The 232849-nt window shown below is 40.9% G+C and overlaps 4 protein-coding genes and 1 long non-coding RNA gene across 7 annotated transcripts; 3 read left to right on the plus strand and 2 right to left on the minus strand.

Annotated features, from left to right (window-relative positions):
- Positions 1–15971: 15971 nt before the first annotated feature.
- On the plus strand, positions 15972–106836 carry PCSK2 (proprotein convertase subtilisin/kexin type 2). Of its 2 annotated transcripts, none has more exons than XM_015856543.2 (12): positions 15972–16441; positions 34778–34882; positions 58630–58743; positions 60343–60451; positions 62589–62626; positions 82049–82125; positions 87315–87403; positions 88755–88930; positions 98411–98626; positions 99879–99979; positions 102156–102383; positions 104559–106836. In XM_015856543.2, exons 1-12 carry the CDS (start codon positions 16250–16252, stop codon positions 105043–105045), a joined length of 1932 nt encoding a protein of 643 aa, XP_015712029.1. In that variant the 5' UTR covers positions 15972–16249; the 3' UTR covers positions 105046–106836. The 2 variants fall into 2 exon arrangements, with proteins under 2 accessions (XP_015712029.1, XP_032299275.1); XM_032443384.1 differs by lacking the exon at positions 15972–16441 and adding an exon at positions 31466–31489 and having other exon boundaries at positions 104559–105238.
- A 2433-nt stretch (positions 106837–109269) lies between these two features.
- BFSP1 (beaded filament structural protein 1) lies at positions 109270–142254 on the minus strand. 2 transcript variants are annotated; one of them, XM_015856545.2, is made up of 12 exons: positions 142145–142254; positions 137748–137901; positions 131712–131981; positions 126640–126835; positions 124429–126128; positions 119567–119627; positions 115928–116023; positions 115216–115308; positions 114433–114540; positions 113307–113527; positions 111686–111771; positions 109270–110625 (listed from the first exon to the last, which is right to left on the minus strand). In XM_015856545.2, exons 5-12 carry the CDS (start codon positions 124797–124799, stop codon positions 109688–109690), a joined length of 1974 nt encoding a protein of 657 aa, XP_015712031.1. In that variant the 5' UTR covers positions 124800–126128; positions 126640–126835; positions 131712–131981; positions 137748–137901; positions 142145–142254; the 3' UTR covers positions 109270–109687. The 2 variants fall into 2 exon arrangements, with proteins under 2 accessions (XP_015712031.1, XP_015712030.1); XM_015856544.2 differs by lacking the exon at positions 131712–131981.
- Positions 142255–197174: 54920 nt separating this feature from the next.
- On the plus strand, positions 197175–205563 carry PROKR1 (prokineticin receptor 1). Its single transcript, XM_015856549.2, has 3 exons — positions 197175–197435; positions 198955–199631; positions 203201–205563. The coding sequence occupies exons 2-3, from the start codon at positions 199114–199116 to the stop codon at positions 203895–203897; spliced, it is 1215 nt and encodes a 404-aa protein (XP_015712035.1). The 5' UTR covers positions 197175–197435; positions 198955–199113; the 3' UTR covers positions 203898–205563.
- A 2749-nt stretch (positions 205564–208312) lies between these two features.
- Positions 208313–228801, minus strand: APLF (aprataxin and PNKP like factor). The gene is given in 12 exon segments (XM_032443693.1): positions 208313–210599; positions 211498–211536; positions 212372–212418; positions 213960–214085; positions 218089–218474; positions 220409–220581; positions 220854–220980; positions 222047–222163; positions 222165–222198; positions 223203–223366; positions 223828–223899; positions 228471–228801. Coding segments are annotated over 12 exon segments (1557 nt in total). The 5' UTR covers positions 228537–228801; the 3' UTR covers positions 208313–210393.
- LOC116653183 lies at positions 224447–226419 on the plus strand. The gene is made up of 2 exons (XR_004306647.1): positions 224447–224685; positions 225947–226419. It is a non-coding gene; the product is annotated as an uncharacterized LOC116653183 (long non-coding RNA).
- Positions 228802–232849: the final 4048 nt, after the last annotated feature.

Below are 232849 nucleotides of genomic sequence, written 5' to 3' on the forward strand. Positions count from 1 at the left end.
AGCATTTTTAAGGTGAAAACAGTTATCAGCTGATTAAGGATGTGGTGTGCCTGGCAATTTCTTGCTAATGTCTCTCATTTTGCTCTCTTTAAAAATAACAGTCATGGTATAAATCCTGCAAGTGCTAAGCTCTGAAAATGTCAAATATCTCCTGCTGTGTGCAAGGACTCCAATTTTATGGCATCAGACATTAGTGGCCACCTAAGTTGTTCACCTTTTTCTCCTTTGCCCAATGCTTTGTATTTTCTTCTCTGCCACTCTTGATGTCACGAACCATTCTCATAGAAACAGTGCTTTAATGGGAGTGCTGATGGTCTGAGCAGTGTCACGAGGAGACTTGGAGTGTATCAGTGCCACGTCTTGCTCTTGACCTCTTCTGAAAAAACATTTCTGAAAGCTCTCGAGTGTTAGCTGCACACTGAAGTGTAATGTAGCATTTACAATGATAAGTGCTAGGAATTTTGGAGCCAAAATCAGTGCTAAATTTAGTCTCCATTTCAGAACTCTAAACACTTCTGGTCAACGTCCTACCCTATGTCCATGGAAGGGTTGTTGCTGATTAACCGTAGGATGCACTATTTTTATGTCACTCTGCTCAGAAGTGCTGGAGGGTGAAGGCAAATAAGCAAGCTGTAAGAAAGATCAGTTAGCAATGAGAACATGGTGTGATTCTGCATTAAAAAGGATTTACCTGCCCGCTTTGCCTCTATCTCTGTAGATGTATCCGCTCTGTTTTTCAAATTAAAATGATTGGTAGGACTGCATTGGTTCATCAAGTTTTTTTCAGAGACTAGATGGAAGATTTCCTTTTTCACTGCCATCATTGGTTCCATTGAAAGACAAACTGCTCATGTACCCTAATGCACTTGGGCCCTAATTCTAGGAAGTATTTAGCTATTTAGTTTCCTCTCGTGACAATCCTAGACAAAAATGTCACTGATGATATCTCAACCCAAGGGAGAGCCAAGGGTTACTGTGCCACTAGCATCTTCAGATTAAGTGCCCTGATTCTTAGTTTCAGAGCGTGTTCCAAAAGCTCTTCAAATACAAGCAGCAGAGAATGTGTCAAACAAAAACAGAGCTGTAGGATCCCTGTAGTGTTGAGAAACAATATAGTATTAATTGCACTGGATGGAAGGCTGCTCATAGAACAGCCCTCTGAGTTCTGGTTGTGTTCCCTTAGCTATGTAACAGCTAGTGGGAGGGAGGGTAACTACTACAAGAGGTGCACAGAATTTCCATATGGTTGTTTGTGGATGGGGTCTATTGCAATGACTCGTAGGGGTTTTGTGTTGTGGTGGTCTTTGTTTTGTGAGACAGGGCTTCTGCTTGAGGAGAATTCTGTTGCGCTTTTCAACCGAGGCTGCATTCAGCTACCATCTTTGAGGAAGTGCCCTTGGATTGTGCATGCTCTCACTAATTTCCTACTGTAAAAGACCTGTCAGAGAGAAGAAAATATCTAACTATCATTTCACAGCTCTGCAGCTGGGAGAACTGCCACTTTTCTGTCACTTCACTCAAAAAAAAAGAAAAAAAAAATTAAAGAGCTGTAGTTTCTTTCTGTTTTATGGAAGCTTTCGAAAGCCAGGAGCAAATAAGTGTTGGAGAAATAAAGTAGTCTTATGAGTAGTAAATCTGCACCTTTATGCCCTAGACAGCAAATGCCAAATTCACTTTATGTAAGCAGCCCTGCTGGAGAACTCTGGGTCTATGTGAAAACACACTTTGAGCCACAGTCTGTTTTATAGGTGTTTACTGGCAAACGAAAAGAGTGCATCATTATAATTTGTTGAGCCTCCTTTGCAGCAATGACATTTCTGTTGAACTCAGTAGGGCTTGTGTTGTGTGGTAGGGCTGAGCACCTTTTCTATTCCAAGAATGGGGCAGTTTAATTCATTTTAATGAATGGAAGCATCTTATGCTTCAGCATTTTGATATTGCAACAAAGACTGGGTATAATTCAAGTCACCTCTCAGAAATCTTTGTGGTGAGTCTAGTAGACAGATTTACCCTTATTGTGACTCTAGGGAACTGCAGGATAAATTAGCAACTGTTTATCCAAAGGCTTACACGTTCACTCTAATGGTGCTGCATTGCAGCACTAACAGATGTGCAGGGACTGCACTAGCTGATTAATGGCTGCAGTATTGCTTTTTGTATTTAGAGCTGGTTGCAAGATACTATGTCAAATTATTGAAATCAGTAGATGTGGAGATTAGTATTTAGGATTATGCTCAGCTGTACCAGGAGAGCAAGATACCACCAGGAAGTGACCTGGAAGGAGGCAAGGGGTTCCCTTTAGCTCTCCTCTATCCCACTCTGCGCTCCCACTACCTTTTCTCCTTGTTTTTCCTTTCTCATTCTTTCATACGCTCCTTCTCTTTAGTCCCCTTTGCCTCACCCCTCTTCCTTTGTTACTCTCACCCCTACATTTTCCAGGTAAAGTGCAATGTCCAGCTGATGAGGTGCAATCACCGTGGCCATATCCAAATGGAAACAGGGCTGTAAGCTTCTCAAGACTGTAAACTATTGCATACTACATGTTCACTTTGATGAATGAGAGGGCCAGCATGTGGATCCTCCTGCACTAACAGATCCAGATAACGTGCTGTACAGGGCAGCTCAATTTATTCTTCTTAGAAGCTCCAGGATTGCTGTCCCTTCCTGTGAGGCCTCCACAGTGCAGTAAGGACTAAGCAGTTTTATTTAGATCAGGGCATTGCTTAGGAGCACTTAGGTCTCTTATACTGTTTTGTATAGCCTGGTACCCAACCACGTATTTGGGAATTTTTGGCTGCAATGATCCTCAGTCTAATGAAGACAGAACCGATAAACTTCATTACAAACAGTACAAGCGTTAACCTGCCAGATAGACATGCTATAGTGTTAGGAGCAAAGGAGTAATACGTGTGTGTTAGGAACTGTCTGCCTCTTTCTGTAGTCTAAAGAAACTGGCTGCCATGTTTGGCATCTGCTCAACCCACAAAACTTAGTTATGCTATGTCATGGGTTTGTAATTTATCCATAAGCCTCTAAGCCCTGCTGACAGACTTTCAGGAGGCCTTTGATAAAAACCCTGCTCTTACGTATTTGCCTTTCTTCACTGTGCATTTGCTGCAGCAGTTATAACTGTAATGAAGGAAAAACAAAGTTTAACAAACTGTTATTGCAAATCTGTAAGGGGAACAAAGCTTCTATGCAAATTGCTTTATGTGTATGTGTCTTCAAATAACTGCCTTATATGACCTGACTTATATGACCCCACCTTGTTATTCTAATTTATTTTAAAGGAAACATTTGTACAAAGAGCTGTCAGTACTCTGCAAGGTTAGTAGTTCATTTCAAAGATTCCCAGTGCAGCTCATCAAATGCTTGACTAAAGGGAGACCCTGCTTTTGACTGAAATAGGAGGTAACTAATAATTACCATGACTGTCAGTAGAAAGATAGCTGGTAAATACTTCTGAATTTGAAACACTCTTTAACTTTGCAGAAAATACTGTTTTTAAGGCACAGTTTCCTTTAGATATGTGTGAGTAGTTCCCACAGTGTTATAATTATGTCTTCTTTCCAGAAGTCATTCTACCTTCTGGATTTTGCCTGATTTTACCTTTTACATTCAGTAAGAAAAATCCAGATCTGACATTTTAGCCAAATCCTCTGAGGTCTAGAAAACTGCAATTAGCTCACGTGCCCATCACTGCAATGCCATCCTTCTCTCCTGCTGTTGTGATATCACATCTCACTCTTGCTCTGATTTCTTGGTGACCTTCCATTTTTGTGCCCAGCCCTGTTGAGAATCTCATGAATGATACTGCAGCAATAGATTGAATTGCTTCCTAAGCAGAGAGAAGCCAGAACTTATCCCTATCCCTACAGCCTTGTTAAGTGGCTAAGAATTGTACAATGATAGAATGGTTTGGGATGGAAGGGACCTTTAAGACTATCTAGTTCCGACCCCTCTGCTATATGCCTAGATGTCTAGAGGAACACCTCCCTCACAGCCCACCCATCCACAAATGGACAGCTGTTGACTGTAACTGAGTGTGACTGTGCAGCCAATTCCTTATCTAATGTGTGATACATCCATTTCTCTCTAGTTTGGCAACCAGGGTGTTATGCAGGACAGCGTCAAATGTTTTGCACAAATCCAGGTAGATGATGTCAGTTGCTCTTCCTTTATCCACTGACACTGTGACTCCATCATAAAAGGCTACCAAGTTTGTCAAGCATGACTTACCCTTGGTGAAGCCATGTCAATTATTCCAGTTGTGAGAGTCATCCCACCACATCTCAATGACATCAAAGCCCAGCAGGCACACGCATACCTGCAGCTCCTCTTGTATGTTCCCCATGCTCCACACATTGGTATACAGGCACTTAAGTTGGATTCCCACTAAGGCTGATTGACCAGTGAAAGGTCCCTTATCCTGTACCTTCAAGAAATCAGTTGCAGACCCAAGAGGGACTTAATGTGTGTTTTTAAGTGTAGGCATTTGAACCACAGAGCTCACCTCCCTTTGCTGAATGCGTTCTATCAAGGCATTGTGTTTTCTTTTTAAATAATATTGTCAGCATGCTTATCTGTCATGTATATGTGGGCACATTTATTAAGATGAGTAATATATTAATACCAATCTCTACTCATCTTTAAGATGAGCCCAATTAATTATTCCTCAATGACATAATATGTACACTCAGTCTGTGTCTAGCAGTGTCAAGCCATAATAGTCACCTGTTAACCACAGTGGCTGAACATCTGATTTTCAGAATTCATGCTAATGTAAAGAAGGCAGAGAAGAGGAGGACTGTTTTATTAGGACATCAGTTGCGTCTCCCAGGCAAGTAGCACAGCAGTGCTGGGCCATGCTCCTAGGGCTGAGAGTGCAGCTCAGTGCTTCCTGCTCCTACCAACTGCTTCAGAAACTGACATTTTCCAATGAAAGCCAGAGGATGAGAGGTTCTCCAATTTTACCTAACCTGTTTCTAAATCGATTCAGTTAAACTGATGAAACTGTTTTTCCCTCCTGCTGTGTGTTCAAGGCCTTGTAGGCTAAAGACAACACTTGTCATTAGTGCTAAGCTTCTTTCATCCCTATTACTCGAGTGCTTTGCCAGGATGAGTGTTATCTGATTGAACAGCTATGCATAGCCAATTACACAGACCTGAAGCAATTGCTGGAGAACCTGGTGAATGAGACTTAGGCTGCAGAGATTCAGATAAGGGGAAAAGTGCCTTGATCAGTACCTGCAAGAATCACTGGTCAGAACTGAAAGATGCTCGTGGGTGTGTTTGTCTAACAGAGCAAGAGGGCATTACAGGAGGGGTGTAAAAGGGGGGGGGGGGGAAAGCCTGTTTTATAATAGCTCACGGACTTCTGGAAAATAACTACTGCAGAAAGTGAAAATAACCTTTTGTTCTTTAGACTGACTTCATTTACTCTACTGAAAAGCACTCTGCCTTTGCTCTGAAATTATTTTAAAGGAGCTAAAATGGTCATATATCCCCTCTAAAAAGGAACCATGTAGCTGTTACTGATTGTTGTACTCCTGTTACTGAAACTGTTGGGAATGAGCACTGCTGTTTGTAGAGCTATCCTGACTGCTTGGAACTTATTTGAGCTCAGGAAAGTGGGAAGGATCACTGTGCATACAGTGAAGTTAATTTGTTGAAATGGATGCCAACACAAATCAGCTCATCACATCAATGAAGTGGACAGAAACATCAAGGCATAAAATGCATTTTATTAAAGGGTGTTTCTTGAACAAGAAAGAAAATCTAGCAATGGGACTGAGGCTGTAACTGTTAACACGGTTAACCAGTGATTTATAAATATGAAGTGTACAAACATTAATTTTATTTATTTATTTATTTAGCCATTTCCATGCTTTAGGTAATTTCAGAGATTAGTGGATTTTAAGGATGGCATGACTGGGTATGGTTAATTTTTGCATGTTTGAAGCTTTAAACCCTCTTCTTGTTACAGTGGCGTTACACATTGGTCCATAAGCCTTAGATACAATACACAGGATTTAGTTACTGAAGTCAGAATGAGATTTCAGTAGTGTCCAAAATTGAACTGGACACACATTTTGCTAAGGTTGTTTTGAAATGGAGCCTTGAATTTTTGTGTCACTTCTGTTCTTGTGAAAGCTTCATTCAGGTTTAGAGGTAATAAATATGCTCGTGCTTTTTACCCCGCTATTTCACGCTGCCAGATTTGTTGTTAACAGCTTTCACAGAGAGTTCAAGTAAAAGAAAAAAGCAAAAATAACTTTTTAGACTTTTGAAATATACATATATATATATATTTTCCAAATGCCATGGGCCAATGAGCCTACACGTTGGCACAGGGAGTTGGTAAAGAGCACTGGCTTCACAGCCATTATACAACACTAGAACATGGCCTAAAATCAATTGTGCTTTGCCTGATGATTAGATCTGTGAAGGTGAATTGTGGAAAAGGGAAGCCATCAGGAGGAGCTGGGATTATTTTCTGTGCACTTCTGAATAGGCTATGCTTTGGGATTGGAATAGCTGAACGTCTGGTTAGGGACTGTGTTTATTTGTAGTGTTTATTTACTGTAGTAGTAAACAGAAGAGATGAGGTCGAAGTTAGAATAAAATCTCTAACCAGACAGATTCACTGAAGTACTGTACACATTCTAAGTAGCGTGGCACCATCTCTGTGATACCCGCATGCATTTCTAACTGCCAAGTATTACCCATATAGCAGAGCTCCATAGACAGCTGTTGAAAGATTTAGAGCAACGCCACCTAGTGATAGAATATAGTCTCTAAAATAACTGTTTTAATCGTATAGATTTTGAGATTCTTATTCCTTTATTGTACTTTCCAGTAATTCCACTCGCTAGCCTTGAACTTGGACAGCAAAAGTGCTTTAAGGCACAGCTAGATCTTGTGTTCAGCAACAGCTTAGGTTTGTTGGTATGGCTCACATGCCATCAGGAGCAGCAGGCAGAGCTGACCGGGAGAAGCTATCTCAGCTCATTTCCTTTGTCTTGTCTTACACCAGTTAGTTGCTAAATGCTGATACCACTATTTAGCAGGAGGACGTACATCTGAATCTGACCATTTTTAGCTTCTGATGCCTGACAGTAATTTTTTTTTTCTCAACAGCTGCTTGAATAAGGTGACCATCTGTTCCTTGTAACAAATATATATATATATATATATATATATATATATATATATATATATATATATATCCTTTATTCAGTGCTTAATGTTATGCAGTGTGTATCAGTTGAGTATAGGGTGTACTTTGTCTCACATTTCAGCAATTGTCACACAGAGCAACAGTGGCATGATTTGATAAGATGCATGACAATAGCACTGTAAATAGAATGTTGCAGGCTCTTCTTCCCTTTTTACAGCATTCATTTTTCCTTTGGCTTTTATATATCTTTTCATTATTTCCTGGGATTTCCTGGTAACAGAAACAGTTATTCAAACCAAATTACTTTATAATAACCCTTTAATAGCTAAAATTATTTGGACTGTTCCATATTATGAACTTTGATGAGAAAATTGAAGTGATAGGTTTCCCACTCAGTTTACTTTTGTCTGCCTTAACTCCTTCTCTGATATTGTTGCACCCTCTTGTCTAAAGTGAAAATCAAGCGGAAAATTTGCTGAATCATAACTTCTCCCATTGGATGCTGAACTGTTTGCTCTGCACCCATCGAACACTGACTAGAGTTAAGGATCACAAAGAATCACCCAGTTACTGAGAAGTCTCATCTCCCTTTAGCAGGACTGTAATTTTGTTGGCAAAAAGGTTCTCCTTAAAATCTCCTTAAAAACTTAATTTTTGCTGTTCCAAGATCATTAATGAAGACTTATTATTGAAGACTGTAGGCTACAAGTAAATTAAGACATAGCCAAGCACCATTTTTTCCTCAGTCCCTTAGAGATGAGCTCTTGAGCTCATTTCTTGTGAGATGTGCATTACAGTTATCTCACAGCAGAAGTAATTGCAAATAATGAATTTCTTCAGGAAGAGAATGACTTGTCCCTCAGAGCAATACTAATGTGTTTGTCCTAATTATTTTATTTGCTCTTTTTTTCCTCCCTCTTTTTGTCTTGCTCTGAAAGAAGTGCCTTTTCTCTTTTGTTGCATTCTTATTTTGAATCTGTCCAGTGACTTTGTCAGTGAATTGATTGGGAAATTACAGTATTGCTTAGTGTAACAATATGAACATATAGTCTTCGGAGTGCTTTGGGATTGGGCATCACTATGGAAAAGAAGGCATAGGAATAGATATGCTTGATGTCAAAAATCCTGATAAAACTGTTTCTGCTAGAAGAGAATCTTAAAGAAGAGAGAGGCTTTGTCATCCATCTCCCACACAATTTGAGTAGGCTTATACATGTTTTGCCTCTTAGAAAACCCTTCATATTTCTTTATTAGAAAAAAAAAAAAGTTTATTCTTGTCTAAAGTGCTGTGGACCTCAGACTGGAATTAGGTTTTACTGTGAGAACAGTCTCAGTAGTCATTGTATGAACGAGTAAAGGGAAACATTCAAGTTTTCTGTTCTCCCTGTACCTTTCCCATAGCTAACCTATCTTCTCTGTGCTCTGGCCTCTTGCAAGCAGCTCTTTCTGGCATTATGTGAGGCAAAGCACTGGGCTGATGGGTGATGACAGCCTGCACTCAGTGCCACCACCACGGGATGTGACATGACAACCCTCCCAAAGCCCAAGCTGGTATCTGCAGAAGACTATGCAGTATCCTTTGAGCTTTATGTCCCAGCTGTTACACTCCGGCTGCATCCCAGTTTCAGAGCCTCTAGGACTGGACGGTGAGGGAACTACGGATTGCCAGGAGAAAGCTTTTATCACCTAGCCTGAAAAGGTGATATAATCTAAAAGTAGCTATGCAGGGATCCTGAAGGAAGTGAATCATGATGGGTAAATAGCTGTTAACTATTATTTTGGCAAGATGTTTTAAGCAATTTGGGATTTTCTTTTCTATTTCTTAACTCTGGCAGTATTTGGCAGCTGAATTATGAGAAAAGCGATCCAGGAAGTCCAGCAGATATGGTGGAGGTGTTTGTTTTTCTGCCTTTGCCCATACTTTTCAGTGGGGTGTAAGTCTTCAACTTGAGATAGAATATAACTAAGTCCCACCACAGGGACATAGAATCATAGAATTGCCCAAGTTGGAAAAGACCTTGAAGATCATCAAGTCCAACCGCAGCCTAAACAGTACCCTAACTCTAACAATCCTCTGCTAAATCATATCCCTGAGCATCACATCCAAATGGCTCTTAAACACATCCAGGGATGGCGATTCAACCACCTCCCTGGGACATACACACTGTTAAGTCTTCTAATATTTATTTTCCTGTCAACCAAGAGAACAAAGTTAATGAAAAGTTCAATTTACCCTTTAGAAACTTGAAATCCCGAAGATAAAAATAAAGACCAACCCTATATGTGGTACATATGTGGTGCCACATCTGTAATTTATGGTAACAACTTTAATTCTGCCCACACAGAGCTGTCAGCTCAGATGGGAGCATTTTCTTTTTTATTTTCAGACTTGCCTTTATGAGTTAGTTTGTGATCATAACCCCCTTTTAGCACTTAAGTTAAAAAAAAAAAACAACACACAAAAACACAGCTTTCCTAATTACTTTTTGTTCTCGCTTGGAAACAAAACCCCAGATTTTAGTGGATGGAAATTAAAAGTAAGATTCTGAAAGCATATATTTGTTTCACACTGATGGTTGCTAACTACTAAGTGAAAATTATTAAGCATACTATGGGAGTATAATGTATTTTAATGAATTAAATCTAAAATGAAATGGACAACAGTAAAACCAAAATTTTTCAACATTATTTAATTAAGAATCAAGCATCTGGGTTTTACCCAACAAAATTGTCATGGCAACTGTCAACACTGCATATGGGTTTTAGTTGTAATGAACTGCTGTTTTGTTCCACATTTCAGCCATACAATAGACACACATTTACAAGTTAGTGCTCCAACAAAGCTGAAGAGCTGGTTATTAGATGTGTCGCAACTGCTTAATAGAATCATAAAATGGCCTGGGTTGAAAAGGACCACCATGATCATCCAGTTTCTACTCCCTGCTATGTGCAGGGTCACCAACCACCAGACCAGGTTGCCCAGAGCCACATCCAGCCTGGCCTTGAATGCCTCCAGGGACTGGACATATGCAGTGTCCTTGGGCAACCTGTTCCAGTGCGTCACCACCCTCTGGGTGAAGTTCCCTGTCCCTCTCTATCAAATGGATTAACAATTAGATTAACATTCAGAAAGCTGAATGAACTGTTATTACCTCCCTCTCTACCCACCTTCTCCAAGCCATTCTGTAATTCACTTGGGACAGTATTGGGATCTGTCCAAGGCAGATCTCTTACCTCTTATCTAAATTCACACATCTGGCAATTTTCCTTTTTCCCAGTCATTCCCACTGTTCCAAGATCTTGTTTACCTTTATTTTCTTCTTCCCTTTCCCCTCAAGTCTGCTGGTTTGTTTGTTTGTTTGTTTGTTTTTCCAGGTCTTGCTTAGGAGCTTTCTTTCACCATTGTTATCTCCTAAAATGTCACTGAAACCATCTGCTTCAAGCTGGCTCTGCTGAGCAGCAGTAGCTCTCTAATATTGTTTGCACAGACATCCTTTCCAGACAGACTCTGTCTTCAGCAGAGAACTCAGTAGCATAAAACCCAAACAAGCCTGGTAAACCTGACAAGCGTATCCCTTTAATATAAATGGGCCACATATTTTCATTACTTTTAGTACCTCTCTGCCATGGCTGCCTGAGCTGAACATTTGTCTATGAGGATATTAAGCACTGGCTAAGAGTCAGATTCAGGAAACGACTTCAGCACATGGGTAATCATATTCCCATTTAGTGAACAGACATACATGCTGTAGTACCAGGGAAATCCATGAGGCTTTCAGCATATGCCTAAAGTTAAGCGTGAGAGATTGCTTTCACTGCTTATCTCAGTGCATTTCACCTTCTGCCTATCAGACACCATGTCACATAGCAGCCCTTCTGTTGCTCCTTATATCTAGACATAATAAATAAAACAAAAACTGATTGGGAAGGAAATTATGCCTCTCTTTGCTCAGCCCACCTACCCTGCGGTCAGTATTTGCTGAAAACCACTTCTGATAGTCTACTATTTGCATTACCGTGTCATTAATTTAGTAGAATCATTACAATTCTGGTCTGCTCTGGTGCTTGGCAGTAAAAATTTAAATAGTAAAATGTGTGTTGTAGGGATTATGGCTTCGACTTGAAGTCTAACTAACTAGAAAGTGGACTAGGCTTCCAGTCTTCTGGTGTCCTGTAAGTTTGCAATGTCCGTACAGTTCCACACAGTGATGGCATGAAACATTTCATCTTTGTTCTTTGTTTCTGTGTCTGGTAGCTGCCAACCTTCCAGTGTACACATAACTTACCTAGAAAGTGGAGCCTGCTGTAGACTTCTCTCTCCAATAAATGCGTTTAACATAACGTATAGAAATCACATTAATTAATGTGTTTATAACAGTAATATTCATATAGCGTAAAACAATAAAAAGGTTCAGATGGGTATTTGGAAAGGGGCAGAAGATCTTGAAATTGTCTAAGATAGCTGTATCCCAAGTTCTCTAACCTAGAGCCTCTCCATTAAACCATCAGTTTTCTCCAGCTTCAGCATTTTGCAGTCTTTCCACTGTTGTGCTCGAATGGCCCAGACAGCCATGCCTGATTTGGCAGTCAGCCCATGGTGGAGCAGTAGTGGCCATGCACTTTCTCGGCTCGTTTATTGTGATCCGCTTTGCTTTTCTCATCTTGATGCTGCTCAGTATCAAAATAAGCCACTGTAAAGCTTGCTCTTAAATGCTGTCACGGGATGAACTGCAGCAAGGCTGATGCACAGTCATACCTTTGTGCAGGAATCTTCCTAAGTGACTTTAATCCTGTAGCTGAAGTGGGCCAACTCACAGCAGTGGGTCGAAGGGAAGTTTCTGGTGGCATTGATTCTTGATTGATTCTGGTGATACTTGATTCTCTTCATAGTGTGTATTCAATTACATAGATACTCGATTGTTTTGGACATACAGAGAAAGTAGGGCTCTACTTGCTTTTTTACTTGTAAATCTCTCCTCATGCCTTTTTAGCCTCATCTGTGTTGCTCCAAATGCAGGCTTTATCATTAAGCCTGCTTCAGAATCCAGTTAAAGCCTGGTTATATGCATAGTTCAAAGCTTCACAAAGATAGGTGAAAGGGAGAATAGAACTTGTGCATTAAATTGTGTCCATCTCTTTGGAATGCTGCTGCTTGCATACCTGCTAGGATGACCAATTGAAGATGTAAGCAGTGTCAGTCTTGTACTTAGGACTCAGTTGACTTCCACAGTGAGGAAATAAGTCCTTCCAGCTTCTCCTTACCTTCTGGTCTTTTTGGCATGACACTATCCTGTGCAGTTCCCAATAAGAGAAATACCTATCATGCTAGTAGTCTGATGACCTAATGCTAAAAGCCAACTACTTGTTGTAAAATAGTCATGATGATATGACTTAAGTGTTACTTAGAGAAGTAGCCAGCAACCCATGTGGGATCTAGAATTGTTAAACTAGTGTTATATTACTTTTTAAATCACTGTTGTAGTTTGAACTGGTAAAACTAGTAGTGTTATTTGTTAGCCTTCTGTGAGATGAGCCAAGATGCATGGGGAAGCTTTGCCTCTTTTACTGGATGCTCTGATGTGGTTGGAAAAACAATATGCAGATTTTTTGATCCATCATATCTGCTATATTGGTTGCATCTAGGAGACACTTGATATTTCATGATGTTGATGAGTAAATTGGATGCAAAATGGCATTTGTGAAGCAGACTAAAACATGATTAAATTCCTAAGTATAGTTACAAAGTGGGAATCATTGTTGAAGGTGATTTGTTTCTGGAGATATTCCAGAGGGCTGGGGCCAAGAAATGATCTTTGTAAGACCTTGCTAAATCCAGTACATCAATGTACTGATAAATTTTGAAGGTTAGAGAAGGAAGTCATAAGCAATAAATGAGAGAAGTGCTGACTAATCTGGGTTGTTTGGAAAGCTCCATGCAAGTAAATTATATCTATTTCAATAAAGTAGAGTAATATATATATGTAGGGACAAAGGTCATCATCCATGCTGCATGTAATAACAGCAATCCTAAAAAAGGCTTGGGGTAGATGAGAGATGTACAAGTTGGCTTGGGTAGTCTGCTAAACATCTGGGAGTCTCAAAGAGAAGGAGACTGAATGGACTTCCTGTTTGATTAAATACTGTGTGTCCACTAAGAAAAGGAATGATATAACATCCATTTAGTACTGGCCTGACCTGAAATATTTGAAGCTGAACAATCTGGAGCAGTTATAGTTCACAAATCAAGGAGATTAAATGGGAATTGTTGAAGGGGTGGAAAATGTGCTTTACATTAAGAGACTGAGAGTGTGCTATCTAGATGTCTCTATTATCACCGCCTTGAAGTTGCTGTTGAGGGAGGAGAAGTGTGGTAAAAGTTCAGAACAAAAGCACACAAATTCATAATAAAACCCCTATTCAGTAGTTAATGTGGAACCAATCAGTATTCTAAAGAAGAGGCAGAGTTACAATTTTTCTTTGCAAATGACTGTAAGCAATCACTGTAACATCTCCACTGTGGCTGTAATGGAGCAGACTTGATTTTTAACTCAAATCTACCACATCAAGTAGGGAAAAAAAGGACTACAGACTAGAAGCAAAAATAGATACATACAAGTTCTACAGCTTATATAAAGAACTGGGTTAGAAATCCCAGAGGTGCTGTCTGATCTTAAACTGCTATAAAGACCAACTCAGAAAGACCACTTTTGTTTGAATGCTATATTGGAACTGACTTTTCCTGATGCTATTCAGTTTTGACTTTTTAACTCAATCTTTCATAATATTTATGTTTTTCACTCTTTTTTTATAAACATAATTGAAACCGTCCAAACTCAACAGTGTGAAGTTTACACGCTAGAACCAGTTGGTTCCACCACATCATCAGCATAATGTCTCATGCCTGTATGTTCTTTGGTAGCTCTGACTTGCAGAACAGCAATGTCAGCTGGCAGCAGGGAATGAGAGAAGATAGGCTGTGACTGAGTCAGATTGCTTGCCCAGATTTGTGATATGACCCTTGTTTCTGAATGTGTGCAGGATCTTGTCTCTCTGATTTGATGGAGCCAGGAGGGCTGCTCCATTGCCTTTGTTATTGGTGTTACTCCTTCTCTGAGCTGGTAACAAAATAGATGTATAGCAAGCAAAGAAAGATTGACTGTGAGGAAGGAGGTCTTACATATATCCTCATATATAGGAAATTTTAAAGCAGAGAAAATCCCACTTGGCTGCTTCTGTTTTAATTTCCCTCAGCTTCTCGTCCTGAGAAACAGCTGTGGATGGAAACCAGAGGGGCCTCCATTGGCTGGTGAGACACTGCCAGCAGCTGTTACTGATCTGAGAGCCTCACAGCCCCTGAGTCACCTGGAAACAAATCAAACTGCAGGGTCTGCTTTAATGCTGGGAGAGATGTTGTGAGGAGAGGTATTGTTGAATATCGATGAAAGCAAGCAATTCGGCTTTAAGAAATATCATATAACATTGTTTTAATAACTGCATACGCTAAGAACAAGCATCTAAAATCAGAATTCTATTGACGTAGTGTCTTAATGAGGCCGCAAAGATGTTTTCCTTCTTTATTGTGCCATTTCTCATATTTTACCTTTCCCCAGTGTTTGATTTTATTTTTCCCCAACACCAGACTTTCATTTACTGCACTTCTGTTGATTTAAGAGGGCTTTGGATCAGGCTCTGAGTTACCATTTCCCTTCTGTTTGAAGAAGGATTTTCTTTTACCCAGAGGAAGGAAATCAATAATTAGTCATGGCAAACTAACACTCATTTGGAACCACAAGCACATGGTGAGCTTTTCTGTCATTTTCTAAAGCTCTGGAGGTTAATGGAAGAAGAGTCCTGCTTGTGATCTTTGTTTTCCCCAATTGATTTAGGTACTGTATTCCACCGGACCATTTGTAGAATGGATTGTGGTAAATGTATCACTATTTGTTTTAAAGACAATGCTACCTTACAGTGTTTTCTGTGTCCTGAGTTGTTTCCAGGGATCAATCTGAGGATTAACTTTTTATTTTTCATGACATATTAACAAACATAGTTGTAGGAGCAGGTTATTGTATACCTTGATTGAACAGTGAATACTCTGTGCTGTCTATTTCCACTTGGAGTTTTGAACAGGGCAGATTTCTGTTCAGCATAGCTCCCTTCCCTTTAGGCACAGCCACCTCCCAGCACACCGACCCCTATCCCAGGCTGTTTGCACAGGTACAAACCTGCTGTTGTTTTCCCTGCATCTCACATAAAGTTTGTTCCTCGAGCTCAGAGCCCTGCATTTCCACGTGCCAGCACACAGTGATGCTCCCAGCACAGAGGGGACCCCCGACCTGGGTTTTTTTTCCCTCTTAGTGCTTCTCTGTGCATTGATTTGTACCAGAAGGGGCACGGGGACACCTTGCTGCCCTGCGAGTAGCTGGGCAGGGTGCACTTGCTGTTCTTCGGGTGCCAGGGGCTGACAGCGGACCGCACAAATTGCCAACACCTGCCCAGGTGCGTTGTGCTAGAGCATTCGACCCCCGGCCTTAAAGCTTTAGGCAGTCAGAACCCGCTGTGCGGGACAGCTCCGCACCAGGACCCCCCACCCAGCCCTACGGGAAGCAGCGCTGGGTCTCGGGGTGGGGCTACCGGGATGCTGAGCGGGGTAGGCTCTGGGTGAGGGGGGGACTGCAGGCTATGTGAGCGCCAGCCGCGGGCGGGGGGGAGCAGGGCGATCCTCCCCGGCCGTGATTGGCAGCGCGGCGGTGTCCCCTCCCGGCTGGTGCTTCCCCTCCGCCGGCTCCGCGTTGAGGAGGGGCCGGGGCTGCAGCGCCGGCAGCGAGCACACCGCCGCGCCCCGAGCAGCCCCTGCAGCCCGGCTGCTCCCTCCGCTTTCCTTGGCTTGGGAAATATTATTTATTTTTTTATTTTGCTTGTTTCCTTCCCACCCATTTCCCCCCCCTCTCCCCCCCCCCACCAACCCCTCCCGCATCCTTCCCCCTTCCATCTTTTAGCCGCTTCCCCGTCTCGCCCGCCCGGCGCCCTCCCCACGGGCTGCCTCGGCGGGCGCGCAGCGCGGGGGCCATGCCGGCGGGGCCGCCGCTGCTGCTGCTGCGAGGCGCCTTCGTCCTCCTCGTCCTGTTCCTGCTGCTCTCCCTTGGCGCCCCGGCCAGGGCAGCCGTCTATACCAACCAGTTCTTGGTAGAGCTGCACGGCGGGGACCAGGCGGAGGCCGAGCGGGTGGCGGCGGATCACGGCTTCGGAGGGGTGCGCAAGGTAAGGGCTGCCCGGAGCAGCTGGGAAGCGGAGATTGAGCCCGGCTGCGTCCTGCAGCCGCGCGGCTTCGGGAGTCCGCTTCCCGCAGCCGCTGCACAGCAGTCTCCTGGGAGGGCGTTCGGCTCGGACTGGGAGGAGAGGAGTTTCCCACATGCTGGCTTGCTCGGCGCCTTTGGACTTCGCTGCGTAAACATCCTCCAATTGAGCTCCCATCCTGAGGGGTTCGGGAACGGTGTGGGGCAGAACGCAGCGGGGGCAGCTCGAGAGCTTCCTGAGCACGGCTGGAATTGAAACTGCTCCGAGCGCTGAAAATAATTAAAGCTGTATCTCCATGGAGAAGCTCGCACACGATTTAAATGGAAGATTTCTTAGGGATTTTGATACATAAGTTTGTGAGGCTGGCAGCTTCCTTCATGTCCCTGTTATTCTAGCAGAGAAATAGGACATTGTCAGGGCAGAGAATCCACTTGATATTAAGCGTGGCATGCAATCAGTGCTCATTGCAAATTGATGTGAGTTGGAAAACTTCGAGTTCCAGCGGAGGCTGCTTTCTCCCCTGAGGTCATAGAAAGTCCTCAGTAGCTTTGGTGTCAAGGAGTCCCTACCCTGTTCCTGGAGAGCCCTGTTGTGTTAGAAATCTCTCACACTTCAATAGCAATCAGAGCTCTAAACAGTTCAGGATATAGTCAGTGGGTCTAATACAGTGCGCTGGTCAGGATGATTCCTGGCAGACTCAATGCCCAGGCAATACTTGGTTAGAGAAGTGTGGAGGGAAATAGAGTTGTGTGAGCATTATGTGTTGTTGTTTTGTTGTTGTTGTTTTCTTTCCCTGGTAGTTATGCAATGAGATCCCGATCTGACTTCCAAGGAAGCGAATGGGAATTGCATGCTGAACTTGACTAAGTGAAATTGTGCAATCCCCTGCTATACCTATGCGTCTGTCCTATGAAGAGAGACTCGCTCCCTCAGGCTGCCTTGTGTCCACTCCGGTGTGGGCTTGTTACAGAAATGAGGACAATGTCATTTTTGTTTTAAACACCACTAATGCTTGCTGCTGATAAGGTGCTTTTGTTTTGGGCTTGTCCTGATGATGGCGGGGCTGCTCTTCTGCTGCCTTTAGGAGAGGAGCTAGGGATAGATAGGGATTTGGTCTTGTTACCCGAAACTTTGTAGATAGTATTTTCTCAACAGTTTTCCCTTGTTACTGCTCTCTGCCTGCACTCCCTTCATTATATTCTACCCTATCCTGCGTGTACCTGTCTGATAAGGCCTCAGGAGGAGGGAAGAATACCTTGCTACAGAGATGAATTTCTTTTCGTTTTAGCAGAGTGCCTACAAATGCTGCTGTTTCCATATTGGGAAGAGATAGGAGGGGCCACAGAATGAAGAAGAGCAGCTTCTGGGCTATTACAGTTATCTTCACAGGGCTTGTTAGGATGCGTAGCAATTCCACACGGAAATCAGTCTTTTAGCAGGAGCTGGAGGGAAGTCCTCCGGGTATGTGGGAAGAGAGGATCTGCTTTCCTGTATGTTGCAAGGATGCTGTGTCCCATGGATGTGGGAGTCCTGAGGAACTAAGCCTGGCAGAGCTGCGGTGCCTTCTGTGTGTGCTCACAGCGAGGAGGAGGTGGCCAAGGCTCTTGTACTGTGCACGTGCTGTCCCAGGAGGTTTTCAGGTTACATCATCTCAGTCCTTGAAAAGCTAGAAAGCCTCTCACCCTGTGCCTACAAATGTGAGAGAAAATAGCACCCTGCTGTCTGCAAGGCAGAGATTTTTAGGGAGCGGGAGGAGTTCCTAGAGTTTGGCATTTAGCTGTCTGTGTCAGAAGATAATCCATCAGAGTCTGGCAATCTGCAGGGGAAATCTGAACAGGGAGATATGTGGGTGTCAAGTGCTGTGCCATCTACACTAGTGTCTTCTCAGCACTGCTAAACAGAAGAGCCTCCTGATCTGTTTTGCTGTCATTGGGCTTATCTAGCATCTCAGTTTACAGTCCGCAGGCCTGGCTTTAACAGTAATAACAGCAGTGCAAAAAGTTGAACGTGGACATGTATGTGTATGCGAACAGCTGTGAGTGGTAAACTGTGGGGGAAAGTACCATGTGTAGAATGTGCTGTCTGCATTCTTGGAAAACAGGGAAAGATTATGCTGCAAGGAGAAGTGAGGCCCCACTCTCAATGTAAGCACCCTTCAGATACTGGAAGAGAGCAATAACATCTCCATTCAGCCTCTCCTCATAGGGCTGATTTTCCAAGCCCTTTACAAGCCTTGTAGCCCCTACTGTGGAAACAGATGTTGCAGCAATGGAACGTCCCAAGCAAGGAGGAGACAGGGAGTCTGTCCTCCGCACATGAGCCCATTGGAGTCTGAAGACTTGACGTCAAGCCTCAGACTGCAGAGTTTCCATGCACTGACATGTTTAATAATTAATTAGCTTTGCATTTTATGTTGGCCTAGAGGAAAGGGTATCTGTTTGTATGAAGTAATCCTTCATTATAGAAACAGAAAGAGCCATTCTAGAACTGGAGTGTACAACGTAACTAAGGAAATGTATAAGGAAACTAAGATAAGCAGAAATAAATTGCTTGCAAATACTAATTGTTCAGCTACCAAGATTTCAATAGGTCTCACCACAAAAGAAAATGCTTCAGTTTTCAAGAGAGAGTTTGAGGTAATGTGTTCAAGTTAAGGGGAAGATGCAATTAACTGCTAGGAAAAGTTTGACCCTGCTGCGGTAAGACATGCTGCTGTGGGATGATGGATAGCCCAGTTTTCCAGAAAGACCCTGGAAGAAAGTAATTGTGGTGAGAACAGCCACCAGGGTCTGGACCCATATCAGTTTCATGCCTGCGAAGTGCTGGCAGCGTATCGCTGGGCCCTGGCTGGGAAGTCCCATTAGCTCCTATTTATGCTCAAGAGAAGTGTTAGAGGAATTAATTCAGTTATATGGTGTCAGCAGGGAGTTTGCCTCATATGTGAAATAATATATTTCTTTCAAAATGGTGCTTTTTTTGTCGTTGCTGGTATATTCTATTTTGCTTTCCAACTTGGACATAGGAGCAGCCCCAGTAGCAAACACATCAGATGGCTAACTTGGGTTCCAAGTTACTTTAATGTACTTGCTCATACATGTGAAAGCTGAACTCTGCACACAAAGAAAGCAAATGCTCATGCACATCCCTCAGTCAGTATCTGCTGAGCTCCTTCCCCATCAGAGCCCCAAACCAGCTTCTTGCTGGTGGTGAGTGTTCTGTTTGAGGTTTAAAATAATTACCTTGTCAGCTTTCTGTAGCATTTATTCTTTGAATGCAAAACAAGGTCAGACTTCCCTGCTATGGATCCCTGCCGTAATTGCTCTATTACTGTTTTGAATATGTGGTGTAGTTCTGTTTCCTGGCAAGACATGCAAGTTAAACCTTACTTTTACAGATAAGTTTTGTTTTGTTTACTGTGCTACAGCTCAGTTGAAAAACTGCTTGTGAAGCTGCCTGTGTTTTTATTTATTCCACTTAGCCTGAATTCAATGGTAAAATTGCATGTGTGACAGAGAACCAGGAAATGCCCCTTTAGATGTTTTTTTTCACTTGTTTTCTTCATGCTGCAGCCCAAGTCAGGATGTGCAGTTCTTTTCATTTACATTATAATTAGTTTTTAACGGTGTCAAGGAGAAAAATAGAGAAAGCATACATAGAAGTGAACAGCACTTCCAGATGCTGTGCTTACACCAGAACAACATGGTATGTTACAGTCTAGCTTGAGCCTCAATTTGTTGAGGCATGATAGCAAGGCACTGGGGATGGTTTTCTGCTACAGGATGCAGCTGCAGAGTCTGAGGACCTTAAACTGCTGAGGAACATCAGTGTCTGAAGCCTGGATGCAGCTGGCTGCCTCCTGCTGCCTGCTCCCTTCCATCCTCAGGCAAGGAGAGCAGCTCCGGCAGCTCCTGGCTGCCACCAGACCTGAGCAAGCCTTTGCATGTAGTGACTTCAGCTCCCCAGGCTATTTCTCTCCACGATGGTACATGGAGATCTCAGTGCCATACGTGTAAGGTTCATGTTCTGTACTAAGAGAGACAGGCTTAGTATATAGAAATAACTCTCACTTTCTTTCCTTTGCTTCAAATCTGCCACTGGGCTATTTCAGACCTGTGCTGTGGAATTTATAGTTGAGTTATTTTAGTATTGGTGCTAGGTAAACAAAGACCATTAACATGGTGTCTCTGCATGTGAATATACCATCCTGCTGGCAGCCTGGCATCTCCTGCCTTTTGCTCAGATAGCTTTCCTACATGGCTTTCAAGCTATTTCTGGATGCTACTTTGTATGGGTACATTAATTGCCTGCATGCACTGAAGCTTTGTGATCCCTATGCAGTGGCTCTGTCTAGGACTCTGGTGCTGTCATTCCTCTGGGCAGGTTTTCCAGATGTTGAGAGCAGTCTGATGGCTGTTCCCCCTAAGAAGCAGTGTGCATATCTGTGACTGTTACCTATGCTTAAGTCAAATTTGTCCCCAGTCCCAAAGCTGTGTAGCAAAAGGATCACAGAATCACAGAATTATCAAGGTTGGAAAAGACCTAGAAGGTCATCTAGTCCAACCATTACCAATACTTCCTGGCTAAATCATATTCCTCAGTGCCACATCCAAGCGTTTCTTGAACACTCCCATGGTCGGTGACTCCACCACCTCCCTGGGCAGTGCATTCCAATGCCTGACTACTCTTTCCAAAAAGTAATACTTCCTAATGTCCAGCCTGAATCTCCCCTGACGCAGCTTAAAACCATTCCCTCTAGTTCTATCACTGATTACACGAGAGAAGAGGCCAACCCCCAGCTCACTACACCCCCCTTCAGGAAGTTATAGAGAGCTATAAGGTCTCCCCTGAGCCTCCTCTTCTCCAGGCTGAACAATCCTAGCTCCCTCAGCCGCTCCTCGTAAGGCCTGTGCTCCAGACCCCTCACCAGCTTTGTAGCCCTCCTCTGAACACGTTCCAGGGCCGCAATGTCTTTCTTGCAGTGAGGGGCCCAAAACTGAACACAGTACTCAAGGTGCGGCCGCACCAATGCCGAGTACAGGGGGACAATTACCTCCCTGTTCCTGCTAGTAACACTGTTTTTGATGCAAGCCAGGATGCCGTTGGCCTTCTTGGCCACTCGGGCACACTGTCGGCTCATGTTCAGCCAAGCATCAATCAGTACCCCAAGGTCTGTTTCCTCAACACAGTCCTCTAGCCACTCTGCCCCAAGCCTATAGTGCTGCCTGGGGTTGTTGTGGCCAAAGTGCAGAACCTGGCATTTGGTCTTGTTGAACCTTATCCCGTTGGCTTTGGCCCAGCTCTCCAGTCTATCCAGATCCCTCTGCAGGGCCTCTCTACCCTCAGGCAGATCGACACTCCCTGCCAATTTGGTGTCATCCGCGAACTTACTGAGGATAACTGCTTTTGTGAAAGAACCCTGTTTTGAATGGCTGTTGTTTGGTATCAGAGCAGATGGGCAGATCTTACTGCCATGTAACAACGAGAACCAGGTAGTTTCAGTTCCTCTGGGTGAGGTAGAACGTTTTGTTTCCAACTTGGGAGTTCAAGTCCATTCAAACCTCTAGACCAAAATAACTTAATTGTCTGTGCATCTCCCATCTCAGACTTCCATATGAGAACCTAAGGAGTCCCCTGGTATTCACTTGCTAGCAGGTAAATGGTCCCAGAGACTGATGGTGCTGCTAGGCTGGGTCCCTTCAAGAAGCATGGAGATAACTGTAGGACTCCTGAATTTATTAGATGCTGACTTTTAGAAGGGCCAACTGGTGTGAAGGTGGAAGATAGCTTTGCATCCTCCTCACAAAATACGGCAGGCGATAAGATGTAACACTACATCCATTCTTAGAGGACTGCTGTAACAATACTAATGTGGTTAAAATGGGAAAGCAAGCCCAACTACAAAGCTGTTATCATCAATGTAGGGATGCTAACATGTTTAACAAATGCCAGATCAGAGCAATAACAGCACAGATTTCATTTTAACTAGAACTTTTACTAGTAAGCCCGTGCTGATTTATAACTAACTAAATAAAATACATCAGGCTTCCTGGAACAGTTATAGTGGTAACGCTTGATATGGCAGCTAAGTGGAAGTTTGCATTTGATTCTTTTCTTCATCCATTTATAGAATTATTCCAGTTAAAATGAACCTGTACGAAGCAAGTGTCAAATGCCCCTAATTAAGCACTTAGAAAGAAGCTGCTGAAATATATGTAGGATTTATTTGGTAGATAGTTTCAATCAGTGAGTTTAGAGATGTGAGCTTGTTCATGGAAAATTCTGTGAGCTGGAAATCAGACCAAAGTGATTAAGTGAAAGATAAATTGTGCCAGCTCTTGTCAAAATATTAGAGCAATAAGCCATCTCATGCAGGTCTGGTCTTAGCACAAATGGCTAAGTTCTGTGTGGGCTGCAGTAATGAACAGTTGTGTTCATGTGAAGTTTATCTTTGCCATGCTGTGCTGTCCTAGTCAACAGAAAGTTTTGTTCTTTTTTCTTTTATTTCAGCTTTTCAAATAATTAATAGGTCAGGTTTCTCCAGGATGCTGGCTGCATTTACAGAACTGTGGCTATAAATATTGCAGTGAGCAGCCTGGTGCTTTCATCTATCACTGGCCTCTGGTGAGAGGAAGCGAAACTGCTTGACTCTTTGTCAAAGATGGGATTCCTCCAAGTAACCTGAAGTAGTCTGGTGCATTGGTCCTGCTATAAATCAGTGTGAGATCTGTGTTTAATTCTTGTAAGTTCATTGAAAAGGCCCTGGGCTGTGCTTTGGGACAGAGTGAGCTGTGTGAAATTCTGCACAACCACCTTGTGCTGTTCTGCGTGATGAAACCTTATGTAGACTTGAAGTTATAAGTCACTCTGAGTCTAGCGCAGCTGAGCCCTGGCTGTGTTTACAGGTAGTTTGAGCTTGTACCTGGAATTAGGGGGTACAAGCTAGCTCAGTATTACCATTTACCACCATCTGCGGAGTTGTAAACAGCTCAAGTGGATAGCAGTAGCGCTACTTTGTAGAAGTGAACTAGGACATAATGTTCTTCATCATGCATTATCTATCTTCTCAAACAATACTTTTGTGTAAATGTTACATTCTTAATTTCTTTGTCCACAGAAAGCAAATGGAAAGAGTGACCTCAGTGTTTGCATCAAACCAGTCAGCAGAAGTGCGTGACTGAACTAGATTATTTGCTTACCTGATGAGTAAAAGGGTACTGTGTCACACCTGGTTTCTCCTTGAGTATGCAGTGAGATTGTGAAAACCCAACGACTGTATATGTATTAATGATAAAGTAAAGAAACTGGCCCTGTTATCAGGGAAGAGTATTCAATATCAAACTAGAGCTGTCCAGTTAAAGCTCATAGATAAGTAGTTTCTAAAAAGAGGGGAGGAGAGGATGGGGTATTGTGTATGCTTTATTGATGACAGAGTATCCTCCTTTCTGCATATTCATCCTTTCTGAAACACAGGTACAGTGAATTGGTGCAAGTCTGAAATAGACGTATAGCTGAACCCTTCCTTTGTTGTTCATTGTGCAGAGCTGAGTATGGCAGAAGCTTCTGCCTAAGGCTTCTATCTGCATCCCAAATATGGTGAATTAGCTATAACCTTTACTGGTCCCCACAGGGACCTTGTGCTTTCCCATGTCAGTTAAAAATGTCTGTCAGTGAAATTTAGCAATTTAGAAGTTAATCTGAATCAATCATTATGTATAATTGTCATTTCTGAGTTTGGGCGGAGAAGTGTGACAAACCAGTGCCTGAACATATTTGCAGGCTAGAGGGGAAAACAACATAATGACGAAAATCAGTTGTTTACACTGGTTAAATGAATTTACACTGGTTAAATGAAGGCTGTGAGTCTGGGAATCATCTGAAGATTGATCTTTACAGCATTTCAGTCTATTGATTTTTGCATTACCGTTTAGACCCTAAAACTTCACAGGTGACTGTACTTTTCTTTTGGTTGCAAAACATTTCCATTTCTCATGCAGTTCACATACAGTTCAGAATGAAGTCCAGATGGAACTGATACAGGTTTTTTTTCCCTCTTCTTTCTGATGGGATTAAAATACTCAGTTTCCTTATGTAAAATACCTTTTTTTCTCTACTAACTGAAGACATTTGGTCCACATTAAATATATTGGTAGAGAAACCAATATTCCAAGCTCCAAAAACTGAAGCATGCTTAAGAAATTAATTAAAAACCTATGTTTTCCATGCCTAACTGATGTAATAAAGATCAGCACATGCTGGGTTGACCACAATTTCTGTCAGCAATAAAATATGTCATCCATCAGTTGGTAGTAACAAATAGTAAGAAGAAATTTTGTAGTTGACTGAAAGGTCAGTGGAGAAGGGAAAGAGGTAGTGGTGCAGTTTGCTTTCCTTTCTCATAATTAATGCTAACATCGAGGCAGATTTGGTTTATCTTTTATTTACCATTTAACACAGAGCTCTCAAACCCACTCACAGCTGTTAGTTTGTTGTGAAGTGATGATCATACAGTGACATTCTGGAGCTGAGATGTCTCCATTTCATGATGGTGTGAATAATGGACTCATTCACCTCTGACATGGTCTTCTATTAATATGGATAAATATCCATGACTTTCTGCTACCACAGCCAAGCAACTTCACAAAAGCAAGGAAAACAGTAATGCTCTGAAATGTTATTTTTCCTTGGCTCCACTGAAAATGTCTTCTCAAAGCTCAAAGTTATAAGCCTGCCTTAAGTGTTGGGAAGGGCCAGAATATTTGCATTAGTACAGTTCACCTTTTTTGTGCCTCCTTGAGTAGTTCTTGTCAATAGCCAACTTATTTTGGTCTGAGCTGCTTTTATAGCATGTTTCCTTAGAGTTTGAGTTCATGACTTTGCTTCTAGGCACTACATTAGCTGAGCACTTGCACACACTTGTCCTACACACTTCATTCTGTAGGCATTGATTCAAAAGTAATGCTGAATAATGCTTTGCTGAAATCGAGTGTCCTTGAGTAGCTATGTCTTACCCCTTCTTCGTCTCTGAGATACAGATACCAGTTATTTTTAGCAGGGTTAAGCTATATCTTAATGCCAAATTTTGAATATAACGCTTTATTTCAAGTGTTCCATCTCTGTGTTCTTAGAGCTGATGTCACACTGGACCTTGGAGTAACAATGGTTACGTCCTTAAAAGGACAGAGAATTGTGTGTAGACTGGAAGAGAGGGAAAACAACTTTAGTGCTAATTGCTGTCAGTACTGATCTACCCTTGAATTTTCTCTATGGCACACTGATAGAAAGGTATATTATTTAATCATATTAGAATATCTGTTGTTAATGAGATACCTAATACACATATAGATTTACCCACTAATAGGTATTGACAACGGCACTTAGCATTTTATACTTTCAGTAGTGCTGTGCAAACATTAATTAAATGAATTCTATTAATAAGTAAAATCAGTAAACAAGTACTTATTAGGCTATGCTATTTTACATGCAACTGAAACAAGAATATTAACAGCTGTAATTGCCTAAGATTCTCCTAGTATTAGTAGAAACAGAGGTTGCCCAGCATCTCAGAGCACTTGCCAGGGCTAAGCTGCAAGGAGTATTTAATTTATAATTGAAAGCCATGCCCTGTGAGTCTTAGTTCTGGTTCTGTCCTATAAGTGTCACCATGGTGGGGAAAAAAGAACCAAGAGGGGAAAAGGAAAATTAACTGCTCCTAGAGGGGATAATCTTGGTGGGGAGGATACTTGAGGTATGAAAAATTTCACAAAATATTACCATCTTGGGAGATGCTTTGAAAACACAGTATGGCCTTGAAAGAGCAGCAAGAGACCCGGAGGCACTTTGTTTCTTCAGTTAGGAGACAACTGTGAATAGCATTAGTTTTGTTAGCCTTTAGTTGTAAAATAGAAAAGCAGAAGATCCACTTCTGTGATACCATCTTTTATTTTCCTGATTTTTCTTAAAGTGTTAAATGAACTAAGTAGTTAACCGAGTCAGATACTGACCAGTTTTGTGGCTGTGATGTAATTTATACTGCACAGTTGAGCTACTAGCAGGTGCTAGTAAAGAAAGTTAAGCTAGTTAAGAAAGTTAAATTTAGGGACAGATAATTCTCCAAAGAATGTCTGGAGTCTAATTTCTGTTTCATTCATTTCTAAATCCAAGAAGTATCCTGCTTTGGCTGTATTCAGCAATGCAAGTGATAGAATCAATAATGTGTTCTGTGGTTACTGGGAAGTAACAGATCTAAAATGCACAGATCCATTCATCTAAAGTAAAATGTCTCTCTTAAAAGCCTGAAATGGCTTGCACAATTCACTGATAAAACTCACAGCAAATCCACAACCTTGTTGCTGATGACTTACATGACTCTTGCAGGCTTTCAGGATAAAGCTCTTCAGCAGTGAACTTAAGTGATGTGAGCACAATAAAACATGAAAGCTTAGAGTCATTCAATTGTAAATCAAATTCCAAACATTGTGAACTTGAGACCAAACCAGTGGGGCAGTTTCTTGTTAGTGCTTGCAAGCACCGTGTGTGATAGTGTAAGAACAATACTAATGAGAAATTGAGAATTATACTTGTGATATTAGTACTGACCTACCTGAATGTGGATGGATGTGCTCTTACAGTTTTTGCTCTGGAGTAAAAAAGATGCTCCCGGGGCATGGCTCTGCTCATCTAGCATGGCCACCTGAAATAGGTCAAATGAATCATGCTCTGAAAATGCCTTTTTCCTTCCCTTCCCTTCCCTTCCCTTCCCTTCCCTTCCCTTCCCTTCCCTTCCCTTCCCTTCCTTCCCTTCCCTCCCTCCCTTCCCTTCCCTTCCCTTCCCTTCCCTTCCCTTCCTTCCCTTCCCTTCCATTCCTCCTTCCCTTCCCTTCCCTTCCCTTCCCTTCCCTTCCCTTCCCTTTTTCCAGTGAATTGTATGGGGAGCTCACATGAATTCTGAATTTCATGTGGTCAGACTGGACATCTAATTGTAATTCTGGTCAGTCAAAAAGTTGGTCCCTTTTCACAGAATCGTAGGGGTTGGAAAGGACGTCCAAAGATTGAGTCCAACCCCCTGCCAAAGCAGGTTCCCTACACCGGGTCACACAGGTAGGCGTCCAGGTAGGTCTTGAATATCTCCACAGAAGGAGACTCCACAAACCCCCTGGGTAGCCTGTTCCAGTGCTCCATCACCCTTACCCGTAGTTGGCGGATGTGGTTGCAAAACCACTCTCCTTCATTTTTCGGTGTTCTTGGCTGACTGGGGATGTCCTGATGGATTGGAGGCTGGTAAATGTGACACCTGTCTTCAAAAAGGGCCAGAAAGATGATCCTGGCAGCTACAGGCCCATCAGTCTCACCCAATGGCATATATCCTTGTTACCGTGTATATTATACTATTTCCATTGACTTCTGGAAAAAAGATGAGCAGATCAATGATCTCTCAACCAAGTAGTTACAATCCTTTCTTATTACTGCCTGTGGACTAGAAGAATGTACAACAACATAGGTAAGAACATATGTAAGTAGCTAAGCCAGGTGTTTCTGAATTAATCAGTAGAAGACGTGCTGAATTGTGTGAGTCTCAGTTGACTTCACAGGGATCATCTTGTATATAATAGATGTTTTAATGAGATTTATATGTTGGAAGAGTTAAAGCTGTGGTGAGCACCTCCACCTGCTAAATTTGCCAAGATAAATAGGATTAGGTTTGATTATTACTTGGATGGAGACAAATAGTAATAAGTAGCGTGGTAAGTACAGTGTAAAGTGGGCCAGGAAGACTAAGTCAGAGCATTCAGCCTTGGCGCTTGATTGCTGCAGCCTTCAAGGCTGTTTGGAGTTTGTTTAGATTCTACCTGAGCTCCTTTGGCTGAGGTTTTTGAGTGCTTATAATGAACTAATGAGAAAGAGTGAAATCCTTGCCTGGGGCCTTGGGCACACCATGGACTGGGTTTCATGAGCTCTGGCAAAGCTTTAGCCCCCTGTGCTATTCCACACTTCCCTACCACCATTTGAATTATCCTTTCTTATTCATACTTTGTTCTGTTCTACTTCTATGCTTCGAGCTGCCTGAGTTTCTAGCTGGCTCTACTTGTATGAGGTCTTCGTCGCTATAGTGAGTGAGTGCCTTTGACTTCAGATTTGGCTCCCATCTGTATATTTAAAAGTAAAACGATTTCTAATGCTAATCAGAGTGAGGGAAAATGAGAGAAAGAGATTTAAAAATTCATATTGAATATTTATAAGCATCCTCGGTGCATTTGGTGGAGCTGGGATGAAAAGGTTTCTAAAAGGTTTCTAATTTCTGCTGTGAGGCACTTCGTTGTGCTTCAGCTATAATGGCAACTGAAGGAGCAGGGCCTGAGGGGCCCATGAAGGCTCCAAACACATTTTCTTGTGCCAGGTCTGGGTTGTATAATTACTGAGCAGTAATGGGATGAAAACTCACCTGCAGAGAACTATGGCCCCCTTTGAAGGCAGGAACTGTGATTACGCTATGTTGAGAAGAGATACTTTGTGTTAGTATGCTATTTATTTCTTTTAAATTGAGGGCAGGTAGTTGTTGTTTGTGGATTTTTTTTCCCTCAGAGCAGATAAAAGGTTTCTTCAGCACCAGCCTTGGTTTGTAACCCTGTGTACCAGTCCTATATTTGTGCAGGTAAGGAACCCTAAGCTCCTTTTTTTCTCCACTGTTGTGTCTCTCCAAGGTAGCCCAGATGTTACTGGTTTAGGTAAGGGACACAACTGGAGTTTAATCTTTCAGTGGCTTCTTTTCTTTAAATCCCTGCACTGTTGTGCAGCTGATCTTGGTGTCCTGTGCTTTCAGATAGACCAAATTAGATCTGATGCCACTGTGCATTGTCCAACACAAGGCTGACAAGGAAATGCAGTTGGACCTTCTCTGTCAAGCAGACAAAGTGGGATGGACATCCACTCCAAGGATGCTGCTTGCTGCCCTGACCTGGACCAGGTGTCTGTGAAGAAGAGGATGTCATATGACTGTTATTCCTTCTTGGAGAGGATCTGCTGCTGGAGGTTCAGCAGTGTGCCGAGACTTTTGTACCCCTTTTGTCCCTTTCACTATTGCGGGGTACAAACCCTGAGCTCCCATTAGGAGCAGTTTGCTGACAGGCTATAACAGAGTTCAGTGGCTCAGAAGCAATGCAAGCAGGGTAGCGTAGCTGCCTATTTGTGGCCTCTTTCCTTGAGGACTGCATCCAGGACAGCATCGAGTAGATTTCCTGCATGGGAAAGACTGCATATGAAAGGAGGGGAGTGCAGGAAGACTGCGGACCATGAGTTTATCTTATTCTATTTCACTACTAATTGCACCCGTACTGCTCTGTTGCAGCAGTAATCTGATAAAAGCAGAGATCCCAGCCATTTCCCTTTCTAGATAAGCCTCTTCCATTTAAAGAGTTATTTTTTTTCCTCCACTTAGTTGAACACCGAAATTTCAAACGTAGTTTTCTGGTCCTCATTCTTTTCTGGAAGGAGGTTAAGTACTTCATCAAGGCAGTTGCAAAGCTGAAGGAAAGGTTGGCACAGATTGACGGATGAAAGCTTGCTCTCCTTGCTGTGTTCAATTAGTGATTCTGTTTTTGCTGGTGTCTTTTTCACCAGTAATTTTATGCAAGTCATTACATAATCCCTGAGTTTCTTAGAGTCTGTCTCATTTATATACCAAGGCAATAGTAGGCCTATTTTCTTATTGCTCTTAATGATCCTTCTTACTTTAATTTTCAAGTGCTTTCCAGCAATTAGTAATCTTACATAATTGCTAGTTTTTGTGTGAGGGCAGGAAGCTTTGCTTCTTGCACATAGAACCACAAGATTGAGTGAATTATTCACCCATGTTTTGTGCACATTCTGCTGCTGACATAGGATTCTACTCCAATTCAGTTCCAGTTTTACAGTGAACATATTATGGAGTAAGCTGCTGCTGGTGGATCTTTGGGGCTTGTGGTGCACATGAGCCCTTTGGTTTTCGTTTCACATTGTTATGTGCAGTGTTTATGTGGTCATGCTGAGCTCCTAAGCAGAACTGAGCTCCCAGGGAACCTAATGGCAGGAAAAGCAATGCAGCTGTCAGGTACCAGCATCCTGGCATTTGGAGTTTTGAGTCTGTATCAGGAATCTGTCAAACGTGAAGCACTTCTGTGGCTTCATGGATTTCATTGCAAAAACCCTCATCAATGCATGTGCTGTCTTGAGTACATTGCTGGCATCTGACTTTCCCTGCTTTCCTATATTTTAAAGACTTCTTAGAGACTTCAGATTCTTCCTGCGTGTTGCTGTTTTTGCTGTTATTCCCAACTGATGTTGCTTGATTATGCCATGTTTCAGTTATTGCCTTAGCCCCCTTCCTATCTATCCACCCACAGCTTCACTGAAGGAGTACAAAAACTGCAAACTGTAAAACATCTGAGTTTCCTGAACATTATTGGGATATCTATTAGAGTGATGAGGCTCTGGCACTGCTGCCCAGAGAGCTGTGGGTGCTCCATCCCTGGAGGTGCCCAAGGCCAGGTCAGATGGGCCCTGGGCAGCCTGAGCTGGTGGGAGGCAGCCAGCTTATGGCAGGGGTTGGGTGGGCTTTGAGGTCACTTCCAATCCGAGCTATTCTATGGTGTATGGAAAGAGCAGAATATTCAGTTAAGCGTTTTGAGATTACCTGTGATTTTGTCCGTTAATCTGATTGTTTCCATGTGATACTGTTATTGCTTTCTCATATGATTGGGCTTTAACAAACTGACTGGTTTACTGGGTGGTGTATTACCTCATTCTAGTTGGTACTAATTCTACACCAAAAATGAGTAAGTACATGTCATGTATCTTCAGTATCCTTCCAGATATCTCCAATATCACTGAGAGCCTTTCTTAAAGGAAGAACATTGAGATCAATATTTGACTGGAATGGATTTGAGTGTTCGATACTGAGACAGGAAGAAGTGAAACAGCCTGATTTCACTGAGAGAGTTAGAGGGGAAACTGAGCCACAGCTTCTGATGGATGGTAATGGTTAGTACAGCTAGTTGTATTTCAAGCTTTAGCTGATCTGCCTACTTAGATTTCTTTTTTTTTCCTGGTTATTTTTGAGGTATTATATATCCTACATGAGGGAAGAGACTTTTTCTCAAGAGCCAGATCTATTGACAAACTCTGCATCATAAAATTACCTTATTATCCATTTTGTAGAGTTACTAGATCTAAGCTTTTAAAACATGAAACGTGAATCCACTTATTAAAAAATTAGCTAAATCTGAACAGAATTGGAGCCTTAAGAGATGTAGCCACGAGGGTAGATGGAGGTGTTGGAGACCTCTGTGGCCATTGCTGTGAGCTTTTTGTGCTCTTGTTTCCCCTTCAGATTCGGCCGTGTTGTTCTTCATGTGTGTATGAAGCTGATATAAGATATTCTGGTTATTTGCCCAGAAAATCTCTCCAGGCAGAGCTGAGACTCAGCTCCAAGGGACCACAATGATTTTGTTGAAATATGCTTAACCTGCAGTTAGAAAGAGGTCTTTGTACCAATGGCTTTGTTTGTCCCAGGCTGTGTCACCTGGGAAGAATACAGGGATGCTGTCCGGACTTGCAGACGTGGGATCAGGAAAGCCAAGGCGCAGGCAGAACTGAACTTGGCGAGGAACGTGAAAAACAATAAGAAAACCTTCTACAGGTACATTGGCCAGAAGAGACAGGCCAAAACGGGCGTACCTACTCTGGTAAATTTAAAAGGAGAAATGGCTTCAACAGATGAAGAGAAAGCTGAGGTGCTGAATGAGTTCTTCACCTCGGTCTTCACCGGTGGCCTGGATTCTAGTCTTTTTCACGTCCCTAAGTCTTGCACCACCATACCTCTATGTGGGGACCGAGGAGGTAAATCCCTCCCCACTGTAAGGGTAGAGCAAGTCCGAGAGTGCCTCCTTAGACTGAATGAGTACAAGTCTTTGGGGCCAGATGGCGTGCATCCCAGGGTCCTGAAGGAGCTGGCTGGGGTGGTTGCTGAGCCGCTCTCCATCATATTTGAGAAGTCATGGCTGTCAGGTGAGGTCCCGGATGATTGGAGGAAGGGTCACATCACTCCCATTTACAAGAAGGGGAGCAGGGAGGACCCGGGTTACTACAGGCCGGTGAGTCTCACCTCTGTGCCTGGGAAGATTATGAAACAGATCTGCCTCAAAGACATGCTTGATCACATAAGAAATGAGCATGTGATCCAAGACAGCCAGCATGGCTTCACCAGGGGAAGGTCATGCTTAACTAATCTTGTGGCCTTCTATGATGGAGTGACGGCGTTGGTGGACGAAGGGAAGGCGACCGATGTCATTTACCTGGACCTGAGCAAGGCCTCTGACATGGTCCCCCATCACATCCTCATCTCCAAATTGGAGGAAGTGGATTTGATGGGTGGACAACTAGATGGATAAGCAATTGGCAAGGCCACAGACAGAGGGTGTGCAATGCTCTACGTCCAGGTGGAGGCCGTAACGAGCGGCGTCCCCTCAAGGGTCTGTCTGGGGACCGGGGCTCTTTAACATCTTTATTAATGACATCGATGAGGAAACTGAGTGCACCCTCAGCAAGTTTTCTGACGACACACAAGCTGAGTGGTGCAGTCGATACGGTGGAGGGAAGGATGCTACCAGAGGACCTTGACGGCTTGAAAGCTGGCTCGGGTGAACCTAATAGGGTTCAACACGGCAAAGTGCAAGGTTTTGCACTTGGGCCAGAAGAACCCAGGCACCTGTACAGGCTGGGAGGAGTTGTCCTTGAGAGCAGCTCGGCAGAGAAGGACCTGGGGTCCTGATGGACGAAAAACTCAACATGAGCCGCAGTGCGCTCTGGCAGCCCAGAAAGCCAAATGGATCCTGGGCTCCATCAGGAGAGGGGTGGTCAGCAGGGATAGGGAGGGTGATCGTCCCTCTCTACTCTGCTCTTGTGAGGCCCATCTGTTGTACTGTGTCCAGGTGTGGAGCCTCAGTACAAAAAGACATGGAGATTTTGGAAAGGGTCCAGAGGAGGGCCACGAAGATGATCAGGGGGCTGGAGCACCTCCCCTATGAGGACAGGCTGAGGGAGTTTGTTCAGCCTGGAGAAGAGAAGGCTGCGGGGTGACCTCATTGCAGCCTTTCAGTACCTGAAGGGAACTTACTCCCAGGAGGGGAGTAAACTCTTCAAAAGGGTTGACAATAGCAGGACACAGGGAAATGGTTTTTAAGTTAAAAGAGGGAAGATTTTAGGCTTTGGATGTTAGGGGGAAGTTCTTTCCTAAGTAGAGTGGTTTAGGCCCTGGAACAGGCTGCCCAGGGAGGTTGTGGATGCCCCGTCCTTGGAGGTTGTTCAAGACCAGGTTGACGGGGCCCTGGGCAACCTGATCTAGTAAAGGTGTATGTTTGGTGGCCCTGCCAGGCAGGGGGTTGGAACTACATGATCCTTGAGGTCCCTTCCAACCCGGGTCATTCTGTGATTCTGTGATTTGTAGCAGAATGGAATGCTTTGATTTCTTTTTTCTTAAAGTTCCTTTGCATGAGTGTATCACATACAGCGGGATTTAAAAAGGCAAAATGGAATGCTTTGATTTCATTGACACACACTGTTTGAAATAGAGTAAAAAGGAGACTTTACAGGAAGAAAAAGTCATTTCTGAAATGTGCCCAAGTTTTAAACTTTCAGAGTTTCCCGAGGAACTTACATTCCCACACTACTCCACACAAATGCCAAAATACATTTGCAGAACTGCGACAGATACTGTGATAAATGTAGTGAAACATGAAATAATATCATAGCAGGAAGACTGTATCTGTGAATGGAATGTATACAGTTATGGTGTCTCATTTATGACAACAGGATCCTGCTGCCCTTATTCATCCCAGGATTTGTCAAAAATGGCATTGCCTTGGATGCATTCTAATGACTTGGAAAGGCACTTGTGTAATACCTTACTGTTGGAGGACAGTTTGTGGTAGTTTCAAATCATTTGCAGTCTATTTTGTTCTTTTACTCTATCTTTTTCAGGAAGTAGGAGATTGCCCTTCTGAAATATTAGCGCTGGTAACCTTAAAGTGAAAATAATACCAAGCATATATACAAGTTAAACACTGTAAAACTGCAGCAAATAACCTTAATGCTGCTGGGGTGCACCTTTCTAAAGTAACCTCGAAGTGATGTTCTCAAGGGTGATTTGGGCATTGTGGTGTAACTCCTCACAAGTCTTGTTTTGTTGACACCTGAGTCACCTCACAGGTAGCATTTTCCATGACATCCATATTAGTGGCTGATAACTGTGTTTTTTCTCTTTTTCCTCAGCTCCCTTTTCTAGATACTGGTTACTACTTCTATCACAATGGAATCGCCAAGGCCAGAAGAAGACGAAGTCTTCAACATAAGCTTCATCTGGAAAAGGATTCCAGGGTAAGTGTTTTTACATTATTTGCACCTGTCACAGGCTACTGTGTTTTACTTTTTGAAGTCTACAAGCTGGCAATAACACATGATTTTGTTGTTTTCATCTGAGCTGTTGCACCAGAATAATACTAAGCTGGAGTGGGGCCAGTGACACAAAAAGTGCATTTGCTGCCCAAATAAAGTAGATCAGCTTGAGGAGTGATATCGTGACAGCAAATAGATTAATTTTTAATCCTTCAGTAGGCTTAAAACTTGCTGTGCTGTAAGCAAAAAAAAAAAAACAAAAAACAAAGAGGAGAGAATAATTTTATCCAGAGAGTTTTATTGCCAGATATTATATGTCATTGGAACACTTAAGAAAATGAAAAAAGAATAGGGGGGGGAAAAAAAAGGTTACATGAGATTATAATTATTGTGACACCACAGGAGTCAAGATCTAATGAATTCGCAACTTAATTTTCTCACTTCTGCAGAAGTTTCAAGTGCTTCTTGACCCACATCCAACAGGGATGCATGCAGCCAGTCCTGTGCCTGCTGATGCTCACTGCAGCCTCAGGCTGAGTACTCCTGTACTTGTTCCAGACTGGCAATTTGATATGCTATCTCTAGACTTAGTGTGTCTAAGAAAGTATTTAAAAAATCTCACGAGTTTATTTTCTTTCGGGAATGCTTTCTTTTGCAGTCTTCCAGTATTTGTGGTCTCTAGACTTTTAGCTGATTTCTGTCACATGCAATGAAATCTCATTTTTGCTGTTATCTCCACATCTGATTAATGTTTATAAGTATCTAAAGGGAAGTGGGAGGCAAATAGGTGAGGTCAGGCTCTCGGTGGTGTGTAGGAAATAGGACAAGGAGTAATGGCCTAAAATAAAACTTAGGAGTTCCATACAAACATGCAGAAGTAGTTCTTTATGATAAGGGTGCCAGAGCACTGGCACAGGCTACCCAGAGAGGTGGTGGAGTCTCCTTCTGTCAAGATAGTCAAGGCCCGTCTGAACACCTACCTGTGTGACCTGTTGTAGGGAACTGCTTTAGCAGGGGGTTTGGACTCAGTGATCTCTTGAGGTCCCTTCCAACCCCTGCAGTTCTGTGATTCTGTAACTCTTTCTGGTGCTGCATACCAAAGGCTTTGCTCTCCTTGGTTTTACTGAATAAAGCCCTGTGTTAAAATAAATTGGACTATTTCCTCTGTGAGGAAAAAGAATGATCCTAGATGTGCCCCCAGCCTTGTGGGTTGTAATAGGAGATGAAAGTGGAATAGAAGCATTATTTCATTTCCATAAGTGGAAAGTGAACAGTTTCTCATCTAGCCCTGTTAGGTAGTCTGAGTTCTAATGATGCCATACAGGTTGATTGGTTTTTGTAATAGAGTTTGAGAGCACTTAAAATCATTACTTTTATTTTCTTTCTTCCTTTTGTATGCAGAACTTGGGGGCAATCATTAAAATTCCTGTCATTTTCGTACGTAAGTGGAAACATCAGTTGTGTTGACAGTTCTTAATTCCAAACTCCAAAAATAATTTCTGAATTTAACGGCACTTTTCTGGACCACTTATACTCAGTTTTGTTTAGCAACAGATGTCAGCACTGTCACGGTTAATATGTTAACGCATGAAGCCAAAAATAAAATGTTCCTGTTGCTGGGCTAGCGAGGAAACAAACTGATTGCCTCTATCACCCAGCCTCCCAAATCTCTTGGGAGCTACTATGGCAAATATGGTCGTTGCTTAGCCCTACCCAAATTCTGTGAGATAGTGGGCTGCAGTTGCTCTGTATACTTTTCACTATTAAAGAGATTACAGTTCCTCACTAATCTTAATTATTAGTTGGAAAACAGCACAGATGTTCACTCAATTAATTAATGTTCTTTAATCAAGGAAGTCCCTTGAGGAGCCATGTCAGTTTTTCTAGAGTCTGGAGAGATAGATGGCAGAGCGCTATGCAAACAGGTTACTGCATCGTCTTCATGCTCTACATGTCTTTTAAAATGCTTCAAAAAGCTTTTATGCATAACATTTACTGTATGTTTTTACCAGAAGAATTTGGAGATATACTAAACATACAGAGCTGTCCCGTGGTAAATGTCACTGCTGTCCAAAGGGCAGGAGGGGAATGTCATTAAGATAACTTCCTAGAAGAGATCCAGTATTTATTGGTAGGAACAGCCTCAAATATGATTAATTTGACATTATTGTATAGAACAGTATGGTTGAGGCTTGAAGCAGTGCTGGCAGCAGGTGAAGGCATGTATAAAAGCATCACATGATGCGCTATTGAGCTGTTTAAGGGAAAAGTGGAGGTTCATGAAAGCACTTCGCCTTTGGTTTCCTTTCGGAAACCCTTACATTCAGGATGGCAAATGCCAGAGTGAGCTGAACTGTTTCAAATGGAGGTTGTTTTGTTCTTGATATTAGAGTCTCGGACATACAGAGAACCTTCTAGGACAGGTTTGTTCATAAATCTGTCTTTTGTAATCAATTGCAAATTTCCATAATTTGTTATTATTAACTTATGTACCTTTGAAGCCAAATAGATTTTGGGAAATAAACTAAAAAGGCCTCTTTAATATATTTTTTCCATGTTAAAACTGAGCTTTTAATGACACAAGGCATAGCAGAAAGATATCAAGTATTCACCACGAGAAACTGCATTTTCATCTGCCTTTATTTATTAATGGTTTCAGCTGTAATTTGTCAGACCAAAAGATTAGCCATTAAGCTTAGTTTGCTTTGGGAAACTTCACTTAAGGATCTGCTGTTCTTTGCCCTGAAGGCTTCAAGCAGTGGGATCATGGGCAGTTGGAAAGCAGAAATAGCAGGGTGACAGCAGGGGATAAGGGCCAGGAGTGACATAAAGCCCAGGAGGAGCCAGAGTAGAATGGGACCAGATATCGGCATGAAGGTGAGGACGGAATGATTGGGACAGGCTGGAGCAAGAGCCCTTTCCTGCTCCACCACAGCTAAAAAAAAGCCATGGGGTTTCCTTCATTTTAATTTTCAAAACAGATTTGGATTCTTGTCTCCTTAAAATGGATTATTATTACATGTTTTGAAAAGTGACCGTACAAGTAAAAGGAAAGAAAAAATACACCTTCTTTAGTTACCTTTTAGAGCTATACTTTTGTACTTTTGCTGTTGTTGGGTGTCTTCTGTTAGTAAATAATCTTCCAGTGAAGGAGCAAGAGTTGAAACACAGTTTGTTCTAAGATTATTTTGCTTTCTTTCAAGTTTTAGATAGAACCATTTTCCTCCCTCACAGTCTCTGCTGTCAGACAGCTGCCAAAATTAATTCCAGTCCAGAAAGAGGCTTTAATGTACAGAGCAGAGCCATTTACTGATATCTATATGCAAGTGCATCTGTTTTGGTGTTAGGGGAATAAATATATATGTGTGGAGGGGGAAGGAGGTGAAAAGAGAATCTTCCACTGAGATTGAGTGAGTTTGGCTCTTAGCTGATGAGTTCTTCAGTTATAAACATCTCAGTGATGGCAATTGTGAAGTTTTCTGAAAGGGATTAGAATGGGAAACTCTGATGCACATGGTGGCACAGCAGTCTGGGGAGAGTAGGTGCATAGTTTCGTGATGTCATCCCTAGATGCCCAGGGTTACCAATTCTGTCATGAGACAAGGGAAGAAAAGGAGGCTATAAATGCAAAAGTTTTTAACAAAATGAATCACCATCATCCTTATTCTTCCTCGCATCAGGTACCCCCTGTGCCCCCTTAATGTGACCGGTTTTTGATTGGACCCTTGCCTCATGTGCGATGACAGTAACTTTGGGTGCTGTCCTGGGCTTTACCTTCACTAACCTCATCAACCTTTGTCAGTTCTCTCATCATCTTGCTATCTTTTAACTTATTTTCCCTTCCTCTTCCCTCAGGTTTTCAATATGCAGGGACACATGGTCTGAGCCCCTAGCTCCCTCACTGCTCCACTGCTTGCTGTTTGAGGGCAGAAGTGCCTTCACACAGTCACCTTCAGCTGTGGGAAAGAGGGTTGGCAGCTTGGGGAGAGCCACTGCTGCTTAGCAGGCAGCAGCCCTCAGCAGTGGCTGTGTAGCATAAGTCAATTTTCTCTACCCTGTCTGGCAGCATTAATGAGAGGCTTGAGATTAGTGAAAGAAGAAGCTTTTTATCCTACTCCTTTGTAGAAGTAAAACTATTCCCACTATTTTTACATGATACATTGTACATGATATGCCTAGTCTGGTATGCTGGTAGGGTTACACTTGAGAAAAGTTTGGAGTAGCTGTCAATTTTATGAGGCTGTTGGGCAGTATTACACAAACACTGGTGTTATCCTTTTGGAAGGAAATGGAACATTAAGTAGTAAAAGCTCTGTTTAAGTACCTGTAATAAATATTGAACAGCCAAGGAAAACTCATTAGATGAAATGTCTTCTTTCCAGTGCTGAAACAAAACCAGCCACCTACAAACTTGCACACAATTTGTTAAAACTGCACTGCTAGTTTGATCAGCGAACAAGAACTGGAGACATTTCTGTCAGAAATCATTTGTATAAAAAAGTATATTGTGCAGAAAACAGACAGTATCTTCCAGGGACGGGTCACTGTCTTATTTGTGGAGTAAGTTGTCTTGCACTTTATCCACTGTTAGTGAGGAAGGGTTTCCACAAATCCCTTTGATTGCTTTTTGAGAACTGCCTCTGAGGGGCTCCTATCTCTAGCTGTCCCTGGCCTTTATAAGCTCTGCATGTTCCCAAAGAGAGGTTGGTGAGAATGGACATTAGAAGGCCCTGCCCAGCTCTGTTTGGCATAGCTGACCAACAGTGCCTCCAGCTTTAAAGCATGTAGCTGCCTCTTTAATTGAGGCATCACAACTATTGCATAGGAGTCACCTTCTATAATAAGAATAAAAATAACTCTGGTATCAAGAGGCCTCGAGTCACTCAGGTACTTAATCTGTCACTTAGGTTAAAGGAAGTATGCTGAGCATGTGCTGAGGTGTTCCTTAGTTTCCAGGCTTGATTTCTTGATGTGATGTGCCGTGTTGCTGGCTTGTTTACTTAGTCTGCACACTGTATTGTAAAGTAAAATATCACAGCACTATGGAGCGAAGAAAATCAAGTATTTTGAGCAATTTGCTAGTGGAGAGGATACTGTTATATCCAGCAGAATGTAAAAGCTATGCTGAATTGATCTATTACTCTGTGACTAGAAATACATCTTAGGGGGAAGCAAAAAGCAATCCAGCAATATCAGCATTTAAGAATGCTGGAAGTCTTTTACAGCTATGTTGTCTATAAAAGGACCATTAGCTCCACATAATAAAATAACAGGCTATCAAAATGACATTGAAGTCAAATGCATGTGGTTTTTATGGAAATACTATGTAACTAAAATTACAGGGTAAGCTAGAACATTAGAAAGCATCTAAATGGATGTGCTGCAAGGTAATTGACTGTGAAGACAATGCACTGTGCAGATTCACATGGGGTTTTCTGAAGATAAAAGCAGCAATGCAGTGCCATCCTGGGCTGTGGTTGCCCTAATGAGCTTGGGCCCATGCATTGCTTCCTGTCACATCATTTTCATGGTTCAAGGTGATGACTGGGATAAGGTGGGGTAGGATGGACTTAAAACCCCAGAAATATTTGTAGCTATGTGAAAGTACAGTAATTTTGTGAATTACTGTTGAGACAGCTGACCTGATTCAGCCTCTGCTCTGCTGCCTGTAAATTGCTGAGTTGGCATGAGTTACATCTCTGCTTTATTGTTGAGTTCTGTTCTCTTGACAGCAGCCTCCTGCTCCAGTCTCCCTCTGCTTTTTCTGTCCACCTCTTGTTTCCTGTCTTGCAAACAAAGTCTGTGTTGCAGAGCAGGCATTGCCTCCATTATTTTCCTGTGCAACTTGCAGCATTGTCTCTTTGATGTGCTCTGTTTAATACTACCATGCAAGCAGTGGCATTGGTGAGAATATATGCCCTGTGCTGGTGGGATGAAGGCAGAAACTGTAGGGATGCAAAAGCATGCTCTCTCCCTTCCTGAGTCACCAGTGTTTGAGTTATGGCAGGAACCAGCCTGCCACATCCAAACCCATCTTCAGAGTTAGCTTTACCTTAAGTTAGCATTTACCTAATGCTGCTTGTATTGTTCAGATATACATTCTTATTTTAAAGATGAATTCTTCTGTGCTAAAAAGAACTTCCCCAGAAACAGTGCAAGACATTTCAGTATCTATTTTCTTTGGGCAAATCACTGAGTCGAAAAGAAAATCAGGTGTTCTGGTGCATTGAAAGTTGTATTTGAGTTGAACACTTTTAAAAGATTGGAAATACACTTGTTGGCATATACATTGGGAAGTCTATAGTGTTAATTAATATTATTGTACCACTGATTGTGTGGGATGCCCCATGTATTTTAGACTGTGCCATGGTAGAATTAGAATGGAACAAAATGGATTTCTAACAGTTCATTTTGGTTCTTTCTTGACTTCAGAAAATGATCTGCTAAAGCACCTGATGTTGGTTTTTTTTTGTTTGTTTGTTTTTTGTTTTTTTGTACATTTGATGTGAAGAGCCATTTAATTTACAAGACGCTGGCAATAATTACTAGGCAGTACAGCTAAGGTTGTGCTGTTAAATCAAAAGCAACATGAGGTTGCAACATTTTTTGCCTCGGTGTGGTTTTCTAGGGCATATGACTATGCCAGGAATTACATCACAAGGCTGTGACATTTAGAAAACAGCACCAACAAAAGCAGACAAACAAAAATCACAAACCACCGCTTCTCTACTATAAGACTTGAACTAGAAGATATAATGGCGTAAGTTATTTCATGAAGTATTAGGTAGTGCATCCACTCATGCCACTTAGTATGCTTTACTGTTGTTCAAAATTTGATGATTATTTCCTTTGTGAACAGCATTTTAGCCTATTTTTTTTTTTTGCAATCTGTTCCAAAACACTATTGCTACAAGCGTACTGTGTTTCCAGATCTTCAATGTGTGTGTGTGTGTGTGCAGTGTCCCAAGCGTAATATTAATTTATTTTGCCACAAACTCAATAGCCCAGGAGCCACCAAGGATTTATAATACATCTGTGAAATCGTTGCCTGTATGCACGATGCATTCTGTGAATACAAAAAGGAGTTTATAAAGGTCAGGGAAAGCTGATTGTGGTATTTGCAGATAGGATGGAGATGAAATAAAGGTTTGAATTGAAAATGATTCTGAAGAATTTTCTGCAGTAATGATTTGACGCTACATTAGAACATGGCCTTCTCAGTAAAGTGATGCCTCTAACATCTGAGAATAGCCAATAGTAATTAAAATGCAAATACACATGTTGCGGGGGTGATGGAGTTGAATAATGCTTCCTGGCCTTCTAAACTTCCATCCTGCAAGGCAGAACAAGACTGGGTAGAATAAAACATCATGGAAAGACTAATAAGTACTGTACCATCACCAGATGCAATTTGTTCCCTTAGTTGCATAATGTCAGCTCTGTGCTGTCACGAATGGACTCTGCTCAATCTACAACTTTACTTATGCTATATGAAACAATATCTGAATGGACATGTTTTTATTAAGGTACTGCTTCATGTTCTGCATTGGTACGCATCTGCTGTCTGAGTGCTGAGAGAAATACACTTATTTTGCATACAGGCTTAATATCTTGTAAATAGTCTGTCTCCATTCATTTAATCTTCATTGATTCCATCCATTATTCTTTCATACTGAGGAATATGCAGTAATGGGTCCACGGGACTTGCAAGCTTGAAGTCCTCGCAGAAGATCCTGAATTGCCAGATGTAATTGTTTCTTTTATACTCCTGGTCTTTCAGCAATATCACTAATCTGATTACTGCTTGGCTCTGGCTTATGTAACACTGCAGTACTCCTCTGAACATTAATAGCTGGTCTTCTTTTTCCTCGTCCACCCTGCACATGCTCTCTTTTTTCTTTGGATGAAGTCCAGATGCATTGGTTTCATCCTTATAAAAAAGACAGAAGTGAGAGAAGCCATTGTGGCTATAAGATGCCTTGTTTTGTCTTGAAGGCTGAGGCAGAATGATTTATTGCACTTGTTCCTGTCTAACTTGGCTTTGTCATCTAGCAAATATGACAAGCTTTCTCCTCGATCCCATCTTGTTTGTTATTCCACTGATTTCCTTAGTGCTCAGCCAGCTTTCTCCTGTGCTGCTGCTGGATCCCTGAGCTGCTGTTGTCCTCCCTTTGGTTCTACCCAAGTTGCTGTTACTGTGCCTTGGGGCATTTTCTCCCTGGGGAAATGAGGAGCTCTCAGCTCCAACTGGCAGCTGCTATCTCAGCTCCTCTGTGTGGTGAAGCCATGTTTTACTCGGTGTATGCTGTGCATCTTAAAAATTTGAGATACCTTTTGTAAGCACGATCATTGAGTCCGTTTTCTTCAACTCAAGACAGGCTGAACTCTTCTTGTAATAGCCTGGCCCTCATGTTATCTGGATTTGATACTGTAGGGACAACAAGCAAGCTTTAACAGCTTGGACTACTTTTCTGATTCTTCTGGGGCAGTGGATACTGTCATAGTTGAATGCTGCTTTCTTTATTTTCTTTCACAGACAGTGATGCTATCCTGGGCAAATCTTCACTGGAATCCATTTTATTTCTTTTCCAACATGAGCTTTGCTTGGAATAATTCCCTTGACTGCTATAGGAAAGTTTCTGTTTGGACTATGTATTTGCTGAAAAGAGATAAAGGAAGCTCCATGTTTCCTCTTCCTTTTTTTCTTTACTTCCAGACCTAGCCATATTCATACATTGTAAATCTCAAGAGTCTTTTCCTAAACTGTGTGAGGCGTGTGAAAAGCTTGTGATTTGTTTTCTGTAGGGCAATCAGCAGACCGAAATTACAATTATTTTCTTGACGGAAAAAATATATATATTTTGAAGCCTTTCAGTGTTTTTTTTCTGATAGCTCAAGAAAAAAAGAGGACCCAAACTTTCATCCTTGAAATAATGATTTGAGGCACTTTATTGAACCAAATGGTTTCATGTATTAGAAAACAAAAATGAAACAAAAAGTTTAGGTTTTGTTCCAACATTTCCGATTGAAACATTTGTATGACTTTGTTTCGCAATCACTTTTGGTGAGTTTCTTCAGCTTCATTATTTCCTTCAGAGTAAAACATCCACTTTCCAGACACCCATAGGACTGATTCTGATTTCTGTAGTGATGGGGAAAGTAACATTTTGTGTGAAGACAAGCAAGACAGTAAGGGAGAGTCTCTGAAACAAGTGTATGATTATTGCTCTGGACTGTAGTCAGCTTCTGCTTATAGAACTGGGCAACTCATCTAAAGAGGAAACATTTTCTGCACGGAGCAGCTTGCCATAGGAAAGAAAGGTGTGTGTGTTTTGTTTAATTGCAGAGGTGGCATGTGCAGGTCTCTGTGCAATTTGGAGTTTAGTTATGAGATGGTTCTGCTTTTGCATGTCAGTGTAAATTCAGAAGAAAATTTGAATATGTGAAAGAAATGCAAATCCTAGATTGAGATTGGAAAGTATGAAGAATGTTGATTTAAAGAGTGTGAATCTAAATGAAGTCTGCTCATGTCACGCCATTGACTTGGCCTGAGTATTTCTGCACAGGGAAAGAACATCTCACAGTAAGGACAGCTGGGAACGTTACTTGCCAGCTATATTCTCACATTGTGCTATTTGCATTAGCATGGTGCTTAAGGAGTGTGTCCAAGGTGAATTACCTACCTGACTTGAAACAATGAATATTTCAGACTAAACCAGAAAGTCCAATAAATCCTTCCTAATGCTCTCTATCTGCCTAAAAATGAATAACAACGAGAAGTGGGCTGACCTGGTGATTTTAACACTTGCAATTCTCCCACTGCAGTGATCTGTCGGTCCATCTGAAATAGCTTATGATATGTGATGAATTAATCTATAACTATGTATTTCAAAACATGTTTCAAATATGGATTATGCCTTTTTTTAAATTTCCCACTATTTATTGCCAGCATTTTTAAAGGATACGTAAAATTATATAGCAAAGAAGAGCAAAAATAGGAGTAGTTTGCTCCTATTCCAGATGCCCAATCTGATGAAGGAAAGGGGGAAACAAACAACAAGAAGTTGGATTATGGCCATTTCTGGTATTCAGTGGTTTTAACGGTACCTGGGCAATAAGGAAACTGAGATGAGAACAGAGGGGAGAAAATAAAAACAAGAGATTAGTGCAGATCCTCTGAAGCCCAAAAGACTTAGACAAACGACAGTAACCTTAAACTGTAATTACTGTTGTCATTTAGTGTTTCCACATGCATGATCTGGAGGCTCAAGGGAAATTACTGTGTTAGAGGCTATCTAAGCGTAAAATAATAACAAAATTGCATGGAGGCATTTGTCCCTGGGTATAATGTGGCTCTAGTGGTCTTTCCTCTGCTCCTGCCCTTGCTTCCCTGTGGCTTATTGCAGCTTTTCCCAGGGCTGTGCCTCTTCGTCCTGAGTAGCAGCAGCAGATGGAGAAAGAACATTTACTTCTCTAGCATTAATAGTGTTGAGTAAGAGGTCTTTGTGCTCAGGAGATTCTAACCTGAACAACATTTTCCTTACTTCTTTCTTTGTTGTACAATAAGTAACTCTTTTGCATTTTTTTAATTATAGATGATGCACAATTTGTTTGGCTGAACACGATGCAGTTTATCCGTATGCAATATACAATATACAGGTGCAGCATTTCTCAGAATGTAAAAGCAGCCTCCCCCCCAAGACCTGGTATTCTCTGTTGGTTCTGCAGACCTTCTTTAGTCTCTCCAAATGTGTGTTGGAGTGGTTTTTCAGCGAGATGTATCAGCGAATTCTCAGCAATTAGGGTTGTGTAGGTGTAGCACAGGTATTATAATACTTGCTTGTAGAATTCTGAGCTCTCTTTAATCTCTGCAAGGAGAAATCTGGCCCTAGCTGCTAGGAGCATCAGTGTAATGCCAGGACAAGGCATCTTCACAGCACTGATCCCAAAGTACAGCACTGCCTCCAGGCCGATATTCTGTCTCCATTGAGTGTATTGCTCTTAGATGGAGCCGTGCAATGAAATGATAAATAGTTTTCATCTCCTTTAGGAGGTAATTTGAAACCTCTTTTACTATGTTTTGTCCATTTAAAACAGCAGCCATTTATTTGCTCTGACCAGTGATTTTGATGGAAGACATGACGAACAATTTCCTACAGATTTCTGCTACTTTCTGAGTTGGAGTGAGGAAGCATAGAAGAAAAGAAATAGGAGAGGGGTTTATCTTTGTTTTACTTTTTCTTCTTTGCCATATTTTCCATAAAACCTTTGGGGAATAATTACTTTAGTGGATGGGACTGTAGCTTTCCAGGACTCTGAGTACATAGTAGATGCCGAGAACAAACAAAATAGCCATCTGCTTCCCTCATCTCTGACCAAATCACAACTTCCAACCCAAGCCATTCTGTGATTTCATGACTCCATTATATGCTTGTGTAAGGCGTGAAGAGCTTCTGCCTCCTTCCTGTGCTGTGAGTTATGATGAGAAGAGAAATTGCTCTGGAGTTTTCAACACCTATAGGCACCTGTGGAGGAAGAGGGCATCTGGCTTAAACGTGAGGGAGGAGAAGCACAAGAGCAACACATGCCTCAGGAAAGGATCACACTGGAGTTTTTGCAGCGCTTATGTGTGTAAATGTGCACAGGCACTTATGCTGAGCCCAGAGGGACGTGCTGGAGAGGAGCCACTTGCAAAGCCACCTCCTAAGTACTGGTGGTTCATGTATACAGCAGCAGTGCACCTACACAAGGAAGCATCCAGGCCACGTCCATGTGCTATTGCTGCTTGCAGTGCTGTGTGTACCAATTCACATGCTGCCCTCAGCACTTTGCTCTCTCATCCCACCTCAGTACTTCAGCAACATTTCCCTACCACAGGGTTCTGTTCTGATCTATTTACTTCTTTGGAAATAGACATGCTCCCATGAAGCAGAGAATCATAATTTGTCTTCATGAGTTCAACCCAGCATGACTGAACCTGAATTTAACTGGAGAGAGGCTTTAACAGTTTTCCTTCTCAGAAGAATGGCATTAAATGTAAGAGGTAGATATTACACCAATTTGCAGCACTGAAAAGCTGAAATTCACTGAAATGGATGGGGTAAGTCTGTATTTACCCTTGGGCAAGAAGAGACGGAGCCTGTGTCTTCACACTTCTGGAGGAGAACTGAATGGCAGCCAAGAAGTTAATAAATACGTACTGTTCTTCCACTATAGCAGTTTCACCCAATGTTTTTAGATAGCCCTGCATTCTCTGTCCCTCCTGCTTGTTCCTCTGACACCATTCCCTCTTCTTGAAGGAGCAGGTGTTGTTGGGGAAAGAATCTGGCTGCATTTTAAATATATCATACAAAGAAAATGATTCCATCCAAGCTGAGTCATTTCTCTGATCTCATCAGCTGTTTAGACCAGGGTTGGGACGAGGTGAGGTAGAATAAGAGAGAATGGGTTAAGCCCTTGATAAAATGGAAGTAATTGTAATTTTCAGTCCTTTTCATTGTTCTCATTTTCTTCTATTTTTTTCTTAAGTGTTCCCTATTTTGCAGGCTGCAGTTGTTACCGTCAGACTTATAAAATTATATTTTAAGCCAAGTCTTTGGCAATTCAAATCCTTAAGTCCTACTGTGTCTTTGGCAGTGCTTCACTAATCATTTTTACTTTGTTATGGTCATTTATAGGTACAGCTCACCTCTCTTGGAAAGGACATTAGGTCAGGTGCTGTTGTGTTGACAACATCTTGTATAGTCCATGATTCTGTATTTTAGCACTGGATGTTTCACATTTCTTTAAGACTCCAGGATATGGAAGTGTCTGTTCAATCTGTCACAAAGATGATCATTCAGCTCTATTACATTATTCCCTTGTCCCTGGCCAAAAAAATACAGCAGCAGTTCAAAGATTTTAGAGCGGGATGATTGCTTCAGCACTTCATTTAAACCAGCCTGTGCTATGGTCCAGTGAGAACAAGGGAAAATGCTGGCACTAAAACCCGTGGTAGTGCACATGTAACTGCAATTAGTAATGAGTTTTGTAGTCTTTGGGGTCTACTTTTCAGTGCTGCAGGCAATGGATAATTGGGGGGACCTGTGACATATCTGAAGCAGCTGAACATCCTGTGAATTCCAGGCAGAACTCCTTTGGTTGAATAAAATACTTGAAAATGATTTTAATCGTGCAGACGTGCTTTGCAAAGAGCCAGTAGGACAGGCTGCTGGAGATCATGGACACTCATGTAAAAAGCTTCTTAGCTACAGGCTTGTCAAGAAAACCCATTGGGAATATTCAACTGGCACTTGTACTGCCCTGTCTCTGTAAAGATCTATGGCAGCCAGATTCTGGGGAGAAATGAGAAATGCCTCCTAATTGAGATCTGCCTGCTTTGGTGGTGCTCCCTGCCACAGCACTGGGCACCTGGGAACTCAGGAGCTGTGTTCTCTGCAAGCTCCCTGATGGAAACTGAAGGAAAATGTTCAAGGATTAAAATAAAGGATTCTGACACAGAGTGTCATGACAACCATCATGGTTAGTCCTTTGAAAGTATCAAATTAACAACCTATTTAGGTAAAAGCTAGAATTAAAGGGCATGGGCTGTTTCTTTTCCTTCTGCAAACCTTATTTCCCAGGTTTTCCTGTCTTTCCTCTTGATACAAAAATGATTCTGTGGAAACCCCAACATTTTGGTGCTTCTGTTGTGGCAGATGGCCTGGTATGGGCAGCTCTACACTGCTAACCTGATGCTGTGCAGCAGCGATGCACAAACCTCTGCTGATTTTATTAATATGCTTTGTGACAGGGATCCATCAGCCTCTGAATATGGGAGCTGAGGAAGTGCATTTGCAACCTTTACAGTATACAGCCCCATCAGTGCAATTTCCAGTTACTTCCTAGTGGGCTGGGAAAGGCATGCAAGGAGCAAAATCCTTTGTCTTTTCTGTCCAGAGTATTTATGGTAACACAATAAAGAGGTAGCTGTGCTATACACAGCCAGTCTGCTGCTGGATGCAAGAGCAGATGCATGACTGTGAGCAGCAGCATAATTGTGGCTTCCCTCTGTCATAAGATTGGCTTCTGTTTTCTTTCTGGTTTCTAAATATGATGTTTACTGAGAGGAGACATTGTGCAGCCTATCTAATTCCCACCAGGCATCACTTCAGGAAGAGCAGTGCTCTGTGATTGCATATCTCGTCACCACTGAGATAGCAACAGATCTCTGAAGGTGTTAAAAATGGACAAGAAAGACTCACTAATATATCACTACTGCTCTTGTGACCCTTGAAATTTAAGTATTGCAGGTTTTAAATATTAGAATAAAATTAGACTTTTTTTTTTTTCTTTTTGGCAGCTGTACTGTATCACTCCAGGAGGGCACCTTTGTAAGAATAAGCTTTGTTTACTTATTAAGTCTAAAAAGGTTTTCTGCAGATGTTCTCCCCACCTGGCTGGGGAGGTGCTGACAGCACTGGGCAGCAATCATTGCTAGCAAGCTGTTGTTGTAGTCCAATGGGGATGGTGACTCCACCACCTCCCTAGGCAGCCTGTTTTGATACCTCACCGTTCTTTCTGAGAAGAAATTATTCCTAATATCCAATCTGAACCTCCCCTGGGGCAACTTAAGGCCACTAACTCTCATCCTGTTGCTAGTAATCTGGGAACAGTGGAAGACCCCTCACCTGACCACAACTTCCTTTTAGGTCATCGTAGAGAGTGATGAGCTTTCCCCTGTGCTTTCACTTCTCCAGGCTGAACAGCCCTAGTTCCCTCAGACACTTACCCTAAGATTTGTGTTCCAGACCTTTCATGGCTTTGTTGCCCTTCTTTCAGCATGTTTCGGAGCCTCAATGTCTTTGTGCCCTTTCTGAACTCAAGACTGAAAACACCTGTATATTCCACATGATTGAGCCAACCTTTTCTCCATTTTCACCTCATGGTTCCAGACGTCGAGGAGCCACAGCTGGTTTTAAGTTATTTTTAGTTCAGACTTAAAACAAATTGATTTTGGCCTGGTTCATGCACTGTGCGTAGGACAACAGCACTGACATTAGTTAGCCTTTCTTAACTCCTAATGCCATGAGACAATTTCTACTCTGGGAAGCTGCTCTTTAGTTGAGATTCTGGCGATGCTTTTGTATGACAACTTTTCACCACCACTAGGTGCAGCAGGGCCAATCTACTTGGAAGGGCTATAAGCATCAGATGATGCTTCTCTAAGCCCCGTGGCATGAGAGAACTGCAATGAGCTCTCAACACTGTTAACATATCTGAATACAGTGGGTGGGTTCTGGGGGCAGCTGTACCAGGATGTATAACTTTTTCCTTAGTCAGAGTCCATTTAGAAAAGCTGTCTGTGTAGAAAGCAGAATGGTTACTTAAAGCACATAGCAACATGTACTTCAACAAGTGCGACAATATGGCATGTTTACTGCTGATGTGATAAGGCGGTAATCCATGCCAGAAGTGTGTACTGTATTTTTCCAAGCAGATGTTTCAAGGCAGATGATGAGCTGTTTGGTACAGTTTGAGTGGGAAGTGGGCTGTGGAGAATGAAGCGGAAATACTGAATTATGATACAGGTCAGAAGCCAGTAAGTGCAGATCTGGGTATCAGTTTGGAGATAAGGGGGATTTGTTTTCAATATGTTTTACAGACTTGCTTTAAGGTTGCGTTCTCTTCTGGCTTGATTTCCATAATAAAAGATGCATGCCTACCCAGGCCTATGGCAGGGCTCCATATGGAGTACACTTAATGTCTTTAAAGCAAATTCTCATCTTTCAGAAAGAAAATGCGTGACGTTAGAAGTAGAGCTGCTACAAATGCTTTATGACTGGAAATGTGTTTGGGCATTATGACAGAAATTCACACATTTGCAAGGTGTGTCTTTTCCCTCAGGATGGGTCAAGGATATGCTTCAGCAAAGAGGGTAATTTTACCTGACAGCTGAATCTTCACATATGAACCAAACCAAACAGGTTTTTCTCCAAGTGATATCTTCTTGCAGTCCTCACTTATCTGAAGGCTTGTTCATGAAGTAAATTAACATAAAATCAACAGCATTAGAGGAATCCTTCGCCTTGGAGCAGTTCTTTTCCCTTGGGATGGATCAGATAACATATTCATTGCTTTTGTGGGAGCAGCAGTCATACTAATAGAATCTTTTAAAAGGAAGTGATGTAAAGGTAGGCTCCTTAGTATTTCTCTCTGTGCAGGACCAATGAACTATTGTGGAGCAGGAAGAAAAGTCCATTAAGGGAGGAGTGCCCAGGATTTTAAGAAACAGACCAAAGCAATAAAAGATGAAATGATGACAGACAGAGAATTATTAAGTTAGAAGATCCAGTGAGCACCACTCTTCTTCGTACTGCACAAATGTACCCAAAAGCCATTCTCAATGCCAAATGGTCTGCACTCTTAAAAATGAGCTACACCCAATTCCTATTTAAATTAAAAACATTTTATGCCACAGAGAGTGCAAATATAACTTAAATGTACTTTGAGTCTCCTGTATCAGCTCAAAGATTGGTGGTGGCCTTAGTAATAAAAGAGAATAACTCCCTGATAGATTATTTTTTACTGTTGAGGCAGAAGAACAAGGTGTCTTTTTTCAAACATGACGTTTTAAGACAGGTTTATTTGCAGTAATTGGCCAAGGGTTGTAAGGGAAGAGTGAGCTGCTATTTGCAGCCCCTAATCTAGCAGCTAAGAAGGGAGAGTGTGCAGTCAATAAAATGCCCTACATGCATGAGGCCTAATTCTTTTCTCTGTCACTAGACACGCTATTTACACCTGCACAGAGATGTGGTTTCTCTGACTGATTTGTGTGTGGCTTGATGCAACTGCTGAGACAGCAAAGCTGGAAAAGTTGCCCACATGCTGCTGATAAAATGTCCCCGTAGTTTGCACTGGTGAGACTCGCACATGCAGTTGAATCCCATCTCCATGGAGTTTCATTCTCACAGTTATCTTGATTCTGTAACTGGGATAGCTGTCCTGCTGTCTTGCAAAGAGATGTTGTTCAAAATACAAATTACTCTGACGTTTCTGTCATCATACACCATAAAGTGCAATGGCACCTTCTCTGGGTAGTACAACAAGCTGTTCTTCATTCCCTTGGAAACACCTTAGGATTTCAGAAATGCTTCTGCTCCAATTTTGTTGGTTTTTTTTAAGAGCTGAAAAAAAAAGTGGAAATAAGAACAGCATTCCTAGAACAGCCAACACCTGTGATAGTGCAGTTCTTGATATGACCCTCCTGCCAAATTGAGGAGAGAGCAGAGATATGAATCAGTTTGCTTGCTTTTGAAAGCTGCACGCTGGATATCATGATATTCAGGACTTTGTCTCTGTCTCACTCTTTCCCCTCATAAATCCTACCCTGAGAAAAAAAAATGCCATTTAAGAAGGCACAATCCTATGAAAATTTCAGTTTTACCAAACTGGCATTTTCCTTCATGTGCCTTCCATACTCAGTGTTCATTTTACATTGCAGCCTAAACAATTCACTTGCATTTCAAAGCAGAATCTAGAGAAGCACTATTGATTTCTTAGTTGAGCAGCTTGAATATGATCCGAAGCCTCCTCTTACACATTGATTCCTTGTCTCTTTACTCACTGCTTCCTGAATGTCACTGAACTGTGAGAGACCTGCTAAATGGACAAAAATATTGATTTATTTTCCCCTTCTTTTATTTTTGAAAGCTCCTCATTTACCAAGCACTGAACTAGTATCAGGAAAATGAAAGGTCACAAAGTAAGGCAGAGGCAAGTTGGTTCTGGCATTACTTATTTTTTTTAATATGAACTTGGTTGACACATGAGTTCTTTACATTATGTTTCCTTCAAAAAGGTTGATTGCTTGAGTGGAACCTTTGAGCTGAGGCTGTTTACTTTCATGTCTTACTGTTGTTGATGGACTCTGATCTTCTCTGGTAGTTTCCTAAATGTCCTTATGTCTGGGTGTTATGGTTTTTCAGCAAGAAGTTAAAGACCAGTGCCAGCTATGCTACATTTTACTGTGCAAGGCACAGGAAGGCTCTGCAAGAAACAGCCTTTTCTTCCGAGAGTTCAACAGTGGTAATATTTTACCCTTGTTTTATTTTACTGGGAGCATGACATTTTTTCAATATTGTGTCCAGAGAGTGGAGACAAAAGTTCAAAGGGCACAAGCTGAAGCCAGGGAGAACAGAGAAGATGTCTCAAGAGGGATGGCTGGAGGCAGTCTCAGTGTCCAGAAGGCTTGAAATCTGCTGATGGTCTACATAAAGTTAGAAGCGTTTGAGCAGTCATGTGGAGCTTATTAGGGAAAGTGGAAAAATATGGCTGGTACAGAACATCCAAGTTTAATAAGCAAGAAAAATCAGCAGCACACTGATATTCAGCCATACTGTTTCAGCTAGTAACTTCTTTTTTAATGTACAAATACTGGATAAGAACAATGAAAGATGGACACATTTTGTAGTGAAAATGATGTTGTGCTGATAAACTTTGATAAACTTTGTCCTTCAACAGCTGCTGTATCTTTGCTGCAGCTATTCTAATTGTACCAACCAAAGCTGGGCAGGATAGCTGGAGAAAAGAATCCTTGTACTGAAACCTCCACGTGAACTGATGAAGGTAGAGAAGGCACGTGGAGAATCTTACATGAATAACACACCAGAGACACCTGTGGTTACCAAGAGGGATTTGTTCCCATATATGGAAAGTCTATGAGAATCTTTGAAGTAATTAGCCTGAGAGGAGTGGTTTTCATTTAGTTATTTCTAAATATTGGGTTTTTTTCTGACACGCCCGAGCTCCCTGACATCCTTTCTTACTCATTCTGGGCTTCAAAATAGGCTCAGAAGATTTAAAATCAAAAGGATATATCCAAAATACCAAAATAAATGCCATTGATTTTCTGCATGTGGACAAAGTCTCCTAGTCTTACCACCTCAGGTTATTCATTGAACAGCAGATGTCAGAAATCCCCTTTGCCAAATGTAAATAAGAATCATAGACAAATCATAAATGAATGTAGGGAAGAACGGTAGAATGGGATTAAGTGGATTTCTTGTGCCAGGTGGAAAAGCTCTTAGATCAAACAGTACTTTCCTTCCAGTTACCTGCTCTTGACTTTTACAGATTTGATTGCTGATAGTACTTCTGGAGGCACTCATACAAGCCATAATTAGCTGGAGATGGTCGTTCTTTTCTTTGGGATGAGTTTGAGAAGATGGATTGATAATTTCATAGAAGAGAAACTGCTATATTGGAAAAAAAAAAAATGCTGTGCTTGGAGACCAATCTCTTTTGTTATTCCTGGGAGAAAACAATAAGTTTTTTCATGGACTGGGAGCAGCTATTTAAAATGCTGGAGGGAAAATCCCTCCTCGTGAGCGTGCAGAAGATGGGAAAAGATTGCTAAAGATTTGCTTTCAAACATCTAGTTTTAGTGTTTGACTGATATTTTGGGTATTTACATTTACAAGGATACATAATGACCTGGAAATAGCAGCAGGCACATTTTGCTATTGGTGCTCTGCACTTTTCTCTTAATAATTTGCAGGCATTTTCATTGCCAGGAGCAGAGTGTAATTTGAAGAAAAAGGCTGGGTTTTCTAAGCTGAGAATGGCTGAAATCCTGTCTCTGCATTGGAGCCCTGGTACTGCTGCTTTGACCCCTGGAGTGTCTTCAGCCCCGTCCAGCTCCCGTAGCTGTATGTCAGAGCTCAACTTCCTATTGCTAACAGGAGAATCAGCCATTAGGCTGAAAAGCGAAGTACGTGTCATGCTGTCAGGCTGAGGATCTCACGGACTCACTTGAACTTTTGCCTCCATCTTTTGTTGTCACAATTTGTTTTTGATAGCAGCAGTCAGGACAGTTCTCCAGTAGACAGAGGTGGTTTGCTGGTGGATGCCTTCAGGTATGTATATGTGCTCTTCCAAGCTACCTTCGTGGGAGGCTGCCCCTCTGCACAATTTGTAGGGCTTAAGGCTAAACATCAGCTTGACTTCTTAAAAAACATGGTCAACTGGCTTTCAACTTCTTTCTTTGCCTTCAGCAGCAGACCTATGTTGATCTCAGGCTTTAGAGAGAAAAGATCCACCACTTAGAATCATAGAATCACAAGGTTGGAAAGGACCTACAAGATCATCTAGTCCAACTGTCCTCCCTTTACCATACCTACAGAAAAAAACACTAAACCACATATCCTAGCTCCCTATCAAGACGCCTCTTGAACACTGCCAGGGATGGCAACTCCACCACCTCCCTGGGCAGCCATTCCCGTGCCTGACCACTGTCTGAGGACAAAAGTTCCTTCTTATCTCCAGTCTAAACCTCATCTAATACAACTTGTGGCCATTTCCTCAGGTCCTATTTGTTGCCTGGGAGAAGAGGCCAAGCCCATCCTCATCACAGCCTCCCAACTTCTTTGGGTTAATAATCTTACTGCTGTGTGTCTTGTTTTTTTTTAAAGCTGTCCAAGTCATGTTTGCTAGATGTCATCACCAAGACTGTCTTTTTCCATTGGAACTTGGCCTGAGTTGTCCTGTTTTCATGTTCTTGATTCTTGAGGCTGGGGGTTGTGTATACTGTTCCACTCTTTCATACCCACTGGTATAATTTAGTAAATCTGTCATTTATGCTCAATACAACGGACTCGTTTAACTGCAGGAACTCAATAGTATAATTAACCCTGTTCCTTCAAAATGAGGAGCTGATTGTCTTGGCATTCATAGGAGCATAGAGCACAGTTAGATTGCTGTGGTTGTTGGCCTTCCCAGTGCAGTATTGTAGGCAATTGATTATTTTGTTAATTTGTTCTGCATCAGTATCCTGCTGTTTTATTATCATCCAAATGGCTTAATGCACCATCCATAAGTACAAGTATTATTAAAAATCAATACTTGAACCTCTTTCCCATCATCCATGGACTGTACCTTCTTTGATACATGACCTTCTTTTTCTGATAATAACACACCTGGTAACTTTTGCTTGATCTAGACACATGCTAATTAAATACATGCTCACTTCTTAATCTACCATAATGAAGAAGAAATAAATGTATTAAGAATGAAATAAACAAAAGCTGTTATTGCTGACAAGCCTAAATTTGAGACAGTGAAAAACAGACTCATTTTGAAAGGAAGTCTTGTTCCTTTGCTAATTTCTAATAAGTGTCATGCTTAACAGTCTCAAATCCTTTAGAGATGCTATTATCAAAAGTCTGTCTTACAAACACTGCTCTTCCTGCTTTAGTTAGTGAAAGAAGTATTTAGAAGATGGCATGAGGGTGCATTATGGATTTCTTTGTGGGCTGGATTCCAAGTCTGAACATGACAGAAATACATTATTTCTATTTTATATTATGTCTGTTATAAGATCAGAATGTTCTTTGGTGATTTTGTACCTTTCCTGATCCTAAGTTCTCACTTGTATGTATTTTTAAAACTTATTACCTGCAACAAGATACTTAATGCATTCAAGTTACAGATATCATAGGGAAGCCTACTCTTTAAGAAGAAATCCTTCAGATAGAAGCAAAATAAGATGTGCTTCCTCTTCAGATCTAGGATCAGGAACAAATTTACATCCTGTTCTTCTGGTAGACGTACCCCATTGGCAAGAGGAAAAGGTTTCACTCCCATCAACTATCTGCTATTGGCAGTTCTCTGCTGAAATCATTGGAATTACATCAAGGCTAAATTTACTCCATCTGGGATTTTTTTGTTGGACTATATGGATGTTTTCTGAACTTAGGATAGCATTTTCATCAGGCAAGTTTTTTCTTCTTGTGCAGGAAAAAATCCTTACACAAGGCAACTGAATGAGGCATTTTGTAGCTTCAGTGAGGAGGAAGGTGCCAGGGCTTTACCCAAGCCCTTCAAATCATTTCATGACAAGAAAGCCTAGTCTGTTTTGGATGTGACTCTAAAAGTTGTCATCACTACTGAAAGTAATGAGAAAAGCCTTGTTTCTGTAGTGTATAGGAAGCTTCAGGCGTTCTGAAACTGTTACTCCTTGTGCTTTGTATCCATGTAAAATACTCAGAAACCAGCCTGTTAAGAGAGGTTTTAGTTCAGAGAAAGTTATACCTCTTTTTCACATGTATTTCCACTTCTCAGGGAATTACAGTACCATGTAACGTAATACAATAGAAGATACAAGTTATATTTTATTATACAGATAAAACAAATCAGACAAATGAGAAGATCCTGAAGAGCGAAGTCATCCTGTGCTGTTTCTGCAAATTGCTCCCCACTTTCTTCAGCTTGTCTTAAAGAAAAGCCAGGGCTCCAAAACATCGCTTTTTAATTAGTGGAATTCTTTTTGTTCTAAATCCTAATTCAGTACCTTAATGCAGCTGGTCCTGCAGAGCCAGCAAGCTTGCGTGGGAGCATAAACGCATGAATCTTTTTTTCTCTGGCATCCCTCTAACTGAGAGTTGGCTTCTGTTCATAATTATTTCATCTGGTGACAGCTCTGGGTTTGCAATTGCAGGGTGGTAACGGAGTAAGGCATAATGACAGGTGATTGCTCTGTTGTCTCCATGGCATCACTGAGCCTTATCTTAGAGGTATCAAACAGTGTGCTTATACCTTTCTTTGTACAGATACCTGGCACCACAAAGTACACCTGGTATGGTTCCTACTTAGTCACTGTCTTCTTTTCAGCTTAGCTTGTATTAGTTTTTCACATTCTTTTCAATCTGCTTTGCTTTTAATGAACCTGAACAAGTAATAGAAATGAATATAAATGAATGCACCTACCAGTTCAATATTTTATCATTTTGCACCTCTAGTTAAGGAATTGGAATTTATAAAAGTAGGTTTTTAGAAGCATTGATACTGCCTTTTCAGAACAGATCAGTTCTTTCTGGTATCCTCTTTCTGAGTGCATCAGATAAGCGTCATCCTGCTCGCTGTGAACTGGCATTAAGCTCTCAGGGTTTTAATGAGGCAGTGTGGCTGTGAGGAAAGTAGCTGTTAGCCCAAATCAGTTGGATCCCAGTTTCATCTTGGTCATAGGCATCTCACTGAGCCCTGTCCTTTGAGGTTCCTGCTTTAATTAGCAGAGATGGAAGGACACCTCCAAGAATGACTCAACTATTCTAAGGCCTAATTTGGCCTTTGGAGGAATTTCTCCTTTGTTGAATTTTTTCTGATACTATGTAAGTTACTGTGACACATCAGGGGATACATCTTCTTAATCAGAAATGCCAAAGCCACGCTTGTAAAAATGGCTACATAAGTTATGAGGTTTCCTTAATAACCAAGGGTTGTTTTGGCATTGTGGTGGTGGTGTTTTGCCTAAGAAAATGCTAGTTTCTTTGCTGCCTTGTTTCTGCATCTCGGAGTTGACTCATTGTATACTTTTAAGCTTTCCTCTTTGATCAAGAGGGATGAATATATATATATATTTAAATGAAATATGTTATCACATTTTATAATGAGGATTAGGACCATTAGGACGAGTCTCTTTCTTGCACAGATCCTCTATTATCTGAAATGTGTTCCTCCAGGTAGGGCACTTTTGAGTGTCTCATCTCTCCATAGTTGCCTTCCCTAGAATTATATTATTCCTTGAGCACTCTCTGCAGATATTGACAGAAATCTGCCCCAGGTTGCTAATAAGTGATGCAGACACAAATGATGTGATTTAATAACCTTTATCTCTCTTGAAAACAAAGCAAAAAAAAAAAAAATCTTTATGATGACGACCGTTGAGCTAAAGATGTAAAAATTAATCCTTCCAGGTCAAGAAGGCTGTGCAACAGGAAGGTTTCAGCAGAAGAAAGCGAGGATATAGAGACATCAATGACATTGACATCAACATGAATGATCCTTTATTTACAAAGCAGTGGTACTTGGTAAGTTCTGAAAGAAAATCACAGTAAGTATAACTAAATAATTGGCATTTGCATTATTTTGTGCTGGTACAACATCTTGCAATTATCTTAAAAGAACTTGGGAATGAACCCAAGGCTCTGTTGTGTTGTTTTTAACTGAACATTTTTTATGCTGGGAAGATCCAGCAAGTTTCAAGAGCTAGATTTCATTTCAGTCAATGGAAAGATCCTTAGAAGACTTGAAAGAGAACTGTATTGGTGTCCTGCAGGCATTCCTGGTGTGCTGATGTGACCCGTAAAACTACATGTGAATCATGTCTTTGATTGAGCTGTTGCCAGGTAAAACACTGATATAGGATTATAACAAAAAGTTCTAGTGTGCTTGCTAGAAAAAACACGAGGTTTTTCTTTTCTTTTGCAAATCTGAATACTGCTTAATTGATTTTCCTCAGTCAGAAGCAGAATTTTGGATTTAAGCTGATGTCAAAATAAATCAGTATTTTACTAAATTGTTTCATTTTTAATATGTCATATTTTACAGGGAGAAGTTTTTGGTCTTGAAAGAATTTTTTTTTTATTTTTTATTTTTTACATAAAAGTAATTAAGAAAGGTGTCTTTCTATTAAAACTTCAATAAAGTCATTTTCCTCAATTTTAACACTGCAACATACTTAGAATTTTGTAAATACGGTACCCTCTTGTTCACTTTAGTTGACTCCTTTTGTTTATGAATAGTATTTCTCAGTCTCATTCCTTCTAGTGCATTTTCTATGTTTTGTGAATCTATCAGATGTCTTTTGTTTTCCCAAGACAAGAGTTGCCAGATGAGTGAGGGTGTGTTAGCATGTCTCAGACTTCACCCTAGGTGAAATGATGAACTAAAGTATGGATTAATTCACTTCAATCAGTCAAAATATCACAGTGATGACAATAACAACTGTTAAAAATCAAGCTATACATTTACATTTTAGACTGTAATGTGCATTTTGAAATGAGAAATGGTATCTGACAAAGTTGAATAGTTCTGCATCTGGAATAGCAAAATTCATATTGCGTCCAACACAGAACTTGAGAAATTCATGAATGAGGTTGGTAAGCATGACTTCTGTCTGAAGACAGAAGGGATTGCCCTTAAGAATCATACCCACACAGAGACCCCTAAAGTCCAACTAGCGATGCTGCTTAAAGCAGGCATAACTTTAATCCACAAAGACATTTCTGATATTCAAACCGGTGGATCTGAATTTCAGTAGTTCCCTGCTTTCCATAAATAAACATTACCATTACCTCTTCATAAAGAAGTTCTCTGTAATATCCACTACTGCAGCTTTTGCTGGTTTAACACTCTACACTGATATTCCTGAGGAGAAAAATATTCCTTTGAGTTGAAGAGATTCAGAGTTTAACCAAATCTTATAAGTCACAAAGAAGTGTATTTACCACCATCACTCTTTTTAAAACTTAAGGCAGTAGATGTGGTTACAGACTAACACTCCAAAGCAGATGTGATTTATTTTCCATACTAGAGATGCATGCAAAAACATAAAGACAGAATCAGTGTATGTGGAAGTGTGTCTATCAGGTAAAAAGAGCTGTGCTTCTTTTTCACTGATCTATTAGATTAACACTGGTCAAGCAGATGGGACACCTGGACTTGATCTTAACGTAGCTGAGGCGTGGGAGCTGGGATACACAGGGAAAGGAGTTACCATAGGAATTATGGATGATGGTAAGTGAAGACTGCCTGCTACTTTAATATTTTTAAGTAGCTTTTTCCATGCAATCAAAGTCAAAAAAAGATTAAAAAATAATAATGGATTTCTTTTAGTGTTGAGGCTACAAATCTTCTGGGAAAATATGTTATGAAGTCTCCACTAGGGACAGAGAAGCACAGATATCCAAAGCACTCATAGTAGTATGCAATTATCAAACAGTGATCTTCAAGGGCGCATTATAATGACCATTAAACCAAAGGAAAGACTCCCCTTGACTTCTGTAGGCACTGACTAGAGGACTTAATTGCCTCACATAAAGTACTTTACTAAAACATTTTCTGGGTTGCATTATTCTCAAAGTCATACTTCTACAGCTGAAATAATTAAACACTTTCATGCTGAATGTCAGTAAAGACCTGCATATTAAATACATTACTAATTTGAGGCTAAGTTCAAGGAAGATGAAGATAACAGGTGCAGCTGAAGTCGCAGCTGCTCTTAGGGCTAAATGTTGAATCTTTTTCTTTTAGGATGGCTGAATAATATTAAAAATAAATAAAGAGACTAGATTTATGTATGTTTTCTGGGATCAGCTGACATGGGTCCTCAGTCATTTCTGCTCCTCATTTGCTCACTCCTAAGACAAACATCTAGTGGAAAAAAGGAAGTAGATTCAGACATCTGTATATTGATATTGTGAGAAATACATTTTTACTGTTCCCACAGAGTTTGCTTTCAGGATGACTAGATGTGATTAAGAAATGGGGATGACAACAAACTGATTAAGCTTTAAGTCAAAGAAAGCCGCTGAGAAGTGTTAGCCTATCAGAAGTAGCTTTTAGAGAAGGGAGTAATATGATCTGTATTCAGTTCCAGTAAGAATGGAATACAGCACCTGCGTGAAATAACATTCTTTCTTCATTGAGACTTCTGTTGCTAAATCCCCTTTGAATCAGCAAGGGCCTCCATAGGTGCAAAGATCCCTTCTTCCAAGTCTGGTTCTAAGTAACCTACACATAATGGAAGGTAATATTTTCATTGGGATAATCACAATAATAGGCCATTGTACTTGGAGATAAAATTAAGCACATAGTAAAATGCTGGTTGGAAATATAGGGCAGGGTAACGTTCAAAGCAAAACATGAAATTGGTGGCCATTTCTTTGTGCATTTTAGCTAAATATCTAATAGGTTAATTTATGCCATCTGAGTGGTTGTAGTAGCAGCAGTAGATCTGCTGCTTGTGTTGTTCCATCCATTGGGATTTGTGTATTTATCAGCTTTGGAAATAATTCTTGCATTAGCATGAGCCTGTTCCACACCACTGCCTCGTTCCAGGGTTTAGCACACTGCTGAGTTGTGGAGCCTCCATTTAAACTCATGCTTTGTAAAATGTCAGGTTTACTATTATCTGTGCTTGATCCTTTGGATACAGTATTCTTGTTTCCTTCTCAGCTGCAAGCTAAGTGTCTGGTTTGCTTAGAATTCCAGGGATCTGAGACTTCCTTCTGGCATTTTCAGTGCCTGTAGTGTTAAGCACAAACCAGATGAGCTCCAGTGAACATTTAGCTTGTCTCTGTTTAGCGTCAGCTTTTTGAAGCCATGTATTGGAATGCTCAGAATCTAAGTGTCACCATATTGTATCTCATGAAGCCCAAATCTCAGACTGCAACCTACGCTCAGATATTTTCTAGAACAGTCTAATCTGGCATTTCCTCTCTACTTAGTTTACTATTATCAGTGGTTAAAAATAGCATTTTTGTGTGCTCTGTTGTTGTAGCATTTGCTGATGTTCACAGATTTGGTACACTTTGGTGTACGTGTCAGGTCTTTGTATATAGATGCACTGTGATTGAAGCTAGTCTTAATAAACAAATATGATGATATTGATAAAATGGGCCAATAAATGTCACCACGCTCACCATTTCAACTGGCACCTGTATTTTGGCACAAATGATTGACAGCTTTTAGTTGAGGCTACATCAGAAGTGTTGTCTCAGTTTAGAAATGGATACATAAAAACTGAAATTTCAATCAATGGCTTTATTCACCATGATTGTTTTCTTTGTTTTGTTTTGTTTTCTGTGATGATTAGAAAATACTTTTGAAACTCTTAACCTTCAGTTTGTTTTCTGTCATTATTTTATTGCAGGAATTGATTATCTGCATCCTGATCTTGCCTCTAATTATGTAAGTACATGCTGACCTTCTCTGTAAAATGTGAATATTCTTATTGTTACGGCCCTTCTTCGTTACAAAACTGTAAGCAGCGAAGAGGCTAACGGTACAGCTGAACTGCTGATCTTAGTGATGATACATTTCATATTGAAATAAGCGGACTAAAAATGGGGCTGCCTGTTCTAGGAATGAAAAGGTTGACAAGACGTTTTGTGAAGAAATGACAGTGCTGGCGCACATTAAATAAGCTGCAGTTTGCAGGATTGGATTTGGGACAGAAATGAGTAACCTGGGAATTGGCTCTAAATCCTGCTATTAAGATGCAGAATGCACCTGTCACTTGGAAGGCCATGGAGCTGTGGGCTGTGGCAAGGCTGCTATTGTTCACCCTGGCTCAAGCATGCATCAGTTTTTGAAACCTCCAGAAACAGCTTAATTCCTTTATAACAGGTGATTTGGTCTGGTGCTCTAAAGCATGTGCAGGGCAGATTGTGTATTATCAGCACACACAGCGTCAACTGATTGTTCCTCAGACATACTTCAGGCTTACCTTTAGACTTGCAGCTTTTAATCTTTCTTAATTCTTCCAGACTCTTTCCAAACCCTCATGGTCACTAGCACTCGTGTCCCCAGGTGTCTGCAAGGGCTCCCAGCACCCTCAGACCACAGGCTGCCTTTGAGGTCTGCTGCTTTCACACTATGTTTAAGGCAGTGAGAACCAAAAGCTGTCATTGCCTGATGAGTTGCAGTGTCTCAGCTTTACGTCTTGCTCCTTTCCTGCAGTCAGCAGCTTTCTCGCAGTAACCCAGGCTTCTTCAGTTGAGCAATATTGTTTGGTTTTCAACTGCAGTTCAATGAAAAGAACAAAAGCAACTGGAAACTTTGGTAAAATGACCCATTCAGAGAGAACAGCTCCAAAATTAGAAAGAGTGGGGCAATTACTCTTATATATTTGTTGTTACAACTTGGAAAATAATAGGCAACACACAGGATGAAACCCTGTTTCTCGTAGTAAATAGTTAAGCACCTCTGGTGGAGAATATATAGGTAGAGGTGTTGATTTTAGACAAAGGATTTGGGGAACAGCTGACTGGAGAGGCAAAGTGCAAGATAACCTGTTTCATTTGTTATGAGCTGGCTTAATAACTCGATAGCAGCTAATTAAACCTTATACTCTAACTGCAAAACCTTGACCCAGTAGGACGTTTCAATAAGTTTGTATGAATTAAAAATGTTATTAAAAGATAGCCTTTATCATCACAGGAATTGTTCTCAGCATGCATCCTTTTACCATACGATCTAGGGCCAGAACGTGCTTTTTGGTCACTTACTTGCTTTTTTTGCAGCAGCAGGCATGAGCAAAGCACAAGAGAATATTCTGTTTCTAAAATAATCATGTTTTGAATAAACAAGATAAAACTGTGTACCAGTATCTGATCTAATGCAAAACAGGAACATTTCTGTTGTTAGCAGTGAACTTAGGATCATGCCCAGAAACTAAAAATAGATTTTTAGTAATACTACGTGTGTCTTCCAATTCTAAAAATGTTTTCTGTCTGATGGATAAATACTCTTCAGGCTTAGCAGAATATGTTCTTTTTAGAATGGCAATAGCGAGCATTTTAGTATCTAATGGAAAATAGAGTAGAGAATGTCATGACAATGAAGATATCATGCTAGAAGTCAGAAAACAGCGGAGCTGGAGATAGATAAAGAACTGTTGGGCTGAAATAGAAGAAAAAAAGCTGATTTGGAAAGGGGAAAACAATTATTTAGTGGTAGGTGTGGAAGACTTGGGAAGAGACTGATCTTCAGGAGAGAATCTAACAAAACTCCGTGTAGGAATGGCTTTGTTTAAACACAGATTTTTTGGTTCTGAAGCAGTAATCAGGCTGTTGAGGGGCAAACAGCAGTTACCTGGCCAAGACCTGGCTTGGGTAGGGCAAGTCAGCAGGAAAGCACAGAGGAGAAGGCTCAGGAATGAGTAGTCGGTTATCATTATGGAGCAGCAGAAACTCCACCTGAAAGATCACAGACTTACAGTAGTTACAAACCCAGTGCTTTTAATATAGAAATATGAAAACATGGGCTGAATATGCCATAGGATCCTGCCAGGAAATGTGCTGATAAATTAGTGCATTATACGCAGGATAAGCAGGGAGAGTGGCAGGCACCTCCTCGCACAGGGATGACTGCGGTAGCTGTGTCTCAGAGGTGGCTGCTGAAAGGCAAGGTCAAATCCTGCTCCTGCTGCTAAATCTGCCATCTCCTCACTGACTGAAGCACAGCACAGCAGTTGCAGGGCTCAGTTCACCCCTGCTTTACCTCTCCTCCTCTCTCTGCAAGGCTGCACACGCCTCTGAGTCCTAGGAGACCCTGATCTGATAGCTTCTGCTTCATCTTAGAGGCCATGAGGGCATTATTTCCCAGTCGGTAGTAATTTGGGCATGAACTAAAGACAAGAACTTAAATCTGACCTGGAGGAAAGATCACTTTAGACCTGGAAAAACAATGAAGACAGTCTCTTAGGAATGGATCTTTAATTCTCTTCAGGTTGGCATAGCAATTGCAGTCACGCTTGCACAGTTCCTGTACCACATGTTTGTCATTTCATGGCATTTGCACTTTGGGACAACTTTCTTTTAGGCTGTTTATATTTAGAAAATTAAAAGTTTATGTTTCTGAAGTGCGTAAATGTCTGCATACCATGGCGATATCCATTCATTTTCTTGGAAAATTAGGAACAATTAAGAAGTTTCTCAGAGGTGATGCTTTCAGCACGGTAGCATTTTTAAAGTACAAAAGCTTGGCTTTGGCTGTATGGTTTCAGTTGGCTTTTATGTTTTGACTTGCTGTTTTGACACTGATGCATCAGGCTGGTTCAATGGCAGTGGCTGCAGTGCTCAGTGAGCCCTCGGGTGTTTGTCAGAGATTTTTGATGACATTTTACTCCTTGTGTGCTTCATCCTGGAGAAAAGTTGTCCAAGGATGTACATACTGCCAAAAAGCAGTGACAAGAATGAGGCAGATTGTGAACAGAGCAGTATTTCTCTCTGCTAAGATATGTTTTAGAGAAGTCTGGTATAGAGACATAATCAGATTTTTGAGTTGGATATCTGATTGCAACTCAAAACATTGCATTTGAAAGGTCGCAGGTAATCCATTTATGTCAACTGAAAATGGAATCTGAAATACGCCAAAAAAATTGATGGGTTTTTCTTTATTATTTTTGAGATCTTGAAAGCTATTCTCAAATTCCTTTATCAAAACAGAAAGCGTGGCTGCATATTTTTTGTTGTTCACACGACTGTGTTTAGGCAGTATATCACAATGCACACAGTTATTTGCCATAACTGAGTCAGCACTCTGCTGCACCCTCCCTGTGCTTTGGTTTTATAGAATCATAGAATCACCAAGGTTGGCAAAGACCTGAAAGATCATCCAGTCCAACAGTTCTCCTATTACTAATAGCTCCCACTAAACCATGTCCCTCAACACAACATCCAGTCTTTCCTTGAACACCCCCAGGGCTGGTGACTCCACCGCCTCCCTGGGCAGTCCATGGGCAGTTTTAGCCCAGGGCTAAGCCAGGCCAGGCCACTCAGTGAGACAGAGCTGTCGCTATGATGGCATGGGACAGGAGGAGGCCGCAGGACAGACTGGGCTGGGCCACGTGCACTGTGTGGGTCATAGGTTGGACAGGCATGGGTTAGTCTAAGAGATTACTCTTATGCAAATTAAACTTTCTAATTAGGATTGATTGATGTCTTAGATATCTCTTCTTTTAGAAAGTCTGATATGTCAAAGTTGGTTATGTCCTAAACTGGAGTGGAGAATTGATGCTGCAGCCACAAAAACAGGAAAGGGGAATGAGGAAATGTGTTGTTTCAGGAACTTTGTTCAAAATATATGTCACATTTCCCAGAGTTAAATATTTCATTGCTTTTCCTACAGCAGCCCAAGAAACCTCAGAATTCAAATAGGTAACATCCAGTCTTTGCATGCGAATGAAATAGATTCTCCATTTGTATCCAGCTCACTCCAACCAAACCCCAAATGCCCTTTCTAGTTGGCCAAGAGAGTTATAAACCTTTATTCCTTCCTGACAGCCTTCCTAATATGTATGAAAAGGAGCGTGCTTTCTTGCAGTCTAGTTGGACTGCTCTCCCAGTACCCCTCTGAGTGAGCTGCAGTAAGACCAGTTGCTCCTCAGGGTTTTGGGGGTTATTACAAAGCCGGAATTTTCCATCCTGCACTGTGAATGCAGAGACTCATTGTCAAAGGATCGATATTTTCCTCCACACCTTGGAAACCCTGCAGAGGTTCAGCCTTCAGGAAATTTTTTTTTTCCTCACAAAGAGAACCCTTCATTATAAACTGATAATTAAAAAGCTGAAGCCTAATGCACTCCATGCTTTTCTTTCAACTCAGGCTGTGCTTACAAAGCCAGCAATTTTCAGGACTGACTTCTCTGAGATACAGCATCTGAGCGAGAAAGAAGGAAAGTAACAAGGGCTGCATATTAGATGTGTGTGGTAAAAGAGAACAGCAGCGGTGGGGGTTGGGGCATTACAAACATAAGTACATTCTTTTAAAGAAAAGCCTAAGGGAGCAAACAGATTTGTTGTGCCGTGAGCAGAAATAAGAACTGATCTCTCCCTCACGAGTTTGTATTCTGTAACTCTCATACTTCACTCATGTCTGCTGGTGAAGGTCAGCGTAGCTACATTATCCCATTTACAGCAGCAGGGAGCTGATGATCTCGTGTAAGTGGATTTATCCCCGATTAGCACTGGTGAACAAAATCAGAGTCCCACCAAGGCACTCAGACCAGGAGTAAAAAATTGCTGGTTTCAATGTTTGAACTCCTCCAGAAGCTAAAAGCCTTTTAAAGAAAACTGAAGGAGGGAGTGAGGGAGAGGATGTGTCTAACATTTATTATGGAAGAACAAGAAGTGACTGAACAAAAAACTTTTTAAAAAGTATTGATACTTGTAAAATGGGAATCATGCAGCAGTTCTTAGTGATCGATAGTAATATAATATGTTCAGATAACATAACTTTCTGCCTTTTCTTCCCTGTGGACTTGCCTGTCTTCTCTCTCCAACTGACTGCAGCTCAAGAGGCAAAGCAATCGCTCGACTTTTGGGGCCTTGTCACCAGCAGTTACGCTAACAGGTCCCCCCCGTCCTGCCAAGGGGTACACAGAATACTTTTAGGATGATTTTTATATAAGCAGAGAAGCTATATAGCATATAGCACTCTGCTGTGACCTGGAATTTCCACTGTTTACTAGAGGAACATATGCATCACTGAATAATTTTAACAGCCACAAAAGAAAGAAGGAATAGTACAGGCAATAAATTACACACTGTGGTATCTGCAGTAAAGTTAGCTATGGCATGAAGGCTCTTTTTTATTAGCCTCCTTTATATGCTATCACAAGGGTAAGCAAATTGGTCAGGAGGCTGTATGTCAGCGATTTAGCACTGTAAATCATTAGCATCTCTCCTAAAATTCCTCAGCTCAGTGGTGAGATTTTGTAAGTTGACAGGGCTCCGTTGACAGCTGTTGAACCATGCTATTCTGACCCTGTTGATCTACCTCACTGAAATCCCAACTGATGTAATGTCCAAGTCAAAAAGAATTCAGTGGTGGTAAGAAAAATGTTGCCCTTCTAAGATAAAAATGTGGAGGAAACCCTCTGAAGGCCTTGAAAAGCTCCCAGAGTTTCCACGCTACTGTTAACATCAACCTAGGGAATCCAGAGAGAACACTGAGCTGAACCATATTAGATTCATCCTCATCCCTGCCTGGAATCAGTGAGTGATTTGAGTTACCTTGAGGAGATAAGGTTCCTACAAAGAGAACTTCAAAAGAGCCTGTCACAGTTGCAGCTCCTACTACATTTCAAAGGTTTATTGAGCGCATACACTATGCACTTAATGTCAATAAAGCTTTATTGCTAATACATCAAAGGTATTTCATGGGCAAACTCTATACCCTGGTCATTATTGCTAGTACCTATTTTTAATTGCAATGTTGAAGTAACATTACCATATCAAAAGATAAAGAACAAACTGTTTCAGATAGTTCAATACATTGCTAATTGGATTTTAGATTGCTTGGGTTCTTTCTTTTTTTTTTTTTTAATGCATTGCTTTGGGGTTGGGTATTTCACAAATAGATTTTCTAAAATAAATGCTAGCATATCAATTAAAAATTATTCACCAAAATCTGGGATTAATCACATCCTTCTACCAGTTTGCAAATTCACTTTGTACACTTTGATGGATGTTCTTGAAGTAGATTATGGCAGAATTATCATCAAGAAATTGCTGAGAGAGAAAATGAAACCTCTCTTTTGCCAGGCTAGAAGGATGCAGGCTGGCTGATGCCTTAGCAACAGAAACTGATGGCCTTCTGTCAACTGTTTATGTTTCCAAAATGGTTTCTAGCAGCTGGGAAGCTAGTATTAGTGTTTGGAAGATAATCATTAAGGACATGCAAGATGGTGAGATTTCATTGTCATGAATTAGAATTTACTGGGAAGGGAATGAAGATCTCCGTGTCAGACTTGGCAGGTTTGGTTTTTTTTTCTGTTACTCTGTTCAGGATCAGCTTCTGGACTCATCTCTCTGTTCTGTGCAATGATTTTTCTCTGAAAATATGGAAAGGTGAAAAAGAGCTGATGCCTCCTCTGATAAGGTCAGCCCGGCAAAAGGGATGCTCTGCATACTTGGAATGCTGGTCTGGGTTTGCCACGTACAGAAAATACTTAATGTCATGTAATACATTATGAAGCACCTCCAACAGTCCTTTCCTCCTCCTCTGCTCCCAACAGCACCTGCTTTTACAGATACATGTTACACTGCAGCTCACGTGCTGCATTTTAGCTAAGATGGCTGCACAGTTCCTCTTCTCTATCTTCTAGCTACTTAAAATAGTGACTGCTGTTGGACAAGAGAAGCCACGGTGCTATGTAAGGGAGACATCAATGTCTCCTTACTTCATGAAAAATAAGAATGTTTTGTAATCATAGATGTTATCAACGCATTATAGCTTTCAACTCAATTAAAGATGGAAGAGACAAAAGAATTTAAAACTCTTTCTCCTCTGGATTATTTAGTGTGGCCACGAGCCATAGAAAGAGGCTTTTGCTGCAGAGGAGGCAGTAACTTGTGAAGGAGGCACAACTGACCTTAGCAAGAGACAGCTTGTGTCACACATAGAGCTGTTTTTGTAGCTGAAAACAGAATTTCTCATATATCAAAAGATGTTATAATGCATTTCCCAAAGTCCATTGTGGGAGATGCAGGCTCCAAATATTTGGCTCTTTCCACGTGCTCGGTGTTCAGCACCATCTACACAGCTGAAGTTGTAAGCAATGTGACGTGGTGCCAAAGATATCCATTTTATAAGCTAAAGACCACACATTATCCACAGCAGTTATTCTTCCCTGTAATCCATGTATTTAATTAATCAGCTGCACACCGAGAAAGTGTAAGGTGGCTAATCACTTTAATCATTAAGCAGTGGTATTAGTTTTCACTTAAGGCATCATTCAGGGAAAGTAAATTAGGGCTTGAAATGAGAAATGTGCAGAGGTGGAGAGCAGATAAGGACATTTCTTCATCGGTTCTGACAGGCACTTGTAAAATTGGCTTGTGCCTCTCTCCTGCGTTCTCCAAGGAAGTTTATTTTGGAATTAGTTCCTTCTTTTATTTAGACAAGGCAAGTAGAGGAAAGATATCAGTTCTCACTATTTGCTAAGGAGGGATCTGATATAAGTTCTGTTTTGGTTGTATATTACATTCTTTTCTGGAGATCATTTAGCTTTTGGAACCAGACAGAAACCTTCCAATAGAACAATATCCTTTGCCTGCAAAGATGAGCGTTTTATAAACTGTAAGTGTCCATGGGGTAATAGAAGTAAAATATTTCTATTTTAGATCGATCCAATCTCACTTTAAATATTTGTCTACTGGAACTTTCTGAATTAAATCAGCAGCAACAAAATACCGCTCTAGCTCATGGTCTGCTTAGGAGGACGGGTTCAAATACAGATTCTCCTGAAGGCAGTGCGTGTCCTGTAATATTAAAGCAAAGTCCAGCAAAATTAAATAAGGAGCTTCTAATTCCCCAAAGAGAAAATAACACGTTTTTAGTTTAAAAAAGGCAAAAATATTTTTGCAGTTTTTACATTTGGAAGTTCCTCTTTTTTGTGTGAAAATAGTTATTTTACCTGCTCATCCTGTTTCAGATGGTACTGATATTGAAATCCCCGAATATCTTTCAGCAATGAAATGGAACTCCATGTTGTAGTTCCATTTTGACTACTTAAGGTCTTACCAGGGAAGTCTGAATTAGATGTTGCTTGTGAAGAATGTTTAGCCCTCAAAAAAGCTTCATAAAAATTTGATAGGTGCCAAGGATAGACTTTTAGACCCAGTGCTGACTTGGCAAGAAGCATCTCAAACCCTCTGTTTGTTAGTGGATGTGAAAATGACAAACAATGGCATGCAAAAGGGAGTTTTGGTGGAGCCCTTTGGATAAGCCTCCAGGAGAGGAAAGCAAGAATACATAAGAAACCTTCTATCTTGTGCAAACAAATGCTAGCCTAAATACATTAAATAAAGATGCAAAAGGACTCCAGTATTTTAACACCTCTCCTTCACTATGCCTGGAAGTTATTTTGGTTCATTTTTGGTTTTGGCACTTCATCTTGATGCAGCTGCTTGCTTTGCATTGTTTAACTTTGTTGTATGCATTCATATGTTCCATGTTAATAGTTCTCAGTAGATGAACTAATGTGCTGTGTAGATTGTTAAGATATTTCTTGAATGTCTGCCTGATTTCACATTGCTTTGACTTAAAAATCTGGTGCTTTCTGTTGCGCTCCCAACAGAAGCAATGCAAATAATGACTGTTTCTTACAGAGCAACAAAATAGCTGTGCACAGTGTCTGATAAAATGTTGGTCTCACTGAAGTCACCAGTAGCCTTTCCATTATATCCAGAGCAATCAGAAATTTGGCAGACTGTACAAACAGGTTTATAGGATTTCTACTACTGTGTATTGCTTTTTTAATCATCACAACAGATAGGCTTCATAGCTTCAGCAGAGCAAATAAGGATCCCAAAAGCTGTAGAAACATGACCAACCATGATAGTGTCTTTCACTACAGGATAGGACCTTGTATTTAATGAAGCTTCTGCTCCTTCCCATGCTGTGTAGCTGCTGTTCAGTGAAAGTTAAATGGGTGTGCTAGTGCATAACTCAGTCACGCATTCCCCCTATTCTCTACTCTTAGGCTGTGTTCTGCATTTTATTAAAGGAGATGCCTCCCTTTGAATGTGTACAAAAGAGAGCATAAAAATCTGTTCTGTGTTTAAGGACATCGTAATTTCAACGCTAGTGCATGTTTTAAAAAATTAATTGCTGTGAGAAACAAAATCACTTTAATTCAGTGCAGCGTTTAATTTAGTTGAAAAATGAGTCAAAAGCGATACCGTGTCTGACTGATGTAATTGTGAATCTCTCATTGTCAGCTAATGATGTCTAGGACATTTCTTAAATTTATGCATCCAATAAATTACTGTGAAGACATCAGCTGTTAATCAAACAGAATAATTTAAGAAAAGAGCCTGGGGTGATCATGTACTGTTTGAAAGCATAAACGGTGTCATAGTATAGTGTATATAGATCTACATGAGATTGTTCTGCAATCTCACCTTATCTCCCTGAAATTTGGGATTTATCTGTTCAGTGGTTTCACTGTCTCTCACATAGAATAAACAAAGGAAGTGATTTTTCATTAATAGAAAAGCATATAAACTAGTCCATTAAAGTTCCTGAGAACAGCATGACTTGATAGATTTTAGTGACAGGAATACTCTCCTGCAATGCACTCGAACTATGCTAATGAGGTCATAGAATCATAGAATCACTAAGGTTGGCAAAGACCTAAAAGATCATCCAGTCCAACCGTTCACCTATTACCAATAGCTCCCACTAAACCATGTTCCTTAACACAACATCCAGTCATTCCTTGGGTTCTTAGGTCAGCACACAGTTGGAATAAAAGAGTAGATCTTCGAGACCTTGTAACTCCAAGGCACATAAATCAGCCTCTGTTTGCTTCTGTGGTGAAAGAAATGTAGGTAATGGTTTGCATTATGTTTTCTAAGTCTGTTCTCTGGACTGTTCACCTCCTTTTGATCTACCTGCAGTGTCATATTTTTGTGTCCATTTGTCATCATCCGTACTCATGCAATTTAGGTGAAACTGCTTGTGTGCTTGTTAACAGTTGGTTCTTCTCATCTTAGAAACCCTTCAGAACAAGGAGAAACCATCCACTTTACTGTCTTGCCAGTTCTTACTTTTGATGCTCTTGTGTACCAAGGTTAGCTCTCCCAGTTCTCTTCCTCTCTACAAACAACTATCAGCTAGGCCTATCTGTTGTTGCTACCTCACCAAGCCATCTAAGCCACTTGATTTCCATCTTCTCCAAAGCTGCAGTTTGCCTGTTTTGTTCAAGCACAATTACTGTAACTTGTTTAAATGTCCAGCCTCAATAACCTGCCAGTTTTGTTTTATGAGCTCTATTACAACTGTATGTCCAGTATCTGTGCACTTTGCTGGAAGCATTGCTGATAACTGATCAGTTTTTACTGACTCTGACTGCAGTGCCTCTGTGGTCAAGGAGAGGGCTGGCCCCATTCAGCTGCAAGGCAGCCCAAGCAGACTCTTTCCCCTATGTCATGCTTCAGAGCTGTGCTTGAGTTTCTGCCGAGTACTGCAAACTCTGAGCTACAGATTTTCTTCCAGTGTTTGAAAAACTCGTGCCTTATCCACCACGTGGCACTTAAGAATGAGGCCTTTGTGTTGGATGTGATCCTAGCTCTGCCTGTGGTATTATGGTATTGTGTAGCTGGTTTTGGTAGGCTCTGAATTGTGCCCATTGAGAGGAGCGAGAGAGAGCTTAGCTCCCTGTCCTTCCAGCTCATACCTCACAGAGGCTGGAAGTGCTGGCTGCCATCACAGCTCTGCAAACACAACCTTTACTGCAGCTCAACACCCAACATGATCTTGGTGTACCAGCAAACACGTTGGCTCTTTCTTACAGGAATGTAAATAAGAGTAATGGATCTGAACCTTGGTGCTCTGCTGCTGCTGGCTTCATACCTCTTTTATGGTCTCAGCTTCAGTAGGTCACCTTAATACAAAACAAGAGTAATCTGAAAATATAACATGGAAAATATCCATGTATTGGTAAGGGAATGCAGGCCAGGTTTTTAATAAGACAGAACACCAAAGCTGGATGAAGTATGTGTTCACAGTATTTTTCAGTAAAATTCATTTTGCTCTTTATATTTGCTAACATCATAAAACAGTCCAAGGGCTTCTCTGGTTTTGGCTGCTCAGATGCCATGTTTTTTCTTTGCAAATACCTTTGCCCTGAGTTAAAGAAATCAAGGAGTTCATTTCGTAAGCTGAAGCTGTGTAGCTTTAAAATTTGTCAGTTGCCCTGAGACTCATTACCTGTAATTGATGTAGTAATCATCTTCAGTAACGTGCCTACCTATGAACATTCAGTATGTTTGAGGCATATCTCAGAGATCTTTTGCATCCTCTCAAATTTAAGCAATGCTTGGCTGAGTAGAAATGTCTCATTTTTTCTAAATTAACTTGCTTTGAAGAGCTCTCACTCTTAAGTAATTAACAGCTTTGATGCTGTTCAGGTTTCTTCCACATCATCCTGAAAACTGTGGAGGAAGAATCAAAGATGTGCTCCACTCTTAAAAAATTAAAAGAAAAATATATATATATAAATTTTCTCTGAGTTTCTGTGATTATTTTTCTTTCCTTTTTATTTTTTTGTCCTGTTTGACTGTAAACCTCTGAGCCAAGCAACAACAAAAAGCAGCCACAATAAGCTAGACTTCATGTACCTGAATGCGTCTGGCCTTCCATTTGGTTTACTGTAGTGGGAAAACACTCAGCAGTCGATAGCTAAGAATTGAATGGATTGTTTCTTTTATTGTTTGAAGCCTGAAAAACTTGGTTGTGCTTAGATTGATCTGTTTCACTGCTGTACTTACTATATAGGTGCTTTATCCCCATGTGAAACAGTTTGTGAGTTAATTTTAGCTACAGGCTCTACTTTGAGGATGTTTACATGCCCAAGAGTGCCAGCTGGCAATGTAACTCATCTGGGATTTCTGATTCATTTGGTTTTTTTTTATCTGCAGGGGAAGCAGAAAAGAAATTAGTGAAAAATAAGATAAGTGGTAAATAAGAGGTAGCGCCAAATGAGATGATAACCTGATCAGTTACTTGACAAAGGAAATCGGTCTAATCTAGGTAAAGAATGCATTTTAAGTTATCTTGTTTTTAAAACCTAAGCTGTGCCAAGTTTTCTGCTTTGCAAAATAGGAAGCAATATCACAGGTGACACAGCAAACATGTCTTCCTATAAATTTTGACAACGGGATTATTAGAAATTGTAACATCTGTTACCTCAAATGCTCTTATAAAAAGAGCATTAGCCAAATGTTGATAACAGTTTATACTCTTTTGGATGTAATTTACCTGGTATTTTATTTAGACCTAAATTTTTGAGTGTTAAGGGAATTAAAGTAAGAACTTTTGCAGTGGTAACTACAAATCTGTCCAGTTAAAGGAAGACTTCTCAGCCTCTTAATAGATCCAGGAGGCTGGAAAGTGGTTTCCTAAGCGGCTAACATGCTTCTGAAGGGCAAGACTAATCACTTGAGGGGACAAATTGGGTCATTCATCATTTCCCCAAAGTCAGAGCTTCCTCCAAAACATTCTTCATTTCCATAAACCAGCTTTATCCAGCAAGTATTGCAAGGAAATAAACACTGCTGTAAAAGTAGGGCAAACTAATTAAGAGCCATGCAGTGATAGTAGCTACTGATGAAGTAGTGGCTTCAAATATTCCTATTTCAGTAATCTTTCACACCTTTTTATTTATATCACTTATTTTATGGTGTTTTATTCCACTCAGCTGCTCTGTGCAGGCGGTTTGGTTTGTGTTGTGAAATCACCATTGTGGTATGCTGTTTGCTCACTTGGTGGATGAGCAGAGCCTCTAACGAATACCTGAACCTTGAATGTTAGAATGGTTTATGGGCACCTTGGATAGTATTCAGGACCTGGCACGCTTCTCTACTCCATCTTTTTCAAATGAGATTTGTATTTATTTTTCTGTGACTGCTTTGAAAAGGAGAATGGTAGAAAAGTGTGCTGCCGTCTTATAAATTATTCAAGGTATGACTGATTATTCCTTCTTTTATAATATACCTGTAAGAACTGGGTAAAAAGCTTATGTCTCTGGAGGGAGATGAAAGTATTTGCCAACTCTTTATGGTTAATATATTTGAATACAGCTCATTTATGGATGTATTCTTGATGTTGAGAAGGTCCTGAATTCAGCTCTGGATTTGCTGGATAGCAGTATGAGACACATAAATTAGTTCATGGAAAAGCAGAGCTACTTAAGAATTTGCAGATTTTTTGTTTTCATTCCCACTTCTGAACAAAACAAGATAAAAAAGTCCAACCAACATCTAGAACGGCATGCTTCCCATGGCGGAAAGAAGATGGTTACTGTATGACTACTGATTCAGCAGCTGGGACTCTTTATCATTAGTGACCTTTAAGCTTCATAGCATTCCTTCTAGGCAAAATATCATGTTGCCTCCTCCTCTTTGCCTCATAGAAGCATGTTCCATTTTCTTAGGCTTGTGTCTACAAAAGTGATTTGCACTTCCCACCATATGACATGCACTGTTATTTCAGTAGTTTCTCAGAGAGGTGGTACGTTGTAAATTGAGCTCAGGGGTTTGCTCCTCTTTGTTTAAGGGACTCAAACAAGCACAAGGTATCTCACTGTCTCTGATCTACAAGGAATTGCAATTTCTTGAAGACGGTAAGACAACTGTCACTTGTGTTAAAAAATGGGTTTTTTTGTTTTAAATCTCTGAGCTAAATTCATCAGTCCTTTAACATCGTTAATAGAATCAGATTGTGGCCAGCAGACATTTGTCTTTAATTGTTTGTTTCATGGACTTTCATGTAAGTATAGGCAAATTTCTTGAGTTAAGGAGGAAAAGAGAATTATATGTGAATTACTCTTTAGAGGCTTGTAAAGCTATATAAAAATTTATGAGCTTGCTGCATTACTCAAGGTACATAATTTTATTACAGATCTGAGCAACACATGGGACAATTGATTTACTGTTATTGTTGTATTATACAGAATGAATGTTTTACAGAGAAGATGGTACTGCGTATATTTTTAAAAGTACAGGGAAATTCTTGGGTAGGCAAAGCTTATTTTTAAGGAAAGATGAACTTTATACCCAGGTAAAAGTCATCCATTTGTGTCCTGATATATAAACTATTACTAAGTAAATGATTGAAAGAACCTCATCCACATTTTTTGTTAATGTCTTAAATGGGATAAAGATGTGGAAAGCTTGAAAGAAAAAGTAGATATATGCTTTAAAATACAAGATAATTGCTCTCTTTCATAGCAAAACAGCCATCTCTGTTATATGGTAGAAATAATTTATATGTAATTATGTATTGATGGTGATAGATGAAGGTCAGGTTCAAATATTTTTACAACAAGGAACTGGTATTTATTGAACACAAGAGATAGGATTTTTCTTGTTCTAATGCCAGGCTTCGGGATTTGTTCAGGTCTAGACTCCAGCCTAACATCAGTGCCTAAAACTAACGGCACTGAGTTGCTTCCTGAATCTCATCATTCCACTGATGGTAAAAAGGACTGGACAACCATTTCAGATACTGACAACCAAATGTCAGATAAATCAAGTCTAAGAGAAATACCTACTGGTAAGACATTAAAAATGGAAAACCAGATCACTTGAGTTGAAAGGCAATGTACTTTTATTTCACTATGCTGCTGCAGTTCTTCATGTCTCTTCATGTGCAGTGGTTTTCATTGCCACCTCATCCCCGAGTTAGTGATAAACAGACTCTTGCTGCCTGCTGGAAGGGCCAGCCTGTGGAGGAGAATGGCAGGTCACAGATTTTAGTATTCACTTCCCAAAACACAAGATGATTCGTTTTGGCTAACAACTGAAGCTGTTCCTTTTTTTTGCTGTAGGGGTGGGGAAACAGGGAAGGAAAAATAAAATACATTCTAGCTTAGATATTTGAGAATTTGATCATTAAATTAGGAACCTGAAGCAGTCCATTTGTACTCGTCAGTGCTGTTTCATTACCAGTTCTACTGCTTTCATAGCGTGGGTGGAATGTTCACTCATGAAGATGAAACTTGCCGTCTTTTTCCAAAGACCTTAATGAAGATAAATCTTGCAGTCAGCACTTGTTTTCTTTCCAAGAATTCTTCCTAATTTTGCACTTTGTCAATGGTTCCTGCTAAATTAGATATCTTTTTTCTCCAAGTGCAGCCATCCAAAATCAAGTGAATATATACTGGAAGATTTGGAAGAGTGTTGCACAACTTGGTTTGTAGCCGTCCTAAAGCAACCTTTCCATAGTCTGACTGTTGGTTACATGGGGCATAGAGCAGAGCAGTCTGCTGCAGTGTGCCCAGGTGGCCAAGAAGGCCAATGGCATCCTGGCTTGTATCAGTAATGGTGTGGTGAGCAGAACTAGTGAAGTCATTCTGCCCTTGTACTCAGCACTGATGAGGTCTCACCTTGAGTACTGTGTTCAGTTTTGGGTACCTCAGTACAGAAAGGCAGTGGAGGTACTAGAGCAGGTCAGAGAAGAGCAACAAGGCTTGTGAAGGGCTGGGAGAATATGCCCTGTGAGGAAAGACTGAAGGAACTGGGGCTGTTTAGTCTAGGGAAGAGGAGGCTGAAGGGAGACCTTATTGTTCTCTTCCAGTATCTGAAAGGTGCTTACAGCAAAAGCAGGGTTGGTCTCTTCTCACTGGTGATGGGTGACAGGATGAGGGGAAATAGCCTTAAGTTGCACCAAAGTAAGTTTAGGTTGGATGTCAGGAGAAACTTCTTTACAGAAAGGGTTGTTAAGCACTGGAATAGGCTCCACAGGGAGGTGGTTGAGTCACTTCCCTGGACGTGTTTAAAAGTGTCTGGATGTGGAGCTCAGGGACGTGATTTAGTGGAGGGTTGTTAGGGTAGTATAGTTAGGTTGTGGTTGGACTCGATGACCTTTAAAGTCTTTTCTAACCTGAGCAATTGTATGATTCTATGAATCATTTGTGGAATCCATTTTCCCATCACCATTCTAGACACAAGTGGTACATCTGCACAGGCTTTCCTGTCTATAATTCTCTGCACAAGGAAATTAACAGTCAGGAGTGGTTGATAGCTTTCATGATGTGCTTGTATATCTCATGTTTTCCTAAAAAATCAGCCTCAGCAGCCCTCCTGTCAACTTAGAACCTGTCAGTACAGCTGCATTTCTTCCAAATGAGGAAAAATCTGAGTTTAAATTCTCATCCTTACAATCATAGAATTACTCAGGTTGGAAAAGACCTCGAAGAACATCAAGTCCAACCACAGCTTAACCATAATACCCCAACTCTAACAATACTCTGCTAATCATGTCCCTGAGCTCCACATCCAGACGCTTTTTAAACACATCCGGAGATGGTGACTCAACCACCTCCCTGGGGAGCCTATTCCAGTGTTTAACTACCCTTTCCATAAAGAAGTGTTTCCTAACATCCAACCTAAACTTACCTTGGTGCAATTTGAGGCCATTTCCCTTCATCCTATCACCTGTGAAAGTGAAACCAGAAGTTCTGAGTAAGGAACTGGCAATATGTTGACTTAATTTAGTACCCAGTTAGCTCATAGCTGTTTGAAAAAGATCTGAAATCACTGAAACTGAGCTTAGTTATCTACAGTCTGAATAGTTTCCAGGCCATGTCTAGTCCAAGTCAGCAATGTAAGAAAGTTTATTCAATTTGTGATTGGAATTCATTTATCTCCAAAGGTTTCCAAGTCTAGACTGACAGAGTAGGCTTTGTCTCCTAATTAAATTGCTCAGAGTCATCATTTCTATTTTAACTTTACCAATAAGATGCATTTTTTCACATTGTTCTGCTAGCACAATGTACTGTGCTTGTTAATAAAAAACAGGACTGGATCATCCGTTGACAAACTCACTTGTTTTTACTGATGCTCATTTCTTCGTACTGCCGTGGCTGTACGTTGAGATGAGACCTGGCCCCTTGTACAAATCCTTGTTGCAAATCCCTTGGACACTGCAGAATCCAAACATCCTCTGTTTCACTGAGATGGGATGTTTGTGCGCAAGGCTTTTCATAGAAGCATAGAATGGCCTGTTCTGAAAAGGACCACAATAATCATCTAATTTCAACCCCACTGCTATGTGCAGGGTCACCAACCACTAGACCAGGCTGCCCACAGCTTTTGTCACATGGGACCCTAGTTGAGGTACATCATCCATCTTGTGTGTGAGTTGTCATATCCCACAGAACAATTGGTGTTACTCATTAAATTCCCGCAACAGTATAGTCTCCAGCAACCACCAGCCAGGAGTGAGTGCTGGGGAAGAAGTGTAATCACCAGGCCAGAGGCTGTGAGATGGTTGTGTCCTCCTGGCTTCCAGTGTTTGCAGTTTTCTGGACTACTGGAGAAGGAGGAAGCACAGCATCTAATGCCCCTTCCAGATTCATCTTCTATTAATTTGTCTAACCTCTTTTTTTTCAGGCTTTTGACCTCTGTATTGCTGGGGGCCAATGAATTTTGTAACTCATTACATGCTCAATGGGAAAGAACTTCTTGCTGTTTTCTGCTGCTTCTAAATCTTCCCTCTGATAATTTCTGTGGATTCCTACTAGTTCTTGCATTATGAGAAGTAGTAAATAATTCCCTGTCCACCTTCTCTGTGCTGTTTGTGATTTATAGACGACTGTCAAGTTCCCCCTTTTCCCTGGCTGAAAAGTCATATTCTGTTTACTCTTTGCTCATACAGATCATGCCATTCAAAGTGCTAAATAAGCAGTTGTGATAATTAAAAGAGGTAAATTAAACATGCACCTGGGCACAGAGGCTCAGAAGCTCTGGGAACCTGTGGCTACATCGTAAATTATTAGCAGGCATCTTATGGCAGAAAATCAGGGCCTTAGTTTAGAGATACTGACAGATCAGTAAAGATATTCACAAAGGTATCTGGCTATATCTGAGATGGAGAACAGCACTTAACCATGTGGTTGGCATTCTGCAAGCCTGGAGTCCATTCAGATACTGCAGAATATTTATTGCCCACAATGAATGTAAAGAACCAACCTTTCTGTAATGATGACCCAAAAACTCACTGGACAGTAACCAGAAAGATTCTTCATTTTACCCTCCAAGGGTCAAGGACAATGTTGTCTCTGTTTCATTCTGGCACAAGAGCTTTTGGGAGTTTGGGATTTTGAATCTAAAATCCAAAGACTTTGATGCTACCAATGGACTGCCTATTCTTGCACCCCTGGAACTGAGAATTTGCTGAAAAGGAATGTTTTTAGGAGCAAAGCTATTCAGACGCGAGTCTCAAATTATCTTCAATAGCATGCTCAGCCAAATCTTAAAAAGAATGTAAGTACATTAATTAAGAATTAACATAATTCTGCTCCTTGTGTATGGTGTTTATTAAAATACAAACTCTGTGATCATACAGTTGGGAGGAAGCTTCTAAATATTTTTAAAAGCTTAATTTTCAGTCACCCTTAATTTATTTCTTTTCATTGAGAGAGAAGAAAGAAGATGCACTTGACTTTCTGAAACTCTCCACTTGCTTCTCAAATATAGCATCAAAAAGTTGCTGAGTGTCCTTAGCTTTGCTGATGGGGCAAATTCATGAGTGATTTAGAAAGAAAAGGAGAGCCATGGTATGGCATTCTCAAAAGGGACCAACAGATGCATTTATGAAGCTGTTCAAACAACTGAAGGATCAAGAAGATATGCAAAGAGAATTTTGAGACATGTATCCTGTAACATTAATACAGTTTTCATGTTAGAATTTTGAGAAAAAAAAATCATAGCCATTGAAATGGTTTAGAAACAGATGGAAGACCCCGAGTGTGTGGTCATTTCCAATACTGATTGGAAAACGATGTTTAATCTTTGTCCTGCCACACTGCGTAGCCTAATAGCTCATGATAATGTTGGTGAGGTGATCAAATTAAGCTGGAACAGAACCTAAATCCTCTTATAAAGCACTTTGGGGGATGGTGTTGAGTGTCCAAAATGGTGTTTGAGGAAACATAAACAAGTGGGGCTCTCATGGAATTTCACAGAGAAGCAATGAAATTTTCTTTTCCAGGGAAGAAAAAAAGAACCCAATACTTAATGAGATCTATGGATATGTGTCGTGCCTTTCCTAGCATGTCTGCTTTTTTGCACATTCACTGAACTTTGTGTTTTGCAGAATGCTCAAGCTAGCTACGATTTCAGCAGTAATGATCCCTACCCCTACCCCCGCTATACAGACGACTGGTTCAACAGGTAAGTGGGTTTCAATTAGCCTGCTCTTCACTTCTGTTTGCATAGGAAATTAAAAGTATTTGCTAAGATTTGTGGAATGTATATTTTCTGCTAGATTCTGTGCTGTCCAAAATGGTAGCTTCAATCTCACAAGAGTTTATAAAATCGGATGTTACTTCTGACTTCATTTTTTTAGATAACCTCTCGATAATGTCATTTCATAGATGGTTTAAAAATGGTTCATTATGGTATTCACATGAAGATGCTGCTCTGTGAGAGTATGTATTTAAATTGCTTTTATGGATGATAGCCATGTACAATTTTCTGTCATCTATCCTATGGCAATATAGTAAGCCAGCTCTGTAAGTTTAATTCAATTTTGATGGGTTTCCCATCTGCTACATTCGATGCTGTATGGCTGCTATTTAGTTTTGAAGAGAGTAAGCTGGAAGAAGGAATTTTATGCAAACTGGAGTCTGACAGGAAAAGGCTTCGAGGTGGGAAGAAATGATACTTTCACTTGATTGTAAACTAAAAAGGCTGAAAAGCAGCATGGTGTAGAATGACCAGCTTAAAAACAATTAAGTCTTATGTAATTTCTGAATCGTCTGCCTTTTCACCACAATTTAAGGACTGTGCTGGAGTAGCATTTCAGGCTAGGAATGGAAGTCCTTGTATTTAGCTGGGAACCTGTTATCTTGTGTTTTATGCCTGGAATCAACAGTACAGCTGTGTTTCTTGCTTAGTTTATCCCTAACACATCATGATTGCCTCAAGGATCATGAAGCTCCAACCCCCCTGCCTGGCAGGACCAACAAACTTCCACGTTTACTAGATCAGGTTGCCCAGGGCCCCGTCCAACCTGACCTTGAACACCTCCAAGGATGGGGCATCCACAACCTCCCTGGGCAGCCTGTTCCAGGTCTCTCAACTCTCTTAGTAAAGTAATCAGCGTTACTTCAGTCAGGTAGCACAAGAAAGATTAGGGGCAGCTGTGCTTCCATCTCAGACACAGGCTTCCTGGAAATGAAATCATGATTCAGGAATTGATTTAGGAACTGTTGTGTCCCCATTTACCTCTTTTTTGAAACCAAACCAAGCTGCCAATGATATTTCTCCTTTATTTCAGGAAAGGACATCTGACACTTTTAAACTAGGATGGATCCAATTAGTGAATGGAAAGTCAGAGAAAGATTGGGGCTCTAATTTGTGAAGGTCTGCTGCCTTTCTTGCTTTATTTAAGAGAAGAATCTTTGTAGCAGAAGGATATCACTTAGCAGTGGAGCAGCACAGAGGAAAATTAAATTAGGTTTAGCGAGTAATGGTTGATTGTGTCATTTTCAGTGTGGAACTTCATAAAACTATGTGTGCTCTGCCAAGCCCCATTAACACCAGTTGTGCTGCTATCAAATGTTTTATAGTAGGGCACAGTTTACAGTCCTCACATGTTCGGCAAGGTAGCACCAGAGGCAGAGATACCTCCTGAATTCTCTTAGGAAAGCCTTGAGCATCCTGGATATGGCAGGGCCTCTGGCCTCAGGGCTTCTGGCTTAATTCAGAAACCCAAGGGAAGAATCAAGAGTAAGAAGCATGGTTACCTGCATCCTGATCTGTAAATACTGAGAATGGCGATCAGCTTTGATGCTTCAGATGCAGGATAATAATGGTAATAATGGTATGCGTGACAGTCCATGCATATGTGTAACTGCACAGGTGCTTCTCGATAGTTACATGAGAAAACCATTCAAAACAACCTACAATAAAGACTCCATTTTGTTCTGTTTGCCATAAGTTCTTTATTCACCCATTGAATTTTATGCATGCAGGAGATCAGTCTCAAAATAGGATAATGTCCTTTTTTCCATAAAGAATATGTTTCTGTGTAAGCAATTCAAGAATAAGAACCAGAAGACTGTGTTATAGAAAGATGAACCAAGGGGCTTTTGTGTGCTGCCAGCTGCATGTGCAAAGTGTCATTAGTCTTTAAGAAAAAAAAGAAGAGGTTTTTGCATGAAGTATTTCATTAATTCCAGCTGCTCTGCTTATAGGCACAGATTCTACTTTGTTCTTTCTAGGGTTGCTGGAGGCACTCTGGCCTTTATTGAGAGCCACTGGCTCTCTGTGAAATCAAGTAGAGTGAGTTTTAAAGGGGGACAACTTGGTGCTGTGGGCAGGAAGCTGCAGGCAGTCAGTCAGATTGCTGTTAGGGCAGAGGCACACAGGTGATTAAGCACCAACATTACTTATTCCCATCCTTACTGCACCATCTGCATGACTGTGCTCAGACCCACAGCTTGGGGACCATGGAGGTGGCAGTGTTGGGTTGGGAGGGTGCTGAGTGCACAAACCTGAACCAAGCCCAGTTGCCAAAAGCAGAGGCAGCCCCCAGAGCTCAGAGTGCTTTTTTAGCACCAGCTTTAGCAACTGGCAGCAATTTTAATTCCTGCTGCTGTATGATGTTTGGGATGTGACAGGTAACATGTTGTGCAGTGCAGAGGTACCTATGGGAGTCAGGGGCTGTTTGGCCTTTCTGTACAGCCCTCTCATTTTGTGTTGTGGGCATGCACAAGGCCCTCTATCTCAGAGCACTGAGAACACAGCTCTCTGTCAGGATAAAAATAACTATTTCCACTGCTATAGCTTCTTATTCTCTCACTCGGATGAGAGTTTGCTGGGCAAAAAATAATCCCTGTCTTGGAAATCCATATTCTTCAGAGGTATTAAAAAAAAAAAAGAAGAAGGAAAAAAAGCCTTTATTTATTATGTATTCTAACAGAATCCCACTGAGTCTCCCTTTGGTTTCCAGACAGTGCTCATTAACAGAGCAAAAACACCTGCTCCCCTCTTCTTCATTTTTTTTTTATTTATTTTTTTTTCCCAATCAATACACTGCAAACAATGCACTAATTGAGAATTGTTATAAACATATCTAACAGCTCTTTCTGCCTGCAGCATTATCCTGTGAGGGAAGAAGGAGCCACAGCATTACTGCAGGTTCTTTGCACGTTCAGATGCAGGTGGAGTGGCTCCTTCCACAAGTAGATCCCCCCTTAAGCATTCAAAGGCCAAGAGCATCATGCAGGTGAAGAGTGCATTTGGCCTGCAAAAATGTTCCTCTGAGCTCTGCGTACTGGACTGCTGCCCACTGCAAGCACCTGAGGTAACCACAGGTGCTCATCCCCACATCTGAGCCTGCAGCTCAGCATAGCCCTCCCTGCAGACACGTGGCATCAGGGAGACAGAATCCTGTCCTTTGCTGTTTGCTGATGTATTTCAAAGCAGGAGAAAATGCAGCAAAGAGGTGAATATTTAGAGAAGGAAGCTGTGATCTGTGCCCATGACACAGGTCACCTCGTGGAAACCGCAGTGGATTCATCAATGATACATGAACAGCAAATAGGCCTGAATTAGAAAAGTCTGTTATTTGCCATTAATAATTCAACCAAATGCATTTGCAGTAGTTCACGTGTGACTTAGTTTTTCCCCTCCATTCAGCAGCACATTACCTGAACCCCAAACTGCTGGAACAAAGCTTCTTGCTGCCTTCTGAGTCAGTGTGGAGGGGAGGAAGAGGAGAGGACCTTCCAATAATCCTATTTTCTCCGTCCACCTGATGGTACCACCCATATTACTTAATTGTTTTTGCACCCCAGCCTCAGTCAAGGCAATTTTTTAACAAAGCTGTGTGACTTGTATCTGGCCCCATAGGCCACCAGATAACGAATGCCTAGCAACGGTGTGTTTCCTCACAGCTCCTTGAACAAGGGCACAAGGGAAAGCCTGCTTGGTTGTTGAAAGAAATCTCTCCAGCAGCTGAAGAAGTCCTCACCACTCACCTCTCTGCTCCCTGTTTAAAAGGAACTTGCCTGTGGTCTTTGCTCTTTCATGATCACAGCACTGTGTGCATTTGAGAGCAGTCATTTTCTTTCTGGAGGCTACCTTGAAAAATATACTCTTCTGAGTCAGGCAATAAAAAAAATGTGTTCCTTCTCACCCCTTGATTAATTTTACACTCACCTTTGCCAGAGGTGCTTAAAAAGAACAGAGGGAGAAAAAAAAAAAAAGATGATTAAAACAAAACAATCCTGCTGCCCGTGGGAATGGTTCGTCTGGGACTCTCCACAGCCTCCAGAAGACAGCACTGCTAATTGCATGGGTCCTTAGCATGCTGTAGGAGCAATGCCAGCTGGAACGCAGTGTAGATGGATGTGAGTGGTGGAAAAGATTGGTATTGACGCATCTTAAAGGAAACCAAACTGACAGCAGCATAGGTTTCACTTGTTTCTCTGCTATCTCTGCTCTTTGTTTTAAAACGAGATTATATTGCTCTTCTCTATCTTCTATGCGGTTTAATTTCTGTGGTGAATTAAAAGGAAGAAAAATGTGATCTGCCTTCCTGCAAGTCTGCCTTACAGCCACCAGCAGCAGCAGGGTCTGTGCTAAGTGCTGTAAAGCACTTGAGAGATGCTGAGTGTTCTTGAAATGCTGTGTGTCAGGCTGAACCTGGACCTCGGTGGCACAGCAGAGGCATCTCACATTCAAGCTGACTGCAGGCTATCTGGGCACTGATAGCTGCAGCTCTGTGCCAGCTTGTGGCTTTCCTGGCTGCTGAGCACTGGAAGGGATGGATGCCCCTGGCCTAAGCTCTGCTGCCAAGGAATGTGACTTGTAGTTTTCTTCTGCTACTCCAGCTTGATACTGCACTGTCTCTTTCCATAGCATTCTTTGTGGACAGATATGCTCTTGATATGTGCTTGAGGAGCAAAATGTATTTGTGGGGCTCAAAGTAATAGGAGTCAAATGGCCTGGTTGCAAAAATGCAGGGATTGGTGTTAATCTTAGTTTTACACTGTTGTTTCCAGGAATGGTTCTGCTGTCTAGTAGCTGGTCACCAGGCAGAAGCTGTTCGACAGGTAGAGTTGAAATGGGCTGAGTAACTTCACAGCTAAATGAAGGTCTCTGTGGTAACCTCAGAGCAAGTGTCATTCACGCTGCAGAGGGCAAACTGATATTTGCTGCTTCAGGATGGAATGAACTCAAACAAGTATCCTAGTGCCGCATTCAAGTTTGCCATGGGTTTTGCAAGTGCTGGACCCTGACCGCAAAGAAGCAAAGGCAGGACCAGGGTGATGCTCTTTGATCCAGCACGTGCAGAGTGGCCACTGTGTTAGCTGGGGGTAACATGGTGTCTCTGTTTTTCCCCCCTGTAGCCACGGGACCCGATGTGCAGGAGAGGTGTCTGCAGCTGCCAACAACAACATCTGTGGCGTGGGAGTCGCGTACAGCTCCAAGGTGGCAGGTACAGTTTCATGCAATGTACATTCTGGCAATCACTTTTAGAGGACTGTGAGTTGAGACATGGGAATTTAGCAGGACCTCATCTTTATTCGTAGTATAATCTACTGCATCAAGCTGCTTGTTTAAAAATCGAAAGCTGAAGGCCTTTTCTGGAGACAAGCAGCCTTTCAGATTTGCCTGCTCTGTAGCAAGATCCCCAGTGATGTGGGGGAATGTTGTTTTCCTGTATGAAGACAGTGTGCTCCTGCAGCACCACCGTGTGGTCAGTGGAAAATTAATAGGAGCTGATAGTCCTCTACCAATACAAAGGCGTGTTTGCAGGTGGAATTAGAAATTGGTAAGCAAGGATCTGGAGAATTTTGTGCTTTGTTTCTTTTACGTCTTTTTTTTTGTTTGTTTGTTTTTGTTTTTTGCCCTGGAGTCAAACCAGATGTCTCTGCTCTGCCTGTTGTCCCTCACTTCCCTGGGATCAGTCATTAATTCTGTGCTCTCAGTGCAGACCTGCATTTTAGGAGCACATCGGGGAATTTCGCAGTCACTGAGATTCATTTTATAGGTTCTAGCCTAAATTAGCAGGCCAGTAATGCCCAACTTGGGTCAGTTCTTCAAATACCATTCTTTCTAGCTTTCTGTTTGGCACATGTATTTGTATTGCATACAGCAAAAGCACTGGCTTCCAAATCAGGATCCCACTGACATTCATACTGTGCTGACTTCTGCCACATCTCTGTTCTGAAGCTGTTGAGAAAAACACCAAACTTCAACTCAAGGACATAATGAGATCTGGAATGTGTCCCTGGCTGCTCAGGTCTCATCCAAAGGCCCAGAGTTTGGCTTTCAGCACCACTGTCCTGTGTAGGGGAATATGATAGATGTAAAGGCTTGCACTGCCTCTGTCCTACACTCTGCCGTGCTTTGGGACAGTGCTCTGAGGTTTTATAACATTGACATATCCTTGGATCATATCACTGAAACTCTAACTCAATTCCTATATTAAAAATATGATCTCCCTAATTTTAATATAATTTGATCATTATAAAATACTGAGATTGCTTAATACGAATGTTGTAAGGGTGTTTTCAAATAGCAGATTAATGATACTGTGTACTTAGAAAGCATTTAAGTGTTTGTTTGTTTTTTTTCTTTCTGGGCCACACCACCTTGCTGTGACTGGGTATTAAAGTACTTGCATCCTGCTGGGTAAGCACACTCTGATGCAAAATGTATGACAGGTGTAGAACTGCTGAGTGACCAAAACTGCCAATAGGTGTGGGGGAGTTACCCAGGTGTTGAGCTTTCATCTTCTGCTAGGTGATAGATATATATAGTTCATGTTTATGCTGAATCCACAGGTATTCGGATGCTCGACCAGCCATTCATGACAGATATTATTGAGGCTTCCTCTATCAGTCATATGCCTCAGGTCATAGATATCTACAGTGCCAGCTGGGGACCAACTGATAATGGAAAGACTGTGGATGGACCTAGAGAGCTAACACTACAAGCAATGGCAGATGGCGTGAACAAGGTAACAATCCTATTAAATAATTGAGGTACTGGGACAGGGGGTTATGTACACACTTGCATTAGAACTAGGAGCTTAGATATATGTAGTAGGTGTTGCAGAACACAGTGCAATTATGTAAATTGTCTCAGCTTTCAGTGGATTCTGTTGATGTTTTCTCTGCAATATCTTGGCTTTCATTTTTTAATCATGTAGTCTCAGGATACTGTGCTCTCTTGCATGGAGCTCTTTTTATCTCTGTTCAGCTTGCATAGGCTTTTTTATTTGCCATCACATCCAAAATGGAAAAGCCTGAACACATCCTGGCTCCAGAGCCCTGTAAATGTTCCCTAACCTAAAAGATGCCAGCTATACTACTGATGTCACTTTGTCTTTTTTGATGTGCTGCCAGTTTAATTGTCATTTTGAATTTACTGTGTCTTTAAGGTCACTCTCATGGTCTTTATTGCAGCTGTAATTGTATCACCACTGTCTGTGGAGTAATAGTCTCGACCAAGACCCTCCTTGTTTTATTTCTATCCTTTCACCTCTTTCAAAGACACTCAGTATCATCCCAGTAAAAGCTGTACTTTATTGTGAAGTCAGGTAAAATGTGTGCAACAGCTCAGAAAGAAGACAATCTGGTTCAAAACAATATATATACATATGTATGTATATATATGTATGTATTTATAGCTCCATCTCCTCTTTGGTGTCATTCAGGTGTGCCAACCACAGTTATTCCTGGTGCTGCAGGGATTAAGGCTACTCCTCCTGTTGACTCTAGATAATGAGATGATTTGAAATTGCTCAGAACATCTGGGGTGGTTTTGTGTGGGAGCTCTGCAATTACTCATTTTCAATCCAAATTACTTCTTCCTCTTACTTGTGCCAGATTCACCCACTCTTCATTGCCACCTCTCTGTGAACAGTTTACCATGTTTTGTGGCATTGAAATTAAATCTGTTGCAGTAGTATGTGGTAAAGCATCCAAAGCTTTCTCAAAACTGGAATCCCTAATGTTTCACCTATAATAGATAAATTATGGATATCTTTATGCTCTTACACATGAATTTGGAAACAAGTGGGGATCAGGTGAGCAAATTCCATCATACTGTAAGAGTCACTGACTGCCTAAATACTTCTGTTTTGGGGAGAGTCCTTCTTCCGTATGTAGCACAGCTGTATTTTAGCAACACCCTGATTTGTAATTGGATACTTGCTTTTCCTTCCATTAATAGTGGATGGAGCAGAAATAATCTCCCACTCTTCCCATTTTTGTTGTTCTACTTCCATGCAAAACCAGTCAAGAAGTAACAGAAAAGGCACGAGTAACCTAGGAAAGGTAATGCAAACTAATCTAAAAGGAGGTGTTTCACTCTCCCAAGAGAAGCAGGTTTTAATTTGGAGGGTTTGTTGTGTTGTTATTGGTTTTGGCTTGTTTCATTTGTTTTGTTTTTCCCAGGTTAATATTTAAAAGAGCTTTCAATTAACTTGCTGCTGTGTCATCATGTACTCTATTTTGTGGAGTTATGCTGACTTTACACCTTTCTGAATGCTTACAAGAGAATATGAGATTTTTCTCCTCTGTTGTATTGTCTGGTCATGTAACTTTTTTAATGCCCTCCCTTTAAATGTGTTTGTTAGTCTAATTAAGAAGTACTTTACAGTATGAGGGTCAGAAGGGATCAGGGATCTCTTAGGCTGCTGGCTAAGGAGAGAGAAGGGTGATGGTGAGCTGCCCTCTGGGAAAGATTGCTCTCATACTGTATCAGAAGGCATGAAATGAACAGAAGAGCCCAAAGCAGCTCTGTCTAACAGCCTCTGTGGTACTGGATGGCAGAAAGGATAGTACTGGATTGTACCTAAGGAAGATACTCTTGTCTAGGAACAATTACACTTAATTTTATAGTGGCAGTATCCTAGATATCTCCTGGCAATACATGCATGAAAGAAGAGATAGCTCCCCTCTAGATAACTCCCTTTGCATTGTGGTCATAGATTTATCTAGCCTAATTATGTTCATTACATTTCCTGTCACAGAAAGGTTTGGGGATATAATTTGTTCTGATTTCTTTTCATGGAGAGCCAGATTTCCCAAAGGCATTTCATTATTTCAGTGGATGCTGGGAATTCTCCATGGTGCTTTGAAAAACCCACTACAGGCTTCCCTGCATGTAAGGGAAGATTAACAAGCCTTTGATATAATATAATTCTACCTATCTTATGTCTGCAATCTACGCACAAATTCACTACTATGTGTACAGATGTAAACCTCACTTTTCAGAATACATATATTTTTTAAGACAACACTTCCTATTAAAGAGAAAAGTAGTATACTTTACAAACTGAGACAAATAAATGCAGGAATGCTTTTTCTCAGTCTAGGGCTGATTCTCACCAGAGTGATGGTTCATAAATTAGTGATGAACCTGAAATATTGGCAGGGAGGAAGCAACATGCTAAGAATAAAAATGTGTTGTTGAACTAAAAGCAATACTTTCAAATATCCTGGAAGGAAATGGAAGATCTCTTGCACAGAGCAAGATTAATATCCTTGCCTCTAAGGCAATAAACTAAGTAGAAATTGGGAATGAGATTAAATTCTTAAAGGGAATATGGTGTTAACTGAACTGGAAAACACTGGTAACATTTGCCTTGTTGCCACCATACTTGGGAACTCATCTCCAGGAAAGACACGAGTTTCATCCTTCCCCAAACTTAAGTGAGGTGTCTTGTCCTTCGGCATTCTCCTCCCAGAGCTGCTGGGCTGCCTGGGGTAAGCACTCACCTGACAACTGTAACATGATGATAATACTTCTAATTTGTGCATCTGAATATGTGTGGTTTGAAGCCATGCATTCATCACCAAGTGTAATACATGTAATCAGAAAGTATTTTGCTGTTTTTTGTTATTAGGCCACAACCCCACTTGCTTTTCATACAATCTGCTCTTTGCTGCCTTATCTCAGGACTTTTGTTCAGGGGCAGTAGTCAGCAGTGTGACCAGGTCACTGAATGGCAGTTGCATTGCAAAGATATATGAGCTCACTGATGAATTAGCAGGAACTTGAGGGTAGAGGTTGAATTAATTTTGTACACAAACATCCTTGAGCTGCAAGGTATCTGATGCTGGCTGCCTACTGTGACAGGCAACTGTGCTAGGCAGTGCCTGAGTCACATATTCATTAGGGCAGCTGCAGTGAGCTAAGGGACAAATGCAGCTCTGTCTGGTGAATGTGCTCTGTTGCTCCCTCTTTAAACACAGTTGCCAGGAGCTGTAATGGATTTATTTAATGAAATGTTACTGTCTGGCTTCTAGGCATCAATTGTGGACAGCAGCGTATTGTGGCATATGGGGAGAAAAGGGTTGTATTTCTTTACAGGCTCAGTAAGTCACTGACCTAATGTCTTTTTAGATGTCCTGAAATACCTTACCCCTGTACCAACCAGGCTTCTTATACACTCAGTTGCATTGCCCCTAATGCATTGAATGTTTACAGATATATTTCTTCAGTGAGCTATGGAAGGTTATTATTTCAGGTGCAGAGCTGCAAACTAGAATGAAGAGCAGGGCCAGAAACTGTGATGGTAGATTTGGGAATAAACGTCTCAGTGTTGAGTAACAGCTGTATCATGGCTGAGAGGAACTTCCATTTTAGAGTAGGGGTGTGAGCCCATAGTACCATTCTTGTATGGCTGGACAGAGCAATGCTGTGTGATTTTATGCATCCTTTGTCTGACCTGTGCTTACCTGTTTTGGGGGCCTGTGCAACTTGGAGGGACAGGGAGGCACAGAAGGTTTCCCAGTGGTAGCACAACTCTCTTAGTTGTACCTTTTGTTCGTGGGTTCTCTTTATGTACCTTTTGTTCATGGGTACCTTTCAACCAGAATTATATTATCAGACATCTTAAACTGTAAGGTAAGAAAAAAGTAACTAGTTCAGCAACTAATTCCACCCATGCTTTACAGATACAGCCCATCTTTAATGCAATATCCAGTAAACATTTCCTACTTGCTGTTTTATGAGTTCAATATTTCCAGCTTCAGCAATTGGAATTTAAGGCAGATATTAAAAAAAGAAAAAAGGAAAGAAAAAAAAGAAAGAGTAATCAAGCTAAGCTAGTCTCTATCTATTGCATTTTTATGATATAGGCTTTTATATTAAGAGGTTGCGAGGAGTTGCTCTTGAACTGAATCAAATTCTTGAGACTTTGCCAGCTCATCCAGGATATATAAGACATGATCCATTTGTGCCTGTGTTGGTGAAAACGTTGCTTCCACAATATGGTTCTACCTAGGAAAATGCTAAACAAGTGCAAATTGCCAAGGGAGCAATATTAAGAATTTATAGTCTCATCATGGCTCTGTAATTGGGCTCACCAGTAGAAGAAGAAAAGGCAGCATAGAAAATGAAATGTTTGTCTTTTGCCTCAATCCAAGGCCAAGCAGATTGCATTCTTGCTGTTTGAAATATGCTGATGTTGGCACATCATTAATGTGTATGCAGCTACATCTAACATTGTTTTGTTGGCTCAGTAGCCGTGACGATAGGGAAATTATTTTATTACATTGCTGCCTTCGGATTGTTCCATTTCTAAGGAAGCCTTACAAGCTTCTTTATAACTCTATGGTCCTTTACTGTCATATTGCTATTGTGTCTGGAATATGCATTGTAATTACGAGTCTTGTCTTCTGTATTTAAGAGAAATCAAACCAAATTATGATCCCACATGAGTATGTTATATGTTAGCTTTTCTGATGTTGCCCCATTTGGCTGGAGTGGGATACTATCAGGCTTCGGTAAAACAGTATATATATCTTTTCTAACCTAGTGATGGGATACATGCCCCATCACCATGAACAAGATCTAGATTTGGAGATCAGTCTGTGAGCATCTGCTTTCCTGCCACAGCTTAGAGAATGAATACATGTCTTTTGGGACAGGACAGCTGTAATCCCAAATCTCATTGATTTCTGTTGTGATATCTGCTGCTTCAGGCATGCCTTGGTCAGCTGAAGGCCTTGGCTTGTTGTAAGGCCCCATGTGGTCCTGTGTCAGTGTGAAATATTGCCCTTCACAAAGATTCAGATGTCTGTCACACAAGGAGTAGAAAACTGCTGTTCTGCAATAGCTTGGACCAGCATAGAGCAATGGGATTGATTTTTTTACAGATGTTACCAATATCAGAATTGTACCTGAAGAACTGTTGGGCTATAGCGATGTGTTCTCACTTGTGATATGCAGTTCAGGAACCAACAAAAAGGAACTGCTAGTTTAGGCCGAGACAGAGCATTTCAATTGATGGATTTTGCTTATTTTGTATTGATCATCAAGTTCTTGCTTTTGTAAAATGGATCAAATTTAGGTCAGAGAGTAAATTTTGAAGAGAAAGAAGAAATGTTTGATTTTGAGCAGGCAAGATTTATTTTTAAATAGAAGCTTTTCTCTTGGCATTTTCCAAGCTCCCTTCACATTTTCCTGCTGGGCTGAACCCTCATTGAAAGCTAATGCTACTTCTCTTCACGAAAACTGTATTTTTCCACTCATTTCTCTTGGCTAACAGAAGCCTATCTAGTTTCAACAGTAATTTAGGCAAAGAAAATAGCTCGAGCACTATTTTTAGAGAAAGGAAGTATTAACAATTGCACAATTAATTGGGGGGTTGGTGGATGGAAGTTCAGTATTCTTCTGTGACCTAATAAAGACTGGAGTAAGTTACATAACGCATTTTGTTCAGGCTTGACAATTACAGGGCTTAGTTCTTTGAGAATCTCATGCACCAAAGTCTCACATACTCTGGTGATTATTACTTGACCCAAGTAGCTTTAGAAATCTGCTAGGAGGAGCCAGTCAGCCAGCTACCAAAGTCAACAAGGGCTCAATGGGCTGCTAGCTGGCAGCAGGTCAGGGATGCAAGTAAAAACAGGCAGGTTACAGAAAACCCTGGCAGTGCAAAAAAAAAACCAACCAAAAAGGCACAGCAGCTGCTTGGCAGTCCCGAGGTTTTGCAGACTCTAGCTGGCTTAAGCCACACAACTGGGCTGCTTGCACAAGGGAGAGCTGGAGAGGGCTCCTTGATGACTGAAGAGCCCAGCCCAATGCATCCACCAGGTCACAACAGCAGGCAAATGGTGCTGCAGCTCTTCCACTTCATTCCTTGCCTTGGGGTTCCCCAGCTGGAGAGAATGATGGAAATTTCCAGTGCTGCAAAGCTCCTCCAAACAGCAGTGTGTTCTGGGTACACCATGCCCTGGGCTGCAAACCACACTTCACAGGATAATTACCAGATGTTATTGAAGGATGCAATTGTTAATTACAAAACATGTGGTGAGGGTTTCCAAATAATTCAGTGCCAAAAGCTCTGATGATGCTGTTGAGAGAGAAACAAGCTCTCTTTAAAGAGGAAGTGAGAAATAATGAAGAGTGGTAACTGGCCAAGTCCTGTCCTAAAATTGCTAAGTCCAATGGCAAAGACTTGAAAAAGCTGTAGATTTCTTTTGCTTTTCCTGGAAAAACAGCTCATATCATAGCAGGCACAAAAATTGGTATTAAACTATATAGAAGGTGCTGAGACACCTTTAGCAGCCTTGATGTCTGGGCTGGAATGAGCGAATTACAGGAGCTAAAGCAGAGGCCAAGCTGTGTTAGGTGCTCAGCTGTTACTCACCTGAACACCTGACAGCCTTTACAAGAATGGCCAGAGGAAGCTGAAGGAGATTTATTTGCCAAATACCACCAGTTTATATCTGGAAAATGTGATCCAGGAATCAAAGCTTAGCGGAATACTGGCTTAGGCAGTAGCCCAGCAAGCATGATGCATGAACACCATAACAAAGTGAAAAAGAGTTCAAGGTGTACCTTAAGTTTCATAAAATGGATTATCCTGCAGTTCCCTGCCTGCTCACTTTTGCAAGGCTGGGATTATGCTCTTTTAGAAGTTGAGAAAATGGATAGTAAAGCTTCTCAGGGATATTTTTTGCCAGTAGCAGATCTCACGAAGAACACTGGAAATAGAAAACCTGCTGTTGCTGCCAAGAGAACTTCTCAGTAGCTGTCTGTGACTTTCTGAGCATATAGCCTTTCTCAGGATTTCATTCTGCTTAGTGTGATTTGAGAGGTGAGACTCTTTTAGGCTTCTCCTCAGTGCACTGAGATCCATTTTCAGCTGTGAGTGCAAGTTATGGCTTCAGATGGCTCAGAAGTGCAGAAACTCTGCATTGCTTTTGGGGGGAAATGAACAGATTTCAGCAGGATTCTGGAGAAAAAAAGATACTCTTTAAAATGTACCTTTTTGTCTTGCTGTCTTTCCTCTTATTCCTGAATCTTCATTCAGGCTCCCTCTGGTGTTTCTAGTGCCTATTACTATCACCTTGTCCAATCTTTTTATCATCCTAAAATCACAGCAGCCTAAGTTGAGTGACACCACTGAAATTATTGAGGTTCATAGAAAGCTGAGATGCAAATAGGAGCTTTCAGTTGGCTTTAAATGCAATGCTTTGTTGACTCCAGTGAGATTTTTCTGGTTTACATGAATACCATCCAGAGAATTGAATATTCACTTCATTTGAAGCCATACATTTCTGCGTGGTACTTGGTGTGATGCCTGAGGACTGTCAATGAGCAGTTTGCCTGCGCAAACAAGCCCCAGGCATCATTGCAAATTTGCACTTGGGCAGCTATCAGTTTGTTCCAGTAGTATTTGCCTCTTTCCAGTCCTGGCTGGAAGGGAAATGCAATAGGAATTAAAGTATTAAAAGGTAATTTAAGAAAACAACAACAACATTAAACACCATTACACCACACTTGTGGATGCTACGCAGGGCAAAGTCTGCTTCCTGACAACGAATGGACGCTGTGGAGTCTAACTGCCTGGCACCAGGCTACTTCCCTGAATTTTTCACATGAATATAAAGGGTTTCATCTCCATTCAAAATGGCTGGAAGGAAAGACTTGCTTAAGAACAGGCTCACACATGCCAAACATTCTGTTCCTGGCACCAGCAGCATGCCTTCTGGGGACAGACGGGTGCTCTAGCTGTCACTGAGGCTATCCAAAAAGGCACAGATGGTGACAAGGTGGTGTGATGGTGCATGTGGGCAGGACGGCAAGCTTGTGTTGTCGCCTGGGAAATTAGTCCAAAGCCCAGGTAGCAGCAGTCTGAGCACAAGCTCGTTATTTTGATTTTATGTATTTTTACAACAGCATCCTCTTCCTTTAAAACTAAAATGATTGATCTCAGATCTTGGTAGGAGTTCTCAGACTGATTTCAGTATGCTTATTTCATAGTCATCATCTTAATTATGAAAATCTCTGTCCTGAGGTGTTACGCACCCCAGTGGCAGCAGACCTGCTGTGCAATTCAATGGATTATAATGCAACTCTCTAACATGCTTGAAATAATGAGGTTGCTCTGTTCAGTGAGGTATGATGAAAAATAGAAGCTACTGCTGCGAGCTCAGATTTGATTTAAATTCTTTGCAGAAAAGGTTCCTATTAAAACGCCATTGCAAGTTGCTTTGTTTGCGTATGAATTAACTTCCATTTCTTGCTGGACAATTAAGGGACCAGAAAATATTTTTTGTCATCTTCTGCCCAGCGCACACGATCAGTGTGGTTAATGGAGGCCTTGCACCCTTGTGATGCTGCTGGAAGTAAATACTGGACTAAGTAAGTCCAGTAAATTAGACTAAATACAGAGAAATTTTGGCTGTGCTGGAATCAGCGGGAGATCCATGCTTGGTTTCAGTGGCACTGATCTTCCTCCAAGCATCAAGGCTCTGAGGTCTTACCTTTTTCCAGTCTTAAGATGTCATGAGGAGATGGAGTGGAGGTGATCCCTTCCCACTCCTTGCTTACCTGGAAGTGGGAGAGGATACAAATCCCTTTAACAGGAAGATCGTAGCTTCAGTATGTCCCCTTCATCTCTGGACTTTGCAGTGGTTTTGTAGACCATCTTTCTGTAGATGATTCATTTGATTTCTTATTTTCTGCTCGATCATAGAAGCTGATTTGCCAGAAGAGAACAGCTCTGTGTCAGTGATACTTACAGAGAAAATCTATTGAAAGGAAAAAGGTGCCAGATTTCCAGAGTTTGTAGTCCTCATCCAAACCTAATTAGATCTTACAAAGCCAGTGTCTGAGATGACCTATATCACTTTTAAAAGAACACCTTCGTTATAGCATTTAGACCTTGACATAAGCACTAATGAATCTATAAAACGTCTTAGCATCTGGCCCAGAAGCCTTCAGGGCATCAAGCAAAACAGGAGATAAATGGAAAAGCTCCATGTGCACGAAGTTGCACAGTTGGCTGTGGCTGCCAGTTAACCAGATTTAATAACCTGCAGAAGCCCATTTTATTTCAGCTTACAGCTGACGTATATTTTGTTTGGATCAGTTTTCTCCTTTAGAGATTCTTAGTTTCATAATTACATCTGCTGTTGAGCATAGGTGCTGTTTTCTATTTGTAAATTTAACCCTTTTTTTCCCCCTTTTACAGGGCCGGGGAGGGAAAGGAAGCATCTACGTCTGGGCCTCTGGAGATGGGGGCAGTTATGATGACTGCAACTGTGATGGTTATGCATCAAGTATGTGGACAATCTCCATCAATTCTGCAATAAATGATGGACGGACAGCTCTGTATGATGAAAGCTGTTCTTCAACCTTAGCCTCCACATTCAGTAATGGGAGGAAGAGAAACCCGGAGGCTGGTGTGGTGAGTCCAGATATTATTGTGGTGTTACTGCTGTCTTTCTGCACTCCCATTACAACTCTGACTGCTTTGGAGCTCCAGATGGTTCTTTGTTGAGGTGGATGTTTCCTCATCAGCAGCATGTGATTGTGCCAAAGCTGTCAGCTGAGGAGATGTGGAATTAACACTGAGAAAAGCAGTGATCTTCCATATCTTAGAGATTCATATATTTTGTGCTTTCCTTTATCAGAAACCAGAATTAGAAGTTCAATTGCTCTCTTTCTAGAAGGCAGTATGACAAAAGGCTTCTGTTTAAAGCTAAATGAAAGGGGTTGACATCTGAAATCATCCTTAATTATTCTGGCAGAGCAGTCACTAACCAGATTTCTGCTGTTCTAGAAGCTGCACAGGGCAGACAGACATTCAGTTGCCTGTAGAGGAAATGTGGATGTTCAGATTACCCTCAGAGATACAGTCATGTATACTCAAGTCCTTTACAGTGTCATACTTACTAGTGGAAAATACGTGGTTTATGTTATAGTCTAGCTGGGATTCCCTTCCAATGTACTGATACTGCTCTCCAGCACCTCCAGACTAGCTGGTATGTAGTCTGGTTCACAGAGGGGAAAACTGTGGTGTAGTAACTCAAGGTCTGCCCTTGCCAAAAGCCATTATACATTTTCCTTAACTCAATCTCAGGCTCCAAAGACTTCATTCATTTTAGGTAGCATCCTAAATGCCTGTGTGTGATAGCAGATAGAAAAATACTGGTTTCTGTCTTGGTTTCAGCACTGTGCTGGTGTCAGCTGAAGCGACACCTTTGTAACTATCACCATGAAATGCAATTCTAAGGTTTTCCCTAGGTTTGCATGAAGGACTGCAGCCTATCTTGACTTTGGAGTTGTATAAATCTTAGAAATCTCAGTACTGTTAACAATTCTAGTTTCCAACCCTCGTGACAACCATAAGGAAATTTAAGGCCTTTGGTTAAACTCTGCTTATAGGAGATAAATGTTGTCTGTATAAGTTTGAATTATAAGTGGTAGTGAACAATGCTTTCATACATCGTAACTTGCTCTTGCTCTACCTTCTATAACTATAGCCCCTAACACTTTTAAATTCATACACACTTCTAAAGGAGACCGATCCTGGGAACAGATACACAATTACTCTGAAGAGCAAAGGCACAAACTCCACTTTTTATATTTTTATATGTCTGCAGCTGCAAGGAAAATGGAACAATTCATTTCATTAATTAAATCTAATATAATTGCAGGCCACAACAGACTTGTACGGCAACTGCACCCTGCGTCACTCAGGAACATCTGCAGCTGCCCCTGAAGCAGCAGGAGTGTTCGCCTTGGCCCTGGAGGCTAAGTATGCTGTTAAGACATTCCTTGAGAGCTCTGGAGAGGAGTGGGCCTGGGGTTTGTTTAATGTTCATTGTATGAGCACATCCTGCTGGAAGGAGCAGGATGAGCAGCTGACGCGCTGCTGGATACAGTAAAGACATGGCTGGTGACTTTCAGGGGGAGCTACGGTCTTGCCAAAACCACAAGCCGCATTTTGATTGATTTGCTCTCTATGTGTCCTTTATACCCAGGGATTCGTCTTCCCAGCACTATTTGAGGGAGAGGTTACTTCATTTCTCCACATATTTTGTGGGAGTGCCCAGCTTACGAAAGCAAAATAATGAACCTGTAGTATCAGATCAGAGTTCACCTTGTCCCACAACCTGTTCACAGTGAAAAATACTTATGGGATTGAGTAACAAGAAGGGATTAAGAGCGATCTTTCACTTAAGCAGCTCGGGTAATCGGTTGTTTGGGGATGGAGGGAGCAGTCAGCCTATCCCTTTTAACAGCCGCAGGCAGAGTTCTCTTCCTAGCATATGTCCGACTCTTTTTCAGCTTGTCAGTGATTTGGCATCTGTATCGTCCAGTGTCAATCAATTCCACAGTAATAATATTTGTTGGCAGTGGTGTGGATTGCTTCTTTTGTCCTCCCTTATCCCATGTCTGGTACTCTGCTTTTGTGCTGTATAATTGTTGTGTTATGTGGAAGAGCAAATATCCAATGTCTATTTACCTTCTTCGTGCTACTTATAACACCGGAGAGAGACCTCTAGTACATCTTGCCACATTATCTTCTTTTCTAATGACCAGTAAAAGTTTTCCTTGCCATAATCTACACCATCTATTACCTTTGTGTTAAACTGTTTCATGAAGTGAAAAAGCATTTACTCAGCTATACAGCTTCAGTTGCTGTAATCTGAGCATGAGTTTAACACTATGTACATAGTTCTCTTTGACAGTACATAGAAGAATGAAGATTTAGCAGAGGAGACAAAATTTATATCATCAATGGAGAAATGATTATTGTGCTCAGAGCACGACTTGGACCAATTCTCATTTTTCAAGTTTTATGTGTGTCAAACAAACATGCCAAGTATCTTAACTTTGGACGATCAATCCTTCCAATATCAGATTTGTTCAGTGGGACAGCCACAAAGTAATAAATTAATATGGCTATAAAAGTATAAAAATATAATGAATTTTCTGACCATGTTTTGCACGTTTAACTTGGACCACAGTCCTAATTTCGCAGTAACAATAATCGTTACACTTTATTTGGGCTGCCTGTGAGGTGTGTAATAAATCTTGCCAAACTGTTGTGAGTAAAAATTAGACTAATCCTGTTGGTCTGCAGCTGTTTCTACAGCCTTTGCTGAGAAAGAAAGAAAGAAAGAACTGTCAGTGTCTCCTTCCACTCTGGCTGCAGTAAACTTCTGCTGGGCAGAATTTCTCTGGATGGGTAACACTTGCCTTCAGAGGAATGGCTAGCAATTTAACCATGCTGGCTGCTCTTGCCTGCAGTCTGTCTCTCAGCTCATATACATCTGACATGTCTCTAAAAACAAGCTAATCTGCAAGATGGGATGTTCCGTTCTAAGACGTAGCAGCTCTTAAAAGTTTTCAGTATGCATACTGCAATTGATCTTTGGCTTTCTGCTATCTCATGAAAAAATGAAAGTAATTGGTTATTCTCGTGTACATTCAGCATGCGTAAATGCATTAGTTGGGTCACAGAAAGCTGAAAAACAGATCCTTTTTGGGTTGATTGTTTGAATCAGACATATTATAATGTTGAAAGAGTTCATCATAAAACAAATGGAATAGCTTCAGTTATGTAGAATTAGACATCAGTTCTAAGTCTTCCAGAATAATAACTTATAAGTGCCCTTCCTGACATCATAATCACTGCAAAACTAGGAGGACAAGAGCTGATGACGAAAAATGGTAACAGAATTTAGACAAATGTTCCTTTACTGCATCTATCTGTGCTAGCAGATTATGGGTGATAAAGCTGTACTGTACCTCACAATGCAAACCTGCAGCCACCCACAGCCCATATATCCACATTCACAGTCTGCTGAAGTGACCAATAGCTTGTTTCTTAGAGCTCACCAGCTCACACTTACATTATTTTTTTTAGTATCCATGGGAAAAGACTGTACTGTTTGTCTGTTTTTCTCCCCATTACTTGTGCACAGCTCTGATCTGACCTGGAGAGACATGCAGCATCTGACAGTTCTCACCTCCAAAAGGAACCAGCTTCATGACGAAGTTCATCGGTGGCGTAGGAATGGTGTTGGGCTGGAATTCAATCATTTGTTCGGCTATGGTGTCCTGGATGCAGGAGCAATGGTTAAGATGGCAAAAGATTGGAAGACCGTTCCCGAGCGATTCCACTGCGTTGGGGGGTCAATACAGGAACCTGAGTAAGTCCAATATATGTGTTTTGCTTCTTCAGTCATTAAAGAGATAACAGGCGCGCAAACAAAGAACTCAATAAGCTGAGAAACATAATGAACACATAATGAACACCAGAAGAGTTAACAGCAACATCCATTTCTCATAAGGGCATGCAAGTATGTTTGCACCAAAGTTTGTGCGAATACAGAACTTGTGCGTGAGTGAAACCTGAGAGGCTTGCCCCATAAACTGCCCAAATTGCTGCCACATTAAATACTTCTTAGCCAAGTCTTGCTGACCTATGCTAGCAGATAAATTCATCTCCAGAATAAACAGTCATCTATAGGTACCAGACATTCAGTTTGAATGTTACAGCATTTAATTGTGTTTGGTTTATGTTCTTCAAGTCACTAATTGCAGGCTAGGTTGTCAAATTATTTTCTGATTACCTTTGCGTGCTAAAGTGAATGAGTCAAAAAGTGAATTAATACTACTTGACTACAACAGCTATCAATCAATTTAATTATTGAAAAACTAACCTAATGATGGCCAATTTATGTCTTTAACATTTGGAATTTGACATTTCGGTGCCATTTTTGAAAGCGTCATTTTTCTGTCGCAAGAAGAAATTAATCCAATATACTGCCCTAGTAAGTAGCTCAACCAGGCAAAGACTAAGTTTGCTCCCATCGTCCAGATGCGATTGCATTTGCAGGATTCAGGGTTTCTTGCTAATGAAATTTCTACTGTTCTTCTGCTTGTTTTTCCAGTTTGATCTTGCAGCACCAACATTTGTTAGATGTATTCTATATGTAAATATGTACATATATGTGTATATCTATTTTCCCTACATACTTAGGTAGACAGGAGTGGAACGGGGGTGTGTACCACAGCAGCATTACCCGTTAGAGGAAACAGGACGCCATATTTTGGTGCTGATAGAGTACACTCACACTGTAATGTCCTCCCTTATTCACTGCTGGAGATATAAGCATGGCAAAGCATTGTTAGTCGGTATCAGATGATAACAAGTCAGATTGCTTTGTTTCTGATGCTTCCCATGCAGAGAAATTTCAAGCAGAAAGCAACCGTGAGATGATGTCCTTCACCTCTAGCTGCCATGTAGTGGTGCATTTGCCTTGTGCTGAGGGACACAAAACGCATCTCAAGGGAATCAGACTGAAGTGTTCAGATACTTCAGCTGTATAATGTTTATGTTATACCAGCTTCTGCATGCTGAAAAAAAAATTAGTCTGTTCAAGGTAAGTGTTTGAATGCCTTGAGGATCTAGGCACAAATGTGTTTTTACTCTGCAAGCATTCCCAAGAAATCAACCCTCTAGTAAAGGAGGAGAGAGACAGGGCTGAGCTGATATTAGTAATATACTGAACAATACTTGGAGCTCATCTCAGGAAGAAGGAAGTTAGGCTTGAATAAAACACTTTCGCTGCTCTCTGAAGAATGTGCTATTTTAGAAGCCAAAGGAAAGTTTGGATTTACACTCACATTTCTTTTGGAGAGAAGGCGTTCTACTTACAGCATGGTCAGTGCCCCTTGAAATGGACACCCCAGGTTTCCTCAGCTGCGTGGGGTGCAATAGTACTGTGAATGCATGCGTGGTTGGCAGCTCAGCAAACAATTGTGCTTCCTTCCTGAGCACTCCTGTTCCAGATCAGCTCAAAACCAGTGATTTTCTTGGAGCTGAGACAAGGTTTAATATTTGTGTTAGTTTCTGAATCACAGCAAGGATACGGACTTGAAAACTGCTGCACTGAATTTTTGTGCAGCAAAAAAAGAGTGGTTTGCTGCTGTCTTTTGAGGTGACTGACTACTCATGGCTCTTTAACTGAAAACACACATTATTATGCAAATACCCAATAATAGAAGTGAGAAGTAGAGGCAGCTATTAAGTAAATGTTAACGTTTCTTAAATAGCAGTTATGTACTTCTTAATAGTATTCTTTCTCTTGTTATGTAGGTGTACATTTCATAATGTATTTTCAAATTAGGGTTCTACTTTCATTTTCTACAAAGAGAATGTTTTATTTCTGTCTGGGTTTGCATCTATTATTTCCTTACATTTCCACTTGTTAATAAGGAAAACAATACAGTTTTTTTCTCAAGGGGATCAATAAGAAGTGGTTTTAGAATAAGTGCTGTATATGTCCTTTTAATTTGCTCAATTTTCTTTTGACCTACAGAAAGATACCACCCAGTGGCAAGCTGGTCCTCACACTTACAACTGATGCTTGTGATGGGAAGGAGAATTTTGTTCGCTACCTTGAACACGTCCAAGCAGTTATAACTGTGAACTCAACTCGGCGAGGAGACCTCAACATCAACATGACCTCACCAATGGGAACGAAGTCCATCCTACTGAGCCGACGGCCAAGGGATGATGACTCCAAGGTGGGTTTTGACAAATGGCCTTTCATGACCACACACACGTGGGGAGAAGACCCCCGAGGCACCTGGGTTCTAGAGATTGGGTTTGTTGGCGGTGTGCCGCAGAGGGGTGTGCTGAAGGAGTGGACACTGATGCTGCACGGGACTCAGAGCGCACCATACATAGACCAAATAGTAAAAGATTATCAGTCCAAACTGGCCATGTCCAAGAAGGAAGAGCTGGAAGAAGAGTTAGATGAAGCAGTGGAGAGAAGCCTGAAGAGTATACTGAGAAAGAACTAGAGCTGTTCTGCATGACAGTGTCTTTCCTTTCCCAGATCCTTCTATTCACCTTTCTACTATCCAAACCTCTGTGTTAGACATATAACAATGATTGTCTCTGTAGCCAAATTATCACTTTCTTGATTTTAAATTCATATACTGTTAATAATTATTTTAATCACCACCAAAGCAATCTTTTTTTTTTTACTCTAAACCACAAATATATTGTCCCCCACCAAATTCTGTGTACAGTTTGTGACTGTAAGTGATTTTTCTTTTGTGTCATACAAATAGGTAATACCTGTAAACATGCTTGTAGCTATTCCCTTCATATTTTTGTGGTTACTGTTGTTTGTATTAAAAAAAAAAAAAAAAAAAAAAAAGAGTGAATTTTAATATTGGCTGTTGATGATAATGGATACATTTTAAACAATTATTGTGAGAGACGGAATTTACAAAGAGATTGGCTGGAGAGGTCTTTGAATGTCTAACAGCTTCTTTGGAATCATGGTCTTCTGTGGGACTTTTCCCACTGAGTTCAACAGAAATAAGCACTTGACCCTAGAAAAAGAGATGATTCAGAGATGATGAAAAATTATCAGTCCAATTTTCAGTAAACCAGTTTTAGAGTTTTCTTTAGTATATACGCTTAGACAATATACCTTTTAACACTTCAGCCACAGAGTGGTTCTGCAACAAGCATGCAATTGGAAATGCAAGGCAATGCGTGAGCAAGGTGATAAAGGGAAGTGCATTGCAAAGAGTCAGGGCATTCTAGAAGCACAAATTTCAGGTTTGTTTAATTTATTTTTAATGTTGGCAACTTAAATCAGTTTATCATCTTACAGTCATATGAGTATGTAGGGAATGATCTGTAGGATTCCTTGCAGCCTGTGTGCCAAAGTGCATCTGCCCACCTCTATACTTAACGCTCTATACTACAGCAGCAGAAGATGCAGCCATGTCAGCATTTCCAATCTCAGACCCCTGTTTTCTGGGGTTTTCAGCCTGGCTGTCAGCAAATTGCTGTGGGAAATATGAAAAATGCAGCTTGAGTCCCCAAACCATTTTAATTCAAATTTCACTTTTAAAAATAGAGATCTGTTATTTTTGTGTTATACAAATATATTTAAGGAGAAAAAAAATATGCCTATGTAACTTATGTGTAATGCAACGTCGGCCTTCTTCGGAAAATAAAATATAGTGCATTTGGGAAGATTTGTCAGTAATTCTTGCTTTTGGTGTCAGTCCCATCTTCACCTTTCACAACAGTCTTTCCTGCCTTGGGGTCTGCTCTGGCTGTAGCTGCATCACGCTCCTCTGTGTGGACTCCTCAAGGTAACAACCACTACAGGTTCTCATGTGTGAGAGCCCAAACTGAACCTCTGAGAAATAAAGGGTCTTGATTCTGCAAGTACTTAGGCACACAGTAACAGCAGCAGACCTACTGAAGCACTGATGTTAAACAGATGCTTATGATGTCTGCAGATCCAAGATCCACTGCTTAGAGATCCACTCTTTTAGCAGTGACTAGTTTCAGAGTTTTATTATGTATTTTTAAAATAAAGAGTATTCATCTAAGGTGTTTTACTAAGAATTTTCCTGGCTAATCAGGTGTGCAGTGGCAGATACATAGTAAGCAAATATTTATCTAATACATTAAAAATGTAACCCAAAGGTTATATGGTGTCTACGTTTCACTTAAGAATGTATAATTTCTTGTTACTCCAAGTGAATATCCATCTTCTGTCCTTCCATCAGGCCTGTTCTTTCCTTTCCAGATATAAATGCAAAATAAAGAGCTAAACCTAATCAAAGTCTATGTGAATTACATTGTGAACCCCGGGCAAGGAGCCTCATGCTATTCAGAGACAGGGTCACATTTGGATAACACAGGTGTCAGAAGGACAAGAACCAGCCCCCTGTGTGTTTTCTGTTTTTAAAGCACTCTTGGTTATTTGTTCAGATATATTACAGCATCAGCTGTGTTTAACCTGCAGATTTAAGAATTAAGCCAAGGACAAGATAGACGCGCTTGAAGGGCCTACACTGACAGCATGAGGTGTTCAGGGAAGGCACAGAAAGAGCAGCATATGCATACCAAAGGGAAGAATTTTTGTATTTATGCATCTTCTTGTATGTCTAAGGGCATAGAACACCCCTGTAGTACTTCTCTATGTTACATACAATATGTATGCTCAGAGTATGTTAAATATATCTGCTTATCGCTATCTAAAGAGTACAAATGGTATGTAATGTATATAACACATACATGCACCTCATTACCTTTTGTGCATGCGTGTTGAAAGAAACAGATAAAACTGGAAGATATTCATGGGCTTCTGGAATGTGGAATAAGTCCATGTGAAAATCTTAAATGAATGTGTACATCCCTTTCTATTGCATACATATAATTCTGCAATTCTGTTCAGTCATTAAATAACTTATTTAGCAGCAAAATGCTATGACTGATCATATTTTCCTGATATTTTATCATGTACTATAGTGAGTTTTCATATGGGCACATCTAAAGCTACATGTATGTGCAATATAGAGATCTACTTCAGATTCTTCAGCATTTTTGCACCAGGGGAATCACTGAGAAAGACGTCAAGTTAGAGCCAGTTTTTATGATATTGCTAATGGGAAATAAAGTTAATTTATTAGAGTTTATAATAAGGGGGAAATTGACACTCTTGAAACAGGTGAATAATGTTTAACCAAAGGGCTGTGGTGATGTTTTATAACCCAAATTAAATAAAAAGCTGTTGTAAATTGGCAGGTCTTACCAACATTGCTTATCTGACAGTACACGGGAGACGCTGTGCTGCCAGTGGGGTGACTTCCTACCCTCCTGCCTTTCATACTGATAAGGAAATCAATATCCCACCTTGGTTACTGAGAAAACAAACACGATCCTGCAAGAGTGGGCAGGAACAGAAGAGCAGTAGGCTTAGTGATAATTTTGTGTCAGGATGGGACAGAGAAGATGAAGGATGCAGGCTGGAAAGAGCCTTGGGCACTGCTTTCATGGCTCAAACCCAGTGGCTCCAAGGGAAGCTCTGCAGATGTGTGATTGCTGACCTGCTGCTATCAGTGGGGAAGGATTCCTTCAAGAAGGAAGACATTGACATTTTTGCACTGTGTTTCATACATAGTGGCAGTTCTGGCCCTGAGGAAATAATAGGATCTACCACAGCAGTATTTTTCTCTGCTATTTAGGACACTTAGATCCACAAAAAAAAAAAACAACCCTATTATTTCCCTCTACCTGCCACCCATGTTTTTTGAGTAGGTTTTAAGCACACATAGCCCCACAGTGCAGCGTATGTTTGGTTTTAAAATAGCAACAGCTGTAATTTCTTACCACTCCTGCAGCAGTAGAAGACAGCTGGAAGTCTCCTCATCTAGTTCTTCTCATCACTGAGGTGACAACGCGTCTGTAGTAATCTGTCTTATTCCAGGCTTTCTTGAATAAATGCTCACACATATATCATTGCTACACCTCAGCGTTGGTGTTTGACAGTCTGCATTTAAAGCAGTGGATATAATCCATAAATCACGAGATTTACTACACATGGCATCATTGTCATTATGAACAATAACTTCCTAGTGTTTTTTCTCTATTGTTTTCCTATATGTTTAAAGAAATATGAGGATCTACCCACTGTCTGCTGCCATGGTTGTGGCTGGCAGCTCAGAGAGCATTACAGAATTCAGGCCTTATTTTAGATATTGCTCTACATTAGCAAATGCAAGTGACTGGGATGCAACAGGATCACATGGAAGCATCAAACTCTGCACAATGCTACAAGCCAAGGAAATAAGCAATGAGAAAAAAAGAAACAAACAAAATGAGGAGTGTTTTGAATTGCCTGAAGTCTGCTCAAAAGCTTGTTTGCACTCAGAAATGCCTTGAGTATACAAGCAAAGGAAAAAATAACACCTTTAGAGTATTTTAGAAGGGTTTTCCCCTGCTTTATTTTGAAGAAACTTCAATTTTTGTTCTGAGTAGATGTGCAGTAAGAGCTTATTTCAAGAGCAGGGGGTTTGTTTTCATATCCCAAAAGAGTGCTCTTCCAAGCTAACCTCTGGTTGAAGGACAGCAAGCGGGAGAGATTTGGAATGGGTTAGAGAACTCAATTTCCCACTCCTCCTCTGGAAAGACTCCTGCACACCTATTGGTTAACTTTTAGTGGTACAGCCTGTTATTCAAAAGTAAAGGCAACACAAACCCACAGTGGGTACTTTCTGTAGAAGGAAAAGCTTTTATTAAATGAATCGGATGTCACATTAACATTTGCAGCTGTCTGGGAGATGGGGAATCCTGTGGCAGCTATAGGAGAAGTAGAGGAATATGCACTAGCAAATCTGCCCTGGATACTTTGGAAAGCCAGGCAGCTCTGTAATGATGATTGATTTCAACTTGTCCTTATTGTGAAAATAAGTTGCATAGGATCTGCCCATTACTCCTTGTCCTGGAGCAGTCTCACATTTGTTACAACAGAGGCGAGCCTACATCAGACAGAATTTTGCCATCAAAGTATCAATCTGTTCCATACCAAACAGCAAAAATCTCACTATTGTATCATTCTATCAGGAAAAAAAAAAATAAAAATTGCATCATTTAATAACTATGCCAGACAAGTTGACTGCTTGTCACTTAAGAGCCTTTGTCACCCGGTTTCTTCTTGCTTGTCTTCTCTATCATCGTCTCCACGATCATAGCTGTCTCTTCATATGTCTGAATTCTGTCATCAGAAAACTTCTCGATGGACTCCACCACCTCCACCTTCTCGTAGCTCACGGAGCCAGGCAAGCCTGCTTCCCGGAACAAGATGCCCTGTTTATCTTCTTGGTCACGCTCTGTCTCTTGAAGGACTCCTGGCTCAGCTGGGCTTATCAGACCCTGGGAAGGAACTGCCTCGGGCTCGGAGACATCTGGATACTTTGTGACTTGCTCAGTTTTCCCCCTTATTTTGCCCCATTCGAACAGGTCTTCTTTCTCCTCCTCTTTCAGTTTATCTTGGGTTTCAATCTCGTCCCTCCTTTCACAGACGTCCCTTTTCTCTTTTTCTGGTTGTTCAGTAGGTTCGGGCAGCTCCGGTATGGGCTCCACATCACTACCAATCATTACCTTCCCATTGCTGGTAGAAACTGTGATTCCTCCCCCAGCTGGGATGGATGAGAAGCAAGGTTCTTCATAGCCTTCCTCCCCTGTTACCAGCACATAACGCCCTTTGGGGTGGGAATCAGCTTTAGCCTCTGGTCTCTTGTAAACTCTTATTTTCTCCCTCACAATGTTACACAATTTATCAAAGGCTTTACTTATCTGGGCTCCATCGGGTACGTCCTCAGGGACTGCTTCTTTTTCAACAAGTTCTAATTCCTCCTGTCCAGGTTCACATGTGACTGAACCTTCATGTCTAAATTCCAGCAGATCTTGGTCAAAAACTTCCACAGTTCTTTCATACATTTTTTCAGGTGAGAGCCCATCAGTTATGTCTTTAGACATGATCTCCTTTTTCCTGGATAGTTTCTTTGTCAGCGCTTTTTGCCTGGGCTTTACACTGGCAATCTCTTGCATAGCCTGGGTGATATCTAGGGAAAATGAAAACAAAGCAAACAACAGACAATTCTGAACACAGCTGCTGCAAATGCTGGAGCCATCTCTCACTCTCACTGCCTCAGGTAGGGAGCTGAATGCAGCAGCAAACGTGAGCACACCTACTCGTACATTACACAGCCTCTTCTTTTGCTGGGGACCCCTTGGCCAAGCAATCATTTCACATCTGAGAGAGTCACATCTATAACGTGAGGATATGGCCTCATGCCTCGTGGATCCTTTTCCATTAAAACAGCTACATTTCACAGAACAGTAAGAGAAACTACACCTGTACTCCTAAAACCAGCTTGTCTTTATTCTGAGGGGTGGTCTGCTGTCAATAAAACCCCAGTGACCTTGGATTTAAGCTGTAGTGAGTGATGTTGTACGTTAGTGCCTACACTATCTTGCTATGAACAACTTCTTGTAAAGGGTGTTCTCTCTATTTGTTCCTGGCCCTCATCACTAGGTTTACAAGCATCCTAATTCAAACAGGCAATCCTACAACAACAAAGAAACACCTCATTTAGAAGCAACCATGTCAAGAACTGTGGAGACATGGCACTGAGGGATGTGGTTAGTGAGCATGGAGGGGATAGTCTGGGGTTGGACTTGGAGATCTTTGCAGTTTTTTTCAGCCTGAATGATTCTATGGCCCATAAACATGACCAAAAAAGTGTTCTTTGCCAGTCTGAAGCACGAGCCACATCCTGATGCTATCCACACATGGTTGAAGTTTGGGACAGCAATTTGTAACAAGTCAGCAAAATAAAATCCAGCTCCTTCAGTAGTTTTATGTGTTCTTTGACTTGGTTCTATTGATTGGCCGAAGTAGTAAATTCCAAAAATAAGAAAAGAAATTAGTTGGCTTGGGGTTTTGGCCTTGGACAGCTTGTCTCAAAGCCAGCTGAGGAAAGCTGAAATTGCTGCATTCACTTAGCAAGCCTTGAGTCAGGCTGTCACAGCTGGTGTTTGTATGGAAGACAAATGGAAAAACAGCTTAAATTACAGTGATGCTGCTCATGACAGACACAGGAAGACATGCCACAGGTTTACCTCTTCCCCTCGAAGCTTGAGGCTGGACAGGTCTATAGATCTGCGTGAAGAGTGTGACTGGCGTTCCTGCTATAGCAGAGTTTAACCTGCCGGAGAAGACGCGCAATAGTCAGACCTCTCCCCCTCATTTCCACCACGAGCAAGTGAAATTGTGCAAAATTAAACATGGAGATTGAAGGAAGAATATATTTCCCTGTGGTGAGGAGTTATAAAGAGAGTGGTGAGAGCTACAGTGCCTCCATAGGAGCAGGGCTGGCTTCCAGCAGCAGGAGCTGTGGGATGTGCACAGATAGTAAAGAACTGCAGCATCAGGTTGTAATTTATCACAACACCTTGAAGGGGAGGGAAGATTTGGATTGCAAACTGCCCATCTATGTCTACCCAAAGCCGTGCCTCTGCGAAAACTACTGTACTTCTGCCTCCAGCAGTGCTTGGGACAAAACAGGGGCCATGCCCCAGACCAAGGGGCAATATGATGCAAATGAGAAAGCAGACAGCCACATGTCAATAAGCACTATTTTGTTTTTCCTTTGGCGTCTGGTCTCCAAGATATGCTCATATACATTATTTAACCTCTATAGTATGAGAATAACTTTGTACCAAAGGAAAAAATAATGGTTGCAGAGGTATTACCTACATTCTCCTACAGCCAAACCTATAGGAGGTCCCCGTGCAGTTTGTATTCATCAAATGACGTCATCACTTTGTAAAAGCTGGACAGTAAAGAGTATGAAATTTGGTAACGTTTAGACATTACCTACTAATGCCTGACTTCAGAGGAGCAAGAGGAAAACTGAGCAGTCTTTTTTGGAAAATATTTGTGGAGTTGAAAGCATTGGGGTTAAAAAAAAAAAGAAAAAAGAAAAAAAAAAAGAAAAAGAAAAGAAAAGAAAAATAACAACAAACAACAAGAGGGTTATATGTAAACTGTCACCACATCTGTGGCTTCACCAGTCTGCTCTGCCATAAATTGAGAGTATTTCTGTCTTTTGGGAGAATGTGTATACAATCTGAAGGGCATCTCTGTGCCTAGCCTAGGGCTGCAGCTCCATCTGCAGTCAGGAGTGATAGGGCCAAGACATAGGTTTCAGTGCAGATTGACCCTACTGGATACCCCTCATCAGGACGCACTGTTCAACATGGGGTGCTGAGTCAGCCACTGGAGAGGTGGATGGTTGACACTAGAGTTCCTCGGTAGACCTCAACACAGTCCAAAGCTTTGCACATTTCTTACACTGTTTCCCTTTTGACTACGAGCAGTTTTGCTGTGGAGGAGTGATTTGCTTTGCAGGAATTTTGCCCTGCCCGTCTGGGGCCCTATGAGCCTGCCTAGAATGCTCCAGCAAGGTTCACTGAACACAGGCAATGCAGAGGGAATTCAATTGGCTTCCATGTCCTTCTGACCTCTGTGCACTGAAAGGAGAAGCACAGAATGGCACTGACCCTTTCATTAGTAGGGACATTAGCTTGTTTTGCATCTGTGTAAACCGTCGTTGGAAAAATACCAGTGAAAGGTGTAAATTGTCCATAGATCATATGCCCTTGGAAATACTACTCTTTCTTTTCAAATATGATAAGAGAGACCTCTGCCCTCCAGCAGAGTGCAGGAGCCCGGCCTTACCTGCTGTCCTCATTCTCAATGATTCTCTTGTAGCGCTCCAGCTCATTCTCCAGGGACTGCTGGTAGATCACCAGCTGGCGGCAGTCAGTCGTGTACTTCTCCAAGGTCCTCTCTGCTTCTTCTATCCCCTTCCTGAGGTTCTCAATCTGCTCGTTGTAAAGCTGAATTTCATCATCGTAACTCTCCTGGGTGTTTTTTATCGCTTGCTCCAGCATAGTTGTCTGGCAAACAAAGTTGGTGAATAACAGAATCAGCTCTGAATTATTGGGTATCCCCATCTGGTAGGTATTTCAAAGGGGATAGAAGGCAAGACATGATCTGTTGAGCTGCATTGCTGACACATAGAGGTAAACTAAAGGTCTGTGCATTTTAAGTGCTAATCTCTGGAACACACACTAACCAGGAGGTGGCGATGAGGTCCTTCTAAAGCAAGGGATGAGATTTAATGCGAGCTGTTTCACCAGCTCTGTTCTAACTTTCATCAGATGTTTGGCTACTTATTATAGTTCATCTATCACTTGGGATTTTTTCCCTTTTCGAGCATATTTTATTAAAGAGATACATTCAAAAAAATGTGATGGGGCTACAACTTGTTAACAGATTCTTTAATAACTGAATGATGTCTGCATTTTATAGGCAGGATTTCCAGAAACCTTTTAAAAGAATTAATTTAGGATCTAAGCCCCTTGGCACTGATTCAGCTATATATGTTCCGTGCTGAGAAGGTGGAATCCATGTAACATGGTTGTCATGTTCAGAAAATGAAAAGCAAATGACCTCAATGACAATTCAGCCATCAGATACAGCCTTCACTGTCACAATCAACCACGTCATCAATTTCCATACATAAAGTTATTTAACTCAATCACAAGGCCTGAGAATGAATCAATTAAGAAATTCTTTCTAAGCAAGATAGTCCTATCCAGTCCTATCTATCTACTAAGAAAACATTCCACTTCACAGAGGTAGATGTGCCATATGCAACTCTACATGACTGGTTTCTGTTCACTTCTGCTGCTCCATCTCTTTTCCCCTCTTTCCTCTCCTCTTTCATCTTTCAGTTTTTAACATGTGCCCATAGAATCCATAGTGTCATAGTTGTATTTATGTCTGACAATGGCAGTACCTCTGTCTGCAGCTTGTATTTTTGAGCCTGTAGCTGGCAGAGGACACTCTTGTATTCCTCCAGCTGGCTCTGCAGAACAGGGATCCTCCTTTCTGCTACGAGTTTTTCCTGGTTGGAAGAAAGCAACATGTGTGCAGGAACGCATGTTTCTATTAAACAGAAGGAAAAGTTACCACTGAAAATAAAACATAAACACACACAAAATGACAATAGATGAATGGAAAGTTGAATACTGAACCTCAAGAAAACCCTTGTGGCATGACAAAAAAGATAAAAGCTGCGATGCAGTAGTGCTGTAAAAGCAGAGCTTGTGCTGAAGGTAGACGGTTCATGTCTTCTTCTAATAAATGTCCTCTGTGCAGCTACTCAGATTGGTGTGAATTCCCAAGTTTTCATCCTGTTTGAAGCTATTTATCTACTGTTATTCACGTCAAGCTTTGTTACAACAAGATTTACCCTCTCTGAATATATGCGTATATCCTGCCAGCTCCAACTCATACTGGGAGCACAACTACTTCCACCACATTTGAACTACCCATTTTTTGCAGCTAACACCTACGCTGACATGCACCTGTCTAACACACTGACCTGTCTCTTGCTCACTTCAGTTTTCCAAAGCTACAATTAGGTCTTTTTCTAATATTCAAAATTCAGCATTTAATCACATTAGTTGCAGTATTCATCTAATAAGCTGAGGGATCTGGTATGCTTCAAGAATCAACATGGATTATTTTACACTTCTTGCAGACCCTGCAGCATGCATTTACCAACAACAACACCTACCTCAGATATGCCAGTAGTTATAGGGGACACGCGAGGGGTTGTCTGGATGATCTGCTGTAAAATGTTGACGTAGGTCTGGATTTCCATGAGGTTCTGCAGTAAAGCAAAAAACATTTATCATAGCTGCCTATAATGCTCTACATGTCTGAGACTTACTCCTAGTTATTTATTTATTATTTCAAGACATGGAAGTCCAGATCGTGTTAAGACTTTCCACTGCCCTCTCAAGGAGATAGGGGGTGCATGTATTAAAACTGGCAGCAACTTAATCATACAGCCATAGGATAATATCCACTGACTAACCAGAATGCTCTAGCCTAGAAAATCAGGATCCTCTCTTTCATGAACCCAGTAGCTTCCTAGCATGAAATGTAAAACTGCCTGATCAGCTTGTTGGTTTAAATGATAGAATCATGATAGAATATCCTCAGCTGGAAGGGACGCACATCATGGTAACAGGTCAAGGAATTCAAAATATTGCTACTGCTCTAGATATTGGATTCTGAGTAAGTCTCTGAACGCCCTCAGACACTTATTAATGGTCTTTGTCCCACACTGTTGCTGTTGTAATCACTGACTATATATAAATTACACACTAAAACACAAACTAAATTTCCTTTTATTGGCCACTGTAACACATCATGGAGAATGATGAAGCTTCACACATATCTAGAAGAAAGCTCTAAGAAAGATGGCAAATCCAACAAGTTACCTTCTTATATCTGTCTTTTGTGGCATTAATGTCATCCTGCAGGAACTGGGACTCAATCTGCAGCTCCAGGTTGCACAGCAGTGCTTCATCTGCTTCCTACAATACAAAGAGAGACTTAGTACATAGAGAGTCAGTACACAGGGCTGGAGTGACACTGATCTACCATGTGAATCGCTTCACTGCTGTATGAAGAACGAAAGTCTACTGGGAGAAATAAGAATATTTTGAAAGCAATGAACAAAAAGCACTTTATACACCTTGTACTCCCATTGTACGCACTGCTTTTCTGCATAAATATAATTTATGGTACAATTTAGCACAGGCAGAGTCAAAATATGCTTACCACATGCTTTATGAATGCTGGGATCCGAGTAATAGGCAGAATGAAATACTGGTCAGTGACGCTAAAAGACTGCAATGGCACATGAATCTTAAACAGATGACATCAACAGAATATGGCATTGATTTCTCTAGTGCTCCTGATAGGGCATCTTGAGTCATTTCTAATATCAGCAGTGAAAAGTTCCCTTGAAAACAAACAGACTAGTCCAAACTATTTCCACTTCTCCTTCCATTTTTTTTTCACATATGTATTGGCAGTAACTATACCAGTACTAATAAGAATAGCAATTACAAGGAAAATGATGGAAATACAGAAGGTATAAGGAAAAGGGAACTCACCAGAGCTGAGGCGATCCTCCCTGGCAAGCAATCTCCAAGAGATGCTGCCTCAGTGAGGGTCAGCCCTTAAATGAGGTCTCAGAGGAGGTGGAGTCGAACTCCACCCCTCCAGGGAGCACAGCTACATAACTTTCACCTGTGCTCTCACAGCTGACCCCACACTTGCCTCAGCTGATTAATCAGTGGTTCACACTGTGATCTCCCATACACACATATCACAAATATTTGTCATATTTGGAGCCATTTCTGGAACTAAAAATGACAGATGAGCAAGAATCAAAAAGTCAGTCTGCTAACTTTCTATTATTTATATGTTAAAGGCTCAAACTCATCCTTGGTGCTAGAGATAAGAACAGACCAACAAAGCTGAATTTCTCCATCACTGTCGCTCGTGATAGTCCCAAAGTTGAAAAACTTTGGGAAAACTATGCCATACTTCATAGGACTTTGACTGCACAGTTCACTGGACTCATCTGTCTCAGTGAGCAGATCATGGGTTGAATATAAAATGCTAAACTCTATAGGCACAGCATGTGACTGGTAGAAGGGAATTATGCTTTTTTAACATGCAAAACATGCACTATTCCAAAAATGTGTGGATGCTGCTGTTTCATTATGCAGCCAAGCCTCCCAGCGAGTTCTGCTGACGCACTGGGAGGCTGCCCATGGACACACTGCTCCAGAGCCATCTCTCTGCTTAGTGAGGCAGCAGCTCACCCAAACCAGCACATTCGCAGCCAGTCATCATGACTGCACCCTGCTTTTCTGCATCAGAAGCTGTCCCTTTGAGTAGAAGATCAGTGCAACAATGGTGACATTAGGAGGCTTTTGGGCAGCCAAAAAAGCCCCTCTGTCCTTAGGTAAGCACATATTTCTGTAGTAAGCAAAAGCAGTGTTCAGCTTTCCAAACATTCCTTCAAAGGGGAAAAATGCTTTTGATTTTTCTCCTTCTTTCAAACAGACTTGTTGCATTGACAATGCTAACCATTCTGCCTTCTGTGCTGATTCCAGAAAGTTGATCCAAGTGATAAAGAAGCATCACCAGAACCACTGCTGGCTGATTTCCAAAATGATCTCCTTCTATCTGAAAAGGCAAACACTAACTTCTGCTCATACACTTTTCTAGGCTACATCTTGGGTACTGTGCATACAATCAACCATGTTCTCCTCACTGTTTGGTGCCCCAGAGCAAAGACCTGCTGCAATGAAAGTGGCTGGGAGCAGCTTAGCTGTAGTCTGAGTTAAAACACGCCCTGCAGCACAAGGTCCCGTTGGCTGTGCCTGGAGCAGTCCATCCATCCTCTTTTCTTCAGCCACAAATAAGCTGAGAGGAGTAATGAAAATGGACACAGCAGCTCCAGCTATGCCTTACAAAATATTGACCTCCACCAATGTTTAAAAGCTCACAGGGTGCGTGAGAGCTCTGATATTACTTTGGGAAATAGCACTGATGCATGAGGTCTACATGAGGTTCTGGAGACAGAAAAGCTAAAACACATTTTCCTAATATATATAAAGAACATGCCATTGTGACTGTGCTCACACGAAACATCTCCTCCCATTTGTCTTGGGGAAGAAAAAAATCCACCAGCTTTGTTTCTCACTATAGAAGATGAAAGATAAGCTGTGAGAAACAGAACTGAGGAAAGATACAGTACAACTTCCTTCACTCAGGTGAAGGAAAGGAGAATTAATTGGGCTGTCCCACAGACCTGATCTGGAAACGTCCTAAACTTCCTAAATACGTTAGCAAACTTTTATATTTTCTTTCCAGATGGCTTTCCTTGCCATCTGGTTAGTTTAGCCATGTAAGCATTCCACTTAGACATTGTTCCCCTGTAATTCAATATCTTTATGTTTTATTACTGGCTCCATAACATTTCCAGAACATCATTCCCAATCTGAAATCTTCCATCATGCAATTAAGAGCACATATTTTGAGCTACATATCTAGAAATAGGCACTAGGTGAGCTTTAGGAGGATTCTTAAACAACTATGATCCTTGGTTGAATAAACTCAACAAAATGAGACACCGGCATCATATTTAGCCCTATATTAAGGTAACTGTCTGTAAGCAGTAGGAAAGAACATAAATGCAAGAGCCAGACTAGAAAAGTTCTTTGCTAACACTTATCAAGAATGCAATTGTCATTAAGACCACAAAGCTAATTAAGACCTCAACAGAAGATGAGGGCTATAATCCTGGCTCTGCCTCAGTCTACTTCTCTTAACACCTTCTGGCTTTATTAACACTACATCTTTGCTTTGAAAATCCACGTGCATGCTGCTATGGTGCTCCTTTTCCTATTTCTAAAGCACAAGAAATAACTTTAAAAAGACATGTAACCTTAAATAAAAGGGAAACATGGATAGAGACTTCAGTGTTCAAGAGATGTTTGGTGAATTAGTTATATGATAACTATAATAAATCGTTGCACTGCTCATTAGATCGCTGCAGCATGATGACATCTGGGCATGGTGACTGTGGGCTCTGGACAACAGTACTGCCTTCTCCTTTTCCACAAACAGAACAAGATGTAGAGCCATACTGGGGGGGTGATGTCAGCCTTTTCCTTGTCTACCTGTGCCCCAACCCACAAGGGAAAGGCTGGCTGGCTCTCACAACTTAAAAGCCAGCACAGAGCAAATATATCCACATATAAGCAGGGTGTACAATGAGATCTCTTGGGTAGAAGATACTTTAAAACTAGAAATGAAAAATTGCAATGAAAAGTTCCTTCTTTATTTCTTTCCCATTTTGCTGGGTCTTTACCCATACCTTCCTTCTGACCATGCTCATGTGGAACTTTCCATTCTGCTGACACTGATGCTTTAAACAAATTCAGATGAAAAGTAGCTATGGAACCAGCAAGAATTCTCAAAGATACCTAAACTGTCAAAAAATTAAAGAGAAAAAATGATGAAAGACCTTTGCTTTTCCATTTTCCCAGGTTTACCTTATTCAGGCGTTCAAGGGTTTCTTTTAGTTTCTGTTGATATTCACGTTCATTTCGGTACCTGCAAATACAACAAAGGAAAAGAAGTTCACTGGCCCATCCTTCTACAAACTGTGTTTCTGACTGTACTATCACGAAGAATATATGCTTCACACTAATGCAAAATACAAACCTCAGGAAGTCCCAGAAGATATATTTATGCATTAGTATACTGCTGAGTGTAATTCCAGAACTGACCAACTTCTTGTACCTTGCATACAAAGCAACAGGCAACAGAAAGGCACATACTTGAGTCACAGAAAGCCCAAGAATTAGATTAATAGCAATAAAACTGTAATGAATTGGTATTGGGCTACAGTGACCACCTCTCATCACTGACTACTGCATGGGTATTTGCAATGCTGGCACATTAGCATTTCAAAGAGTCATTAGCATTAGCATTTAATTAGATTATACTTGATTTTCTGTTCTAACTGGTGTTGTCCAATAACCACTGAAATACAGAAACACGGAATAAAAGATGCAATTTTGAACACTGATAGCCTAAGAATAATGTTTTGTTAGGATACTTTGATGGATTAAGTTTGTGTCCTCTTCAGTATCAGTTGATACTTTAGTTCAGTCAAAATCATGTCAGTCTTAGAATGGGCTGCATTTAGCCAACAACTGTTGTTTACTTATAAAAATGCAATGTGTGCATAACGTGCATATTTCTGTACAGAATGAACAACAGATGTATAGTGCGCTTATTCATTGTCCCCTATTCATTGCTGGGGTTGGACTGAATGAGGATTGCTTTTAAGGGATTTTAATGTACTCCATGAGCTCAGTGCAAAAGGGTGAAGGACCTGTTAGGAATGCTTCAGAGATCTCATAATGCAACACGCAAGCCTGTGTGCTGCTGAAATGTATATAAGTGTAGAGGCTAACAAGCTTCATGATCTTACACTCCCAACCTGATGTCCAAGTTCAAGTAATTAGCTTAAAGGAGGTCTGCATTTCTTAGATAGCTGCTAGTTGACCTCTCCTTGACCTAAAGAGCCATAAGATCCATTTGCTTCTTTAAATGACCAAAAAAAAATCCTCCTCACCCAGTCAAATAGCTTTACAGATTTTAATCTTTTTGGACTCTTTAGAGAAAGAATTATTTTTTCATAGAAAAAAATAGAGTGGAGGTGGCTGCCAGGGTCAAACACAGCAGAACAGAGCTGTAAATAATCCCATTAGCTCACCTTTCTGAGGTTAGTAGCTCCCTGCTGGGGTACTTATTGATATTGTCGAGGCCCTTGAGCCCTTGCGTAGACACAGGCTCCAGCCCTGTGTGACTGGTGGGTATGCAGGAGGGAAGCCTAACTGTGGGCTTCATTCTCTGCTGGAAAGCAATGCTGCAAACAACTTTTCCCATCTTCTGCTGCCAGGCTGAGACCGTTTTTGAAGGATAGGGTAGAGAAGGACCCTCTCATTCACACCTTGTCTCTGATGTAATGCAAGGACTGCCTTGTCTCCACAGAGAAAATATTCACAATGCATCCTAATGAGGTTCAATGGCCAGATACTCAATTTGGTGTCAAGTCTGTGTCTTTAATGTATAGAGATACGGGAATGATGCCTCTCTGTTGAGCCCTACTGAGTTCCTCCAGCAATACAGGAAGCTTCACGCAAATCACAAGACAAGACAAAACTTTTCTACTAGGTACAAGTTTCCCTCAGGCATTTCATCAGCCTTTTCTCAACAGAAATAGCAGTCATTTGAGCACCAAAGAGAGTACAAACTGCAAAATGTCAGTCCTATGAGGATGACAGAGAGGCTAATAATGATTGTATTTCATGCCCTGAAGGCTGGGATGAGCCCTGTGTGGGCTCTGCTCCACTGATTTGTGACCAGATTGGTATCCGCATTATTACAAAGCTGCTACCAAAGTGCAAGCTATTGGCCCTCTGAGGAGTGAGTGTAGACAGACATACCTCCTCATCTGCAGCTTCTGCAAGATAAAACTATGGCCAGAGTAGTGGCAGCAATGCAGAGACAGCCCCCACTGACAAGGCTCCTGATAGCTCCATCATCAGCTTTGCAGGACCCAGATCTGGTGCTGTGTTACCTGCTTTCATTTCCCCTTGTCGGCATAGTTTCTCTTCTGCAGCCCCATTGGGCATCAGTCTGTCTGAGCATCACTGTGTAGATGGGAGAACTGAGTGCCTATTTCTGTGCCTTGTGACTTCCAGGAAATCACGTAACATGCAAAACCCACCGAATTAGTACTGAATGAATTTTAAACGATTGATTAGCAAGACTTAATTTCTGAAATTAATTAATCCTGCTCAGTCAAAAGTGCTAAAATCTGGGTTTCAGCTTCTTTCGAGATATCACACAGGGAGAAATACAGTCCTTTCCCACAAACAGATGTACTTCTGCTTTAATAACAATACTCTATAAAAATGAGCATAATTAGCCCTTTTATGAATCGCATCCAAACAGTTCTTCACTGTGCTTTTTTCTAACTTCCAGGGAACAACCTCTGCCCTGGCACAGTCTGAATTATTCACATTGATGTGAAAAGCTATGGACGTGCCTACAGAGGGTATAAAAATAAATGTAAACCTAGGATATACTTTTCAGTGATGTGCACACCTCTAATTTTGCAGTCGCAGTAATCCCAGGTCGCACTGTATTTATTATAAATCTATTTCCCTCTCTAAATCTATTTCTCTATTTCTAGAACTGGTTGCCCAAGGAGGTTGTGGATGCCCCATCCCTGGAGGCAATCAAGGCCAGGCTGGATGTGGCTCTGGGCAGCCTGGGCAGGTGATTGAAACTGGATGATCAGTGTGGTCCTTTTCAACCCAAGCCATTCTGAGATTCTATGATATGATTCTATGACTACTCAGTACACAACTTCCAGTCTTAGCACATCAGAAGCCGGTGCTTTATACTCCAAAATGAACCAATAAACCCCTATGCTGTGCTGCTGACTGAAAGCAAAGGCAGGTAGGAGTGCAGCTCTGCAGTGCAAGAGCACTTCTAGCTGCAAGAGTGTGGTGCAGCCCCAACACAGCACAGATGGTTATCACTCCATACTACTACATCACTACTACTCCATCACTACTACATACATAGAATAGCAGAAAGCAGAGGTGTCAGGATGGCTGCAACCTGGACCTAGGGTGAGCATACAGGGCGTGCATTGCTGGTGCACTGACCTTCTTTTAAATCCAACCAACCTTATTTTTCAGACTCTGAAGAGCTCTTGCACCTGTTCTCCAGGCTAAATTCAATAGCTTCCAAAAGGGGAAAAACAAAGCCTATGTTCACCAAGACAACAGAAGTTCAAAGCTGGTAGAAGACCACTGCAGTGGAAGGGCAGTAGCTGCTTTTCGACCGAACTGTCTTTGATTATCCCACAGAGTTTCTTTTTTACTTCTGATTACTGCTGTTGAGCAAACATCCCAGGGCTGTGTGTTGAGACATCAACAAATTTTTCTGAGTAATCACTAATTGCCAGTCTACCAGGTTCTAAACCTCATATTCTAAAAGCACAGTGCCTTCTATGAGACCTCCAAAGCCTTGATTTCTTCCCCACCCACTCACAGCCTATGCAAAACACCACTAACTAAAAGCAAATGATGCTGTGTTGGATCCTGCTGATGAGGGAGCCGTACAAGTCCCTAATCCACAAACCATGCAGTTGGATTCAGGAATCTGTCAAAAGGTACTTCTGTCCATTTTGCACATATTTTTAACTAATATGCAGCTGGCACTGAGTTTAGTCAAAATCTCATAGATACCGCTTAATTAAAACATACGAAAAAGTATCAAAGTTGACAGTTAAATTACACCATTGGCTCTTAGCTGAATGTCTTGCACACAGTTATTGGAATACAGAACTGCCTAATCTGGCACTCATTACTCATTAACTCACAGCCAGGGAGTCATGAATTTCTGACCACATCCTGCATTAAGCCTCAGTGCACCTGCATGGGTTGTTCTCTGTTGTCAGCTGAGAAACAGAGATGAGGGTTTGCAATTTATTTGTGCTGCAGCTCCCATGAGCGTTCTCTTCCCAACTGTGCAAAGAAAACTCAAACAAACACAAACAGTTGTATAAATTGAAGGGGAAAATACAACCAGTTTTATACTTACTAGTTCAGGGGAGAGGGAAATTCATAGAGCAACAGACTGAAAAATTATGTGATTTGGTTAAGGTCAGACCAAAGTCTGTGGTGGTGACAAGGGATGAAATCTCAAGTGACTCATATGTTTCTGCAGCAGCAAGACAGTGCTGCTCCGGCTGATTCAATTCCTCCCTTCTTAAAAATGTTTTTGTTGAGACCAGTGAGCACTGCCTGGGAGCAGCTGGGTTTCTGTCAAGACTGTTTCTCGAACATACTTCGCTTGCCTTCTTCCCATACTTGTCAGTGAGAAGTGTTTCTCACCCAAAGTAGCTTACATGGTATTTCTCTCTCACCCTTCAGTGGAGAAGTGAAAAGTTTCACTTCAGCCTGTACACTGTTGCTAAATTTTCCCTCCTCTTCCATCATCAGTCCTTGTATCAGCAACATTTACCAGGTCTTGTTGTAGAAGATATTAGGTAACAAGGCTAAAACTGGCTGCTGCTGAAGAGAAGGGATTGCATGTGTCTCAAGGCACTTGCATGCTTCAGCCCCTGATTCTCCTGCTCACATTTCAGGAGCCAGTGAAGTTAAAGAGAAATTAAGTTTGAGGAAAATTTTCTTACTGGTATTGATTAAGTAGCATGTGCCAGAAATATTGGGATGCAAGGGAAAAAAGGAAGGTAACTAGTCAAACCTGTTAGGACATAACTACAGAAGCAACACTACCTCCTCCCTCCCTTCTCCAGCCTTACTTGTTGCGGTACTCATCAAGCATGCGCTGGGCATCCTTCTCCTCCCTCTCCAGCTTGGCCCGGTCAGATGCCAGCTCCCGCATTCGTTGGCGGTTGAACTCAATCTGCCCAGCGAAGGCTTCATCCAAGCCCACCAGCTCATCCATGCGCTGGAAGGTCTCCAGCTGTTTGCGCAGGATGGTGTTGCGCTGCTCCAGCACGCGTGCCCGGTTGATGTAGCTGGCAAAGCGCTCGTTGAGTTCCTGCAGGTTCTCCAAGCCTTGGGCTTGGGCCAAGCTATCAAATTCAGGGGAGCCCCGCAGCTCATCATAGGCGTCTGAGCGCTCGTACTTCTCCTTACGAACCTCGCGGAGGAAGCTGCTCCTGTACATGGCTTCGGGGGGGCTGCGTGGTGCCGAGCTCCCCTCTTCTGTGCCTGCCTGTCTCTCCAGTTTGGATTTGATTAGTGTCTGGGGGGTTTGGGGAGGAAGAATTGACCATAATCACCCCCCAGAAGATTAGGACTTGTCTCCAGGGCTGTCTGTGGCACTAAAGGCATCATCTGCAGCAGTGAACTAAATAAATCCTAATGGCCCCGCCTTGGAGCTGCCCACCCAGGCGTCAGCAGTTCAGAAGAGCTTTCTTTTTGAGCGTTGCAATTGCATGGGTAGAATAAAAGATAGCAATGTCTAGCTTTTGCCTGGTGGATTATCCATGGACAACAAAATGAGCACTTTGCAGTTTCAGAGGCTGAGTTTAAAGCCTGTTCTGGCTATGTTGCAGGGAAGAGCTTTGTCCCTTGTTGTTGTCTCCAGGCACTGTGTACAGGCCTCTTGCTGAGCCAGGATTTTGGTCTGAGTGGATGGAACAGCTTGATTATTATTTTTTATTTGGCAGTTTTGCAGTTGTTTGCGATTACATTATGGTATATAAAATCAGCATGGCTCGTGCTCCAGCTACAAAATCTGGCCATTTGGTTCTCACCTCATAGTTAATCACATCAGCCTTGTCTGTGAATTATGACTACCAAGAATGAGATGTATGAAAGCAGGAGGAGCACGGACATACTTTAAAGAGCTCTACTGGGAGTTCAGTGTCTTCAGGAGCAGCTAAGTGCCATGTCCCTTCATGGCATGGCGGACATCAAGTTACCTCATGGGAAATCAACATCCTTCCTTCAGTCCCTTTACCCCCTCAACAGTTAAGTCTCACATGCCACCATTCCCAGAGAGGCTTTAGTTTCTCTTATAGAAATAGATGTACTTCCTGTAACTTTTTCTTTTGAAGTCATTACCTCTCCACATACAGTTTAATTTTTTTTATTCCTCCAGAAGCTCTCACACAGCCAAAAATCTCAACACCAAGACAGTCTAATATTGACATCTCTGTTAATAATTCATCTATGAATAAGACACTCTTTTATTTTTTAATGGGCACATCTAGTAAGGATATTTAGATTGTATGTCTTGAAACCTTAATAGAGAGTGGCCTCACTGACAGCAGGTGCAGAAAGAAAGATGCTGGGTGCTCAGGTGATTCTGAAATTCAGCTTCTGTGTAATCAAATCTGTATCTAGAGGGGAAAAAAGCCCATTGAGGTTTTCTGCATCTTCCCTATTCTGCTTCAGATTATTTGGAAATGCAAATGGGGAAAGATCAAATGATCCTTCAGAAAATCCAAGTAGGGTTTGTGCATGCATCATTCAGCTCCATACACAGCATCTAAAATAGTTAAACAACAAAATAGATAGCTTTTAAAATATGTATATATATATTTGGGATCTTCATGTAGCACAGAAAGCAAAGCCTTCCATGCAGCACCAACATGTAAATATTTGCAGCTCTGTGGTGGGACAAGCCTGCCCAGCCAAACAATGCAGCAGCTGCTGATGTTTTTACAGAGTTAGTCTTCCAGAAGAGATCAGAAAGCAAATTCTGATGGACTGTGGGCACCGTATTTTCATAGCAAGAGATTTTTAAGCTTTAGAACCATAGAATTACTGAGGCTGGAAAAGATCCCTGAGGTCATCCCAGCCAATCGTCCACCTCCCACCAGCATCTCCTCACCAATCCTTGTCTCTTAGCACTAAATCATGTCCCATTGAGGGAACTATCCCACTCCTCCTGAGGCTGGAAGCAGTGCTGACTCTCTGAATAATAATCACAAAAATGTCACGTTCTGCTACAGGCTGCATTTCTCCAAGGGGAATTCCTAGCTCAGTAAAAGTCTCACCTTGGGATGTTTCTCTGCTGGCTTGCTGCAGGCGCTGCTTTACTGTGGGCCAAGCAAGTATTCCTGGCTCATGCTCTGTGCTCATGGCTTCCTGTGACAGAGGCTCTGACTTTCAGCGAGGGAGCATGAGGAGACATCCCATCCTTCAGAGAGCTCACAGTCTCACTTCAGTGCAGCAAACCAGAATGACAGACCCCTAAAAACAAAAACAGCTTGGCTTAGATTGCAATTGTTACCATTTCTCTTCAAACACAGAATGTCAAAAGCAATACAGAAAAATCAATCTTCTCCTGCTATGCACTGAATTATTTGGCTCATCTAATGGACCACCAAGGTGAATTTCATACAAAGGGATCCTGAAGGCTTTTTCCTGCTTAAGAGATGGCTCAAAGACCAGAAGATTATCAATAAACACAATGAAATGTCTGATAAATTGCTACTTGGAAGCTTCCTAGATTTTTATCAATGCGAGTGTATTAAAAAGTCACTTATATACATAGATTCTTTTTTACCCATGCCCACAATATCAGTAAAAAGGAACAATAAGAAACAACTCCTATCTTTCCTTCTTTGTTCCCAGGAATGTGTCTTGTTCTTGCGAGAACAAAATCTGAAGGCTGGCTCTCTGCATTGTAAATGCGCTCTATGATACATCATTACCGCCCCAGAACAAGTGTTTACCTACTGCAGTACAGCTCAATAGAGCCCTGATGCAGTGGGTGCTTTGCTTCCTCTTTTATTGCTTGTATTGCCATGAACTCCCTCGCAATCTAAATTGGCTATAACCCTTACATACAACATCAGCATATTTCACCGGTGCCACCAACCTGCTTGCACTCCTCACTGTTCAGCTCCGCCAACACAAGTTTCTCATGCTAAATCAAAGCAATTTAAACCAAACACACAAAACACAACGCAACCATCCAAATAAAACCTCTTCCTGCTATTTTCTCAGCAAACCATGACGGCTTGTTGGTCTGCCTACATGGCTTCCATGAATTGATCACAGACACCGGCTGGGTTCCACACTCTGTTCTCTCTTGCTGTCCTTTGAAGCTGTTTTGCTTTATTCACAGCCTGACACTACCAGCCCAAAGTATCTTTTTCCTGTAGTCCAGAATGAAACTTCAGAGCAGGGCATGCTAATGAAATTCCAAATGTGCATTACATGGCAAGGTCTCATTAGGCAGAAATTGAGATTATTCTTCACGTTGAGAATTGATGCTCAAAAGGCCACGTCACATCACATTGCTGAAAACAGCGGTGGTGCAAGGCATTCAGGGCACATCTTCTCTGTGAGCATGAACACGACTGATGAGAGAGATGAAATGAATTGAGGCTGATTAGCTTTAAGGAAGACTCAAAAGGATATAACTTCAAATAAGAAAGAGTCCATTATATAGCAAAAAAAAAAAAAAGAAAAGAAAAGAAAGGTTTCTTTTCCACATCCATAGTGATTAGAATAGAACATGTAATAATGGGTTTAAACTGTGTAATATAAGATACAAATGACTTATGCAGAAAGTGGTCTAACAGGATGAATAATGAAGCACAGGATAAAAGACTGCAAAATCTGCCACTGAAGCACTTTACAGATCAGGATTAGAACACAGCACAGGGCTGAGAAAGCTTTCATTCCTCCAGCTGTAGGAATGACGACAGCTTGCTGCTGATTTCCAGGGGGACACAACAAGGGGACTCCTTAGTGCCCCCAAGGCCCTGGCAATGACTTCCGAGACCTCTCCCAATCTTGTAACAGCTACACCCCTCCCACTTGTAAGCACACTTATTTGCAGTCTTCCTATATGCTTCAGAAATTGATCACTAGTGGGTGATGTCCAGCACACTGCAGCACAGCTGGATGCTGACTTAAGCCTGTTTATTTTTATCCTGAGTGAAGCAAAGGGCACCATGCCTAGCCCAGTGGACCACATAAGGTTCAAAACTACTGCCCTCAAAAACAGGAGGTTTGTTCAGCTGCCCTGATTTGGGGGTCAGGAAGAACAGCTTTCATTTCTAAGGTAGAAAATAACTACATCATGTTTCATGTACGGACTTAGAGAGCAGGGATATTGCTATCCCTGCAGGCAGCACCAGAAAGGTCAGGACTCAGAGCTGTTTCAGCTCTGTGGTTAAGCAGTGGTCATGTACCACCAGAGGGCTGTAATCCAGCAGCCTGAATGGGCTGTGGGTTTGAGATCCTGTGCCAAAAGCACCAGCAACTGACAGGAGTAACACCTGATTCATACAGAGAATTTGCTCTGGACTTTGTCCTCCTTGCAAAAGTAGATGTTGAGTGAAACACACAGCCCCTGATGGAGATTAATGTGCAGCTGTGAAGCTGTGTACATGCTGCACTGCTCAGGACACGCAACAAGATCAGATCAACACCATGAAATTAACAGACACTGGGGACAGATCCTCTGCTGAGCTGCCCTTGTGAAGTCAGGCCAGCATAGGATTACTGAGAGCTCGGCCTACCACGAGGAATCAAGGAAAAGAACACCACCAACAATTCTCCATGGCAATCATAAACAAAAACAAAACAAGCTTTTCTCCTTGAAGAAATAACATTTGTTTGTTAGGATATTGCTTCAGAAAATGTTAAGTAAACTACTGTGCTCATCTTCTTGGCACTGCAGAGCAAAAACTAACTCATCCAAACACATCTTTCAGAATGTCTTCTAGGAAATTCATTTTTCTACCTTAAATTTTCCACACAAGCTTAGTGTTTCTGTCATTTTCCTTTCTAGGGAAAATCATTGCAATCAATAACTAATTTTGATGGGGCCAATACTTTACAATACAGAAGAGTAAAAACAAAGACAATCTTTCCCCAGGGAAGATGAATGATGTGGTGTGGTTGATAAAGCACATGGCCTTTCCTTCCACAAAGAAAAAACTCAGTAGGAAGATGAGTTTTCTGATAGAGTGTTTGGTTGGTTTCTTAGGAAAACAAACAAACCAGAGGAAATCAAGTCGGAGTGAATTTGGATTCCACTTCAGTGAGCCCTGGAGATGAAATCTGAATTCTTGCAACAGACAGAACAATAAAAGCAGGAGTTCTGGGAGACCCCTGGAGAAATGAAGGCTACACCTTGAATGAATTAAGAAGCAGAATCAGGGAAGGGAAATAAAAAAAGCCTGGAAAAGGATCCAAAGGCAGAACCTCAGAGGTGGGCTGGTACACAGCAGCTGTCTGGCTATGCCAGCCTGGCAGTTTGAGGAGTGTTGCTCATAATGATGAAGGCATAAATCTGGTTGTGTCTCAGAAGCAATGGTGATGGGATGTCCAAGCACAAATGGCCAGAAGCCTCCAACAGGTGGAAAGAAGAGAGTGGGACAGCGGGAAGCCCCACTGCTCTCCTGCTCTTGCCCTGGGGTGGCTCGGTGACAGCCTTGAATGCAGGCAGGTTGTGCCTTCATACACCTTCATAGAGGAAGAGAAGCAGGACAAGTCTCATGTATTCCAGCATGGACAAATCCAAAAAGCTATCACTGCTCCTTCCAGCTAATAAAATCACCTATTCTCTGCATTAAAATAACATTAAGATACAAGCTCCTCCTGCCCCCAAGGTCCAAAAAAAGCATGTGATGAAGGCCAGACAGCACTATGGTGTGCACAGCAGGTGTTCCTTCTTTTTTCTGCTAAAGAAATCATGGTCTGACCCCAGGCAAACAGTGATTTTCTCCTAGTGGCTCCCATGCAGGGAGGTGTCTGCTCGGCTTACAGAGTTCATGGCAGATGCTTCTTCTCAGCAACGTCTGCTTTAGAGCTGAATACATGGACCTGAAATGAAGCATTATATACTCAAAGCACTGAGAAAAGTAGATTTTAAACACACGCCAAAGATTTTTCTTTTCCTTCCCCTGAATATTCAAAGAATGGCTAAAAATCCTCTGGAATTCTGGAACTTAATAAAACTAGATGTAACTTGAATTCACTGATAGCAAACATAATGAAAGGTATTGAGCCAGGTTCATTTCCACAGGATCATGTCCTCATGTCTTCATGAAAGCAGAGCAGGCAGCTTCTAATTCAAAAAGCAATTTTAGAAACCTGCACTGTCTTTTAGGCAACCATTCAGCCTCACTGATCTGTCAAGGGCAGTTGAGCAACACACTGAAACCCAGGTAGAGAGAAATAAACAAACAAGGGGGGTGCATCTGGGGAAGAAGAAACTGAGAACTCACCAACTGCAACAAAATTGATCTAGAAGAAAAAAAAACACTTGAAAATACAACTAAACAAAACCCAACAAGAAAACACAAGGCACATGGGTGGTGTTTTCTTCTACTTCCCTGATTTCTTTTCACTGAAAATGAAGGAGGATATGTTATATCATTGTAATGGATGCAGAAGGATGAATTAAGGAATGAGAGCTGAAAACAAGATCATTTCCCTTTCTGCTTGTATTGTTTTTCCATCCTTCTTACCACACGTTCCATTAAATACAAAGCATTACATAGCACTTTGTTAGTTCTCCTTCAACACAAGTTCAGAAAACAAAAAGATAACGTCTGAGACTGGAGTAGAAGGCCTAAGTAATGTTTTTCAGAAACAAAACTTATGCTATTGTTGAGGCAGTTATACATCTGTTCACTGCCACTGACGCTGATTGAAATGGTACAGCAATCAGCTTGTTATTGTTGCTATGGCACAAGATAGGTTAAAGGACACAGAAGCTATAAATTTAGAAAGAAATTAATCAGGTTGATGCATATTGTGGAAAACATTGGTTATCGACAGAAATCCAAAGTTTTCCATTGCCTGCATCAGGGAGAAGGAGATTCTGGCTGGTTCCTGCCATGAGCAGCTTGCCATGAAGGGCTCCCATGGCTATTTTAGTACAGCCTGTTATGAGCCATCTGCTTTAGACACTTTGTCAGCTCTCTGAAATACACTTCAAAGCCACCATACTTTGCACTTGTTGGAAAATTTAGGAGTAACACTCATAGTGCGAAGTGCATACCTTCCTCTGTCTCTAGCTTCAACCTAAATGAACACTACTGGAAAGTGCCTTTTCAAGGTCATGGCCCTATTTGGCCCTGTAAGTGTTCTACTGACTTACATCCTGGTTGTCCTGCACCCGTGCTTGCTTTAGCCTGAACCATTTGAGGTTTCCTTGCTGGTACTTTAGACTGTAATCACACCTCCAGTCTTGATTGTAACCAAATACCCACAGCAATGTGTCGAGTGGTAAATGGAGGCAGCTGTCATTTGGATCAAGCTTCCAGAATGGATTCCCAAATGATCAGGAAGAATCCTCCCAGCAGTAACACCATAGTTTTCTTTCCTTCTTGAGAATCCCCAGAGAGACAAAAAGGCAAAAAATGATGTCCTTGGGAAGAAGAAAAAGAAGAAAAAAGGTCAGAAATGTGAAGGATGCAGAATACTAGAATACAAGTGTGACACTAATTGGGTTTATCAAGGTGCCTGTCACACTGTGAAAACACTCAAATCACTGCTCCACTCTTGAGAAAAATAATTACTTGTTTCCCTGATTAGACTAACACACAAGTTGCTCTGTGAATACTTATTAATCATCAATCTCCCAGAATGCAGAAAACAGAAACCACTCATGTCACAACAAATCATCCAGTTTGAGTCTACAAACGCAAACACAGAACGTCTTCTGCTGCGTGCCTTCATGAAGTTAACAAGGTGTACAAAGAGCCCAAATAGGCTATTAACATCCAAGGAGACTGCTACTGATTTCAACACTAAATGGATCAGATCATTATGCAAATAGATCCTGGGGTCAATTTAAAGCATTTTGCAGCTGGGGGAGGACCAGCATCCTCCCAGATTAATGCAAGAGACACAAGCAGCAATCCTGAGCAACAACAAGACTGTTGTCCTCAGTCCTCTGGAGCAGCACAACAAAGAAAGTCAAATGTCAGCCTGAAATAATTATACAGCACAGATGATACAAGAACAGGGCAGCAACACCGAGGTCCGTGGCAAGGGGAGGTCCTGTTCTGGAAGAACCACACTGCCCCAGGAGACCTTTTCTCTTGCCACTCTTGAATCAAAGCAGACATGGGCACCTTCACACAGAGTACTGCTCCCAGCACTGTGGCCTTTGCTTTACAAAGCAAGAAAAGCATCACTTGGTGCTCACTGCAACATTATTTGATGGCCTCCTGCAATGACTCAGCCTGAACGCCAAGTATTTTTTAAAGGAGCAGTTTTTAATCTCAGGCTTGTGCTGCAAACGGACTGTTTGAAACACAGAAGGTGATTACAACCTGACCTACACACTGGGATTGAGAAGAACCTACTACCTGACAAAAGGAAAACAGTTATGATTTACTCCACATTCATTGTCTCAGCTGTTAGAGAAGATTTCCAAAACACTTGAGACAAATTCTCCAACACAGGCATGCAGAATTATGCCAGGGTCTTTACTAGTTCAGCCTAGAGAAGAGAAGGCTCTGGGGAGCAGAAAGAAGTGAGGCCCTGGCACTGCTGCCCAGAAAGCTTTGGGTGTCCCATCCCCAGAGGTGCCCAAGGCCATGTTGGATGGGCCCAGGGCAGCCTGAGCTGGTGGGGGGCAGCCAGCCCATGGCAGGGGCTGGGGGGGTTTTGAGGTCCCTTTCAACTGAATGCATTCAGTGATTCTATGAAGGGGTTGTTACAATGCAGTCTGCTCAGGAGATAATGGGACAAAGGAGCCTTTCAGTAGTCTGATAGCTCTCAGGCACACGCATGTCTTCTCCCATTGGAGTCCACTCCACCGGAGTGGCTGCCATCAGTGGCACCTGCCAGGAGAAGGATTTGGCTGAGCTGGAAGCTGCAGATGCCAGTGCTGCTCCTGTCACTGACTCCTGGCCCTGACTGTCACTGCTGTACCCACCGTCCTTGCAAACTGGGAAGGGGAAAGCTACCTGTCACTTGCTATCTGCATTTCCCTTCTCTTCCAGCTCTGGCTTCACATCCAAACACGCTATGCCCAAGTTACATATTCCCAGCTGTCTTAAGGTGTCTGTACCGATTTATCCTTTTGTCATCACTTATATATAGCACATCCCCTTCCACCTCACCCATCCGCTCTTTGCTCTAACATCGTACAGTTTTGGCACTGTCTTTTGCTTTCTCAACCTCCTTCTAGCTCACTCTCCTCCTTGCTCAAGGCTGGACTCACTGCCTTTGTTCACAACCTTCCACACAAATTTTTGCTGTGCTTGCTTGTTCAGTCCTGTTCTCATCACCTCCACAGCAGTGCTGTAATTCCCAATGTTCCAGGCAAAACTGAGCTGCAGTGAAGGCTCTGTTTCCATCAATAGCAGTGAATTTCAAAATAAGTGATTTTTACTTAGTTTCCTGCAGTCATTTAAATGCTGACCTTCACTGCGAATGTTTCCTGTTTAATAAAGTGCATTTATCTCCTCACTGTGAAAGGTTTGTGCAGGGTTGAAGCACCACAATTATTTTAAATGGCATCTTGAGGCCCATTCATAACAAAGTACTCGGTACGTCTTTTCATTTTAAATGGTTTACAAATGTTAAAAAACCAACATAACAAAAGAGCTAAAGAAATTACTCTAAATTATTTACTGCAAATGTGCACCAAAAGCAGTAGCCCACAGCTATGCTTAACTGTCAGTTTATGTCCAGCTAGCTCCAAGGTAATGTCATATACTGTAAATGAGTCTAGCTGCGGGATGGAAAAAGTGCCTGAACTTACACACAGATTTCAGACGCACCATCCCAGTTTGTTCCCTTGGGTTCAGCAGAATGCAATTGTATTTTACCCAAGAAAGGGTAAAATGAAACAAAGCAGGGATTGCATTTTGGCAATAGCAGCATAGTTATTTGTCGCCCTGGATTTTAGAAGAAATCAGCTGTGTGAGCATTGCACAGGGCTACGCTCCAGTGTTAGCATGGAGCAGTTTGACTGACACAAGCACTGATTCCAGTAACCAGATCCTTAAGACTGAATGCCAGGAAGAGGAAAACGCGTACATGCAAAGCTACCACTGCTTGTAGAAGGAATGAGGTGTTCTGTTTTCCACCAGAATGCAAGCTTAGATATTTCTCTTTGCTGTAGGTCTATTTGTGCACATAAAATAGTATACAACAACATGTGGGATCTTCCCTTAGGAAGGGTAGAACTGATTTGCATTCAATCCATGGCAGCAAATTCCAAGTTTCAGTATTCCCTTTGCCTTACCCGGCATGCACAGAGTAGCACAATGTTTCAGGTAATTGTAGCCTTTGTGCCTCTGCTGAGACCACAGCCTGATGCACTCGAAAGGAGCAGCACACCCACAGCAGCAGATTGCATTTCCCTCTCCCTTGATTTATTAGCCATTTCAGAAGCAGGGCTCAACCAGCTCAAAGGATGAGACCGATTCACTCTCCATGCACACAGATTACTACAGATACACATAGTTATTCACGGCACAAACACCCTCAAGGCGGTGATCTTTGATCACCAACACCCTTAATGTTAGTTGTGTTCGTGATAACATATTTAGATTTATGCGCTTTTAAGAAACCTACATGTGTATGCCTATATATAAATTTTTTTAATAGCTTGACAGATCCCTCTCAAGTACTCCACAACCTCCTACTCATCTTGCTTCCCTCCTGTTATCAGTTACAAAGTCAAGGCTGAGCCTCCTGAAAGCTACACCTGTAATTTTAGTGGCCCACCAACACTGAAATTGAAAGATTTAATCTTAGTTACTGCGTCCTTTATCACAAGTCTAGCCAGTTTATGTTGCTGCGTTAGTTGACCAGTTTTCCTACTGCTTAGCATTCTTTTTAAACTTACAAGTACTGTCACTGGACAGCCTTAATAAAGCAGGGGTGCTCCCATCTTTCCACATACCCTTGCAAAAGGGAGAAAAATGTTATCTCAGAATGGGTAGGAGAAGAAATGGTTCTTTCGTACTCTGGGAGTACTTTTTGCTGTCTCAGGTGAAATGAAGGTGATGATTTTCTTTTTTTCAAGCTGTGTTTTCCTAAGCTGCTCACATCTTCACAGAAGGGGAAAAAAGAACAGAAAAACAAAAGGTGCTATAAAGGGTAGATCAGAAGCTTGTCCTCGAGGGCATACTATGAGCCTCGGGCAGCTCTTCTACAGAAGAAATTGCTTCATAGCCTTTCCATAAAACATTCATTTGTTTCTTCCTCTCTAGTTACTATGACTAATACAATCATTTCTGTCCAAGCACAAACAAACCCCAAATCATAACAAATTAAACTGACTGAAAACAAGCAATAAATACTGCCAACAATAAACAGCCTTTAGTCTCATAAATTAGGAAGTACAAGCCAGTAAACACCTCACTCAGCTCTTCCTTTTCCTCACATAGCTTTCAACAGGGAGTTTGTATGACTTTAGGAGCCAGAAATTTTCCTCTGTCCTTTTTCAGCTTAAGAAAAAGGGCAGATTGCACCATCTGCTTAGAAAATATAAAGATATTTCAACAGAAATATTCCATGACACACTATGCACAGTCAAATTAGAACAATATCAGTGATCCGGCAGACACGATGACATGTTATCTATATCTATTTTTGTTGTTAAAATTATCAGTATTCTTAATGTATTCTTTTCACTTAGAAGCAAACTCTCTGTTACACAGCCTCTACTACACACTCAGTCCTCTTACGATAGCAAAATATGCATCTCCACTGCTGTCAATAAACACACACCAGAAGAGTTGTAATTTTACCCCAGTGTCTGCTTACTGAGATAGATGAATATACTGTGACTAGAATAGCCAGTGCAAGCACACTCTTGCAAAGCACAAAGGTGTTACCATGACTCCAAACTTCACTAACAAAGCCAAGGTACGCAGATTTCTCAGAAATGCCATTCCTTCCCGATGCTTTCATATCTATCTTGACTCATTCCAGGTACAGATTCCATTATCAACTGAGCCTTTATTTCTGTTTTCTTCACTTCAGATGAATATCTAACAATGCGGATAACTGTAGCTTTGATTTCTTTTCTCCGTGATCAGGCATTTTTTTTATTGCTACCTCTTGCTTTCTATTTATATCACTATTGATGAATTGTCATTTCATCAAGCTCAGTCCCTGGTTAATTAGGTTAGCTGGAGTGTTTCTTAGCCTCCTGGTTGGGTTCTCCATTTCTCCTTAGCAATAACTCAACTGGATTTTCTTGTGATGGCGAATCTCCACAAAGACATTGTTTTGAATGTAAATTTGTACATACTTTTCTAGGACTATTTAGGATAAAATTTAGAACACTTAAAAAGACGCAGGGGTGGACTGAACTGTAGAAAGGCCAAACAGAGAACCCTACATTTAGGGTTCTGCCAAAGCATGAGATTAGGAAAAATTAGGCAGATGACAGTTCCACAAAAAAGAATTGATGGTAATAACAGGGCTGATATGTTCACTTGGAGTCAGCAATATCCTCACATCTGTAACTGAGATAAGCAACTGACTGGGACATCATGCACGAGTGCTGGGTGATTAGAGTAGTGAGGGACAACCAATAACAATTGGCACGTGTGAAATTGATGTCTGTAGGGTAAATGAATAATCTAATCTCTGTGTGCTTCTCTGGGAAAGACAGGCAGTGACCCCATAACAGGGACAAGGAAACTTCCACATTCATATGAAATACAGGAAGTTTACTGCCTGTTTTGACATGCAGCTCACATGATGGATATCTCCACATTGATGAATAACATCTGGATGGATGTGTCATTTCAAGAGGAAATGCATCAAACAATTCATGTCTGCTCTTTGGTTCCTTTGTTACACAACAGTGGTGGGAAAGAAAGTAAAACATTCTGCTTAGTCTCAATACAGAAATAGGAATTAAAATGGAATTCTTTCAGTCAAGTAAAGATTGAGAAAGAAAATCTGAGAAAAAATATGTAGGGAAAAATAAAAAACACATCTGGATAACAGCAAAAAGAGAAACCAAGTCAAACTTCTAGAACTTTAAAAAGACATGACTTGGCAGGAGCTAGTAAATAACAAAACTTCCAGGAAAAAAAGGGAAAAAAAAAAAAGAGTAGTTTAAATTACTCAGTATATGTACAATAAATAACACCTGCTTCTTGACAATGAATACAGCAGATAAGACTGATGAACTGTTGGGGGAAAAACATACCAGAATTCCTCCAGGAAATAACTTCATCTTCAAGACACTTTCAAACAGATGCAGCAAAGAACAAGTAGGAATGTTTTGAAAAGCTGTAAGAGCAGTTCAGCAATCAGAATATCCTGAGGAGGAAGGGACCCCCAAGGGCCATCATGTCCAACACCTGCAATGATACCGACATGATATGTTGAGGTGTGTTCATGGAGCACAAATGCCTTATATCCTAAAGATGGTAAGTCTGTACAGCTCCCAGTGCCATTCTTGCCAGAATTCTTGCTCCCCATGGAGACTGGAATGTCCATTCTGCACAACTGCCAGGCTCCCAACCCCAAGCCAGGCTATTCAAACCCTGATTCCAAGCCCCACAGCTGCCCCAGATCCCCCTCAGTACATCCACAGTAAAGAAAATAGTGATTGTATTTAAGGAGGATGTTCCTATCCAGAGTGGATCCAGATCTGATGGCCTGATCTAGACTTTGGCACCTGCCTCCCTCCCTTCTTCTCCAAGCCTTCACCTCTGGCCATTTTTCCCTACCTTTCAACTCTCAACAAGTAATTATTCCTCTTCCCAGAAAATCCTTCATCCTATCAACATCTTCCTGCCTCCTCTGCAGGGTGTGAATTTCTGTCCCTTCCCAGAGTGAAATAGATCATATTTCATCCCGTTTTCCCCTCCTTCCTTTTCCCTTTGAAGTAATGGGATCTCTAGGCAGTTCCACCCCCCTCTCTAGGAAAGGTATTAGAAAGGACATCAGCCATTACCATTTTCCACAGCATCTCCCTAGAGATGTCTTGGCTCAGTTCAGGTCTTACATATATCATTGTTGCTGAGTCTTTCAGCCATTAGCCAGTATGTCAAAGAAAGCTCTTTAGTCAGTTAATCTGAATATTTCATGAGCTGCTGTGCAAAATAATTCACTGAAATTCACTTCTAAGCAGCTCAGGTACAAACACTTCCTTTATCAAAGAACATCTGGACACCTCATATGAAAGGACCTCACTTTTATCTATTTCCAAATTTGCCATAAAAATTGAACTGTGATATTAGTACCTGTTACTTCATCTTTCCTTCTAATCAAGTCTAGTTACACTTCTTACTGCCCCTCACTTTAGTCTGAGGCTGACATTACTCAGCCTTTCCTATTAGGCTTCACAACCTCATATTTACACTAGTGCTCCACTGCCCAAGTCTCCACCTGGACAACACCTTGGGTATCTCACGAGGGACTACTTCAGTGTAAGAATTTACTACAGGGGACATGGTGTTATGACAGCAACAAACTAGAGCAAAGCATCAGGGGCAGCTCCAAGTTCAGGGCTGCCTGAAATACTATGCCTTGCTGTGCAATGCACATGAAAATACCGACGCATGATTACTAAGATCTCTGCTTGAGATATTTTCAGAGAAAATATTGATATCATAGTTCCTCTACTTATCTTTTGGAAACACAAAGTAGTTTTGATATCACAGCATAACAGAAAGGCAACAGCACAAGAAAAGGTGCTATTCACTAAATACACAGCTTAACAAGAATCATTTACATCCAGTTCTGCTCTGAGATACATCTAAAAGCCTTGTCTGCTTCTTTTGTCTGTGAGATCCATTGACACTATTCATTAAGGTTGTGGTTCAGTGAGAAGCCCAAAGAACTGAAGTCTAATTCACTTGGAAATTCATTCGCTTCATAATTCCATTCTATAATTAATTGCTTTCACTACCATTAATCACCTCTCCACAAAAGCAATGAGATCCCACGGTGCCTGGTTTAGAATTACAGACTTTATTTGCTGAATTCTGGTATTAAGATCTGCAGTAATGATAGTTCTGTATCACTGGTCTCTGCTATCTTAATATAAGCTTCCAACAAGACTGCAGGCAACAGATTTAGTTCACTGGCCAAACTACTGAGGGAACGGAGCCAGGAAGTTATTAGGAAATATTAAATATCATTAGGATTTTAGAAATAAATCTGTAGCTTCACAGCTTACCAGTGAGGTGCAAAAAGATAAAAGAAAAACAAGAAAAACAATAGCTTTTGTTCCAAAGAAATTGTGAGTTCATATTAACAACTCCACTCTTCATCATTGAACAGAGGAGATACAACCACCGGAGACAACAGAAGAATAATGACTTCCATCTCTGCCTTGTGTAACAAATTGCCCTGGATTGCAGCCTAGTGCTCTCCATCTCCTCTGTGATTAACAGTGCCACAAACCAGGTACCCAGAAGCCATAGCATTCATAATTGCACTACGATTCATTATCATTTTAACTCTATATATGGAGGAAAAGCTAAATTGAACTGAGTTTCAGAAGTTGCAATTAGGGAACTATAACAGGATATCTATAGCAACTACAACAATAGCTTGTTGAGAGGAGCAGGACGTGAAGAGAAGCAGCAAAAGCCCTTTGGAGCTGCCTTCTTGGGTGACACATGGCAGAGCAGCACGATGACTCCTCATATGCACTTCCATTTCCATGCAGGTATCTGCATCCAGACATGCCATTCACACCTCCAGCTCTTACAGCAGCATGTGGATCTCAGGATCAGCCACAAGTTCAGCCATCCAGGGAGTGCTTAACAGCAGATGTCCATCCATGCTGCTGCTCTCATGTGTACTTGCACAACTGATTTGCACTTCTATTTCACACTGCCTTTGAGATGTAATCTTTGCCCTTTTGTTTCATCAATTGTTTGATGGGAACAAGAGCTGCAGAAAGCACTTGCTTTCATTCTTCCCTGTCTCCCTTTGTAAAGTCTCTTTAGCATCTGCTTCAAGATTACAGGTTTATTAACAGCCACAAACCCTCAGTTCTGGATAAGCAGACAGAAGTAGGTTTGCTCATTTGTTTGGGAGCTCCTGCAGGACACTGATGGAATGTATTGGCTGTTGCTGTTTCAACAAGGCTGCAGGTACTAATGGTTTCCAAAGCTTGGTGTATTAAATCACCCTAAGTACAGCCTATTTCTTCTACTGTCAAGAAGTCAGTAGGAAGCTTTGCAGTGCATTATTCCTTAGAAAGAGCATAGCAGGGAGCAAATTATTAACACTCCAAAGCCACCCATTAGACAGGCAGGCACATGTATAACAAGAATCAGAGCTGGTGACTGACCCCACATTGAAGTAAGACTTGAAAGCAGCTGCTCAAACATTCCTCAATGAACGTTTTTGGGCACAGTGCAGGGCCACAGCAGCCTTATTCATGTTTTATGACACTTCAGCGATGCTGTCTGACCAGATTTATGTTCTTTGCTTTAATGCTTCTGAACACCAGCCCCAGTGTGGCACAGCAGCTTGCAGAATTAGTTCTGCAGCTGTGTGGCTGGCTGGCACCAGCCAAGGGTGCAACTCTTTCACTTAGCAGATGTCACTTGATATTAGTCAGCTGCCAGATATCAGAACTCTTTTCCCTTGACACCGCTGTTCCTTTTAGCTTGTGTGGCTTTTGCAAAGGTCTGACCCTGTTTGCATTCATGCCTTATGAAGCATTTGTAAGCAAAGCATTTAGTTCTAGTTTTCACTGAACACAACTGTCTCAAACCATTCTTACCAAGTGGCCACAAGCTCATTTGTTTCATCAAGTAGGCACAGGAAAAAAAATCCCTTTGACTTAGATTTCCAAATGACTTTGGTTTTAATTCTACCCTTAGGGTTCATAATTGAGGCCACCTTCTCCCACGTGTTACCTTCACTTTCTAAGTTTGTCTGTTGCTTTTGCTGGGACGGCAGCCAGACACAGCCAAAGTCTGTGTTGCTGATGGGCAGACAAGAGTCTGTCATCACATGAAAACACACACACCCCTCATCACAAAAAACCATCAGTGCTTCCCTACTGTTCTGTACACATCATACTCATAAAAGCCCTTCTTGAAATGGCACAGGCTGTCCTATTTCCCTTAATTTAAGCTAATGCAGACTCTTCCAATGAAATGAGACTAATTAGAGCATTTCAGTGAACCAGCACTAAAACTCTGTGCTGATAAAGCTGAGCTGCTGCACAACAATGCGATTACCCAGCTAGGGGGATAGTAAATGCATTGTGCATTACCATGAGATTCCAGATACATTACCAAAACATAACAGCTCACAGTTCAGCAGCAGCCCATGTATGCTATCCCCTTTGATGCACCTTGTTTAGTGCCTACAAGGTATGGATAAGTTATCAGAAAAAGAATATCCCCCCCAATTCAATATTCTTCACAACATTTTATTGCTAAACCAGGTGAGTTACCATCAGTAAGACAACTTCTGTGCCAAAATGCTTTGATGAAAGCTAGGTAAATCAGGTAATGCAATACACCATGTCAGGGGCCAACCACTGAAGAGAGTGGACTACAGACAAAACCACATGAACCAGAGATATCACCTACAGGACAGAGACAAGCTTAAAGGAAAGAGACTTACATCAGTGGCTTGGCTGAGGTCCATATGTCTAGAGAAGCAGCAGCACAACAGCTCTAGGTTCTAGATGCCCAGGGCAGACCTTAATTAGAGCCAGAGGGTGAGAGGCTGGTGATTTGCAGAGGCTGCCTTAAAGCTGGGCTTGGGAGACAGGCTTGAGACTTATTTGTATTGGCCAGGCTAACTAAGAGAAATGCTCCTCCAGAGCTCCAGCTGGCATCAATAATTGCTTGAGCTCAAGAAACCTTTAGAGTCATACAAGGCCTCTGCTTAGAAGTGGCAGCTCCTTGCAGACATACAGGGTGCTCTGGGTGTTGGAAAACAAAGCAGCTTTTTAATTATTGGAAGATACATTCATCAACATTTATCACACACAGTCTTTACAAGCTTTGCTCACGTCAACAAAGATAATTCCCCACACCAAACTCATCACCACAAAGTTGAGCAATTTACAAAATAAGTTGTACAAAACCAGGAGTCCCATCAAGCTTACAAAAGACTACAACCCTTACAGGATGTCTCCCACTGAATTTCACTTCTGTGCAATGCTGAACCTTAGGGGGTACCTCAGCCTGACTTACCTGCTTATCTCAATGATGGCAGCATCTCTCTTCCGAATGACAGAAGTCAATTTTGCAGTGAGATGGCTGTATTGACCTAGCACACTGCTTTTGCAGTGTCTCCTCACTAGAAATCTTGTTAAGCATCCCTTGAACTGAGGGAGGCAGAGAGAGAAGGGAAAACTCATCTGGGGTTAGTGCTATGAATCAGATAAATAAGAAGAGAGAATTGACAAACAGCCAAAATTCTTCAGCCAAATAAAAAGAATGTCAAAACATAAAAGCAGTATTTTGCCTCTGGCAGATCCCTTAATTAAAGGAACCTTTCATCTACCTGACTCAATTAGCTTGCTCTCAGTGCTACTGTATAGATTGCCTTGTTCCTGACACACTAAAGATCACTCGTGTTGTCTGTGACATTTCCTAGAGCACTATATGCTTAAATACTTGAGAAGTGATACATGCTGTGCACACCACGGCCATTGCTTGCACACAGAATCATCCAAGCTGCTTTCTTCTATGCCAATTTCTCATAACTGTTTAGAACAAACGTAAAAGGAAGGGGTGGGCATCAGGGCTGTCCTTTGACCATCTTAGCAGCTCCTCCACTACCACTGCACTGGCTGAAGTTGGCAAGGAGCAGTGCCCAGCAGTGTTCCTTTCTGGCATGTGCTGTACAGTACTACAAGAAGTACTTTAATACTATGGTGGATTAAAAATGTATTATACGGATATCTTCTGGCTCTCAAAGAGTTGCACAAAATAGTAAAGAAGTCATCTACTACAATGCACTGCAGCTGCAACTAAGCCAAACCAAATCCTGCAGTGCTCATTCCTCAAATTCCAGCTGCTTCTTTTCTATCCTCTTCTCTGGGTTTGATCTGTTTGCTCAGAGTCCTTTCTGCCCTCTGGCAGCAGAAGCAGTAGGGCATGGTAATCATTTCCTCCTCATATTTCTCTGTGGGGCTCAGCTGACACACTGGTCTGCCTCAGATGGCAGATGCTTTGTCTCCAATGCTGTCTCATAAAACATGGGAGATTTAGGTGAGATGTTGTATGGGAATGCATCACTATGAGGGTGGTGAGACCCTGGAACAGGTAGCCCAGAGAAGCAGTGGGTTCCCCATCCTTGGAGGTACCCAAGACCAGGTTGGTTGGGGCCCTGGGCAGCTTGAGCTGATGGAGGGCAGCCAGACCACAGCATGGGGGTTAGAACGAGATGACCTTCAGGGTCTCTTCCAACTTAAGCCATTCTATAATTCACAGCAGGCCTGATTTGTCATCGTAACCGACTTGGTGCTGTGTATGCAGTCCATTTTGGTTTGAGGTGGGGCTGCAGTCACTAGCTTGAAGAAATCACAAAAGTATCCTTAATTTTTTTCAACTGCTCTTTCCTTCCCTCCCCACTCCGGGTCCCGTATCTTCCCCTTCATGTAGAGTATCCAGTGTGTGACTCTGAGTTACATCGATACCAAAAATTGCTACATAGAGATTATACATTAAAATGTCATCCTTGGCTTCTATATGGAACCTTGGCCATTCCCATCAGTTCTGGTTTGATATAAGACTGCTGCATTAGTCTTCACTGCCTTGCGACTACTGAAATACTGTCTGAAAATGAAAAGGTGTATGTTTTTTTGTGATACCAACAAAACAGAATTTCCTTCCACTGCAAGGAGTCCCCTGAGCATGCAGTACTGTCCTGAAATAAGGTCAGTCATCTCCCACTCTGTGAACTACACTGAGAAGTGGGAATCTTGTGGCTGATAATACCTTAACCATTATTTTAAAGATGAAGATGCTTAATGTACGATAACAAGGCACATAATGAATGTCCAAATGAACAATATTTTCTTCAGTTTTATACTCCCAGAAGCACAGAGAATAATGGCCACTAAGTCAAGCCAATTACAGTGGAAAACTGCTACAAAGTAGACTCTATTCCAAAACCAAAAAGAAAAGGTAAAATGCCCAGAAACACTCAGTGGTTTCAGATCATTGCTTTGAATTCAATTAAGCTTAACTTCATCAGTGCTACTTGAAAAGGGTGTGCAGTTGTATTTCATTCTGAATAGATGAACAAGCTTGCCCTTGTAGAAATGAAAGTTAAAAAAAAAAAAAAAAAAAAAAAAAAAAAAAAAAAAAAAAGCAAGAAGGCACATATAAAAAACTTTTCCTGGAGTAATGAAATCATCACAATTAGGAAGCACCCCCCCACCCCCCACCCCATTCAGGTACAGACATTCCATGCCCTTGCAAGCAATCATAAATACATAAATACATTTTGTAACTAAATCAGTAAGAGTGAGAACATTTGGGTGGATAAATATTCCTTGAGGAGCAACTTCTGCACATAAAGGGCAGAGCTGCTCCCAGGAAAAGCAGCAGGTAACACAAGGAGGCAGCCTTGGTGACCCTTCCTACACCCAACCAGCAGTTGGCTGCATCTGCAGCTTCAAACACGAGGAACCAGTTTAGTGGGGCTTTGCTCCCAGTCCATTGTACACAACCCTGTGCCACTTCCTCACAGTGGTGAAGGCTAAAAAATAAGCGGCATTTTGGAGCACACAAGAAACAGTTTTGATAATTAATAGTGAGGAACAATGCTTGTTCAATGCTTTTATTCCATAATTATGAAACAGTAAGTAACGTGCTGGTAAAGAGATGACAGAAGGTGAATTCATCCTTGATATTACATCCAAACCACTTTCTTTCATGATATACATCACTGGAGATATATGGCCATGTGCTTAAATGTGCTTTCAAGGATGTAAATCTGTCCTGAAATGATGGGATTTTCCAAGCATAAAAGTAAGGCAGAGCAATGAGGTGAGACTTGAAAAGACACCCAGATTTTTGATCCTTCTTTCTACCAAGCAGGAAGGTATGTTTTGCTATAAGTACGTTTAGTGTAATACCAAGAGAAAACTGCCCTGCAGAAAGACAATAAGCTGGTGAGGACTGAGGTCTGCCTGAAGCTTGCAACCAGCTCCTACCTGAAAAAGGGCCTCATGTAGTTCAAATACAGGCAACTGATAACAAAGGGGGTTTTTAGGGCCAGGGACATGACTTAGGAGGAGGCAAGGTTTGCTTAAGAAAATGCAGGTACCTGAGATGCCCAAGATCAGGATCTTGCTTTTGCCATGTTGGGAGACTACAGCTGTACTGGGTGATGGTCTGACAACATCACATTTGTCTTTCTGAAACTGGCCAAGGATTCAGCACAACAGTTTTGCCCAGCAGCTTTCAGTAAACTGTTTCACCTATTCATAAGCAGGAATCAATGGCAGAAGCTCTGCAAAATATTTTGAGATAAGGAATAAGACTTCATTAATCTTTTATCAAAATCTTAAGAATAGCGGCCCCATAATTTTAACTGGTAGAATCATACTCTGATCATCTTATCATTTGTAATATCCCATTTGGCAAAAGCAATACCTGGGTAACTTCAACCACATTTGTTTTGCATCTCAAAAGAATTATTAGTCTAGAAAGCAAAATTCTAGCATTCAAAAACTGTTTTAAAGCTAAATAGCAAATTTCCCATGTCTGTATTGTAAGAATAGGTGCTGTTTCCCTAGTAAACTCATGCTAGAGGTCCTAGGTATATTTCTCATAACTATAATCTGAAGGATGTATTTTCTGAAAATGAGGAATGAACGCAGTATTTACCTACCACAACACATCGATCAATGCAAAACAGGAGCATACCTCCTCAGTTCCACTGTGACAAGAGGCAGGTTTCCCTGCCCAGACCATGCTGAGACTTTATTTGTAATAAAGAGCTTCTCACCGCTGGGCTGACATAACTCCCCTCTGCCAGCCAGCGGTTAATTACTGACATCCAAGACTAATTTGCTCCTCCTTTTACCTCCCATGCAGAGTAGCTCTCAGCTGTTTGGCTGGTTGCAGCTGTGTTAGTTGAACTGATCTCTGAGTAAGACTGCTTTCATTTGACCACTTGCTATTTCTATTTCTTGAAGACAAGCCTCTCTTGCACTCCCCTACCATAACCATTGTCCATTCCAGCTGATCCATAACATGCAGTATCACTTTAGGGGATTTTTCCTCCAAGCTGCAAGATGGGGGAAGCACCCCTGGGCATGGAGACGGGATGGTGCTATCTGAGCCTCCTTCACAGATGTACACTGTGATCTAGAAGGTAAACACTGCAGACTGTGTGCTAATAGACCATCAGAAGTGATGTCTTTTCAGCGTCAATGTTCCTCGCAGTGAAAATAAATTCAGAGTATGATAGATGATGTATTTCATTAGTCAGGAGCTCAGAGTCCTGCTAAAAATAAAGCAACAGCAGAAGAGCTCTTGATACAAACACCTCATCCTTCCCATTAGGAAGCTGATCCACAAACACAATCTATTAATTGCCTTTTGGAGGAAGGGCATTCTGGGGAGCAAACATATCATAATGAACCAAAGATGGATCTTGCTGCTGGACTAAAACCCCTCCAATAGAAAGGAAGAAAGCAGAGACTGTGTGCTGGACTTTCATCTTGTATGGTCATGCACTCAACACATGCCACTCTGCTTTCAACTCAGTTTGCCTTGGCTGTTAAATCTTTGGAGGCAGGAAACTTTCTCTACACACCCAATAAAAGCAATATTAATCATTTAAAATCAACAGCGAATCTTTCTAAGAACTAGAACTTTGAGAAAGATTAGTCAAAGTCTGGATTTATTTCTTTCTCTTAAAGTGGTATCAGATAACTGAATGCTGTCAAAAATGATAGAAAGGAGGTCAGATGGGCAATTGTTAGCTCACTGCCTGCATGCACAGCAGCTCCTGGTAGAACTACTAAGAAATGAGATAAGAACTGTGGGCAGAATTAGCAGTTACTGTGTACAGTTCATCACATGAGGGATGAAAATATTCCTCTCTACCATTTCTTTGCATAGGAATAGGGGAAAGAGAGAGAGGACTTCCAATAAATGCTCTTTATGTCCTTCCCTGTGTCCCTATTTATTTGTTTTCTTTCTCAGTCCTCATGTCTTCGCTAGCATGAGAAAGGCAGCAGATGCTGTCCAAGCTGTAAAGAACCCCGAATCCCTTCAGTGCATCACATTCATAAACATCTCACATATCTAAATCTTCACATTAGCTGCCCTGCAAAGAACTGCCCTCAGCTAGCCTGGAAGCTGTAAAAGCAATGATTTTTAACAGTGGTAAATGGAGGTCAAGATACATTTGCAGAAGAATCAATGCCCACTGCTATCAAATAGACTTATGACATCGTTACTTACCAAAATGTCCATGAGCTAAATCAACTGGGACAGTCCTAAGATCTGGAGATCTCAGCAGCCTGCTCTGACAGATGTGCAAATTATACACACAGCTGTTTCCCAGCAGGATCTGGCAAAATACAGAATTCTAGTCCCGTGTTTTCCCCCCATAGAAAAGCTTTAACAATTTAGAAGGAAACACACAATTGGCACCAAGTACTCAAAAGAATTACAGGAATCATATTTTTCAAGTATTTCACTGTTCATAACCAGGTAGGACTAGGAATCCCTACAACTTTCATTGTCTCTTCAGGCTAGAGGTTCGAAAATACTTTTGCATTGGAGTCCAAAACAATTTAAGCATCTGCAAATAGACAAGGCTTATGATGTTACAGACTGTAAGGAAACTTACACATCTAACAGTACCAGTAAACATCAAAATTTTTTTAAACCTTCCAAAACACTGATATCCTACCTGCAGCTTTGAAAGAACAGTGCTTTACTGAAACAACACCACTGATTTTGCTTGCTTTAAAAACAAAACTAAATTGACAGCGTGTTTTGAGCCAGATTTGGGGATTTCATCATCCAGCTTCGCCAACTGAAGCATTTCAGAAAGGATCCAGATTGTCAAGCTTCAGAGCAGCATAATTGTTCCTCTGAAAAAAAAAAAAAAAAGAAAAGAGCAAAGTACACTTGCAGATGCTCAAAACTGAGCACTGTTGTCAATTCTGCTGCATTCCCAAACTTTTAACACAATATCTGAGCAATTCGGAATGTCAGACCCCACCCGTCAGCACCAAATATTTTTCTAAGTGCAGTCAAATATAAGGTAACAATTGGCTCTAAGGTTCCTGCACAGAGAATTTGAGGGCTGAAGAAAATATGTATTGAACCTGAAAACCAAAATCCTACTGACTGCAAAAGCCTCAAAAACAATCCTACTAAAAATATACATATTACATACAATTTTGGGGGGGCGCCTAGAGGCAAAATGCATTAACCTAGGATAGTAAAATAATGCAGTATAAGAAATGGCCTCATGGTGCAAATCCTGCACAGCTCAATGATGGCGCATTGCCCAGTGTGCTTAGATCCTCAGCTGTTAACACTATTTACCAAGTCACCCTTGCCCTCCAGGAGCATCAGGTCAACCTCTGGGGCTGACACCCACTACACCGAAATGCCTCCCCCAGACATCAAGGAAAGCCATAAGGAGAGATGTTTATCAGGTCACTGTGGACGGTGAGAGAGAGTCCTCTGTTATGATTTCTCACATGCATTTCAAGCCCCATTGCCTGTCTGCTGTATTTCTTTCTCCTTTTACCTCCCAGTATAAGCAGGTATTTTCCCTCCGTGACAGCCAATAGGTGACTGCTTGTGTGAGGGAAAGCACTGCTTTGCTTGGGAGACATAGAATCTGCATAAGAACAGAAGAAGAGTGAAGAGTCATGAAGATTTAGGAGATGAAATTCCAAGGCAATTATCTCCCGAAAAATAAATTCAGGTCGTTTATATATCCTATCAATTTATGACAGATAGACAGGCCATCTAAAGAGAAAAACCTTTTAATTTAAATAAAAGGTTTGCCTCCAGGGAGGGCCAGCCAGCTGGTATTTTGTATTTCTAGCACATTTGTCACTAGTGTTTTCTTTGAAGCTTTCACTTCTCTGTTGTCGGCAGAATTACTGTCACTGTTCAGTACACGTAACACATCTCGCACAGATCCATTCTGAGCAAACAAAAGGGACTGTCACATCTGAAATATCTGCCCTTGCAAAAAGGGCCCGGTAGGAAAACTGGATACGGATGGAAAGTAGCACTAAAACCAGTTTGGTTACAGCTTAGTTGCCCATAATGAGGTAAGCTGGTATTTTTTTCAGAACACTTATGTGAACCAGCCTTTCATATTTTAATAAGCAGGTGCAGAAAGAAAGAATTAAAACTTTCCACTTTGTTAGGATGCATTAAAAAGTGTGTTGCAAAGGCTGCACGATGCAGTCATAAGGTTTAAAATTACAGCTTTGGGAAATTCATTTCCAGGCATTCAAAGGGGGCTCCAAATAGCTTGCTTTGGGTGTCTGAAGTCTGTCATATGCCTTTTTCCTCCCACTGTTCCAGTACCTCCTAGAGATCTGCATCTCCCCAATCGTTTCTATACTTTGTAAACCTCTGTTAGACAAACTGTCGTCTTATTCACTGCTGCAGATCCTATTCCTCAGACACAGATATTAAGCATTTGCAAGTGGTGAATAATAGTAATAAAGTGTGATATCTGAATATCTGAAAGACAGAAAATCACACAATACATTAGCTTTCTTTTTCCTTGTGAATTGGCTGAATCTTAGTGAACGCTGGATCAACATCCAGCCACTTCAGATGAGTAGGATCGGAATCTCAGGCTGTTGTTTCTAGAAGGAGGCAGTTTTTAGCAGCAGTCTTTTCATGTCTACTTTTCAGTAAATATTGTTACTTATGTTGAAATGGCTTCTGTAAAGGTGCACGTTATAAACAGATGGCATTTGTCATTTTAAAGAAGGGCAGTGGAAAAACAGACATCAGCCAATATACCAACTACTGAAAACCTCATAGGAGTAAATTTCTGTTCTATTTTGCTTTTACAGGGGCAAGTACGAAGATGAAATCCAGAGAAGCTGTCAGGACAGGCTCTGTTAGCACCTCTTAAGACAAAATACTTATCGATTTCAACAAAGAATTTGCCACACTTAGGATGATTTTTGTGCTAAGTTAGCAGGCCTGATGGGATAACTGGATTTCTGAAGCTGAAAGCTGATGCCTAGGGATAATTCACAGGAAAAATCCCAGAGCTTTTGAAGTCTTACAGCCTCCCTTAAGGCTGTAAGAGAAGACAAAGGCAGGTACCTTTGTAATACAGCACAAAAATCTGTCTTCATACACCATCAAACACCATCTCCAATAAGCTATTTAGGAACATCTAAAGCTATTTTGCAACAGCTTATATGAGAAATACGAGACTTCAAGCTTTTTGAGCCCAACAGATTAAGTTGCTTCGCTAAGTTTGGCAAAGCTACCTGATCAAAGTAAGGATCAAGAAAAGGCAGCATTATTTAAAATTCAACTTCACCTTCACTCTTGTATTTTCCACACTAACCATCTGCAATTTTCCATCGTGGAGCTCTCATTTTAATATCCTCAGGGTTAAGCAAAGCATGGAACTGTTCAGTAAATGAATTAATGTTGCAGGAGTCATTTTCAGTCTCATATCTCCTAGACAGCAAAATTCTTGAAAATTAGTACAATGTCAGTGGCTAATGATTGCTGGGAAATACATGGATCCATCTGAGCTACAAACACAGTCCACTTTTAATAAGCTTTATCAGCTTTCCTCAGGTCCAACTGAATACAGCTTGTAGGATGGGATAAAGCATAAAGGATCACTCTCTTCTGTTTTCTTCCCCTTAAGAAGGCAACCACCGTACACAAAATAAGAGCTTCTATTTTTGTGAATCTTTTTCTTTTGTGGCAAAGGCAAATATATTTCCTCAGATCGGTTAATATTTCAGTTAATTTTATCTGTACTCTCAGTTGCTGTTGAAAACTCATGACTTTCTTTCCTGTTCTGGGCTATATGTACTGAAGCTCTAATGAAAAAGCTCTAATTCTTGAAAGAGAACGAGGGGATGGACTCATTTACTCTACCTCTGCACTTGTTATGTAGGTGTCTGTTCAACAGCCAGCACTGAGAACAACACTGACCTTGAACCATATGTTTGCAGCAGCACAGATCTGCGGTTACAGAAGGAATTATATCCCACAGCGAGTCTTTGGTGCAGCTACTCATCTGCCCTCCTTTTCCTGGCTGTCCTGCTGAGAACACATTAGCACACCTCCCTCCTAAGAACAGCAGGTAACAACTGCTACCTCAAATCAAAGCTCCTCTTCATCCTTCACTTGTGCCCAGAATCAACTTCCAGGCATTTGAAGAAAGACCAACAAACTCCTACAGAGACCAAACTTCATAATGAAGAGAATACCTTATTCACCAGTAACTGCTCAAGGAATCTTATTTTGCAACTGGTGTTGAAGACCAAATGAATCAAAAATAAAAAAAGCATGGAAATAAATTCTATCTTTGCCAACCCTTAAGGTTGCAAAATCTCTCCACTGCATGCTCAATTTCAGACTTTTCAAGGGATGGTGATTGCTCACAGCTCCCAGTGATTTCAGTGCAGCCCACAGGACACCTCAGGCCCTGTAAAAGCAAATCACATTTCCCTCATCCCACTCAAACATATGCTCATCATTGCTGAGAATGATCTTAAAACTAGTTGAGGACTAATTAGATGTGAAGCAGCAATCACAAGGAAACAGCTGCTGTAACTCTGACCATTCAGTGAGCTGCCTTTTATTATAGCTTGTGTTTCAGCTCTGGCACACAGTTTCCCCAGTCCTCCTCCCCACGCTAAGGCTCCTTTTTTATTTTTTATTTTTTCCTGGAAAATAAGTTTTTCAGCATTTTCATTTCCCTTTCTGTGAATTGAACAGGCTCGGATCAACCTGCTGGTGCCAGATGCACCGTCTGAGGGATGTTTCAGTGATAAATTCATACCCACATTCTCTGAAACGAGGTCAAAAGGTGTGGCAAGAGGTACCACAAGCAGACCTGTAAGCATATGGGTCTGTCTTGCTAGTGGTGCAGCAAAGTGCTCTTATCCATGCCAAAGCCTCCTTTTTGATCATTATTTGGCAGTACCATCCTATCTGCTGGAAAATGTCACTTTTAAGGCAGAACATTTTCAGTTGCTGCAATCATCCAAGGGAGTAGAGGGAATAAAGCCAATGTAAACCATTTTTTTCATAAAGAGAAATGAAATGAATATGCAACTTCTTATTTCTAAGCGAATTCCTTACCATAAATCGTGAGTGCAGAACTGCAGCCTCAGTGCTGTTAGGACTTGGCAAAGATCCCTCATGGGTCCTTCTGGAGGACAAATCCTCAAGAGAGAGCCACCGAGTCACCTCATAGGAGAGATCTGATTTATAAAGCCCATATTTCTCACATGCAATGTACCATATATATATATATATATATATATATATACATATATGTGCGCAAATAGTTCCATCCTATAGCTCCAGCTTCAGCGTGGGCACTCGCTTGCTGGGGTAGTCATTCTCCGAAATTTGCAAAGTGAATTGCATTGCTTATCTACCTGCCACTCCATGTCATGTTCTTTAACGAACATGCTTTATACTTCCTTCAGTTTCCGTCCCCAGCTGCTGTCAATAGACAAAGTATTATTGATGTTCTTGAGAGAGCCAGGCTGTGTGTGCTTTGACCATGAGTGCAAATAAGGGCAAAAAGGGATTGCTGGGGAATGGACTATTATTCTGTACATCACAAAGAGCAGTGGCTGGCAGAAAGTATGAGAACAGGCACTTTGTGATAACTTTCTCACCATCCGCTAATTCTTGGTGGAATTATACCTCATTGTCACCAAAGAAAGGTGTAAAAAATATCAAAACAGGTAATACCCTTTGAACAAACAAAGGTGAGAGTAGCATTAAGCCCATTGCTTTGTTCATGAAAGAGTTAAGCATTCATTGCTCCAAAAAGCTCCTTCACCAGTTCTATATACCTTTCTGTAGAATACCTGAATGGCCGCTAGTCCTTAGAGAAAATGAGATGTTAGCATCTATTACTGAAAAGTAATGCTATCACGTTTCAAGTATGTTGTTCCTCATGAAGCCAAGGGAAGGAAACAGTATTATTTGCTTACCATATCCTTTCTCTTAGCTGAAGAACAGGAACAGTTAAATTTTGAAAGCAAGCCCTAGTGCTCTCACTTGTACCTCATAAGAAAAGCCACTGCATTTATGACGAGGTGTAAAATCTGTCTAGATGTCAAACTGAGGTGTAGTTGGTACTAACCAGGAATTCATATCTCCCTGGCCTGTTTCAGTGTAGCCATATCTACATGCTCATGCTGAGTTCAGGCTGCAAAAGCAGCAGGAACTTGGAGCTCCATAACATTAGGTCCAAGTAGAAAACAAACTGCTTTCTAGCAGGTCATCACCTGAATACTGATCAGCTCCAGTCCTCCTGTGTGTTTGTGTTCACCATGAATAGCGAAGTATCTTGTACATTACATGTGCCTGGCATCTTCAAGCAGCAGAAATTTGCCTTTTGGCAAGATAAGACATGGCTCTTGGTGCCTGAAAAAGAGCAAAATCTTGGATGAATTCAGAGTGTTTGTTCCAAAGCTGCGCCAAAGCCACACACCAAGAGATGCTGAACTCCTGCAGCTCTGACAGACCTCCTCTTTCTTAATAAACAGTGTTATTGATGGTGCAGAACTGCAATGTTACTTGTAAATTCGTTAAAGCCTTTATGATGTCTGGTTAGTTGCAGCCAGCCTGAAACCCGATCACTGTACACACAAGACCAAGCGTTCACTGTTTATTGATGATACTGTCTCATTTGATGATCAGTCTCCCAAGGATCCTTATTCCAAAATTAAGCAGGAATGCCGTTGTATGAGTTGCTTCTGTGTATTTACAAGCTCAACAGTTTACCAGTGCATTTCCTGTTGAACATGCCTCAGATTTTTCAGCTAATTAATTCCCTATTCTAACTTTAACCTAATAAGTACTGATAATACAGATCAAGAACGTGGAAGGCTTTCAGGTGGCATAAAGCACCTTCAAGAGACCAAAGGGATTTTCAAATGCACTTACCCATAAATTGCTCTTTGGAGCAGAAATCTGTCTGCAGAATGACTGCTCTGAAGAGACTCCTGTAGTAAGGTAGAGTAGCTGGCTACTCTTCAAGGATGCCCTCCTGAAAGCACAAGAGGTCTCCATCCCTCTGAATAAGAAAGTGAGCAGATGAGGTAAGAAACCAGCAAGGACCTGCTGAGTGAACTGAGGGCCAAGAAAGGGGCGTACAAGCTCTGGAAACAAGGCCATGTCACCTAGGAAGAATACAGGGATGCCGTCTGGACTTGCAGATGTGGGATCAGGAAAGTCAAGGTGAGGGCAGAACTGAACTTGGCGAGAGATGTGAAAAACAATAAGAAAACATTCTACAGGTACATTGGCCAGAAGAGACAGACCAAAAAGTAAGCTGTGGGGTGACCTCATTGCATCCTTTCAGTACCTGAAGGGTATAATCAGGAGGGGAGTACACTCTTTGAAAGGGCTGATAATAGCAGGACAAGGGGGAATAGTTTGAAGTTGAGAGAGGGAAAATTTAGGCTGGATGTTAGGGGGAAGCTCTTCACTAGGAGAGTGGTGAGATCCTGGAACAGGCTGCCCAGGGAGGTTGTGGATGCCCCGTCCTTGGAGGTGTTCAAGGCCAGGTTGGATGGGGCTCTGGGCAACCTGATCTAGTAATTGTGGAAGTTTGGTGGCCCTGCCAGGCAGGGGGGTTGGAGCTTCATGATCCTCGAGGTCCCTTCCAACCTGGGTCATTCTGTGATTCTGTGATTCTATAAGGTACAACCAGTGCCAGCATCTGTTGTCATGACATGCAGCAAGACTTTGGCATTTCAGGGATCAGGTAGCTGGTGTCCCCATCTGTAACTCCTTGGGGAGTCTGTAAGCCAGCATTTGACCTATAATAAGCAATGAGGCACCAATATGATTGCATTAACCAGCAACAATGAGACAACCTGCCTTGCTGTGGTGCTGACTGCTGTGGCTTCAGGATCAGCTGATTTCAGGGTCAGACAGGGCGGAGAAGTTTTATGTGTGTTAATAAAAGCCAATAAATGAAAATAAACAACTAAATAAAAGAAAGATTATATTGGCCTGCTCTGTAAATATTTAATTCTGTCCTGGCAAATGGACCAGCTTCAGTGTGAGGGAATGTGAGGGCTAAACCTCCCAAGTAACCTGCAGCCTTGATGTTCTATGGCACATTTCTGCATTTACCTGTTCTCTCCCCATCATAAAGCCAGCTGGCATTCACCAGCAGTTGAGTCTTCCTTGTATTTCCTCCATAAGGAAAAGAGAGACTTTATTTACTTACTTTGTACAGCTCTCTGCCATCTAATCAAAGGGACAAAAATCCTTGCCTTACAGGTATCTGTTGGCTGTTTTAACAGTTCAAGCACAGCACTTATTTTTCTCTTGGAACCTCAACCTTTTCACCTTTTATTTTTATTTTTCTTCATCCACTGTCTCATTTCTCCACTCCCCCTTCCTTTTCCAAATGCCATTCAGACTTTTCCTTACCCATTTACCCTCCCAGATGACTCACCTTCTTTGCAGAGTAGTCTGGAGGAGCTGCCTCTCACATTCACAATTCACTGGGTTCCCCAGGCTTTATTTATTTTGATGACTAGCATAAATTCAAACGGGCAGGGTGCAAGTAGAGTCAACCAGAGATCCATCTTGCGCCTCTGCAAAAGATTTTGATGAGCCTGAACTGTCTTAAAGAAGTTACTTAACATTCACCTATTAGTTCTCTTTGAAAATTTGTATCTCCAGCAAAAACAGACAACATTTTTAACACTGTTCATTTTGTTTTAGCAGATCCCATCCATTCCAAACTGGTTTATAATGGAAAGATCTGTGTTATCTGGTTCTGGAAACAGATATTAGTGTGGTTTATGAGAAAAAAAAAACCCACCAGGTGAAAGCAGGACCAAAATCGCTCTCAAAAGCAAGCAATGGAGCTTGAGCCATTACAAATAATTGCACTCAGTCTTGCATTACTTTTCTGTCAATTGGTTTTCCTATGGGGAAGAACTTAGTATATGTTCCGTAATGACACTGAAAGTGAACATTAACAATTAATGCAATTCATTATCACACTATTTTAAAGTGACTACTAATTGTTTTTTGATGGGTATCTAGGCTCACTAAATTGAGTAACTAACAGCAACTTACCTCTTTGTGGTACTTAGCATTTACTGAAATAAAAATGCACTACTCTAAAATTTATGAGAATTGATTTTAATGTTTTAATGAACTATTCAGAAAGGGCAGATCTGGGGGGGTAGGACACTGACACTCTAATTGGCATTCAAGAGAAACAGGTTATTCCAAGATAGTTATTAGGGTCCATTAAGGCCATCTGAAGAACCAAAACAAAAGTGTGAGTAAACACATAAAAATTTGGTATTACGTGGTGTTTCTCAGTTGTCAGAAGCCCTGCTGTTACTTCATTGAACCGAAAGCACTCACCAGCACTGACTACCTACTTACAATCTCATAATTGCTTACTCTATCATTAATGGTTAATAGATGAGTTATAGGAAAGCAATCATTAGAAAAAAATAAATGCAAGCAGGAAATACACAAATTGAGAGCCCAGAACTTGCTAATGACTATTTCTAATTAAGTATAAATGCATGAGAAATGTCTGGCTCTAATTCTCTTGTCAGGTCATCACAGGGTAACAAAGTGATAGGATCACTTCACAATGGCAAGCAGGTTTTCTGTAAGAAAAAAGTAAGATGATCAACTTATTTGTATTCTGCTAAAGAAGGGATCAAGATGAGTTTGAGAGGCAGAGAAGTGAAGCTGAACTCTGGTCACAGATTATAACCTTACAAATACAGCACGGCTTCATGACAGTGTGCAAAGACAGATCAGAGAAGCTGAACACCTCCTCTCCATCAGGTTGAACTATTAGTATAATGGATTATATTGTTTACATCTGAGACTTTTGTAGATCTGAATTTGGAAACACACAAATGGATGTGTTGGTCACCAGGGACCAAGGTCTGCTGAGAACAGTGTGCAGCAATTTGGTAATACATGTCAACCAAATATGACTAAGTGAGCACAGGTGGCTTTTTCCACACTACACAAAATGAAAGTAAGAAAGCTGGTTATCTCATGGGAACAGACTTTAATTAAACGTCTTGTATTTTACTGCCCTTGCTAATCATAATCAAAGCAATAATAGGAGGAAAAAGAAAAGAAAAGAAAAAAAGAAAGAAATAGAAGCATTTATAAAATCTATCAAAAGACGTTCACTTCAAGGCTGGTTAGTGGATCCTCATACAGAGCTTACATTTATGCCTTTCAATCTACCTTTACAGTTGCCTCCGATGCCTTATTATTTCTTAATGTTGATTTTATCATCTAGCAGCAGGTCAATAAAAGAGTTTACATTGGTGTTCACCATCTGAAAACTAACATTCACGCTGCAAGAGGAGAAACTCTTCAACTTCACTCTAAGCCTACCCCATTCCTCATACATTTCTGTAGTTCCTTCCCAGCACAAGAAGAACCAGTTTGTTTGACCTATAACCTCAGGCATGTATGAATTGGCCCACAAGAGGAGGGTAAAAGCATTTTTACCCTCTGTAATTGTAGCCTATGCATGGGATTCAAATGCTGGGCTCATCTCTGTCACTACTAATCAACAATGCTTCTCTCACTCACTCCCAGTTGGAGTGATGATATAGGTAACAGAGATCATTTATGGTCTCAGGAATGATTACTTGCCTAGAAGTGCTACAGACACCACAGCTGAAGTTAATTTCTTCTCATGTTTATTTATGACTTGAAAGTACCTGTGTCTGAAGAGAAGTAATCAGGAACATTTCTTTTTCTTTTGAAGGAATAACTGTCTAAAATCTATCTAACCAAGCTTTTATGGTTGGTTATAACTTGCAGAATCTTGCACAAGAGCACACAGCTTTTTGGTTTGTTAAAGCAATAGATAATTAATCATAATAGGAAAAAAAAAACTGGGGAACTAGGTAAATTTATAGATATTACCCTAGGACAATACTTCTATTCTGCTGGAAAATGGACAGAAAACATCTATCACCTGTTTTCTCTGAGCAGCCAACTCAATCATCTGCACTAAGGGAGTAGTACTCCCTTCTGTACTTCTGTATTCACCTGTACTCCCTTCTCTTCCCCAATCAGTCCATAAGGGAGAGCACAGCTCTCATCTACATGTACTGTTCACTCCACTTACTCTTAAAATCCACATCCTTACAATAAGTGGTTGTCAATAATTGCCCAAAGAAGGATGCGATTGGCGAGACTATGCATTTGGTCTAGGTAAAAAAACAGTTAATTCACTCATTTTCATGCATAGCCAAGTTTTTGTCTCCATTAAGGCAGCAAGAGGGAATTTCCTTAGAGGGAATTTTTTTGAGCAAATGTACAGTTTTATTCTGCACACCTCCAGACTCAGGGGTCACAATGCAAAATTAGAGAGAAGAGGTCAAACTGAAGGTCTGCATAAGTCAGTATTCTAATTGCAAATACAGAGGTAGGCATTTTTATTACCGCATGCTGTCTCCTGGTATCAGTTGTTTTCCAGCTTGTTTTTTCACTTTCCTGACCCAGAAGACTCCACTGATTTGGGAGATGTATACGCAGCCCTATGAGGAGCATTCAGCATGGACCATTGAGCAAAGAGAAGAGCTCAGCATCAGAGCAAAGATAGTGTTAGACATTTCCACAGGGGGCTATGTCCCAGCCACACCTTGACCTGCAGAGCGTTCGCACCATCTGGGTTTACTCTCTCTCTCTCAAGCTGCAGAGTAGTTTTGCTGCTGTGTATCCATCCAAGCATAAATCCAAACTGCTAACCATGACCTGAATCTATAATGAATGACTTCTGAATCTCTTCAGAAATACTCTAAGAATATTTTAGTTGAAGTAGGTAATAACTCAGCCTATGAATGCAGTTTATGTAGACTTGTATGTTACATGAACAATGAACAGGCAGAGTACAGTAAATCAACACAGCACTTCTTTCTGCTTTCCAGATCACTCCTGAAATTTCTTTGTAATTTCTGACCACTTGAAATGAGATCAGCGGCAGAAATATTAGTTAAGAGAGGCAGAAAAGATAAACGGAAAACTTGTCGTCATCTTAACTCTGTTCTCAACTAAGAAGGAACTTAGGAAAAAAAACAACGACCAACTCCCAACATTTCTTTAAAAACATCACATTGATCTTAAATACAAGATATCAGTGATGGAGGCTATTCTGAAACACCCCTTGGGAATTACAGCTATGCTGTGTGTCTGAAAAAAGTGGTTTGGGGCACAAAGCTGCTTCTCTCCTATTGCTCTCTCACATGCTCAGCACTACACATCTCAAACTCACCTGCAAAAAGACAGCTAAAATGATTTTAAGTACAAGTATTGCTTCAGGCCTTAACAAGCACATCTCTACTCCCACTCATTTCAGTGGGACTGGAGGATGGTCAGGACTTCTGAACGTAAGGTCTTACTTGAGCTCTGAAATTTGCAAGGTTGCAATACAGTTTTCTCTTCACCTACACAAACAAAGCTCTCATTTTTACCTGCATCTCATAAAAAACAAGCTTTGATTGATTAATATAAAGCAAGAATAATAATAATAAAAAGGTAAGCACCAGTTGTGGGTTCAAGTCCCTGTTTTACTTCTGAGTCAATGAAACACCATGCAGCAATGACAGCTCTCAGCAAAAAGCAGTGATTCAGAAATAACCAAACATCAGGTATGTTTATATTCAACCAATACCCATTTGTCACCTGACTTCCAGAAACCAGATGCCCGCCTCCCTGCTGGCATCTTTGAATATCTCCTCAAAGCAATTTCTCAGAAGTCTGCAGTTACTCAGCTCAAGTGCCCCCCTTTGCAAAGCTAAGATGGTGAAGTGCATTATTTATGCATTCAAATGGCATATTCTACCTCCAAAATAATCGCTGTATAATTGGGATAATGCCCTCAGTTGTTTGCTCTGCCCTAAGTAACATTTTGGGCGGTAAATAACTCTTGGCTTTCAGCCATTTGATCAATAGTTGGAGCTGTCTGGAGTCTTCCCATCAAGGCATTGTAGAATAATTTTCAAAGAAATGAAAAATTTCACAGAAATACTCATCTCCCTTAAAATGTGTCACTTTTATCAGGTCAAAAGAAATGTAAAATGAATCTTTATTCCTATCTTGCATTTGCAACAACGTGTAAAGCAGTTATTAAATATCCACTTTCTGCCCTCATTACATTCTCTTTAACCCCCTCATTTAAGTAGATGAACATCAAACTGCAACACAGAGGCACTTCCTCTAGAGTGCCTTACACTGCTGCAGACCCGAGAAAGGAAGCAAGCTAAAAAAGGTATTCAGATGTCAGAAATTGATTTAATTTTGGGTGTGGAAGACTCACTCACAGCTATGATAAACGTATTGGGCATATCCACAGTGCCACCACTGAAGTAAACATACACGTTATCCTGGTAGTATTGTGGCCGTGTAGCCACAGTAACATGTTGCTTGGCATGTCAATTAACTTGGAATTAATTAATTCTGAGTTTACAGAGCTTGTAAAGTAAATCCTGCAGACAGCACTGAGCCTGGATTTTGATCAGCTGAGCATGCTGAGAACTCTCTTCTTGTGAATTTTGAAGCCATTTGCTACACTAGAAAGTGATCTTTCTTTTCATGTATAGCTCAGAGAGATTCTCCTTTTGATAGGTGAATGAAAAGCACTCTTCCACCCTGCACTGCAAAAAATTACATTTCAAAGGAGAGTCCTAAAATAGGCCTTGCAGAAGCCGATATGAAAAGGCAGGAACTTCACCACTGAAATATCCCATTGATAAAACAAAGAGACCAACAGCTACACACACCTAACTCCTATTACAAAAGATTTGCAAGGTTAAAGAATATTGATTATGTGGTACCTGTGACTACATGTGGGTCTGCCTATTCTGGCTCAAGACTGAACATCTGAATGCAATCCATCACAGACTCCCTGTTATTGCTTTAACTGCAATTTCTTAGTAAACCCTGCACAGCTTCTTGTTAGTGGAAACATTGTTCTTTTCTCTTAAGAATCCAGCATTTCTATTGGGATAGCTGAACCCCTAAGCTGAACACATACATCTCCTGTGAAGTTTTTGGTATCTGAAGGCTTTTACCAGCCTATGATTTGCTACTACTGAGCAGTCACTGGTTTGCATCTGTTGCCATCTGCCTGTGTGGGTGGGTTTCCCTGGTTGTAAAATGAAATTTTAGCACTCCTTTACATCACAAACATGTTACTTGTGTAGATGGTTTCAACACAGTGAGCAATCTACAATCACAACAACACTGTAGGAGAAATCCCCCAGTCAGAATTCTGATTTAAGTAGGAATAATTCTCACAAAGATTTAGCATTAAGTTGGATTGAATGTGAAAATGTGGGACTGCACAAATGTTAAAGTGCTGAAAGGACACTGAACAAGCTGTCTTGTGGTGCCTGGAAGATAGCAGGGAGATAATTCTACTGACTTCACTATTTGCAGCTGTGGCACATGGTGTTGAATATTATCAACATTTTGTCAGTTTTACAGAGAATAAGGGTCAAGAAATGCCAGCAAAAATGAAGACTGCAAAGAGAGCAACTAGCATAAGGTAAAGGGAACTATACAATAAAGAACCGAAATATGTGGATGGATGGTGATTTCCTGATTTTAGAAATCTATATACAAAAGAAAACAGTCAGAGACAGAGTGGAACAAGCAGTTTTATAATGTAACAGCAATAACTGACATCACCATCAGGTTTGAAATCTGACTGTAGTATTATATACGAAATGACCACTGATTTTCAGCTCTATTTTCAGATTGGATTAGGAGGCTAAAGGAAGAAATGACAAAAATACAACAATCAGTGGCCAGTTGGTTCCACAGGTTTCTGTTTTTGCAAAGATGCTGAGGGAGAAAAACAGTCATCACTAAAGTCTTGCCTTTTGCCATATTGATCTGCCTAATACATCAAATATCAAAATGATTACTTATAAATGTTGATGATAACAATCTTTAAAAAATACCATAAATCTTCTGGGATTATTAATGTGATCTTTTAAAATACCATGATAAATGTTAATTACATGCAAATGACAGCAGTACAGTTGTTACAGCAGGACCTGGAACTCAGTGATTAGCACTGTTACTCCTGGTTCCCTTGACCTTACACTGTAAGCCTGAAAGAAATGCAAGTCAATAATGTAATGATCAGTGCAGACCAAATCATTGTTCTCAAGCTGAGCAAAGATTATATGAACAGTACACTTCCTTGTATTGCATGAGACTTAGAAAAGACTAGAAACTCAACTCATTAAGCACAGGGCCATGCTGTAAGATGTTATTAAAAAAAAAAAGTAATCAGTGTCTCATTTTGTTATCTTTCTTTCATACAGAAGGTTTCTCTTACCCTCTGAGCTTGTTCTGGAGTACGTCCACTCCTACTCCCTAAACTGTCAGCTTTCAACTAAATAAGGAAAAGCACTCCTAATCCTTCAGTTTAAAACAAGTAAATAAATGGAATGATTTTGTTTGCATCTTCTCAGTCGTGCTAGTGACATTTCCCCATTGGAGGAGCAAAACAGTGTCAGCTAAGAAAAACCGCAAGACTCCTTGGATGCGTGAGATACTTACCCTTTCCCTCCCTCCTAGAAAGGAATGGAGAGCTGCAGAGCAATTATTCTGATGCATTCAGTATTCATTTGCACCGGGGCCAGGCTTTCTGCAGCATAACTTTAGGAAGAATCTTAACAGAAAGTCCTTCAGAACGTATTTTGGTCTCTAAAAGATCAAAGCGCACCAAGGATGCTGCACCCAAAGAACTGCAGACCGGTGTTCAACAATAGGCTGTCTCTAGAAAAAGAAAACTCTAACAAGATCTTGCAAGCTGATCAGGTTTTATGTTTCTCATTGAACTTGTAGATCACTAAATAAAAGTGTGGGTTCTTCAATGACTTGCGGAACTGACTGTGGAGGGTGCCCACAGGCAACACACCCAGGTCCTCCAAGTGCCTGCACTGTCATAGGGCCCTACAGAGACACTGCCTGCAGAAGGAAGAAGGACTGCTTCATTTCACAGCCACAAGTTGTAAGCACCCACAGCCCAGTGAGGACAGGGCAGGTTGCAAGCACCAAGAAATGCAAGAAAACTTCTAAAATAAACCTCAGCATTTGAGGAAACTAACACTTTGGGAACTTTCAAGGCACAGAAAGCATCAATTGTACAACTGCTATTAATAGGTTTCTAAACATCATTGTATGTTATTCTTCCTGTTCCTGCTGTGTTTCTCTCCATTCGATGGTAACCACAGAAACCAGAAATTAAACAATAAAATGAGCTCTCAGCAGCAGAAGCATGGTGATACTGCACAGATGGATACTTTGCACAGTCGTTGTCTGGGAGCATCAGAGAGAGGGAAAAAAGGTTTGCTTTGAGATGTACATTTAATCTCAGGCTGTCAAAGCAGAAAACCAAAAACACAGTGTGTACAACAAACTTCTCAAGAGAGAAAAGCAAAGAATTACTTGAAGAAATAACTTCAGAAGAGAAGGCTACATTTTTACTTCAAAAATACAACTCAATAGTTGTATACCAGCTGTCAGAGAAGAGGTGGCTCCAGAGGGTGCTGAGATCTATGTGTTGTTAGTGGTTTGTAAGCTGCCTACACAGGTCAGGAGTCACTGGTTGTGGCAGAGTGCCTAGGACATGCACTCAGATGGGAGCAAGATTCATCCCCTCTTTACATAAACATCACCATCCTCGTCATAACAACAGCTAAAATACTGGCAGTCATATATTTGCCAATTCTTGCATAAGCCTCCACTTGCACAAGTACAAACTTTTACATCCAGTCACAAACACTGCTTGTTAAGTTTAGGGTCAAAACAATTGACACATGGGCTACTTTTTGGAGACTGGAGATGTAAGCAGTTTCGGGGCTGCTTGAAGTAAAACATTAACCTTCTGTACTCTTTTGCTTTGGAACAAGGCATTCAACAATATGACCTCACATATCTCATCTTCCTAACAGTGAATTTTAACTGAAAAAAATAGAAAACAGAGAAACAATTCCAACTCCTGTTTACAGCTCTCTGCCACAAAACAAGGGTTATCATTGGTGGTACAGGGTCCACTTGGAGACCTGTAACTAGCGGGGTTCCCCAGGGGTCAGTGTTGGGTCCAGTTTTGCTCAACATCTTCATCAATGACCTTGATGAGGGGATAGTGGCCACCCTCAGCAAGTCTGCTGATGATACGAAGTTGGGAGGATTGGCTGACACGCCTGAAGGCTGTGCTGCCATTCAGCGAGACCTGGGCAATAAGAAATCAGATGAGGTTTAACAAAAGCAAGTGTAGAGACTTGCACCTAGGGAGGAATAATTGCATGCACCAGTACAGGTTGGGGGATAATCTGCAATGCCTACGATTACGCAAAAAAGCCAGCCTCAGTCAGAAGCCATCATACAGTTCTTGCATTTGCTGAATACGGACAGATCTTTAGCATGTAAAATGTTTCCACTTCAATAAATGTCATCTGTTTTCATTTTTCCTAGTTTTGCCTCCCAGTCTTAGCCCCGCAACTCTCATCTTCCTTCATATTAGGAAGGAACTCACCTGACTGCTTTGCCCGCTCTCTTTACAGTAATTACCAGCTCTGAGGACTCCTCGTAGAAGCCATAAGATCAACCAAACAAAAAAATTGCATGACAAACTATTCTAAAAATAATAACGATGTTCTTCCCTGGAGCTATGAGGACCAGGAGCTTAAATTTTCTTCTGCCCAGCTTAAATAAGAATATGAATCTCTGCCACAGGTTTTTACAGGACTGTTCTAATATCCTAATGATCACTGCTGAAGCTATTCAGGATGGCAACACAGCCCATTGCTTCTCCTCTAGTTTTCTTTTTCAGTTTCATACCCAGCTGAAATGCTCAAAGTACTGTAAGTTAATTTTCTGAAGCATGCGGCACAGGCAGAACTTCAGTGGGAGCAGACCAGACAGACACTGGATGTTTTTAAATACCCTATTTTTCTGATGAAAAATGAAGTTCCGCATTAATGGAGACTGCTGCCGCTTAATAAAAATAAGTCCTGCATCTGGAAGAGAGATAGCAAAAGCAATAACTGTACCATGACTCTTACCCAGCACTGGCTTCATAATAGCAATAATATTAATCTGTTCTGCAAATGCAAAGATTAAATTGATGTTTTTGCAACACCTCAGAAATTTCACGACATCTAGCAGGTAAAGCTAAGTGCTCTTCTTGCTCTAGTTAATTTACCAGTTGACTCTTCACCCCACTCTCACTAAGGCCTACACTGGCCCTTTCTGCAAAGGGTAGGCATCATATATATGGGTTGACATCACAGCCCATGGAAAATCCCCATCAGTACACTGGCCTTTCATTGCCTTTTAAATTAGATGCCAACTAACAGACCTTTCCTTTTTATATCACCGAGGGTGTGCCCAGCCTCTTCCTACCTATGAAAACTGAACCTGAAACAGGATGAGTCCATTTGGAAAAAGAGAGACCCCCAGAAAACAAGGTAACTACACACAGGCCAATAGTTGAAGTATTTTTGCTGCTCTCTCTCTTTACCACATAGAGTTTACAAGAAGTTGCTCATTTGTTTTTAACTAAATTAGCCCCAGTGAAATTCAGTTTTGAGGAATTTCACATGTGAACTTGTTTTAAGTTATGAAGCTGCAGAAATAATTTATATTTTCAATAAATACTGCTTTCTTGCTTCTTTTAAATCACTTTTTGCTTATACAAAAGCTAAATGCTGGAAATGAAGTTTAAATGAATATGTTTAAATCTAATCTTTCTTAAATTATTTTCAAGTTTTCCCTGCCATTAAAAATGTCACAGATGAAGACATACTTTTGCTACTGTATTAAAAACACACAAAAGTACTTTATTGAACATGAGTCTAAGAATACATCATACAATTATTTGGGTTGCAAGTACAACCCAGGCTATTTACATAATAGTGAATGTAAAGGCTTGTTATAGTCCTCTTTTCCCCAGCTCAGGATGGGATAAGAAGTCATCACCTCCTTCACACAAGCACCTTCCCTATACAGGAGCTGAAGCACAGGAAAACTGCTCTGCAAAGGAAAGCCCAAGCTCAGACCTTGTCAAAAACAGCAGCAGACTCTGAATCACACCAGTGTGTTCTGGTGCTTTTAAATGGCTTTATTATCTTTAAGTATGGCACTATGTGCCTTGATCTCTGGGAAGAAATATGAAGGACTTGCAGTTGAGCCCTCGGCAGATGCCCAGACATTGGAAAAAGCATTTCAGTGAAAACTAGAAAGGAAGACAAACAATCCTTAAGGACTGAGTTGCAGCCCTGGCTGTTGTAACACCCGTGTGACAGAGGGATGAGTGCACTTAGCTGAGCCCATCTGTGGCCACATATTTGCATTAGCAGATAGGAAATGTCTGCTCTGAAGAGAGCAGAAACACATGCTCACTCTTTTGAACCAGGTAGGCACAAGCAGCCCTGACTTGAGAACAACTGACTGCTGAGCTGCTGAGAGGTAAAAGGACTTGCTTGGGAACACACCCACATCAACTCACTGAGAACTTCTAGTCTGAGCTTGGTCACATCAGTGCAAAAAGAAAGCCTGAACCAAGCTAATGTTTGATGGCTGCATGTTGCTGCCAAAGCACAGCCTGCTCATCACCTGTTCCATACCAGACATGATTGGGAAGGAAAAATATCCAGGTACTCAGTTTTGCGAGTCTGATATATTCTATTTATTTATTTTTTTTTCCTTTCTTTTCAGCCCTTAGAGATACAAACCTACATTATAAAACATAGCACAGCTGGTACCCCCAACATACTGCAGGAATCACATGGAAGTAATTCCACCCCTTCCTCTTCTCCCCATGCAGCTCTGAGTAAAGTTATCTGCAGCAATGACTGACCAACAAAATATACCTGAAGTACATCCCTGTGTGGTGGGTTAGATGTTGGCTGAGAAGAGAAAAGGCTTAGAATAGTCATTTCCTTACAATCAGCACTGGAATTGCAACACTGATACATTTGCACAACCCTGGAACTTTCCATTTTGGGCTGACGGAAAAAGATGCATTTCAACAAGCCTGAGGTTGAAATTTCAAAGGTATTTCAGAGGCCAGCAGTCACAAGTGCAAGGCATTTTCTGATCTTTCTATTCTGAGCTCTCATTTATTATATATCTCATACAACTGCTCTGACAGATACCACAGTAGCTCCTGACTTCTGGGGCACTAGGGCCTGCTCTGTCCACACAAAAACTAATGAGTAATCAGAGATGTAAAGACGACAAGCAGGATCTCTATAGTCCATTTACCATGCACTGAGAGTGCTGAACTGTCCATTGATGGAAGCCAAGAGTACCATCTCCACAGTACTACCATTAATGAAGGAGAGTTCAAAGCGCTGATACCAACAGATGATAAATGAGTATTTTTAAAACATAATTTAGGAAATCAAGGTCAACTTGCGCTGAGCAGAGGACACTGTATCTATTCAGTAGATAATATTCAGTAGATAAATGCTGACATTGCTCTTTCACTGAACCTCCATGACTATTTGTGAAGCAGGACCAGCACATCCACTAGAACTAGGTAAGTGAAAAACAGACATTGTGAATATTCTTAATGTTTTGGAAGGTATCAGAGCAGAAAACCATGAAAGCACTTCACACATCTCGTAAGTAAACACTTCTCAGGTACTTACATAAAAGAACTTTCAAATGCATTCAGAAAAAGTAAAGCATAAAGATTTTCCAAAAGGGAATAAAATGCAGGTTCACAGATTGCACTATGTTGCTTCTGCTTGCTCCCCCTAACAGTGCTCAGCATCTTCTGTGGCATGAAAAGAGCAGTAGAATGAGTATAATGATAGCACTGAGTATAATGAGAACACTGCAGGACAGCAATGCATGCTCCTTACACTGAGAGCTCTGCACCAACATGCACTCCTGCTTACGCAATCTGCCAGCCTGGACTGAAGTTAAACTGGGCCCAACTAGCACTTGCCAGCCTTGCTGCATATCTTGCACAGAAACACAAACATGTTTAATGGTTTTTGCTGCTAAAGCAATACAGCTTTGCTTGTTCATTTTAAGAGATGACAGCAGGACTGCAGAGCCCAGACCCCCCACCAAAAGAAACAAACAAGGCAGCAGAGAGTCCTACAGAAAATTCAGTGTTTTATATAATTTACATACTTAATCTGTTGGTTTAGGATCACCGGTTGAGAGATTCAGTCTTCATTTTTTACTGAAAACACCTTAAGATAATATCTAATGAAATTTGAAAGCATTTTAATATATTATACATGGACCTGCTTGAGAGCATGCAGAAGAGGGGCAATAAAATAGCCCCAGGGATGTGACACTTCCCTGTGGAGACAGGCTGAGAGCTGGAGCTGTTCAGCCTGGAGAACAGTGGGTTCCAGGAGACCTGAGAGCAGCCTTTCAGTATCCAAAGAGGGGGGCTGCAAGAAGGAAGAGGACAGACTCTGCAGCAAGGTCTGTATGACACGGCAAACAGTTTCAAGCTTAAAGAGATGAGATTTAGGTTGAATATAAGGAAAAAAGTCTTCTACAGTGAGGGGGATGAGGCACTGACACATCCTGAATTGAAAAAGGAAAATGGTTAAAAAGGTTCTAATTTACTAGAAGTTAAGAATGCTGTATTTTGCCAGAAAAAAAATTAGTTACTGATTCTGTCTCCAGCCTCGGTGACAGTGGCTGAAAGCTTTCCTGTTCTGATAGAGAAGAGGCAGTAATTTAAAGATACATACATCCTAACATTCAGTCCTAAAGCAGCACTGAGTGCTGCAGTCAAAAGGCAGAAGAGCTGTTGTGTACTGAACGAGTCTTTAAAAGGTGGCATTTTCTGACCTCATGCATGTCACTGTTTCTTGTATTGAAGTAGTATCCAATAAGTAGATCGAAGATGAAACATATTTTAGTCTATAAATAACCCTTTTAGCCTCTCATGGTTCCCTGGAAGTGGCATCCTTCTTAGAAATGAAGAAGAGGTAAATACAGTACACACAATTCAGAGGGGGAAAAAAAAAGACTTACATTATGCTCATTAAATGCTAAATACTACATTTAAGCTTCCAGCAGACCCATTTTATCTGTACCTTATTGTCAGTTTGCAATCACTTGAAAGCATGCAGAGAAAAGAGTCAAGGATGCCAAGAAGGTATCTTGACATTTGTTGCTCAGCTGCTCTGCAGCAGAAAGACGTCAGCCGAGCTGACTTTTTCATAAAGCAAGCAAGCTGCCTTTGGGGGGGGTCAGCCACCTCAAGGACCCATGCAAATGATGCTCCCCTATTTTAGGGGAAGTTAGGGGAAGACACTTTCACACACAACACAGAAAGTATGGGTGAGAAAAGGAGAGGCCTGACCAGCAGCACCCAAAAGATCAGCACAATGGGTGCCCTGCTGGGACAGGGATGCAGCTGGGACCCTGTTGATGGCTGCAGGGGTCACTAGCATCAGTCCCAGCCAGCCAGCACTCTGTAGCAAACAATCAGAGTAAGGTAAACTCAGTCTTTCTGGCTACGCCATAAAATCCTTCCCAGAAGTACTAAAACTTTAATTGAATTGCTGTTTTCAGTCATTTGATTTTAAAAGACCAGTCTCTTTTCTGAGAATATTGGGTCTTTAACAACCTTAGTATATCAGAGCGGCATACGTATGTAATTAAACCAATCTCACAGCAATTTCCAGTCTGAGTGCACAGTACAGCAGCCCCTGGGCTGTCCACACCTTACTCGATAACTGTTCTTCAGTTAGACCGTGCTTGGTGCTGGTAGAAGAACATTTTGACCCAAAGAGAGAGGAAAAAGAGAAGCGTATATATCCCAACCACCTGGTCCCACTCCCATCCAAAGGATGTACAGCAAATCCCATCCCCTCATTTGAGGTGCATGAACATGGTTTACTAAACACTACACACAAACAGCAATTGAATGCAAGCAAGACAGCCCAGCACTTCTGCAACTGCTGCTCTGCATACTAGAATAAATCAAAACAGCTACCAGGAAATTAATTGGAAGTATACTGTTGTGAAAGCAAGCAGTCTGGTCCGCCTGACATAAACATAAGATTTCAGCTTATTTCCCTGGCATCTCAAATTCAGAAGGAGATCATTTAAATCAAATACTATGCTTTAAATCTTGTTCTTCTTGAAAGTAACTGTTATTTACTCCCCAATTTCTTTGCAGATAATGCAAGTCCTCATTATTCAGGCAAAATCACAAGGGAAAAAACAAATGTTCTTCACGTAATTATATTTCAAATGCTTTAGTTTCAGCTCATTAGATCTCTGGTATTCTCTTCCCATCCTTTATGCACACTCTCATTTTTTATTCTCTTCAATGGCTGCTGTTTATCCAGCAAGCCTTTCCAGATAGGGAACCACTCATACTGCAGTTATGTCTATTCCACAGCACCCAGTAAAGTGATGAAGTAGCTGGAGTTATTGACCATGAACTTAAAGCAGCACTTGCTGTTATGCTGCTTACCCATATCCCCAAGAAAGGCCAACACAGTCACTGTTATTATTTCTCTTCAACTTCTTGCCCTATAAAACATTGTCAGAGGCTTTTTTTTTTTTACTGCCTACTTAGTCATTAACACCTTTAAGTTCAGCATTACAACATGAAGAGAAAGTTAGATTAGCATTAAGTAGACAGCAGGACCGCAGCAACACGACATCAGTCACCACCCCATCACAAGGTACCATGAAAGCCAATGAGGCACCTGTAGCCCTTTGCAAAGTAAGGAAGCAGTACTATATTCTCCAGCCCCAGAGGCAGTCAAGACTCCCTCACAAGACATAAAAAAGTGCCTGAAATATAACTATGGAAGTTTTAGTGCTAGACAATGAACTTCTTAGAAATAAGTTTTCAGAAGAAAACGACCAGATGTCACCACAGACAGAAACCTGATAAGCTCAAAGCATCTACACCTCTGTTATCAGTTTTCTTCCCCTGAGAATATTCATGTTTATCCTGATTGTTTTTGTAGGTATCTTTCAACACCGCACTCATATAGAACATGAGGGCCTTCAGCACAGTCACAGCATGGTAAGTGCAGCCTACCAGAACTGATTGACATCTGGCTCACGCAGAGTACTGTGGAAGGAAATAGTTCAAACAGCACTTTCAGTCCATAAATAATCTGAGTAAGGAACGTAACTAAAGGTGTGTATTATGATTTTAAGGTACTGATACCACAGCATTTAAGTGCCTGGTAAAACAAGACAATTTCAAAGCACCCAAAGCCTGGGAAACACATAAAGCATTGGTTTGAAGAATTATCAGAACAGTACTTAATGAAGAAGCAAATCTGCTGCCAGCTTGAGTGCACTGTAGACTCTGAAAGAATTGCACTGGTTTCTCTTTAAAAGATCTCACTGTCACTTTAAGTTAATAAACATTCAGTCCAACCAATAACATCTTCCCAAAAGAAGCATCATTACAAAGTGGATTAATTAAAGCATTAAAGCCAATATCCCCCCTCCTCCCCACCCACACCAATTGTTAATAAAACTCCCAAACTGAGAGGACAGTCAGTAATTTAAGCACGGCACATTTGTGTTTAAAAATCAAAAAGCACAGATGGGGTGTATCCTAAATCAGGAGGATTGTTTTGATTCTTGTTGAAGAACAATGATGTTGAATAGGATCCTCAGAGCTCCCCAGCTCTGCTGCACCAGTTTTATGGCTAGAGTCAGCTCAGCACACCCATAACAGAGAATATCACTGATTTCCTTTCTTCAAAATAAAGGACTGAGAGTGCAAAAGACATGAAAAACCCTCTGAAAGATGATAAAAGCAGAAGGAGGAACACTAGAAATTGTCTAGCACTGAATTATTTTCTTTTTTAACTGTGTATTGCTCATGTGGTCAGCTGCTGTTGTCACACAGTAGATATGTCAGCGTTGTGATAGAAACAATAATGAATCCCCCAGTGTCAATGCAAAGTTTAGGACACTGGCTTCTAAAGCATATAAGAAAAAGGATGGAGAAGCATTTATTGCTTTAAAAAAAGACATTCTATGTGAATAGATTTTAAAAAGCATTTGCAAACTGGTCTGGGTTCTAGCCATGCAAACTGTTGGATTCATTTAGGAAAGTTTAGATGATTCGAGGCTTTAATGCACAGGGTATTACCAGAGATGCACTGATGCAACTATCAGAGAAGTGGAAGTAAACTTAAAATCAACACGAAATGTGTTCAGAAAGATTCAATATATGACATTCCTATAGAAGTCAAGAGCAGTTATTCTGTCTGAACTCAGCAGCCCGGTTTTCCTTCACTGTCTGCATCCACTGTATTGAGTGCTGAAAGCTTATATCACCAAGTGCAAGACAGAAAAGAAATTCAACTCCTTTAGATACATCTTAGTTAAGTGTGCTTTACTTAGCCAAAAGTATATGGGAAATAAAAACAACAGAGCTAAGTGTTTAGGATTCTGGATTTATCTTCTTACATTGGGAAGAAGGGGAGAGCTGATGTGAGGCTAATGTTCTGCATTCTTTTGCAATTATCACAGTATGCACACACAAAAATCATTGCAATTTTTGAGTGCAGCAGTTCAAGCTTAACCTAGCAGCAGGGAGATAGCTATAGCATGAGGTATTGTCATGGTTTTGTAATTTTGCTATCAGTATTCCACATCATAACATCATGTAAAGTATGGATACTTCTATTGAATGTGCAGTCCACAGAAGAGACTACATATCCCAGAGAACAACAGGGTTAATGATAAGTCACGGGACCAGGACGCTGTATAATCTTGTTCCCAGGCTGGAGTGCCCTCCTTTTTCTCTCGAACTCCTTGGAGAGTGGGAAGTGTTCCAGCCGTGCCGCCTAGAGTTCACAGCAGGCCTCTCGGTTTTCGGGGGCTCTCTCTCTCTCTCTCTCTGTTTCGTTCAATTTGTTAGCCTCAATTATATTGTGTTATCTTGTATTTCGATATCATATTTAGTAAAATAAGTTTTTCCTCCTTAGATTGCCGCTGTTTTTATCCCATTCCCCTTTTCCCCCTCCTTTCCGGGCCCTGGGGGGCCCTACGGGGTGGCTTCCCCCTGTCCCGGGCATAAGTAAATCTAAGTAACACGTGCTGAAAAAATGCCGAAAAAGATAACCAAGAAAAAGTATTGATCAGGATATGAAATAACTATGATACCTGAAGATGATGATAAATAGCTATTTTCAGTGAAAAACATTATTTCTAACCATGTACAGAAGTACTTTGTGTACAGACACAGAAAGGTACATTATACCACTGATGGTCACATCAAAACCTTTAGTCTGTGGGGGTATCAGTTTTTAATCCAAAGAGAAGCAAACCTCAGCGGGTTTTCTTTTCAATCCTACATTTTGCAGGGCAGTCTGAAGGATTATTTTGCTTGATTAAGTAAAATGGATTTTTAGCTGCCTGATATGCATGTATCCAGCCTGGCTTCCTCATTTCCCTCTAATAGTCAGCGTGCAGAGGATGGATAGGCAAACACACATTCATTGCTATTGGGTTTACCCTCCAACTGCATACAAATATAGGAAAGAAGGGGGGAAAAAAGGTACAGATGAGGTCTCCAAGTCACATACATACACACACACCCCAAAGGGGAAACACTAATGGCTGTTGTCACAGCAGTTAGTTATAACACAGGACTCCCTACATCAACCTGTCATTTAAGACTTAAAAGAAAGGCAAATTTCATTCTAAATAACTCTACTCTCTAGAATAAAAAGTGAATTTTATGGATATATATGTTATATATTATATATATATTATATTACATTATATATATATTATATTATATTATATAATAAGAGTATTGAAGTGACTTTCATTTCCAGTCTTACAACTTAAGCCAGTCTCTAAGAGGAAGAACAACAACAAGAAGAAAAAACCTAAGATGGAGCATGTTTCTCACTCCTGCCTGAGAAGCCCAGCATTCAGGAGGCAGGAGAGCTGTTCTACCAGACTTGCCAAACTACATTATCCAAAGCTGGAAAAATCCATTTTGATCCGTCTTCAGGATGAGTGTACTACCAACTCTAAGCTTTCTTTTCAGCCATCCATGCTATTAATTAGAACTGACCCTTTGCATCTCTCTAAATGCTTGTACTGCAGAGAATAATACTGTGCTGGAGAGGGTGAGAGATCATTTGGGATATTTTTCTTTGTTTAAATTTATTTGGATTCTTTTACATTTCTTATTCTGCTGCACAGAAGTAGAAGCATACAGAGAATGAGATTTCTCAATACACTTACAGATGCACATTTTTGCAATGTGATTTTTAGGAATATTATTCCTTATGTGATATATAGAGGCAAGCTCTGACTGTGACGGAAACACATGGTGCCTCAGAACTAAGAACAGACCCTCAGGGTCCGTGATATGGCAAGTGATAATGAAATGCTACTTCATTGCCAAAGCCATAAAATTCAATGCCAAAACAAAAATATGGTGCCCAGCTTCTATGCAGAACTGTTTCTTCCTTTGCCTTTCATACTGCTACACTCCTTCCAAGTAGCAGGTAATCTGCCCCAGAGATCACGACTCAGACAGCCTAAAACTGACCTTCTGCTGTTTTATTTTTTTCCAAGAACATAGAACCAAAATTATTATCAGACAAGAGCACTTGTGTACAAATGAGTCTCTTTCAGCCTCTGAATCAAACCACTATTGAGCAGCAGCAACGCTATTAAGACGCAGCAAAGACAACAGACTGGTTTATTCATTACTCTTGTATCAAGAAACCCAATGACCTCAACACTGTACTAAGGGCTTCAGAAAAAAACTAAAACATTGATTTTTTTCAGAGAGGAAAGGTCCAGAGGCAGCCACCTTCCGAGCAATGTTAAGTAGAAAAATTTCCCTCACCACAAAGAACTTCCTGAAAGCAATCCCACTATTTTAGAGCCCTCTCATCCAGAAAATTCATCTCCTCTGAGCACTGCCTGGGACCAGCATTATGGTGAACGTCACAGATCTGGGTTCATATAACAGAGGCTGCAAAGAATCCATTCTAGGAAAAAAATATCCCTTCTTAATGACTACAGCAATTTGAGCAGGAGAACATTACCGTGAATTTACAGTGGTTTAATTCCCAATAAAACTGCAACAAAGTTGTTTCTCCTTTACTCTCAAATCTTTTTATGGTAATCCTTCCAAATGAGGTAGTAACGTTTAAAGGCCCCTTATATTACCAGAGTAGCATAAAGAGCCTGTAGGGCATGAGAATCAAGTGCTATACACAGACAGGCAAATAAAAGCAAAATCCCCTCAAGTATCTACATATATTTTTATCATATATACTTATGAACAAATAACCACAGGGTTGAATAAAAGCTGTGGATACCATAAAGCTATCCCATAAGTCTGGGTTTACAAGGATTTTGGTGGATTGGGGTTTTCCTTGTTTCTTTAAATTAAATAAGGAAAGCAGCTGAGGTGCCTAAAGGTTTTAATATCTATAGCATGATCTCCATCTGTATACGAGAAGTAAAAGCCAAACTGAAACAGCGCTCAAGTTTCAGCAAAGCTGTTCGAAAAGGTGGACATTCAGCAAAGAAAAATGTAATATTTATAGATTGACCCATCATTTAAATACTTAGTACATTAGATAACATGTAAAAACCCTACAAGTTGTGCTTTTAGTTGAGAGCTAAGCCTCATAACTAAAGTAGGGTTTCTTGAAAATCTCTTTGGAGGAGAATAACAAACGCATTTGCTTAAAGGATTAATCATAAAAACTCTTTGAGTAAAGGATTGGATGGAACACCTCCATCCAGAAAACTGATCCAGATAGCAGCAGGTTGTTTTCAGAACCTTCAGCATATCCAAAGAGCACTTTAGCAAGGGCACTTTACTGAAGAGGTAAGTGTACCATCAGCACTTGGCAGAAGACTGCCAGGAGGTTCAGAGAGAGACCTCTAATGGCTGTGCCTTATTCCAAAGGGAAAATGCTGGGGCAGACAATGCAGCCATTACATCATCAAACGTGTTAAGCCTGCAGAGACCAGAGCTGCTGCTCCTGCAAAAACTAATTATGAAATACCACATATTTTATAACTAAGTTTACTCCCAAGAGATGTAAGCAGGAGCAGTGCACACAATTAGAATTGAAAGCTTCAAACCAGTGACACCTCCCATCTCATACTAATTTATGCCAGTTCAGGTCTGTTGCTTTGCAGTATGAAGTTGAACCCAGAGGGAGTCAAGGCATATTAGTTTTCTGACATGCTTCATCCTATCCACTGCTGTAAAGTAACTTATTCAGTTTTATCTGCAGTCCCTCATCTGCTTCAGTACTACCCAGCTCATTAAGAGACCAATACCTTTCTCATTTTCTCTATCTTTCTCTCTACTACATATTCTGTCCTTTTTTCTTCTTTTACGTCAATCACACATCTCCCCTATGACTCACATTGTATGGTTTTGTTTTAAATAGGAATGCCTAAGACTAAGAAAGACCATAAAAATGTGTTTCAGTGAAGCCACACATTCTACTCAGAGTAATGAGAGGAAAGCCACTGTAAACAAATAATTTGGTAATTTCTTATTTCTTAAAGTCATAGTTTGCTAATGTAGCAAGATACTGCCCACCAGGAAGCCTTCACAGTGAACTAACAGACTCAGTGTCATTACAGGGTTGTTGTTAGGATATGCAGATCACAGCTATCTCATGTTTAGCCGAGTTACTAGAACAGAGTTAAGTCAGCTTTCTTCCCAAGAAACAAGTAGAGAAACCACTGGCAATCTGCATTAGATTGTCTTCTACCTGTCTTTCTTCTTTTTTCCTTTACTATTTTTCTTAAATTGAAGCAACATCTCCTTTGCTTTGCAACTCTGATCTGTCTTCTATGGTCTCCATATGAGACCAGGGCTCCCTTCATCATCTAAAGGGAAAACAAATGAAAACAATTTATATTGCAGATAACAATAATGCTGCCCAGAGAGCTGTGGGTGCTCCATTCCTGGAGGTGGAGGTGCCCAAGGCCAGGTTGGATGGGCCTTAGGCAGCCTGAGCCAGTGGGGGGCAGCCATCACACAGCAGGGGGGTTGGAACTGGGTGATCATTAAGGTCCCCACCAATCTAAACCATTCCACAATTCCTTGATGTTTCATTACCATACTCAGGTATTTAAGAAACTACATCACAGCAGAACTGCAGAATGAAGCAGCTGTTTGACAACACACCTTGGTGAGCAATGGGGCTGCTTCAGTCATGAGATTTCACTTAAATGTGAATCACATACCTACTTTTATCCCTCTATACATATTGCAACAGCTCACACCTACTTAAATACACTTGGATCAAAAGTTCGTATGGCGCATCTTTGAGAAACATCTCACAGACTCCTGCCCTGGGATATTCCCAGCCCTATAAAAGAATGACTGATGTCAAACAGAATGAGTCTATTAATGCTCTGGGCAAGTGTAATTACTAAATAATTAGGGGAGAAACATCTGATCCAGCATATTTCAACAGACTGCATAAAGAATACTCCTACTTCCAGCAACATCCATTAGATGAAAAGTATGTGTTTTGGACCACAGAAATAGAAGAGAATGGTTGTTGTTATTGAGAATTCAGTTTTATAAAGCAGTGTTAACATATCACTGAATCTCACCATCAGTCATTAGACACCATGTTTGCATTCTTCACTGAATACCTTTAAAAACCACTTAAAAGTGATTCCAAGGATTAGTTCATTAATATAAAAGCAGTCCTCTATTCAAAAGCATGCCAACAGGTATTTCTGTCTGCAAAGCACATTGCTCTGCTGTGCCCCACAACTATTTCTTGAGTGACTGCTTGTCTTTCAATGTCTGCTATGGACCCGCCTTCAGCTGTGTTGCTCACCACAGTGTTTCTGCTGTACTTTCACATACACACAGTAGGAATCCCACAATGCTGATTTTAAAATGATAGGTTGTCTTTTCCAGCAGTTTTCCTACATAGACAAAACAAATACCAAACCAGCAAGTTGTACTGCTGTCACTTAGACTGTGGAGGCATAGCTAAGAGATATTATAGCAAAAAATGAATGTGTACAATGCAAAAATACATCTCAAACTGACATAAAGGTCAGATGTAGCATTATTACTAATTAATGCCTATCACTATGTAATTATACAATCATGCAGCACACTTGAGTGATAATACAAGAACAGATGATCTAAAGACAAAAAAGCCAGGCCTGTAATTGTGACTGAAGCACATAGGTGGGCTATATTAAAGTGCCCAACATGTGTAACAGTTGTTTTAAATTGGCTCCTGCACTTCACAAGTAGAGTTACAGAAGAAATAAATACATATTTACTTGAGCAACAGGTACATTAGGAAAAGGCAAAGCTAGCTTCGTTTCAGCTTCATAATTTGATAGAACAGAAGGTTGCCTCGGTCCCTGCAATACTTATTCCACCAATCTTTGATACCTCTGATCCTGAGCCTGCAAAGTCTGCTTGCACTGACCTCAAGGAGAGCAACCAATCCGCCTCCAGCAGTGACACACATTACAGCTGTCCTCTCCATGTGGTCAAAGCTATGGGTATGTGTGTCTAAACAGCCCATCATGACTGCCTGTCACACTGGGGCATGCAGAGAGGCTGGACAACTCCATCAGATTCCCCAGAACCATTTTCTATTAACAGGCTTCTTTATAAACCAGACCTCTGTGCAAAGGACTCCAAGTTGTAAAAACTCTGCAGTATTGCTAACAAGGGCTAATACTGAGAAATGAAACTACTTTTAGCATGTGCTTTATTTGCTGGGTTCCAACTTTCTCTGTGCCTTCCCTCCTCCTTTTTCTCCTGTACCCATCATCAATCTTAGGTCAAAAATAGCAGCAGCTGAGTACAGAGCACAAGCTGTCCTTGTCTAAACATGGAAGGTGAGTGCATGTGAACTGCAACACCATTGCATAGCTGGGAATTGTGAATACACAAAAATATATCAATAAATATATATATATATCTCAAATATCTCTCATCAGTATCCATCTGGGGCAAGTTTAATTATAAAAAGGCATTAACTGCAGTCAAGAACTGTACTGCATCACTCATAGTACGACATTCAGACTGAAAAAAGGAGGGAAAAAAACCATCAATAAAACAACACAATAACTACAATCAAACACACAAATCATTATCTATTGATTATTAGAGATGGTTTCAGACCAAGGGGGTTTGCTGTGTTATACACAAGCACCTTGTAATTCCAGATGAAAGCTTATGCTACATTTCTTCAAACCCCTCCCATTAATGGTAAAATGAGGCAGTAACAAGAGAAAAACAGTGGTGGAAATAAGGATGTTGCCTGTAGCAGTATTTAGTGCCTATAAGAGGAAAAAATATAGTACTCTTGTTCCTAATCGAACATCTTGTTAATGATTAGAAAGTCACTAGCAGCCATACTGCAACAAGGAGCCTCCCTAGCACAGATAAGACATTAAGACACATGAAAAGGAATCTTAAATTGCTTTTCAGACAGAATGTGCAGCATGGCAGCCTGAGCTGTTTGGAAAAATACTTGCATCTTAACTGGTAAGATCTGAAACTTCTCATCTGTCAGACATCAGAATTAATAGAGGGTGTCCTGTGCTTTGCTGGAGAAGTTCATCCACATAGTGAATCTGGCTGTCAATGATTTGTGGGGCACAGGAACATCCCACTAACTTGGGAGTACTGCAGCTAAAGCTACTTATATTGACCCCAAACCACTCATGGAAGAATCCTACTTGCAAGCATAGAAGATTCCACTGTTTATATAAAGTGGGTGAATGAGAAGAATAAAGGCTGCAATTGAATGGTTGATTTCTCACTGAGAAAAGCTCTTCCTTCACACACACGTAAACGACAGACAAATCCCAAATGCACAAAACAAACTGCCTTAATCCAGCACAGGCATAATTCTAGGGCTGCCTGCATCTCGGTATCTGATGACGTACTTCCTCCTGCAGAGATAAAGAGATTACCTTTCCCAAGTGACAAAACACACAACTTAATAGTTCTTTGTATCCACGGCCCTTGAGACAATCTCAAGTAATCAAAAACAAGCAGATAATTACAAAAGATCAGGCTAGGCAGATACGAAGTGTTGAAACTCAGCCTCCCTGGGAATGTAAGTTCCTGCCACCAGATGCATAAGAAACATTACTTCTTTTTATTGTCTGATAGGTGGGAATATTTCTGAAGATGCCCTTCTCAGTTCTATACTCTCTGTGGCCTTAGTCCCTCTCCTTGAAACCCATTCTCTCAGCCTACGTACATAGCTCCAGTGTTCATAGCTCAGGCCCAGCATTAACTTGAGCATGTCAGAAACTCATTCTTGCTTCCCACAATCTTTTCAGCAAGGAAGAATACATCATAAAGCGATCCTTGCTAAGAATACAAAGATACTCTGACTTTTGGCAGCCCCAGTGTGTCCCTGAGAAGACTGAATTTTCCCTTTGGTTCTCTCTGCTGGATGCCCACTTCTGAACTTAACTCCTTTACTATGCAAGATTTCACTGAAGTCCTTCCTATGTTAAAGGATGCTCTATAATTGTTCTAACAATGGCATGATAACTGCTTGGTAGCATTGGTACCAGGATTTGGAGTCAATCTTAAGAAGCCCTTGCATTCATCTGCAAGTTGACATAAAACACAAGTTGTGGTTTGAATAGAAGACACTAATACAATGCAAAGTGGGAATAGGATGCTCAGTGCATAGCCTGAACTTCGAGCCATTTTTAGCATTGATTAGAAATGAAAATTCAAGCCCAAGCACTTACTTTGAGATTGCTCCACTTCCTTTTAGAAATAAAACATTTACTTTGTGCCCTTTCTGGAGTGTGACTCCATCCATCACGGTGACCAGCAAGCCCAGAAAAAGCTCATCAAGAACTGAGCACAAGAAGGCAAAATGCCACTCGGGATCAAATTCACTATCAGCCATTCCTGAGGATGTTTGGTGGGGCTTCTCAGCCCTTATGAAACATCCCAAAATGTGATATGTTCAGGTCTAGAAGGCAGTAAAAGCACTGCACCTCATCTCTCAGTCCATGCACACTGTAGGTTAGCTCAAGTAAAACACATGGAAGGTTATCTCACAGCTATTGTTGCAGATAAGTAAGGAAAAGCAAGTAGGAAATAACCATAAAATATATAGATATCTATCTTCCTTACTGCTCTATTATGAGCTTAATTAGTTGAAACAGTTTATTCATTGCATCTTATAGATGAAAACAAGTTACCCAATGCCAATATAACACCAACATGGATTAAAGATAAGCAATCATCGATTACTAACTTGTCCCCTGTTGCAGAACTGTTCCCTTTAGCACTGGGGAAGCCTCAAAATGACGATCCACATAAGCTGTATCTCTATGAACACGATTCAAAAAATTCAGCACAAGCAAAACAAGCAAAACCTTGCATAATATTTCTTGTAGTGTGTCTCCCATATTCCCCCTTTTTTGTTTAATAATAATAAGAATGGATTTCAATGTTTGATAAATGTGCTCAGTGATAGCTTGTCCAGTGGGAGAATGAGCAATGGCTGTAGTATGTTTAACACCCCCTTCTTGGAGGAAAGTTCGAGTGGCCTTAGAGGTATACGCAGGCCCATTATCTGCTTTTGTAGTATGTGGGATTCCCATAGCAGCATAAGCAGATAACCAGTGTTTACAGGTGTCATGACTGCATTCACCTGTATGTCAGTCATTGGTTTCAGGGCACAGCCATGTCTCATATATTCAGTTAAATCCACAGAGCTTAACAGAAAACAGGAACTGCTAGTTGTTCTGCTCAGAGAGAAGTAAAATTAGGTCTGAGAGATTCTTGGCAATATCAAGTAAAGCATCCACAGGTAAACTAGGAAGCACACACAGTAAGAAGAAGAGAGCTTACCCAGCTTGAAAAGGGGCTCTCTAACTGTACAGCACTCCACAGCAAACAGCTCAAGTCCAAGAGCTACTCTCCCATCAATGGCTGGCCCTTATATGAGCCAAATCTCCACTCTGAGCCCACCCCTTCTGGTCAGCTGGGGAGCACAGATGCAAGCAATTTATCTGAACTCCTTGGGCAGCCACAGCCCTTAACCAGGTGTGCAATCACCAGTTCAAGCCAGGACCTAAAAGTTCCCCTACGCCAGTGAATTGTATCTCTACAACATCAACAATCTGAAACACAGTAATTCCTTCCCATAAATGCCTTATCCCTCCAATTTCAAAGCCAGGGAAAATATTGTACTATTTTCTATGCATAGTCACAAGCAATCCAGTCAGCTTCAAAGATTATCGTGATTATAAGGCAGCAGCAGAAGTGAATGGGGAAAATATATGCTTGTGTCGGAACAAATAAATAGTAGATAAGGGAACAAAGTAAGTTCTTCTCTTTTTCATGAGTTCTGTCACAAAAATGGTGTTTTGGAACATGAGATGTTTGCATGCTCTGGCCAGCCAAGTAGAAAAGGCTAATGAGAGGCTCACAGACCCTGATGGAGAAGGCTGAGCAGCTGCATCACCTCACAATCACCCTTGTCCTTCCATGGCCAAGACACTGAGATCCTTAGGCCCACACTGCAGGGCACATCAGCTGGGCTCAGCCACAGCCCACAGGAGACTCTCTGGCTGCAGCTGAGCCCTGCCCTAGGATGTAGAAGCTGTTCTGTAGATTGCACAGGCAACCAGAATTGCTAACATACTGTGCTCTGCTTACATCCAGCTGTGAGATAGTCCCATCTGCACATCCTTCTACAATCTGTTTTTCTTCTGATGAGGAAAAAAATTAAGTACTATCAAGGATGCTAACATAAATAGCCCTTCCATAGACAGACTGCCTGAAGTTTTACTTCACGTCCAGCCCACAGAGGAAATATTAGCGTGGTCACAGAATTGCTTTTCTGCAGTTCTGGTCCATGACAGAGTTACTGGCAACACAAGTGCTACTGAAGAGTGATGTTCTGTAACTCAACAGCACTTCTGATGTATCCCAGTCTGTTTTCCAAAGAAGGCAAAAAGGCAGCTCAGAACCACTCTCTTACTGGCATGCAACGAGTGTAATATCAGTGTTGTCAGCTGATGTCTGTCTGAATGAAATCCCCGTGAGGCACGGCACACTGCCACAAGGCTGCAAAGTGAGCAGTGAAGAAGCGCGTTTGGCATTCTGCACTTAGCTCTGAGGCAGACTGCTTCAATACAGTGTGATACAGATGGTGTGAATGGCTTGACACAGATAAAAGCAAAAGATAAAATAAAATTGAAGGCGTGTAAAAATATGCAGGAGGGCCTAAAAATTAACAGAAGACCAGGAATATAAGGAAAAAAAGAGCTACATGAATATTTTGGCACTAAAAAGAAGCATACATCAATTACTTAACAGGGAAAGGGGGAAATGCATAATACAGAAACCCAATATTGTAAACATTTAACATATACTGTCCTGCCATCCTTAGGAAAGCTTGCTAGTTTCAGTACAGTGCTACAGTGCTTGTAATGACTTTGCTCTACCAGAAATCCTTTGCCTTTCTGCCACATGTAATCAGGATCTGTGAGCTTTTTAGTTGGAAGCCGGACTGGGAGTCTTCTGTGGTTACACAGGAAATTGAGGGATGCCCTTGTCCTCAATTATCTTCTATCAACAGATTCATAAATATGAGTTCCTGACATGCTGATCCTCCTAAGTATCAGGAAACCTAGAAAGCACCTTAGGCCTCCCCGCCAAACCATTATTTTCCATTAACTCCCAGTTATTCTTTTCTGCTCCTCCCTGCATCTCACAGTAGGCAGTAGGAACAGACCTTCAGTCCACTAAATCTGTCTGGTGGTGGAATGCCAAGTTAAAAACCTAGTCAGTAACTTCAAATTCCTTTTGCCAAGTAAGCTGCTGCTCAGAAGGGATGGAAATTGAATTGCGAGCTTGCTTGAAGTGTCTGAAGTAACTCACATTGCTGTGAATAAAATTATATATATATATACACATTATAGGATTGATCCTTTATTTTATTTTCAGGTGATGTGGAACAGTATGCAAACAAACTATAGACGCGCTACTTTGCCCTTTGGATTTTAATAAGACTAAAAATCTAAATCAAAGTGCGAGAACAGAGCAATAAAAGTAATAGAAAAGCGAATAGTATCTTTATTATTTTATAGCAATTTGCCAGTCACTGAACTTCAACAAATGATATTGTTGAAAATACACCTATTATGAGTTTGGTAACAGCTTCTCACCTCCTATCCACTGAGCCTAAGATATTCCCCAGTTACTGCATTGTTCTCAATGTGCTCTTCAAGCAGAAATGAAGTAAAAGCAGTTTTCAGTTGTGAAGAGACGGTGAGATAGGCCGTGCTTTGGTGCAAAATGTTATTGCTAAGTGTTACTGCCTACGCAAAGTCATTTTGGTTTTTAAATATTGTAAATCCATGTAAAATTCACCGAGCATTCAAGCTGTCATGCAATGACAGTGCAGACAGATGAGCTGTGATGCTTTGTTGTTAACAGATGCTCTGTCACTGTTAATGAAAAGCGTTACTTAAGACATTAAGATCTGTTTACTACTAAGGAGCATCATCTAACTTTGCAGTGTTCTTGCCATTTACAGCATTTCAGATAATCAAAATACTACAATTTCTGACAAGTGAGACTTCCTCAGATAAAGGTCAGAGCAGTAACAACAAAACTCAGGTGCTCTGAATATAACTGTTTTCACAAAGGAAATAAATCATGAGCAGTTATTGCACATCTCTATTGCATGTTCCGCTGAGATAAATGCTGAGGTTTAGATAGAGTCAGCCATCTATCTCAGGGATGGCCACGAGATGATTATTCATAGGAATCCTGACAATTCCTCTGTGAATAGCACAGCAGCTAATGCAATACAATACACATAGAGAAGAACATTCCAAGCCTATTAACTATCTTTGGTAACATAACTACTCATTTTAAATCAAGACAAGGTTGTCACTCCCCTTGGATCAAGGTTAATCCACTCAAAACCACTGAATTCATATATATGCAGTGTCAAGGATCTGTTTTATGGCTTTTCACTCCAATAACCTGAAGCACTACCAGTTGAATGAGGAGCAGTATGACATTTCATAGTATAGATGTGGGGGGGAAAAAAAAGGATTTGTACCATTATCTGTGGTTTTCATGCGATATTACCATGGTCTTTTTAGCTATGCAGAAATAAGAACACTTGGAATTGGTTAGCAAGTCGTAGCAGGGTAAAGCTACAACAATATGAAAAAAACATAGAGAAACTGGTATCCTACTTTGTTTGGTTCTCCCCATCACCCAGCAAATAACAAGCAGATAAAAGGTGACCAAGCTGAACCTTAGCATTCCCTAATGTTGGAAATGAGTGAATGCTGAATCCCTTCCTGTACTCCCTTGCTAACAAGCTGAAAGTTTCTTCTTGCTCAGATTTTCTGTACTAAGTGATAAGCATCTAACTAAAAGATATAAAGATTTCCAGTGAACAACCCTGAGCTACAGAAAAATCAAAGCCTTGTTCTGCTATTTGTCTTTTTGGAAATTGTATTGAAAAACTGGCAGAAGACACGTGTCCATGGGAGTAGATAGAACAAATCAATAATGGTTTTATACCACCTGAAGATCTGCCCTGTTCCTCTATGATAAGAGCATAACTGTCCTGTCCGACAGGCTGCAAGCCAGGCAGCTTGTAAGAATGCCGTACAACTGTCCCAGCTCAAAACTCTACAGAAAGCCACTGATAAGCAGAAGATAAATGCTAATTGAAAACTGCTCCCTCCCCAGTCAGAGAGAATTGTTCTAAGGCTTATTAATCAAGGCTAAGTACATTTAGCAACCCGCAAGCATTTGCTGCTGAAAACAGCAGGATTTGAAATGTTAAGCCTCAGCTTTGATTAACTATCCAGCAATCTTTGATGGCAGCTTGAAGACATAGAATGGATTTATCTTAACAAAGAAAGCAAAACGTTTTTCTCTCATTAACTTCTTTCAAAAGTTAATGGGAGAGGCAGCAAATACGCAGATCAGATGACCAGAGAATGAGACACTGACATTTTTCTTTTCTGCAGCAGAAGTAAACAGCCTAAGTCTGAGATGAATAGTTCTACTTCAGTGTTACCAGAGATATTTTTGGTGCCCAAGATAAAGCTCGTAGCAGTGGAACATTTAGCTTATACGGTGTGTTACCAGAGGAAAAGCCACAGGTGGTGGCTGATTAGCTTATCTTACATCTAATGAAATTCACAAGATCCTCCCTGTGTAAAATGGCTGCACTGATTACATGAATGTCCCTGCAAGCATCCACAGGGACGTGAAATGAACAAAGTAATGGATTCACAGCTCTGTGCCCTGAAAAATTGATACGTGCCATTCCAAACAATCTAGTAAATCAGGTTTAAAATAGTGTTTAAGGGAGACTGCAGCAAATTTGAAGTTCAATGAGTTAATCCTCCAAAATATGCTTTCCAAAGCAGCATTTTAAGGGACTACGGAATCACCAGGCTCAGATAATTACAAACATGCAATTAAGTCACACACTTTTTGCTAAGGAAAGTAACTGAGGCTTTTTTTTTACAAAGACCTTCATAGGCATCTCTCACTTCAAAGTTAAGGTTCTTAAATTCACACAGGAAGATGTCATCACTCCTAAACTCCCCACGTGCTGCCCCATCTCGCAGCCCAAGGACTGGGAGTTTCTACACTGAGATCTGGTGAGCACAGGGGCCTCAAGCAGAGCTGATGGAGAATAGGTGTTGCACTCAGGTTAGTGCACACAAAAGCACACATAGCCTTGGCACAGCAAGGAAAGCTTCTGTTCTTGAATAGGCTCTGCCTCTATTTTCCCCTTCTGGCAAAAACAATAAATGGGCAGAATTTGGAACTACAGCTGGACTCCAATGCTTGATTCACAGCCCATGGGACAGTACAGATACTGTACAGGAGCAGGCATGTTGCACCTAGTTTCCTTTTTGTAGAAGCTTTTCTGACACTGGTAAATAACATTCCCATTAAGAAGTTAGTGGTTTCAACCTTTAAGAGATTGACATTGCTTTCAAAGGACTCCCTCAGGCACTTATCCCATATGCCATCCTTAAAGTTTGAGAATTTCAAACTTCCCTTCTGAAACAGGCAAATGGAGATAAAGTCTTCAGTGGATCAAATCATCTCCTAATTCCCACAGCTCCACACCAAGTCTTCCAATAAACTGTGTTCCTTACCACTATTAAATGTTCAGGATCACAGTGTGCTAAACCAATCATCTGCATTACTGAAGCTAATATAAAATTACCAGGGAGATTTTAAATAGCACATCTACCAACATCGTCTTAATTTTATGGGGTGCACATGAAGGCATTATAAAAATCTCTCTGCCCTTGGGAAGAGCACAGCTTGCTTCAACTTTATGGCATCATGGATTTACTTTATCTTTCCTAAGAGCGTTGGAATGATTCTATGAATTTCATTTCTTATCTTGCAAATTAAGTCAGAGCTGCAAACATGGCTCTAGAGGCTGATTCTCCCTGTGTCTGCACTCTGTTTAATTATGCTCAAGAAAAAGGAGCAGCAGCTGAGGACAGACAGCTGCTGCTCTGCCAGGGAAATGCTCACCTTCATTGGAAACAGGCATAAATGTGCTGCAGATGCAAGGTCACTGAGGGTCTAACTGGAAAAGGCCCCTGGAAGTCCACTAGAGAAGGCACAGCAAGTGGAATGGCAGGTACATAGAAATACATAGAGACTAGAGTATAAGTCTTGGGATAATTCAAGAAGAAAATGCTGTTAAGTATCCCTCAGTTATTCATCTGACATTTTGGAGCTTGGGGAAAAAAAAACACATGACCTGAATGTTGCAATCAGCTTGACACTGTGCCACCAGCCATAAGCGTGATTGATACTACATTGGCTCCATTAGGTACAGTCCCTTATAAGAGAGTTATCAGCACCTTAAGAACAAAACCACTTTCCAAATGCTGTTTTCAAGGTTACCTTCAAAGTATACCAAAAGTTTTAATTGAAGAAAGCTTCTGCTGGAGGTTATCTGCCCCAGTGGGGTTCTGAATCTTCAGCCTGAACTGTACTTTGTCCCCACTGCCACGCTACATTGACTTTTCCATTGTCCACGTTCATCTCCCAAGCAATTCACATTCTGGCAAGTCACCCTTTGAGATTAACAATGCTTACATAATTTTCTACTCTTTGATTTATTTTTCATTTTTTGCTGCTTTTGTCAATTGAAAATCTTTCAAAAAGCCACTTTCTAGACTTTCTCTGGCAAGAAATAGAATGCACACTGTTTTCAGACTGTCTGCGTTTAGCAGCATTTATCATTAATTGTACTAGAACAGACCTGCTAGGAGATACCTTTAACTGCACCATCAAATGCTACTGATAAGAACCACTTCATTTAAACAGCACTTTTTTAAGCATCATTCACATGACCAACCATCTTATCTAATGCCAAGTTCATTCCCTGAAAAAATCTTTTTTCCAATACTTAAAAAGTTTCCACCACTTTCATAGACGTAGCACAGATTTATTAAGTCACTGAAATACACACATTGGCTCAAGTTCTTCTCAAGGTAAAGACAGTACTCTGTAAGCATAAGGTTTAACATCAAGTTGAAAACTGTTTTATAGTCTCCTTTCACCAAACATAAATAATTCCCTGTGAATATGCTTTTCCCAGTGGAGAATACAACTCCACAGTGAATTAAGCTCTGAAATATGGCAAGACATTTTGAAAACACAGTTTGTGATGGTGAGCAACACATTGCTAAGTATAAAATTAAGAACAGAATCTGTCTCGTTAGTAGCTTGTACTTGCTGTGCTTTCCCCTGCCAGGTAGGTTTTAGTTCTCCTGTCAGCCAAATTCCTACATAGCAGAGTTCTTTTGTAGATGATGAAATAAATTAATTCCTTAATTTCAGAATACCCGGAAAATGTTTATTTCCCCAACAGTGATTTTTTGTGGGGAAAAACATTAAAAATTGCCTTCTCTTGAGAACAGCTCTGTGGAACAACAAAGTAACCCACTTATCTACTGTTTTATCTCTTTCAATTCACATTTTTATTGTCTTCTTCAATGGTTTTCTTCAAGACACGTTGTCAAATCCTTGGCATTTATATCAAAGGACTTTAGCTACTCTCCATATTACCAGAGGTTGAACAACCTTACATATCCTGTTATCTTATCACTGCATCTTACAGCCTCTACAGTGATTCCAGAGGCCATCACAACCATAGAGAAATCTCTTCAAAGAGCTATTTTTTAATCGGGGAAAAAAATAAAATAATTTTAAACTTTGACAGACCTCGAAGAGCTTAAAGAAAATTGGTTCTGAAAATTTCCTTCCATTGTCTTTCAAAAGGAAAAAGGAGTTTCTTCTGTGAATTGTGCAAGCCTCAACCTCAGGACAGAATAATGAATGTTACTGTACCAGGCAAAATAATTATAGAAAAACATTTGCAAAGACATTTATGTCCACCATGACACCTATTAGAAAATAAATGTTAAATCAATGTAAATGATGACTTCTACCCCAACCCAGTATTTGCTGATCTAACAGTTTGCAGATGGATTCACATATTAGTCAGTGGTGGTCTGAGTCAGTATATCATCCAAAAAAAACCCAAAAATCAATAACTCCCTTCCTGATATTGTAGTAATCCAAAACCTGTATTTGAATGGTATTCACTGCCAAATACAAACCCATTTCACCTAAGGAACTGCTTTCCAGGCTAACTCTTCTTTAATGCAGATGACATGGGTCAGTTTACTAATTATGCCCACACCAGATCAACGCTTGCCCAGACTTCCCCTGCTTCCATGCACCAGCCACAGACAAATCCCTTATCATAATACAACTATATAACCTTGCACATTTTTCTTGCTATTACCACCACCTAAATACAAATCAGTCAAGCTCAGTTACACACTGCCCTGAACTTTCAGCCAATTAAGACTACACACTCTTGCTTCAAAGAGGACAGTAAACTTAATACATGTAACAGACTTAATAGGAAAAAAGCACTAACATACTAGAAATTTCATAATTTAGATGATATCCTATATGGTGCTTGTCATCTTCAGATACTGAAACATTTGTCACAGGACACTGATATTATCCTTTCATTTCAGAGGTGGGAAAGCAAGGTAGCATACAAATTACCCACAGCTATGTAAGCCAATAACCAAGCCAAGAATAAACTGTTCTTAAATTCCCTTCCCAAACTCCCCATATGAGAAACCACTGGAAATGTAATTTTGATGCTATGACCTTAGAATTCTAATACTAATAGTAAAACTAACAGCATAGACCTCTGACCTGTGTTCCCTGCCTTGGGCCACGCATTTGATTCATATATCAAGACAAACAGGGGCATATTTTAGTATATTTTCTCTTTGTTGTGCAGAGTTTTGTCTTGATTTGGCAGGAATCTTTGCCTCTTGGCAAAAATTACGTGACAGATAACAGCAACATCAAGTAAATGCATTTTACTGAACCTCCCTAGATATAAGACAAAGCACTGCTAAATCTTAATCTCAGAGATAATTGTGGATTTTCTTTTTCTTTTTTCCCCTAGGCATCACAAATTCTTCCATAAAAATACTTCGTAACTTGTCTATTCTAATACAATTCCTAAAGCTGGTACATACACACAACTTTATCTTTGCTTGTAACACTGTACGTGCAAGGTCATAGAGCATATGAAATTGCTTTGAAAACAAGTACCTGACTCTTTCTTGAGCCTGAAGATAACAGTCAGGCTAAAATTCACATTTCCAAACCAGTTCTTAATGCAAGAGTTTCAGCAAAGGATGATTTTCCAGGCAAAGACTGGAAGGCAAGCCGGAACAGCTCAAGCCAATTCCAAAAGCAAAGCTACAGCATAAATTCAAGGTCCACCCAGGAGGCAGATGGGAGATGGACACAGCTGTAATGTGTTTGGGGTAGGGCAGGGCAGGGGACAGAGAGGTTTGCACCAGATTTTGCCAAAATTGGACTCCTGCATATACCTGTTGTGCATGTGGATGTAGGCTCCAGGTGAGGCTGGTCAGGACTCTTATGAGCCCGTAGTGCCTACAGAGTCCTGATACTGAGGCAGAGGAATTAAAGTTATAAAAAACATGTTATAGTTTCATGGGCTTTTCACTTCCTGTTTTAGGAGCTCATTTCAAAGACGTGATCCTTGCTCAGAGTGCAGACATGCCTTGAGCAGTGGCTGCATAGCCAGAGTTACCAAGTCTGTCTCCTCTGCCTGCCTTGAAGCCCAAAATGATCAACATCACCAGGTGCTCTGAGAAATTCTGGTTTAGTGGTTTGTCCCGAATAAGAGAAGAATGTGGAACAAAAGCCTTGTCCCATCATTACTTGTTTGTAACGACCAAAAGAACGATAAAAATAACACAATATTTAAAAGTCATGAATACCTGAATATTTAATTCAGTATTATGGGAAATCCATACTCAATGTATGATAAATGGTGGAGAGAAGGAACTGTTCAGACATTTGTATTACAGCCTGACAGGCTATATTAACCCCAATTCTGTCAGATACACTGAAATGATCTTTGAGGAACTGTGAGCAATCCTCACATTAAAAAAAATTGACCTTTCAGGAGACAAACAGAAATGTTTGACCTAGTATTCACCTTTAGGAAGCAGAAGAGTGTTGTCAATGATCAACAGCTTGTGGTTTTAGTTAAAGAAATTGTTTTAGACTCTTGCCTTGCAGTGCTGTGGTTCAAGCTTTAGATTTCCTTATCAGCATCAAAAAACTCTTAAAAGCCATCAAAAAGACTAATTTGGGCAAAAGGAAAAGGATAGTGCTGTAGCATTGTAGAGATCTGGTCAACCTGAAGACAGAGGAAGGAAGATAGAGGAAGGATGGCTACAAGAACCCTTAAAATGATCAAAATGCCCTTAGAGCAGTTTTTTCCTAAGTTATTCTGATGCACAAGACATGCCAGCAGCTTTAAGACTTGCTCCTGACATAGCTGAGACTTCTCAGCATTTTATTCTTCACATCTCATCTGCCATAGCCAGACTCCCTCATGGTTGGTACAACTGCAGCTGAGGGGGAACTTTCATTCACAGGAGCAGGTTGGCGCATTTCCAACCAGCTGATGTTGAATTTTCTGACTTAATCTCTTTAGTCAGATGTACATATGAGATGGGGCTGGAGGATGCCAAGTTTCACTGTAAAAAAATGATGCCCTGAGGCATAAAAGGCTGTTGAGATATTCTGGGAGCACTTGTCCCTTCAAAGTGCACCTTGAAGTTGGTCTTCTTTAGATGGGGACAGAATTAGGCTCCATGCATCCCAAAACTCTCCTTCACATGGTGTTTCACACCATCACGTCTGTGCCTTCCTTACTAAGTGGGCTGCAGTAAATTCGTGCATGGTCTAGTTTTCTGAGAGTTTTAGCAAATGAGCACCTAACTCAGTTGGCCAAACAGAAGGAAAACACAACCAAAAAGTATTCTTCTACCCATAGGAACAACACAGAAAGCTCAAGAAAGTCCATTTGCCCAGGGAGAAAATAAAACACTGTAATGTCCCTGTGTAATGAGGAGGAGATGGCTTTTTAGCACCTTCCACTGCAATTACCTTTGGCTAAAGACAGGCTCAGGTTCAACACTGAGCTATCAACCTGGAATACACAGCCATCTCTGACACTGAAAGGTAAAAATATTGTATCCATAAGGCAAAAACCTTTGATGGCATGTGTGTTTCTGTCAGATACTGGACAGAAAAGCATCTGAAAGTGATTAAAGAGGGTATCAGTAGAGGAAACAAACTTTAAAAATGTTCCTGAATTGTGCTCAAAATCTCCAATTTGTCATCCTTTTCTCTTCAAAATGAGCTCCCTGCAGCAAGATTACATAAACTACAAGACTGGGAAACTGATTTTTTTTGTACAGCTAAAGTGATTTTACAGGTGTGCTTCCTGGTGGTTAATGACAAAAAATTGATTAATAAATAATTTCATTTGAAAAGGACAGCTGGCCCTACATAAGATATCTCCTCTGGGAGAACTCTGAGCTTAAGATTTCAATCTCATTTAAATAAAAGTATGCTCAGTAGAATAACATGGAAAAAAGCAGGCAGTCCACCAGCAAGCCGTCTTGCTGCAGCACCAGAGCAACAGCTAACGTGCCAGTTTGGTGATCTGCTCAATCGCCCTGCTTCCTCCAGTTACACAGCTCCCAACTTATGCTCTGGTTTTCAAACAGCGTTATGCTGATCCCTGTATTATTTGCCATGGTATGTTCTTTCTCACAATGAACTAATTTTTTATTCTGGTATCAATAGTCACCAGGTCTGTGGTTACATCCCTACAGATACTGGGACTCCCAGCATGTATTCGCAGAGTTCCATGGACAGGCTGAAGCACATGAGCCCCATCACGTTCCTGGTAGCTCACACAGCAGTCAGTCCTGGGAAGTCTGGGAGTGGGCACAGCTATCGTATGAAAACATAGATGTGAATGGGATGGATTTGCTTCACTTCCAGCTAGTTTGTGAAACAAAGACATACCTTTTGTCTCCTCTCAGTGCAATCACTTCAACAGCAATGCTCTCAGACTTCAAAAGTATGATTAGAAGAAGGTTGATTTGACCCTGGAGTTGTAAAACCACATAGAAGAACCATAAAACCTTTTCAAGGCAGAAATAAGGTGTGAATGCTTCTTGTCATGACTCATCTTGACACCAGGGCTTTGGCTTCATGCTTTGAGCAGCGTCAAATGAAACAGCCATTAGACATCATTCTGTTGGGCCCAGATCCATTTCAAGAGCGTGCAGAAATAATCAGCATAGGTTACCTGCTGAAAGGCTTTCACACTACATTAATCGCTTCCTTGGATTGATACTGAACTCTTGTCAGCCCTATATATCTCAAATAATTTCTCTTGAACATAACCTTCTCAAACATACCAGTATGCCAGTAACACACTCTTAATAACACCCTTAAATTGAGTGTCTGTACAAAGATACACTGACAGTGGCAACCCATGTGCACTGCTACCTTTTGTTCATGTTTCCAGAATATCAGCAGCATGTCTGATGCTATTGTTCTATCGAGTTCCTGTCACATTTCACCAACTGATTTGTATTAGCAATTTCTGTAAAATTCCAGTTACACTTCATGCAAAGCTTATGTAAGTCCCCTAGGATTAATTACATAGCTCTGAGTCCAATTTATTTAGCAATTAAGGAAATTTGGACAATAGATGGTGCATTTGCTGTTTTGAAATAAAAGGCCAGAGCCCTTAGCTCTGTTACCAGGCTAAATGTTAGCTTTAGACATTCATTATTTGAAACTCTCTAAACAACTACTTTGCACTGCAATCTTCTTTTGCATAATTTAGCCTGCAAATAATTTCCCCATTCAAACTGCGACCATATTAATGAGACCAACCAAACCCAGGAACGTAAGCTGTTTACATGATAGTTTACAGAATCGACCTTCTTTTGCCTCTGACTGAATTTGTCAAACTGATAACATTGGTCTCATGAAATGCACTGTTAAAATGTTGTAACAGCATTAGGGATGTAGCTAGGAATGAGAAACCTACTCTTATGCAGAAACCCAGCTCCAGACTTACATGCAGTGAGAAACAACGTAATAGAATGTAAGCATGTGATAAATGGATGTCATTATATACGGGCTGCGGGCAAGGAATGCTTTCAGGTGCACCAAAGCCTTCTCCTAGGAGAAGAAAGAGATTCACTGGCTACAAAGCTACTAGGATGAAGTCCCAGACACACATAGACAGCTGCCCAGCCCATATCATATCCTGGCTGTTCCATGGAGATGCTTTTTGAGCACTTCTACATTAAAAAACTCTGGTTTTTGGAAGGTGGATTTGGACTTCTTGTACATCTACAGCTGGGAAATCCTCCTGCACACACCCAGTGGCTCTAGAGTCCCTCTACTACCACCTCGGCCTTAGATATAGCAAGTCCTAGGCCCTGTTTTTAACCTTCAGCGTACCTGTGTAGCTTTAAAAGCGACACTCAGGACCTTTGGTTTCACTGTCTATTCAACTATTTCAATTCGACAAATGCAAAGCACTGCCTCGCACAGTACATGCCAAATGCATCATTTCACGGTATTACCAGTATTTTCTAAGAAACAGCTTGACACATACAGCACAATTATTTGGACCGTGGTGGATGAACAGCTGTACAGAGGCTACATGTAAAGCACAAAGTGCAGATCTGGAGGAGCTGCAGTTAACAGGGATACACTGTTCTACAGCAGCTGAGGTTTTGGCCTAAAGGAATATAAATATTTAGATATCATGTTAGTTGGTTAACTCACTAGATAACTTAATGTGAGACAGCTGAACAAAGTCTTAAAGAGAACACAAGCATTCTTAATGTAAAGTTCGCAAGAACTACATTAAAAGCTAGCTTACATTAGCTCTTCTAAAGGCCTGTTTCTAGTGTATGTGGCACATTTTAGGGATGTTTTAGACCTGATTCTGATGTACAAGACCCACGTTGTCTCTTCTTCAAAGATTTGTGTGTGTGTGTGATAGAATTCAACAAGTAGACCATGCCTAATTTCCTCACTGTGTATTTGGTTGGATCTTTTCAACATATTAAATACATCTAAAGTGGCTTTTCACCTACTAGAATGAGTGCTAAAACAAAACCAACTGAAAAAATTCATAATGACATCTGCTAGCTTTGGCCTTCCACAGGTTTTCTGGTACAAATGTCATATTACTGTTTTTTCCATCCAAACTCATTTCACATTTGTAGTCATTTAACAGATTGCTCTCTTTATTTCCCACTTTCAGAGGTAGGACCCCACTAGCTCACAATAGCTCACAATACGGACTCACATACCAAGAACTATGCAATGTGTCCCAAATACACTTTGAAAAATGAAAGCTATGGTAAAGATAACCAGAGGTGCAGAAGAGGACAGGAGATCTGCAGCACATTTCCTTTCCTTTTGCAGAACTGGGAAGCAAAAAGACCGCTGGGGTGCGAGCACTTCAGAGCAACAAGAGGCAGCATTAGCAAAGGACACCACATTCTTAAGGATTCACTGCCACTTTCCTACTCTGACTAATTCCCTCAGAGGTCAAGGGAAGCTGTCAGAAGTCCTCTGATTTATAGCTGTTCAATGCTTGACCCTCGTTTCTGCACAAGCTGCCACAGTAGCAGTCTTCAGGACAATGGCTGCAGAGATAACCACAGAGAAAGGTTCCTGGGAAAGTGGTTCTCTCTTCTTCCTCCCGTTCCTCTCCAACAGGAGCTTTGTATTCTGCTTCTGTTTCACACCAGGTATAGGTAGCTGCTGACCAGCACAGACAAAACTCAAAAATCAATCACACACTGGGGTTTTACATCCTCCATGCTCAGATTCATTAACAAAGACATTCCGCTGTTCGCTGCATTCAGGCGACTTCAAGAGCGGAAAAATAAGGCTGGAGACCTGTGCTGTATTGTCTCTGTATTGTACTGCCTCTTTAAAATTAGAAATGCATGGACAGCTTCAAGGTGCCTCCCACTGAGAAAAGGCTTTAGATGCATGCACGCAGACAGCACAGTTATCCTCCATCTGAGCTACAGGGCAGAGAAATGATCGTTCAGCAAAGTCCTTTGGCTGCTTTTGTAGTAATCCCTTCTGTGCTTCAGTGACAGCAACGTATTTGCAGGGGAGAATCCAGGAGGCTACACCCAGAGCCCCAGAGACCCTGAAGAAGGTAAGAGCAGCTGCAGGTAGTTAGTTACTTGATGGTATTATGTCCATTTGTGTGAGCTTGTTTTTATTAGTTTTAATGATCTTTCCTGATATTTTGCAGAGAAATTTGTGTAAAACAGATGTTGCTCCTTGCTATGACCAATATATGGATTCTGTGTCCACGTAATTGTTTAGCGCCAGTGTTACGCGAAGGCTCACACTTTCAGTCAGCTTTGGGGATGTCGTGCAAACCAGTTAATTGTTTGAAATGCTGTTTAGTTTCAGGCTTTGGCTTTCTGCTATTCAGTTGTTCTGCAACTCTCAGTCTGAAAAGCAGTGTGGAGACAGAAGTTGTACAGAAGAGTTTCTCCCAGATTTACGGAGCATTGGTACACTAGGGGCTGAGAGTGGTCATAGGGAGGGATGAACAGCTCCTCTGTACAGTCCTTTGTAGCCATTGTGAGCATTACTCAGTAGCTTTTCTTGAGCTGAAGACGTACTGCTATAATAATGAAAAAGCAGCAGTCCTCCTCAGTTCTCTTCTGGGATGGATTAGGACTGTCCTGATTATCTGGGAGTCTGGTGTGAGGACTCCCAGACACAGTGTGGGAGGATGCAAGAATACAGTCTTCTCAGCATTTTGATCCAGAGGGAAAGGCAAAACTAAGGAGTAGACTAGATATTTTCCTCAGTGTGGGAAATAAAGCTGTTTTTAATGTTTGGTACAACAGGCAGTACGAAGAGGGAAGTATCCTTCTCTCTCCTTTATTTTCAAATATTCAGGGTGCTTTTGTCTTGCATAAGGAGGATTTTTCCTGTTACCTTAAAACCCTGTTTGTGGAAGCACCCTCCTTTTGAGCAGCTGGTTTGCCTTTGCAGCAGAGCCTTACAGGAAGGTTCATGGGACAAATTCTTGTCCATGCAGACTGGCAGTATTCCACTGGTTTGTGAGAAGCAATGATAGATTATGCGGGCTGGAAATCTGGTCATCCCTCCCCCAACACTCACTACATGGCTGCCAAAAAAGAAAGTGCTGGCTTCACTCTTTTTTTGGGTCTTGGCAACTCTTACTAATTAAGAAATGTATTTATAAGCCAGGACATTGGTTCTCTTCTTTCTTGTTGAGACATCCAGCATAAAAAAAAAAAGCCTTGCCCTGAAGAGACATCAGATACTTCTCAACAAACCGAGGTGCCATCTCCTTTTAGCTCTTTTACCTCACACCAAGATGTCAACACCATGGACTTGAAGGCTGGCAGATATGTGAAGTAGATTGTACACTCCTGTACTGTCACTTTACTCTGTGCTAAAAACAAAATTTCATTTTTGGTAAATAAAACTGCCAGATGTTGCAACCACTGACTTATGCAACTCTAGGTATTTTATGATAACCAAAGCATCCTTTCACAAAGTATTTCTTCCCACTGTGCACAGACAGCAATAGAGCTCCAGGGCAACCAGGTGGATATTGCTTCCCCTATGAACATTATTTTTGCTGTAATTTCCTCTCAGGAAATGTTTTCCTTTTTTTGTTTCCACAGAAGATGATAAAAGATGCTGTTGCTCTATAGTCTCATGGGGACAAACACAAGGTGACTCACTGCTCAGGTGGAAACTTTGGATGAGGTCTCTTGCCTGCCACTGTTGTGCCCTGACACGCTGGGTAATTTTAATACAAATCTAAGGGTCAGCCAAGCCACATGCATCAAAAGAAGACAGACATGGTCCTGGAGCAAGATGAACATAACCCAAATGCTACCGTCCATCTCAACTTTGCTGCAATCTACAATCTCCATGATGGAGATTTAACCTCCATGCGAAATTTTTCCTTCCCTTTCAATTTCAATTACAGTGATTATGACCTGCCACTGGACAGCGAAGATGACATGACCAAAACTCGCACCTTCTTTGCAGCCAAGATTGTGATCGGCGTGGCTCTTGTTGGCATCATGCTGGTCTGTGGCATTGGCAACTTCATCTTCATCGCTGCCCTTGCCCGCTACAAGAAGCTGCGAAACCTCACCAACCTGCTGATTGCCAACCTGGCAATCTCAGACTTCATTGTTGCTATCGTCTGTTGCCCCTTTGAGATGGACTACTATGTGGTACGGCAGCTGTCTTGGGAGCACGGCCACGTCCTCTGTGCCTCAGTCAACTACCTACGGACTGTCTCTCTCTATGTTTCTACCAATGCTCTCCTGGCTATCGCTGTTGACAGGTAGGTGAGGAGTTACAACTGCTCAAGGAGAAGGCCAGATTACTAGGTTTTTACTAAGCTCAGCTGTTCTGTAGGATGTGGTCATTTTAAGGTAGGTGCTATACAGACCTGGGTATCTTTTTTCATAACAGCTTAATCGCATGAGGTCATAAGATCATCTCAAAGAAAACTATGTGGACATATCTTGTTTAAACTTTTCAGGTGAAAAGAATGTTCATTTATTAAAGCCTTCCCCTCCGGCCCTCATGAAAATATATCCAACTCAACTGTTGGAAAAGATTTAGGAAAGAGGAGACTGAGAAATGTGAAACAGTCAATAGGCCAAAAAAGAAAGGTGTTTCACCCAATCCTGCTCCAAACTATGTATCTCTAAGGAATTTCCATTACTGGGCTACAGAGCTTTTCCTTTTGCCCCACCTTTACAACAAAATGTGAAGTAAGTATTCTTCACAAAGAGAGAAATAGTCGACTGGTGACTACAGAATTAACAGGTGAGTTTCCTAGTAGGGTTACTGTCTTACAGGATATGTTTTTCTCACTTCTAAAGTCTTCTCCACCGTTTTTGTTTTGGTGTGAAAGAGAATAACAGGTAAGACCTCAATCAAGCTTGCAAAATGGGGTTATTATTCCCTGTCATGCTCTACTGAGCAAACCCAACAGTCTCAATATTAGTTAGCACTGAGGTCTTAGATGGATGCTCCAACCCAGAAGTGGATGCTCAGTGAGTATGATCAGCACGCTCCTTCACTGAAATACTCTCTTTACATGCCTCTCTGAGGATGGCATAGCAGCAGGCTAGGAAACATCCAAATGTTATTTACAGAACCCATGAAACAGTGGTGATTGCAGTGTGTCCAGGAAGCGTTAAAATCCTCCATCAATGCAGCCTTCCAGAGGGTTTATTACAGCTTTCCTAATGGTGTGAGCTGAGCACACTGCTGCTTTATGCTGTAGTCATAAATAAAAATAAAGCACACCTGCCTTTTGCTGTAGTCCTGAGAAATTTCTCTGTTTGCCTTTCACTCCAGGAATTTTAACAATTCATATAACTATGCTCTTTTTTGTAACTCCTGTTCTCTTAGTCTCGTGTTCTGTGGATTCTGATAGACCCAAGTGCTGAGGATCAGCTTCATGCTGATATAAGCCTGGCATGCCCAACTCACAGAAAGCCAGAGACCTATACAGTAAACTGTTTACACAAAGACAAGTCACCTTTTGTGTATAATCATACATATTTCTATTTACCCTCTGTATATCCATCTACACACTGTATGATTTCTTTCAAGAACTTCTTACCAATAATGTTTGCATAATCTTAGGGAATCAAGCCTTCATTTCTCCTTCTGAATTATTACATTTTATTTTTTAAAAAAACATTCTACTGCATCCCAGTTTGACTAAATAATACAGGTCACTGAGCCCTCATGTCTGAAAGGAAATAAGAAGATTTCTTGCATATCTCCCCACACATCTTTAAAAACAACCCTGGAAATAATTAATCACTGAAGTTCATTGTGAGAACACTTGGGTTTCATTGTCTGTTATGTGTGAGGTTTTGAATGAGTAAGCAGAGAAATTCATTTCACAGCCATGTTGGTTGTGTCACGGGGGTAGTTGACTTTAGCCCCTATTAGATTTCTCTTCATGTATTTAGGTCATTTTAAAAGGTTCACCTGTGTAGAGAGGACAATCCTACTCTGTAGGACTTCTCACAAGTCTGATTCTACTTCATATTTTTGCATGTCTATTTGCAGAAAACATATAAGAATTTCAAAATCTTAAAAAATAATGCAGTGTGAATGGAGATCTGAAGAGGAGGATTTTGTGCTAAGCACACAATGCCCATGCTGTTAATGTTCAGGAGGGGGGGAGGTTGGCTGTAACTGGGCTCCCTGGACTGAATGCTCAAGAGCACCTGGCATGTTTTATGTGCTCTTTTGGATCACATCTTCCAGTGCAGTTTCATCTTTATCCAGTTTGTGTGTTCTAGCACTATTTCACAGTGACAGCAAAGTGTGGTAAGCAATGGCAACCAAGAAATCCATCACAAAATTCTGCTGTGGAGATTTCCCCATTCAGCCAAGCTTTCTGCTGAGCTGATATGCATACCTATCAATACACACATCTTATTCCACAATGCCCTTTCCACAAGACCTGATCTAAAAATATTCATTTGTCAGCTCCACAATGAAGATGAATAATTCTGCTGACCCTTGACATCTAGCCTGCGGTGTTAAAAGCAATGAGCAATTTATCTGCTTCCAAGATCTGGCTTGTGAAATGCCCTACTGAATCTCCATTTTATTTTAGGATGAATTATATCTGTGTATATCATATATACAGACAGAAGAGTATCTGAATGAATGAGAAATGCCACTGTTTCAAACAGCCCTTTGTGTCAAATACAACTGCACTGAGAGCTCTGGAATTTCTCCTCTTAGCAGCATTGTAATCTGAGCTAGAGAGCATCCTAATGTAAACTCATACCCAAAGCTTCTTAAAAAAAAACACCTTCCCAACTCCAACCAAATATTAGGAAAAAAGAAAAAAAGAAACAGAACCCTGCAACCGAGAGTGAATGCAATTTGGTCCTAAGCCCTTTTTTAACTGAATCAAGGGCACTTGATTGGTCTTGCAAGCATCATACTTCTAATTCTCCATACTTGTTTGTGAAACACTGCAGTGCATTGTGCAGCTTTACAGTAATAAGAAGTGCTAACACCTAACTCAGCTTGTACAGGATGGCACACACTACTTAATAAAGCATATTTGAGATTAATTATTAGCTACAGACACCTCCAGCAGTCTAAACAAAAATGTGCACGAGCAGCAAATGGACATACAGTCCTTTGCTGGTGGCTGAAAAACCACCTGTAACCATTGCTGGTGTCAGCTTCATATCTTTTCACTCCATGGATTAACAAGGCAAATAATGGAAATACTATCATGTATGTTATATATATATATAATTATATTCAAATTGTTCTCTGCATAGGCAATTTTTTCTCCTCCTTCTATGTATTTGTGCTTATACCTGCACCTGACTAGGTGTATATTAATGTGTATTTTAAACACCTGTACGTGTGCTGCCCAACAAAGTATTCCAGATGCTGTATCACGGTGTGTCCTGGATACACTGTCATCTCCGTATTGCATTATCTCCTGCTAACATATTTGTCAGTAATAGGAATATTCCCTCTCTTTCTCTTCTTCTAGTCTATCCATAACTCCCAAATGCATGATCCCTGTTAAGAACTGAAAAGTTTATGACACCACACTACATCTTTTTCAGCTTGGCTTTGTTAGCAGGTGGGAGTTTAAGACTGAGTTCTTAATATGCAGTCAGGTTTTCAGATTGTCGAAGACCTGCTATCTTAACCAACTCCTCAGCTATTTGCTCCAGAACTTACGATTTAGGATCTTCATTCTAGGCCACTACTTTGGCCACGTGTCAATCTCTAACAATCCCAGCAGTTTCCTCCTGCCTTATTCTGTCCACATGTATTTTGAACTGTGCTCTGATTAATGCTGTTTACAAGCTCCATTATGAGTGTATTTGTCTGTTCTAGGTACCTGGCCATTGTTCACCCACTGAAACCACGCATGAATTATCAAACAGCAACCATCCTGATCGCCTTGGTCTGGATCGTCTCCATCCTTGTAGCTATCCCATCTGCATACTTCGCTACTGAAACTGTATTATTTATAGTAAAAAACCAGGAGAAAATTTTCTGTGGTCAAATTTGGCCAGTTGACCAACAGATGTACTACAAATCCTACTTCCTATTCATCTTTGGCATTGAATTTGTTGCACCTGTGATTACGATGACCTTATGTTATGCCAGAATCTCTCGAGAGCTTTGGTTTAAAACCGTACCAGGATTTCAGACAGAGCAAATCAGGAAAAGGCTTCGATGCAGAAGAAAAACAGTAATGGTACTGATGTGCATCTTGACCGCCTATGTTCTTTGCTGGGCACCCTTCTATGGCTTCACCATTGTTCGTGACTTTTTCCCCACAATCTTTGTGAAAGAGAAGCATTATCTTACTGCTTTTTACATAGTTGAATGCATTGCTATGAGTAACAGCATGATAAACACAATGTGTTTCGTAACTGTAAAAAACAACACCATGAAGTACTTCAAGAAGATCATGTTGCTCAGGTGGAGATCAACATACCGTGGAAGTAAATCTAGTACAGACTTAGATCTCAGAACAAGTGCAATGCCAGTCACAGAAGAGGTAGACTGCATAAAACTGAAGTAAGTTTTAGGTGGTTCTGATCTCATATTCTGGAGGGGGGGCAGGAAAGAGGAAATAGTACCACCTCAGAAGATTCTCTCTTTTGTTCCTGCAAACACCCACTGTTGAGAGGCCTGAAGAAGCAGCATGCTATGGATTTCTGCTAGAATCCTTCTACTGGACTGCTGCATAATCCCATAGTTCAGACTGATGCTGTGCGTCAGTTTACCCATCTGTGTATTTGGAATGTAGTCACTTGTTTTAGAGCTGTTTAAAACTGATAGAGAACACAACAACAACATCAAAAAACAAAAACAAAACAAAAAAAACATTAAAAAAAAACAGTGAATGAATTAAAACATATTTCAAAGACAGAAGAGTTGACCATCACTCCTAGCCATGATGTCTCTTCGTTTCTTCTGATCATAAATCTTTTACTTTCTTCGAGCTTATCGTTCTCATCTTTAAGCTGCTTGGTGTCCTTTTCCTTCTGCTTCTTCATGGGCAAGATAGGAAGGATAGCAAAAAAGGCCATTTTGCTTCTTGCCACTCCTTACTCTCAGTTTACCTCTCATGAAGAAGCTCCTTGAAGCCTACAGACTACCAGCTTCAGTTATCCAGTGTGCAGCATGCTCTAATGAAAGGCACATTCTCTGCAAAGTTCACAGAGCTGAATACTGCTTCTCAGTCTAGTAAAGACCTGAAGTCTCTTCATGTGCTATCTGGTTTAAGAATATGTTATCAGCACTCCACCCTGTATTTTTCTGTCGAGTGTTACTCTGTTTATTAAGTATTTGAAAATTAAAGAGGGACAGTTTCCTTCTCTCACTTCCAGGCACCCTCTGGCCAGTTGTCGGCTGCCTTGAGTGACTGAGTACTTCACAGAATCACAGACTCAATCACAAAACTCTGGGGGTGGTGAACAGCGTCTCTAGATTATCCAGGCCACACTCAGTTTGAGCAGGTTGCCCGGCATCGTGTTCCATTGAGCTTTAACTTACTCAAAGGATAGAGACTCCATAGTCATTCTGGGCAACCTCTGCCTGCGTTCAGTCCTCACAATATTTGTTTCCACAATAATTGTTTCCTTTCTCTCTGATGGAATTTCATCTGTTTCAAATTGTGCTCATGCGACTTGTACTGTTTTTCAGTGGGACACGTCGGTGGAAAAAGTCCACCCTGCTGAACCATACCTAGACAGCTTATCCAGTCTGTGTACGCCTTCAAAATAAAATACAAGTAGGGCCAAAAATACAAAGATTTTGGGGTGATGTGTCCTGCAAACAGTGCAAACAGACTTTGGTTTAATCAAGCTGGTCACTAAGTTGAGTAGCTCACTGTCCAGCCAAACATGAAGCAACAACTCCAGACAAATTCTGCATTGCCTCCCACAATACCATTTTTACTATTCTCAGTTTGTGCAACTCCACGAGTGTTTCTTAACTGGACTGCAATAAAACAGGTGACAATAGCAGTAAGGCACATAATTTAACTATTTAACTACACCTAAAACGCCGTGGACTATCGTGTATTGAAATCAGTCTTTTCTATTGTGAAAACAAATGCTTCCTGTTTTAAAGTATGTGGCAGCACCTACTTTTGGAATAAGTGGCTTTTGTAAATAATTTGTTTACTTGTGAATATTAAGTGAGCAGCGAACCTTGCTAATAAAACAGCAAACACAGAGTCACGATGAGCATTCTGAATTATTTTTTATATTTTTCCCTCAGCCATCATTTCTCTACTCAGGCGATTACCATGAGCTATCCAGTGTCTGCTGAAGAAAAGCTGCTAGGCTGACCAATTAATTTTAATGGCAAAAGGATATTCAAACCATTAAAGTGCTCAAATCCTCTTGCCATTAGCTGCTCTTAAAAAATATGTGTTGGAAAGATCTCATAATTTCCTCTCTGAGGCCAAACCATTACTGAAGTCATTCTTTTACATGACGTTTTTAGGGAAACGGAAAAAGTACTAAACCTACTGTTTTCCCATCCTACCAAAAAAAACAAAAAAAAAAAACAAAAAAAAACCAAACAAACAAAAAAAACAAACCATCAAGGATTTGCAGTATTACATTATTGAGAGCTTTAATCTTGTAATTTCTCCTGAAACTATCAGCCCGTATTTATCTCCTAGAGTCTGTTGTAGCTATTAGGGATTAGCTGGGAACGTTACCTGTTGTTAGAGTGTCCTGATATTCCTCCCACTTATTTTTCCTTGACTATTCTTTGTGAGAGTCAAGCAACCAGCAATTTCCACATCTGGAAAGTCCAGACCAGAGTGGAATGGATGCTCATTGGCAGCATGCAGGTCCTCCTTTACTGCAGAGCTCAGCAGCAAAAAAAGCTTGGAGAAAATGGAAAGCAAAAAGAAAATAGAAAATAAAAACCAAACATGGCTTTCCCAAGGAAAACCTTTTCCCAAAGGAAAACCTGCTCACACAGGTTTTTACAAATACGGAATGAAGGCTTTTATTTACCACTGGCAAAAATGCACAACTAATGACGGTGACTATGTTGAAAAACAGTGCTTTGTAGCTGAGCATTTCCTCTATCAAATAGTGATATTGTGCTCTTTGTATCTGTTGGCAGTTTCCACAGAAATAAAGAGCAGGCATTACTTTCACAGTGACCTACATACATGCAGCCCTAGACAATTCCTCTTTACTCAGTGTAGCCCAGCAAGCCAAAAAGTTGGACTGCACCCTTCTGGTGCTCTGCTTGTAAGAGCCTTACCTACTTACTGCCATGCAGGAGAAGCAGCCTGTTCTAGCACAAGCTCTCACCCACTGGAAGACAGTAGAGACTGCAGCGATTGGCTGTCCCCAATTAGCTCCAGCAGCAAGGAGGACTTCAGCAAGAACTATGGGATGTGCCAAGGATGATGAGAGAGCTGGAGGCGATGATTCCATGTTAGAGCTGCTTGGAGGGTTTAGATCAAACATGCAGTTAATTAATCACATGCAACCATGTGTACACTGTGACTTGCCCCAGTTTTTGTTTCCAAAGGCAAAGATTTGGTGTTGTCATTGCTGATCCTTGCTCAGTTGATCCTCTGGTACAGCTCCTCCGTGAGGAGTATGAGGGCTGTGGGAAACGAGTAAGGCAGCACACACAGGCTCACTTCACTCTCCATCCCCTCCTAGAGGAAGAACTGTGCTGTAATTAGAAGTGATAAAACCAAAGAACTAACAGGAATGGCTGAGAGACAATAAGCAGCTACTCCTAGCAAAAAGCACAGAGAAAAAATATTTCAATAAAGAATCAGCAGGACAAGGAACTACAGTCATCTTCCCTCAACCAAAGGAGGATGGCCTTGAAATACCCCAGACTGGGGTGGGTTGCAATAGTCGAGATATGAAATTTCCCTGAGGACTGATCCATTCAGTAGCTCAGCTTTAATGCTGTTCCCACTTCGAGTGTGACAGCCTTTCCTGTGGCAACAGCTCCCTCCAGCTGCCACCTCTACTATGTAGCATCACATGCCCAACCCAAGAACCTTTAGATCTCCTAAGGATGGTGATAAGAAGAATACATCTAACTGCACAATAGTGGTCTGAAGAAAACATCAAAAGCTGCAGGATGAAGCACTCCTCTAACCTCAACCTCTCCACTTTCAGTTTAAAGCCATCAGACTGTGTAGAGTCAGTTCCCTTACTGCTTACAAACTCCCTTCTCACTGCCATGAGGTCTCAAATCCTTCTCCAAGCTAAACAAGCCCACTTCCCTCAACCTTTCTACACATGAGAGGTGTCCCAGCCCTCTGATCAAATTTGTGGCTCTCCTCTGGACCTGTTCTAGGAGCCCCACATGTTTTCTAAGCTGGGGGCTCCAGATTTTAGTAAGGTACTCCAGATGGGGGCTTATGAGGGCATTGTAGAAAAACAATCACCTCCCTCACTCTGCTGCTATCCCTCTTCTGATGCAGCCCAGAAGACCAACAGTAACTGTGCACTGCTGGCTCATGTTAAGTTTTTCATCTACCAGGACTCACTAAGTTTTTCCTGGTCGGGCTGATCTCAAGGAGCTCTTCTCCCACTCTGTACACATACCTGGGATCACCCTGTCCCACCTGTAATGTATCACAGCCTCTGGAGGCAGCCTCTGATTTGTTCTTCTTTTACTATAGGAAGGATTTTGTACACCAGCAACATTCCAAGTGGAACAAAAACAAGAGTCCATAGGGTTCATATCATTTTTCAAGAATCATTCACTTCCTTAAGCTGGCAAGCAATGCCTCAAGGTTAATCTAGAGGTTTCAGTGCAACCGTAACAGTGTTAACCCATAGCTTTAAACTTCATTTATCACATTTTCTATTAACCACGGGTTAAAACACTTGATGATGTACTTTGGTTTCATTTTAGTTTTTAAATTCTGGAAATTCCTCCTAAAGCAGTACTAAGTGTATTTACAGAATAAATTCCAGGCAGGGAGAATTTAATCATAAGACTGTATTTCACTCCACTGAATTTTAGTGCATACCTGAGTGACTGAAAACACAGGAGTACTGGGCATTTAGTGTCTTGTTAACTCTCTGAGATGTTTTACCTGTATCACAAACTGAGTAATTTCAAGTAATTTCAAATATCTTGCAGTTACAAGATTCTCCATCTAGAAGGATAAAAACATACACTGAGGTCAAAAGAAAATATCAGGAAAATAGTGTTCAACAGAGACAACTTCATCCTACCCTTATACAATACCTTTGATATTACTTTTTATTTTTTCAGTCCCTATCAGTAGTAAATCTTAACCTATCACACAAACCAAGAATCAGATGCACACTTGCTTTTGTGATTACACAACTCATTAGGAACCATGACAAAAAGGTGTTTCAGTTTTCCAAATGCTATTATCTCCTTCAAGCCATTCACAGGATAACATCACAATAATAAACGTTTCTACTTGAGGAAGGCTAAGGTCACAGAACTGCTCTGGCACTGTATATATCACCTAGGTCCTTGGCCAACAGAAACTGAATGGCTGCCCACCATAAGCATTTCATTACCTACTATTTTTAAGAGAAACTGCAGTCACATTTTGCAAGTAGTTATTGTGCATCCAAAATTAGCCCCAAACCAATTTGCAGTAACATCCAATTTATTCTAAGCAACTTTCTGACAGCCTTGCCAAAAAAAAAAAAAAAAAAAAAAAGATTACACTGTCGAAATACAAATCTGAATTGCAGACTTTGCTTCCATGACACTCAATCTCTTCAAGCAGAGATATAACGGTATAAAAATGATTTAAAAACATACGACTGCAGAAGCATATTAAAGAGATAAGGAATTACTACAAATATCTGCTGCTTCTGAAGCCCTGGACAACAGCATTTTTCTTCATGCTGGGAATGAGCTGCAGAAAACTGATCAGCTGGAATACACGGTCCCCAAAGTTCACCAGCAAAGAGCATTTCATCACCCAACTAAAATGCTCAAATTGCATGTAGATATCTATTATTTAACTACAATTAGGAAAAATCAGGTACCCCTGCTGAATTTCTGTATCATATATTAAAAAACAAACAAACAAACAGGTATCATTTATTAAAAAACAAACAAACATACAGCCTCCTAAATTATCATGGCTTCAATCATGTGCCCAGAAACACATTAAATTTGTTTTAACATAAGCTCAGGAAAGCTGTGAACACACTGAAGGCAGGATTTTCCAACAAAGCCTTTAAAAAAGCCGCAGAGACACAGTTATAAGTTGCTTTTTTCCCTCATGGCATATTGTAAGTTTAACTGTGCAAAAATAGTCATTTTATTTCAGTTTTTTTGTGAACCAAACACAGCTCCAGGGATGTATCTGTATTTCAACAGGTAAAGTTGTAATTAAAGCAAATACACCATAATTTGTGTAGGAACATCATCAGAGGTTCAGTAGACTGAGATATCCTGAAGTTATTCAGGCAACCAGTATTTAACTGCTGTACATCAAGACCATCAAAGAAGTAAAGCCAAGAAGGAAAGCTAGTAGCTGACTAATGAAATGTAAGGTTTTAACTGAGAAGAACAAGTTAAATGGTTTTGGCAGATTTCCTCGGTGATGGCCAAGAATCAATCTGTGATATGGCAGGTATGGAGGCTAGTTCTTCTTTATTTAACACAGTATATATCATGTTTCAGCAAATCTAAAGGCTTTTCTAATGTCAATATTTAGATGGAGAATTAAAACATTATAGACCTTGAAAATTGTATTTCTTATCGCCAGACTAATGATGCTGGAGAAGAAATAGCTGAGAAAGTTCTGTTTTACAAAGTCCTGCTTCAGCTGACACACAGTAGAATCACAGAGCTCAATCATTTAACTCCACCACTTAAAAAACAAAACAAAAAGAAAGTGTGAAATTCACACCAAAAGAAAGGTATTGCTGAATCCCTTCACCACCATTAAACCATCCCCATAGTTCCTACATCACTGAGGAAAAAGTAGTTTTCAAAGCAATTTCTCTTCTTGCACATAGAAATTTTAACACAACTGGATTGGACATTCTTAATGTTACTCAGTGCAGTTACTTTTTGGTCTTAACAAATCTCTGTGCTTCTTTCACAAGTGTTTCAACATCTTCATTATCCTTTTCTTCTGAACTTGGTTCCCAGTCAGAATCTTCATCAGTAGGTTCACACTCCTCTTCCTCATCATCTATGAAGCTGTCATTGAGATCATACTCATCTGGTTCACCATCATTATCGCTGCCTTCTTCTAAACCCCTTTTTCCTGGAAGGACAAAAAATGTAATAATGCATTCATGAATCATAACCATAAAACTAAAAACTTCATGCACAGACTACCTAGTTGATCTTTCCCAAGAAGACAGAGAATCAGCTGAAGTATCCTACATAATTCTGACATAATTTCTGGTTAGATTTACAAAAACCTCATGAAAAGTTGAACCATCTAATTTCTCTCTGACATCTACGGCAGAACTTTATCGCCTATCACCAAAGTATCTGATCACCACCAATATTTCCCACTAAACCATGTCTCTCACTACAACAAGCAAACATTTCATGAACACCTTTAGGGATGATGAATCCACCACCTCCCTGGCACACCTGAAGCATGCCCTTACCCTGGGCTGAGTACAGTCTTCTTCCCAGACTGTCATTTCCTTTATCTCAACTGAAGATAACCTAACAACAAAGCCTGTTGAGCAATTTTTGCCATTATCTTCCATATGAATTTATAAATACTTTTTTTCCCCTCAGCGGTATACCCCAGTCCAGATCATCAATATTAATATTAACCATGAGCATTTCTTAGCAGCCTCACACCAAAGCCCCAGGTGTGTGTGCACGCACAGCGTATGAGAGAGAACACCAGTAGCTCATCAACTCGGAACCCATCTTCATCTTTCAAATCTAAAACATCAGATTGATTTCTTGTCTGCTTCCAGAAAAGAATAGTTAGGCTCATCCAGGAAGCTTAGCACAAATAGAACTTCAGCACTCTCATTCATGAAAAAGCAAGCAGGTCTCTACTGAAAATGAAACAACAATGCATTTCTCTTAAGGTAAGCTTTATCAAGCATCTCCAGCGCTATTAAGTACGTAAAAACTTAAGCATATGGGTTACGGCCCATGCTGATGTGTCCATTCACAGAATTAGAACATACCTTTCTTGGAAGTTCGCTGTCGGGTTCGTCTTTCAGTTACTAAAGAAAAGAAAGTTATTAATAAGGACAGAGTACAACCCAGAAGAAGTGTCATTCATAGAGGCCACTGCAAAGTGACTGACCTCTTCAACACTGCAGTGATTATGCCGTGTTCACAAACAAAAATTCCCCCCTAATACACAACGCCCAGAAATCTATTTTGTATTGAATGATTCCTGAGAAATTCATCAGGTGAGCTTTTCTTGGAACTATAAACCACCCTTCCCCAAGAAAAAAGTCTCTAAGATTGGTATTTTCAAATCCCAAATTGAAGTATTTAAATATTTTACAGTTACTTCAATAAATTACTCCTTAATAATGTCATAATTCTAATTCTTTAGGTGAAATACATTATCATTACATGTCCATAATAGATTTGTTCTGAAGGCTTTTTCATAGCACTGGGATTTCAGTGGGGAAAAAAAAATGTCCAATAATCAAAAAGGTATAAAAACCATGAAGTACCTCTTTAAGAACACACCAAACATAAGCAGGATATCTCCCTGTGTTGTTTTTTTTTTGACAGTTACTTGAAATATACCCTCTGCTTTCCTTTTCTTAATAAAGCTCTGAACAGATGGGACAGATCTGATACTATAAAACACTATATTTATACTATATTTAATTTATACATTTATATTCTATTTAATACTCATTAAAAAAGATTACTATACTCATGGAAATACCCAGTTGCCACATGGCACCTTTTACCTGGTTTTTATGCATGTGAAAAATTGTCTGATCTAACCTGTCCGGTTGTTCCATATTTTTGTATCCACTGTTGATTTATTCCCCCACATATACAGCCTTAATTATATTGAATAGTTTAGCATACCTGGAGGTACAGTGTGCTTGTATTCAAGTTTGTGCTGTGGATTCTTTCTGAAAAGAACAACAAAAGCATGATTTGCCCCTGTGCTCAACACTTAAACAGCCCAAAACTGCATGGTATTTTATGGGTATAGACAGACCTGGAGAAGGGGAACACCCTGAAAGAATAAATGAACTGCTTTGTTAGTTGAATCCTCAACACAAGATTAAGAAGTAACCTCCTCCCTATATGCCCCTCTTTATCTGAAAACCCACTATAAGAAAAATAAAAATCAAATGTAATTTTAGAATGATATTATCATACAATTCTAGAATTTACTGTTCTCTTTAATACAGTTTTTAGACTTAAATCAAGGTACTGTTACAGACTTGCACAGACTTCGACTTTTTACATCATGCTGTTTGTTCTTTTGCACGAAATTCTATCTTACATCCCTGCTACAGCCCCAAAACAATTTTCATTAAGCATCATTCATTAAAATAACAGCTTGTGTTCAGTACTTTACTGTAGTCTCTGTGCTTATAGAATGAAGGTGCAAGAAGAAAAACAGACCGAATAAGAGCACCTATTTCTTATTAAGAAAATAGCTGGTTGATCAAATAAGGACAAGTCTCCAAAGTCACATAATGTGCACTGATTCAACATAGTAAAACCTGATCCAATTATTTACTCTAATAAAAAATGAAAACAGAATATAACTTCTGATGCATTAAGTGCAATACACATCAAAGGTCTGAAACACCCAGATGTAGCTTCCATGTTTTGCAGTATATGGATACAAATAAAACAGTTTGGGAAATTAAAGGATTTGGAAAGAGCCGCTTGTTTTGAAGGATCACACAGAGCGACCACAGGAAGAATCATTCATTTCTGTAGTTCAATTTACAACTTTTCACATCTTTTGAGGAAAAAATAGCATTAGAACAATGAAAAAAATCTGAAGTCAACTCACTCTCTGCCTGCCAACACGTTCCTGTCCTTCAGGCTGCGACCACCACAGGTAATTAACACACATCGATGTTTTTCCCCTTTTCCTACCCCTCTGCAAACAGTCAAGCAACGCTACTCTAACAATTTTTAACTGAGTGTAATATAACTAATACTGTGCTAATTTTGTTAGTATACAACAGGCTTTTCTTGTGACTGCATACTTGAATTGTTTCTACACCATTTTTCATTTTTCTGTAGGAAAAAAAAAAAAGTTTCTAACTTAAAGAAAACCATTTCAGTTATCCTAATTCCTGCTCCTGAACAACAATTAAAATCAATTATGACACCCCCTTTGGAACTGCTTGAAACTTTGGATGAGTGAATCTATGTTACTGAAGAGCTTCCAGAAGTTAAGATGGCTAGGCTGAAATCGCTACTAAGCATTCTGCGCAGACTTTAGAGCGTGGAAGGTAGCAGTCTCTCCACAATAAACTTCAAAAGGCAATGAGACAAGAAAATGAGCCATAATGACATGCCACACTCAAGATGTAACTCAAGAATTACTCAAGATTTAATTCTTTGCTTTTGTGTTGCTCTGTAACCGTGGAGAAAAGTCTTAAGCTGTAAAATCAGTAAAGCCATTTCATATGGTGCTTCTTACCTATAGCAAGCAGTTCCATATGGACATTCTGGGCGGTTATCGTCATCATCTTGAGCTACACTATCTGTTTCATAATAATCATCATCATTAGGGTGACTGAACTGCTGAAAGTGAATGGGATTCCTCCTGCAGAAGACAAATACATATATGGAGAATTCACTCTTCCATTTACACTCATTTTTCTGTCATTACATAAGTACAATTTTTTCTGTGTTTAACCTTAGCAGCACATAAGACCTACTTTCAAGGTAACAGAAAGGTTTTTTCTTAGCATGTGTAGCACAGGAAGTTAAAACAGAAATTTTCCTGCTTGCCTTCAGTATCACATTTCCAATTTATGGTTTTGTGCCTTGTAGTAGCAATGGTAATGGGAGGACAGTTGGACCAGATGATCTTGTAGGTCCTTTCCAGCCTTGTGATTCTATGATTCAAGATCTCCAACCCATGTACCATCTCCTAAGGTAATCACACAGCACCAGTCCTGCTCAGAGGCTGACTCGCTCAGTTTTGGCCCCTTGTGGAGCACTAGAATTGTTACAGAAACTACTACTGCAGCCTCAGCTTGAGTTGGAAGGGCCATCGTATGGCACATGAACCACTGCAGTAACAAAGACTCCATATATACTTGGGGGATAATATATTTGCTTCAGACAACCTGTATCAACTGTTAGTTCTGTTATGCATACAAATTCTTACTCGCTGAATACTTAAATGCTGTCACATTACTCCAAATGTCTACTGAATAGGACACTGACTACAGTTTGCCTCGGCTACCGTGACGTTTTATTTGAAGTATCACATTACAACCTGAACAAGGAGGAAATGAAGCTGCACCACAAGACATAGCAGCTCCACACATAGTTGAATCAGGAATGTAAGCAGTGAGAGCACATCTCCAGCATAAACAGCCTTCTGCTCTACAATGCTTACAACAGACTAATCCAAGATGTATCAAACAAAATGTTTTTTAACTGACCTATGTGTATATGCTTCTACTCAATAGGCTGGAATTCACGCAGCACAAGATAAAGCAGCTATAAACACCACTTAAAGAACTTTAAAGCTTTATAAACATTGTACATGATATTAAAATGAACACAGAAAAATGAATTGTGATTTCAAGACACAGATTAAAAAAAAAACACTACAAAAAAACCCTGTTAACATGCCGTTACCAGAAGCACAATCTACTTTTTTTTCCTATGATTTCTTAAAGATATGCTTTTTTCAAGTTTAACATTTAGAAGCAAGGAATGTGAGGTATTTTAACAGATGATTTTCCCAAAGACATCCAGAACACACCTCAGTGACTTATACTAACTCCTTTGAGTACACAGAAACCACAGATAAGCTCTTCAATGAGCTACTTATAAAAAACTACAGCATCCCTTGAATATATTTACAAAGGTGACAGCCTTCTTGTCCTGCTCTTTGCTGTTAATTTCTGCAAGCTGTAGGATAAGTAAATACTATTTCACTAGATACCACTGCAGGGTTGCATTTACTCGCCATTTATTCTACCACAAGTCCTCAGAAAACATCACTTCGTAAATCAAATTCGGGCACCGTGGAGCTGGCTGCCCATATCTTTTCCCATTTAAAAATAAATGAGAAGAAACCAAATCATTTTACTTGCTCTGTTTTCTAAATGCACAGAACTAACTTATTAACGATATTTGCAAGAATCCAAAATCATTTAAGACATAATTAATCTCCTCAAGGGGATATGGGAGCAACTAATGTTCTGTGAAATCATTTTTCTTCTTGTTCCTGGAATAAGAGACGTGCCTCATTATTTTCACCAAGGAAAGAATTCTTAATAGCTGCCATTTAAACAAGTTATTATATTTTAGAAGATGCACGTTTTCATCCCAAATTTTTCTTCAAACCCTACTTGAGCAACACAACTTTCATCTTGCTCCTCGTTAAAACCAAATGAAACAAATTCCAAAGGAAGAATGGAAAAGGAAGAAAATGGAAAGATTCTAGATATATCTTCCAATAGCCTCAGGGCTTCTTTGGGCCAGCAGATGATGCTCCTCAAATTATGTGTTATCTGTGAAGCATCTTAAACACGTACTTCAGATGCTCAAAACTGGTACAAACATCTTTTGTCTTACCTTTACCTGGATAACTTGTGCTTATTCCACTCCTAGGTGCTGTCCAATGATATCTAGCAAAACAAATACAAGCAGAGATGCGCATAGCTTGTATCAACATCCCTCCTTGCAGAAAATCTAAAGCTTACATGCACATCTCTTCCCTTTCATTAAGGCTTTCATTTGTTTGAAGGTTTTGATTGATTTATTTTTTCAGGCACTACAGGTTTGATCTGTCAGAGCCCAACAACTGTTACAGTTCAGTGTACCATGCAAACTGTACTCCTCTAACTACTTGCTCCACTTCTGATCAGGTTTTGGCTACCACAGCTCACACAAAGGCCTGACGTACACTGGGACCAGCCCCAGTAAGTCAAAACAAGAGCACTACATATGCAGGGTATAGTGGTCAGAAGGTAAAGGTCCTAACACAGCTGTCATCACCTGCAGCCACCACCCTTTATTATCAATTGTCTGGCAGCCTCTTCTGAATCCACTTGCTTACAGAAGTGACACAGATAAACCTTCACACTGGAAGCTATAAATGCATCCCCCTAACCAACAAGCTTACAAAGGTGGATCTGGCAGCAACCAGAGTAAGGTTTTGTTGTATATTGTACTGTGCTTTTTCTTATGATGCAATACTTTTCCTAATATTACTGCTGCCAAAAGTTCATTTTAGAATCAAGACCTAAGAACAAATGCACACGTGCAGACTCCTATTCCATACCATTCGTTACTAAAACATGCTTTCTTAACCCTCTGATTTACTCAAGGATTCCTAATGTTTAATTCAACTTTACTCAGACATGCAGGAAAACTAGTCTGAGACAAAATAAAGCAGTAGGAGCAAAACAGATGCTGCATTTGTACTACCGGATCAGCTTAATGGACTAATAAAATGTTTGCATGATAGTGATTAAGGGCAAAAGCAACGTGAAGAAGATAAATGAAAAGTGGTAATTTGACACAATCATTAACATTGCATCTTTAAGCTTCTGATTTACCCTGCAATCTGCAGCATTAGACACAATGAACATACACACTCGTGCTAGTTTGTTCTCACTAATGTTCAAGCTTCCTGAATATCACTGGACCCACTGACTGTTTCTTAGACTACCCTTATCTCTTGCACTTCTGTCTGCATGGAAATATTTAGAGCACAAAGTCACCTATAGCGCTCACTAGCAAGCTTCAAGACCACTGCTAGGTTTGCATCTTTTTGATGCAGCAACAAAGGGCATCTTTTCTGGACAGAAGAAACTAGCAACAGAACATAAACAAATTTCTGATGTTATAGGACTTCTTTGTAACATCTGGATCTCAGAGAAAGCAACAACATATTTTCAATCACCGAAAAGAGAGGGAGAACAAAAGAAATGCTCTTCACTTGAAGTATAGCCAAGAGGGGGAAGCAGATAAGGGTTAACATGGAGTTTCTAGGTATGCTGCGCTGTATTTCTGGGCAGCGAGTTGAAGCTGAAGAAGAAACCTGGCTGGCCAACTGACAATAAAGATAATTCTTCGTTACTTAGGGGTGACAGATAAAAAGTACTTTGAATGTTCAAGTCACAAGGCATGCAATTACTTCCATAACTAAAACTCTTATAAAATTTTTATCTGCTAATAAAACAAGCCTACAGGGTCCAGGTTGGGCTTGTACCACTTACATCTCTTCTCCTTGCTGGTATTTGTGCTTGGCTGGCACGTACAGGTTTGTTAATTTCTTCTCTTTTTAAAATGCACTTTTGTTTCCTGTATCCTTCATTTCCCTTTCCACTTTATCTTTTAACCTGTTGAAGTACTTCACCCCTTGCTTGGTTGTATTAGCAGCTAACAAGACTCCCTGGCTCCTCCTTTTATATTTTAAGAAACAAGTTACATAAAAAGAATTTTATCAGTCCCACGCTTACCAGATTTTACTTCCCCCCCCCCAGAACTCAAACCTTGTGATGACTTCATTGTTTTCTCTTCCAGTGAAGATTATTTCAATTATACACTAGCTTAAGTTTGTTTTTATTTTGCTTTACCTGTAACAGCCTGCTCCATACATGCAAGGCGTTCTCTCACACTTTCTCTGTTTGGAGTTTTCTGAAGCTTCAGCACCTTTGGTTGAATAAGAAATCTCAGTGTCGTAATCCACATCTGCATTGGGATCATGAGCACCTTCCTGGGCACCATTAGGTGAAGTCCTGCCCCAGGGAGCTTGTTGGCTGATAGAACAAGTAAGCTGTCCTTTGTCTTCTGATTCCTCAAGTTTATTTGTCTTACTGGAAATCTGACCTGATGGTTTAAGTCGTTTACTATGCCACTGCCTGTCACTTCTTTCCACAGAACTTCCAGGTTTCTTAGTTTGAGTCTTGCCATTCCTTTCCATGTTTCCCGTAGTACTTTCAGGAGGAAATCCAGATGCATTCTGTGGAACAAGGTCACATTTTGAACAACTTGAAAACCCACACTCTACATAACTAAAAGCATTAAGGTCAAACTCTGCCCCATGTCGTCATTCTAGTTTCCCAAATCTTTTTCTCCACTTCTCGAAGTCCAGTTAGATACTACATACAGCTGCCAAATGAAATGCCTTAGTTAAGAACATACACAGAATATAAAGAGTACCATATCTCAGAGCTTTCATCCGCAGTTCTTTCACAAGTAGATATACTCCTATCACCTTGGCCTCTAGCTAGTCTAAGGATTTTAATGGAAATTGAATTTAAAGAACTGCTGCTTAAAAATCAGCATGGGTTATAAATGTCAGGATACAGCAGACTCTAGAAGAACATACATTACTTTACAAGAATCAGTTTTAATACCTAAGTATTAGGTATTCAAAGTAATTTCAAGTGATTCTTGTATTAAGTAAGTCAACTCAGGGTCAAAGATGACTTCTCACCCCCATTAGATAAAATACAGGAAATTAATCGAATCTTGTCTGATCTTGTGATTATTTCTTAAAAGAAGAAAAATACATTTAGCGTGGAAAATCAGACAGCAGCACGGGTTGCATTCATTCTTAGCGTGTGTAGGACTGCACTGCCACCTGGTGACTGGCTGACATGACAGCTGAGTTAACGTTCACTAAACCTACAGCAGCTTAAATGGGACAGCAGCAGAGTGAGTGATTTTGGTTTTGGTATCAACACTTCAGTGTTCCCAAGTTTCCTGTGACTGGATTGAGAAAAAGTAATAATTATTTTCTCCTACAGAGTTCAGGGGGCAATTTTTTACTGTACTTGAAATTTAAAAAAATTATGAAACTATTCAAAAGCAGAAAGAAGTGAGGCTTCTATTATACAATCACTCACTAGCATTGATGCTTCTAGTCATGAAAACATTTTCACATTAAAAGATACTACATTACATCAAAACTACTCACAAGTTGTAAGTCAAACTACCCACAATTAAGCACAAACTTTCCACAAGCCATTAATTTCAGTAACAAGGATTAAAAACCAATCCACATACATGTTTTTCAGCATAAAAAAAAACAACAATGAAGCAGAAAAATGAAAAGTATTTTTGAGATCTTGTAACGGATCCAAGCAGTTCTAATGTTAGAGGCTAGAAATTCTTATTCATTTAAGAATATCAGTAAAAGCCTTTGTTTGTTCACACCAGAATGAGTTTTGAGGATCATTATCAACAACAAACATCCTTTCATTATTAGCAGGACACTATCAGTAAGGATATAATTGCCCAAAAATGCAGTTTTACTTTGAAGACACTTCATTCATTGACCAGCTGGACTGAAGACTCTGCTTGCTCACAATCACAGACGATTTTAGACTTCAGATGATGTATTCCCCTCCATTCTTGACTCCTACTGCAATAGCATTACTACACTCCTCACTATATTTCTTCAAAATGTAGCAGTTGATGGAGCTTGTACCAGTGTTCCAGCCATAAAATTTAACCAACTCGAATGGCACTACTTTGGGTAAAGTCCACAGCTGCCTACTATCAGTATTACCATCCATCACCTAACCCCCTAAAGGCTTCTCAGAAAAACAAGCCATGCTCCAAGCCACTTTAAGTGAGACAACCAGAGCAGTTCTTTGTCCCATCTTCCAGATCTCTGCTGCAAAGCTGGTAGTATGGTGTTTCTATGGAACCACCACAGCCAAAATCCCAGGTTCCAAGAAAGAAGCAAGAACACTACTCATTACCAAGTCTCTGGAAGCTTCCTTGTTACAGGGCTGTCCAATGAGCTGACATTTCAAAACCAAGTGTTAAAACACAAACTATAAGCAGAACAAACAGTTAAATTCTAGACCCAACCTAAAACTATGACATTGCCAACTATGTTCTCATTTTTGAAATACCATCATTTTGCTAATAGCAGAATGTTACCTGTAACAAAGAACTTGACAGACATCTCCCTTCCTCCTCATCTTGCTCTTCATCTTCAGAATTCTCTTTAATTTCTTCAGAAGCTGATCTTTTTCCCTGCAGAATATTTACTTCTGATGTTAAAGATTCCATATTGCTTTTTCCCCTTCCTTGGCTTTTTTTGTTTCTACCACCTTGAAAGAAAAAAAAAATATATAAAGGTACTTTTGGAACACAGCTTTTACTGTGAAACCCTGAACACAGTGGAAATCTAAAGCTACATCTAAGTAGAACACTCGGTAAAAGCCATAAGGAATATCAGCAGATTTGCATGCATGGTTTCAAGAATTTTTTCCACTTCCTGTACTCCCAACTGGACTTTGTTTACAGGAGAAATACCTGTGCTTTAAAATACACATCAGTGTATACATATTGGTATACAAACATACTACACTGCCAAACTTACCTCCTTTTGTTATAGGCTCGGAAATCCTTGGAACCAGGAGGTCTTGTTCCAGCATCCACGATGGAAGCAACCTTTTCCTTTGAATAGATGTTGACTGTTCACTTTCATTATCATCACGAAAAGGAACCTGGAATAATGCTCACTCTTTAATACTTTTTACCAGTTACAAAAGAGAGTAAAACTAGAACACAAGCCTGTCATCAGCTAGAGCCTTCAAACATAGCCTGGGTTACTACCTTTCAGAAGTTAAATACACCAAATTGATGTTTAATAGACGCTTATTTACTGAAATACCACCAATTTGGCACTATTTGCCAAAAGGTAAGTAAACAACCTAGAAAATCTTTTATTAGTGGTAGTTCTTCCAATCAACCTGAAAGAGTCTAATATTTATACCTGGAGAAATTGTATTGTAGATGCCTTGAGCTGGCTGTAAGAGTAATGGCTGTTCATTTGAATCACGCAGCAGTGATGGAGTTGTGTTGTCAATCATTTATTGCACTTAGTTACTATCTACCACATAATGACGTTGCTCAAAGTGTCCCTTTTAGCACACACTATGATGCTTGATACACAACAGAAGCTCTAAGAAGAACAGTTTACGGAACCAAAGGAATTTATCAGACTGTTTGAAGCTAATTTTATTCACAAACAGCAAAAACAACACACAACGCTTGCTCTAAAAACACAGCTATCTACAGGTGCCTGTGAAGATCCTGACAATACAACTCCATCACTGCTGCATGATTCAAACGAACAGGCTGCTGTTACACTTACAACCAGCTCAAGGCATCTACAATACAATTTCTCCAGATATAAATATTAGACTCTTTCAGGCTGATTGAAAGAACTACCACTTATTCCCCTAGGAATAATTCCCTTTGCGGGCAGTAACTGACTATAGACTAGGACTTGACACAGTTCTACAGTACCAGATTGAGCTCCAGTACTGTCAGCTCAAAATATTCCAGAAGCAACTTACGTTATTTCTGTGTACTTTTAGAGCACAAATGACTGACATACTTGCCATAAAAACAAACGTACGGTATAAATTTATATACTTCTATAGGATATAATCCAATCAATAAACAAATAATAAACATTTTGAGCACAGAACTTTGTCTGCTGGAGTTGACTTCTCAAGATAAAAGCTTATATATACCAGTTCTTACTGTAAAAAATTAAGCACTCACCAGATGTGTGGAAGGGGAGTCATTTCTTCTTATTTCTGCGCTGCCTTGCATCTCAGAGGTGGAACATGCTGGCTCAGGTAATGATGGACTGTGACGTATCTCAACAGGGTGAACACTTAACTGCTGCTTCTGCATCAGCCTCTTGATTATCCCTGAGGAAACAAAACCATTCTTAAGTAGTCAGACTCACCATGAATATGAACGTGTACTTCTTACTTTAGCACAGAAGCCGATCTGAACTTCTGCCATTAAACTTATGAAGTGAAGCTAACACGCTCTTACAACAATTTTCAGAGGAAATAAAGATGCCTTTCTACCTTCCACTGAATTCTGAACCAGCAATTTTCCAATAATTACTGATCCCTACTGCATTGCTTCAGTTGTTTTTAAGCTCATTATATAATAGTCATTGCCACAACAACACTTGATGTTACTGCCTGCAATTTGCTGCACTCTAAATCCATTTTTGAATTGTTTATAGTATTAGCACCCTCCCAAATACGCATTGCCACATGTCTCTTCAGAAGAAACAACACAATTTTTATTCAAATTACATTCATTTACTTCTCACTGTCATCTTTGAACTCAAAACAGGTATTTGACTTCCTAGACCCAGTGACTTGAGTATTTTGGATGTAAATATCAGACTGCATTGAAGATATCTGCCATTGGTTATATATTATAACACAGCAAATCATTTTTACCTGAAGTTAACAGCTTTCAGTGATGTGAATGTAGCTTAAGTTTCATTGAAAGAAAAGTTCAACCAGTTCTCAAATCTAATACTATAAACTAATAATACAACCTAACAAATCAAGTAATCTGATGAGTGTATAAGCAGAAAAACCTGATGAATTTCAAAATGAGAACTATACTTCTGACACCATCTCTTTTTATTTTTCCTCTCCAAATATCAGAAAACACTTTCATGCAATGCTGTTAACACTTTCCAAGAAGAGGATGTGAACTGAATAACATTAAGGCACATAGAATCCAGGACACCATATTCCCAGAACTGAAAGCACTCATCACATACACCTCCTAGACTTGGTGCTTCCTGGGCATCACCCATTAGGCCATATGTTAAAAAGACTCTAATGGTTAAGAAAAAAATGCTGTAACTGAGAACAGGATCATAACTGGCAGATACTGATACCTCTCTGTGCTCTCCACAGGTTGTGCAGAAAGGACCTTGAAGATGTATTTGTCAACCATCAAGGAAAAGCTATCACCAAATTTCAATGAGTGCCGCTCATGTGCTTCCAATGGTTGCAGACGGCCATTCTCAGGAGACTGATAAAAGCATGAATCTACATGAATCTGAGAGACAGAAAGAACAGCTAGCATTAAAAAAGCACACGTGTACATAACATGGCTGGGTAACACCCACCAAGCTCTATCATACAAAGCATATGCACTACAGGAATAGCTAAAGCAATGCTGCAACACTGAAAGATTAAAGACAAAAATAGGCATATACACTAGATAGCACAATTAATTGAATTAGTTAGTGAAAAAGTGGTTTGTTTTTTTTAGTATCTAAAATTTATTCTTAACATTTCAATCCAATTTGATCCTTAAAGGAAAACCAAAACCCCACAAACCCAATAAAACAAAATAAAAAACAACGTGAACAACGTGAAAGCAAAGGTTATGGAAAGAGAGCAAGGAAAACTGAATGCTCTTCTCAAATCAGAAGTGTAACATTACAAGGAAATCTAAAATAAACTACAGCAGTTGTATTTTGGCTTTATAGGCATAAATAGAGAGACTGAAGTTACCAGTTTGATGCGAACTTGGCCACCCACCACTTCCAATATGGCATGTTCTTGGGATATCCGCTTATCAGTAATCTAAAAAGGAGATAAAAACCGATGTGAGATCCATATACTTAAGATCCAGCTTTCAGAATCAGAAGCCTAAGGAATCCAGCAAGCTCTCATTGAAGGCTGCAAGTCTGCAGCTCCATTTACTCAGTTGCTTGGATCTGGTTTTAAAAGCCTCAGTCCAGATGCTCCAGAGACAAAATACTTCTCATAAGAACATACCGAAAACCCAGGTTCGATTGATTGATTTTTTTCAATGAGTACTTCATCCTTACATTAGTTAATTAATTAACACAGGGATGGGACAGGGTGTCTAATGACTCTTCTATTCACTGCCAAGCACCATTGCTGCCCAGAACACTGTGGGTGCCCCATCACTGGAAGTATCACAACACTGTGCTTTCAGCACAAACTGGAGTTGCTGGAGTGCACCGCCCCCCCCCCCACACACACCCACACTTCCACCCCATTCAGCACAAAGCAGGAGCACTCACTACCGATTATAGTGCTGATACAAGTTGTAAAGACGCTGTTAAGCTCGCTGACTGATAGCCCTGAAATTCGTTTAGATAACACACCTGTAATCCGGACTGCAAGATACAGAGCGCGGCCTCCACACCAGCCCGGGCTGCCGGAAGCTGTGCTGAAAATGGGCGTGTTTCCTCAGAAAAAACGCCCCTTCCCTTCCTCTTTTCGTCTTTTATGCTAAAGAAACCGAAAGTTGCTGAAGGTACTGAAAGGAAGTGGATACTCTAGGGGTTATTTTCTGTTTTTCCATTGCCATCTGTCGCTGCCGACGTGATAACGATACAGGTGAAAGCCCAGCATTTATCAAAGTGAATACACAAACGGGGATTAATAGTTATTTAAATGCTTTGCTGCTTTAATAACTGGCGTGTTGTGAAGGAGGCAACAGAGATCACCCCACTCCCTTCTTTCACTTTATTGGGGCTCCAACAGGTTTAGGTTCTGAAAGTGACTTCTAAAGGGGGGGAAATGGTGGTAAAATGTTTTGTCCTTTCAATTGGGAAAAGTTGAGGCACTGGGTCGGATTCAGCCATTCACATAATACAGCACTGTTTCTTGGATGTAATCCTTTAGATAGTGGGTAAATCCCTGAGGGTCCCATGCTGTGTTAATCTGTAACTGGTTAGAAAAGTGCCTTCAACTCTTGTATGCTCTGATATATTGAGTGATCACTGAAATACGTGCAACAAATGCTTTTAGGATGCTCATAACCATGCCTTTGAGCTAATAATTGATAATTGAAGTTGCATGTCAGACAGAATCAGCATTAGTGGGCAAATGTGTCACTCGGGGCATTATTATTGACCCTTGAGAAAGAGCAAACTGCAGAAAAGGAGAGAAAAGGAACATGTTGGCAGTGGATGCGATAGGCAGTGCCCTTATATTGAGGTAGGTGCCCTGCCCCCATGACTGCTGACCACACTCTTCCTATCTGCGCAATGACCAGAGCTGGCTCCATGAAGACACTGGACCTCATCTCCTATAGACATCTCTCTGCACTGACCATGTCTGTGATGGGTGAGGCTGCCTCAGACACCCTCAAACTGCCAGGCATCCAACATCCCTTCCTCCTTTGCCAGCTCTCCTACTGGCCCCGTCACCTTTGCCACATCCCATGTTGTGTTGTGGAAATTTATGGTGGTGCCAGGGAGGCCTGAACTCCCCACCCTGACCGGAGGCACGTTTCCAATTTATACGCTTGTTTCCTCGTTCTGCTGGCTCGCGATAAGATCCAGTATCAGCTCTGCCAACCAGCACAGCAGAGAAAATGCAATAGTTATGGGGCAGCCCCCATCACACGGTGCCAAACCCCCCCCTGGGGTTCTGAGGTTCGTGGTAGAAATAATATACAAAGAAATGACATCAATCTGCACCCAGGTGGCCAAATAGCAGCCTGCCTGCTGCTGTGTGCTATCAAAGGCACATTCCAAATCCTTTTTCTGGCACTACTCTTCCAATGCAAAATAAAAACCCCAAACCTTATTTATATTGAATACAGCTTAATTCAGTTTACTTCCAAGACTTTCACTGTCTGTTTTTCCATCAGATCACGTTAGTAAGGAACTACTGGAAAAGCAAAGTAAAACAAGAATGGCTGAGTGGGAAATACAGCAACATTCACTCATAGAACAACTTGCCAGAGAAAAGCATGTATCCAATGGATGCTGACACATGGGGAGAAATCCTGGAAGCAGAACTAGAGATGAGAAGCTGCTGATTGCAACTGAAGAACCTTCCATCAACACATGGGCTGCCAGCCTGCACATAACTCTGCTGTTTAAATTAGTTGTATTTGCAAGCATACAAAGAAAGCTTTGCAAAGAAAACACGTGCTGATAACTTTTTACTTGCACTTGATAACAGATTGACCAATATAAAAAGGGAAATGCTAAATAAGACCCGCAGTCTTATTCGGTATTCACTTGTAATTTCATATTTGTAAATTTAACCTGCTGCTGTATTATATAAGTTTGCACTTTTTTAAAGAGACTTGTAAATATAAGTGTTTGGTTCAATGTATATTGTATCAGCAGTGTGGTGTGTGTGTTAACAAGGGAGGCCAGGTAAGGACAGATGCGAACATTGGAAAGAAGAGGAGAAAACAGGCACCCAGTGGCTCAGCATCCCAACAGCTGTCTCAAGAGAGGCAGATGCACAGAGCCTGTGCATCTGAAGGTGTTGGTGCTGAGCAATGCTGCATTTCTACTGCCCAGCTCTGGGACTTGTGTATGAGGACTCACACATCAGGGTGACCAGCGGGGCTGAAGCAGCCACTTTACTATCAGCCTCTCCACGATCAGCTCATGTTATCTATATAGAAGGCAGTGAAACAGCAAATAGGACAAGTTCCATTTATTACTTGGAACAAAGTAACTCAGATACTCTACAAAAATGAAGCTATCTCACACAGTGATACCATTTGGAAAGCCTTAGCTTTCTCTGTGTTGTCATCTCCCATCATACAGATTCTGATTTACCAGTGCTGATTTTTGCAGTAACTTCAAAAAGTGTAAGGGATGCCTATTGTATTACTCAACATAAAGAATAACTGCAAGATTACTTTCTTACAGTTAGGTCTGAATGTCACCTTTCTATACCTACACTTTTGCACTAAGGAGTAATTAGAAAATGCTGGGGAGGTCCCTATTTTTATTTCTTGTTTTAGTAATACCTAAAACAGGTAACTGGTCTGGAACCTATTCAGTATAGAAAGAGCTCTACCACGCCTAGAAATGCAGTTAATGCAGAAACATTTTAAATTGACCACTGTGGACTGTGGCAAAAGGCTTTTTGGCAGCACGTGGTCAGGCGTGTTATGTCAGCAGCCTCCAGCTCGGCAGGACCAGGTCAGGTTTAGTTAAACGAGGTCCAGCCCTTACACTTAGTGATGCCCAGTAACACAAGATGGAGCAATAGAGCAGCTTTGTTCGGCAAAAGTACCTTTCATAGTTGCCTGGGTTAAGACTCTTTTCTGGTGGTGGAGTTTAAACAAACCAACAGTTCAGAACTCTTTATGATTTATGTGCGTTTATTTTTTTCACAGTTATTTAATACCCAGTGAAAACTTATCTTCTTGCTTATCTACCAGTGCTAGTCCAGAGACCAAGACCCTACTGCTACAATTTTAATAAGCTGCAGAGCCTCTCTAAAGAGAGAGACAAAAAAAGACAACGCCATTCAATAACCATAATGGATGTAACACTTAAAGTTCACTGAACCTCGTGCTATCGCAGTGACACCACACGCGTGGCTCAAGTGTAAGTTGGGGCAAAGAGTATTGCTAAGTACAGTGAGTGTAGCGTGAAGTTCAGTGAACTGCAAATGCAGCTTCCTTTCCTATTAGCTATTCTGCCCTAAGATTGTACCCAAAATATTAACTGTAATACAGGAGAAATGCACAATAATGGATCTAATCCCTCACCTTTCTTCTTACCCAGCCTCATCCTATTACTTCCAGTCCACAACTCTCAGCTATTTTTCACCTCTTGCTGCCCATGCCATCAGTTTCTGTGTATTTGTCTCAGGTACAGCGTGCATTTAGCTGTAGTGCTTCCCCCATTCTCTTACAAGCTCAGACCAGTCTCAATCGTGCCTTTAACTCTGTCCACTTCAAGGGGCTGGTACCTCTTCTAACACATTAGGACTTCAAATTGCTCAGCTATGCAATTAAACATGGCCTCACTCTTTCAATGTGCTTCTCTTTCAGTGAGTACAAGTTCTCATTAAAACAAGCACGATTCCCCTCTTCAGGCTCCTCTTTAAAAGGGTTTTAATTCCCTTCAGAAATGGTTTCCTCAGTTTTGGTCTTGTTTTACCCCTCCCTACCCTCATACCACCTGCTCAGCTTTCAGCCCAATTAAGGGCTGTCTATACTCTCCCCTTCAATGTCATCCCAGCAGCATCCACAGCACCTAAGAGCAGCACTCCATGCACCATCAGCTGTGGTTCACACCTGCCTCTTCACCCTTGTAGCTTCAAGCAAAAACACTGAAGTGACCAGACCAATACTAAACTATTGCTAGTGTTTAGATTTCCCTCCCCAGAGAGCAACCTCAGCAAAAGCCACCTACCTCCTCTAGATGCACATCACCTATCCTCACATCTGGGTAGCTGATGAAGCCCTTTTTCTGCCTCATTACCAAGCTCTCTTACCCATAACCTTTGAGGAAGTGGAAAGTTCTATTTCATATGCTCCACCTACCTTCCCTGATGTTGGCATACCATTTTGATGCTGCTACTCTTCTGTTTTCAGCTACAGAAGGAAACTTCAGGCACCCATCCCCCAAGGATTCCTCACAGCTTCGTGGCCTCGCTGCCTTTCACCATTCTACCCACCCATTTCCCAGATGAGGTATTTTGAGAGAGTTCACAACATTTGTGTAGTGCAGAGCAAATACTTTGTCCTCTCCGCACACCCCAGCTCAAACCAGCCAGGTTTCTGTGATAAAAAGAACATTCTTCTGCTGCACAAAGCCTCCCCCAGCTGCTGCATAGCAACTAAACATCAAAACCTGCACCAAAGCTCAACCAGATACATCTTTTATTTCTGTATTTCCAAAATGACTGTGGTTTTAGAACCTCCTCACAGCCGCTCACCGCTGCAGAGCTCTGCTTTTGGAGGAAGGAGCAGTAAGTTCGGCTTTATTTTATCACAGCGCAGGATGTGGCTTAGGGCCACTGGCATTACAAGTCAGACTAATCTAAAAAGAAAGCACCGTTATTTTTCATTAACACAGTTTTCAGTTGAAAACTGTTCTCCTTTGTTGTCAGAATATCAGAACACACACAAAGTTTGCCTCCATCATTTTATTAAGACTCAAAAGGACACAATGAGGTCCTCCCTGAAGCTTTCTTTTCTCCAAGCTAAACAATCTCATCTCCCTCAACCTTTCTTCATAGCAGAGGTGCTCCAGCATCCTTTAGTTAGGATGATCTAGTGACAAGGTTTCACAAGTTCCTATAAACAGAAATATACCAAAAATGGCTTTAATTGGCTCTCCTGTTTCTTCTAACGTATTGACCAAACTGGCTTTTCTAACCTACTTTTATTCTTGAAGATCACTGTTCTGTGGATATTTTTATCACTAAGTTATACTGCTCATTAAAATCACTCTTAAACACAACTCATCTATTGACACACGTCCTTAGAGATAAACACACCGGGAGCAGCTCAAATGCTTATATAGGGAAATGATCACAACACTCAGTGCCCGTGAAGTAACCAAACATCTACACATGGCACATAGATATGACGATGTTAGAGGAAATTTTTGCTCTTCTAGAAGGATGACTAAAGGACATGTGGTGTGTAGTAAGACTCCTAAAAATACCACCAGACATTTGTATTTATGTATCTGAATTGCATTCTATGACACCTAAAGTGCCACAAGTTCTCCTAACTCTTTTTAAACTAGGAAGTGTAGTTTAAAATAGTTTTAAGAAGGGGGAGGTGGCTGGTGGACAGAGGAGAAAGGGGAAGCAGAACTAAACTATTTCAGCTCCAATTCTTTAATACACCAGAGTCAGGGAAGAGGTGGAAGATCTCTGTGATAAACATATAGAATACCAAATTAAATAAACAAACCTAATGAATTCCATCCCTTTGAACTGCTCCAACAAAAATCCTATTTGTTTCATGAGCATCTGCCTTTCATTCTTTTCCTCCCTTGTTCTCAGTTGTCTTCTTGTAATGTGATGGAGCATCAGAGGGAAATGTTGCCATCTTAAAGCCTGAATCTATGCAAGGAAGGGGAAGAGTTTTACTAAAAACTACCTCACTGAAAATGGAAGTCAGCTGAAGTATGAAAAGTGATTTTCTCCTCAGCTTTCTTATAGTCTTATTCTCTCTTCAACTAAACAGAAAGGGCAAAGAAAAAAGAAATCCACCAGAGCCAGAAACACAGAGGGGAAAGTCACAGTTCTGCTTCTGAACACTAAGCAAGAAGTTGTATGTTCTAATCCAGGAAAAAAACCAAAATGCTTATTTTGTCAGAAGTTCTATTTCAAGAAGTCCCATGAGTAACAACAACAGAAGCTTGGCTTCAGTCAAAGATTATCAAGGGTGTTCTCGGTTCAGTTGGCCTGCAAATTACCAGCCTCCATTTTAAAATGTAAAGGCATCCCTAAAATAAGCTATAGCATGAAAGGGCCATGAAATAACAATATTCAAATTATTTTCATGCATCACATTTGAACCCATACAACAGAAAATAAACAGCCTGACAGATACACATGGCTGCATGTTGGCTGCCTTTCACATTCATTTTGCAAATCACCCAGAATTACATCTCATACTCTGTATTTCTATTTCCTTGTTCACCAATGGACATGTTCAAAGTTGGCAAGAGATGCTCTCTTCTTTTAGGCTCCAATCCACCAACTGCAGAGACCAGGAGCATTACAAGGCTCTCCTTTAGTGGCTGAGCAACGTGTGGTTGGCAGTCAAAGTCATCTGGAAAGGCAGCAGCACTTCATCATTCTGACCACTGACCCTCTATCACATGCTTTTTAAGTCTCTGTTGTGCTCCTCAGCATCACACGAGTCAAATGAGAAAGGTCACAGTTACTCAGGAACCACACTGGTAGTAGAGAAAGCAATGGACAGGAGCTCTATTCATAATCAATGCTTATCTGTGAGAAGCAGGGCTGAGTTTTCCATCCTGCACCCTGCTGCTGGAGGGATAAGATCCAGCACTTCATTCATTAATAACTGCGTACAGCCTAAACAATATAAACATAATTACTTATATAATCTGAAAGCAACCCTTCAAAACACAGGCTGTGTGAACAGCCTCGTATTTAAGCTTGAAAAGAAGCACTTTGCATATAAATGAAAGACGTTAGCAGAAATACCAACAAGAAACAAAGGACTTTCACTTACTTTTCTCACTCTTTGAAAGTTCAGTCCTGTGTTCTTTTATGGCTCTAAAAACGAAAAACTAAATTCTTTTGACTCTCAAGAAGGATTCCTAAGGGGGACTTTGGTGCTGTCCAAGCCCAAATCACAGAAAAAATTAGAGATATATTACAAAGAGTTCACCCATATCCCTGTCTTACACTTAAGTAACATCTACAACCTTCTGAAGCTTTGGAGAACAGGTTAGTAAAAAAAACATCTGTTATTTAACATTTATAATAAAACAAAGGCTAAAACCACAAATAGGATTACTGCACGAAGGTGTTATTTACAGCATAGCAAGCACAGTTAACAACTTGGTGTGGAAGCAAAGTATGGCAGCACACTAGATTGCACCTCAGAAGCCCCTGTCTTCCCCTCTTCCTTATGAACAAACTTCACATAAATAAAATACACATTCTAATTTCACCCTGAAAACGAAGACAGAATGCTGTAACAAATACCATGAAGCAATAGGGGAACACTAACCTCACCCTTCAAGGAAAAGCCAGAACACAGAGAAAGTAAAAATGCTTTGAAAACCACAGCTGGAAACTCCTGAAGACAGAACTACCTCCAACCTGAGAGGGACAATTGGATCATGGGGAAAAGCAACACAAAAGCATACAACGAAGGTTGTAAATATAATCCTTCTCCACAGTGGTTTCTTCTGCTTTCCTGTAGTCTATGACAAAAGACTAACTCATATTGAAAGGCAAAAAAAAAAAAAAGTAATTAGGGTTGAAGTAGTATTTACTGAGTATGTGGGAGGATGATTTAAATGGAGGGTGAAAACAGCTGGAAGAAGCATGGATAATGAGCAACTGCTCATCATTCCTCCTTTGCTACGCTAAGCTGGGTGAGTTTCTGTTTTTCATATTCCTGTGCTATAGGATATTTTGGGGTTAGTGAGATCTGAAGCAAAAATAAGCAGAAGCCACAAAACAATTATCAAACAAGCAGGGCTGAACAAATAGATTATCTTCTCTTCACCATGAGGCTTCCTTCCTCAGAATAACAGACCAGGCTTCAGCGATCCTGTCAGCTTCTATGAGATACAGGAAACGCCTGCTAGAAACCTATTTCCTCTATGTCCTAAATGGATGTGACAACACTGTCTGCCAGCCTGCTGCTTCAGCACAGCTGCATTGTCTGTTATTTCTAAGAAGAAGCTCAGCTTATTAAAGAACAAGATCTGATCCTTTAGCAGAAGCAATTCAAGGAAGTGAAAGACACCAGGAGTGCTCTACCACACATAGGAGAAAATTACGCAGATTCAGCCCCTAGGACAAGAAGCTTCTTAAGCAAATCTGTGTTTCCTTTAAGACAATGGACACTCTGCTGTCTGCGCAAACAAGATGATGATACATTCATAACCTTCTCCTTCCAAATAGGGAAAAAAACCAAAAAACTTATCAGCAATCTGTTACTGTACTTACAGCTTCCCATTGTGCAGGATAACCATATCAACCCAAATGCATGCAATGGATAACCAAAGTTTTGTTTTCATGTTACATCGAAGCACCGCATGCTGGGAGATTATCATCACCAAGC

The sequence above is a fragment of the Coturnix japonica genome, chromosome 3 (genome assembly GCF_001577835.2).
Source record: "Coturnix japonica isolate 7356 chromosome 3, Coturnix japonica 2.1, whole genome shotgun sequence".
NCBI classification, from domain to species: Eukaryota; Metazoa; Chordata; class Aves; order Galliformes; family Phasianidae; genus Coturnix; species Coturnix japonica.

Coding starts and splice junctions, on each gene's coding strand:
- PCSK2 (XM_015856543.2), top strand. CDS start 16,250: ATGCCGGCGGGGCCGCCGCTGCTGCTGCTGCGAGGCGCCTTCGTCCTC. Junction 87,404..88,754: donor GTACAGCTCCAAGGTGGCAG/GTACAGTTTCAT, acceptor CTGAATCCACAG/GTATTCGGATGCTCGACCAG. Junction 99,980..102,155: donor GCCTTGGCCCTGGAGGCTAA/GTATGCTGTTAA, acceptor ACTTGTGCACAG/CTCTGATCTGACCTGGAGAG.
- BFSP1 (XM_015856544.2), bottom strand. CDS start 124,799: ATGTACAGGAGCAGCTTCCTCCGCGAGGTTCGTAAGGAGAAGTACGAG. Junction 115,309..115,927: donor CAAAAGACAGATATAAGAAG/GTAACTTGTTGG, acceptor GCTTTACTGCAG/AACCTCATGGAAATCCAGAC. Junction 114,541..115,215: donor TAACTACTGGCATATCTGAG/GTAGGTGTTGTT, acceptor TCTTCCAACCAG/GAAAAACTCGTAGCAGAAAG.
- PROKR1 (XM_015856549.2), top strand. CDS start 199,114: ATGCATCAAAAGAAGACAGACATGGTCCTGGAGCAAGATGAACATAAC. Junction 199,632..203,200: donor CTGGCTATCGCTGTTGACAG/GTAGGTGAGGAG, acceptor TGTCTGTTCTAG/GTACCTGGCCATTGTTCACC.